This window comes from Durotheca rogersii (assembly GCF_024521655.1).
Source record: "Durotheca rogersii strain YMJ 92031201 chromosome Unknown GGS23scaffold_25, whole genome shotgun sequence".
Lineage (NCBI taxonomy): Eukaryota > Fungi > Ascomycota > Sordariomycetes > Xylariales > Xylariaceae > Durotheca > Durotheca rogersii.
The window spans coordinates 330,712-583,252 of record NW_026251256.1 but is presented as its reverse complement, the minus strand read 5'-3'; the positions used below and the strand labels follow the sequence as shown (position 1 = coordinate 583,252).

Below are 252,541 nucleotides of genomic sequence, written 5' to 3'. Positions count from 1 at the left end.
ATAACGCGATAGACCTTATAAAAATATTATACTAAGATTCGCTAGTAACCCCCGAGGTATTAAATTAATAACGGAAAAACGTAACGCTATTAAAGTAGGTTTATTAGATACGGAACTAACCGATTAAGAGAAAGACGTACTTATTAAAATCCTATACCGAAGAGAGATAGCCCTAGCTTAGGATTTCTTTAAAATCGGGAAAATCCGACCTAAGGTTTGCCTCGATTATAAGATTAAGACGGTATTATATAACGCCTAGTAGGCTAAGGGTATCCTTATCCTAATATCCCTTAAGGAACGAATAATCGAAGTCTTACGTATACGACTAAAGAACGGAATCCTAGAAGAAAGTTACGGTCCTTATCGAAATACGTAGTTCGTAGTCGAGAAGAAAGATAATAATTTACGACTTATTAATTCTGCGATAAAACTTAACGCTTAAATTATTCGCGACGCCTTCCTATTCTGAAATAAAGACTCCTTTACTTAAGAATTCGCTATATATTTAATCCTTATAATCGTCGACTTTTTCTTTAGGTACGACTAAGTAACGCTAGCGGAAACGAACCGTAACTTAACTACGTTCGTTATTTCTATTAGCCTTTTACGTATAACGACTTTACTATAGGGCGCGACGAACTTAGTTATTGCTTTTTTCCGAGCCGTTATACGAATTCTTTACGATTTAATCCCTATTAAGTACGAGTCTTTTTTCGACGACGTTAGTATTAAAGGGCTAATATCGAGATATAATAACCAAGAGGCTTTTCCGGAAATACGACGCTTTATTTTAAAGTACTTAGAAAATATCGACGCCGTTCTTTTAAACTTTAAATTAACCGGTATTATTACTAGCGCCGTTAAATCTACTTAGTATAAAGGTAGTACGGTAATCGTCGGATATTTATACGGTATAAACGATAGGAAGTCCTCGGAAGCGAAAATAATTAAGATTTTAAAGTAAAAGTTATATAAGAACATAAACGAAGTAAGGTCTTTTATCGGTATTACGGTTTTCTTTAGAATATAGATCGATTATTATACTATAATCGCTAAATCCCTTTTAATATTAATACGTAAGAAAGTATACTTTATTTAAGGTATCGATTAATAATATGCTATAGATTCGCTTAAGATTATTCTTATTAACGTACCGGTATTAATTATTTTAAACTATACCATCGAATAGCTAATCCGAATAAAAGTCGACGTATTAAGAGACGGTTAAGGCTACGTATTAAGTTAGGATAACGATAAAGGTAACTTTAAACCTTCGAGATACGAGTTAAGGATCTAGAGAAAAGCGGAGTTAAATTACGACGCTACGAAACGAAAGTATCTAGGAATCGTTAAGTCCTTACGACGGCTTCGAAACTACCTTTACGGCATTTACTTTATATTTAAAACCGACGTTAAAGTATTAATCGCCTAGCTTAATAACGGATTCTTTAGTTTCCCGGGCGCTATCCTTACTAAATAAATAGCCTATATTAAGATATTTAGCTTCGATATTTAACATATACCCGGCAAGAGATATTCCGCTACGGACGGTTTCTTACGTAAATCTAACGGCTTAAGCGACGACGACGACGATTAATAAGAAGGCGATATAAAGGACTTTATTAATATATAGCTTAATATAATATACGTAAATATAGTCGTATTACTTTACGTCGTCGAGTAATTTAATAATAAAGCCTTACCGTTATAACCGCCGGAAGAATAATCGATAAAATCGTAGGAAATAGTAACGTTTCTTACGCGATTTTAATTACTTAATCGATTAAAAGATAACCGATTAATAGGATATTAAAAGCGATAAATCCGGTTTAAGAAGGAAGCGCTTAAATACGTCGTTTCGGAGGATATCCTATAGAGAAAGCCCGAGAAATATAAGGGCATACGACGAATTATCGACTAAAAGAAATTACGTAAAGCTATAATTAAGGATTATTACGAGGATTTCGGCTATAGGGGACGTATTTCGACCTACGATTGGATAGTTAAATTATATTATTAGCGCGGTATATTCGAATACGTCGCCCGAGAGGTTAAATCGTATTCTAGATACTAAAAAGAAGATAATATCCGGAAAGTCGACCCCGCCTTATATAACGAATTAATTAACGTTTTTACTTACTAGGTAATAAACGTATAGTATATATTAATAAATAACGGATTTATCGTAATAATCGAAGTACGAAACGAACTATCAGGTTTTTTCAAAGCCCGAGTCATTAGAAAGATAGATTCTAAGACGATCGCTAAGTTCCTTTAGGAATAGATATTTCTATAGTACGGCGTATCCCTAATAATTAAGTATAATAATAATTCCGAAAATAAAAAGAAGGTCCGTAAAGTAATAGAGTTAATCGATATTAGAGTTAAAGTCGGTACTACTTATTTCCCGTAATCCTAAGGTATAGTCGAGGTTAGGTATAAAGTAATTCGCGGAGGCCTTATAAAAGATATAAACGGTAACGATCGGGAATAAATAAACTTATTAGGGGCGATTATATAAGTAAATAAAACCTCGACGCGCTTATACGGAATATCGCTATACGAATTAATATATAAGCGTAAGACTATTATCCCGATAGAAATCGTTATCCTAACCTAGCGTATTATAAATTAAAAAAATATCCCGGACCGAGAATCGCTTTTAGCTATACGCGTACGATTAATTAAGAAACGCTAGGAAGATATATTAACCGTAGCTAAGGTTTTAACGGCTAAATATAAAGAAGCTACCCGGTATTAGGACGAAAAGAACGCTTACCGGATACGAAAAAAACCCCTAAAAGCCGACGACCTCGTATTATTATACGATACGCTACGATATATAGATAAGTCGATAGCCGTAAAACTAAAGTATTATTAAAAGGAACCGTATTTAATCGCCGAAGATTTAGGTTATAATCGTTATAAGCTTAAAGAACCGGATAAAGTTACGTTATTATATTTAGTTTTAAGTTATAAACTACGGAAATTTATCTAAGATATTAACGGGTTTTAAGAACTAGAAAACCCGGAGGAGGACGAATAGATTATACGCTTACTACCGACTAAATATAAGGACTAGGAATCGACGACTACTAACGATCCCTAAGCTAAAGGAGGCCTAGAACCTATATCCTCGGTAATCGACGACGAAGAAAAAAAATGGTTAGCCCCGAACGATAAGGCACGAATTATAATAAAAATATTAAATAGGAAGCTTAAAGGATACGAAGTTATACCTAACGATAAACCCGGACTAAAAAGATCGACCCGACTTAATAAATAACCCTCCTATCATAATACGATAAAGCTATAGTACCTTAAAATAACCTACCTATACCGATCAAAGAATAATAAAGCTTAAGAGCTTAATATATAATCGCTTTCCTAAGTAAGAAAGGAAAGAAGTTATCCTTATATGGTTATTAAACCGGTAGCCTATATACGAAATTAATACCCTAAATTATAAATACTAATAAATACGCCCTCCTTATTTCTTACCTTAAAAGAAAGTATGTTTCCATAGATTATTAATACCGATTAACGCGTTCCTATACTTAAATAAGTTATCCTTTACGTTTATCGTTAAGAATCCGGGATATAAATATCCTAATATTACGTAATTATTACATTTTAATATAGATATATTTTAATATTTAAAGGAAAAGCAAGGAAAGTAATTTATATTAATAAAAGCAAAAGAAAAAGGAAAGAAAAGGAATACGCGCTTAAAAATAAGCTAGAAGTAACGTATACCCGCCGATTAGTACCTCTTTTTTCCTCTCTACCCTTTTACCTTATCCTTTACTTATTAGTTACTAAAAAAACTAAAAACTTACTTACTTCCCGACCCCCGGAACGTAACGATTTTCGAGTTTATTATAGCTAGTAACTCTTCCTCCGTTACCCGTATTATAAACGGGCATAAGGCCTAGCTTAGATCCTTTACTAGAGGGAGGTTACGATTTATCCTTACCCGTAAATAAGTAAACCGCTCGTCCCGGAATTTATAACGTACCCCGTTAATAAAAAAAAAATAAACGCCGTAAAAATACCTAAAGATACGGTCGGGGGCTAGGGATCGGTAGAAAAAAAAGGGCTATATATCCGCGTACTTAGCGGTATCGGAGGAAGCGAGCCGGCGCTCGTAGCATTAATAGGATACCTCGTTAAATATCTTATATTATTAAACGAATAAATTAACGACGTAACGAAGATCCGTCGCTAATCGACGGAAATATTTATTAACTAATTCCTTATTATTAATCTCTATAAATAACGTCCGGCGGCGAAAGAATTAAACGTAACGAGCGAAGGATATAATATAGCTCTAGAAGTAGGTAACCTCTTAAAAGTCCTTACTTATAATCTCCTATACGATATACCGGCCGGCCGCCGGCTTATTTAGAAAATAAAACCGAACGTTATAAATTATCTTATTATTAGTTAATATAACCTTCGATTAATAAATCTTATTAATATTAAGAGCTATATACTTAGCGCTATTAGTTTATTACCCGAATTTCCTCGATACTTCGGAACTACCGGCCGATAATTACTTTCGGGCTTTAGTTTAACGGATAAAAGTACGGGACGTACGGTACTTACCAAGGCTTAGGGATTAGCCGATTAACGTCCCGGAATTCCTCGGTAGAGGATAAGCGGCGGAAAGATTCGTCGGGTTACTTATTTATTAGATTTACCGGCGGCGGTATCGACTTAGCCCGTTAATACGTTACGGCTTTTTTCTTATCCTCCTTAATCTTTTTAAACGCCCCGGTAATTTCTTCGTCGGTAATTCCCGTAGCTTTTAGTTATTCGAATAACTTAAGGGCGGTCGTCCGGTCTAGATTAAGGAGTTACTTCTAGATGGTAGGGTTTATTATATATATATATATAAGAAAAAGAAAGATAGGAACGATGAAATTATAATTCTAGAATTAAGAATAATCGAAAAACGAATTAAAACGAAGATAAAGGACTTAAGGAATAAAAGAAAGGAAGTAAATCGGAACCGTAGAATAACGAGAAATAAAAGAGGAGGTCGGACGAGAACGAGAGAATCGAATACGTTACCTAGGTCGAAAGTACCGTACTTAAGAGAGTTTCGATAATACCTACCTTAGCTTACGTTTAATTACGAGTCTACGAACGTACGTACTTATTACTTTACTAAGAGTATATAATAAGAAGCTATAAGCTAACGCGTTTCTTATTATAGCTTTATACGTACGTAAGGAAACGCGCTTTCCTAAAGCGTTAGCCGTAAAGGTATATCTAATTATATCGTTAATACGTCTTCCTTCCTTCCTTTCCTTTTCCTCTTTAGGTATTCTATTTCGAAAACCCCTCCCTTATAATTATTATATTCTTATTAATCTCTAGCCTACCTTTCTTATTATTAATTTAAATTCTTATTTTTACTTTTAACTTATTATTTTTTCTCTCCCTTCCCTTAATTCTTTTTTTTATTTTTATTATATCTTTCCTCCGCTCCGCCGGAATCCCTCCTTTCTTTTCCCTTTCCTCCGTTCATAAAGACGTACGTCGTACCGATCTAACCGACTTAATAAAACTCCTACGGGAGATTTATAATAATAAAGATAACTAAAGTAATATAAAGAAGTACTAGCTTAGTATTCTAGATAATTACGATTCGAGGAAGAGCTAAATTAAATTAAGATCCGATATAGCCTAAGCCTTCCGGCTATCCGTTAATCGGCCCCGAACTATAAACTAATAATAATAAAAGTAAACGAAGATAACCTTAGCTAATTCTTTCGTTTATATCGCCCGTTACGATTACCTTATTAACGAGGATATCCGTATCCTCTATATTATAATAAGTTACGACCTCGAAGGTAAGAAGGCGGCCTTCGAAGTAAACCCGTACTAAACGATAAGCTACCGATCGATAAGATCGTTCGATTTCCTAACCCGCCGATACCTCCTCGATAACCTCGCCTTTACTTTAATCTTTACGATTTATACGGATTTAATAAATTCCGAACGAATTATTACCGATCCTACGAAGTTCTCCTAGGCCTACTTCGCCGTAACGCTATACCTCCCTAAGCTCCGGAGACTATATAGTTTTAATATAGTTAAAAACGGCGCCTTCGATCGGGCGGCGTACGCGTTTAGTTAGTTATAGTAAATCTAGGGAAACGATAGCCTCGAGCCCGGTATAATCCCTTAATTTACTTACTATATCGCGTTAGTAAATTAATAAAATAGCTATAGCTACGGTTTTTAAAGCGGTATTTTACCGTATCTTATCTTTAAACGACCGATCGAAATCGCGCGTTAAGCCTAAGAGAATAAAGGGCTCGACCCCCTTAATATCATAAGAAAATACGCCGAAGTAATGAAATAATTTTATAGCGTTCGAATTTTAAAGGAAAGGGTAGGTATCGTTAAGCGTTTTCGGTAAGCCGTAAATTACTAAAAGCGAATTAACCTTATTAACGCTATAGTATCCGTTTAAAGTACGCCGATCGGCGAATCCCCTAGCCGTAAATCCTCCGTTCGGTTTATCGCATAAGCCGAAGTTCGTCGTTTCTTTATAGCTTTAGTACCTAATCCCTTTTACTTCCTCGTATTAACGGACGTAAACCTCCGTTATAATAACCTCGTTAAGGTTATAACGCGCCTCCTTCCTTTCCCCGGACTAAAAAGGATTAAGGCTTTCCGGTCAGGGAAACTTCTATACCGTATAGGTAGAAAGGAAATACTTAATTAACCTTTAAAACGTACCCGCTCCCTTATTATTCCCCTAACTAAGAGGGTTAGGACGAGATTAAGAAGAAGATAGCCGAGATAAAGAAAGAAAACGCCGATCGGGCTAGATCGGTAAGGATAAACCGGACTAAGTTAGCTATAAAGTAATAAAAGGGCCCCCTTATAATATTAAACGAAAAATTAAAGGCGCGGCCGTAATAATTAAATAATAACCAGAGGAATAAAGTTTCGCGGTAATTTAAGGGGAAATATTAATTAGAATATATCGTACTATCCTTTTTAATTTAATTATTCTTTACGGTATAATTAAATTAAAGAGGCTATAGTAATACGGTAAGACATACCTTCTTAATATATTACGTAATACGTTACGATAAACCTTGTACCTATATAAAGTAACCATAGCTCCCGTAAATACGGGATATGCCATACTTATTATTTAATTTATTACTTAATTAAATTACTATCTTTATTATTTTTACCTTAATTAAAGATTCGTTTTTACCATTAGATTCGTCGTTCTTTAATTAATATATCTATCTTAGTTATAGGTACTTAAGTTACTTCGTCGTACCGCTATAACCGAATAAATAACTTTTACGTTTTATCCCTTTTCTCCTCTTACCTCTTATACCTTCGGGCTAGCGACTATTATATCTCTACGACTAAAGGGCATAACTAAGATACGATAACTACATTAGATTCCTTATCTCTCGATTAATATAGCGATACTAGTTTTACCCGTCTTAGACCATCGTACGTACTATAGTCTTCGATAAAGTATACTTTCGAGTAAACATATCCGGGTCTCTAGTATCGCGTACGCTCTGCTCCTCCTTATTACTTAATAAAAATAACATATGATTTTCTTGATTTTTTTTGCTTATTAATATAAGGATTTTTATACGAATTCCGTTTTTGAAAATTTTCATTAACAGTTTTACATATAATTTGTTAGTAAATCTATTAACTGTGCACTATATCGCCCTCTTTACGTATTTTATTTATAGTAATAAAGTGGGGCTATGACCTAATTATTTTTATGATAAATAAATAAAAGGTTAATATTAGCTAATCTTATTTTTTTTTATTTTTCCGATTTTTATTAAATTAAATATTAATAAAAAATACTGAATTTTAAGGTTATTTTTTGAAATTACTTTGTATGGAAAAACAGCTCCGTTAAAAAAGTCGAATTCTTACTGTGAAAATAGGTACAAAGTAATCTTTAAAAATAACCTCAAAATTCAGTATTTTTTATTAATATTTAATTTAATAAAAATCGGAAAAATAAAAAAAAATAAGATTAGCTAATATTAACCTTTTATTTATTTATCATAAAAATAATTAGGTCATAGCCCCACTTTATTACTATAAATAAAATACGTAAAGAGGGCGATATAGTGCACAGTTAACAGATTTACTAACAAATTATATGTAAAACTATTAATGAAAATTTTCAAAAACGAAATTCGTATAAAAATCCTTATATTAATAAGCAAAAAAATCAAGAAAATCATATGTTATTTTTATTAAGTAATCAGATTACGTAATTAAATCTCCGATTTTTCCGATTTTTTTCCGATTTTTTATGGCTTTTATTAAAATAAGCTTTTTGTATGTAAACCCCATACAAAATGCCTGGTCCGCGAAGGGGTGGTCCGTGAAGGGGGGGTCTAGCTTACATAGGTAATATATTTCGAATTTTTCCTGTGGTAAAGAACGCCGGTCCGGCCATCATAGAATCACCAGCAGGGGCATTCCCCGACATCAGCCGCCGTCGTCGATGAATTAAGAGCAGCAGAGTCGAAAGGCAAAAAGAATGGATGCCCGTAATGGTCACTTAGGAAACTGCCATTAGCCTCAACGTCGCCTCATGTCAACGTATTAGTCTCCCAGAGCGAGAGCTCGGCAGCCCTTAGTCACTCCCGAGAGTCGGGGAGAACGAACTGCTCGTAAGAAGCGAAGCCGGTGAGGACCTCGCTACTCCTGAAGCCGCCGGATAGAACGCCGCGCCAGTTGGCGTGGGTTTCCTCCTGGAGGATGGGGGCGACGGTGTAGATGATGTCGAACTCGAGCACACCCGCGTCACCTATGTCGACGACGGCGTGGGTAGCCATCAGGGATGTCGCCCTTCCGAGGCGGATAGGCCGCGCGCGTCCCCGTCGGCCGCACCATGAGCCCCCCGCTGCGCCGCAAATAATATTACGATCGCCCCGCCCTTCGCCACGTACGCAGCTACGTGCTCCGTCCCCGACGTGTCGGTCGCGTCGAACCAAACCAGCGAGTACGGCCCCAGTCGTCGGTGACCCCAATACCAGCTCGCGACCGTGTCGACGAACGGCGCACTGCCCCAGTTCCCTGGCGGAGAGATGGTACCTCTTAGCATGTGTTCGACGAATATTGGTAGGTGTGCCATTTCCGTGTTGTGTTGTAACTACTTATTGTCGTAGTATCCGTTGCCTTTTAAGTTAATTTCCGTGCCGTTGATGTTGAGGAATGCCTCCGCATCTGAGTCTACGATCGCGTTCGCCTAACTGACGCCCAGCAAGAGCTCCATGTTTTCCCCTGCCCGGGCAGGCCCGGAAGGATAATGCACGGGTGCAATCTGTAGCATATACCTACTGGGTCAATGTCCCGGACCCTACTATAGATGGGACCTGAGACCTGGGGAGGGAGTGGGGAAGAGAAGCGGGCTTCTTACAGATCTCAAGTTAATAGAGCCAGACAACGCTGCGCCAGGAACATCAAACTCGACGCGTTAGTAGCTCAGGTCTGGCGTGTGGATGAATCGCACGCCCGTACCCTCCCAAATCCCGCTCGCGCCCTGGCCGTCGGTCGTCACCACGCCTCTCGATGCCGGCAGCAGTTGGCCGTAACGAGGGAGTTCCGGCGTCGAAAGTTCGACGTACACGAGCTAGGATCGCGTCGGGGGGGAAGCCACTGGGAAGAAAAGCCGTTCCCGGGGTCGCGAGGAAGGATTTGGCCGTCAGATGCGTTTGATTCTCGGAGACAACCTCGAAATACCACCAGTCGAAGGTCGAGTCATTGATCGGGAGGACCTTGGGAGCGTCGAAGCCACAGGCAGCGCTCGCGAAGCTAGTCTTGCTGGTGCCGTCGGAGATCGTTCTCGGGATAATGTCCGTCTTGCAATTGACACAGGCTGCCCAGCCGAGGCCGCTGATTGCCGCCAGAACAGCAACCCCCCCTTTTTAAATGACTCTGAAGACACCCTTTTATCTGGAGGTAGGAAGGTCCGTAACTACCAGCCACTGGTCGGATAACCGCAGATATTCAGTTGATACCAGACAGCAGCCGTGTCATGTAACGACGAGTTGATGACATGACTAGAAAGGTCGGACTCCGAACAACTCGGAGGAGAGAGCAGAAAGATCGGGAAGACATCTCGGGTTGTTAATGGTGACGAACGGAGTAGTCAGTAGAGGTCAAGCATAGGCACCAGAATAACAACCATTAGCATCGCCTTGGCAGGTGACGCCGCACCCCTAAGAAAGGAAGACGAGCTTATTCCCTCATGTGGGAAGCTAACCATCGTTGACCAGACCGGGCTTATATAATATTCTGAGTTTTAATCTGTGCAGTCTACGCTACTTCATGGGTGAAATTCGTGAACTAGCTACGAAAAATCCGGCTTTGACTTCGTGTGCACAATACCCAACGTAAATCGGGGTAGCTACGCTGGCTTCTACGTGGGATACGAAGATCATATCATAGATATATATTTTCTCGGGGAGGAAGCTTGGTATTAAAGGAGGAACAGCGAGAAGTCTTGTATAACACCTGATAAGCCCCTGCCAAACGACTGTGATACCAACGCACCCTCGTACGTTTTAGACATGATATGCCACTCAGAAACATATATTTTCTCTCTCGGATATGCAGGCTTTTTGAAATGCTGATATGCTTTCGATGTGGCAAGAAGAGTATAGAGCGGAAAGAGTTGGGTGGTCGATCATAAGTCGTGTTCCAGGTATTATTAATATGGCTGATATTGCTTCTACACCCCGCTCGAACTATGCAACCGGCACTGCCACGATCCGTTTCCAGCATGATACCAGCAAGGTGGCAAGCGTGGGGATCGATAGGGATCCGGTCTACCGTCGTGGAAGATGTTACCGCACAGGGGCGACGAATAAACACACCGTACTGCCGGCACCTGCATTGTGAATACCACTCTAAATACTGGCTTACCATGCACAAGCACGAAGGAGCCGTCTCACCTCCATCACTGATGCTTACTAGCCTTGGTATTAATTACCCTGAACCCTATCGGGGAGCGGGAGCCCCTTTTCTCGAGATACCCGCGCACAGCCCCACGGCCCCCTCTCAAGGATTGGTGAATTCGAGCGCTCTCGACAGCATTCTATACTAGGTCGAGAAAGCAGGGTAACAACACTTTCAAAAGAGGTCGCAGGCTTCGATAGACTATTGTAGAACAATATTGTAACTTTCACTTTTGGGAAACGGAAAACACCTTGAGGCCCAAGGCTGTCCGTATTTCTTGATATGATAGGTTACTTCCCTCGCGGGTTGGCAGGGATAATAGGTACAAGTTCCAACTCACTTATCCAGCCATCCTCGATATCTCTCTCTTCCCTAATATTAACCCTGGGACTCGTAGAAGTCATAGTCTCACGATTGATTCGCTATTCTTCTCTCTGGAGAACCATTTAATTTCCCTTTCTATATTGACGCTTCACCTGGAAAATCACCAACGCTCATGCCTCTTGACTGGAGGCCTAGAGCTTACGGTTTTCTATACGCAACACCAAGTCAGCACACGCACCCCATCCGCTACAGAAGGTTAAAAAAGCATAGAAAATGAAAAAGGGCCATCCAATTTTAAAAGGAGCTAACAATTACGAGAAACCAAAACCGGCCCATGAGCCCTGGGCACGTACACAGATACAAATGATTCCCGATTGGGGGGCAGTGTATTCGTATTATAGTATCACCAGGTGGACGCTGATGGAAAGCTGTCTGCGCGGAATCCCAATGGCCGCCGTATTAAAAAGAGACCCGAGGATATCGTCCGGGGATGGAGAAAGGGCGGACACCCACCCACCCGGGTAAACAGTGCCCCAACGATCTCTGATCTACCCACACGGCGATCGAAACCTCCTTTGGCACCTCGTCGTTAACACACTGAACTACAGCCGAATTAACCACGGGCAATATCCGGCGCCTCCCCAACGCACACGGGTCCCCTAGCTACAGGGAACACCAATGATCATTCCTTCATGACGTCTGTTTCTATCAAGACAGGGTTACAAACAGCAAACGGGGGACGTTCTAAGGCTTCCATCACCTAATCTAGTTCTCGACCCAGCGGTCTACGCGCGAGCGTATGGGGAATGTAATATAGTTGTAGTCATTCACTGAAAAGGGAGGGAGGGAAAGGGGGGGTAGGAAGCGGACTCGATCAGCGTCGCCTGTCCCGAACGGACCGGGACGGGCAGCCGCCTGGGAATACATAGCCGCGGCGTGCTAGCGAGCGAGGCCCAGCCGTCGAAAACTTGCACAATGACTGCGCCATGTTCTATGTATCGCGCCTCCGCTCGGGCGAGCAGACGCGTTCCGGATCCTCCGCCCAGCTCCCCCCGGTGCACCCCCGGAGCTCCGAGTGCTTAGAATTGATAGAAACCAGGGCAGTACTCGCCGCCACGGCGTGTTTGGCACCCATCGCGATGGCCGCGCCGAGATCCAACGAGGAAATGGATCCAAAGGGCTGCCCCCCCTCTCCCCTCCCTCTCCCCTTTCCTTTTCTTCCCTTCCCTTCCCGACGCATCCGAGGCCGCGTTACAAACACAACTCCTGGAAGCAGATCGCCGCCTCCCTCCACTCCATGACCGCGCATCGCAGCAGGTTCTCCTCGTTGCACTGGTCTTCGCGCTTCGCCACCGCCGTCGGGATCGTCGCCCTCAGCTTCAGCGCCTCGTCGGCGCCCGCGCCCGCGCACACCTGCGCGAAGCATATCGTGCTCTCGAGTCCCGTGTCGGCAACGCATTCGGCGATCGCGGCCAGCGAGCACGCGACGCTTTCGGTAGTCCTGGCGGCGCCCGCTGCGCTGCCGTCGGCGGCGCCGAGCGGCAGTGACGCGACGAGGGAGGCGCACACGGCGAGAAGGACGGCGACATTCGGGAGAGCCGGGAACAACATGGCGGCCGGCGGTCGGGGGGGTTTGCTTTCTGCGCTCTGGGCGGGTGCTGGAATGAATGTGGTAGCTGGGGTGGGCTGTAAGGAACGTGGTGTGCTATATTTGCGTTCGTGTATATTGTTTGGAATAAAAATGCAACTGGTAGAAACGACAGTTAACGAAAGGAATCGGCATGTACACACAGCGGGATCAACACGCGATGGGAGTGTTCAGGATCGAGGGGGAGCGGCGACGATCCTCCCGGCTTCTTCTTTATATGAGCGCAAACGGAACGACGCCGGCAGGCCAGAGGGAAACACATCATCCCCCCCCACTCCCTGCCTCTCGTGCCCCCCCCCCTTCAGCTATTCCTGGTACGAATGCGAAATCGTGAGGCAAGCTGGTCTCACGTTAATCAGCCATAGCGCGAATCTGAAACTGGCAGCCCCCGGTGGCGTGAACGAGGGTGCCAAGACGAGGTGATACAATGGCAGGATAACCCCCCCCCCCCTTCTCGACGCCGCGCCGGCCGGACCTGAAAGCCGACCAGGGCAGACGAGGAACTACCGGGCTCGCGCAGACTTACGTATGCTCTCCACCTCATCTCGAAGCCGCGTGTGTGCTGCTCTACGTAGGCATACGTGGTTATGGCGATAGGTAGGCCAGCGATTTCAAACGGCCTAAGTGAGGCCTCGTCATCTTCTAGCGAGTACGTGGTCCTGATTCTACCACGGTGACATGGGTTTTATGTTTCTGCACTGAAACGCCGTCGGCCGACCCAAACCCCGGATTCTCTACGACCCTCTCTTCCCAAGTATGAACCGGATAGACGGCAGGGGAGGGTGGGCGGAGGGTGGGATGTACGTAGAAATCGAGCATCGAGTCCGTAAGTACGTCTGCATGCACATACCTACCTACATGGCCCTCATACGTATGTACATGCGTGGGCGCGGTTGGACTAGGGTGTACTCGTCCGTCGGATGATCTGCTGCTGGGATGATAAAGAAGCCTTGGCCTCGTCGCAGGTCCCCAGCTAGGTCCGCGATATACCCGTGTCGACCCTCCAGGGATCGCATGTCGAATCAGGGCTAGCAATTCAGGCCGTCGAGGCACCTTTTCTGTTCTTTCTCGTCGTTTTTTCATCCCATCCTATGTTTCCGCCGCTCACGTCGGCCCAAAAAGGAGTAGCTAGCGAAGACGGAAGACGGAAGACGGGAACGTGGAGGCGGCGCGTTTCTTGTAGACTCCCATCGTTCGTCTCATCACATCGGCCATGCGCACATACTAAGCTAGCCGTCACTTGCTCTCTGGCGAATCCAAGCGTTTCTCGGTCTCTTGCCCTTTTCCAGATCGTTCGTTTCCCAGCTAGGGGCTTCATGCGAACGTAGGCACTCACCTACCTATCTCATGTCGATACCGATCTTTTTGTCCTACCCACTCGTTCGATCACTTTTTTATCTTTGTTCCTGTCTTTTCCCTCCGCACTAAGCGACATTGGAAGTCATCGTGAACCAGGTTGACACGGACCCTAGGATGCGTCCTTGAAACAAACCCATCCCAGGGCCAGCACCCACTCTTCTGTGCCAACCACTTAGACGCTCTTGGCCATCTCGGATAATCTTGCCAGCCCAAATTGCAGACGGCTTGGCGAGTCACAACCTAATCAATGTAATTCATACTCTACTATATATGTATGTGCGTATTTGTATGTGGGAGTAATAGGTAGGCATTTCACGCTCTCTTATCCTGCAAGCGCCTAACTTAATGATAGGGGGCATCTTAGTACCGAGAGCCCATCACACCCTAGCTACAGTTGTGTACACTCATACATAGCGTATTAGATTTGCCTGCTACCAGGCAGGCAGTAACAGTTTGGGATGGATTATCCTGAAGGGACCCGTTCTTGGCGTTACCTGATTCTTCAGTAGTCCCGTTATGATATGAGCATCTCCAAAATATTTCCGAGTTTCGTGGTGATACCCCGAAAAAGGGAATGTTATACGTCTAGAATAACAACTATACGTATCCTTACGATCGCTCGGTGGCTACATACAACAACGCATTGTGTCGTTCCAGCCTAGCCAGCGCGCTCCGACTAGAGATTGAAGGGTTGTCGTACGATGTAAATAGTGGAGGTAAGTAACCTCTTGGCCCCCGCTTAGCAGGTCGCCGGCGCTTTGTCGTGTGCTAGGTAGAATGGGTAGGTTACCTACCGACCGCCACTCTGTACCTAGTATATGAGTACGGGGTCGTGCAGGGATTCAGATATTTTCCGTGATACTATAAATATACTATTAGAGTATTAACACCTTCACCAATAGAAGTTCCGTACACACGCTCTAATATCTTCAACTTAATCTTTGACGACACAAGTTGTCTTAGATGCCCACAACAGTACAGACCATGTAGCTGACAGGGTGGATATAGGGAAGAACTGACCTTGCAATAGACGACACAACTACTGCCGGATACTCACATGATCAGTCACCAGAGATCTCCTGATCGCGGTGCTTCTAACAGACAGTCACGTACCAAGCTGTTATATAAATCTAATAGAAGCCATCATATTCAAGTAGGAAGTACAGTCGTCACCGGCCGCGTACCGCAGAAGAACCCACTCGCCGTTTCAATTAATAGCCGCGCATTGTCTTCATCCCACAGTGTCTTTCTCCGATACCAACTGGTATTGGGCGTACGGCTTCCCGCGATATCGTGCATCCTCGTGCGGCTACCCACCCGGCGAGGAGGAAAGAAAATATAACCACGCGGTATATTTGCGGCTTGAGAGGACAAGTAATCTTTGAGGGCGCGGCGAGTCTTGGTTGGTTGAAGACAGACGTCGGTGGGCGCGTGGGCGGCCGGGCCAAACACCAGAGCACAGAAATGTAAAAACAGCATCGCGAGGCTCTGCAGCGATCATGAGCACGTCAACTCGATATTCTGATAGGTGTAAGTGCAGCCGAGAAGTGATCGCCAGTAGTGGAAGAACAGTATGACTGCTTCCCATGCATGCGTTGTGTTCCAACGCGACTGTGCCCCTATTCTGCTGTTGTGTGAGGGCGAGTCTAGGCCTCCGTCACGATTGGCCCGCCCCCAGGCCTATAGACATCTCTCCGCTTCCGTTAAAATCTGACACGGAGACCTTCTTGATGTCCTAAGCTGTGTTGGGGAATATGGCCCGAGAGTGACTCGCGTCGGTTGTGTTGATTGGAGGATAAGTGAAACCTCGACCTAATACGGAACCCAATGAAATCCCGAGAGGCGATATCCTCATCGACTTCTCCATACGCTTACGCCAAGATAGACTTTATCAAGTCCTCGTCTTCAGTCTCGCTGCCCCTTGGGGTCCCCTACGCCTCAGTCACCACAGGGGTACAGAGAAGCCGCCAGAAACCGAGGGTCCAAGAGACCCCTGGCCTCTCTCCTACGTGCCCAATCTCTCCGTGTCTTCCACCCCTCGTTCTCTAGGCCCCCTTCCCCTCTACCCACATGCCTCAGACTATCTATGGGCATCGTGGTGCTGACGTCCCAGGGCGTCCACGTTGGAGATTGTGGTGTTGAGATCCCGAGGTGTCCCGGTGTCGGCTATCTCTGGGAAAGGGAGGAGCTAGGTAGAAAGACGTGAGCCGATATCACAAGCAAGCCGGCGACTAACAATTGTTAGAGAAAAGAGTGTTATCTTGCAAGGGGCACCAATCCCCTTCTATAGGGGGTGACCAATTCTCCAATCATCTGCAGAGACGGATATAACTCGGCGTTAACCGGACCAGACCTCTTCAAGAGGCTTATCTCAACAGTTCCGACGCCTACGTCTACGTGCAGTAGCCCGGTGCGTATCTTGGGGTTATAGTGGACGAGAAGAGCGAAAAATACACCTTTATGAAGGCCAAGGGACCTCACTGCCTTATCAGTTCAGGCCGGCTCCTCGTCTTGATCGACGCGAACGTGTCCCCCTCCCTCTCGCACTAGTGTCCTCGAAGGCAGTGGACTCGGCGGAGGGGTGGAAGTGCGGTACTGTCTCCGCCTCGCGTTACTTCCAAGCTGACGAGTACGACATGCCGGTATCTAGTGAGGCATGATGATGCGCGGGTCTACGCACCCTGCAAACATCGTATGCAGTATCAAGAGCTGCCTCGGACTCTATATTATCGACCGATACCGACGTGAACATGATGCAACACACCCTCTTACCGACCCGGTGCCCAAGGCCTCCGCCGTGCATGCGGTCGGGCTAGCTTGGTCATCGGAGGGGTCACGGGAGACAAAATCCCTTGGAATCCCAATTCGTAAATCGCCTCAAAGTTGCCAATAGTTAGTCCTAACAAGTCGCCGGTAAATGGGAAGAGAAAACCCCTATTACAACTTCATCCCAGCCTCGGAGGACTACGTGATGATGTTCGACGTCGAGTTCGTCACCCGTTCGAGCCCGCACATCATCAATGCGCGCCTGCTCAGGATTAGATTCCCCCAAGCAATTAATCAGGGTGTGGTAAACATGAAACTGGGAAGCACGATGGGGATGTGCTATCATATGCTATTCATGAAGTAGAAGAGGGGTCGGCGGCATAATAGCCGAGAGGGATCATTCCGGCCGCGGGACATGTAGACTCTAGGGTGTGCCGGACCAGGTGGTTGTTCACGATCAGGAAGGATTTGCAGCGTCGCTCAGCCGGTGTCCCATCGAGCTTCGCAAAGGCCGGCCTTAGGAGAATCTAATGTAGGATGGAAGACGTGTGTGCTTGGCGCGGGGTAGTGCAGGCGTCGAGGGCGTCATGGCCCTGAAAACGGTGAGACAAAGTCAGATATCGAGGTCCGGACGTACCTAGTCTCCATCTACTTCGGGAAGCAGGTGGCGTACATCCTGGCCAAGCGGCTCCGTACGGCTCATCAGGCGCGCTGAGATTTAACGGCGGGCCTCTCGTACCTAGTTCGAGCCCGGACAGGCGCCGTCGACGAGAGAGACAAGGGCGGGGACGAGGGTGGCACCGCGCTATGGGCTACATCGCAGACGTTCAGTACAACTCCATCGTGAGACCGACGGCCATCCCGGCGTAGTTAGAGGACAACCCATCACGATGCCGAGAGCGGCACGAAAGCGGATATGGCAGTTCGAGGGGCGTTAGGGGGGTAACGGTTCCGGTGAGCCGCACGTGGGTGTGATTATTACCTACGCCGAGAGGATCAGATGGACCAGATAGACACGTATGAAGCAGTGGATGTTGGAGACGGTGAAGAAGGGAATTAAATTGCGTCACATACGCCAACCACCCCGTGCTTATCTACGTCCAAGCATGTATGTGGGTTAGGTACTTATTTCACCTACATTACGGAACCTCGTCTTGTGCATACCCAATTAGGCACATCTACGCAGTCTCACATACCTAGGTAGGAATATGTCATCGTTGTTCTCCCCGGTACCTGCATTCGCGCCCCGCCTCCCCATTTCTCGGGTCCGGCCAGATACCTCGACTTACCGGAATCTCGAATCTCCCCGCTGAGCCCACAACCGCATACATGGTAGGTAATATGCGTGCGCGGAGGTGGATGTAGTTATACAGTATACCATCTGCGTAGCAACACCTAGCAGATCGATAGCGGGGAGACGCATAATGTGCTACGTGGTAAGAGGTGGTAAAGTCATTTCTATAGAGGCACCTAGAAGAGGTTCAACCCCATGATGTAATGGACAGTATACGAAGTAGATGTTATCGATAAACGGTGTTCGCTTTGCGCTATGGCGCGTCATCTCATGACGTGAGTCCGGCGACGGCAGCTATCAGCTGCCATGTCTAGATGCCTGTAAACCTACCCGGCTGTCAACACTTGTTCCCAGCTGCACTCATGTGCACATGTACTACCTAGGTACCTACAGGTGTCCATTTATAGGCTCCCCTGTCTATATTGGCCATTGTCGGCACTACCTCACCAACATCCATCACCTACACGCTTCCTCCGCCGCACAACGCACATTTGCGTAGAGTCTGCATGCCATCTCGACACCAACATTTTCTCTACGTCGTGTGATATTCCTAGCTCAAAGTCTAACGCCCTTACTTAGAAGCTTCCTTAGGAACTGGGAGGATCGGACGCGCGCAATTTGCTCCGTCGGTAATGCCCCCCCCCCCCGGGTATCGGCTGAATTACGGAGCGAAACTACGTCGTCGCCTTTACCAAGCGTCAGTAAGGGACCGATGATTGCTAGATAATACCGAGGGTATCGCGATGTCCTCTGCCTCGGGATCGACAGGTCGTAGACACCCCTGGACACTCCAGCAAATCGAGTCTACTGCCTACCTAGGCAGGTAAGCTGCAAGCATGGCGTCGCGCGGGCACCATTGTCAACCGGCCTTTGCTACGCTGGATCTGGACGCCGGCGGGTAGGGTTGGCGATCCAACATGTGTTGGCGATAAGACGCACTTCCTCTTTTGCGCAGTATCGCCCTGTTCTTTGTTCCTGGACAGTGCCGCGCTCCCGGAGTCTCCAAGTTGGACCTCGTGCCACTCCCACTCCAAGCAAGTGCACGGGTGCTGAGCTCCCAATAACACCTCCCCCCTTATCTCTTAGACATGGTCCCGTAGGTTTCCTATAAAGGTTCGCGGGCGCGACGTGGCATCGTCTCTCCTGTCCTTACGAGAATAGGGGTAACCAACGCCACCCGTCGAAATCCAGAGAAAAGGCACCATGGCCCAGGTGAAAGGCCCTCTAGGGGCGTTATCCATACTAGCCGCGCTGTTCTGTAATGTGTTCGCATCCAAGAACAACCACTGTCCGCCTTTGGGACCTGTTCTCCCGGCACCAACGAGCCCGAGCTCGCACCCGGACGTTCAAGTAGCTACCGCGACTTTGGGGCAAGTAATCAATGCCACAACGGGCACCTTCAACGCTACGGCAGTGTCGATCAGCGTCAAGTCGGTCCACGAGACATCCCCCCTTTTCGATTTTCACCACACACCACCCCAGCTCGATCCCCGCGGGGCCTCGCTGATCGACGCCTCGACGCTCTACCGGATTGGCAGCGTCACCAAGGTGTTCACGGTCCTCACAGCGCTCAAGACCTCCGGGATCCGCATGGAGGACCCTATCACCAAATACCTCCCGCGACTGAGGGAGCTGAAGCAGCAGAAGAACGGGCCGACCGACCATATCACGGCCGTCGACTGGGACGATGTTACCCTCCACGCTCTGGCTTCGCACATGGGCGGCATTGGGTCCGACCGTAAGTACAGGATACCTACAACAAGCCTGATGAAAGTTACTCATATACCAATGCTAAAACATGTCAATACTAGTTGTCACCGACCTTGCCAGCTTCCCCGTAGACTTCACCAAACTCGGGCTACCGCCAGCCCGCGACGTGCTCGGCTGCGTCGGATTTCAAGGCATTGAGGCATGCAACGAGACTGGTAAGTTGGCGCACAAAGCTATTCGCCCCGAACTGCACTCACTCGTGCCCCTTAGATTTCTGGGATAACTTTGGGAAGCGGAATCCGGTTTATGCACCCTACAACCGGCCCCTATACTCGAACACGGCTTTCTTCTTGCTCAGCCTGGTGGTTGAATCGGTCTCGGGCATGCCGTTCGACGATGTTATCCAGAGCCTCATCTTCGACCCAGCCGGCATGGCAAGCACATCATTTGCGAAGCCCGACGACAAGCTCGGGGCTATCAGCGTAGGAAATTTAGACTGGAGCACTCCCATGGGAATCGAAAATCCGTAAGTAGTACTCCAAACGAACCCGATATTGTCCCCTTGTCGCGTGTTAGGGCGGTGGTACTAACCGAAGTGAAAAATAGCGCCGGGGGTTTGTACTCGAACACTAAGGACCTCCTAGCCTTCGCCGAGTCGATCCTCACGAACAAGTTCCTCTCTCCGGCGCAGACGCGCCGGTGGCTCAAGCCGGTGACCTTCACGTCGTCGTTGGGCACATTCGTCGGGGCGCCGTGGGAGATCGTCCGCGCGGAGAACATCACGTCAGACGAGAGGCTCGTCGAGCTATATACGAAGGGCGGCGACGACGGGGCGTACCATGTGATGCTGGTACTGGTACCGGACTACGACCTCGTGGCGGTGATCCTGACGGCGGGGCCCGAGTCTAGCTCGGGTTTCGTGCAGGCGCTCGCGTCGCAGGTGGTCGCGGCGCTAGTCCCGGCGATCGACACGGCCGGCCAGCACGCCGCGGCGGCGACCTACGTGGGCACGTACGCCGACGCGGCGACAAACTCGACGCTGACGCTCGCGCTCGACGGCGAGGGCCCCGGCCTGGCTATCACGCACTGGTCCGTCCGCGGCACCGACGTGCCTGCACACTGGCTCAACTACATGTCCGCCCTGGCGCAGGCCCTACCGCCCATCCAGGTGTCGGCGCGGCTGTACCCAGCGGGGTTGGAGGGGGCCGGGGGGAGGTCGGCGTGGCGCGTCGGCGTCGACCTCGGCACGCCCGAGGACATCGCGCGGGGCAACGCGGGGCTGGTCTGGGCGCAGGGCTCCTGCCTTGCCTGGGCGCTGATGGACCGGGTTGTCTACGAGTTCGGCCCGCTCGACGAGATCATTTTCGCCCTGGAAAGGAGCGAGTCGTACGGTGACGTTACCGCCGTGAGTGTCGAGCTGGTAGGCTTCCAGACAACGTTGCGCAGGGTTGAGGTCTAGATCCAGGGTACGACCTCGTGAGACGAAGGAGCCGGCTTATATGTATATCGAAGCCCACATGATTTCCATTACGCACAGGTTGCTTTCGGAAATTCCCATCACTGACAGAATTCCTAAGCTGCCGCTGGTTTAACTTGAGCTTCCCTGAACTAGGCTGAGCCTACTTATTCTTAAATATACCTCTCTTATATATACCTAGTAAATAAACTGCGATACCGAAGGAATACATGAGGCGGACTCGCGCCCAGACACAGATTCTTCGTTAAGAGGACACGCAGGGAGGTCACTAACATTGTCACATAGGAGATCCTACTCCATACATAAGCCTATATCTGCGAGTCGTAGAATGTAGACGTCCACGTTTTACGCGAGAGTTTCTTAATCATGGATATATTACAGAACAGAAACATCTTACCAAGAAACATTTCGTCATTTGATGCACGACGCAATTGCGCTATTCCAATAACATTGAGTGGAGCTATTTACATATCAATATCCCTCTTCGCTCGGACTAATTTAGAAATGATTACTGCTGTTCAAGAGTCCACGAAAAGAGAAACTAGGCAGCCATCATGCACCCACCCGTATATTTCTGGAACAGGAGCTTGAGATGAAATTCGACGAAGCGCCCAGGGGCAATGACCTTCGGCGATGGTCCCTTCAGAGTCGCGCCTGAACTTCACGATGAGGCTGAAGAACTCATAGCGAATTACTATCGATAGCTGACGCGGACGAGATTAGCCCCTCGGATCTTGCCCCGCACTCCTTGAGCGGACATTTGTAGGAGATGGAAATCTAGCACTGGGCCTATTGCGGGAGGAAAATGAAGATTGCAAACGGGTGGCTGAATCTCTAGGCGGTAGCGCCTTAACAAACACTGTTAAGAATTGGTGTAGCTGTAGCGATGGCATCTCGGGCATTGGACATGTCTCTGTTGTGGACGTAGAATCGTAGATATTTATAGTTGAAAAAAGGAGTAACAGTAGACAGCATATACTAAAGTCATGTGGTTGTCAAATTGGGTCTATAATAACTCCTTATCTGTGATCTAAATTTATATGCCGCACGTGAGCCCGTCTTAACTGCTCCTCCCGGCGCATCTGACAGAGAGTTTGCTATAAAGTAATATCTCGAGGATGACAGTAACTAGATTTAACAGACGAAAGGAGTGGCTAATATGGGACAAGAACTGTGCTTACATAAAAGATGCCCTTAGATTAAGTAGATCGGTAATACCTATTGAGTTCTTGGGGGAAGAGGTAGTATATCTGGGATCCGGGTGGCCCGAAACTGCCCCCTCGCGAAAATTTGACATTTTTTCTATTCTTAGGACTTTACCGCCGTAAAACGCCTTGTTTAAATCGGGTTTAATAACCTCCTGGACCCCGGCCTATTTAGTAGCGCCTAAGCGAGGCGGCGGGAGGTGATGTGGGCGAGTAGTGGTTGGCGAGGTCAATCGATGCGTAAAGAAACAACGCTTGTAGATTCTGTTACTAGATGTTCCCCAAGGGAGCCTAATGGTAATACGATGATGTCACGGGGCACAAGGCACGAAGCAAGACCAAGATGGCTCCCATCAAGTACCTAGTTCTTATGCTCGCCCAGATTGACACCACACTCAGCGACACGTTCTGAAGATGGCACCCAGTTCCGAATACTCATGTGTATATATGGGTGTAGACCGACCGAAGCAACGCCTCGAAATGGCCCGAAAATCATATTCTATACGTCCGAAGCTCCTTGACCATGCTATACTTGGTTTTACTTCGTTATATGTTTGAGTCATGCCCGAGTCCCATGAGAAAGGGTATACATGGGTATATATATACACGAGCAGGCGGTGGGAAAAGAACAAAAAAACGTTCCGGCTTTTTTTTTCTGGAGAAAGTTCAAAAATTGGTAGATTTTTTGCTGCAAGCTCAGCTTGCGGGTTTCCAATGTCGTTGACGGATGCTTCCCCGCTCCATGACCTGATAACCAAAAAAGAGAAAAACAAGAGCACCTCAGGATGCCCTTAAAAAAAAAGGCCGAATATCTCCTGTAGAAGGAGAATAGACAACCGAAAAGAAGAAGAGGAGTTGTAAATGGTGTGACACATGTACAAAGCCCCCCGATCCTAACCCGACTCCTGGGGAAAAGGAGAACCCAAGAGGCGGGAGAGGAATAAAGATGAGGGGGGAAAGGGGGAGGGAAGACAAGCATCCGCGCCTCTCACCCTGCTGGATCGTATGTAGGTAGGTATATATATCGTGCGGGCAACAGCCGCGCCACAGCCCCCAGACGTCTACGTCTGTCTCTCCGCCTCGCTCTCTCTAGCCCTTGCGCCGCGCGCGAAGAGGGGAGGGGGGGATCAACTGCCCCCCCCTCTTCGCGCTTGAAACAACAGAAAAGGGTGGCTTACAGGGCGCTACTGCTCGCGGGGCACGCGCACAGGCCCTCGGGCAGCGACGTCACCGTCACCACGCTGGTCACGGTCGCCGTCGCGCCGCCGCCGCTGACCGTCTGGAACACCGTCGTGGTGGCGCCGCCGTTGCCGCTGGCCGTCTGGAACACCGTCGTGGTGCTGGCCTCGCCGCCGCTGACGGTCACGGTCCTGGTAACGGCGTCGCCGCCGCCGACGGTTACCGTGCTCGTAACAGCCTCGCCACCACTGACGGTCACTGTGCTCGTAACGGCATCGCCACCGCCGACGGTTACCGTGCTCGTAACGGCCTCGCCGCCGTTGCCGCCGCCGACAGTCACGGTCTTGGTCGTAGGCTCGCTGCCGCCGACGGTGACCGTGCTGGTGACGGGCTGGACGGTGACCGTCGCCGTCGCCGACTCGCCGCCGCCGATAGTCCTGATGATGGTCTTCGTGACGGCCTCGCCGTTACCGACGGTCACGGTCGTCGCCGACTCGCCACCCCCGATAGTCCTAATGACGGTTTTCGTGATAGCCTCGCCACCACCAACGGTCTTGGTAACGACGGTAGGCGCGGCGGAGATGGTAGAGACGGAGGACACGACAGTCTCGCTCTCGTTGCCGTTGCCGCTACCCGCGCTCTGGGTGGCGGTAGTAACGGAAGACTCCGCCGTGGCGCTCGGCTCCTCTGTGGCGCCCGGCTCCTCTGTGACGAGGATCGTGGTGACGGGCGCCGTCGTGTCCGTGCCGATAGTGATGACGACGGTGGGGATGGTGGTGGGGGCCGTGATCTAGAGGGAGTAGGGTTAGACATAATACTCCAAAGCTGCTTGTGCGGGGTGCCTTTTTGCAACTTACAGTGCGAGTCGTGACAGAGTCAGAAACAGTCACGGTGATAATCACCTCCGAAGGCTGAGCCCGGGTAGTGGTAGTGACGTTCTCGGAAGCCGACGTCGTCTCAGAGCCGGCCGTGGAGCTAGTAGCACTAGTGGCGTCGCCACTGCTGTTGCCGGTCTCGGTAGGGACGGCCGCCGTGGAGCTGGTGCCGCTAGGGTTCACGGTCGAAGTGGCAGTAGGGACAGGATTCTCTGAGGTGAAAGAATCCAAGATCGACGACGAGATGGACGAGGCCTCGGTGACGGGACAGACAGTGGTGGTGAGATCGATGACGCTCGTGATAAGGATCGTCGACACGGCGTCTGACGGCAGCGAAGTGAGCACGTTCGTCTCGCTAGCGCCCGGGCAGCTTGTGATACTGGCCGCACAGGATATGACGGTCTCGATAGAGGTCACGCTAACCGTCAGGGTCGTCAGGCCGGCGGTGGCATCAGGAGCCCTGGTAGTGGTCGTGTTGGAAAACGGCGCCTGCGTAGTAGTGGACGCGATAGCAGAAGTGGCGTTCGTGAAGGAAGCGACGGGGGTGGGGCTCGAGACGGTGATGAAGACGGTCGAAGTGCTGTTAAAGACAATCGGGGATGTTGTGCTGGACGCCGAGGCGGGTGCAGAGACGGACGCAGACTCGGAGATCGGCGCGGAGACGGACGCAGACGCAGACTCGGAAACGGATGCCGAGACAGATGCCGAGACAGATGCGGACGCAGACGCGGACGCAGTAGCAGACTCAGAACTCAAGGCAGAGTTCGATACGGTAGACTCGGAGACAGACTCGGAGACAGATACAGACGCCGAGGCAGAGGCAGAAGCTGTGGCGGAGGCCGTTTCTAGATTTCTCGTCAGCCAATGTGCTCTTCTAAGGCACGTAGAGACTACCTACGGTTCAGGGAGGTGATGGAGAGGGATGTCGAGGCCTCCTCGGCAGGCAGCGTCGGGTAACCCCCGACTTCGGCCGGCGTGGAGGCGATCGCGGTCGAGGTCGTGGCGGCGAGGGTCGAGTTCAGGACCGCGTAGTCTCGGTGGAGTCCCCTGGCTGCGGCTCCCTCAGCGAGGAGGAAGAGAGCCACCAGGGCATCTTTTCGGTTGAACAGCATGTTGAGAGAGAGAGAGATAGTACGAGAGAGAAAGCGACGATATACGAGTTCTTGTAAAGACCGTGATCTACACCGATTCAAGCAGGAAAAAAGAATGGACGGCCGAGCCCTAGCGGCGGAAACCCCAAGCGAATAGAAAGGAACGGAAACGAGAAAGACTGAACATTGGGTACAAGGAAGGGAGATGTTGGTTAGAGGAACGGGGATGGGAAATCTCTTATATCTCGTAGGATTCCCGTCCCTTACTGTGTAGGACACTACCTACATGGTATTATAGCACGATGAGACGATGCTCAGGGGCACGTCGCTTCTTGAGCCTACCTGCCATCTCACCTGAGGCAGGGGAGCGGGATCGCGAAGACCCATAGTACGCAGTAGGGGACCTCATAGTCTACGAACGGGGGGGCAGCGGCGCTTCCTCACAGCCTGGACTCCTGGCGCAAGGGACTAAAAGCTACATCGAATCGAGGGCTACTAGAAGCTGTAGGGTCGCAACGTGAAGTATGTGATACGTTCTAGACGAGGCCGTCTAGGTGAGACCTGCGCCCCGATCTGTCTGTTATGCGCACAGCGAGGTACCCAGCACATGGCACTGGGGAGGGAATCTGACAGGAAGGGTTGAGGCTCACGACTGACTGACTAACAAGGGAGACATGTGTGCGCGCGTGTGTATATGTATGTGTGCGTACTGCGTAGTTGTGTGGCGGTGTGGCCGTCTGTCTATCTGTCTGTATACTGAGTATATGTGCCGCATGATCCGAAAATAAATATTGTCCGATTAGCGAGCCGGGGGGTGGAGAGAAGCTGGGCGCAAAGCCTCGCACTGGATCGCGTTGGCAATAATGGGGACCTCATTTATCATAGGGGCGAAGGATCGTACTAACCTGCGACACCGTTCTGTGTAAGCCAAGCGCCTAGGATCCCTAAAGTCAAGAATTTCTTGTTGGTCCTAGTCTTGATGTGGTTGGAGCGCTCCTGTCATGATCGCGAGGGCGAAGGATGAGTGCGTTTGAGATTGACAAGCAGAGCCGTCGAACAAGGCAGGTTGGTAGTTTCAGCAATTTGGGAGGTCGACTGGCGAATCGGCGCCCTGGTTAGAGATTTGCAAAACACCGCCTACACCCTCGCATTCCCGTAGATCTACTACGTTAGGTATGGTATCTACGTAGTATTCACACGTGCATCCTCATACATGCTGGCGCAACTTATTGCCTAGACGTATATGTATGGCGAACTAGGGACCTTCGAAGGAGCAAGAAGCATTGGCATGATACCTCCCTGACAAAGCTTGGCTGGCGAAAAGGGGGGACATTGGCAAGAATACCAACGCCCATAGATTAGGCAGACAGGTACGGATACCTAGGGGTATCGTATAGTAAGACGTACGGTTTCTTAAAACCACTGGCGGAGGCCGGTGTGCATATGTTATTTACCTGGATAAATATAAACACATGGGGCTTATGTATATAAATATGGCCTTTCCGTTGTCGACCACGGGCCTAATCCAGGTATATTGATGGCATTCATAGAGGGTCTTTAGGCTTGCCGCTGACGATAGCTGTTGGAGGTACGTACCGGGGCACTGTATCGTCTCAAGACAGATGGCAAAGCTAAACTACCTAGGTACCTCCTAACCATCCCGCTAGGTACCTCTTAGCCAGACCTGTCTTAGGTACCTTAGGGGTAGTTCGGTGCCTGGCCCGCCCCGTCTAAACCCCTAAACCCGCCTACCGTAAGGTATCTAAGGCACCTAAGCTACCCCTAACCTCGGTCCGCTTAGGTAACCAGACCCCGCTGCCTCTGGCCAATGGGAGGTCGCGCCACATTATTCCGTTTCTCCGCTTGAATAGCGACAGCCCCGCCGACCCCAGTTTTGAACTTCAAGGACCTCGACAACCTCCATGTTCCTTACCCTCTAGCCCCTATTTCGTCGCCAGCTTGCGAATACTCAAACGTCGTTATCTCGGCGTCTTGTCTTTTATGCAGGAGTCGCTTCTAGAATCTCCTGCCCCGTACGGGAGAACACGTGCACCCATACCTTCGCGATCAGCACGACTGCCTCGACGGACTCGGCGCCAATCTCTCTCGAGGTGGTTTGTCTCAGCACTCTGAACACCCATCGCTGCGTCTTGCCCTCAGGTTCAAGGCTTGAACCTCTCCACTCGGCCCATCGCCTTGCCCTTGATCTCAAAGACTTCGTCGAGATAACCAACCTCTTACCGTCGTCGTTAGGCCGGCCAAGCTCTTCTCTGAGCTCTAGAGTCCGCAGTCACCCCATCCCACGTCCAGTGGTGTGTATGCACACGTAGTATATGTAAGCGGCCGGCCTTTTACGGCGCTACCGCTCGTTCTCACCTGAACCCACTCCCCACGGGGTCAAGAGAAAAGCCCCTTCACGCCCGGCCAGGGTTACCTCAACAACAGTTGTATCCATTATCAATAGTCTCCGAGTGTGGTTACAGCGTATGACGCAAGTGGCTATGCGTTGATTTCCTATGGATTCCCGTCCGGAGTGTGGGCGTGTGCCCAGATGCGGGCGTGGTAGAGCAAGACAAACCAAGTGCGGTGTTTATCACGACGAGCCTAAGTTGGCCACTTGGGCGACCTACGGCGTTCCGCTGAGAACTCATCAGGTGCGATCTCATCTGCTGTATGTATGCTGATGATCAACCGTCCACTCGGGAGCGCCCCCCCCCCCCCCCCCTAGGTCCTTGGGCGGTAGCGACCGTTTTCGAAATCCCGACGATACGCTGGGGATGGACGAACTTCGGACTTGGACCTCTCGGCTCGACTTACTAGTCTCCATTGTGGTATGTTGCGTTCGTATATGTTAAGGCTCGTGGCACGAGAGTCGTGACTCTTCGGAAGCGGGCCACCACATCCAACCCTGGTTGGTGTCCGACAGCACGACCAGTCTACCTTAGGGCTACAAGGCACCGCCGCGAGCTGTTTCCTTCGTGTCCTATGCTATCGCGCGATGGGCAAAGTAGGCGGAGGGAAATCGTACCCCTCGAGGTTTCGATCATCGAGGGTGTGCCTTGAGGCCTGCCGTTCTCGAATTATTGCATATCAAACACCCACGCTAGATATGAAGATCGCCACACATCCTAGCTCTACGTGGCTGCTGGAAGGTCGTATACCTACACCCAGCACCCACCTCGGAGAAATGGATATGCCTAGCATCGAGTACTCCCACGACGTCGAATCCCAGACCCGGGACACAAGCTAACCCGGCTAGAGGCTGATCATGCCCAACGCTGCAGTCAGCCCAATAACCAAGTGGGTTGTTTCCCGTTTGATTCGCTAGTCATTAATTACACAGCATCGTCGGCCGAGAAAGCTCGTTCCAATCCGTTTTAAACAAAATATCTTTTTCCCAATGCTTATCACGACCCTCCGTCGGAAGCCCGACCCTTGGGAATCGAACACACCCGAGGCGAGACCGTCTAGAAAAGTAAACGCCTAGATTCCGCCCATGATTCAACGCCCAGATTTAAGTCAGCTGCTCGTTTGTACCGGATTTTATGGAGGGCATCGGCTGAGATAAGCCCAATCTGATGCTGGATGAACGAACTGCCGGTCGTGCTAGACATCAACTTGCCGCAGTCCGCGAGGTCTCCTCGAAAAGATATCACGCTGATATCTCTTCTGTCGCGCTTGATATGACCCATTATGGAAGGTCGTCGGAGAGCGTATCAAGTCCCGCCTCTACGTCGAGCCATACAATGTCAGGCGCATCTTAGCTGTAACCGGTCGAGACCTCCTACTCGGACGAGTGAATGGTATCTATCAAGTTCTGCATACGGTATCTACTACGTAGTATGGCTCGGCGTCAATCCGCCGACCCTCTTTGACTGCTAAGGTTACCCCCTCGCAAGACGAGGCCTGCATGGCTGGGCATGTGGCAATGACCTCATCCCTAACAGTCGTTTTCGCCCAGAGACAAGCGGTCGAGCTCTACTGGTCGCGCGGGTCTTTGGCTCGGGGGACAAACCACGAGGCCAGCTTGAACATGCAGGTATGGCTGCAGGTAACCTTAGCATCCAGGTCCGTCCCAGGCAGGATTACATCGCGGGGTGCCACGGCATACAATGGTTCCTCCACAGGTGCGGGCTGAGAGACGATTCGTTTACAGGACGCCTGCCGCCAGTTTGCATTCCTGACGCTACCCGGGTGTGGGATAGGTTGCCATTTCAGCAGCATCTCGTCGGCGGAATTCACACTCGAGCTGTCCAGTCACGGAACGAGTCGGCGAGATCATGAAGCGGCTCAGATCCGCAGGAACGATGTAACGCTCAGATCCCATGATGCCGTCCTCGGTTTTTCTTTCAACCATGTGCGGTGGTCAGCCTGCCTATTCTGGAAGCTATCAACGCCATCCCCGGATTTTCACGGCCTGAATTCTTTTGTCACAGCGAGCGTCAGAAGAGCTTGCGGAGGCCGAAAATAGCTTGCTTAAGGCTTCGACACGTGAGATCCTTTGGGGAAGGGTCACATTGTTGTGCCCCGCGTCTTACCCCTGGTCCGCTCTAGCCATCGGCCCCAGATGCGCAAATGCGACCGACTGTGCTGTTGTATGTGATTTTGCTCGGGGCCGCGCTCCTGTAATGTGCTCTAGTGGCGACACTGGTAGTGGTATCGATCTTAAGGTAAGGCTGTCTACTCCCTGAGTGTGAGGCTCTGAGGATGTTTTATTAGAAATTCATCAATAATGTTTTCTGAGAAGCACGAAGCCATCGTTGGGAGCAAGGGGGGAAAGGGGTGGGGCAAGAGAAAGGGAAGTGCCCGGAGGGAATTTGGACCAGGTAAAGAGAGTCCAGGGCAAAAACACTCGAGCCCTGCGACATATTTTCGCCCGCCAGCGCAGGAAACGAAGGGCCGAATTAGCCACCCAGTGCCTAAGAACCTCATCGACTATTTACTGCTTCTTTTCGACTGGACGAAAGCACGTTGAACAGGGCAGCTCGGATCAGCGTCACGGGCCCGGATTTCCCGTCGCCTAGCTCAAGCAACAAAGATCGTAAACGCAGCAGAGGCAAGACACGACATCCCCCCACAACCAATGAGGTGGACTCGGCACAGTACGCCCTCATACGAGCTAACACAGTCCCATCCCATGCCAAGTTGGTTACCCCAGACTTTGGGCAACGTTCCCGTCTTAGAGAAGCTTGAAAGCCGGCAGTGGCGGGAGCCGACCCTCGCCTAAGCACTGTCGGCACGGCCTAATAGCCCGATCCTAACGCCCCCAGCTTGTTCGGCACCACACCCGCTGACCAGGCTGGAAATGCAAAATCTACATGACGAGTCTACTATGTGACGATGTGACCACGGCCATTAGGGGAGCAAGTGTGCCCTCTCCTTCTTGGCGGTGGCCGAGAAATGGAACAAGTCAGAAGAAAGGCCGAAACGGAGTGTGTTTACGAATAGCTGCGTCTTAAGCAGGTTTTCTGAGCAGGGCACGACACGGCAGTAGAGCGGAGAATATGTATGCAACGGCTCGATGGAAGAGCTCCGCGGCAACTCCTGCTGCATTCTCAACCCCTCGAGCGCCCACAAGGCCATCCGGACCTGCATGGTGGCCACCCCGTAATTTGACGTGGCGGCGTGACACATGCTCGTTTTCGTGCTTCTAGCCTATGCCGGATAGCACGATTACGCGCAGCCCAGAATCGCAGCCTTCACGCTCGCACCCTCGAGACGCAAACAAGCGAACAGAGACCCGCGAGAATCGCCCGGCGCCCGTCTCAGCTCGCAGGCAATGATGCGCCGAAACTACGATCGCTACAAAGCCGTCTCCGGCTTAGCGGAATCTATTGACGCCACCGTAACGATACCGAAGGGGCGGACCAGCTATGCCCGATTCATTCAAAAATTAAGAGTCACTGGATCATATCCCCAAGTTGCCCCTTGAGATAGATGTCTCTCGTGACTCGCTGATCTCCTTCCTCATCCAGGTGAGACCGACCGCCCTACCGGTACATTCCGGTCCGACCTAAACAACAAGTCGAGCGTCCTGTCGGCCTGTGGAGGGCTCCATCTGTGTTCAGTTGAGTTCCCAATACGGACACCAGCCGTCCTCGCTTTCGACCCCTACTACACTCGCACCGGCAACCCATGTTTCTTACTGGCATATACGACCTGCTTGTTCTAACTTCCTGGTCCCTTATTCTAGGTTCCGCGAGGCGCCCTCTGTCCTCCCTGTGCCTTGCGTTTTCGGCCGGTCACCCGTCGAGCGTCCTCTTCGTACCACAGTGCTTTTGTCCAGCCAATATGTCGTCACTAAGGGCTGATCTATCGCGTGTGGCTTCGCCGATATTCTGTCCCCAGATATCCCGTCGGAAGCCGTGACTGAGTTTCGCGTCAAAGCAACAGCTCTATCGCCCTCGGTGAAATATGTCAAGAAAGAAAGGAGAGCCAGGGTCCGCCGATGCCAGATAGGTGCCCCGATCATGCACCTCATCATCTACTTAGGTCCCATGACTGTCTTTTCTTTCTATCCCTCGCCGGCCTCTACTCAAGATTCCTTAGCTCCCTACCTGCAGTGTACTTACACCTGCCGCGAAACCTTCCCCATTTGTCGATCCATGGGATCCTAGCGGCGTAAACATCGAGGGTTCTCGGGTTAGCTTGGCATGCAAGGTGGCTCTCTCAGATCTTGCTCAAATATCAACATCCGTCCCACCCTCGTTCCGTCTCTTCTGAGCCCAGTCTCCTTTCATAAGCTCCTCGCCCTCCTCTCTCTCGTCGGCTTCCTGCACGTCGGAGCTCACCTGCCATCCGTCTCAGACCCCCGCCTAAACTTAGTCAAGCCTCTGTAACCCCAATTTGGTCTCTAGACTTCACTATCCGTGATGGGACTCGGCAGTGTGCTAGCCTGGTGGGCACTCTTTGGGAGCTTAGCCCATGCGGTTTCTACCTTCAGCCCCGCGAGGCCACCGGCGATCCCCCTTGCGGTAAAGGCGCCGTATCTGAACTCGTGGCTGAGGGTCGGAAGCGACGGCGGGAGCGGGGGCTACCTTGCCGGTTCGTGGCCGACATTTTGGACGTAGGCGTCTCCTGCCCTCCCTGTCCCCCCACCCCCCCCCCCATTCCCCTGGTAGGTTCTAATCACTCGGAAACTAAATATGTCGAATAGGGAACAAATCACGGGGTGGGTGGGCTTTATTCGCGTGGATGGGAAGGCATACAACTGGTTAGGGGCACCTCCGGGCGTGGATCTAGTTGACCAGACCGACTTCTCTTACACCTCGACGCGGAGCACGTTTCTGATGAACGTGGGAGGCAAGGTCGAGATGAACATTACGTTCCTGTCGCCCGTGACGCCCACTGACCTAAAGCGACAATCTCTGGTTTTCTCCTACCTGGAGGTCGGCGTCCATTCGCTAGATGGCGCCGACCACGACGTTCAGCTTTACACGGACTGCTCGGCTGGTAGGTTACGCGGGCCTGCGGCGCGCTCGCAGCTGACAACGCCATACTTACACGTATCACAGAATGGGCATCCGGCGACCAGAGCGCCATCGTCGAATGGGACTACAAGACGGCCGATGGTGTTGCTTATCATGAATTTACGCGACAGAATCAACAGCCGATATCTGAACACAATGAGCAAGCGAACTGGGGCACCTGGTTCTGGTCTACCAAAGACGTCGACAATGTACGTAGAGTCAATGTCTGCCTTGATTTCGCCCTCGGCAAAACTAACAGTAGAATTTCGCAGCTCTCGTGGCAAAGCGGTGCGGATGTGGACGTGAGAGGGACTTTCATCAACCAAGGTGTGCTCCCGAACTCAAAAGACACCCGATTCCGAGCTGTACGAGATTCATGGTACGTGTTCACCCCGTCCTAGATGGCCACAAGGATTTTCCCGATTAGGCGCTCACCCTCAATCTAGGCCCGTTTTCGGGTTCTCCAACGACCTCGGGTCCGTCGGAGCGTCGCACGTCTCTACCCTGTATACAATCGGCGTGACGCAAGGCGATGCCATTCAACTCTTGGGCGAAGGCGAAGGCGGCAGCCTCACGACCTACCCGTCGCTGTGGAAGAGCTATTTTAACTCCGACGTTGAAGCTGTGAGTGCCGTGGTCGACCCTGCTTCAAGCCGTGAACCCTTTTCTCACTGCCACCACAGATGACGTTCTTCTATAACGACTACGGCGAGGCGTCGAAGCTGGCCACGGACTTGGACAATAGGGTCGCTAGGGATTCCCTCGCCGCCGCAGGCCAGGACTACTTGACCTTGACTAGCCTCAGCGTCCGGCAGACGTTCGGCGCTCTGCAGTTTACGGGCACAGACTCGGACCCGTTGGTGTTCCTCAAGGAGATCAGCTCCAACAGCGATATCCAGACGGTGGATGTCATCTTCCCCGCCATACCGCTAATCCTATACACGAACCCGACGCTGATCAAGTACATGCTCAAGCCGCTCTTCCTCAACCAGGAGAACGGGCACTACCCTAATCGGAACGCGATACACGACCTCGGCACGTTCCCGCTGGCCAGGGGCTACCCGGACGGCTCAGACGAGCCGATGCCGCTCGAGGAGTGCGGTAATATGATTATCATGGTCCTCGCATACGCGCAGCGGACGGGAGACAACGACTACCTCCGGGAGCACTACGAGATCCTGCGGCAGTGGGCGGGGTTCCTGGTGGACGAGGCGCTCATCCCCGCGGAGCAGATCTCGACGGACGACTTCGCTGGCCCGCTGGCGAACCAGACCAACCTTGGGCTCAAGGGGATCATCGGGCTGCGCGCGATGGCGGAGATCTCGGAGCGCGTGCGCAACGACACCGACGCGAAGAGCTACGGCGACACGGCGACGTCGTACATCGCGCAGTGGCAGGGGTTCGGGATCAACTACGAGGCGGAGCCGCCGCACACGACGCTGAGCTACGGCGACGGGGCCTCGCACGGCCTGCTGTATAACCTGTACGCGAACTCACTGCTCGGGTTCGGCGACAGCTTCGTGCCGCGCTCGGTGTACGACATGCAGTCGGCCTTCTACCCGACGGCGGCCAACGAGTACGGCATCCCGCTAGACACGCGCCACACCTATACCAAGACGGACTGGATGCTCTGGGCTGCCGCCATCGCGGGCCCCGAGACACGCGACACCTTCATCCGGCTCATCGCGCGCTGGATCGACGTCACGCCCACGAACCTGGCGCTCACGGACCTCTACGACACCATCAACGGCGACTACCCCGGCGGCCTGCGGTTCACGGCGCGACCCGTCGTCGGCGGCCACTTTTCGCTGCTGGCGCTGCCTTAGCTGGTAGAGCTCTCGGAGAGCATGACGCGGGTGTATCGAGGGCGGCCAGGAGAGGTACGCACGCCGTCCGGTGATGCCATCACGTCGCCAACTCTCTCCCATCCCCTCGCATCACACACTCCCACACTCACATATCATCTCCCTTCCTCCCCTCCCCCTTTTCAGTTTCTCGACCCTCGCTATGCCCGTGGCGCCCCCCATACCCCATTCCTCGGGGGATTTCCCCTGTCCCCACCCCCTATACTCTGATGTAAGGGGCCAACAATTCTCTCGTCTCTCATGACGTCCTGTCACCTTGGATACCCTGTCGTCCACTTCCGCGCGGACATCAAATATATGGAACTGCGATGCATCATGCAAGCATTTGTTGGTATGAATCATTATAGTCGCGTCGTGTTCATAGTATCGGAATGCATATGATCAAGCTAAGCGCTGCATGGCGCATGGAGGAACAAGAGGGGTTTGTTTTTCTGTATCGACGCGCGCCAGATAACCCGGCTTCTTCTCTTGTCGTTCGCGAAATGGGGGGAGACGCGACGGATCGCTCGGAGACGTGGACGCCCCCGACCGAGACGTGCATGAGCTGTAGGAGGGCTCGGATCCGGCTGTGCGACGCCGATGTAGGACGAGGCGTAGGATGTAAATAGTGCACATATATATTTCTCGTGAGAAAGAACCCAGGCCTTCCCTGCGTCTAGAACGATGAGGGGGCGTATACGATGTCTCGGCAATCACCACAATACTATCATCATCGCATCCCGATGCCCCCCTCCCCTCCCCTTCCCCCCCGATGAGCTAGATAGCGAAGACTACCAAGTAGCGCTGTTAGGAATCGAACCTATCCTTCGTTCAGTAACCTACTGATCTCCCCCCCGCTCCCTAGGCCTTCTCGCACCGTCGCCGGATCCCGGGCACGCTTCTGCTTCGCTCGTGGTCCAGCTACGCACGCAAGCTATCCGCCCATCCGTCCGTCTCTCTCCCTCTCCTCGCCGCGAGACGCGAGCCCTGACAGTATACTACGCCGGGGCCGCACCGCGCCGACCCGCGCACACGCCCACACACACACACACACGCATGCGCCTCCGCTCGTATTCCCGCGCGTCCCACCGCAGGCGCCGCCCGCCGCCCGCCGCCCGCATATACCTATCTGCGCCCGCGCGTCGGCAGGCAGGCAGGCAGGCAGCGCGGCCGCGGGTGTGCGAGCGCGAGCGCGCAGGGTAGGACCCAGACGAGGGTCGCGGCGCGTCTCGCTGGCGGGCGCGCGGGCTGCTGGGTGTGCGGTAGGTAGGCAGGTAGGGTAGGTATATCGGGTGTCGCTCGACACGGGGACGCCCCCCCCCCCCCCTCGCTTCTGGTCCTGGCGAACAAGAAAGGAGGTAGGTAGGTAGGTAGATGTTGTGTAGGTAGGTAGGTAGGTAGGACGCAGCGCGAGCGTCCCCGCGCCGGCGCCAGGCCAGCGCTTCGTTCTGTTCTGTTGTCCCTTTCTTCTCTTTCTTTCTTTCTTTCTTTTCTTTCTCTAGCTGCCTCCTCCGTCCCACCCTCGTTGCGCGTCGGCGTCCTCGATCGCCCCCCCCTCCCCCCCGCCGACCCGCGAGCAGACTCTCACACCCTGTCTAAGCCCCCCCTCCCCCCTTTCCCCCGTAGAACAAGGGGGAGTCCCAGGAACGAGAAACATGCAGTGCAGTGCAGAACAACACTCCCCCCCCCCCCTTTTCCGGCAGAGACAACAACGCGCGTAACACCCCTTCCCCCCTCCCCTCCCCTCCCCTTTCCCCCTGTCGATCGGTCTATCAATCCGCCAATCTATCACCCTAGCTAGCTAGCTAGCTCCTCCTGGACACGAACCCCCTATTAGGGAAGCCTTGTCTCGCAACGCCCTCCTAATAAAAAGGGGGGGGAAGGGAGGAAGGGAGACGGACTGACTTATGAGTAGGTACTGTATGTCTCGAAGAAACGCGCCTCGACGCGGCCGTATTACCTCTCTCCGCATAAGCACGATAATTAATGCTGCTGCGCGCGCCCCTTTGCCCGTGGTGCGTCGCGCGAATTTCGCGCACTGACTAGCCGACTGGTCCTATTTTCTTATCGTATTGCTCTTCACTCGACGCGACGTCGCACCTATCTCTGCACCTCCCAAGGCCGCGCTCGCGCTTAGATTCTGTCGCTGACCGATTGCGTAAAGGATGCACGAAAGTAGAGAATAGCATATTTTCTTGATCTCAACTGCTGCCAGTACAATGTATTTCTCCCCTTACTCTCTTAGCAGTTACCTGCTGAAGGGCGCTAGATGGTAATCGACCTCCGCATAGGTACCTCCCTTTTCCTTCCTGTTTTCCGTAACAGCCTAACAGTTAATCCATCCACCTCTCAGACAAGTTCGAACTCCCCGCTCACGCCCTCGAACCCGGCGACCCGCCCCGCAAGATCCTTCGCGTCTCCGTGGTACCGGAACCGGTACTGCCCCGGCTCTGCCCACGGGTCCTCCGTCTCCCACGTCACCTCCACCTCGCTCGTGCCCAGCAGCTCGCTCGTCCGCCGCCACCGGAACACGAGGTGCCAGTCACTATCGTCGCGGACCACCCGCCAGAGTGAACCGCCTTTTCCTTTTCCTTCTTCTTCTCCTCCCTGCTCTCCTGCTGCTGCTGCCGCCCATCCTCTTCCTCGCTCCTTACGCAGCTCGCCCGATGACCCGGTCCCAGACGAGTCAGGGACGAGCTTCTCGACGACGACGTAGCTGCGCTCGAGCCGGAGGTCGTTGCGCGGGTTCGCCCCGACAAACGTCGCCGTGACCCGCGCGCCCCTTTGATACCTCGGCTCGACGTCCCGCTCGACCTTGCCGAACTTCTTGAAGAGTGGCGGCGAGTCGTGGAGGACCGACGGGATGAAGCTGAGGCTCCGGTTGCTGTTGTTCGGCGGCTCCGGCCCCCGGGGCGGGCGGCTACTCGTCGACGATCTGAGGTACGGTAACCAAGACAGCGTCACGTTGATGTAAGCTGCCAAGGTGTGCGGCCCGTACAGCGTACTCGCCCCCTCGTAGCGTTGAATCCTGTGCCAAGTGACTGTTATTAACCTCGTCATATCACGATTCCATCTGTAGGTGTTGATTGGAAATGGTTCCTCCTCCTCTTCCTTCTGTTTCTCTAAGGAACATCGCCAAAAGCTTAATGCCCGTAAATAGGTACGCGCCATCAAGATGTACCATTAACATCCACGCGATTTCGCGACAGAGGGTTCCCGTCCGTAACACAAAAGGAATCGTTCAAATATAGAGATCGAAAAAAAAAACATCAGACTCACCCATACTCCTCCTCGGTAGTGATGTAGTGCGTGTAGGTATTCGCCGGCCCGCCCAGCACGACGATAGGCGCCGCCGACTGCGCCAGCTCGTCCGCGAACAGTGCCGTTATCTCGTCGCTGACCGCGTTCTTCCAGCGACGCCCGGCCATCGTCGTCGCTTCGCCGGGGCTCACGATGATGACCAGCTGGCCCGCGCGGAACACCTGCACGTCGACCACGTTCGGCGTCCACGAGTACGGCTTCGACACCTCGCCGACGTCGAGGAGGATCGGCTTGGGGGAATGGCACGCAACCTGGTCTTCGCTCGGCTGCTTCAGCATCCCGCCGACGACGCGCCACACCGGCGAGGTGTTGGAAGAATTGCTTCCGTGCTGGGTAAAGTCGAAGGCGCCGGGACCGTCGGACGTGCCGGCGGCGAAGGAGTAGCCCAGCGCAGCCGGACACGTTCTGACTTCTGTCCCGTTAGGGAGTTGAAATCGGTGGTTAGACATGTTGTGGAAGGTATGGAAGGATTTTACCCATCCCCCGCGGATCGGGTTCGGTGCCTGGTTGAGGCGGTCGTATAACTTCCTCGCGGGTTCAAACTGTCGCCTGCCGATCTCGAAGCACGAAGACGTTCCTTCGTCATTCACCATGAAGAAAGGACCTCGGGCGTGGCATTTCTGAGATCGGCCATCCGAACACGTGCTCTTGTCGAAACTGCACTGTTCCCCCGAACCATCCTCGCACCAGGCGCCGAGGACGTTGGGGCTCGTGTCGCCGACGCTCGCCTGCGAGAAGCCGGCTACGAACCCCTCGGCAGCCGTCTCGTCGTCGACGGCGCTTCTCTCGAACAGGTAGGCCGCAACCCCCTTGTTGTCCCCCGATATCAACGTGTTGTTGCCGAGCACCGAAGTTCCGTGCGTAGGGAACCATGTTAGGACGCCGATGTTTTTGCCATCGGAGGCACGTTGGAATTTCAGCAGGGTTAGGTCTTTTTCTACGGACCCGTCATCCTCCGAGCTGATGTTGTATCTCGCACGCTCCTCCTCCGGATTCGCGAGGTACGCAAAGAGGCTGCGGTTAATGTTGGCTCCGAAGACCTTGGTAGATCCGACGCTGAGCCGGCCCGGCGCAAGGCTTTCGTGTGCTCGACGGATGGACAGGAGGGCGCCGTCGACAATGGCCCGGTAACTCTGCTGGTCAAAACCCTTGCTCGTGATCTGAGGCAAGAGATAGTTGAGCCAGGCACCGGGACCCGAATGCGAGTGCGTGCCGGTGACGGCGAGGTTGTGGTCGCCGTAGTTCTCGTATCCGGACCCCAACTCCCGCAGCCCAGACAGGATGCCGTAGCGGATAGCCGTATCGCCGGACTGCGTATCGAGGACGAGATATAGGAACGTGTCTGCCGGATTGGCCGGGTCGGCCACAATAAATGCCCGAGAATAGAGACGCTGCCGCAGGCCGGTTCCGATCTGGTTCGGGTCGGCGTAGCCCATCAAATTGATCTCAACGCAAGGGCTGTTTCCGTGACGTTAACGACACTGCTGCTCTACAATACGCTGGGCGGCCCGGCTACTCACCCAGTTATATCAGCCTTGCCTACCCCGATGACATATTCGTCATCCCCAAGCGGCAGCGCCTTTTCGCCCTCCCCAGCGTGAGCACCCGACCATAGTTTGAGCTTCTGTACTGGGCCGGTTGGGAGGAACGTGACGGCAAGAAGCAATATCGGCACCAGTAATAAAGTAGCGGCAAACGCAACGGTGACTCTGCGGGGAGGAGAGCCGTCGCGAGACCGCCGAGAACCCGGGAGGGCCGGAGAATCACCGGCTTGCTTGCCCGGGTAAGCCTGAAACATCTTGGGTTCTAGCGGCGTTGCTCTGTTCTCCCGGCTTATCTCACAGCCCACGACCACGATTCGTTGGCGGGGGGTATCTGTCTACGCAGACACGCAGGTATACAATGCGTACCGGTAAATAGAAAGCACTTATGGGGTGTAGTGGTACTCTATATTTCCAGACGTGTCTAGAGGTACTTTAGCTAAGCAGATGGCGAGAGAGGTCGGTGGGAGGTATGAAGCCTGCTCGAACAGTGGCAGCAGGCGGATAGTTCAGCAGGATGCACTCGACCCAGGTTTCACGTGTTATGAGGCAGTTGGCGGCAGGCGTAGACGACGGCTAGATGCGATGAGGCCTGCCTACGGGAAGAGCGACTATTCCTGTTCTTGGGTGATCCGGACATTGTGGTCTGGGGGAGAGAAGGGGGGAGTTGGCGAGGCAAAGCAAGGTTGCGAGACGGCTCGTTTAAGAATCGATATTTCCCAGCTTGAAACGGGCAGGTCTTCTCGCTTCTCGTCTCTCTGGTGTGTCGGACGCAAAGGCCGGTTTGCATAACTTGGCGGGTGGACGTAGGTTATATACACAGTTCAGGGTGCGCTCGCGGGTGGTGTGGGAGGTGTTGTCAACGGAATATCTTGGTGGGAATTCACTCGTCCCTCTCATCGATGCCGTTCCCTTGTCTCGGCTGGGCAACCCAGAGACGGGGTTGACTGCGTCGGCTTTCCAGGTCTAATTGGAGGAGAGAGACTTGGCGAAACCGAGGCGGCAGAGGATTGGTGAGAAGCTTGGTACAATACAGGAAGCGAAGGGGGTTAGGAGGTTAGGGGGGTGGGTTGTGCTTATTAACGCCTCCAACATGGTGCACACAACCCGCAGGTATCCCCTCCGTCTCGGGTACCTAATGAAGTACGCAGGGTACCTCCCGAACTGCCTCTATCTACACCCTTTGTGCCGGTGTCGTGCCCAAGGTCCCCCGCATACTCATGTACCTAACCTACAATAAGTACGTGTGACGAGATACCTATCTGTAGTGTCCACGGAGAGTGTACATACTTCCTACGCAATGCTTTCGTCGGAGGGCATTACCGTGCGATACGTCATTCGCGACGGTGCCTGGCAGGCGCCGCCGGCAACAGCAGCAACCAGTCCCCGCTTGTGGCCCCGGCACTCGCTGCCGACAAGCCAGGTTGCCGGTTCTGCCAGCTCTCGCCAGCTGCCACCCTGCAACGCCGGGAACGAAAGGGCACGATAACGATAAGGAATCTCAATTCGCTCGCGTCTGCACCCTCCCTGCATCTGCGTCCCGTCGGCTCGCCACCGCGTCCCCCAACGCCGGACGCAGACCGATATAGCCCTCTTTCGATCAGCTAGCTAGCTACCTCCTTAAGACAGCAGCGGCAACGACAGCCATCCCTTGCGATACCCGGCCCCCACACGCACACACCTACACGCCGCCGCCATGGCGTCCTCGATCCGCACCGCCGTCCACGAGTCCCTCCCCTGTGAGTTCCCCCCGGGCCTACCTCCCCCTCCTATACGCCCCCTCCCTTCGTAAGCAGCTACCTAAGCAACCTATACTAACCCCTCTCCCCTCCTTTCCTTCTCCCCAGACATCGACCCCGAGCCCACGGCCGCCGAGCGCGCAGCCGCAGAATCTCTCATCGCCGCCGAGCTCTCCTCTTCCTCCTCCTCCTCTCCGCCCGCCTCGCTGCTACCGCCCCTCCGCGCGCCCAACTTCAGCCCCCTCGTGACGCTCGAGCTCGAGCGGATAGCCGCGGGCGCGCCCTTCGCGGGCGGCGTCGACCTGTCGCGCTACGAAGCCCTGCCCGACTCCGACTCCTCCTCTTCTTCTTCTGAGCTGCAGACCTCCCTCCGCCTCGCCTACGCCGCCGGCACCTACCTCGCGTCGCGCCGCGCTCACCTCCGCCTCCTCGACGCCCACGGCCGCAACGCCTGGCTCCTCGCCAACTGGCGCGCCGAGGCCGACCTCCGCGCCCTCGAGCGCGACCTCGCCGCCGCCCGCCGCGACGTCGACCGCCTCGCCCTCGCCCGCCGCGCCGCCCAGGACGCCGCCGCCGCCGAGCTCTGCGGCCTCGACTACGCCTGGCGCCGCGGCGTCGCCCGCGCCCTCGAGGCCGAGGTCGCCGCCGAAGACCTCCGCCGCCAGGTCCGTGACCGCCAGCGCGCCGCCGCCGCCGCCGCCGCCGCCGCCGACGACGACGACGACGGCCGCGCGGTCACCGCTTCCTAGTTTGCCCTGGCGGGGGGAGCCCGAGAGTCGAAGAGTAAGAGAATTGGGAAAGCCGGTAATGAGACTTAGATAGAGCAAGCGGGCTAGCCGGTTAACTGATCGGTAGTTACGCCCTCTGTCGCGCGCATACAAGACGATTCGAAACGCTTCTGGCTTGGCCGGCGAGTAGCCGATAGATTTCGTCTAGCCCCCGGAGACCTCGCGAAACGGGGAGGGGCCACTCACGACAATCCTAAGGGATTTGAACAGGAAAACAAATAATTTATAAAGCAGCTCTAGACTTGGTAATAACAATGCTTCTGCTTCAGTAACAGTCAATCAAGTAATAAAAAAAACCCCCCTAGTCGATGTACGGGAAACGAGGGTAATTCCGCAACGCCTCCATGACGATGAATAAACCCCCCTTCCCTCCTTATCCGTCCTCTAAACTGCCTCCGACCCTGGAATATCGTTTTTCTAATCCACAAAAACTGTACAACCTAGAAGCATATTTAATCAATGGCGTCGGAGCGGGTCTACATCTTCTACTCCCGACTTGATACCCACGTACTTAGTCCTCCTCATGATACCTTCGACGGGCCCCAGTAATCTTTGGAAGGCGCTTTTCCCTAGCGTAGCCACCTTGACTTCCGTGGTGCTAATGACATCTGCTGCCCGGGGCTTATCATCGAGCAAGGCGAGCTCGCCGAAGAAATCACCCTTCTTGTAATGCTTGACGGATTGCGGCCTGCCGTCTTTGTACGCGTCGGCTTCTCCATCTTCTAACAGGAAAAAGGACTCTCCGATGTCGCCCTGCCTGATGATCTTATACCCCTTGGGAAATTTCTTGGTTTCTAAGGCATCGGCGATTTTCGATCTCTCGTATGGGGTGAGAGTAGATAGGAGAGGTACCTCTTCCAAGAAACTCTCGTATAGGCGCCTGCGCGCAAATGTAGACTCCATCAAGATCCGGCGGAAAGTGACGCGGTCCAGAGCCCATAATGTGCAACCCGGTTCGGCGGAAACCACCGTGGCGGCTCTCGGCGCGTTGTACATCAGAGCGAGCTCTCCGAAAGAGCCTCCGGCTCTGATGGTGCTCACTCTGCTGCCCATCCCGTCCGGGCCAGGCTGCAGCGAGCCTATGGGATTGACGTACACGTCAAACGAGCCCTTCTCGACGATGTAAAAGTAGTCGCCTGCGTCCCCTTGGGTTATGACCTAAATCAGCGGTTAGAGCTGTGACGACATGTGCTTATGCGACTTGAAGAGTGCTATGCGTACCTTGATATCTCTTGCCGGAATCGGCTTCTCCTGGAGGGCCCCGAGGATCTGGGCATTCTGCTCGTCATCCATGTGGCTAAACAGGAAGTTCCCCTCGATGGCCTTCTTCAATCGGTCCAGCTGCTCCAGAGACTTTGGGTAAGACGGGGGTGTCCAGTTGTCGTTGGCGTCAGCTACTGGCTTGAGGGACTCGGCAGAGACCGAGGTGCGACGGCCAAAGTTGTACTGGGCCGGATAGTTGTCCGGGTTCTGCACCGCCCTCAGCGAAGAAGGCGGTCCATCCAGCGGGCCCTCGGTGCCGTACGCACCGCGGAAGGGAGCGCTGGACAGACCGAAGGACGGGGTAGTTGGGGAAGTTATCGTGTCATCCTCATCCTCCTCGATCACATTCAGCAAGTCCCCAGACTGCCCGTTGGGTGCCTCAGGCTTGGGCTCGTTGGTGCCGAAAGGATTCGAGTTAGCCGCGAAGGGACTCGTAAACGTCGTTCCCGACATCGCGCTCGTGTTCAGGATTAAGGGGGAGCCTTGCGACAGGTAGGCGGCGCGTTCGTCGGCGAGACGGCGTAGGAAATGGTCGGAGCAGAACTGTAGGATATCGAGCGGATTCTCGCGCCGAATCCGATTTTCGAGGGATTCTATCTCCCTCTGGTAAGCGACAGGCAGGGACATGATGCACGCGACTAGATCGGCACGACGGGTGTAGGAAACGGTTGATGCTTTGGTGTCTCGATACTATGCGGTGGCGAAGGAATGGACAGACAGAAGCATATCGTGAAAGAAATTCTAGGCTGGAAACAGGAGCTTAAGTGTAATACCTAGTACAAGAGTCTCAAGGTCGACATTGACATGCGAGCTAGGCCACCCACCCGGGGACCGCGATCCTGAGTCCAGGAATTATGGGACAGGCACGCCCACCTAGGGTTAGCCAGCAGCTTGCTGGTCCGTTTCCGACGACCGGGGGGGCAGTGGGAAATAGGAGGGCGCCTAGGGAAGAAGGGGGGGGGGGGGTGTAGGTGGTAGGTGCTACGCAGAGCGAGGCTATGCCCACCGGACCGCAGCGGGGACTCGAAGTGGGAAGATCGCATGTGTCGCGTAAGCGGGTAGCAGTTTGAAAAGCCGTTGATGGCAGGGTATGAGGGAGGAAAGACTCAAAAGGGTAGGTAATTTAGGTGGAAGTGGAGGGTCGCTGCTCAAATAAAACATGGGTAATTGGAAAAGAAAGCCAGGGCGACGAGGGGAGATAGGGTAGGGTAGCTATCGCAGACCGAATGGAACACACAGACAGGTGATAAATCAAAGTGTAGGTAGATGACGGATACTGCTGCAGCCACTTACCAGCTCGTCTAGTCACTCAACGGACACGGCTCCCGTCGCAGACCGAGTCCAAGGTTATTTCCGATCCAAGACGCTCGAGGATATTGCGCGCAGTCTGCTTTGACCACCATGTGGCACGGCGAGCGGCAAGGGTGGAAGAGGCTGCCTGAGCAGGTAGCTGGTGGGCTGGCCGATCCGGGCAAGACGAGGACCGGGAAACCGATGGTGGATATCGGTATGTACAGAGAGGTGGATATAGAGACGGGCAGATAGGAGGAGAGGAGGAGGTATCTACAGGCGTAGACGAGAGGAGGAAGGACGGAGTTCGATTGACTCAATTGCTGCCGTGCCCCTGAGGGATGGGAGGAGGGGGCGATGTGTGAAGATTGGGGAGTGGATAGGAGAGGATAGGTAAGAGGAGGAGGTAGTAGGTAGGCAGAGAGGAGGAGAGGAAAGGAGGTATGTAGATGTAGATAGGTACACGCAAGTCTGCCAGCATCAACCGAGAGGGGGGGGGATAGGTGAAGGGCAGGGGGGGGTGTGGACAGGTATATCAGGCAGGCCAGGCTACAACGCTGTGCCTCTTTGTCGACAGATCTGGTCACCCTCTCTCTCGTCTGGCTCTGCTGATGATGATGTAGGAGGCGGATGTCTCGACTGTCGCAGTTCTTCTCAGGCCGGCCCCTTGTGGCAAAAGAGTGACGATTGAGGGGAGCATTGAGGGGAGCACGGAGGGGGGGGAGAGGAGAGGGAAGAGGATGGGTTTCTGGAAGAGATGGAATGGGTGGAGCTGATCCAGCACCAATCCGCCGACATTGGAGCTCGTCATGGTCCCCGCCTTTCTTTCTATTTGAAGCTTCTTTGCCTTCTTCGCGCCTTCCAGAACGCACGTCGAGAAGGGGGAACCTGCGTGTATGCACGGGCCACTTGGCTATCCGTGTCCCGAGGCACGACACGGTACATGGCAGTACATGCATCCGTCCATCGCACAGGTACTACGTATATCTGCCTAATACAGGTAGTAGATATAACAGACGGGACCGTCTTACGTTAGCGCCTATAGGAATACCTTCCATACCTGTAGGCTGTATGTGCCACGCCCAAACGCGCCTACTTTAGGTACCGAGGTAGGTACTTATACAGATACCTAATGTATGCCACTTGGAGGTGCCTATAAGGTAGGGATGATGCCTCTGCCATTTGACCTCCGCCGGGACAGGAGTCAGCAGCGGTAGCCACCCCGAATAGGCGCTATCTTTGCGTAGAGAGGGGATATTGAGAGAAGAAGAAGAAGAAAAACAAGACGATACCCGCTAGGGCTGCCGACATGGACCAGGCTAGGGACGGCTGGTACGTACACGTACACGGACCTGCCTGCGTTAGGTACATTGGCACATTGGCACACGTATGGGTTTTACGGATTTATGCACGGAGGCATGTATCTGATGCTCGGTCCGCGTATGCATATATACCTCCGGCTAGTAACAGTACCTAAGGTGCCCAAGATACATACTACTAGTAGGAGGCAAAAGTACATGGTTTCCCACGTGTTGCAGCCGTGGTGAGGACCAGCGATGCGAAAAAGAGAAGAAGAAGAAAAGATCCGAGCCCTGGAGGTTCTCGGTAATTTACTCTCTCCTACATACGGTATTCCCCAATTTCGTAATCTCCTCCCTACTTTCGGCACCGCTCCCGGGCAGATTAGCAGCAACCGGCCACATACATCCCGTTCCTCGCGTTTCTTGATGGACGGCCAGCTAACTGACATCGATGGAGGCGCGCGTAGTCGTGGTCTGCCTACCAGCCAGCCAGGCCGGCCGGCCAGCCAGCCATTTGCCAAAGCTCCTAACGTATCAGTAGGCCAGCCAAGCCGCGAGAACATTCTCTCATCCGTCCCGAGCTCGAGACACGACCTCTCCCTCCATTTACCTAGCCCCGTAGCGCAGACGCAACGAGGCCACCGTCCCACACGTACGTGTACATGTGCAGGCGTCGCCCGTGTAACCCGTCGTGTTTCCCACCTCGCCCAAGATCGGGATCTCTCCCCTGTTCGTTTCTCCTTCTGGAACAAACGAATCATGGGCTTGGCCTGCCTGCCCCCCTACCGGCAAACGGGGAAGCGAAAGGGGGTTCGACGGAGACCTAGGGCCTTATTCCCCCCTCCCCACCCTAACCCTGACCCAGGTCTCCTCGCCGTCGCCGTCGTCTCTTCCGTCCGTATCCCTCCCCTTCTCCCCCAGCCGACGCCTAGCCAGCATTCGACGCGTAGTGTAAGAGGTATCTCACCACCCGTACGTCCATACACTAGTTAGGTGCCTATGAAGGTACCTAAGACATGAGATCATGGGGAGTAGAGAGGTATCTATATCCCGTGTACCAGTCGGGTCCGCCGATTGGCGTGGCCCCGTTTTTTCGACTCACACGCCTGTCAGCCAAGCTGTCAGTCAGACTTCTGTTTTATTACCCCGATGATGATGTCTATACGTACTATCGTCGTTACCTGGATATAGCATCGACCAAACCCGGGCTCGCCATGGCCGCCTCGCCTCTCGCCCCGGCTCGTGACTGAGGGAAAGAAAGAGCATATGTCGTGCGAGGCTCTACTTACCTACAGCTGGCTTCTCGCTCGTAAGCCGCGTCGAGGAGGGGGGGGCCAGGTGGACGCGGGTTGTCAGCTAGCGAAAGCAGTCTCCAGCCCGCTGTCCGGCAAGACCGTCGCCGTCCCGCCAATGGCCGGTCCCTGTCGATAGCAAGCACGGCTATTTCGAGGGTGCGACGCGCTGCTGCGTACGTGGGTTTCTTACCCGCATTCTCTCCGCGATCCTGCGTGTTTCTCGGCGCTATGCCGTAGTAGACCCTCGTCCGCAGCGTTGGTCGGGGGGTGGGCGCGCCTACGCGTTATGCCTCCCTTTTTCTGGCCTCCGTCTAGAACGTGCGGCTTACTCAGATGACCTCCGACTGGCTCTACGGGTATGCATGCGCGCATACGCCTCTACCCTGATTACATCGTCGAAACCACATCCTACCCAGAGTACACGCCTACGATACATCATATGTAGGTAGGTAGGTAGGCTAATTCTACTATACCTGTGCACTGCATACGAGCTGTGTACATACGCACGGGAGTACCTAATCTATCCCGTGTATCCGTCTGGCCCCATTTCCCGTTATACCCCGGCGTCGACATGCAAACCATCCTTGGCATTGGCCATATACTCGCTCTCCTCTCTCTCTCCTTCACCTCCTCCGTCACCGTCACACCAATAGAAGCGTCGGAGATGATTTCTGAGTCATAGACCCGTATGACGCCAGACGGCCGGCACGATAAACCCAATAAGCCAAGCATATATATATCTGTCTGACTCGATTACTACCTATCTACTCCATACCCAGGTACACACCGGTATCTCCCCCCGTCGCCTGGACCCCGCGCGGAAAAGGGGGTGCAAGAGAATTTTTCAGAGATTAAAATCGTAAGGGGGCAAATGTATTCTTGTTCTTAGCATCAGGAGACTATCAGGCCTACTGAGAGAGACACAGGCCTAGGTGTTTTTTTTTTTGTTCCTTTTTTTTCCCGCCATGACTCGAGCCGTCAGGAGACCGTACTCGGTTCAGGGGCGCCCCAGTCGTTAATTAGCTCCTTGAGGCGGGCCAGGCCCATCATTGTCGCCACATCCTCCCTCGTTCACAATACCTGATATTGGAGTTGGCCAACTCTTGCCGCAGCAGACCGGCTGTGCTGCAATTTTTAGACAGAGGCCCTCTCCTCTTCCTTGAGGCGTTGTTCCTCCTCCAGTATCTCCCTCTGGCGGTGCGCGGCCTCGCCGACGGCCTTCACACCCTTCTTCCTCTGCCGCTCCTCGTACAGATCCCGGCTCTTCATGATGCGATGCACGATCGTGCCGGCGTTGACGTCTTGGAACTCGTGGCTCGGCACCTCCCGGAAGATGCCCATCTCCTTCGGCGCCGTGTACGGGTCGTACGAGAGAGGCATAAATGCTGTCGGGCCGTGGTATACGGCGTCGGGGGTGCCCCAGGGAGAGCTCGTCAGGTAGGACTTGGTCGGCGAGAATGGCGCGCCGAAGATGACAGCGTTGACATGCTATAAAACGTGATTAGCGAGCAATGCCGAGGCACTCAAGGAGGTAGAACTACGTACCCGGCATTGAAGCACGCAGAGGCCACGCTCGTAGATGTTCATAATGGGATAGTTGACCCCTTTCCAGTGGTTGATCACCTCGTCATCGTGAACCCCAGCAACGACGAAGACGGGGCCGTAATCGTCTCCCTTGCCACGGCGCTCGTCGACGGCCTGCTGGTCGTACCAGCCCTCTGTCCTCGCCAGATCCTCCTCCGCCAGCACGACCTGGCGGAGGAACTCGATATGACCGCTGGAAAACAAGTCGAAGCCCCCGTCGACGTAGACCACTCGCTGGCCGGGCTTCGGGCCGGAGCCCTTGAGTAAAGGGCGGAACGATCCCCTCTCTTCTGTCGTTGTAGCGCCCGCAGCATCGGAGCTCTTGGCCGCGGTAGAGGCGTGCCAGAAGTAGACGTCGGCGCCGGGTCGCTTGCCGGTCTCGTCGGTCGCGTACTGCCTGATGCGGGCGGTCATGGCGGCTCCTTCCTCCGCCCTCTCGGCCTCGGTGCCGCTGCCCTCCTGGCCGGCCAAGGTCTTCTCCAGTGACTTTATGAAGTGGGTTCGGGTGCACAGGAGCATGCGGCCGACGAGGTCGGTGGTGGATATGCTCGGCGTCCGCTTGACGACCTTGAAGCGGCCGGCGGCCTTGACGAAGCGGTAGCAGTCCTCGCCGCTGCTGTCGGAGGTGATGTCGTCGCCGTGCACCACGTACTTGCAGCCGAAGTGGCTTATGAAGCTCAGCTGCGTGACGTACGGCGCGTAGGCGACCGATCGGGTGACCCAGCGGCAAGCGTCCACGGCGGCAAGCCTTTATCTCTCGCCCCAACCCGGGAGGTCAGCAGAGCGCTCCTCGCTTTCTTCAGGGTGATGGTCTGGGAAGGGCTCTTTCTCTACAACCGTACCGTTCCCGCAGATTCATCACCGTCGGGCCCTTGTTCTCGAGGATGGCCTCGTCCGAGTGCACGCCCACGTACAGCTCGGTGCCGAGCTGGCGCGCCTGGAGCATGGCCCCGGCGTGGCCGTGGTGGAAGAAATCCCAACACCCATCGACCCAGATCCGGTCGTCGAGCAGCTCGGGGGCAGGCGGTCCGGACAGGACCTCTTCCTCGGAACTCATGATATCGGAGAGCGAGCGTAGCTAGTCGTACGGCGAAGCGAGGTGTTCCGGAGAAGAAGAAAAAAGAGAGACAGACCCGCTTAGAGGATCAGTCGCAAAGGAGCAGGGGTGTATGCGAAGAGGCAAGACACTAGGACTGCACGTATCATACGAGGGCGATGACCTCAGCGCTGTAGGTGCCTCTCGTGCACGTACTATGTAAACTTAAGCGACCCAGGATCTGAGTGGCTCGGAGAGGAGAAGGCGAGAAAAGAATGCTAAGCCGTAGCGACACTAACGTCTAACGAGCACTCCCAAGCCGTCCAAGTCGGACTTGGGACAGGCCAGTTGACCTCCCCAGGTGGGCAAAGTCGACCCCTCATCTTCGGGCTTCTCTTATCGATACGTCCCCGACCGCCGAGCTCCGGGACCCCACCTCTCGTCCTACTACCCCGCTAGGCGCTGCAATCCTCCGGGGGGCCCTTATCGTCCCATCCATCCCCTCTCCGCGCCCCTATATTTATACCTGTTTGGCGGATGTGAACAGCATCCTTTGCCTGTCCGCACCGTTCCCGCTACCACCGTCGCATTTCACGCCGTCCACGCAGCACTTGCATGCATACACATACCACTTGCTTATTTCCCGGACCAGCTTACTACGGGCAGGCAATCCGACCTCAGGTCCCCCGGGCGTTAGCTACCATCACACCCACACCCACACCCACACACATATAGGGGGGGCCAGTTCACGCAACACGCACGCGAACATGTCCCCAGCAGCAACCACAACCAGCACCTCCTCGGCGGCGGCGGCGCCCGTCGCCGGGGGCCTGACGGCGGAGCAGGTCGCGTCGTTCTGGCGGGACGGGTACCTGGTGATCCCGGACGCGCTGTCGGCGGCGACGGTGGCGGGGCTGCTGGCGGAGACGCGGGCGCTGCTGGCGGGGTTCTCGCTGGCGTCGCACCCGCTGACGCGGTTCAGCACGGGGGAGTCGGGGGCGGCGCACGTGGGGGACGAGTACTTCCTGGGGTCGGGGGACCAGGTGCGGTTCTTCTTCGAGGAGGACGCGTTCGACGGCGCGACGGGCGCGCTGGCCAAGCCCAAGGAGCGCGCCGTCAACAAGATCGGGCACGCGCTGCACGCGCTGTCGGCCCCGTTCGCCGCGCTGCTCGACCCCGCGCAGAACCCCCCCGGCGGCGCCGCCCCTGGTGCTCGCGACAGCCACCCCGCCGCCGTCGCCCGCGCCCTCGGCTTCCGCGACCCCCGCTGCCTCCAGAGCATGGTCATCTGCAAGCAGCCCGAGATCGGCGGCGCCGTGCCGCCGCACCAGGACAGCACCTTCCTCTACACGGACCCGCCGAGCGCCGTCGGCTTCTGGTACGCGCTCGAGGACGCCACGGCGGCCAACGGCTGCCTCAGCTTCCTGCCCGGCAGCCACCGCTGGGCGCCCGTGCGCCAGCGCTTCGTGCGCGCTGCCGGCGGCGGCGGCACCGAGTTCGTCGACAACGACGGCGCGCGCTTCCCGCCCGGCGACGAGTACGGCGAGCGCGTCGCCGCCCCCGCCGCCCCCGAGCCCGCCTACGTCCTCGGCGAGGTCTCCGCCGGCTCCCTCGTCCTCATCCACGGCAACCTGCTCCACAAGAGCGAGCGCAACCTCAGTCAGAAAGGCCGCATCATATACACCTTCCACATCATCGAGGGCGACGGCCCCACGTACGACGAGCGGAACTGGCTGCGCCCGCCGGCCGGGGGCCTGACGCGGCTGTTCCGGGACTGAGCGGGAGAGGAGGGAAGGAGGGCCGAGGGATTAAGGGGCCGCGAGAGAGAGAGCATGTATAACAGCGTCCCTCGACGGCGAGTGCGGAGATGGTAGTTAGGACGGATGGATACGGACTGATAGAAGAGAAAACGCGGGGTCTCCAACTGTGTAGGGCAGCGTTATCAGTTGCGAACCCAACTCGTCTATTCTTCCACGCGATCCCGGGCGACGGGCCCTGTTTCGAAGCCGCGGTAGAGCATCCCAGGCACGATGAGAAGTATAGGGGGTAGCATGATTAGGCATCTAGGAGGGCTTATTTAGTAGAGCGGTAGCCAAGTTGGAATGTGGCAAACCCAGCTCCTATGAACTGCGGCGGGTTCGTATGAAAATCTCGCTGTAATATAACTTATGAACGCTCCCATCTCGCGTTAACGGAGCGAGAAAAACGATAGCTATAGAAATTGCATCTGCAATCAACCTCATATTTCCCTATGGACTAACTATTAAACAACTCGAAGGACCGTCGGTGCTATGTACGGGTCCGTCCGATCCGTCTACACGTTCCTCATTCGTCCATATACGATGATGCGAGGCGAGGTGAAAAAAAAAAGAGGCGCAAATAGCCCGAGCTGTGGAATAAAGCGTTCTCCCCCACTTGCGCGACATCAAAAGACCCGTTTTCTCTCCCCGTTCTTCTCTCTCTCCCTCTCTCGCCCCTCCTCTCATCCTCTCCCCGACTCTAACTCGCGAAGACCGGAGGGGAGAGTGACCGACTGTGTCCGTGACCGGTAATCTCGGACGGGAAACTGAGGGGCAGCATGCGCGAACGAGTAACGTAATAAAGAATACAGGCAGACGACGAGTGTAATGTCGTCTGCGTCTGGTGATGGACCATGCGAGAGAGAGCCGGTCTAGGTCAGTTTTTCCTGCCAGGTTTCCCATGCAAACTTTCGGCGGCATTCCATTCCAGGTAGGAGAGAACTCCGACAACGAGGGGCCTCAGTAGTGATGAAGCAAAACTTGGCGATTCTCTCTGCCAATACGGGGGGCACTGCCGTGCCGAAAAGTGGAAAGGGGGTCGGCGATGGACCCGTGGCCTTCGCGGCCGTCTTAGCGACCGTAAGGATGGAAACCCCTGTTGCTGCCTCCGCGTCCACCGCCGCGATAATTCGCGCCCGGCTTGCCAGCGTTCTTAGGACCGGTGGGTGCGTTGGCCGGCGGGGCGTGGGTGGGATCGACCGGCCCCGGACTCGGCTGGTTTCCGCCTCGATTCCGGTGGAATCCACCGCGGCCGCCTCCCTGGTTGAAGTTGGGCTGCGGCACATCGTCGTACATGCCCTCCCAGGAAGTTGGATCTCCGCCGCTCATGTTGCCGTAGTTTTGATATCCGCCTCGACCACCGCGTCGGCCTCCGCTCCCGCGAGCATTGAACATCTGTTGCTGGTTGTTGAAATCGTTGAACCCCTGTTGGCCTCCATCACCCTGGCCCTGGCCCTGGCCCTGGACGGCGCCTCCGTTCGCCATCATCTGGCTCTGCATCTGTTGCATCTGTTGCAAGAGAGCCGGGTTAATGTTGGCCATGGCCGCCATCGGATTCTGCGAATTCTGGGCCGCCCCCCCTTGGGCTTGCTGGGCCATGTGATGCTGAAGCTGCTGCATCTGCAACATCTGCATCATTGCCGGATTCATGGCACCCATGCCCATGCCCCGATTCATCACCATCTGCTGTTGCATCATCGCCAAGTACTGCTGCATCCTCTGCATATACTGCGCCATGAGCTGCGGGGTCATACTTCCCTGTCCCATCTGGTTGGCCATCGGGTTCTGGTTGGCGCTCTGATCCTCTATGCCGCCTTTGCGGAATTTACCACGTCTAGACGCCTCCTCCTCTTCTCGCATGTTGCCTCGAGGCTGAGCTTTCTTAACCTCAATAGGCTTGCCGTGGATTTCCAGGTGCGTGTTGAGGCAAGCTTCGACGCCAGCCTCGCTCTCGAACGTAACGAACCCGAAGCCCCTGGGGCGACCGGTGTCCTTGTCCATCATGAGGGTGGCGTCAACAACTCGACCAAACTGGGCGAAGTAGTCCTTAAATTCAGGCTCAGTTGTATCCTGGCTGACACCACCCACAAAGATCTTGCTTGTCTTTTCTTGCTCGTCGCGAGGGATAGCTCGCTTCGGGTCGATCTAGATAGATACACATGGGCTTAGTACTCCATCTTAACGCGTGGTGGCGACGCGAAGCTGCGACGCAACTTACGATCTTGCCGTCTAGGAAATGCTCCTTGACCATGACAATATTAACTGTCTTCGGATCCTTGAAAGTGAGAAACCCAAACCCGCGAGATCGACCGGTGGCACCGTCCCGCATGACGGTACACTCTGTTACCTCCCCAAATTGGGAGAAGTAATCGCGAAGCGATTCTAACCCAGCATTAGCCGAGTAAGCTATCGACGGGGTGGAAATATGTGCGGAGGCTACCTACGATCTGTCGTCTCCCAGTTCAGACCGCCAATAAACATCTTCCTACACCCAGATCGGTCAGCCCAAGCGGCGCCAGCAGTAGCGATACAGCATAGATGCGTATGTTGGCCCAAGCAAGTGTGTGTGTGTGGCAGTTTTGAATACTGGCGATTTGTCACTCGACAAATATGCTACCGGCTTGGGTGGTTTGGAAACAAGATGAATGTCATCATGAGCCTTGCTAGTCAACCCTCTCTCACCCTACAACTTCACCATAGGTGCGCGGCGTTTCTCCGATCCTAGCCTGGGACATCAGAGCCGTCATGCCTAGGAGCGACACCAACAATCTTAGAATGGTCGCTATCGGATGGGGCGGGCGTGTCCTCGGGTCCTTGCTCCTCCGCGGCGATGGGTTCTTTTGGCGTGCGGACGATTTGGTATATAGCTTAGGTGGCGCAGCACGGTCTGAAGGTGGTAACTTTGGCGATAACGGTGGTTGTGGTTGTGGTGGTGCTGGTGCTGGTAGCGACGACGCGGAATGTAGGCGAGGGAGTCTTTCTCTCTTTCTTTTTCTCGGTCCGAGAAGCAAGCCACGGACAGCACTGCTCAAGGAAAGAAGGCAAGGCAGCTGATGTCTGAAATGTCGTCGATTTCTGTTCTTGTCTCTTTGCTATCGTCAAGCTAGGACATGACCTCGAGCGCTATTCGCTGCCAACTTCTCTTCTTACAGCCTGCAGAGGGATAGTCCTTCGTCGAGCTTTATGAGCCCCATATCTTCGACGACTGGCTACGGAGGGCAGTAGTGTTCTGTACTGACTATAGTCGAATTTTTATCGTTGGTTCCTCCTCAGGCTGAAGAGCGATTCCTTCTGCGATCTTCCTCTCCTTTTTCCTCTCCATCGATGGACCTTTTTGAGATCCGGACGGCTGGGCGCGTGTGTTCCCTCTGGCTATGCATCTGAACGCGGACAGGCTCGGCAAGAGCCCGTCGCCATATCTTTCCCTCGGATATAGCTAGCAAGAGATAGAAATACCCATCTTGCCCCCAGTCCTTCCGACCAGTGCCCTAACGAACCAAAGCATGCGATCTGTTCTGAGATTGTCCCACGGCCTACCGGGCTACTCGCGACCTCCCCCCCCAAACCACATGCTTTAACATCAAGGCACGCCTTGAACGCAGCTTCGATCTGGGTTCCAGGGACAGGCGAGATGCAATGGGGCTCCTCTAGAGCGAGTTGACTAGCAAGAAATCTTGGATGTGAAAATAAACGAGCGCAAAATTACTTACCCGTCCTCTTTGGCACTGGGTCCTCGCGTGGTATGGAAGGCGGGTGCCGACGCGTCCTGTTGGGGCGGTGCGGCAACAGCACTAGCTGCCGGGCCATTGCCCAGGTTGAAGTCCACATCGTCATCATCGTCGTAGTTTTCATCTTGATACTCATCGTCATATCCATTTTCATCGGCAGCAGGGGCTACATCAGCAGGCACTTGGTTGAACTCGGCCGGAGCTGGTGCTTCTATCGACATCGGCTGGGGGGGATTTATCTGCGACAGAGGAGCCGAGACAGCAGGAGCGGCTGCTGCTACAGCCGCTACTGGTGGTGCCGCTGTGCCACCAGCCTCGTTATCATCGTACCTAGAAACAGGCGGTAAGGTCAGCCTACAGGTTGTGTACTAGGGGGTGACTTGGGGACAGGAGTGAGAGGTGGACAGTGTTTTGCGTGTGCTTCTCTAGCATTGACGGTTGCAACTTTACTCACAGGTCAGCAAAGAGATCGTCCTCAAAGTTCTCAGGTTCCGCCATGGTAATCTGGGGCCTGCTCAACCGGAGTAACCTGTGGAAAATCAAGACCACACGGCAGCCAACGTGACGTGGAATCAAGGGAAAATGAAGCTAACGGCGATCAAGCGACCGTAGAATGTGCGGGTGAGACGAAGAGGATGGACCAAGTCGTGCGGACGAGACGGGTTGCAAAAGGCAGGCAGTGTTAGGATGAAAAAGACCTTTGAGGTTGGAATTATACCGGGCCGGGAATTGACAGGTGATGGAGGAGTCGGTGATGGAAAGGGAAAAGAAAGAAAAAAAATATTTAACAGCCTCTCAGCTGGGAAGTAGAGAAAAGTAGGGGGAGGCAGGTCGAGGGTAGTGGCAGCAGGTAGAGGGAATAGTTAGAAGTAGTGGCCATGCCGGCAGCAAGAAGCTAGTAGGGCGGTTAGCTAAGGACAGCGGTAGCAGGCCGGCAACACGCCGACACGAAAGAAAGGACCCAATGGCAGACGCGAAGTCGGCAGCAGACAGCACCTGCAAGGGTGAGACCCCGGCACTCCTTGCCAGCCCTAGACGGGGCCCGCCCAGCTCGGCCATAGACTGTGTACATGGCAGTGTTCTCGGTGTCGGACCCCAGGTACTTGGCAGTCCTGCTGTGCACGGGTGAGTGGGCAGGTATCCCCTACAGCATAAACACATCCACATACAAGTACCTGCCACAGGCACACCAAATTTGCTGCACTGCTTCGACAGCCCAGTGGCAGGCAGCAAGCCCCAAAGGGCGATGCGCCATGTACGTACACATTTGCCATTCCCAGGCAAAGCCACACCCCCGGGCTTACCCATTCTGGCTGTGAACGTACTGCCTGATGGAGCTAGCGAGGGTGCCTGGCATCTCTCTTTTACTTGACAGAGGAGATAAGGCACGTGGACCACACTTACACAGCAGCCGGCGCCTGGCGGAGGGGATTTTGACATGTCTACAAGATCTTCGATGCTGGTGCTGCTGCTGCTGCTGCGCCAAGTACCTACCTCTAAGGTATGTAAGTAGGTAGGTACTTGATTGAATTGGGTATGTTGCCTAATGTATCTGCACGGGCACACTCTTCCTCAGGAAAAAACGGGCATCTTATTTCCTGTGGCTGAGCCCTCTTGTGGCTTCTCCGCATACCCCTGTACCTCTCTCTTTTCCAGCCACCAGCCGTTAACGAGGGGTTCTAACGGGCTGTACTGATGTATTACCGTGGGTATTGAGCACACAGGCAACAGGTATCTGCTTCCCGCTATCGTCCCCTGTAGCTCAGGTCCCCCGTTGCTGATACGACAGCGTCCTAGGCCCAGCAAATGTAGTGTCGTAACTGGATCCCCCCCCAACTCCTACAACCTCTCGTAGCAGTTTGGCACACTCACCCTGGCCCTACCTGTGGCCCTTTCGACATTGCATGATTTCCTGCTTGCTGGGTTGGGGCGAAATGCTTTTCACCACAACAATGCTGTCGTGATCGATCGCCAACAGCCTGATTCCGCCATGTTTTCCTCCTCGGGCAGCGGCAAGAAGCCGCCGCCTCAACAGGTGAGCTCCCCAGCGCCCTCTGCTACTACGCACCCACGCCTGGCTTCTAACTGCCAGCCATGACGTAGGAAATGGTCCAAGTTGGTACGTCAGTCAGCCCGGTTGCTCTGCCCTCCAGCACGGCGCAACCTCTCCATGCGCTCGTCCGGCGCCTGTGTTGACACCAGAGAGACGGGCTCGCTAATCTGGATCGCTCCTCTCCGTAGACAGATCTGAGTAAGTTGCATTCTTGGTGTCGGGCGAGATTCGCCGGGGAGGCCTATTCATCGCTAAGGCCAACTCAGGTCGGCTTCGCCTTTCTGGCGCGCCCAGAAGGACGGCACTCCGAAGAGAACGGCTGGCCGTGATCCGAGCCTCGTGGTGGGGGCCGCATACTCCCACGCAGACATGCTCAAGTTCGATAACCTGTGAGTCCTCCCGGGCCGCCGCGGCGCACTACGCCCACTCCTCTTTGCTGTTGTTGACCTAGGGAAAATCGCCAGGAATCTCTCCGGCTCCTCGTCGCGACCAAGAACTCCTCCTTCCTCTTCTGCTCATAGAATCCGAACTGGCGACGTCCCCTCGCCATCGCACAGGCCCTCGTCTGGCTTATCGTCCCCCCCGTTGAAGTCCTATTTCAACTTCCTGTCGAATACCAACCAGGATTGGAACGTGGAAGACCCCGATGGGCAGGAGGGGGGCGACATGTTTGGGTACGATGATGATGATGATGGTGACGACTTTGGTCTTCCGAGCCTGTCCAATATGAAGCGAAGGTCTCGTCGCGTGGCGGCCGCACAAGGAAGTGCTGCGTCCCATCCCCGGCCGGCGCCCATCGAGACGGCGCTCGGCTTCCGGCACCGACGCAATTCGGACAGCGCCGACATAGCTATTGAACGACCCACCCCAACCTACCCGATGCCGAAGAAGAGCGAAGGGAAGATACTTAGGCCCCAATACAAGGACATCCTCAAAGGTAGTATCCATTGACTCTACAGAAGCCGATCCGGTGACTTATATCTCGCAGACCCCGCCAATGCCTTGCATCTCATAGATCACCCCCACCCGCCCGCCAACGCCACTCCGAAGGAGATAGACGCGATCAATTCTCGCGTGTCAAAAATCAACAAATTCAAGAAAATCCTCCAGACCACTACGATTCCACTCACCGACCTCAGGGCTTTGGCGTGGAGTGGTGTCCCCGAAGAAGTCCGGGCCATGACCTGGCAGCTCTTGTTAAGTTACCTACCAACCAGCAGTGAGAGGCGCGTCGCAACGCTGGAACGGAAGCGTAGGGAGTACCTCGACGGAGTTCGTCAAGCATTCGAACGAGGAGGCGCAAGCACTTCGGCGAGCGGCCGCTCGAGAGGCCTCGACGAAGCCATATGGCATCAGATCAGCATCGACGTCCCCAGAACCAACCCCCATATCGAGCTCTACGGCTACGAGGCAACCCAGCGCTCGCTGGAGCGGATACTGTATCTCTGGGCCATCCGACATCCAGCGAGCGGCTACGTGCAGGGAATCAATGATTTGGTCACTCCTTTCTGGCAAGTATTTCTAGGCACCTATATCACCGATTGCAACATTGAGAGCGGCATGGACCCGGGACAGCTGCCGAGAGCAGTGCTTGATGCGGTGGAGGCCGACTCGTTCTGGTGCTTGACCAAGTTGCTCGACGGGATCCAGGACCATTACATCGTTGCCCAACCCGGCATTCAACGGCAGGTTGCTGCGCTGCGGGATCTGACCGCCCGGATCGACGAAGGGCTGGCCAAGCATCTCGAAAGTCAACACGTCGAATTTATCCAGTTCAGTTTCCGCTGGATGAACTGCCTGCTCATGAGGGAGATCAGCGTCCGAAACACGATTCGGATGTGGGATACTTATCTAGTACGATCGCTCTCTTTCTCTGTCTGTCCCTCAGCCCCCAGTCGGACGGCAACGCTAACCGATTACGCCCAGGCGGAAGAGCAAGGTTTCTCGGAGTTTCATTTGTACGTATGCGCGGCCTTCCTCGTCAAGTGGTCGGTCAAGCTGGTAAAGATGGATTTCCAAGAAATCATGATGTTCTTACAAGCGCTCCCCACCCGCGATTGGACCGAGAAGGATATAGAACTCCTTCTCAGCGAAGCCTACCTCTGGCAAAGTCTATTCAAAGACTCGTCCGCCCACCTAAGGGGCGGTCCTAGCCGGGCACCGGCGACTAATCTGCAGCTCTAAGTAAGATCGGACGTCGCGCCTTGCGCGGTGCTATATACCCACCCTCGCCACGGCACCGACGGGTGCTCACATCGGAAGCTGTATAGTATTTAAAGCGATAGAGAACCACAATATCAGCGGGATTGGCACGGAGATGACCCCGCCCGTGGCAGCAAGCACGTTTTATATTCTACGTCTACCGAGAAGATCTGTCCAGGGATTGACAGTGCTTGCTGATTCGAACCCCCGCGTCGCCTTGGGTTGGCACGGACATTTGGAGATCATGCGGACCTTGTGGCTAGCGCAGTATTATTATCCCTCGAGGTGATGCGCTGCGAGACTTGGGGGGTTGGGACAACCAGTTGGCCACATGTACTTTTAAAAATGCGCGAGAGCGCCTCGAATCAACAGATTACGGCGGGCCCGCGTCTCTCGAGCGAAACGGCAACCCGTAGACCGCATACGCATGCGTGTATGTGCTCGGACTCGGGTTGCTTCCCGATCAACTAGTGTTATGTCACGCGTCTTGCGCGGGACGGGACGGGACGTCACCCCAACCCGTCGTATCGTCACGGCGAGCAGCTGCGGCCGTCTGCCACGACGCGGCCAGAGAGAGCTCGCACAGGCCGCGTGGTCAACCGAGTTCTACCGTTATGGCGAGGCGCCGTATTCAAAGGGCCCTGGACGCCGACCCCACGGTGCCCTCGGCGCGCGACCAAACATCTCGGCCGCTCGGCATGCGGTGCGTCCAGCCTGACAATCTCGACTGAAGGGAGCGGCACTGCGCGGCACGGCGCGGCGCGCCCTCTCCCTGCCGCGGCGTCGTGCCTCGCGCCACCGTACGCTAACCTGGTCGCGGCGATCTTTGCGAGCGAGTTTGGCACGACGACGCTGGAGGGTGGGGGGGGGGGCGAAGAGAAGGGGGTTGCCATATATATATGAAGATCACGGTTGTCTTCCGCGCCGCAGACTCTAGCGGTAAGTGTATATGTGTATATAAATGCGGGATTCGGGGGGTAGGAGGAAGAGGATAATAGACAGACAGAGATAGTCGTATCCGCCAGTAGCCGTCGCGGAACCGTGCAGACGCCTACACCTCTCCCTCCCCCTTCCCATTGCGGCTCCAGCCGGAGGGTTCGCCCCGGTCAGCCACGCACGCTAGACCACTTGTTGCATCGCGCCCGTCCGCCCGCCCGCGCGTCCGCCGGCCAGGTCGACTTCCGATGCGCGTCGGGGCGCATTGCGTCGAGCTGGCCGACGAGCAGCGCTGCGTGCGCCTGACCTGTCTGCACCTCGGCACAGGCTTTGTGGGGAGGTCGCCGCGCCTCTCCTCTCCCTTCGCCCTGCTCCCCCCCCCCTTCTCCCCAAAATCTCGGCAATGGTGATCGGGTTGGATCAGCGCGGTCCCCCCCCCCCTCCTCCCCTCTCTCTCCCAACCCCCGCATCGCCATCCCCCCTGCTGCGACGGTTCCGCCGGTGCAGTACCCGATGCGCGTCTGACACATGCTTACGGGAGATTTGGTAAGACATGGCTTCGCTGGGCGGCCGCGAGACTGCCCGAGAGCTGGGGGCGCCGCCGTTGCGGGGCCGAGAGGGAGCACGATCTCCGGCGAACAGGCTCTGTGGGTTGTAGCTGGTGCGAGGCGCGCGAGGGCGGCGGGCACGGCGGGCGCACATACCGGTGTATATATGTGTGTGTATGTGTACAAGATTTCCGGCAGCGGGCCGCGCTCATCGGTGCTGCAGCTGGGACGTCGGGCGGTCCCGGGGCGTGTACGCTCTCGGCGCGTGCAGTGCTCTGGGGGGGGGGGGCGGACTTGGTATTACTTGATCGCTGACCACGAACACAGCTCGGCGCTTGCTGGGCGTGAGGGCCGCTCCGTTAGGAAAGCAGAGACACCCGTGTGATACGACCTGTGCCGATGCATGGCATGGATATGCCAGGTAGCGGGTAGCCAACCAGGCTGTAGCGCGGACCACCCGTTGCGACAACGCTGCACCGAACGGCGAGACTAGTCTGTGAAACTTGATTCTTTGTTGCTAGACTATTAGCTCGCCTGGACGTCCATATTGAGAGTATAGACAGGTCTGGGTTAACCCCAGCCCGCCAGCCAGCCAGAGCTGTCGAAGTTAGGCAAGGGATCATATGCGTACAAAGCACATCTATACGTAGGTAACGGCCTTAACTACTATAGTTGGGGCAGAGTGTAAGACAGGAGGGGGCCGGCCGTATAAAACAACAGAATCAACTCTAGCCTCGGGTTTCCATGCTCTCTGGCTCTCCATATGATATAATCCCCTCCTGGTCCAGAGATGTAGGTACCTCGAAGAGGCGTTCTGTCAAGTATCTAAATTCATGAAACAGAAGACTATCCCTCCAAAAAATAGGGCTTATGCATAATAAGCAACATAAGCGGCGCATTCATAACCAAATGTCTTAGGGCTACACCAATCAAACCTCAACTGATAGGTATAGCATCACATATCGCAACCCACAACCTGCACCCCTGTACGCATCCGCGAGATGTAGGATATCAGCAAGAGAGGCTGCGAATGACACGTCAGCCCTCGCATATTAACCCGTACGTATATGCCCTGCCAGTAGGGCCCCATCCTCAGCACATCTCCTCTCCACAGCCGTATCTGGTGCCTTTCACGGTCCCGACGGCCAACTACCGAAACGACCCGCACGTCTGGAGCAGGAGGATGAGGATGAGGACTGTTGACGCGACAAGCGGTGCGTTGCGGGGTTATTCCAAGCTACGAAAGCCCGGCGTTGGAGAAAGGAGAAGAGAGCATCACGTCTACTCGTCGATCAGTTGAACCGTAAGCGCCTCTAGCCTATCTTGTGTTAGCCGTCGTCGGCCCGTCGTATGGCGAAGCCTCTTCTTGACTCGTATTATCTACCAAGGCGGGAAGACTCACCAGTAAGCTCTTTGCCCAGTGTGCCACGGAACAACCGTGTTGGCAGGGGAATTCCATCCGACGATATGTCCACCTCCAGGTATCTTCCTCGCCACACCTACTCTCCCCCTCGACTGGGGCTCTACCCGCTTGTCCCGGGTGTTCATAACTAAACATAGGTAACTTTGGGGACACACAATGCCAGCTTACACGTAGCAAAAAAAAGGTTGTTCCTCTCGTCGGATGGGACACACGAGCGGCAGCCGTCATTGGGGGCGACTGTGATCGTTCTCGGATGTGGCCCAGGGAGGGGAAATCCCTACCTACCTTGTTTTGGCAATTCATTCATCTGGCTGCTACGTCTGGATTTCTGCATTCGGTTGACGAGGTTGAATCTGCCAACCACACGCGGACTCAGTCCTGCAGTCCCCAAACTCGCATGCCGCAGTTCATAGCCGTCTGATAGGTCAACCGAGGCGCCGGTCATCACGACGTAACATATACAACGCACTGAGCCATCCCACGGTTTATTCGCATCAAGTTGCCGGTCAGCCTCCACTCGTTGTGCTTTCTCCGCTTATCGAGGGGGGATTGGGTCGTCCGTAACATCGGGTTAGCCTTGATCTAGCTGATCATGCCCCTGTGTAACTATGACAAGTCTTGAGCGATATTAAATCGTGGCTGGCTGTCGTGAGTAAACGGGCTTGAGGATGAGACCTCTACCCAAGGCCGTCCGCACTCGCTCAACTTAAGATTTCTCAACTCCGCCCTGTTCAACCGGGCGTTGGTCAACTCAATACCTCTCGACCCACGATCCTAAGCATCGCACTCGATAGACCCCCCATACCATGGCAGTCTCGATGCCTCCTATCACAGGAGCAGTAGCGGCGGCGGTGGTGACGATTATGGTGTTTCTCTCCTACGGGCTCCGACGAGTTGGGCGGCGACCGAAAGGATTCCCTCCCGGGCCCCCGACACTGCCTCTGATAGGAAACATCCATCAGATCCCTAGTGAAAGGCCCCATTTGCAGTTTCAGAAATGGGCACAGGAGTATGGCCCGATATACTCGCTCATTCTGGGCACACGGGTCGTCGTAGTCCTCTCATCCGATGCGGCGGTCAAGGATCTGTTGGATAAGCGCAGCAACATTTACTCCTCGAGAGAGGGCTTTTACCTGGCAAGGGTCCTTAGCGGCGGGTATAGGATGGTGCTCATGGTAGGTTGCCAAACCGTGGCCTAGCATCGGTGGACTGTCTAACCTGGTGGGGATAGGAATACGGCGAGACGTGGCGCATGGTCCGCAAGCTCGTACATAATAGTCTCAATATCGTATCATCTCGAGCCTACGTCCCGTACCAAGACCTTGAGAACAAGGCGATGCTTTTGGGGTTCCTCAAGGACCCTTCTCAGTTCTTCGGCCACATTCGGAGATACACGAACTCTCTGTCCACGCAGATGCTGTTTGGATTCCGCACCACTAGGAATGACGATCCGAAACTCTTGCAACTCTACCATGTGCGTTTAGTCACTCGGTGGCGGCTTTGGGCATCACTAACTCCGAACTCAGGGGTTCGATAAATTTAGCGAGGCCGCTGCGTCGCAACCCGCAGCCATGCTTGATATTTTCCCCATACTGAGGCATCTTCCAGATGCTCTCGTGCCTATGAAGAGGCGTGCGAGGGAGTTTCACCGGCAGGAGCTAGACCTATACAAGGGACACTACTTAGAGACGCGAAGGAAGATTCGGCAGGGCATAGCCAAGGTAAGAGACGAGGCCCCGTTGGTGGACGCAATCTGACCTCGTCACCAAGCCGTGCTTTTGCGTCGACCTCGTTCGGGCGCAAGAAGAACAGCACTTCTCCGACGATATTGCTTGCTACGTCAGCGGGACGCTCCTGGAGGCCGGGTCAGATACGACGGCAGCTACTTTAATAGGCTTCGTTCAGGCCATGGTCATTTTCCCAGAGGTGTCCAAAGCTGCGCAGGCCGAAATTGATCGGGTATGCGGAGACCGCCTCCCAGATCTGAACGACGTCCCCGATCTCCCGTATATCCGGGGATGCGTAAAGGAGAGTCTACGCTGGATGCCGACGGCTATCATGGGCATACCGCATGCGGTTACTCGCGACGACGAATACATGGGGTACAAGATCCCGAAAGGTGCTGAGGTCATGTATAATGTCTGGTAAGTAAAAGAGCCACACATTCCCAAAATCGCATGACCTACTTATAATACGCCCGGGTGAGTAGGGCGATTCACAACGACCCGAAGCGGCACCCGGATCCGCGACGGTTCGATCCGACCCGCTGGGCCAACGACAGCCAAACCTCGCAAGAAGCGGCCACCAACCCAGATGTGTCTAAGCGTGACCATTTCACGTTCGGCGCCGGGCGTCGTCTGTGCCAGGGTATGCATATCGCGGACCGGTCTCTCTTCCTAGCCATATCACGGCTGCTCTGGGCCTTCGACTTCGGGAAGGCCGTCGATAAGACAAGCGGGAAGGAGATCACCCCCGACACGAATGCCTTATCACGAGGCATGCTCGTCACGCCGGAGCCGTTCGAGGCTAACATCAAGCCGAGGAGCGCGCGGAAGGCCGACCAGATACGAGAGGAGTGGAGGAAGGCGACGGCGCTGCTTGATAGGGAGATGCAGTGGGAAAACGTGCCGGAAGGTCTGATCTGGAGGGACTACGAGCCAGCGGAACATGCGGCGGCAAGGTGATCGGGGCCACACGTTGGCGGGCGGAATCGAAGCTGACTACTCCTCACCAACCTATAGTTATCAGCTCGACGGGTCGCATGGATAACGGGAGGCTGCTGGTTGGCGTGACGCCGCGTTCGATAGCTATCTGCGCACGTAGGTGTTTGGTGGTGGCTTATGGAATTATGTGAGATCTCCACGGCACCTGCGCATAGGAAGAAGCCCGCGGGTAGGGATGAAGACGTGTCAGGACGAAGATGTGTAAGATGTGTAGTGGGTGAAAAGGGGTGGGTGGAACTGGAAGGGATTCACTCCTCTCGATGTGCATAGCTTAATTGGGTACCTGGGTACCTACTTACGGGTGTGCCACCTTCCAACTCCTTTCGGTGCTTCCCACTGCTACTGACGTCATTGGCCATAAACTAGGCACCTAAGGTACTCATAGGCAGGCACAGGTATTCCATCTGCTTACGTGGGTAGTATAAATGGTCCGACGAGGCTCGCTTCGAGATCTGCGATGCTGGGTGTGTACCTGCCTGCTATACCTCCTATCACCGCTTACGTCATATTTAACACGTAGCACCTAACTCAGGCACCTCCATACCTAGGTACTCATACCTGCCCAGGAGGTAGGTACCTTGAGTGTCTACTTAAGTACCTGGATACCTACCTAGGTAGGCAGGTCACTATGGAGGCCACAGCCTAGAGAGAGGTACCTAGGTACCTACCCGGGCACCTAGCCTTAGGTATCTACAGTACCTGCTTAGGTAGGTAGGTACATCAGCACGTAGGTACCTAATCTAAGCCAAGGTTTGACGTCAAGCAGTCCCTTCCCAGCCTGCGTGCAGCCCTCTGCCGCGCCAAGTCCCCACCGACTCGAGGCAGGCGCGGCCAGAGGAGGCAATGGGCGGCAATCCGCGGCCTTTCCATCCCGGAACTGTTGCGAAGCGCGGTAGTTTCTCTTTCTCGATCCTCTCTCCTGGAGGCCGACAGCGGACACATCCCACAACGCCTTGTCGTCTTGGCTACCTCTCACGTCTGCTCATCACCGCCCCCCTCATAAACAGCCCCCGTCGCCTGCAGTGCCTAATCGGTGCATCTTCAGCCTTGAGCGGCAAGAAGGACAAGAAGGGGCGAGATATCATCTTAATATATCAGCCATTTGCTGTGCCGATCATTTACTATGACTCAGGTATATCGAGACTTGCGATCTTGGGCTCGGTTCTTTGCCTCGTCTCGAGTGGGTGCGCCGGTCCGAGAAGCGGAAGCCGATCTGGCCCATCTTGCTAGGAAGCTTGTTCACCGTCACTTGAACACTTGGCATCGATGATGCTACGCTGGCCCGACTGTACAGAAGCTCTCCATTCGCTTGCCGAGGACGAATTGGACGGCGTCAGACGCAACTCTACCTCCCACACGGGTTTTGGTCTATGCAGCCGGGGCGTTGGCAATGAGGTTGCCACGATCCCGTTCAGCAGCGATGGGATCCCGCCCGGGGCCTGTCCCGGAGGCGTCTTATAGAGTTCCCATGTCGACACGCCAACGTAGTCTCGCCCGGAACTCGCCCACTGCTCTCCACGCCCCAGTACCCTCCTACTGGTTCCGGGCCTGTGTAAACGCGGCCTCGCAGGTAACCGAGATGGCCAAACTGCTTACTAGCCTCGTCAGCCGGAATCCAGCCAATTAGTGCGATGGAGAATATTGCAGAATCTGCACTTCCTCTTGTCCCCATTGGGTTGGGTAGGCTCTAAATGGGTCTCCAGCGTGCCGGTGCTGGAGAACCCTAGACAGGCCGTGGTAGGGGTCACGCCCTACGCACTAGGCATGTCAATGATTTCCTTAATACGACGGGGTGCGGAACCTCCCAATCACGATATTTTCGCTCTAGACGGGGAACCGAGTTAGAGCTAGCAGCCGGGTCGCCGATTGGCCATTGACTCCTAACGGTCCGTTTATGCTCCTACTATATGACTACTCGGTGCGTCCGAAGAGCTTGTCCGTCGTTCTTATTTATACCTTCCCTTCATCTAGTCCCACTCCAACGCTGAATGCTTCCCCCTGTGTTCCTTCTCTTCCTCTAGATAGATTCTTCTTACCACTCGCCCAAGGATACACAACACTAACTCACAAGCCATGCCTCCCTCTGCTGCTCCACCAACTGTGCCCAATGGCAGAGGCGATGCCGACCTGACCTCTGCTGCCGTTGAGCACATCATGGCCGAGAACGGTCTATCTACCGGGAGCACAAACGGCCACCAACACATCCACACACCAAGTGGGCACGGGAGTGGCGTGTCTCGTCCGAACCTCCAGGACATAGATGCCTCTAAGTTGACCTATACTTTCACCACGCTATCCCGTGGCGTCCCGCCCCCCGATGTCCACTCGATCGATGGCGCTACGGTCTGCACCGACCACATGATCACCGTTAAATGGACATCCAAATCCGGCTGGGAGACACCCGAGTTGAGACCCTACGGCCCCCTAGCTCTTATGCCCACCGCTTCCGTGCTTCACTATGCGACCGAGTGCTTCGAAGGTCTCAAGGCCTATCGCGGGTTTGATGGAAAGTTGCGTCTCTTCCGGCCCGATTGCAACGCTGCCCGTCTCCTCACGTCATCTTTGCGCATAAGTTTACCAGCCTTCTCTCCTGCTGAGGTCGAGAAATTGATCATAGCACTGATGGCTGTCGATGGACCCAAATGGCTCCCCCGCGACCGTCCCGGCAGCTTTATCTACCTGCGTCCCACCTTTATCGGAACGCAGGCTCAGCTTGGCGTGCAGGCGCCGTCCGAGGCCCTTCTCTACATCATCGCCAGCTACATGCCCATCCTGGACCGTCCGCCGGGGGGTTTGAAACTTCACACATCGCCGGACGACATGGTACGCGCTTGGGTTGGCGGCTTCGGATACGCGAAGGTTGGCGCCAACTACGGCCCCTCTCTCCTAGCAACCGCAGAAGCCCGTGCCAGGGGATTCGGCCAGATCTTGTGGCTTTATGGTAGCGAGGCCTATTGCACCGAGGCCGGTGCGAGCAACTTCTTCGTCGTCTGGAAGAACAAGGAGGGAAGGACCGAGTTGGTCACGGCACCATTAGACGATAGGCTGATCCTTCCCGGCGTCACTAGACGTAGCGTGTTGCAATTTGCTCGTGAGCACCTCGCTGGTGAGGTTGAGGTGGTAGAGAGGCCATACACAATTCAGGATGTGATAGACGCCGACTCGGAGGGCAGGCTCCTGGAAACCTTCGCAGCTGGTACAGCGGTAAGCCTTTACCCCCGTTATATCTATGTGTATCTTAGGGTCGACAATCCATTTTATATGTCCACAGTGCAGATACGCGTTTTTGACAGCTTCATCTACAGTATTTCGTTTGTCCCGTATCGCTCATCCACCATCGCGGGCAAGACATCCAGATTCCTATGGGCAAGGCGGGTGAAGGCGGTCTATACAGCCTCAAGCTAAAGAAATGGCTCGCAGATGTCATGTACGGAAACGTTGAACACCCGTGGGGCGTCGTCGTGCAAGAGAGGCGGTAAGCCGGGGACCCCGGCGACGACGACGACGACGACGACGACGACGCGCCGCTGTGGTTGCATGTCCGTAGACAGCTTCTCTAGTGGGATACCGAATCACCTTCCAAGCCATCCCCGCCGGTCGTACGAACTTCCCATCCGATCGCCCCGCGTGCGGATATCCTGTACTATCGCGTGTCACTGGACGAGGAATGATTCGTTACTCAGAGGGAGAAGGGGATGAGGTGGCGGCTTTTGCTTTATGGGGGATGCGTGCATCGTTCTTGGCGCGAGTGATTCGTCCACCGATCCTCTGAGATGTCGTCGGACTCCTGCGCGGCGTTTTGCTTAGTATTAGCTGCGCGAGAAAGCGCCAAGGGTGAGACGGCATCCTCTCGTTCGAACCTGCACGGTAACAACCTGACGGATAGGCTTAGCCGTTTACTATGTTCGGTTACGCTGCGCTGCGATATATACCAGGAGCTCACCAGGCCTCTGCTCTTAGATGTGGGCGGTTGAGGAAAAAAATGCAGGTGCTATTTTCTTCCTCGTCTCACCCCCTTTTTTTATATATACACCTATCCTGTTACCATTGAGTTTCCACTACGTAGGGAGTTGTGATGAAAATGGTGACTATGCGCATTGTGGCGCGATATCTCTCTTAGTACTCCCTAGGTACCTATACAGTTCTCTGCAGCCACCTCGACGGGTTACGGGACTGATCGATCGGTATAACACTCTGCATTTCCACGTGTCCAAGTGGAATTTGTGATTTTGCTTCCTCCCTGCTCCCCTTCCCTGGTTCCACTTCCGGTGGTATACATACCTATGCGTTTTACATACGAGCGGGAAGAGAGCGAAGAAGCCGGACAAAACCGGTTAGTCGATATATGCAGGTTTCGGCATTCTTTCTCATTGCGTGAAGTGGGATGTTATGAGGAAGCATCCACAGGCGCGGCATTATTAGATACCTATGATGAGGTAGATAGATGCATATCATGCGCCCAGACGGGGCAGAAAAATAGAGGAGAAGAATGGATAATAGGCAATCAATGTACCTGCTGAAAAAGGCGGGATCGTGAAAATGACCCCAGTGCATCGACGATTCGTCCATCAGCCGGGGAGCGGCCAGATACCCGAATACACATGCCGGTGAGAGCCGGGCGCTATTACCTCTACCATCTCAAAACATAATATTACGAGAATGGCTCGTGTGGGGAGGGCTTCGACGCGTACAATATGTAACGACGAAGAGGGACGATGGGTTGACGGCGTTATTATCACCTCTGATATCCCTCGGTAGCTATAATACCTGTACAGATGTCTCAAGTATTTGCTTTGCTACAGCGCTTATATATGCCCCCTTTAGAGGGGGCATTCCTCGATTACCTACCTAGCTTAGCGAAGCCCCTTTTCCCTCTCGGCCGCGGAACCCCGCCCCTTCTAGACTGTTACACACACAACACCAGAGGTGATTTCCGCCAGCGCGCCCTCAGTGGCCCAGGACGAAGCGCAGGATGTTCCCCCCTTCGTTTTCTATCTCTTTGAGGAATTTCTAGAGCCCGATTAGCGCTTCACTTCGGATTCCGTAAATGACCATCAGCGGGGCTCCACGGCGGATGAAAGGCCCGAGGGGGGGAGGTGTAGAACCTACGTCTTCGTACAGCGCCATCTCCTCGATGGCCTCGTCGCCGGCCCGGTCTAGCTCGGCGCCGAGCTCGGCCTGAACAATAGCCCTCTCTCCTGACTCCTCCTTCTCTTTCCCCTTCTCGCCATCACCGGTGCCCTCACCTTGCCTATCACCCTTTCGAAGCGACGCCAGCTGGGGCGGGTGCCCCTGTAGCACCTCGCGGCCGAGGGCCTCGATCTCGGCTTGCGCGGCGTCGCGCTCGGCCCAGAGGCGGTCGAGGTCGTCCCGGGCAGAGGAGAGCTCGGCCTCGAAGGCGGCGACGGCCGACCGGATCGCGACGGCGGCGGTGCGCTGGCGTCCGTCGGCCCCCGTCGCCGTGTAGTCGACCGACAGGTCGCGCAGGGGCGTCAGCAGCCGCGCGACCTGGGACTCGAGCGCGGCGGCGCGCTCGCGGCTCGCACGCACGCTGGCGTCGACGCCCGCGGACAGCTCGGCCTCGGCCTCGGCGAGGCCCGCATGGGCGGCGCTGCGGAGCGTCGCGCGGAGGTGAGCGTAGCGCGCTGTTGGCGCGCGAAGGCGAATATCAGCACTTGCGGGCGCGTGCGGCCACGCTGGGATGCTTACCGTCGAGCTCGGCGGCCAGGGGCGACTCGCGATCCGGGGAAGGGCTGCGGCGCTGGCGGCGGCCGGGGCCCAGGAAGCCGGGAGCGCGACGGTCGTGCTCATCGGGCCGGGCCGCCTTGTGCCGGTCGAAGAGGGGCGCGACCGAGCACGTGTGCCGGGCGCGCTTCTTCGGGGCGGGCGGGCGGACGTGGTCGGCTTCTTCGTCGGCGCCCTCGTCGCAGAAGAGCCGGTGCTTGAGCGTAACGCCCCGCGGCGGCGAGTCGCTCCTCACGGGGGTGGGGACCTGCTCGGGGCGCAGGCGGGCGGACATCGCGGTAGGCGACGGGGCTGCGATGTCGCGGGTTGGTTAAGAAACTGTCGCTAGCGGTACCTATGGCGGGGGATGGAGCCGACGGGAATATATAGGTGTGTTTCTTGCGTCGGCCGGTGCTCTTGGCCAAGGACTAGGCTGGATACTTGCGCATAATAGTAATAGGTGCGGAGAAGAGAAGGCGGGTAGGGAGGAGACGTGTAGTGGTGGTGAGGTTGGCGGACGGCATGAAAAGGGGTACATGCCTAGATACCTACCAAATGCCCGTCTGGATTAGATGACGTCCTTCTTGACGTACCTTGGACATGGCAGGGAAGGCTCATTCGCCGTAGTGCAAGAAGGCACGACAAGCTGCTCCGAAGAGGCAGAGCTAGGAAGGAGCAGCCGAAGTACGGCAGAGAGCAGTTTCCTTGGCCACACAACAACCCCGGAGCCAGCCGTCGCACCTGCCAGACTTCTTACAGGTCTAGGCCGGGACCAAACCGGGTAGGCGCATGCACTCGAAGGGGGGAGGCAACGAGGACAGGGCAGGAGAGCGTTCGGGTTTGCACGTGGTGACTCGATTGTGTTCTAACCACCCGGATACCTACCTCCTAAGGTACCAACCGCTAGATATCGTCGCTGTCAGGTCTCCACCGTCAAATCTCCAGTCCGTCAGATTTCCCCCCTCTCCCTGGCCTCCCTCCCGCTCACGCCCCGACCCGCTCCGCCCTGACCAGCACCGGCACCAACGCACCCGCCGACACCCAGACATCGTTGTGCTGTACAGCCTCGTACAGGCCTCGGATAAGCCCCGAATGGGCCGTGAAGGAGATGATGTGCTTGTCGTCGTGGGTGAAGATGTCGTCGAGGAGATGCTTGACCCGATCCACCACCTCGGCCGCGGTCTCTCGCCGGTCCGGCTTCCACAGCTCGTCGTCTTCCGTCAGAGACGGCTCGATTACGTATTGCGGGTAGCTGGAGGCGATCCAACTTCGCGTGCTGCGGCGGTCGCACGTGTGCTCCCCGTAGCGCTCCCGCAAGCCCTCCTTAACGATGGGCACGAAGGGCCGATCGGCCGGCAAGTCAAGCCCCGAGTAGGCAATCCGCGTCGTCTCGAGGCAGCGAGCGAGCGGGCTGGTGTAGTACGTCTGCGGGGTCGGCATCTTCACGCTCGCTACCGACTCCCGCAAGAAGGCATTCAGTACCTGGGCTTGTTGCTTCCCCTTTTCCGTCAACTTCGCGTCGGACCAGGTGACGCGGCCGTCGCCATCGAGCAGCGACCAGTGAGCCTTGCCAGTCCGGTTTAGCAACTCGTATCTAGGAGCGATGCCGATCCTATAAACTTACATCCCACGCGTGACGCCCCACCTCAGCTTCCTTCACGTTGTGGTGTCCCTCGCCGTGTCTGATGACGAAGACTAGCTTGTACAGGACACCACCCCGTCCTGCCCGGTTTTGCTGTTCCAGAAAATGAACGAACCGCTCCCATTGGGTCTTCTTTCCCTCAGGGTCAAAGGCGCTGTCCGTTTCATAAGAACGGTCGATCAGGCCCAAGCTCGGCTGCGTAGTCTAATCCCCAGTAAGTGCCTATCTAGATTGGGTGAATCAGTAGTAGCTTAAGACGTACCGCTCGGAATTGAGGTCCGGTCGGTTCGTTATCGTGGCGGAAGAATCCAGGCACGGCCTGGTACGTGAACGACTTGGTCGACGGCATCATAAGCATCCCCAGGACGATAAAAAGTAGGATAAAAATTGCGATGTAGAGGAGCAAAGGTATGTTTGCTTGAAACGTAATCGCCGACATGCTACCTACAACTTGAGAGATATGTACCTACCTATAATTGCTTTACGTAATCGACATAGTACCTACCTACTGAATACTTAACTCGGACAACCTCCGCCATGGACGGAAGCGGTAAAGAGTCAAGACATGCTCTCTAGTTAGTATCTCCCGTGCCTCTCTCCTCGCTTTTTGTCTCTGTAAACGTGGTAGAAAAGAGAAGAAGGAAAGGGGAAGAAGGAAGAAGTCAAGAGGAATGCAAATAGGTACCTACTTCTTCGGGTCGGACGAGAAATGCTACAAAGCTAGGCCAGCTGCCTGTTGTTATACACACTAATCTGGGCGTATGCCTACCTCGGGAGCACGTAAAGGGTTATCGTAAGCAGCGAGCAATTTTCATAAAAGCCGAGCCAGCAGGGTTGGGAGAGAGTAGACTTAAAGACAGATGGCATGTCGAAAAAAAAAAACCAGTTCTTAGGTAGGTGCTGGCTCTTTGCGAATTCGTTAGCTACGGCTTTCAGTCGTTGCTAAACATCTCCTTCATGCTATAGAGGGTATTGAACCCTCTCCCCCCTCCCCCTGAGTTCCGGGGCTGTTGCGAGATGGCTGCGGAGTCGAACTATGAAGCTGAAAAGCGCCTTCGAAGCGCATCGGGCATATAGGTAGGTACCTGGGTAATTGTTGCATAAAACGTAAGCGCCTGCTTTGTACGACTTGTAGATAGGTAGGTATAGGCTTATATAGAGGATTTCCTACGCGGCAAGGTAGAACGACGCCGGGTCTATGTTTTACCGCCTACCTACATAGGTAACCTCCCTACCTGCAACCTCCCTCGTGGGCTAATACCCGGCACATTCCCCTACGGCCTAGGTATACCTACGTAACCACCCCTCTCCCAGTTGTTCGCGGATAGTCGACAGCTGCATACGAGGAATGGTTCTCTCTCTCCGCACTCTCTCCCCCTTACCTTGCCCTCTCTCTCTCTCTCTCTCCGGATGTGCCTCACAGCTGGGTCTAACCTAGCTCTGGGGCAGCTCTGCAAGGGGTCGCCCCGAACCCGAACCACGTAACTGCTGCGGAAAAAGTAAGCGTCTTACACATCATTCGTGGGTTCTGTGGTAGGGCCGAGCGCTTAGGTCGGAGTGTGGTTGGCAGAGGCAGGCCGGGTGCTTAATGGCGTGCGCCACTCATCTAAAACCGCTCTTGGGGTCGAGGACACCGGAGATAAAATCGTCTTGAGGCGCTCGACTCGAAGCGTCTTCTCTTTGTTGTCCGCCCCAGACAATCGATTGTGTGCTTCTTCGCTTTGTTGGAATGCTGTGTCTGGGCCATTGTCTACCGATGGGGAGTCGAACCCGACAGGTCAAGGACGGGCTGCGATCAAAGAACACGCAGACGGAACCGGGATGTCGAGAAAGGAACGGTCGATTCTCTTATTCCAGCGTGCCACTTAATCCCAAACAAGGAAACCCTCAATCTCGAACCATCCGAGTACTCCGACTCCTCCCGACAAAAGTCCATGGCCTGCCCTCCTGCCAGATACGAACTATCGAGTTCGACAGCGCTCAGAGGTCATCTTATCACGCTCTCTCCTACACATGGGGCCCCACCACACGAGAAGAGGCCAGGAAGGGGATGAATGACGAAAGAAACTGCCCCATAACCTGCAATGGTAGGCCGCTGCTGGTGACGAAGAACCTCTTCAATTGCCTCAGTCAGCTGGAGAAGAACCGCTACTATGGCCAAGACCTGTGGGCGGACGCGATATGCGTGAACCAGGATGACCGTGAAGAGCTCTGCGGACAAGTCAGCATCATGGCGGATATCTACCGTTCGGCCGATCGTGTCATAATATGGCTTGGTGCTGCCGATGAATTCACGCCGTATGCATGGAAGCTGGTAGACAAACTGAGCGGGCTCTCCAAGGAAGACATGGACTCCATCACACCTTCAATCACCCACGAGCAGCGCCACCCCGACTTGCTGGGGGATCTCAACTCTCGTGAATACTGGACCGCGCTGGCTCTGCTCTTTGGGAGGGCCTGGTTTACGCGTGCATGGGTAGTTCAGGAGTTCGTGCTAAGTCGTCGCACTAGGATGTTGTGCGGCGATTACCCTTTCAGATGGGACAACATCGTCGCCGCCTCGCACCTCATGTCCAAGAAGGTACACATAAACACGTTTCAGGGAAGCCTTCCCGACAACTTCGGGGTTGATTTGCTCTCCTACAAGAACCCCGCGAAGCTAGCGGCGATAAAGAGAGACGTCCTAGCAGCGAAAGGGGATGTTCTGCTGCACAGCCTCATCCGATGCCGGACCTACGAGGCATCGAAGAACCACGACAAGGTGTATTCGCTAGTCGGCTTGACGATTCCCCAGGGGAATAACTACCCCAGCTCCCTATACCCCAATTATGACAGTAGCCTTACGATGCTGTACATCGGAGTCGCAATATATATTCTCAAAACTACGGACCACCTGCACCTTCTCGCCCACGCCGAGGGAGACGCATTTAGGAACGACCCTGAACTGCCCTCGTGGGTACCAGACTGGAGCGTGAGGAAGGACCTCGGCCTTCGGATCACCGGGTACGAAAGGTATCGCGCCGCGGGCGAGCGGCCGTGCTTCAAAATCGTCCGGGGGAGCCGCGCCCTGATCGTGCGCGGGTTCGAGCTCGACACCGTCAGTCGCGTCGGGGCGACCAAGGCCGAGGTCAGCAGCGCCAGGGACTGCGCCGACTGGCTGGACCTCGTCCGCGAGCTGGAGCGCGACGACCCGACGCGAGACCACCGGGACGCCTTCTGGCGCACCCTCCTCATCGACACCGACCCCAGCGGCCAGGTGCCGATCCGCCAGCCCTGGGAGGGCGCGTTCGAGGTGTGGATGGGCCTGCCGCGCCCGCGCCCGCCCACCGACGCCCAGAGGCGCCGCGCCGCCGAGTTCGAGACCTCGTTCGCCCACTCCCCGCACCTGCGCCTGTTCCGGACCGCCCGCGGCCACCTCGGCTGCGGCTCGCTGTCCTGCCGGCAGGGCGACTCCGTCTGGATCGTCCAGGGCTCGAGGGTGCCTCTCATCCTGCGGCCGGCCCCCTGGGGCGCGTATACTCTCGTCGGGGGCACGTACCTCCACGGCTTCATGCAGGGCGAGGCGCTGGAAGGCCGCGAGGGCCAGGAGTTCGGGGAACTGACTCTGGTGTAGGCGGGGGGCGCTCAGCCCTCGAAACCCCCAGTCACTACCTACCCTACGTACCTACCTGCCTACCATCTGGCAATTTGCACAGCATTTTTTTCCTTTTCTTTTTGCTTTGCTTGCTTTTTGCTTGGTTCTGGAGCATTTACAAGTCCGTTTCGCTACGATTGGTACGCTGCCATGTTAAAAACTAGGTAATTTAGACGCCTGCATTTCACCCGCGTGGCCATGGCTGGGCTTAGAGCAGGGAGGATCTCCCACGGGAAAACATTTGGCATTCGGTTTGGCTCGAAGGCGAGAACGGATGACGGTAGGTAGGTACTTATGACATTCGCGAGGTACGAGCATGGCACGGAAAAAAGGGAGAGGGATTTGGGGCAGGCCGGTGTTTTCCATAGGACCTAGGTATTATATAGGTAGCCCTCAAATACAAGGATTCGTTGGAGAGAGTGACGACGACGCAGACGTAAGTACGTAGTTCCGGGTGCTTACCTAGGATCCATCGACGGTGAATAGGCCCAGCGAGGCTTCGTCTCCCGAGGCTTAGGCAGACAGGGCGCCGCCACGAGGAGAAGCTAGCGCTACCTACGGCAACCTAGTGCTGCTCACCGTTGCCGATCCCCTCTGTATTTCAGCGGAGCTAAGCGGGCGTGGAGCACGGGGTGCGTCGAACAAGATAAGCACTAGCATTGCGAAGGAGCGGCTATGAATATTCCGACGATAAATTGTGTTGCAGATGGCATGGCCCTGCCACCGGGAGGCTGGAGAGAGTTGGTCTATCTAATGTATATGGGCATCCGCGTCTTCCCCCACAGATAAGTCATATACATCTAACTAGTGTAGCTCAGGGGCTATATGCGCCTATAGGTATACCGAGGCCGAGGCCGGCGCCGCCGCGACGGCAAAAATTCGAGCCCCTATCCACCCAACCCCGGACAGGACATGTTTACTTACTGCGGCCGGCGGTTAGTGTCACATGCCTCCAGTGAGATGAGGAGTAGGACTTACGACAGAGATCCACCTGGCCATCCACTTACGGACCGTGTCCTTCGCTTCGTCGACGAGGCCGAGTTCTTAGGGGGGGTTTCCCCTTGCCGTCAGCAGACGAACATACACGAAGAAGGGGGGCGAGCAAGGGGGGGGAACAGGATCTATGACTCACCGAGAAGCAGCTGAACACCACCCCGGATGCCCGACTCGAGCGCCGAGGAGATCCACGCGTGGGTGTAGGACGTCTGCTCGCCAACGAAGATCATCTGCTCCGAAGGAAGGCGGTCGTTAGTCACGGTAAACCTTTATTAATTTACCCGTTGCGATGGATAGGGGTAACCCGTTCCATTCTTCCTCGCAGAGGTATGTACCATAAAATGAAGGTAAGGGGACGAGGAAAGGGTTGGCATCGGATTCAACCCACATTGTTGTACGTCCTGAAGTACTCGGGTAGGTAGAGCTGGTGCTGCCCGACTGTGGGGCTAGCCCAGCCGCCGCCCTCATATGGGTCGAGCACCCAACAGCGGCGGCGGTAGTTACCCGTGTACAGTTTATAGGCGTCCGGGCCGTGGATCTCGGCCATCGCGTCGAGCACGTAGCGGACGTGCTCGTCCTCGGGCACCGACGCCCAGCGCGTGGCCCAGTCGCCCGTCGCGTACGAGGCGAGCAGGCTCGCGGGCCCATCGCGGCTGCGGTTCCCCGAGAGGCCATACGATGGGTAGCAGATCGACCCGATTCCTGGGATGTCGGTTGCTGTCGAGCAACCGCCCACGATCGGGTTCTCGTAGTGCTCCCAGAAGCGCGACGAGTACTCGAGCGCCACCTTGCACGCAGACGCAAAGGGCAGGTTATTGATCGCGTTGGTGATAGTCCGGGGTAGGTCTATACCGGCCGAGGAAACCTGATCAATACATGTGTACCATACGTATAGATGCCGTTCGTCTCCATTCAGACGAGGTAGGGAAATGCAACTGTCAGAGCTGGGGACTTACACGGGAGTCTAAACTTCTTAACGATGGAGAACGGTAGCGCAAATACGGCATAGTCGTACGAGGCGTTCTGGAAGACGGTGTCGGTATAGTTGTTCCTCCACTGTAGGTTGACGCGCCGAGCGTCGTCAAACCATTGGACCCGCTCGATCTTGCGGTTCAGGGCTGTCACATTGTCCACTAGCGGGTGGAATGATAGTGGTAGTCGGTTTAAGCCTAGTAGTGGTGAGCTACGTTGGTTATACGGTAAGACGGTTAGCAACGGGTGTTGATAAAAGACATACGTACCTCCGTCTATGGTCTTCCATGTCGTCGCACCAAAGTACACGCCCTCGTAAATCTATGCGGTAGAAAGGTCAGCATGAGGAGCCGCCTCCGTTTCATGTGATCAGAGGGCGAGCTTACGGCGTCCCAGAAGGTAGCGGCACCGCCACCGAGGACATCGGTGTCGTTGAGAGTCGCCTTCAGGTAGTTAACCATGTAAGCAAACTCGGACCTGTTCGCGTCTTAGAGTTAATGACTGCCTCGCTCGAGAGTCGCAAGGAATGGGGAGCACGCAGGGAGGTCCCCGAGTCCTAAATCTGACGTGAGGCGGAGAAACAAATGTGTATATCTTACCAAGTGTCGCCGCCGAGACCACCAAGGCCATTGACTGGTATTTTGTCAGAAACACGTATAGACCAGCGTGACCATCGGGTGCTCACCTAAAAAGTCTCTGTGAGCCCTGAACATGTTGGTTGCCACTTCGATCATGAACGTCTCGTTAGAAGTGATGGTGCTGATCTTGTCCGATAATGCCTGCGTTGACGGGTCCAGAGGACGTATGATTTGGAGAGAGGGGTCTGCAGCGATCTGAGCGCGAGTCGGGGGTAGTCCTGTGTCGAGTTTGATGCCATCGTAATAGTACAGCCCGTTGGGGTTCGACTGGATCCAGGGGATGAAATCGACGCTGAGGTTCCGATCGTAATTGTTAATTCTATTCATCTCTCTGGCCAGTTGGAACACCTGGTTATTGTTAGTAGATGCTAACGACAACAAGTAGAAGCGACTGTCTGACCATCTGGTGATCCGTAATATTGTATGTCTGGTTCGAGTATATTGCCGTCTCAGGGAACCTCATGGGGCCCATTTCCTGATACGAATAGTCGAATGGGCCCCCTGATAGATACTCGGTATGAACTCTACCGCCCAAACGCTGAGTAGCCTCGACGATGCTGATGTTCGTTAGACCGGCTTGATGAAGGACCAAGTATGTCATCAGTCCAGACATTCCAGCGCCCACGATCACGACGTCTTTTGACTTGGCCTTCGCGACGTCAACGCCGCCGTGGTTTTTGTTCTTGAGCAGCTCGACTCCGTCGAACCACGGGCCCCAAGCATCGATACCATTAGCACTCGTCATCTCGATGCGGTGGGGGTCGTGTCTCTTAAGAGTCCTTTTACTTAGCCGTTGAGGCTCGCTGCGGCCGACGAGGCTTCCTCTCTCATCCCATGCTGAAATGCATCCATCGGATCCCGCATCATCCGGCAAGATCCATACCAGCCTCGAGTCGTTCCCACCGGCGCCTCGGAAAATGGTATGGTGAGCCTCATGAAGCTGCGTGCTATCGCACCGGCCATAGGTATATGTTACAACGCCGCCAAGCGGCGCCTCAAAGGACACATGGACGTTTGCGAGGCGCGAGTCGAGCTCCGAGCGAGTCTCTAGTTTGACGGGTAGCTGTGAGGCGGTAGCGGGGGCAACCTGACCCGCTAGAACGAAGAGCGATATCCAAAACATAGCTGCGGTCCCGGAGAGTAGAGACTGACAAAGCCACAACTTGAGTATTCGATAGCAACCAAGACCGGCCCGTCCCTCTCTAGGGACATATATATACCCAGACATTGTCCTCGTAGGCGGGCCGATGCCAACCGTAACACCCCGTATCCGTAGCACCTATATTAGACATGCATATCCATCAGACCGGAGACAAGGCACTCCCCGTTGCGTTTAATGACGGCTAGATAGATAGACACGAGGTGGCATAACAAAAACTCAACCGACGGGGTATGCTGACTTCGTATTAATCATAGTATTATGTTTTCAAGATATTCCCCCGAACCGGCGGGTGATTCGGACAGCCCAAGATGACGGCCGTAGAGTCGACGGCTCCATATCCTAGACAGCCATCTACCTAGCGAGCAAGTCAGGGCTCCTTCTAAGCTTGGGCGTAAGCCACCACCATTTGACCGCTTCCCGTTCACGTTGCACAGCCTTCGAGGCAAAAGCACGGCGAGTCGATGATCCCGAATGAGTCAGGTCACAAAGCGCCTTTCGTGCAAATCCCTCGGGCTGTGATCGATAGTCGGGTCATCAGGGTATACGCCTTTTGTATGACCCCTCTCGCTGTGATGGTGGTATGCTCCGATATAGGCTGCCCATGCCCTGTCCTGGGCACCGGACGGCTCGCGATGTCCAATGAGCTTTGATTCGGGACATCGTGATAAGCAATTATCCTTGAGGGTTGGAAGAAACAAGGCAGGCATGGTCTTGAATATCAGCTGGGAATCCAACAACATAACTGAGTGTCAACAAGATAAGGGCGCAGCCGAAAACGAAACGGGGACTCCACCGAATAACTCGCACCTTGTCCTTTTATCTTTCACATCATGCAATTAGTAAGATCTTAACAAGACTGACAACTACCGTCACTCGAGGAGAAGGGACCCCGTCGACGGGTATCCTCAAAATCGAAGCATGTTATAGAGCATGATGTTCTGGCGGCTAACACGATGGCTGATGATACCCTGATATCTGAGACCTTGATAGCTCGGCTAGTGGAGCTGTCGACGACGTCCCAACTAGGTAGGTATTGTCGAAACACGACGATTGAGGCGAGGGGGTTCTCTCAGAGCCCCTCACCCCTATCTCTGGTAAGCCCATAAGAAACTAGCGTAATGATAGATGGCTGGAGAGCTGGTGAGGCTGATCAGCCCGAGATTTTGCGTCGCACGGTGTCTTACAAAAGGAGGCGATGCCGCGAAAATGATAGACACCGTCGACCGGATGCTTGCTTGGTCGGTAATTCACCATGATGTCGTTGGCACGTCTCGCGAACCGGAGCGCGGCGGAGCCTGGGTGTGAACAGCTGAAGGAAGAAAATCTAAGGCCCGTAATTGGACGAGCGCGTGTATGGCGCAGATTGGCGGGCTGCAAATCACAGATGGGACGCATCGTCTTGGTAGACGCCCAGGGGTATGGGTATGCGGGGTGGTTTCCCACACGATCGCCTATCGGATGATGAGAGCGATTCCCAGGCTGCTCCGTGTCCATTTCCGATTTACTCGCGGATACGTGCACAGAAGGGCTGTGGCCTTTTGAGGCCCGACACCGATGCTTATGGCGGCAATTCAGCTGGCGTTATTGAGGCGATTCATCCGTGCAACCAACCCTTCCAAGGACCACGGATAGGCAGACTTAAAACCTGGCCCGGCGTCCGATCATTCAGCACCATGACAGAAGCACTTGCGCGTGTCAGTGGCCTTACGGCGATCGTGCAGCTAACCGGCTGCATGATAAGACTGACCAAAGACCTGCGTGTTTGCATGAAAACCGTACGCTCCGCGCCGAAGGAGATCGAATACTTCATACGCGAAACCTCGATATTTACCGACCAGTTACGATATTTCTATAGTCTAGTAGGCGAGTCTGCCGGGGAGTCGGATGGGAAGCACAAGCGCGGTAGGGCCTCGTTGGTCCGAAAAATCGTCAGGCAATGCAGATACATCGAAAGGGACTATACCGACCTGGTCAACTGCTTTGTCGAGGTTAACGGTGCTGATACTTCGCCATTCCATTCTATCCGCGCCCGAATCCTGTGGACCTGGAGGAAGCCGGACGTCCCAGGGCTGCGACTGAGCCTCCACAGCGCGACGGCTAACGTTATGCTGCTGTGTAATCTGTTCGCATACGAAAAGTTGATGGCCAAGGGCGAGAGCGAGAAGGATGACGAGATTGCGTATGTCGAAGACAGGCCAGGCAGGTTCGGATGATGCTGACTGTGTGTAGCGAGATGCTTCGAGACCAGCTGGAAACGTGCATAGCAACGGCTAGGAAACTCAGACGTGAGGTGGTCGAACACCAAGGGCGTAAGCCTGTGACAGAGGGGATGCCGGACACTCGCGACTTGGAAAAATATGTTGTTAGCGCGATTCGATCGCAGGAAGCACGAGAGGCCTCGCTTTTCGACGGCAGGCGAAGAGATTCCCGTCCGAGGCGGCGGCACGGCCGGACAGAACGAAAAACCTGGGCGACATCGGTTTCGGGATCGGCAACAGCCGTGGCTCGCGCGGATGAGCGTGCAAAAACTCGTCGCAGCCAGCAGCGCCCCAAATCGCACCAGGCTCCAGACGGAATAGCAGGTGACCCCGGCTCACGTGCTTCTCACATCGGGGTCTCGAGCGAAATCGACGGACCACCGCCGCCGACCACGGACAAGTTCGCCGACATGATCGTCGGCGAGGAACAAGCTGAGGGTCGAGGGGAAGGAAGCCGGGCCAATCGACGCTCTGGCGATTCGGAGACCCCCCGGAAAGCACACGGCGATTCACAAATATCTAGGCTGGTCGAGCGCAAGGAAAGTTGGGAGGCATCGACGGGCACGACGAACTCGCAAGCGGCCGAGGAGGAACGTCGGCAAAGTAGTTACCGCGGCTCGATCGGTCCGATGGGGGATACGCCGGCGGCATCGATTGGGGGTCCGGGATCGAGAAGACGACCGCGGCGACCAAGACCGGAATCAACAGTAGATTAGAAGGTTGGACGACGGGGATAACAAGGTTGAGGCCCGTATGTTTACACGTATGTAGTATTTCGATGTTTTAAGCGGAGAGCAGTCGAGGAGGAAACATGGCGTTTGGTGTGATGGCTCTTCAGTACGTATCTAGACAGGAACATATAGTAGGTGTATAGAGGCAGGTTGACGTCAGTGCAGGTACGATTGCATAAAAACACATGCCTAGGAGGCAGGTACCTACCTCTCAGGTGCCTTACTTGAGGTCCTAGTCCCTATATGCCTTCATATTGTTATGCATTCACCCGAGACATACATAAGTAGGTACATTAAGTCCCTGGAAGGTTGCTTCAGCGGTGGGGAGTAGCGACGCCTTGCCACATTCGGGGCCAATTAGGAGTAGGCATTCGGTAGCGGCCCGAGTACGAATACGAGAGATTGCAGGAGGTACATGATGCAGGGAGATATACATACAGGTACTCATACATACACGTGCCTATTGGCATGAGGCAGGAGTTATCGGCCTACGATTCGCGTTCAGACGGCACCGGATTGGCTGGATTCGTTTCTTGCAATTACCGATCAACCAGGTACCTAAGTACCTAACCTATTACACGTACGTATACCTACCTTTACTATGCACGATGTATCCGGTGCAGGCGGGAGGAAATACATATCTACAACCTCTTAGCATCGAGGAATGCTGCTGGGTTATGGGTTGAGTTAAAGGCCCCTTATCCCTTAATCCTAGCTACCGGCATAGACAAGCCAAAAAAAAAGAAAGAAAGAAAAAAGAACGAGAAGCATCCGTTTATACGTTTTTATACACACGCATGCTTTCCCCTGCGCGGATGGCGCGCCCTCCGTAGTTGCCCTGTGGGCTGTCCTGGAGACCGGAAGGAAGGACCCCGCCGACAACATCAATACCCGCGCCAATCTCGCCCAATTAGATCCGCCAGCTCAGATGAACCCGAGCCCAGCCAGCCCCAGGCCGATCTCAGCCAATCACAAAAAACAAAAATAAAAAAATAAAAAAAAATCGGCCGGGTCCCCATCGGTGCTGGCGTCGCCGAAACCTGGCTTGTCTCCCTCTCTCTTCTTCGCCTCTCTTCTCTTCGCCACCTCCTCCTCCTACTCACCTCCTCTACTTCTCTTAACGTGCATTTGCTTGCTCGTTGTCCACTCCTTTATCCCTTTCCGATCTAGCATTCTTCAACATGTCTTCGAGATATTCGTTACGCGCCACTCCTAGGTAAGTAGCCCGGTTTAGGATCCGTTCCGTCTGCCCGCCGCCGTACCTGGGAAGATGGTCCACTAGCGGAGAGGGTGCGCGTCGTCGCGTGATGACGCGGTGCGCGAAGGATCGAGCTGACCTCGGCAATCCCGAAACAGAAAAAAAGAGCTCTTCAGCGGCATGGTCGAGACTCCCGCCCGTCGCGCGACGCGACGCACGTCGCAGTTCCTTCCCGTCGACGGCGCGTCCGACGACGGGGACTCGAGCTCAGCCGCCGAAACCGTCACATCGACCCAGTCCCGACCGCTCCGACGCCGAGGTGTCGGAAAGTTCATCGAGAACCTCGACGACTCTGACCATATCGCGCCCAAGGAAGAGGAGTTTAGCCCGGTGGACGACGAGAAGCTCTCCTCCGTCCTGCGCGCCGAGCTGAATGGGCATCGGCAGAACGGCCACACCAATGGTCACGAAAAGGGACACTTGAATGGACACACGAATGGGCACGCCAATGACCACACCAACGGGAACGCGAAAGAGCACGTCGTCGATGGCTGGAAGCCCGGCATGGATCCCAAGGTCGACCACTCGGGCGTCTTCGAATTCGGAGGCAGCTTGGGTACTCTCGCCCTCATGCTCGGATTTCCCACGTTGATGTACTACATGTGGATCGGTGCCACCTACTACGGCGGCAAGCTGCCTCTGCCCGAACGCGGCCAGTCCCTCGCCGAGTTCGGCCAGCACCTCGGCCATCTCATCTACACCGGCGCCTTTCCCCACCTGCGAGCATGGAAGATCTACTGGGTTTACTTCGTTTTCGAGGCCGCATGCTACTGTCTGATGCCCGGCGTCTGGTATGAGGGGAAGCCGCTTCCTCACAAAGGAGGCCAGAAGCTTCGCTACTACTGCTCCGCTTACACCAGCTTCTACTTCACCATCCTCGTCATGGGTGCGCTGCACTTCTCTGGCCTGTTCAAGATCAACACCTTCCTCGATGAGTTCGGCCCCATACTCTCCGTCGCCATCATCTCCGGTTACTTGTGTGCCTTTGTTGCCTACTTTTCGGCCTTGATTCGCGGCGCTCAACATCGCATGACGGGCTACCCGATCTATGACTTCTTCATGGGTGCCGAGCTGAATCCCCGCATGTTCGGTATCCTCGATTTCAAGATGTTCTACGAGGTTCGCATCCCGTGGTACATCCTGTTTGGGCTCAGCTGCGGCGCTGCGGCTCGCCAGTACGAAAATTACGGCTACGTCTCGGGCGAGGTCATGTTCCTGATCATGGCGCACTTCCTCTACGCCAACGCTTGCTCCAAGGGCGAGCATTTCATCGTCACTACTTGGGATATGTACTACGAGAAGTGGGGATTTATGCTCATCTTCTGGAACATGGCTGGAGTCCCCCTCTCGTACTGCCACTGCACCCTGTATCTCGCCAATCACCACCCGTCGGAATACGCCTGGAATAAGTACGCTCTGGCCGCCTTTGCTGTCCTCTATCTTGGCGTATATACCGTCTGGGACCAGGCCAACGCGCAGAAAAACGCGTTTCGTTCTAGGGAGCGCGGCAACCTCAAGAAGCGGTACACCTTCCCGGTCCTCCCGTGGATCTACCTCGAGAACCCAAACACCATCGAGACGCAGACGGGCGACAGGCTCCTCGCCGACGGCTGGTACGGGTACGCGCGCAAGCTACACTATACCTGCGACGCCTTCTTCGCCATCAGCTGGGGGCTAATCACGGGCTTCCAGAGCCCTTTCCCTTGGTTCTACCCCGTCTTCTTCTGCTGTATGATTACCCACCGCGCTCTGCGTGACATCGAGCGCTGCCGCAACAAGTACGGCGAGGCCTGGAAGGAATACGAGAGACAGGTGCCATATCTTTTCATCCCAGTAAGTTTTTTTTTTCCTTGGCCAGCACATCTACTCGTACAGTAAATATGCTAATTTACCTACAGTACGTAATTTGAATGTTTACGAAGAGTTCGCGATAGGCCCACCTTTTCGCACTACTATCCCGCAGTTATCCCCATTTCGCATCCTAGTTCTCGCCTACCAACCAATTCACACGACGGAAGCTTCCCCGATCCCGGGTTGGGTGCCGTCGATGACTCTTCTATGTACATATATACATACATTCTGGCACATTCCTGTCCAGTCTTATGACATTACTTGCCGTACGTTCTTGTTATAATACGGTGGTAGAATAGACGGACGCCGTCGACCGAAAGGAGGTCGACTATTCAGAGGGGCCCAAAACGAACCTGGGATATAATATAGGTCGGGTGGGAGAGGAGGTTAGGGGTGTAAGGGCATGGGTTAATGCGAGGATGATAATGTAGGAAATGAAGGGGATCGGCGAGATAAGGGGGAGATGGATGAAATGATAAAGAGGGTAGGTCCTAATGTTGCTGCCTTTCCACGAAGGCCTCTACCTGTAGAGAAAGATTAATCGATGATTTGACACTATTTGAGCTCATAGCCGGATCAGACTCTATGTTGCGGTCTTCGGCGTTTTTCGTAACGAATATGATACCGGATCAGCCAATGTGCGTAGACTTTTCCTATGTATGCGCCGGTAATGTCTCTCCTGTTCATCTATGTCGTGGGCCATTATCAGTTGCTATGTACTAGCTCGTCTCTTATGTGCTACGCCTCCCATCTCCGTCCGTCCGTCCACACGTAGATTCATATCCTATCTTTCCCCTAGCGCGCACGACACGCGCGCGCCCTCTCTCTTGCCACCTCCGCCCTCTCGACCCCTGGCTCCGCGCCTCTCGCGCGCGCTCAGAACAGGCACTCGCGCACGGTGCCGACGCCGCCGAACTCGTACTCGACCCAGCGCGCGACGCCGCGGCGGCCGGCGACGAGCAGCGCGCCGGGGTTCATGACGTGGCAGCCCTCGTACGTGATGCAGAAGGGCGGCGCGGTCGGGTCGACCAGCACCAGCGCCGTCGGCAGCGGGTACAGGTGCAGCGCCGCGCCGTGGTCCCACAGCACCGGCCGGATCGCCGGCCGGAACGGCGCCAGGTACCCCTGGTCCAGCACCGTCTTCACCAGCTTGCGCGCCGTGCGCACGTCGTGCGGCACCGCCTCCGCCTCCGCCGCCGCCGCCGACCCGTCCACCTCCATCGTGTCCGCTGCCGCGTCCGCCATCGCCACGTCGCCGTCGTCGCCTTTGCTGCTGCTCTTGTCGCCGTCGGCGGGCGCGGACGGCTTGAGGCGGACGGCGGTGCGGCGCAGGCGCGCGGACAGGTCGTCGCGGAAGACGACGATCTCGTGGACGGGGCCGAAGACGGAGAGGCGGGCGGGGTTCGTGGTCCAGACGGCGTCGCCGCCGCGGCGACGGTCGTGGTCCTTGTCGCGCTTCTTGTCGGCGGCGGGGGCGAGCTCGGCGTTGGCGGCGGCGAAGGCGCGGCGCACGCGCGACGTGAACAGGTCCGGGACGGCGCGGCGCGGCAGCGGCACGGCGGCGCCGGCGCCGAACGCCGACGCCCAGCCGTCGTTGTCGCCGGGCACGAACACGAACGTCGCCGCCTGCAGCAGCGCCGGGAAGTCCCCCAGCACCGCCGCCAGCGCGTCGAAGCACTCCTTGTACTCCACGCTGCCCCCGCTGCCGCCCCCCCCCGCCATCACCGCGTGCCGCGCGAAGTTGCCCGCCAGCACGAACGTCATCGGCGTCCGCCCCTCCCGCTCCGTCGCGTACGTCGCGAGCACCTTGTGCAGCGCGTGCAGCGCGCGCGGCTGGTCCAGGTTGAGCTCGCCCAGCACGACGACGCGTGCGGGACCGGGCCCCGCCGCGTCCTCGTCCTCGTCCTCGTCGGCGTCGGCGGTCGAGACCGGGTCGCCGGGGGCGGAAGACGGCAGCTGGGAGGGGGGCGCGGCGCGGGGGCGCCGCGGCGCCAGCTGGCGGCGGAGGATGCGCTGCTCGAGGCGGCGCATGCGGCTGCCGACGGCGCGCTCGCTGCCGACGCCGAGGAAGTCGATCCAGCCGAAGCCGCCGGCGATGGTGTGGTCGGGGCCGCCGTCGGGGCCGCCGACGCCGAGGGTGGCGCGGCGCTTCTCGCACGGGGGCTGGCCAACGAAGAAGCCCTGGAAGCGGCCGCCGATGATGCCGCCGACGCCGTTGCTGCCGCCGAGCCCCGTGCCGGCCGACTCCTCCTCCTCCTCGTAGACGCCGTCGACGAGCACGATCATCCCCGGCGCGAACCAGGACGAGTCCTCCGGGATGGCGACCGCGTGCGACAGGTCGAGCGAGATGGTCCCCGTGAGGTCGCTGATCGCGAGCGTCCCCGTCGGCAGGACCGCGAGCAGCCCCAGCAGCATGTGGTGGCTGCCGTGCCGGCCGAGCAGGTTCGCGATCGGCGTGATCTTGTAGGTCTGCTGAAAGGCTGCGTTGGAGGAGGACGAGCGCTTCAGGGACGGCGGAGCCTTCGTGCTCGCGACCGCCGAGCTTTGGAAGGCTTCGTTTCGGAGGAGTCGCTGGTGTATCACGTTATATCGGTTCCGGAAAAGGACCGTCTTGTGCGATGCCGGCGGCATGAGAGACGGTTTTGAAGGGTCCCTATACGTGTTCCTCTTGAGATATGTTTCCAGGTAGACAGATTGAGCGAGACGCAGAGAGGGGGGCTAGAGAGAGAGAGAATATACCTACTTCTCAAAGTGCTTCTTCGTAACGTTATATAGCAGGCGGGGTTGGTCGTAAGCGCTTATTACCTTCAACCACTTTCGCGGATGGTTTAATTCCTCGTCGTCCATCTCCTCTTCCTCGACACCAAGTCTCGATACGCCAAAGCTCGTCGCGGCATCCTCTCGGGAGAGAGATGTGGTCGGCTTCAACCCTAACCTCGTGTTGGCCATATCGGTGTCCTGAGAGTCCAGGGCGAAGCTATTCTGCCGGCTCAGTTCCCGTGCCGTCACTATCCTCCCGCCACTCATGTTGCCCTCTAATGTCTTCAGTATGTCTTTCAGCTCGGTGCTGGCGCCGTCGACGATCACGCCTCCATTTCGGTTCTTCCAGCTCTTGGCGACCTCCTCCAGGACCTTTTCTGCCAGCCCCTCCTCGCGCCATCCCGACCCGCAATGCCGGCCGATGAAGGTTGCCAACTCTTGCAGGGCGGACGAGGTGAGCGTTAGGCTGTGTTTCTTGGTGAAGGTGCGGAACGCAAGCGGTCTCAGGGTGGCGGGCGGGAGGAGAATCGGCAATATGGTCGCTTTGGTCGCTGGTGTTATCGCGAAAGGCTTCGGCGTGTGGGCTGGCGTTCCGAAGGCGGGCGACGAAGACGGTATGAGGTTTGTTAAGGCGGGTATTTGGGGAGGGAATAGCGAAGCCGCTGGTTTTTTATGGGTCCGCATCTTGAATTCTCCCCGTCTTGGGTGTGAAGGTCTGGGATTGTCGTAATTTTGCTCGACTCTACCTACGTCGAAAATCGAGAGTTGGATATGAACAGGCCCGGAGACGCGCCGAGCGCGTCGAGCGCGTTAATGAGTTGACGGCGACCCGCCCAATCGATAAGAGGTAGGTACTCGACAGGGGTGGGTTTGACGCGCACGGTACCCATTATCTGGGCCCTACACAGCGTTGCAATAGGTGCTAGGGACAGCGGTTATAGCGGTTACAGCGGTTATCCGACCTGAGTTCACCCCCCATATCTAGTAGACTAATAGCGATAATCCACACTGTGCCTCGAACTGACAGCTCCCTCTATCTTAGGGGGTACCTAGGCTTAGGTAGGTACCTAGGTAGGTAGGTAGGTACGAGCGTAGGTAGGTACCTACCTGTACGAGTCCGTACCTACGTCATTTCCAAAATTGCCCAGAGAAAATTATCCCAGCTCCGTCGCGTAAAATCTCTCCGGCCTCTCTATCGTCTCCCCGACTTGGAATCGCGAGATCATAAAAATGCTCTTGTTACCGGCTCGAATAGCGCCAACATATGGAAGGGCGCTATTGCAGCGCCGAGGCGTATCTACACTCAGCACCAACCCCTTCATAGTCAGTATCCTCGCTCGCCTATGCCACGTAGTTCCCTGCCAATCCGCCTTCTCGCTACCCGTATATAAGTCGGTCGGACCTGTGCTCATGGCTATCACGCTTCCAGAAAGTCTTCCCAAACGCCGCCCTGGACCACGGCCACCTGCTCACCTATCTCGACACGAACCCGCCGATACACAGATTGGCCATCGGCTCTACCACCACACTGCCACCAACGCCGCGGTCCTTCTCCGAGAACGGCGAATTCCTGGCCATCTTGACAGACGTGCTCCGTCATCATGCTGCGGAAGACCCTGACCTGATCGCTCAAGCGCGAGCCTTTGCCGGGCCGGGTGGAGCAACCCTCGGCTCAGGTGGCGCATTCTTTGCTCGCCAGCAGAGGCAACGAGGAACGGCGGCTGGGCTGGGCGGCGGAGGGGCAAGTGCTCAAGGGGGCGCTGGGGGCGCCGGAATTGGGGGGCACATACATCTCAGCGACCGGAGGAACCCGCCCGACTACGGCAGGATCGCGTGGCCCGAGGATATCCTCGGCAGCATCGAGGTCGACGGGTCCGGCGCGATTGTGGGACGTTTCGAGCCCAGCGGCACGTACCGGATCCTGACTAACGAGGGGATGTAAGTCTAGTCAACAGGCTACATGTGATAATGCTGCGGTCATCAGCTGATTTTCCGGCCCGATCTAGTCTAGGTCTCAGCGATTTCCTCAGGACAAAACTAGTCGAGAGACTGAAGGAAGAGGAGAGGAGAGGATAGCGTTATGTGAGAGAGTATAGCAGTCAAAGCGAATCCACTCTAGGTTAAGCGCGCCTTGTAAGCAGCCTAGAATCTGCAGGGCGACGACTAACTCGTCTAGAGCGACGGGTAGAATTACGTGGCGTCGACAGCCGAAACGAACCAGTGCTGGTGGGCGCAAGAACTAGAAATCGAGAGCAGGGCCGAGTAGAGGGTGCGGATAAACATGCTCGGCGAACCTGGGCGCTTCAGGAGACGAACGGGGGGACTCGGGACGGCGTGAATTCGGTAGATACAGGGAGGAGGGGGGAAGGCAAAGTATGCATATGGCATGACAATGTCTGGTCTGTTATCGGGATACTCTGACCTGAGATGCATATAACAGTTCATGTCGACATATCGCGGCACGCCAACAGACGAATAACACGCCGTAGAAGGACGAGTGCCTCGGCGGCTCTGTTCCCGAGACAACTCTGAAATCCGGCCGTCCCGAGACCCGCATGATTCTTATCTCGGCCGCAGCGCCATGGGCTCGGACCCAGCTCCCGTCAGCGAGACATTCTAGGTTGGGAGACACCTGCCGATTGCACGCGCGTCCGCATACGTAGACGCGCAGTGACGCCTCGTCGCTCGACCAGCCTGCTTGGTTCGGCGATGATAGCCTGATTTGCGCAGGCTGGCCACAGGCGCTTACGCCCTGTAGATTGGTCTGGGGATAAGCCGGCCTAGAAAACGGGTGGTGGTTGCTGGGTACCGAGACACGCCTGTCCTTCCGCCTAGCCAAGTAAATACCCAAGTCCTTGGTCCGTGACGGCCCCAACCTAGGGTTGCAGGCTCTCGCCCTGCCATCGCTTGTCGCCGGACCGTAAGCACGTACGTGCCTGACTCGGAGCTCAACACACGACACTGCACTGTTCCGGGTTCCTCTATGAACTAGAGATCATCTCGGAAAACACGATGTCGAGTCGGTGGGAGGATGAGGGACTTATGTGCTCGCCTTTGCCCCCGTCACCGTCCCGTTTGCACAGTGCCTACCTACCTACCTCTTGCCGTACGCCCTCGTCATAATCGCCTCTGCCATGCAGAGACGTAGTTACGGTGTGTACGTGCAGGGAGGCAGTGGTTTGGCGATGGCTATAATTAGAGATGACCTCAACCCCGCCAGATGGATGGCGTGTTCGCTCAACATCCGCAGGACTTGCCCCCTTTCCATATCCTCCTCGTCCCATCCTCCCGGCGCAACGCGACCACCGACCTGCCTTACCAGATTCCCGCGAGAACCGAGACAGGCAGAGGGGGTAAGGCTGGGCAGGGCTGGGCAGGGCGGCAGGGTGGCCAGGATGTTGGTAAAGGGGTACCAGATTTCCCAATCGAAAAATACATCCCTCCTACTTACCGTCCCATACAAGCCGCTATCAACCCCTCTAGCCTCTGCCGCATGGGAAAGAGACAAAGGACGAAGCGCACCCAACCACCTTAACCTATCAGCCCCTTTGACGCCAAGCCAACTTGCCTTATATACCTACCTTGGAGGGACACGGATGGGTAGCAGGTAGGTACCTACGGGCAGCGTATATAGCGTGTGATATGCCTTACCCTACCTAGTATTGTACCTAGAGAGCACCTACAGCGTACGTCTCGCCCCCTTACGTAGGTAGTACAGCAGAGGTACATGCGCTTGTCTGGCCTGGATAACCCCCTATAATTCGCCAGCGAAACTGTTGACTGACCTCACTGCGGATCCCTTGGGGTCGTTCGCCCCCCTCTTGGTAGCCGAGGTCTTTCCATTCAACTCGACGACGGGAGCCTCTTACTACGTAATAGGTACCTGACTCCCTACGGTGAGGGCAACTCTTGCTTGTTGGGCATGCAATTCTAGCTGGTGTCGGATACATCTTGACACTGGCCCGTCGATAGGCGCGGCTATGTGCCCTCTCTACCTGGTCCATCCGAAGGTGATGCTGATGATGCGATGATGGGAGCGGGAGTGTATAGGTACCTATGAGTAGTAGACATGCACGTGGATGTACCTGGTTATGTACCTTCGGTATCTTGCCCTTCCTGCCAAGCCCGGGCCACGCTTGCATGCTGGTTGGGGCAGGCAAGCACACAGGGTTGATTGCTGAGGCGCCTGCCTTGGGAGGTGCTTGTGCTGTCTTTGCCCACCAACGGCTTGAACCTTGTGTTTTGCCGGTACCTCTACGTAGGTATCTGTCTTCTCATGTAGAGGTATATTTGGGTACCTGGTGAGCCGCTGTAGCCCTCGTCTGGGAAACACGTACCTCAGTGCAGACTGAGGTGTACCTCTACCTGTGTGTGGTTGCGTTCAAGGTTAGGTACTTGCCTGCCTGCCGAGACCTATACCCAAGTACCTACACCTACCGAGACCTGCCTCCTATACGCAGTACATATATCTACCTGCGTCCCACTCATTGAGGTCCCTCTCCCTTTTACCCCCCCCCCTGTTCCCCGACCCCGGCCCAGCCCACAGCCCAGAGCCCCTCGTTCCAGTTGTCGGATGCTAAGTCACCCACCTATTTGCTGATTACCTACCCATGACGATCTTGCCAACGTCGCCGTCACTTTCTACACCACTACACATTGCTTCACCAAGATGGCCTCCCGACCCTTCGACGAAGAGGAACTCTCCATGTCCCTCTCCCCCTCCCTGATCCGTCGAAACAATGGCGCTCGAGTGCCCGAGATCAACGTCACCCAGCCTGCTGCCGACGGCGCCAACAGCAGCAGCAGGGCTCGCGCCTCCAGTCTGATCTCCGACCAGAGCCGAGAAAAGTCCAAGACTGACCAGCGAGTCGGCGCCTACAACATAATCAGGACCTTGGGCGAGGGCTCGTTCGGCAAGGTCAAGCTGGCCGTTCACCGGTCCACCGGCCAGAAGGTCGCCCTCAAGATCATCGCCCGCAAGAAGCTGATCAGCAGAGACATGGTCGGCCGCGTCGAACGCGAGATAGAGTACCTCCAACTGCTCCGGCACCCCCACATCATCAAGCTCTACACTGTGATTAAGACTCCAGCCGAGATTATCATGGTACTGGAATACGCCGGCGGCGAGCTGTTTGACTACATCGTCAAGCACGGCAGGCTGCCCGAGAGCCAGGCCCGCCAGTTCTTCCAGCAGATGATATGCGCCGTCGAGTACTGCCACCGGCACAAGGTCGTCCACCGAGACCTCAAGCCCGAGAACCTCCTGCTCGACGACAACCTCAACGTCAAGATCGCCGATTTCGGCCTCAGCAACATCATGACCGACGGCAACTTCCTCAAGACCAGCTGCGGTAGCCCCAACTACGCCGCTCCCGAAGTTATTAGCGGGAAGCTGTACGCCGGGCCCGAGGTCGACGTGTGGAGTTGCGGTGTCATTCTGTACGTGCTGCTGGTGGGAAGGCTCCCCTTCGACGACGACCATATCCCCAGTCTCTTCTCCAAGATCCAACGGGGCGTCTTCACCGTCCCGCACTGGGTCCCCTCGGACGCCGCGAGTCTCATTCGAAAGATGCTGCAAGTTAACCCCGTGCAGCGTATCGTCATCGAAGACATCCGGGACGACCCCTGGTTCCTGAAAGACCTGCCTGCCTATCTAGCCCCGCCGGTCGAGGAATTCTTAAACACGGGCGTAGACCCGAACAGAGCTATCAGGCCGAGCGACATCGCGCCTAACGCGCCTCCCAAGATCCAAGAGAGGCTTCATAACGAAGTCACCGAGAAGATCAGTAAGACGATGGGGTACGGGAAGCGAGATGTCCAGGAAGCTCTCGAGGCCGACGAACCATCCGCGATCAAAGACGCGTACATGATCGTCCGCGAGAACAAGCTCATGCAGGTGAACCGTAAGTTGCCCAGTCACCTCCCTTATAGGAAACTCCTTCACCCAATCTCCGCGCACGTTTGAAGCCGAGGCAGGCAGAACGGCCGTGCTGGCGCGCGGATTTCTAAGCTAGGCATCCTCGAAGCACCGTCGTCCAAGTTACTAACGCTTTTATAGCCGCCTACGGGACCGGCGCCGACAACCCGTACTTCGCAACTTCTCCTCCCACTGCCGACGTCGAAGAGCAGATGCGGAGCGTCTCTGAAGCTATGGCTGGCACGTCACTAGATAGCAGGCGCGACAGCGAAGCAGACCGCGCGGAATCCCGAGCCAGCCCTCTCGCGGATTCCACTCGTTCCACCACCTCTACGATCACTAGCTCGTCGCCCCGCGGATACGTGAGCCACGTTGGAATTCTACCAACCAGCTTACCCCCGCTACACAAGAAGTACCTCGAGCGCCACAACGCCGGTGAAGAACCGCTAGACGTTCAGCCGATGCCCGACGTTCTGCAGCCTAGGACGCCAGCTGAGCAGCAGGAAGCGGCCCGCCGTCTCAAGCCCCACTCCAAGAGCGCTCTGAGACTGGACGATAGTCAATTCCACCCGCAGACTATGACGCCCGTCACGCCCAGGAGGAGCAAGCAGGTTCGCTGGCAATTCGGAATAAGATCTCGAAATGCCCCGTTCGAGGCTCTGCTGTGCATCTACAAGTCCTTGTCTAAGCTCGGTGCTACCTGGGTTCTAGACGAGGACTACGAAAAGGTGCATGGTAGCGGCGCAGACCACCCGTAAGTACCTCAGACGTCGATAGCCGCCCCGCGCCCAAGATTACTCACCAGGCTAGTGACCCGTTCACCGACAAGATCTCTCGCGCACGAGAGGAGGGGAATCCGTACGAGAGTCTGTCGCCTGACGAGATCGACCCAGAGACATTCGATCCCATCAAGTATTACAAGCTGCCGGCCGACCCCTGGCATATCGTGTGCCGCTGGAAAAAAGATGGTGAGCCAGGCAGACGCCAACCTAGCGGTCTTCCTCCTTTCTAATCCCGCCCATCTGCAGATATCCGTAAGACGTCGGTGGCATCTGGCCACGCCACCGCCGACTCGGTTTCCGACGACAGCATGTTCGTGTACTCGGTCATGGACAGACGCAAGCAGGACTTCGTTTGGATGCGGATGGAGATACAGATATACGAGATGGACCCGAAGGACAAAGTCTACCTCGTCGACTTTAAATGTAGCGGCTACGAACGGGCCGACGGAACCCTGCTCGAGGAGAAGGCCGTTATGAGCCCCTTCCCTTTCCTCGACATGGCTGCTAAGTTGATCATGCAATTAGCCGAGGCGGATTAGTGACCTCTTCCCCAACGCATGCTCCGACCCTTCTCGTCGAGCCCTCGATACGCCCCCGTGGGTGCGGTACTTTCTAGCACGTGTGAGCCGTTTATTGATCCGGCGACTTGGCTAGGATGACCCGTGGTTGAGTCCGATGCGAGGTCCTCGCCCACGCATCCATCGTGGCACGCGATTCCATATCACGCGACCCCGCAAATCCTCGCATTCCCCTAGCTAGCAGCCGAGAGCGCCGGCGCGATATCTTCGAGATATCGGAAAGGCGCAAAGCTGGACTTCGTGCCGGACATGGCATTATCGGCAGGGGGGCGCCGAAGAACAAGCATTTTGAGTCGGTAACGAAGAAAAAAAAATATGTATGGGATCAGGGGAAGCATCCGTTGTTGGAGTTATTTGAATCGTTCTGAGCAATGGTGGAGTTTGTTATACCCCGGAGGAGAGGTGGAAGGTGTTTTAAATGGAGGCGGAAAGGGAGGCACATCTATCGGATTTTCCATTCTTGCTGCGGCTCGAATTAGAGGAGCGCTTCGCGTTCTGTATGGTGAAATATGGAGTGGCTGGTATCTGTAGGGGACTCTGAGAGGGCAGGTCCCTGTGGCATTGAGAGGGTCGAGGGTTCAGCACTATAGTGCAATAGGCTCAGTCAGGTATCGGGCATCGAGCAGATGGGTAAATATTGTGAATAGGAGCAGGGATTAGATCTACATTGCAACTTCAGACAGGATGTTGCTATTAAGCTCTCTCTCCTCCAGTGTACCTACAATACACCAGCTGCCAATTTGTAGAAGTCGGTGAAATGTGTAAAGTATGTACGTAGTACGCACATCTTGATGTCCTCGGCCTGCCAAGCAACGCAGGTGCCGTTCTGTTACCCCAACGACAACACCAATGTTACCCTGTGGTAAAGTATACTCATAGATACACCAATATATATACAGCAACATGATATATACTGACGTCTCCGGGGCTATAGTGATCCAATACTTTGGTGGTTACTCCCGAATAAAGGGACTCGGGGGGCAGGTAAGCCAGTACGGCGCCACCTGGGGCTCTGAGGCATTACGATGCATAGTGCCCCTGCGAACGTGGGTAACGGGGTCGGGCCGGCCGAGCTTTTTGCACTTTTTTTTCCCTCTCTCATTCTCTCACCACGCAGCCATTTTCAAGCGTGTTTTTTTACCTGTCACTTCTCTTCGTTTATTGGCGTCTCATCAACGCGAAGAAGAGAAATGGATCGCATGTCTTTGTCTCATTGCCCCCTCCCTTTCCCTCATTATCCGTCTCCAGCTGGCGACAGCTGTCTCGCAAATGGCACGCCAAAGAATGGCTCGACGAACTACCTAGGTAATTTGTACCCACACCAATTTGTCCAAAGCTTCAACATTGATAAGTGGAATATACCTGGATTCTTTTTCGAGTTGTTTTCGAAGGTTCTCAGAGGATATCGTGAGATTCTCCCGTGCCGCACCTGAACTACTTGTGCAGACTTGAAGAGGAAGAGGACTGATAACCCTGCCTGCTTCGGCGCCCGACCCGGACACACACACGCGCGCCCCCTGGCCGCCCGAACGTGGCTGTGAGCTATCGGATCACAAGGCAGAGATGGCGCAGCCTGCCGGGCTCGTCGAGGGCCAGTCCGGCCTGCCGGTCGATAACCCGACCCAGTCGTACTGGCTCAAGGAGCCGTCCAAGACGCTCCTGGGCCACCGGACGACGGCCGAGCTGCCCCGCTCCGCCGACGTGGTGATCGTGGGCAGCGGCCTCACCGGCAGCTTCGCTGCCCACTTCCTCAACGAGAAGCGGCCAGACCTGAATGTCGTCATTCTCGAGGCTAGAGAGGCGTGCTGGGGCGCTACGGGCCGGGTAAGTAGGACGTTTACTCGCGACGTGTTGTGCTTGCTCGTGGTCACTACGAATAGATGAGACATGTTGTTTTCAGCTACACGCCCGGCTGGGGGATAGGATTATGTGCCGGCCTCGATGCAACCCCCTTCTACCCTTTCACCCATTCCCCTCTCACCTAACACGTGCTGTACTACTCTCTCATCTCATCTCATCTCCCTCTCCTCGGATCTTCACGAATAGACACAGTTGCTAACCGTACATATGCCCCCGCGCCCAGAACGGCGGCCACTGCCAGCCGGCGATCTACGCGGCTGCGGCACCGCACATCGCCTCGTTCGAGCTGCGCAACTTCCTGTTCCTCAAGGGGCTCGTCGAGGAGCACTCGATCCCGTGCGACTGGCGGTCGACGAGCGGCGTGCACGCCTTCTACTCGGCCGAGTTGTTCGCCATCGCGCGCCGCATCGTCGACAACCTCGCGGAGCGGTACCCGGATCTGGCGGCCAACGTCGCCGTCGTGACCAAGGGCCGCAGCGGCCGCGGCGGTGACGACGACGACGCGGACGACGAGGGCGGCCTCGCCGGCACCCCCGCGTACCTCCTCGAGGGCGAGCGCCGCGAGCTCACCCTCGACGGCCTGCGCGTGCCCCGCGCCGACGGCGCCATCGTCCAGTGGAACGCCGCGAGCCTGTGGCCCTACAAGCTCGTCGCATTCGTGCTCGAGCGTCTGCTAGCGGCCAACGCCGCCGCCGGCGCGGAAGACGGCCGCGGCTCTTTCAACCTACAGACCAACACGCCGGTGACGGGGCTCTCGCGCGCCGAGGCATTCGCCCCCCGCCGCGGCAGTACCGGTGCCGGGGCCCCTCCGCCCCGGTCTGTGTGGACGGTGCACACGCCTCGCGGCACGGTGACTGCGCCGCAGGTCCTGCTGGCGACGAACGGGTACACGTCACACCTGCTGCCGCAGTTTAGCGACCTACTGGTGCCGACACGGGGGCAGGTGTCGGCGCTGAAGCCGCCGGCGACGCCCGCGGACCCCGCGGGCGGCAGCCAGCCGCTGCCGCCGCTCGACATCGGGCACACGTACTACATCGTGGGGGAGCCGCGGGACCCGTTCGCGCGCGACGACTACCTGGTGCAGCGGCCCCCGCCGGCGGCCGAGCTCGTGTTCGGCGGCGGGCGCCAGCACGCGCGGGGGCGCGGCGTCGGCGTGTGGGACGACGCCAGCGTCGACGAGCCCGTCGCGTGGTACCTGCGCGGGGAGCTGAGCAGCGCGGTGGATCTGACGCCGCGGGCGGCGCCGCCCGTGGTCGAGCCGATCCACCATCACCACCACCATCATCATCACCACCACTCCCATTCGCATTCGCACTCCCACTCGCACTCTCATCACCAGGAGAAGGAGGGCAGGGAGGACGCGAAGAGGGCAGGCGAAGCGGGCCAGAAGCAGGACCTGGAGCCGACGCACGAATGGACGGGGATCATGGGGTACACGCGGGACGGGCACCCGTGGGTGGGCGCGGTGGGCGAGGGGCTGGGCGGCGGGCCGGGGCTGTGGGTGTGCGCGGGGTACACGGGCCACGGCATGCCGAACGCGGCGCTGAGCGCGAAGGCGGCGGCGGTAATGCTGCTCGGCGAACGCGACGGCGACGACGGCGAGATCGAGATCGACCTCCCGCCCGAGTACGAGGTCTCGGACAAGCGCGTCGCGGCCGCGCGCCGGCTCGACGGCGTCCTGCAGGCGGACGAGAAGGGCAGCTTGTTCATGGACTTTGGGGGCGTGAGGGGGTGAGGTGAGCGAGGCTGAGGGGGATAAGGGGGAGCGAGGAATGAGTGAATGGGCGTGAGGCGGGAGAAAAAGGACAAAAGGGGAGAAGGGGAGGAGTAAAAGCCTTACATAAAGGGGCTCAGGATGATTGCTTAGATCGAAGACACATTTGCCTGTAGCCATATGTAGGTATCTTCTGGCAGGATGTTTGGATGTCAGTCTCGTGCTCGCTTCATCCCCCAGGTAATGAACTCGTCTTTCTCGAACGAGGATGGTAAGAGTAGGCAGTAAAGCGTACGAAGACGGGAGGATACCGACTTAACCCAAACTACTCGCGACGTACATGCGGTAATTGCATTGCAACGGCTACTGCCATGCTCGTTGCACTAACCCAGCATTCTCACGCCTTGCTATGGCAATATCTAAGCAGCGCATATATTTATGCATATGCCCTCCTTGCCGCTGATTCTCCGCGACGCGATCCAGGCCGCCACCCACGTCCTCGCAAACCTGTCTCCCTACGTGTCCGTCAATCGATTCGTTCGGTCGGATCGACCGAGGCCCGAGCTGCCGCCCATCAGCCGTCCAACTACAGCGCGGCGCGGAACGTGGCAGCGAGGCGAGGGCGACGATCGACCTGCGCACGCGCCGTCTTACTCGCCCTCGAGGCCGTGCCCGTGTGTACATGCTGCTGACCCTGACTGGGGATCGCTGCCGGCGCGGTGCACAGGTGGCCTCGTATCCCACCTCGCACGCCCTGTTAGCCTACTCGCGAGGAGGGACACGTACCCGGACCGCCCCAGCGCGGCGCGAGCCGTGGCTGGGGCCCCTCCTCCCGTTTCCGCGCAGGGTACCCAGGGGCTCACCGTCTTCTACTCTGCTGCGCGCGTGTGGGACGGGCGCCTTTGCTGGTGTGCGGACGGGCCCGCCAGACTCTCCTTCGGCCCTCTCGGTCCCCGATGTCCCGCCGGACGGGCGAGGAGTGGCTTGCCAGGGGCGCGAAAGTCGGTGAAGTGAGTGGCGGGCTGAGCCGTCTTCCCGTCCCGCATCTCACAGCAGCGAGACAGGCGCAAGGAAGAGCGTATCTGGTCAGCCTGTCGTGCGTTCCTTTTTGTGTATCTCTGTGCTCCACTCAACAGTCTGAGTCTGGGCATTGCGAGCGAGCATCGAATAAAACAAGATCGCGGACGCGGGCGCAGAGCTGCGGGCACCCTTCTTCCCCCGACAGCTGCTGTGCGAGGTGGCCATTCCAGGGAACTGCGACGCAAAGCCCTGCGTCTTTTCTTCATCCTGTCTTAGTTGAGGCCGCCAAATCAAGTCGTCTCTGCTTCAGTGGCTGGGGCACTTTGAGTCACCTTCGACGCCTCCTCAGAAAACATCACACCTAGGTTGAATTCACTGAAGCCGCTCCAGTTGCCGTAGAGACGCCACCCTCCCCTATTTACTAGGTATAAGAAAACTCGCCCTCCTCACCTTCAGTCGCTCGCAACTGTATCGACATACAATATTCTCAGGACCCGTTTTCTCCCTCCGGCACCCAGCAGCGACATCCTGTTACCTACCGACGCCTATCATACCCCAATAACCCGTACCATTCCACCTAGTCCGACAGAACAGATGCAGCATCTCACAATGACCACATCCTCCCTCTTCCACGCCCTCCTCCTCCTCGCGGCCGCCGGCGCCTCTGCCGCGGCGACCCTGCGGCCTCGACAGGGCGGCGACGAGTGCTGCTTCCAGCTAGCGTCGGTGGGGACGGTCAACGAGACGGTGGTGGAGAGCCACGTGGGCTCGCTGCTGCTGGGCGGGCCGTTCCAGCAGGGCGGGTTCTGCCTGGACGGGGCGGCGGGGACGGTGCGCGACGGGCTCGGCCACGGCTGCTTCATGCGCGCGCCGGCCTACCAGTTCGCGTGCTGGGCCGCCGGCGCCGTGGGCCCGAACGCCTTCGCCGTGTCGCGCGCCGGCCCCGGCGGCCGCCCGCATCTCGCGTACGACGGCCGCCCCGGCGTCTTCCTCGCCTGCCCCGTCCGCTCCAGCGCCCCCCCGTCCTACGACATCTACTCCGCCGACAAGCCCGACGCCGCCGGCTGCCTCGCCGTCGCGCTCGCCCTCGTCGACGAGACCCCCGCCTGCGCCGCCGCCGCCGCGAGCAATGCCGAGGCCCCGTCTTCGTCTTCCGTCGCAATATCAGCTCGCCCTGCGCCGACGCCGCCGCTGCCCCGCCGTCGGCGCGCCCAGGACCCCGCGAGGACGTGATCTGGCGCGCCGATAGCGTCCACGGCTTCAGCCTCAAGTTTCTGCGGGCGGGCGTCGGCGCGTGGGTCATGCCGTGCGAGCGATGGCAGTCTACGCGCGGTTCGTCCGTCTACGGCGGCCCCCCCCCATCCCCACCCTCTTTTAGGGGGAGGTGGAGGCGGTAGAGGATGGAGAATGGGGGAGGGGGGAGGCAAGCATGGGTTGGGACCAGCGCGGGGGAATATACCGCGACATTAGACAACGACCGGCATCTATACGTCTGCGTACTTCGAGGCAGAGGACCGATCGCGCGATGCTGCGGATATATAGACGGGAGAGACACCGAGACACGGATAATGATAATGTAATTCAACTGCACGAAATTGCTCGTATGGGGAGTTGCGAGCAGGCGATAGAGAACCCAGTAGAGAAACGGGGAAAGATGCGGCGGCAGTGTATGCATACCCAGGTTACACATATTAGACGGAGTGAGTGGCTGTATGTCTACTCCTATTCCCTTGACGCTTGACACTTGCTCCCCTAGAAGCCTGATCTAGCAGAGTGAAGAGAAGAATTTATGCTTTCTGTTTTTGCTTCCCTGTAGAAAAGGGGTGGAGGGGGGGGGGGTTATAGGAGAAGAAAAGGAGAGATTTGCTAGAGGACTAGAGGATTTCTTTACAGTCTCGAACCATAAGAGTAAAAATAATAGTTGCCGGTGCCAGTCGCACGCGAAAAGCTGCATCTACTACCGAACGACTCATCGAGGGGCGTGCATCGCAAGGTAAGATAGCTATGCAGCAGCTCCTTTTTAAGCACGCCTGTCCTATTACCTAGCCTGCCTCACTGAGAGTTACTTTGTCCTATCCTCTTGCTAAAGGACGAAATGCCTGATCAGAGCAAGGAGGGTTACTTATCCGGAGAATACAGCGGTGTTGATGAGGATGCAGCAACTATCGCAAAGGAAAGGATGTTGCTACCGTGATCTGTTCACCTCATCAACGCCGACCTCGAAAGGTTCTGCCATAGCCCCTACCATCATTCAACCACTGAACAATTCCCGAAGCTCGTCGTCATAGGCCTTCTTGTCCGCGAGCTTCATCCGAACAATGTCCTCCGACTCTCTACTCCAAAACCTCGACACAATCCTCTCGGCTTCCAGCGAAAGGGATTTCGGCGGTAACAGATGCGCCTCGAGAAGGAAGTACATGGCATTCACGGATGACAGACAATACCAGAACCACACTCCTTTCGAGTCCCACATGTCGTGCATGATTTTGGAAAGATTGATGTCATGACTACTTGCCTTCGCCTTTACCGCTTGCTCTTCTTCCTCAAATATGTGCATGAAGGCTCGTCGTACCCGGTCGAACTGGTCGAGCCTCTCGCCTTCGATCCCGTCAACAGCACAGCCGGTCAACCAGTATGGCACCGCGAGCATTTCGGCAGGTAGAGCGCATATCCACTCCAGATCGATCAAGCCCGTGACATTCCAGTCTTCGTCAACCAGAATGTTGCTTGCATGGAAGTCTGTATGCTGAAGTAGGAACGGGCCGTTGCGGAGTTCTCGCTTGATATAATTGTGTGAAACCACTCGGAGCAGTGCCTTGACTGCCATCTGGGCACGGCAGTCGCCCTCGTCGTACACAGCGTTTGGCTGGCTCAGGAAGCGGTGATCGTGAAAGGTGAGCATGTCCGATACGAATGCGTCCGTGCAGCTGATAGTCTCGTTTCTCGGCATCGTCCTGATCGCCCCATCGTTCTCTGAAATCATCATCGAACAAGAGAGTGGTCGGTTAGTCAGTGTAACGGTGCCACCGTCATGAAACTGGAAGGATCCAATATGCGCCTGGGGAACCCGCGCGAGAGAAATCATTATCCGGGACATGCCTCTAAACAATCTCTGCCTCCGGGCTTCGTCTTCCCTGTACATATCAAGCGTATCTGAAAGCATCCGCCCCGTTTCAGGGCCCAGATACTCCAAAATCATGTACGCCAGATACACTTGTTGACTCGGCAGATTCCAGACATAATTAGAAAGTAAGGGGAGCCGAAAGAATCGGTAAATAAAGCGCCAAGACAGTCGCACGATACGAGGGAAGAATGGGAGGTGTTTCGTATGAGTGAACTAACTACTTAGCAAGAGAACTGACTGCTTAGCAAGAGCGTATAAAGACTAAAGGGGAGACTCACATGACGGCCATCCATCATACCAAAGCCAAACATATGAGGTGGGCGAATCTCGGGGCAATTCTCTTCTACCCATATATACGCACCCACCTCGCTGCCTAACTTCTCGTGTATGCTGCCGGGGTACCGGGCTTCGGCAAGCTTGTGTGGCATAGGACAACGAAATACGACCTTCCTGGCTGAGCTGCCTGACTTGACCTCGACGAAGACGCAAACGTTGAAGCTGCCTCGAATCCAGTAGTGCGACGGCAGCACGCTACACATGTCTTCCCCGCCGAGCCCCAGATGATGTTTAACGAGAGCTTCGATCGAGTCCCTTTGTGCCCAAAGCTCTTGATAGAACCTGTCAGTTGCAGGCCCGTAAGAGGCCCAGTTTATGATATTTTTCTCTTCCTCGATAGCTGACCCGATTGTGATAGGCCTGCGGCCAATAAGTTCTAAGGTTGGTGGCATGGCGGTCGGTAGTTCTAGCTGGAAGGGAAAAGAAAACTCAGCAGACAGCATTAGGAAAGGGACGTCTTTGAGGGGATTACATCGTAGGCCAGGGAGAAGACCTTTGTTTCAGCAATTCGAGAATAGAAAGAGAGAGTGTGTGCATTTATACGACCCCAGCAGTTCTTAGCTCGTATGTAGTTTGAAGCTCAAAGCTCGTCTAGCTTACAGTGCGGTAGGTACGAGTCTGGTAATACTAACAAGATTTTCCGGATAGCTTTAGCTCTCCGCCTGACAGGCGAATCTACCGCATCACCCGTGATGCTGAAGCGACGGTGTAATAAATACACGGTAGAGAGAATTGGCCGGTTGAAATCGAGTGAGATGACTGGAAGTTCGGCTTCTACTGTGTCCCTTTTGGGAGCGGGTGATCGCTGCTAGAGTTTTTCCGGTTGAGTATTCCCGCTCACCTGCCGGGCCGACAGTGCGCAATCCATTCCATATTAAAACTCCATTTTCAGATCACCAAACCCTCAGTCCCGGAGGTTTCTATACCAACCACCCAAAATTTATATGCAAAACCCTCGTCGCCGGGAGGTATACTCGTAATGACTAGAGTGAATTATCCGTCGATCCCCTAGTTCACATTCCCTGTTTAGATACCGCTTGTAGACCACAGCCATATGTATATATATATATGAGGAATTAGGTCTACTTACTCATAGTTTTAGTTAGGGTCGCGTAAACTATGGCCCGGAATAACGATAGCATGCGCCGAGATTGGCCGTCCATGATACAACAGCAAGGAAAAACCCCGATATTTGCCTCTTTGCTCACCCATCTATACCCATGCATAGGTCTAACAAAATACTAACGCAGGAACTGACAGTTACTCTACAGCAACAACGTACCGGCGAAGGTGAAGAGAGCCACGACGCCGGTGAGAGCAAACACGCTCATGTCCATTGGTGGCGCTGGCCGGCCACCAACATTCTCACCGGACGCGGGAGCTGGTGTGGCGGTGCCCGTCGAGGTTCCAGATGCCTGCTGGGAACCGTCTCCGTTAAGGCCCGGGCCGGTGCCGGCTCCGTCAGTCATGTACTAATAGCAACTGATTAGTTTCCCGCCCTCACCAATAGGGGGTTAGAAGAGGATTACCTTCTGCGCGCCATCTGGCATGGCCGGGAGCGCACTTGGGCCCCACTCCTCAATGTCCCAAACGCCGTCGACGGTTGGGCATTCAGCTGCGGAGGTGGTACGAGTGAAACCGCCGTCTCCGGTGGGAGCAGGGTACTGAGATAGAGCTGACGCAAACCTCTCGAACTCTGGCTCTTCTCTCACAGAATCTGAGTTACCCGAGAGCTCGACAATGCCGTATCCGTTGCCTTCTCTACTGTACTCGTACATGAGGCCGCCAGAGTATACCGACGACATCTGGTCGCTCATCAACGCACCCAACTCCTCGAAGTCGCGGCCGTTGGTGATGCAACCCCATTCCGACAAGAAGATGGGCAGGCCGTATCCAGTGAAGTTTCTCACCTTCTCGTTCCAGCCCGATGTTTCGAACGATGAGGGCGCACACCAGGAATAGTCATTCTGCGAACTCGTTAGCCATGGGAAATACCGCGGTATCAGGTGCTTCCTACAAAGGCAAAGAAGTCGCTACGCTCCTCGTCGGAACCGCAGTTGAAATATTGGGCTGTCTGCATGCGATTTTGGCTAACATCGGCAGCAGAATACCCCACAGGGATTCTGCGGTAACCGCGGGAGTTGATATACTGTCTCATGTCGCGAGTGGTGGCCTTGACATAGGGAGCGGACTTCACCGATTCGGGTTTGTCATTGATGACTTCGTTGCCGGAGAAGAAAGCGAGAGTGTTGTCGTACTTGGCGAACTCGTCAATGGTGGCAAAGACGCTCTGGAGGTAGACGTCGTTGTACGACCGGGCTGGGTCGTCCCGGTTGATGGAGTAGGCAGGATTGTTGACGTCGAGAACGAGGTAGATGCCGGCATCGTTCAGGGCCTGCATACAGTCGGTGTGGCTGACCGAGTTGTCTACCGAGTAGACGCGTACGGTGTTCACACCCAACTCTTGGAATCTTTGGATATCTCGTCTACACAAATCAGCGTCGGCAAGGGGGTCGAGGTTGGCGGAGGAGCCACCGGGCTGATAATCGATGCCGCGAACATAGAATCGCGTGTCACCAGCCCAGAAAGCTGTTATATATATCGTTAGCCAACACTCCTGCCAAGCAGGGGGCTATCGAATACGTACCATTGCCGGACGCTGTCACCGTAGGCAGGGCGTCCGCCCGCCTGGGGAGCTCTTTTTCGGTGGCGGTCGGGCCCGCGTAGACTGTGCTCACAGCCGCCAGAGCGGACGCGAGAACGAACTGGCGCATGATTACGGCGTGGCGTTCACAGATTACTCAGTTCTGGCGACTTGAATTCGGCGAGAGGAGGGTATCTGCGAGTCGAGCCAGCAGAAACGTGAGCTGCAGGGCTGACGGCAATCCCGAGCGAGTGAAGGGACGCTGGTTATAAAGCCGCACGACGTCGGGACCGAAGGTTGGGTGAATTAATAAAAGTAAGCCGAGGGAGCAACAAAACGAGTGCGTTGCTCGGGAGAGTGAAGAAGAAAGTCGTCGGGCGGAGCGTGAATGAGCGAAGAAGAGAAAGGCGTAGAGGACACGCAGCGACGGAGAGCGAGCGGACTGGACTTAAAAAGTACCCGGTATCCCCAGGACACAGTACGGGAGGATGAAGGGAAAAGGGAGAGAGGAGAGAGAGAGGCAGCAAACGCCGTCTCGGCTGTGCAGTCTAGGGGGGAGACAACGAGCGGGAAATGGGGGGAGAGAAGGGGGAAGGAGGGTGTGTATGTACAAGGCCCATGACATCTACATGAGGTAATACCTGTTGTGTTAGCGTAGCAGTAGCACATACCTGCCTTGGTGACAGGCTGCCGCCCATTGTGCGGTACCCGGTACGCGCGCAGCATCGTAACACGAGCACCAGTACCAGCACGAGGTCCTGGTGGTTGGGAAGGCGGAAATAAGGATGTGCCTGCTGGTGGCGCGTAGGGGGTGGAAAAGATTCGACGGCAGGCACGCAACCGGCACGACCCAACCTTCTTGTGCTCTCCTCTGCGAATCAGCCGACGCCGTCGACGGCCAGCATTACGGTAGCTCCGTCCCACGGCCTGGGGCAGGCACCCCTCTGCCGCTTCTTTCTTCCCGTGCTGCTTCCCGCTGCAGATGCCGACAGTACTACAGATGCAGGTACGTAGTGATAGGACGTCCTGCCTTCGCTCCGGGAATACGATAGATACCATACCTACCTATAGGTATGTAGTAGCGCCCGTGGAACAACCACAAAACAAGGAAGAGATATTACACACTCGGAGGGTTATGTGCATCAAACAGGGCGCCAGCAACACGAGTTCCAATGTTTTACGGCAACATTCGACGAAGCTACACAGCCGGTACCGGGGGGTGGGGTGGGCGTAGCGATCGGCCGGAGTAGGATGGAGTCGTCTTAGCACGATTAGCGAACGTCATCCTGCGAGTCGAAGGCCCGCCATGCGGTACTGGGGCTCCACTTTCTTAAATCGACTCCCCCGACAAGGAGGGAGCCGGGAAGGGACGAGAGAAAGGGATGCCACAAGTACCGAGAAGAGGTAACTACCTAGATATTAGAAAATTCGCGTACACAAGGGAATGTATAGGTATCTCAGGTACCTGTGTAAGTTCCACCGTAATCTGTCTTACACACAAGCGCATACCTGCCTATAATACCTGCCCAGGTAGATACCTAGCCTAAGCTACAGGTACCTATCAGACACCTTTCACAAACAGGTGTTACGTTAGATAGGTAGGTACCTGCGTAATCAATCCCGGAGGTGGCACCCCCTAAGCCATCATCCCCTACCCGCTATAAACAGGAGATGAAGAAGGGAAACAAGCAGCCCCCCCGGTCTTCGAGAATATCTCATTGTGACTAGCCCGGCTCCTATAAAGGATTTCGCTATTCGACACCTAGCGAGGCTCGCCAACCCGGGTTGCGCAAGGGTCACCGCATGGATGCGTGGCCCCGGGTCCCGTTATGATCGTAACCTTCGGTAACTTCCCGTCCTACCACCGGCTAAGCGGCGTGGGGTTGCTGCCGGATTCAACTCAGATGCCTACCCAGTGTTTATCTGCGCTGTATTTATGAAAAGGGCCGCTGGCCTGCATCACTTCTCTCTCTCCACTAACAACAGGTAGCTCCTAACACCTCTGCCGAGAAACAAACCCGATCATCATAATTTCTACAGGCCTGGCACCTCTCCGCGGTGACATCTACGTCGTGACACGTCCGAGGGATCTATCCTCGCAGAGACTCGAATAATTATCTCGAGAGACCCGATCCAGGGTAGGTGGCTTAGCTACCCATGGCGCGACGTTGTTGAACATGACAGGAGGCGGTTATTAAACAGACGAACGTTGCCCAGCTCAAACTCTCGCCGTCGCGTTTCGTCGCATTTAGTCGCCCGGTTTGTTCTTCAGGAGTGGCTGTCGAAAAATACCACACGCAGAAGGGCCCGGGGTCACGGCGGCTCCTAGCGTGAGGACTAAGAGAACGGGTCTAGCGAAAACCCGTTGTTTCTCGACCCGAGAATCAGCCCGCCAAGCGACCCGAGTTATCATTTCTCGAACTTGTTCCCTTGCGGGTCTAGCCTGGTCTAGGCGTTTGGCAAGGAGCGGTGGCTACCGGGGCTTTCCTACATACCTATCTCTAAACCGGAGAGAACACTAGGATCCCGGAGAACCATAACTGCGATAGGCACGTTGCTACATCGATGTGATAGTCGCGGAGCACACCAAGCCTACCTGCATACCTTAGTTACCTAACCTAGCTTACCCTAACGCTTACTTAGCCGGTGAACTGCGTCTGGGCCGGCGTGAAGAACCGTAGTAGCGCCAAGGCACAGGCAACGCGAGGAACCCGCTAGACGCCGACATCCTAGCACGGGGCAGGTTTTTTTTTTTTTTGAATCCCGTCTCGTCGTGGCAAAATACGTGGAAAGACACCGGGGTCGGCCGCTAAAGGACGAGAAGAAACCAGGACAAAAAAAGGAGAAGGGGGGGAGGGATCTCCAGTACGAATGCGTACCTAAGCCTGCGCAGCCCGGGGACCGGCTTTCATAACGATGCGACAAACGACGCCGCACTTCCGCCGCGCGCCACCCCTGTCTAGGCTCAGCCAAGAGCCAACAGGTACCTATCCGGTCGACGGGGGTGTGCGCCTACGCCGTCGTCCTTTCCGCCCGCCCGGCCCCCCGTCGCCGCGGCCCAGTTTTCGAGGTTGAAACAAGCCTCGACGATCCTCATTACCCGTGCCTCTCGCGGAGTTCCCAGGTCGAGGGAGGCTGGGGGGGGCTCCCTTTGGAGCTAGATCGGATCATAAAGACCCCTTTGTCCTCAGAGGCGTCGTGGTAACTTTATTTGTTCGAGGAGTCCGCGAAGGCCATATATATATCCCTTGTGCGAGTTCGTACAAAGGACATTATCCCTCATCACGTATTGCTGTCTACTTATGCTGAAAATGCATTACACGTCGTTTGTGTGAGATGTGCCTCACAGGGGTGTTAGCAATAGGTGGCTTCAACCTGTGTAAAACAAATATCTACTTCCAAGTGGTAGTAAGTAAGGCTAGTCCGCGAACCTCGTCAAGTTTTTTTTGTCGTGTGACACTTCAACGCAACGTGGATGGAATCGTTGTCGCCGGATATTATAGTCAGCAGTTTTAACGCCTGTTTTCCGTCTGCACGCATAAGCAAGAACCCTTTTTACACGCTCCAAGATTGCTCACTTCTTAACTTCTATATAAATTCTATAATCAATGGTATATCCAGAACGACAATTCCCCCCCGATCTGCAGCGATAACGAGCCTATGTCTTCCCACAAACCTCGTATACCTGTCTGTAAGAGATGTAGCATTTACTCGTTACTCGCGCCCCCCCGGGGTCCCGACTCATCCCGCGTCTCACCACGCGCCGGCGCTCTAGGGCCGCTCGAAGCCGGCGGCCGAGACCCGGAGCTCGGCGAGGTGGTGGTTGAGGTCGGCGATGTAGGCGGGGGAGTCGCGGACGGCGCAGGTGCAGAGGTAGGCGGCGCTGTGGGCGGCGGCGCGGGCGGCGCGGAAGGCGCGGGGGATGCGTGCGTTGAGCACGTCGATGCGCTCGGCGAAGTTCTCCTGCCCGGCCCGCCACGTCCCGTGCAGCAGCGCCTGCTCCAGCCCCCGGAGCAGCGCGTCCAGCTGCGTCGCGTCGTCCCACGCCGCCGCCAGCTGCCGCCCCAGCCGCTGCACCTCCGCCGGCCACAGCACCGTGCCCGTCCGCGACATCCCCCGGTGCCGGGCCGTCGAGAAGGACAACTGGATCCTCCCCAGGTACTTGTACAGCAGGTACAGCCCCCGCGACGCCTTCATGACGTCGAGGTAATCCTCCGTCGAGGCCCCTACCGGGGGTCTGTCGTGCCGGAACCCGTCGTAGGATTGGTCGCAGGAGCACTGGTTGCAGGAGCAGGGGTTGCAGTAGTAGTACTGGTCGTCGTAACTGCTAGAGTGTTCCCGTGGCGTGCCACTGCCTCTTCTCGTGTGATGGCTACTGCTGCTGCTGTCGGTACGGTGGTGGCGGGGGCGGCTGTGACTGTGGTCGCGGCTGCGGTGGTGGCTACTGGTTTGCGTGTGGTGACGACTGATTTCCGTGTGGTGACTTTTGTTGGTGCGGTGGTTATCGCCGTGCGAGTCCTTGCCGGGGACGTTGGTGTGGCGGTTATCGCCGCGCGAGTCCTTGTTGCCGACGTGTCTGTCGTACGCGGCGCGCTGAGATAGATCGCCCAGGATGGTGAAGGCCTCGTTGATCTGGCTGGCGCGCATGTTACTCTCTGGCGTGTTGCCTGCCTTGTCTGGATGCTCCTTGAGAATTGCTTCTCGGTACGCCTTCTTAATCTCGGCACTGGTCGCCCTCCTGTCGACCTTGAGGGTCGCGTATAAATCGTACTCGGGAAACGCTTGGCGAGGCATGATGTCGAGAATTGCTGTGTTGAGTCTTGATGGTGATCATAAGCTCGAGCTTGGGATACTCTGGGATCACCTTTTATACCTACCTGCCGACCCTGCGACGGTTTCTTGATATAACCGTGTTCGTGAACTAGTGCCTTGTCGAGTTCTATGGACTTCGGCCGTTGCTTCTCTTCTCCTTTTTCTAAGGGCCTGGTTGAAACAACGACCTCTTTGTTCCTAACTATTGTTCGGTCACGACGAAGCAGAGACAATGAATTATATATCATTACGATCGTGGCGCCTTTCCTGGCGACTGGTTAGGTACGCCGAGGGTCGTTACGATAAGACTGGTAGTGACATAGGTATAGTAACCGTCTTAAATGCGACAGATGCGGAATGCACGTTGTTTTCGAAGTAAGCTGTAGGCTCCTGATTATCCGTTTTCAACGAGAAGGGGCAGATGGAGACTATCGCGAAGTGTGTACTCATATATTATAGATACACTTACAGAGTCCTCGGCCCGGCTACGAGACACCGTATACTCACTATCGCGGCTCCATTCTCGATTGATAGCCGGAGCCGCAAATGTGCTTGTATTTTCAGCGTTCGAACCAATTCTGCTATTTCCAGCGGGGCCGGCGCTGCATCCACGTAGATGCCCGTCTTTACATCAACACTTGGGCTCGCCTTTCAGCCTGCTAAGGAATCGGGAGGGGAACGCAAGCCAAGGTAGGCAATATGTGCAGGCTTGTTGGGTAGCCGTGGCTGGTGTGTCTCTTCACAGAGTCGCCGCTGCCCCCGCGGCGCCGGCGGCCTTAAATGCTGTCTTGTTCGTCCATCTTATCTCCACGTTGTGCATCCATTCCATGTACCGCGCCCAGCCTATTTGATAGAGGGGGTGCTGTCAGACCGTATATCCACTTTTGAACCCCAAAAAGAAGATGCTAGGACAGGGGAAAATGGCATACTCCAGTAGGCAAACTTGCGGCCGAGATACTTGCCGGCGAAGGGGACGAGGATCATGGTGAGGAGTAGCTGAACCTGTTCAAGGCTCTGCTCCCACTCGCGCTGGGCGTCGTAACCGTCCTCGGATACGAAGCTCTCGGTGGACGTGGAGGGTAGGGAGTCGACATCGTCGTTGTCGTCGTCATCGACGCCCGGGACGTCGGGGATTGTGAAGGAGTCGGAGAGGGACATGGCTCGCCCTGCTCCCTCAAGTGTGACGACTACGGCGGCCCCGAGAGGCTCGTTGAGGAGAAATGGAAGAAGGGGAGGGCGATCGGAGGGGGGTTTACGTCGTATGAGAGTAGCGGACTAGGCGGACGCGGGCTTCTACTTGCTAATGGATCCGATGCATTGGAACCTCAGCGAGCCTGTCTGCTGATAACGTGGCGCCGGGGGTTGAAATACGAGCTTGCAACAGATACGGAGCCCAATCGGAAGATAGCTGCGAATGGTGTCGGGTGTAGCGAGGTCGGGCGCGAGGTGCGGTCTGGTCGAGGTTGATGTGTTACTAGATCTGTCCTTCGTTCAACCGTTGGCGGTTGTGATGGTTATCGCAATCGATAGGCCAGACAATATCATGCTCTTACCTACGGGTGCTGAGGTACTAAGGTACCTATAGCTACCTAGGAGGTAGGTGCGTAGGTACGTCTTAGTGAGGGGAGTAGGTGTAAGAGGTACCTTAGGTTTCTGCAGCTTGGGCTCCTATTGGCTCCCACCTAGTGTATGTACCTCTCGGTGAATGCAACTCTAGGAGGTAGGTACCTAAGGTACCTACCTATATGCAGTACACTCTCTAGGTAGGTATGTCCCTATATCAGGCACCATTGAGGCGGCTGACATTGGTGGTTACATCTTCATAAGCAGACACCGGACACGGCAGCACGCAGTAAGCAGCTACCTCCGTTACACCGTATGGCGGCCAGGTTGCGTAGGTAAAGTTGGTGGTGGGAACAAGGTCGGTACCTCGTTTGGCCAGCTGGCTAGCCGAGCTGAGTGAGTCGTAGACGTGATAGATAAGCCTCCTACCTTTACTTGCCTATAGAGGGTATCGTACCGAATATAGACGTAGGTACGTACCCATCAGGCGGGCACCGCAGGCAGGAGGAAGCTGAACCTCTACATAACTACCTGTGGGACGGGGCGAGACTGGCGAACAAGGACTTATTCACCCCTCCTCCCATCGTATTATAGTGGCCCAAACGTCATCGCATTGGGTTTCAGTAAACCGCGCCCTTTCTCTTTTTTTCTTCGATTTTTATTCTTCCCTCTCTCACCGTGATCTCGCCTCCGTATCGTTTCTTCCCATTCCATCCATTCCCAGCCGAGACGACCTTCCCACCGCCCCGCGACACATCCGAGTCGGCATCGTCGTTGTCAGTTCCCGTGTAAACGTCTCGTCTCTGGGTTGTCGACGAGTTAGCAGCAAGTCACCCCAACACCACCACCACCACCACCACCACTACCACCTACTACTACTACTACTCTCTTATTGTCGAGGCTATCGTCCAGCTGCAGCCGCACACGCAGACCCCAGTTTTCGGGCATCGGTCACCGGATCTAGAAGTCACGGTTCAGGCCTGGCCGCTTTCTAAGGAACTTGGGGACGGAAAGGAGAAACAAGATCGAGAAGGTTGCGTTTAGTACCCAACACCTAAGTAAGATATATCCGGTCAGGGACAGGCAAGATGGATGCAGCCGAGGCAGACAATATTGTAAGTTCCAGAAGAGCTTTTTCTTTTCTTTTCTTTCGACATACACGGCGCCCTATTTGTTTTTCTTGTTGCTATGTTCCTGTCCCCTCAGCTTTTCGGAATCCGGGATCCGGGATCGCATGCTGAACGCATTTTGTTTGGGGTCTGCCAATTTCACCGGTGACGTTCCCGCTTCCAGCCTCCCCTTCCGCCAATTCTCCATCTCCTGTCATCCTACTTATACCACGCCCCATCCACGTCACCTTATCCCCGGGCTGTCCGCGGTACCTGGGCGACAGCACAACCGAGTAGTGTGCTGGTTGTACCTGGGCCATGCCCTAGATTACGTAAGGCACCTCTCGCTATCACCCCGCCAAGTTGTCGCCCCTCCGCGGATAGCGCTAGTCCGTCCTGGGCTAGTGGCGTTGGCCCCTCCGATCCGTCTGTGGACGTTCCTGTTTGCCCCCACCAAATGAGGCCCCGACTCCCGATGGCCACATTGAAAATTCCGAGACACAAGGAGGAAGAGTCAGAGTCATCATCGGATTTAGTATATCCTTCGCTTGGCATATTGCACCTGCTTTTCTCCCTCTCTCCCCCACAAGACTACGTATTCCACCCTGAACACAGCATAATACACTCTTGAGAAGCCGACGGCACCATCGGTACCGACGACCTTCCTGTTAGTTTCATACTTTTCACCTTTCCGCTGCTCAGGCAGAGCCCACTCAACATCACCAAGTCGATGTGTTATTTCTTGGCGCGATTCTCACATCCCAGCAGGACCAGCAGGACCAGCAACATCAACCGTTGCCCGAGCGCAGACAACGCAAATCCGTCGTCTTCAATTCCGAGGCCCTCGTAGTCGAAGCCGACGGCAAAGTTACCACCATGGCATCCGAAGACACCAAGGACACCGCCCTATCCCATACTCCCCGTACGCCGCCGCTCTCTGCCGCTCTTGGCGCCTTTGCTGATGCCAGAGAAGCACCTGCCGAAGAGGACGCCCCCCTAGTGGAAGATGGCGGCCTCGATTTGCTAAAGAAAAAGAAGAAGAAGGTCAAGAAGGCGGAAGACGGCGAAGGAGGGGAGGCGGATGGCGCCGCCGATGGTGCTGCAGACGGTGGCGGTCTGGATCTAACCCTGAAGAAGAAAAAGAAGAAGAAGGCTCCCAAGGCTGGCGAAGGTGACGACTTCGCCGCCAAGTTGGCAGCTCTCGATCTGGAGAAGGACGGCGACGCAGATGGTGCTGAGGCCAAGGTCGATGACCAAGCCGGTGATATGGACGAGGGCACCGGCATCTGGGGCCACGACGAGACCAAGCTCATCAGCTACGACTTACTTCTGGGTCGCTTCTTCAGCCTCCTGGCCCAGAAGAACCCAGACCATGCCTCCAGCGGCTCGCGAAGCTACAAAATCCCGCCTCCGCAGTGCTTACGTGAAGGCAACAAGAAGACTATCTTCGCAAATATCCAGGAAATCACCAAGCGAATGAAGCGGAGCGAAGAGCACGTCACGGCATACCTCTTCGCCGAATTAGGTACGAACGGCTCAGTCGACGGAAGCAGACGGCTGGTCATCAAGGGACGATTCCAACAGAAGCAGATCGAAAACGTCCTAAGAAAGTATATTAGTGAGTCATCAAAGCCAACCCCTGCCCCCCTTGATTTTATATGTGGCGTCTCTGGACAGCGGAACTGACTCGGGGACAGTCGAATACGTAACTTGCAAGACCTGCAGATCGCCTGACACAGAACTCAACAAGGGAGAGAACCGTCTCTACTTCATCACGTGCAACTCGTGCGGATCCCGGCGGTCCGTCACCGCCATCAAGACGGGTTTCTCTGCCCAGGTCGGCAAGAGAAAGAAGCTCCAAGGCTAAGCTGGGTTTCTCCGTCCGAGCTGAGCGAGTCTCCCCTCCCGTTGGCTCCTCGCACGATTGGCTCGATTTTGTGGGTTTCCGTTCTCCGCGCTGGGTTGGGGGGTTGGGATCATCAATGCCATCAGGCAGTATATGTATGTAGAGGATGCGTCGAGGGAGGGTAGAAGGCCATTGTATTGAGACTGAGAACGAGTAGATTTTGAAACCCACCCGCGGTTGTAGTGAAGTTAATCAAAACCTGGAAAAGCCAAAGTGTCTCACGAAATGGCGCTGTGCATTACTCACTAATACTGCTGTATCTACTTGTAACCCAGACCGAGTATACACTCGTTACTTGAATTGTCTGCTTGCCCGTAAGCAGGTAGGTACCTGCCTAGGCACGACGCTCAGTTGATAGAGACGGGTGCGGACATGAATACGGATATGGCCTGGCGTATATATACGTATATATATTAGATGTACGTAAACAAGTCTATATGCCTCTTCTCAATATACATCTCTGCATGTAAAAACACTGCGAGTCGCTGATCACCAACTGCGCCACTGGGAATAATACACATGAGCGGTGGTGTAGCATCCCGCGAGAGAGGAAAAGGGACTAAGAGGGGGGGGGGGGTATCTTAACCCGTCTACTCTATCTGCGCGCCTACCCGATCCATTCATATGCCGCCGCTATGCATCCGCCCGCCAGCCCACCTATCCATGTGTGCGCGCCCACGGCCTGGGCACAGTAGGAACGTAGGCATATATATATGCTGCGCGGCATCCGGGTTGCGCCTCCCCGCTCTCTCTCTCGCTCTCTCGCCGCCGTTGTCGTGTCGCGCGCGGCCTCGGCTATTCGGCGGGCGCCTGGACGTTCACCGTGGGCACGCCGTTGAGCAGGGCCGAGGAGGACGGGGGGGGCGCGGGGCGTCCGGGGAGCGGCTCGCCGGGGGCGCGGATGACGATGTCGATGATGTCGACGGGCTGGCTGCGGTCGTTGTCGATGTACATGCGCTCGGCGACGATGCGCACCGTGGGCACCGTCGGGTCCGGCTCGTAGTAGGGGCTGTTGGCCGCCTCGCTCGCCGGCACGACGGCGCGCGAGGCCTCGGCCGCCTCCGCCGCCGCCGTCTCCGACGTCATCTCCCACGTGTCGGACGGGTACGCCATGGCGTGCCGGTGCGGCGCCGTCTTCCAGTTGTCCCACAGGTAGTAGTACGCCTGCCGCCCGTCCCGGAAGCGCGGGCGAGCCCAGGGCGGCTGCGGCCGCGGGGAGCGGGAACGGGCGCGGGTGAAGGAGGAGGAGGAGGAGGAGGGGCGAGGGGGGGTAGGGCGGAGCGGGAGGACGGCGGTGGTGGTGGTGGTGGCTGCGGTTATAGCCGAGCTGGCCCAGGACCGCAGTCGGTCTCGTTTTCCACCGTGGTGGTGGTGGCGGTTGCCAAATATCCCCCCTTTTCTTTCTGGGCTATCAGTTCTTCTCCCGCCTTTCTCTATATACTGACCTCCACTACCGTAGTTGGTATATTCGTGGCCAACGTCGTCTCCGTCACTCTCGTCTCCCTTAACCTCTACCACCTCTCTGTGCTCCGGCTCCTTATCCTTCTCGAGTTGCCTATCGTAACGGGCCTGCTCCGCTTCCGACCACTCTTTCGCCCGCTTTTCATCGCGCTCCACATCCACCGTCATCAGCGAGAAGTGCAGACTGCCTAAGTCGCCACCGCCTTCATCGACCCTGTCCATGCGGGCGATAGCGAGGCCGAAGCCGGCCATCTTGCTGTACTCGAAGGTAAGGCAGACGATGTGGCCAGGCTGGGGGGGGCTTCGCGCCTTGATGACACCATCGTCGATAGAGACGTCGACTTCGTCGATAGCGATGGATGTCGCGCATGGTACGTGGGTGACGAATCGGCGCAGGATGATGTCCCCGGCGCTAGGGCGGTACCGGGGCTGGCGCTCGACAACGATCTGCGAGCGCCAGCGTCCTAGGAGGTCGTAGTGAACGGACGGCGTCGAGATGAGCTCGTTGACGACGACCTCGCGCGTGCGACCGTAGAAGCCTCCAGTGCAAATGAGCAGCGGGATCGTGACGTACTTGAAGACCTCGTCCTGACGGCCGCACACGAGCACTACTATCGATACGCGCCGCAGCCGGAAGATGGGCAGGCTCTCGTCGAGACGGCACACGGCAAACGGCGGGGTGGCCCCTACTAAGGGCAGGTCCAGGCGCGTTGTGCGGCCGACGATGGTCGGGGCCGTCAGCGGGAAGTCCCAGCGCCGAAAGAACTTCTTAGCCTCGCGGTAGCAGATGAATTTGCCGGATTGCTTGAAGTCATGGGGGCTCTGGGCAAGAAATCCAAGGAGGGATTCGTCATCCTCGTCTTCGTCTTCGTCGTCTTCGTCGTCATCTTGCCTACTCTTCTCCCTCAAGCTGAGCGGCTCGAGGCCGTTGAGCTGGTTCTCGCCCTGGGCATGTTTGGAAAACTGCGTGACGACCTTACCCCACGCGAACAGGGTGTGATCCTCGGGGTAGGCCTTCATGATCTCCTCCTGCAGACGCTGGAATGCCTTGGGGCCCTCTCCGTAGATGAGGGGCATATTGACGTCGAAGATACCAAGGAGGCAGTAGGCGATATCCTCATCGCGTGAGGTCTGACGGCGCGAGGCCCAGGACATGCGCTGGGCGACGCTAGCGCGGTCTATGTTGGCGGCATCGAGGTAGGTTTCCTCAATGCCGGTGATGGCGGCGATACAGGACGAGAGCTCGGCCTTGGTGCCTATCTGCTGCCACCCGGCGGAGTAGAAGACGACGGTGGAGGGGGCGATTAGCTCTTGCAGCGTCCACCCACGAGTAAACCAGCGGCTATTAGCCAGCTCCTCCTCGATCTCTTCTTTATCGAGGTCCTTAGGTACGTCGGGTAGATAGGCGTAGCAGACGGCGGCGCTCTTGTACCATCGGAACATGGAGTTGATGGACTCGGTCAGCTCGGCGCTGCTCGTCTTGTCTATGCAGCACCTGGGCGTCCTGGTTAGCTTGCTGATCGCGTTCCCGTCCTCGCACGCGTTGCATGCAGAGAGGTCTTGCGGACGGGCTTGCTCACGTGTCGACCCATGTCCACTCGAGGCCGTCCTTTACTGCCTGCTGGCAGCAGTAGTCTATCTTCTGGAAGCCCTTCATCTTCCGGACCTCGGAGCGGGGGAGGGTAAGCCAGTCCTGAAATGTTACCTCATCCTCGCCCCAGGTGTGCGAGAGGATGGCGTAGGCCGGTATCTCGGCGTACGAGATGAAGTGTCTCATCTCGCCGGTACGGGAGTTGAGGAGACGCATGTTGTGCAGGCTGCTATGCGACCAACAATTGGGGGCTGCTGTCTTCGGGTACCGACGGTCTGGGGAAGACGGAGAAAGGTCCTCTAGCTTCTAGCCAATCGAAGGTGGCACGCGACGTCTAGCGGCAATTGGAGAGATGCGATCCAGAAAGATCGATGCCACTATTCGCGGCACAACCGAAGAAAAAGAGGAGGTTAGCCGACTCGCCAGTTTGGCTGGCTGCCCTAGTATATATATGTGTAAAAGAGAGATGTCACAGCGAAGCGGCGGAGAAGCGACGGAATAGCACTCCCCTCTCACTGGGGGGGGGACCTGAAGATATTCATTCCGAGGCTGTCAACTGCTGCTTTTTTGGCCCCCAAGCAGCGACGTGGAGACGTAGGGAGGAGAGACGAGAGAATACACTGCCCGTGGACTAGAAGCTGGCCAAGACGAGACGCAGCGGACTTGCAGGGCCAGATCAGGAATGGTTGTGGCAATTAGCCCGTGAGGCGCCCTGGAGGATCGGGGGGCCGGTCTCCTGTCGGTGGCCTGAAGCAACCCCCCCCCCCCGGACGATGGAGTTTGGAGAAGAGTCCACCGCATCCATTTTTCGCCTCTTCTCTTCGGAACCGAGCACGAGAGGCTGGCTGTACAGCATCACATCGCGAGGAAGATCACCGTTCGTGGTTACGCGTCGTCTGCTAGTACCGAAGAAGTGGAAGAAGAGGAAGAGGTAGCAGGAGTTGGGTATGCAGGTAGCCCGCAGTGCAGGTAGGCGTGCAGCCCCGGTACCTACCTAAAACATCCCGTTGCAACCCTCGGCGGCTGAGGTTATACCCATCCTTGCCGTCTCCCGAGGTGCCTACGGTTTCTCGTATACTAGTAGGTCGATATTCATTATTCACCTACCTTGGACACACCCCCTACCAGAGGCAACGAGAAGTCGATACCACCCTACGGCGGTATACCTACCTACCTACCTACCCTAGGTGCCTAAAGACATGCGCCTCCAACCCTCTGAAACGGCGACGGCTACGACCCTGGCCGGTCCCGACACCTCCCCCATTCGTTAACCGCATGGCTGCAATGCTGCCATGCCATCAGCACTAGTCTCAGCTTCCCCGAAATCCTCGCCGCGAACCCTAGCCGCGTTATACCTACCAAAGGTGCCCTGACGATGTGCGTGATCGTATACGGAGAACAGCGATCTGAGGTTACTCGCCTATCATACCACGCCCGAAGCACAGCCCCGACGAGAGGAGGAAAAAAAGGAAGACGAGCGCTTACGACAGACACCAGCATAACGTGAGGTGGGGTCGGAAGGGCCTGATTACCAGACGCGCTCGCGGCATCGTCGATGCTGAGATAATCAACCTTATAGGTAGGTATCGCATACCTAAATTTAGACAGGTGGCTTACCCGCTTTGCGACACGCCTCGTCTCTGCATCTTAGCCTATATAGCCTATATACCTCAGCTACACCTCTTATACCTGTCCGCCTTGGGCTCCGAATTCGCACCTGACCTACCCTACCGCGAACTAGTTAGTATCTTGAGCGACGAGGCGGTAGCTTTGAGAGAAGAGACGCCTACGTAGTCACCTTCACCTGCTACGGATAACCCTAACCTCATCTTGGGTAGCATTTTTACTTTACTTTACTCCACCCTGGCTTCACTTTCGTCGCTTCACTTCACTTTCTTTACTTCACTTCACTTTCGTTACTTCACTTCACTTTCGTTACTTCACTTCACTTTCGTTACTTCACTTCACTTTCGTCACTTCACTTTCTTCACTTCACTTCACTTTCGTCACTTCACTTTCTTCACTTCACTTCACTTTCGTCACTTCACTTTACTTTCGTCACTTCACTTTACTTTCGTCACTTCACTTTCTTTACTTCACTTCACTTTCGTCACTTCACTTCACCTTCGTCACTTCACTTCACTTTCGTTACTTCACTTCACTTTACCCTAGCTTTACCCTGGCTCTGGCTCCGCGTCTACCTACTAGTAGGTAGTACTAGATAAGCGTGAGCCGCAGCAATCCCGCACTATTGCTCAGCTCCCGTAGCCCCGTCCCTGCCTAGCCCCCCCCCCTTCTTCTTCTTCTTCTCCCCACCCCCCTGAACCCCCTAGCTACTATACGTACATACAAATCACAAAACGGGGCCTCCCACGCGCGCATGTATGTATGTGCGTGCTACGTAGTGGGTAGCGACACGACTTGGCACCGAAGAGCAAATTTGCCTCCCCTCCCCAACCCCCCGCCGCCGCCACCGTCCCCGAGACCCAGCGACCCGGGCAGGCTTCGAGATTATGGATAGAGGCCCTGGGTCGAAAGGGGGGCCGGGCGTGAGCAGGACGACTTGTCTATTTCCCTACCTGCTTAACTCAGTTGCCTATTTACGTTACACACGTACCAATGCGGACACGATGCGGGCACCAATGCTTCGACATTAGTAGCAGCCCCAAAGGTTCCAGCCCCCTGGCGGAGAGGGAGGCTGGTGTAGAGAGCTTCTACCTGATCCGGTTAGAGTTTAGGGGCGAGGTTCAGGGGAGGGGAGGGAGAGAGAAGTCGGGCACATGGCGCGCAGCCTCACTGCTATTCCACTAGGACATCCAGCGTCGCCGCCCACGTCGCCATCGTTGTCGTCACCGTCATCGTAGTCGCCGACCCATTGACGTGGCAGCTAGCGTAGGCACATGACACAGCTTTGCGGTCAGCAGGTGACGGTATTTACACTTCTCTTTTCCCCCTCTCTCGTTTCGTTCTCCTTCGCAGGGCACCTCCCGAACCAGCCACACACTTAGTAAAAGGAGGGGGAAAAAAAATCCTCCCGTGGGTGGGCATTGCCCTAAGGAGCGAACCGGTGAGTTGGCAATGGCTTGGCTAGGCATGATTGAGACTGATATCCGTCGTCAATATGGCGTATCCCTGGATCAAAGCCCAGGATCTAAGACGCCAACAATAACTAACAACGCGTGAGCGCAAATCTAATGGGAAACGTATGTTATCGAGGGGTATCATTACAGAGGGGGTGCGAAACAAGAAGAAAAAGGGACACGTCAAAGCTCGTCCGTTTCCTCGTCGTCCGAGACCCAGATAGACAAGGACGCCTTCTGCGGCTTCGTGGGCACACCTGCCCCCCTCTGGCTGGCTGTCGCATCGTTAGGAGAGACGCCTTCGACCTTTCGCTGGATAGCTCGCGGGTCGGGTTTGGTGTCTCCCGTCTGAACCTCTTCGTCCTCCGTAACTTCCTCTTCCTCAACCTTCACCCCCTCCTCTTCCTCTTCCTCGTCGTCGTCGTCGTCCTCCTCCTCCCCCTCCCCTGTTCCCACGTCATCAGGAGCTGGGGTCTCTCCCTCGGTGCTGTCATCGGTCCTCTCGGGGTCCTCCGCCGGCTCGCTCTGACATCCGCCGTCGCCGCTGCCGCTCTTAAGCACCTCGGCGCGCCGTCTGTAGAACAGGTCAAGGTAGTTCCGCCGCTCCTCCTGGGTCATGCTCTCGACTGCCAGCGCGAACTCGGTCGCGCTCGGGAACCCGAAGGTCGCGGCCATCGTGCAGAACTGCCGCTGCCGCACCTCCGCCGGCGGGTTGTACTCGTACTCGAACGCCACCCGGCCCGCCGCAGCGCCACTGCCCTGACTGTCGAAGAAGAGCGCGAGCGCCGACGGGTCCGCGTCCTGGCTCGTCGCCATCTGCGCTTGCCGCGACAGCTCGTCCTCCACCTTCGATGTGCCGACTACCTCCGAGTTCTCGTGCGTGTATTCGACGCCCTCCGAGGCCAGGATCGCCTGGATCGGGTCGAAATGCTTCGGCTTCTGCTCAGCCGCGGTCGGCCTACTCAGCACGACGTCCTTGTCGTCGTCCTTAGTGATCAACGCTGCCAGCTGCTTCAGGCCGCCCGTCTCGTCGTCGTCGGCTTTGCCCTCCTTCTTGACGAACTGCTGCTCCTCTTCGGCGTCCTTCGCCGCCTTATCCATATCGATGTCTATCAATTTGACGCCCGCCTTGGCCTCGGCGATGTTCGTCTTGTTGACGATGTCCCGGAGGATGACTTGGTCGCCGTGGTACGTTAGCAGGTTTCTGATACCGAATATCTCTCCTTTTCGGTCGGCGTCCTGCTGCACTCCTTTGAAATAGCGGCGTTCGTTGGAGGCATTGTATCCGATGTTCGCTTGCTGCTGCTTGTAGATCTGTCGTGCGTAGGTGATCTCCTCGATGGTGCCCGTGGAGACGAAACGATAGACGTCGACGTCGCGGACTTGGCCTATACGATAAGCGCGGTCCTGCGCCTGGAGATCATATGATGGATTCCAATGAGGGTCCATGATAACGACCTTGTTGGCCGAGGTGATGTTGAGCCCAACGCCGCCGGCTTTGGTGGAAATCAGAAACACAAATTGGCCAGGGTCCGAGTTGAAATCGTCGACCACTTGCTGCCGCTCCTCGTAGGACAGAGACCCATCGAGATAGCTTACGCTGTAGCTCGTGTTGCTGAATAGATGCTGTAGGATTCGCAGCAGCCGAACGCTATGCGAGAAGACTAGGACTTTGTCGCCATTGGTGTGCCAGAATTTCAGAAGCTTCTTGAGAACTTTCCACTTCCCACAATACTCTGGGTTAGCTAGGCTCATTAGCGAGTCCCTACTATTGTAATGCGTCGCCCAGTTATGTGGCATGGCCACTTGCAGGAATCGGAGCTCGCGTTTATGTTTATCTAGGACATCGGAAGTCTGCGGGATGATGAGGTTGAGATGGTTCGATAGCTTTTGCAATGAATTGACGATCGGGAACACCATTGACTTCCACGATTCCCCGTCCGGAGTAACTTGGAAACAACACCGTCCTCGGGTCTTCCCCGAGCCGCACGAGCAGGAATCGAAGGCGGACCGGACGAAATTGACGATGTCGCTTCCGAGAACGTTTTCGTAAGCCTCCCTCTGGAGGTCGGAAAGTGGGCAAAAGACGACCTTGTCGGTCTTCTTAGGGAGCTGGTGCGCGATGAGGCTCTTCATCCGGCGCAGGAAGAAGCGTGGGAGCAGATTGAAGCGCAGCTTCTTCGCCGTCTTGCGAGCCTCGCTTAGTTGATGTATCGTCGCGTCGTGTGATTGTCCGATGGTCAACGGCTTGCAAATCGTATTCTTCCACTCTGCGATGGTGCCGAACTTCCCGGGGTTGGTCCAGTTCAGCAGGGCCCAGAGTTCCTCGTACTTGTTCTGGATCGCCGTCCCGGTCAAGCCGATCCTGCAGAGCGCGTTGACCTGGTTCATTGCTTTCGTGACTTCGGCAGTGATGGCTTTGATGGAGTGGCATTCGTCAGCCACGACAACATCCCAAGGCACCCTGTTAACCTGATCGTGGCCCTTCTTGTACGTGGCATAGGTGGTGATCATGACCTCGAGCCTTCCGGCACGGGCGGTATCGAGGACGTCGTCTTTGCCCGCGCCGTGGTACAAATCGGCTTCCCACCATCCCCATCTGTCGAGTTCGTTCCTCCAGTTTTGGATTAACGAGCCCGGGCAGATGATCAAGGCACGCGGGTACCAGTCATCATTAGCCCGCCGGAACTTCCTCATTCTCTTGGCATCGCGACGGTCGCCAGTCTTACCGAACACAGCTGTGAGAAAAGCGACTACTTGAACTGTCTTGCCGAGCCCCATATCGTCGCCGAGGATGCCGCCCTTCTGGTGCACGAATAGATCGTGAAGGAACCTGACTCCGTCAACCTGGTAATCGCGGAGATACTGAGCGATGGAAGCCGGGATAATACCAGCTGAATGTTCTAGCACGATGTCCTTATAGGCGCGGCACGGCTTGATGCCGCTCTTCTCGTCAAATTGTGGCTTCTCTTCCAGGTCCGCGAGTCGCTCGTCGTCCGAAAAGTAAACACCCGAATAGTCTGGAGGCAATCGCAGACCTTTTTCACGCAAGGTTTCACGATTCCGGTCAAATTGCAAGCGGCGATCTCGGATGTATTGAGGGAGCGCGTCTTCAAGAAGATCGGAGTCTGAGTAGGATTCGCTATCATCATTATAGCGAGGCTCTGTGCTTCTCAGTTTAACACCCTTAGGAAGTCGACCCCGACCCTTCTTCCCCCTGCCTCTTGTGGACGCGGACAATTTCTTGCTATCTCTCTTTCTTCGTTTCTTGGGCCCGCCATCGGCATCACTTGAGTCATCGCTCCACGTAACCCTGGTAGAAACCTTTGTTTGCGACTTGCGCTTCCTCGACGGCTTCACTTCAGTGGAAACGGAGGTTGCGGCGACGGACTCGGGTGTCGACTCGGAGGATTCGGTAGCATCATCATCTGAGACGATAACCACATCCGCAGGTCGGGCCATGTTTCTGAGCGGCATGCCGAAAACACGTTAATGTCACCCATGGTGTGTGTAGGTGGGACGTAGTCTGGTGATCACGGGCGGTGTTATTACGGACGCGTGGTGGAGTAACGTAGAAGAAAAAGGTGCTAGCATTTATCACATTTCATCGCGAAAAGCGAGCGGAAGCACGTGTGTATGAGTCACGTGTAATTACAACCGCTTATTTACAGTCACATGACTAGTCACAGGATATACCCAGGTACCTCTAGATCAACGTTCATTCACTGTACACCTACATTCTCCGTCTACGAGATGCGGCATGGGGAGCCCTAAATAGGATGAAAAGGAAGTAATCATTTCTCATAGGCGTGTAGGGGTTCCAAAAATAATTCTCCAAGGATATCACAATCCCAGAAAAAAATTTTCGGGCCAGCACCTGTTTAAAGACCCGACGATGTGGCGGATATCGACGATGGTGATTTGCGTAGGTATAAGGAAATAAGTCAAGATAAGCGTGGCGAGAGTGCCAGGAGAGTTAGGATCCGGAGAGTGTTTCTCTCATCCTAGACGCGCTAGAGAGTCTATACCTATAGTGCTGCTCATACGGGCTGTGACGTGCAAGCTAAAGATATTATCCCTTCAAAGTGAATTCTCTACCACAGGTATCCCAAACGCCATGCTATGCTGTGCGGAAGCCATACGCGACCTTTGGCTCTAGAAGAGCGAGAACAGGGTAGAGTGGGGAGCGAACAAACCCACCCACCAACTCCTGTCTCGCTCGTTCTCACCGCCGTCCTCTGTCCCCCTGCCCGCAGCCCCCCAGGCGGGCGAGGCCAGCAGCCGCTGGGCCATCACAGAAGCTCGAAGTCGTCGAGCTTGTCGCGGTACTTCATGATGTTGCGCTTGATCTTGCTGCCGGCGGTCCAGGTGACGAAGTCCTCGAGGGAGCGGGTGACGAAGAAGGCGGGGTCGGTGACGGTCTCGACGCCGACGCGGACGTGGCCCTGCTCGACGAGCTTCGTCGCCGCCTGCACCGTCTCGGCCATGCGCAGCCGCGTCATCACCACGGGCAGCCGCCGCCGCGCCATTGCCGACACCGTCGCGCCCTTCTCCACCGCCGACAGCTTCGACGCCGACGGCAGGATCCCCGCGTCGTGCAGCTTCTCGAGCAGCAGCTGCTCGTGCTTCCGCCGCACCGCGTTGTCGGGCGGTAGCAGGCTCAGCCGGTGCGCGAGCTGTCGTAGAGACTGGACCGGGTCGCTCGAGGTGAGCTTACGTTCTTCGGCGGTGGAGGGAGGTTGGGGAGGTGGAAATGTCTGGGTCGACTCACGCCGCATATCCGGTTGTATCGGTGGTAATCTTCTGGCTTCTGGATCATGTACCGTCGTATGACAGAGTGCTAGAGCGGAGCCAGTTCAGCAGGAGCACGCGCGCAGACGGCATCTAGGGACGAAGGGACTCACGTCTCTGTGGTCGTGATCCTGTTTCCAGGTGATGAAGTCCGTTTTCCGGAGCAAGCGCTCCTCGTGGTGCTTAAGCTTGCGAACCATGGCGCCTGTTGTCGTCGGCAGTCCGATATAAACCAATATCTGTCGTAGATATCGATTGTTGAACGTTCAGTTCATTACCTAGAAGGAATTGAGATTCGTCTTTTTCGGTTATCTTATCGGTGAATAGGTGTACCTACCTAGGTACCTATTGGATCCGTCATTGAAACGGAACGTGCGGCCCCTAATAAACGGTTGCTGGAACGGTGCCCCACCGTTTGAGATAAGGAGTGTGACCCAGACATGCCTAGGTTGGGAGCGATTCTATCTCTTCTAAACGTGCGCTCCCCTTTGCTTTCGCGTCTTTGGTAAGGGCCATGAGAGTGGATGGAAGAGGAGTGAAGGAGATAATCGCTGAAACACGTGTTGAACTCGAGAAAGAAACTTCTTTCTACCATACTATCGCGAGGGAAAACAGCTAGAAATAATCTGCCCCTTTTCTACTCAATGCCACAGCAGCGATGGGCATAGAGAGGCTCCCTCCTCGTTCTGGCCATGCACACATCCCATCGTCCCAGTACGCAGCTAACGCCTCCCCCTCCCCCTTTTCTTCATGGCTATCTCCTTCTTCCAACTCCGGCACTCCAAACCACCTTCATATACAAAACCTCCCCTTCGATCCCGACACCCTGATTCAGCATCCGGCCTATTTTCCGCCCTAGAGCTGCCGTGCACCTACGGCGAACTGTCGAGCCCCCAGAACCCAGAGCCCAGGTAGGCGAACTAGCCCCAGCCCCAGTGCCCGCTCCCTATCCGTAGGAGGAGGCGCGCGCTCAGGGCCATATCTCCTTGATAGCGCGGATAAGCTTGCAGTTCGTCTTGTGGTCCAGCTCGCTCCAGCCGCGGACCTGGCAGGCCTGTTTCCCCCGCGCGCCGCGGCGCCTGCAGTCAGCGCGATGCCCAAACCATAGGTATAGATGACAGATATAGACGTAACCGCCCACCTACCTTGCTGCAATACGCGACCGTGCCGCACCCGGTACACCGCATCAGCGACACTTTCTCTTCTCCCTCTCCCTCGTCCTCGTCCTTTCCGCACGCCCCACACCGCGTCTTCCGTCTCGCCCCTCCCCCCTCGCCGTCGCTGCCGCTCCTCTCCTCGTGCGCCACGGCCGCCATCACGGCGCCGACCTCGAGCACGCGCTCGAGCGGGGCGGGAAGCACGCGGACGGCGGCGCCGCCGCCGCGCGGGACGCGCACGACGTCCTTCTTGCCGCCCCCGCCGCGGGCCTCGCGCGCCGCCGCCGGCACCACAAGCGTGTGGCCGCGGCGGAAGCGCTTGCCCGCGCTGGCGCCGCCGCCCGCTGTCAGCAGATCGTGCGGCGCCGCCGACGACGACGAGGGCGGCGCGTCCAGGCCCCGGTGATCCCCGTCGTCGAACGTCACCGCGAACTCGGCCCCCGTCCGGTCTCGTACGATCAGCGTCGGCTTCGTGATCGTCATGTCCTCACGGATCTGAGCGAGGAGGAAAGGCGGGGAGGCGGGTGTGGAAGAGGAGAGCTCCTGGAAGGTGGGGAAGAGCGTGGGGTCGCCGAAGTTGGGCGCCATGATGGATGGGCCTAGGGTGCTTCCTGGAGAGTGCGGCGCGCGCGTTACATAGGCATAGGCATAGAGGTGTGTGTGTGTGCTAGGTATGACTGGTTATGGGGTGCATGCTCAAACAGTCTGTTCCCTTTTTTTTTCTCTTTGCAACGCAAGAAAAAGGGCGGGATGGATGAAAGCGTCCCGGATGTGTTCGATGCTACCCCGAGTATGGATCGGTCCCCTCGGAGTGTCCCGTGATATATCTCGATATACCTAGGGTTCGTGGATGAACGAGACACGAAGTTGGGGTTCATCTGGTGGAGACAGATCCAAAACGGACATTGTCGTGCGGGGCCACAAGCGTTCCCGTTTCGGGATCCGTAAGCATGAGAGGCCTACATCCTCCTGGGGCTTCGTCTTCGAGCCTCACGAGCCTCACTGTAGCCCTATACACACCTTCTACACAGGCATGCCCTTGGCTAACGATCCAATATGAACATCGTTCACCTACGAACCTGATATATTACCTGAAGGCAGTCTCCCCCCGTTTCAATACCTCCATAATTGCCAGGTTGCTTTGGCTACGTCCTTCCTACGCTAGGAACATAAAGCCGGCGCTATGATGCGGACGGGGGGCAGGCTGCCCGTCGCCGACGACATTGATGCTGTGAGGCCCTAAGAAAGTCACACGTTAGTTGCGATTCGACGGAAGCCCCATCCAGGGTATTAAGTCCTACATGATGTACCTGCACTCGGTAATCTACAACCAACTGCCCCGACCGAATTATCCCCGAATACTCGTGCCGTGACGCTCGTGACAAATCCGCGACTACCCCTGGCCACTTTGCCCCAGGGTTGCCATGTATATTGAAGATGGGCCAATTCCAGAGCTGAAGAGAAAACCAAACCACATTTGCCTCTCACAACATGGTACAATGCTCGATGAGAGTAATGCTAAACGCCATATATCCATCCGTGTGTTGTATCTATCAACCGGCCTGACGTCAAGGCCGCCTCACGTGTCCTTCTATTTGGTGCAAAACCGAAAACTCTCATAGTTCACGAGAGGCCTGCCATAGACAACCACATACCGAAATCGGAGTCTACCGTCGTTGGTAGTAGTTCGTATCGGTGACATCGCAACTATCGCTTTACCCTCCGATACTCATCCACGTGAAGGTCCCGATTGCCGATGCGAGGACCAAGGCAGTCAAGATACCGGCCCCGGCTCGGTCTCCCGTGGTAATAGGCGTCGGCGTTCGGATAAACGAGTCGCTGCCTGCGCCGGCATTCGGGTCACCGACGCTGGTGCCTCCGCTATCGCTGGTAACGGGTGCCCTAGACCCTGAGACAAGGAGAGACGACACCGCGCCCAATACGTTCATAGCCTGGCCGGCGCCAACGCTCTGGTCGAAAGTGCCGCTTGCCCATCCGAATCCGCAAGTCTTTCCGTCTGGCGGGCCGGTGCATTGATTTACCGCGGCCTGGGCTGATCTCCGCAAGACAGGCAACACCTTGTCCGCTGTGAAGGGAGCGACCTGGGTCATGGTGGTCATCCATCGATGCAAATAGCCCTTGAAACTCAGCATGTCCGTCGTGCAGGTCATCTGATCTTCGCATGCGATTTCGTAGGCGACATCATTGCGGAAGAAGTCGCGGATGGTAGCATCGACGAGGCCGCTGACCCGTTGTTCCCACTTCGAGTCGCCATCCGTCTAATATGTGCAGGTAAGCTAAGCGTACGAAGGTAGAAAGGTAACAGGGCAGTCCTTACGTAGTTGTACATATACGCCGCCCCCAAGAGATAGACAGCATTGTTGTATGAGAATTGGGCTTGGTTGATATCCGTGCAGTTCGACTCGACATGTGCCCCGTCGAAAATCTTGTACTCGCTGTTCATCAACCCGACGCTCTGGACCCAGTCCCAAGACTTCTCGGCCCAGTCGGCGTACGTCGAATTGTGGAGGTAGCGCGCTAATCGGGCGCCCAGGTTGAAGAAGCAGCCATTGGCAATGCCTTCGCTTGGTTAGTTCGCGGCGCCGCATCGAGAAGGGAAGCACGACTCCTCACTGTTCTTGTAGTTGTAGCCATTGTTGGCGAAAGGAATCTGCCATCGCAATCCGCCACCGCAGGTATCGTCATGCCGGCCAGGATCTGCCTGGGTGTTGAAGACAGCCTGGGCTAGAGCCAGCCATTGGGGCTGGTCCGAGGGAGGGTCCGGAAACCCGACCTCGGCGGCTAGCATAGCAGACATGCCCCAGAACCCTTGGTCGTCATTGCCTAGCGAAGCAGTAACATTAGGAGGCATGTAGTCTCTGTTAGGGCCGGTCTGAAAAAGCATGGCCTGGGTGACCAGGTCATTGTAGGTGGTATCGCCGGTGTAATGCCAATAATCGATCATCGTGCCCCAGAGAGCGCCCCCCTCCCACCAGTAGTAGTCGCCGGCAGGCGGAGGACCGGGCAGGATACCAGGTATTCCTCCAGGATCGGTTCCATGATAGTAACTCATGACATTAGCAGCAAGTGATTTTGCCGCGGACCTGACATTGACTGCGAGGAGACGGGAGAAACGAACAGGTTAGCATTGTGCGCCGGCAGGCGGACAACGGGGTAGCGAGCGTTGTATAGGGGTTACACTTGCGACGCACCGTCTGAGTCGATCTGGTATGATTGAGCAGATGCCAGGTCGCCCGCAAGGAGCAGCGCGACTGAAATCAGGCCTGACAGTCGAGGTAACATCGTTCCTTAGGCGGGGTGGAAAGGTCGGCCACTGGGAAGGTGGGAGGAGGGAAACGAGCGACGGGCGGACAGAAACAATTGACGAAAATAGAGATGGAGCAGCCCGCCGCACCACTCGGTTGCGCCGACAGAGAGGAAGTGACGCTGGCCCTAGCGATATATGTCTTGTCTGCGTGTAGGATGCCTATTCCCAGAGACGGGTTGGGGGGGCGACGGCGAAGAGGGAGGAGTATCAAGCGAAAGGCAGAGGAGACGTCCCGCTTTCGAAGGAGGAGAAAGGGAGGGAGGCGGGAGAAAAGGTTGGGGAAAGGAGAAAGGATACAAACTCCATTCTCGGGACGCGAAACATGGGAGAAGGGAGCAAAGAGCAGGAAGGGCTGGCCGGGTCGGTAAGACACAGGAAGGCGAGGCGCGCAAATGATTGATGTAGGTACATCGGGTCGGGTAGGAGGCAGGTACACGCTTGCCTATCTGCCTCCCCCGGAGTACCTCTTGGGCGGGCACCTACAGGTAGATAGGAGATAGGTACCTACCTCCTATAGGTATAGGCATATTGTCTACGAAGCGTGGCTGCTTCAGATGGATGTTTGCTAGGAGACAACTATGTTCCGAGCTAGAGGCAAGTACATATCTCAACGTATTCTGTGCGGTTGCCCGGCGGCGTGAAACGTACCCGACAGGTATCCCCAACACTGCGGACCCGAAGAGAGGGAGAGGCGAGGCTACAAGCGAGGTACGTGAAAGCAGCATAGCAGCGGTCGGGGCTACATCCAGCACACAGCACCGAGCCTGTACGCCTCCTACACGAGGTACATGTAGCATCGGCACGCTGATGACGACTTTCAGGTCCACTTGCAGGTCCACCTGCCAAGCAGATCCCGGCCGATCGACAACCCTCCCTGGCCACCTTGCTGCAACTGGCGTAGCGGCGCCCCAGAAGAGCTTAGGGCCGAGGGTCATCTTCAGGAGCCTTGGCCCACTCCCGTCTCCCAAGAAAATTCAAGCTTTTTATTTTCTCTTGGCCATGGCCGGGGCAAAGCTGGGCAGGGCATACCTCTCCTCTCCCTCTCTGCCGCCTCGTCTTACCCCGTCGCGCACGGGTGTGTCCCGGTATTTTACCATCGCCAACCCGTCCAACGGTCGAATGCCGGATGCAGGCATCAGGCAGGTCACCATCCTGCTGTGAGAACTGGCAGTTTTGCTATCGCGCAGACGGGTATACCTATATCGAGGTATCGCGGAAACATCCTATAGGACGACATGCGCTAAGAACGGATATCGTAACCAACCCTTTGCAGTGAGAAGGCCAGAATGGAGTAGGAAATTCGCTAGAAAATCTACCGATGAATTGGCGTGTTTACGAGATTCCGACAAGCACCGCCTCACCGCACGGTAGCCAACTTACACACGAGAAGAGACAGCTACTGTTACAGCAGCCCAACCTAGCACCCCTCACCAATGGCTACGAGAAGCTTATAGCATGTCAGCCCGCGAAACCGCGCACCCCCCATCGGACGATCGGGAGACCAATGAAGCTTTTGTTGTGAGCACGTGCCGTGCAAAAGCGACGGCCAATCTCAATGTCTTTTGAAAATTCGGACATCGGTGACGGGATAGCGCCCGTCACTTACGAGACTGCCACCCACGGTATCCCTTCCCGCTTCACTGTCGGTCTCGCCCCAAACTCCTTGGCCCGGTACTGGCGTGCGCCATTGCGACAAGGAGCATATTACTATATGACGTCATCCCATCCGGCCAGAGGCCAGCAGCTTGGGGACTCTGCCGAGACCAGCTTCTCGAAGCCCGAATTCGCGACTTGTTGCACTCAAACGTTGGCGTAGGCTTAAACGTTCAATGCGACCTTCTACGAACAAAGGCTTGTAGTACTTGGCGGGGTCACGACGCTTCTGTGAGACGACCTGAGCACCATACAGCTGCCTCCTTATGTAGGTAGTTGAGTAATTTTTTTTCAGTGTCCGAAACTCCATAAAGAGACACGGCACTTTGAAGCAGCTACTAGGATTTAGGTAAGTTGATCTTGGGAGCGAGATACTTCTTGCTCGTCCTACATCGGTCGCCTTCTCGATTCCCTTGCCTAGTAGCTCGAGACACCTCACATCGGCTCCGACCTAAGCGGGTTGAATCACGTGTGATCTTGGCACTGTAAGTTACTCTTCTCAATACGGCGACATTACACCCGAGATAGCTAACCCCTATAAGGCAACCGACGGCTTGGGCAGCCTTAGAAAGTCACTAGCCCTAGAGCTTGGCCGGGGCAGCGAGTTTAGCTAACCTGTCAGCAAGGGGGAATTAAGCCGTAGCGTGGATGTCCAATACGCAAATCCATCAGATATTAGGCTTGATCTGGGCGAATTGCGTGATACTGATGAGCAGCGCTGGGGCGGTGAGGCGAGGCGGCGACGAGAGAGGATGGTCTACCTAGGTAGGTATCTACCTCTACCTACATCCTAGACTTAAGGTACCTTATAGGTAGTGTTAGGTGCTTACAGGCACCTCGGGTACCTTGTGCATCTAGTACGGGTAAGCGCGCGCGAACACATTTACCTACGCCTGTTAAATGCGCGCCTCCATACCCTCACTCCTCGGCCAATCTCTACTCCTCCTCCCGCTACTATTCCCTCAGGTGCTTATACCCTCAGTATACCTGACCTGACCTTACGTACCTACGGTCCTATCACCGCACACACACTCTCATACTATCGCGCCCTCTCAGTAAATCTCGGATCGCGGACAGTGTTGTCGGTGAAAACATGGCGTCATCGTACGATGGCTTTAAGCAGCTCAGTGCCGCTATCGACAACACCCCCCTCATCGACAACCACGCCCACCCCCTCTTAACGCGCCAGAGCGTGAGCCAGCATCCGCTGCTGTCCGTCGCTAGCGAGGCGACCGGATCTGCCCTCGAGGATTCCAGAACGAGCCTCGCCCACTTCCTGGCCGTGAAGCACCTGGCCGATGCTCTCGGCTGCGAGGAGACGTGGGATGCCGTAGCGGCTAGTATCGCCCAGAAGCAGCTCACGTCGGATTCGTGGGAAGCCTGGGTGAAGCGCTGCTTAGATGGCATAGAAACTATCTTACTTGACGACGGGCTTACCGTACCTAACAAGATCGAGCATTATTCGTGGCACGATGCATTCACGAGGAGCAAGTGCAAGCGCATTGTCAGGCTAGAGACCCTAGCAGGTGATATCATTGCCCTCGAAGCTCTTCAAAATTCAGAGATGTCCCCTACCCAGCATTTAGCTCGGGTTATTCAGGAATTGACCGGCCAGGTTACGGCGTTCCTACATGACCCCGAGGTTGTCGCCTTCAAATCCATAATCTGTTATCGACGTGGACTAGACATCCTAACCCCTGAACATGTAGACCTGGCAGCGGCTGAGGACTCCCTCAAACAAATCATCGACGCCGGGAACCATGATGAACGTCCTGCATCTAATTTCTCCCTCAAAAAGAGGCTGGAAAACTCGCCTTTAAACGACCTGATAGTGTTGACCGCTGCCACAGCAATCCGCGACTTTCCCGGCCACAAGAAACCAATACAATTCCACACCGGCCTTGGCGATAACGACATAAACCTCACCAAATCGTCACCGGCACACCTGCAGCCCTTTATCCGATATTTTCCGGACATCCCAGTCGTGCTACTTCATGCTGGCTACCCATGGACCAGGGAGACCGCATATCTAGCTGCTATGTATCCCAACGTCTACGCTGACATCGGCGAGGTGTTTCTTTTTCTTAGCCAGGAGGGCCAGGAGGGCGTCCTCAAGCAGATCCTGGAACTATGTCCCTGGTCCAAGGTTCTCTGCAGCACCGACGGTAATTGCTCTCCGGAGACATATTTAATCGGGACGGCACAAATCCGCTCGGTCTTGAAGGCGGTAAGAAGACATTGTTATATCAAGCTGCAATGTGGACTCGCTAACCTCCGCCTAGGTATTAGGCAAGGCTGTCCAGTCAGGCCAGCTCGACGAGAAGCAAGCCGTACAGCTAGTCCAGGACGTCCTGTTCAATAATTCTAAGAAACTGTACAACCTCGATAGTGTCAGGTCCACCCTCCCCAGTTTCGCGGAACTCGGCTCTGACCCGCTCCCTGGCTCGAGTAACCAAGAGATTGTATCAAAACTTCGCAGGCTGGGCGCTAAATACCTAAGAGTGTACTGGAACGACTACACCTCGAGTGTCAAGTGTCGGGTCATCCCTATTAAACATGTTTACAAGACGCTTGCGAGCGGAAAGCCTCTGACGTTGTCCGTTACAAAATCAAGCCTCGGGCTGTTACAGATTGACGTGATGATACCCCAGATAACGGCAACCGGCGCATATACGCTGCATATTGACTGGTTGAGCTTGAAACTAGGCCCGGCCGACGGCCACGTCAGTTGCTACGCTAACTTCGCCGAATCAGACGGCTCGGAGTCCGTTTTATGTCCGAGGACTATACTGAGGAAACAGGCAGACGGAGCAGCGGTACACGGCCTGACATTCCTGTTAGGCTTCGAGATCGAGTTCGTCGTCCTAGAGCGCAATCCGGATCCGACGAGCGTGGACAAGTATTCCACGCTGCGGAACGACGGTCACGCCTGGTCGATGGCGAGGGCGCTGGCAGACTGGGGCCGCGAGGGCAGTTTCGCCACAGCCGCCGACGAGATACTAGATAGTCTCGATGCGGCCGGCATCGCGGTCGAGCAGTTCCATGCCGAGAGCGCGCCCGGTCAGTACGAGATCGTATTACCGGCTCTGCCACCGCTCGAGGCTTGCGACACGCTGCTCCACGCGCGCCAGATCCTCGAGTCAGTCGCCGCCCGTCACGGCTTCCGGATCACACTACACCCGAAGCCGTTTGCCGGGGCGTGCGGGACCGCCTCGCACCTGCACCTGTCGGTATCGTCGTCGTCGTCGTCGCCCTCCTCCTCCTCTCCTGCGGTCTACGAGTCGTTCTACGCCGGCATCCTAAGCCATCTAGACGCAATCTTGGCGTTCACGTACAGCAACCCGACGAGCTACGAGCGGATGGTGGACAGCGGGTGGGCGGGAGGGCGGTGGGTTACGTGGGGCACCCAGAACAAGGAGGCGCCGCTGCGCAAGGTGGAGGGCGCGCACTGGGAATTCAAGACGATAGACGGCCTCGCGAACCCGTACCTCGCCGCCGCCGCGATACTCGCGGCGGGCACGGCGGGCATCCTAGGGAGCGTGCAGCTCACGTGGGGCGACTGCGCCGACGACCCCGCACTCCTCTCGGACCAAGAGCGTGCGGCGTTGGGCATCACGACCCAGCTGCCCGAGGACCTGCGCGCGGCTCTCGCGGCGCTCGAGCGCGACGCGCCGCGCCTCGGCTTCGACGCCGCCTTCGTGCGCCGGTACGTCGATGTCAAGGAAGCCGAGCTCCGGCTCCTCGAACCCATGGGGGCCGAGGAACGGCGGCGGTGGGTGCTGGAGAGGTATTGAGATGGGCGTTTGGGGACGGAGGCTCGATTCCATCCTGATTGGGGTGTTGGGGGGGGAGAGTTGCAGATAGATGTTGTTAGGTTTTGAGAAGAGGCCGTCGTGGAAAGCGAGAACGAACCGACCGAGGTTAGGTTTAGAATACCGAGAAGAGTTGGCTACGTTGGTTCTCTTGGATGAGGAGTAGAGCGGGGGAATGGATGGAAGCACGAGCACGTTTGTATGTGAGTGCGACATCTAAGCGGGTAGAAAGAAAGAAAGAAAGGCTTGGGATGTCTCTCGAGGTAGCGTTATATTATGTTGCTGTCTGGGATCCTCGGGCGCTCTCCCGTGTCAGGTCTCGGTAGGCAACCCCCGCGTACATCCGAGCGAGCGTGCCTCGCGTTCTCGGAAACGACTCGTTCTCCCCCTTTTTTCTTCTTTTTTTCGTAGGCAGTGCGGGGAATATGCTCTCCCCAACACGCGCTCGTAATCTTCTATGTAGGTGCATATATACACGCGCGCTACGCTCCGCACGCAGCCGTCGTAGTCTCCCTTCGGGGGTTTGGGTTTTCCGAGTCTTCAGTCGAACGTGATCTTCTTGGAGCCCCGGGACGCGGCGACCGCGCCCGTCCGGTACGACATGGCGCCCGCGTCGCCGTACGCGGCGCTGTTGCGGTGTCTCTCGGCGGGAGACCTCGCGTCCGCGTCCGCGTCTGCGTCTGCGTCTGCAGCGGGGGGCGGGGGCTCCTTCTTCGTCGCCGTCTTCTTCTTCTCGCCCCCGCGGAGCCCCGGCTTCGCGGACGCAGGGCCGCGGGCGCGGGCGTCTCCCCGGCCGCCGCCGCCGCCGCCGCCGCCGCCGAAGCGCTTCTTGTACCGCGCGGCGTCGTCCTCGGCGAGCTCGATCTTGAGCTCGCGGCCGCGCAGGCGGTTGACCCACCACTTGCGGGTCTTGAACCTGTCGGCGTTCGGGCGCTTCTTCTGCTGCTGCTGCCGCGGCGGCGACTCCGCGCCGTCTTCGCCCTCGTCCTCGTCCTCGCCGTCGCTGCTCGCAAAGTCCGCCTCCGTCTCCGCCGCCTCGCGGACCCGCGCGAACCCGCGCACCGCCGCCGCCGCCGCCGCCGCGTCCCGGAACCGCACCCACCCGTACCCCTTGCACTTGCCGCTGTCCTCGAACGTGGCCACCTTGGCCCACTCCACCTCGCCGCACTTGTCGAAGTGCGCCCGCAGGCTGTCCTCGTCCGTCTGGAAGGGCAGGTTGCCCACGTAGATCTTGCTGCTGCCGGCGTCGGCCGCGGCCGCGTTCTTCGCTGTTCCGCTGCCGTCGGTTGTGGTGCTGCTGTTACCCTCCTTCGCCGGCCGCCCCTCGAACGACGTCGCGCTCTTGATCAGCACCTTGCGCCCGCGGAGCTCCGTCTCGGTCAGCGCCATGGCCGCCACCGCCGCCGCCGCCCCGTCGAAGTCGACGTACGCGAAGCCCTTGTTCTGCGGCTTCGGCGGCGCGCCCTCCTCGCCGTCGCCGTCGCCCCCGCCCCCGCCCCCGCGCCTCCGGTCCCGCCCCCCGCCGTCCTTGCTCGTCGGCAGGTTGACCCGCGTGATGTTCGCCTCCGCGATCGCGCCCCCCGAGCTCTCCACCAGCCACCGGAACAGCTCCACCCGCGTCAGCGTGAACGGCAGGTTGCCGATCCACACGCCGTGCTCCGCGCGCTTGCCGCTGCCGCCCGCCGCACCCGCCGCCGAGTCGCCCTGCTTCTTCTTGTTGTTCTTCGTGTCGCCGCCCTTCGCGCCCCGCTCCCGCCTCGCCGGCACCGCCAGCCCGTCGTTGGGCTCGCCCTCGTCCGCGTCGTCGTCGCTCTGCGTCTTCGCCGGGAGAGGCTTCCCCTTCTTCAGCAGCCGCTTCGCGCGCTTCGACGGCGGCTCCGGCAACGACAGGTCGACCTCGATCTCGTCGACCTGCGGTTTGCGCTTCTTCTTCGATGGGGCGTCGTCATGGGTTATCGCCGCTGCCGGCGAGGCTCGGGGCGATCCGGCTCCGAAATCTGCGTCGGCCATGGCTATGACAGTTATGGCAAAAGATTTGGGGGCGGGGGCTATTTTTAAGGACCCTCTGGTGAGTTTTTAATTCTTGTTGTGCTTGACAATTCGTCACGGCTCTTAAACCTGCCGATAAAATGTAGGCAAAATTATAGTGGGGCATTCTAGGTACCTATTTGATGAATATTTATGATCAATGCACAGGCTACGCAACATTGACATGGCCTATATACCTAGATAGGAGTGTTTATCGGGTTCACAGGGGCTCTGTTATCTATCTACCCCGTATTTACGGCCTAAACCAATATATGTCCTCACAACATGCCCCTTGTCCTTTACTTCTGTTAGGCTTTTGATAGCCTCTCGGCACTTGTCATCTTTATCAGATATCCTTATCTTGCCGTTTAGCTTACCCTTACCACCGTTATCTCCAAGTAGGTACACGTCAAAGTTGTTCTCAGCGAACCAAACGCTTCTCACAGAAAGCCAACTGTATATCCGGCTGTGAACATGTTCCGCGTAAGCGAGTCGAGTAGTTAGTAGCTTCGTCGAAACCTCTCTTGGGATCGTCAAAAGACGGGGAAGTTTAGGGTTAAGGCTAACGGCAGGGTTCCCATGTTTGCAAACCTGTGTTTCCCGGCTAAGTCCGCTTCCTGTGATTCCACAACACCAGTCGGTAAGCAACTAACGTTAGAATCTTAGGATGCTGAACCTGATGAACCGTTGATCTAGGTATCAGGAGGATAACTAGAAGGGTTATACGGGGGTAACTAGGGCATTCCGGAGGCCCAGAGGATAGATATGAGAACCGTTGATACGCGTTAGCATTCCGTCAACGAAACTCGCGTAGTCCCTCGGACTTACTGGCACGCAATCTTTATGTCTCTCCATGCAGAGCGAACACACCGACGAGGCTGCATTCGCGAATGGGAATAGGTGAATCAGCGGCATGGTCACCTCGCGGGCCACGCCACGTCTTCGGCAGCAGCCTGGGTTTGGCATGTCTCCCATGGATGGATGGAGGGCAAATACGGACGTTAGATTGTCCAGATTCGCTGCTTCTGCGTGAGCGGCCGCTACCTCTACTCTGCGTTGTGGGAGACTGCGGCAGTGATGCCTGAAAGCACACGAGAACATGCTCGCACAACCGCTGGACGGGAGCATCTTACTGGCCATTCGTTGGCTTCGCTATCGGCTCTTTGCATGGGATCTCTGTTGGATGCGTGAGTCCGAGCTACGGCTAGGATCATCTGAGCCCGTCTGCTATTAGTTGAAACATCGCTGTGCTTTGCAAAGCATCCCTGGGGCCTCTGTCGACTTGGGCGACCCGCTGAGCTTGGGTTTGGGGGATGGTGTTGGGGAAGAAGTGGAAAGGGAGAGGGTTGGTTTCGGTGGGCACTGGAGGTCGGGGGGGATTTGACCTGGTGATGGTCACAACCAGCGGTAAGGGCACATCTATCACGCAATAGCAGTGGAAGGAAAGTACAGCTAAATGTCGCCACGAGCGGATGACGTCAGAGGGTCTAAGCTGTGACTCAAGCTTCAACAACGGTCATTCCTTCCAAATCCGTCATAGATAAGGCCGTGAGGGAGGAAAGAGAGGAAAGAGAGGGGACAGAGGAAAGAGATACCTAGGTATGCAATGCATAACAAATTGTTCAGCTATACCGACTTGCACTTGACAGGTCATCGGCCCCTCTCCCCCTTTTTCGTCAACAGAATCGTAATCGCTGGTCACTACCGAAGCGAGATCCTCCAACGTCTCAGAAAGAAGAACCTTTCATGATGGTAGGCACCAGGGATATAGATTTACTATACACACGTAGTGCGTAACCATCGCCATCTCGCTTCGCAACACGTTCCCGTTTGGCTCAGACACGAACCTCCTCCCCCCTTTTATTTCCCCTAGGCACAGCATCCGTCCCGCCGCTAATCGTGGACCCACGCAGCGTCCTCGCGGCTGACGACGAGCTCGTCGACGTCGAGGCGCTCGGCGAGGATCTGCTGGGCGTTGACGAGGTCGTTCTCGTCGGCGCGGCGGGCGGCGGCGGCGGCGTCGGGGGCGATGCCGGCGCGGACGTGGCGGGCGACGAGGCGGCGCCGGGCGGCGGCGGCGTCGACGGCGACGAACCAGCGCTCGTCGGCCAGCGCGGCGGCCGCGCGCCACGGCTCGCGGTCGAGGCACACGTAGTTGCCCTCGAGCACCACGGCGCGGTGCGCCGGCAGGATCGCGATGTCGTCGGGCCGCGGGTCCTTGACGGCGTGGTCGAAGCTCGGCGCGTACACGGTCGCCGTCGCCGGCCCCCGCAGCGCCCGCACCAGCCCCAGGAACGCCGCCCCGTCGAACGTGAACTCGGCGCCGCGCCGCGCGTGCGCCCGCGCCGGGTCCGGCATCGCTGACAGCTGCGCGCGCGTCAGGTGGAACCCGTCCATGGGCACGAAGACGGCGATCGGAGCCGCCGCCGCCGCCGCCGCCGAGCCGGCAGGGCCTGGGTTCTGCGCCGCGTGCCGGGCGTTCAGCGCCGCCGTTACGGCTTTGGAGAGCGTCGTTTTCCCTGGGCGGGGCCGGTGAGATGGGCTGGCGCCGGCTGCGGAGCTGGGTTCGGGTGGAGACTACGAACCTGAGCCCGGGATGCCGGCTATAGCGATCACTAAAGGAGGGGGAAAGGGGTTAGAGACGTGATATGTCCTAGTAAGCTATGTCCTTCGCCCTCGGAGAAGGGGTGCTGGCGTGTTAAATGGGACGTGGTATGGTGCACCACTTACGAAGCCGGCGGTCGTCGGGGAGTTGCTGAAGCTTCCCCCACGCCTTATCCACCAGGCGGGTGACCTGGTCGTCCATCTGAGTGCTGCGGCTCTACGGCCGGGTATCGTTGTGTGGTGTACTAGGGGGAGAAAAGGGAGAGGAAGCAAGTGCCGCAGAATCACTGACGGCGCCAAGGAAGAAAAAAACAAGAAAGAAATGAAGGATATTTGAGAAATCGGGTTTATACCTATTGTCTCTATGCGTATGTGTATGTATACAACATCAGCTTGCAGTTAGGTCGTAATCAAAATAGCTGCCTTCAGTAGGTAGATGATGGCACCAGTTTGGCAGATGGGAACTAACCTACCCTACTCACCTCACCCCGCTATAGTGTACCTAGGTATACCTAGGTCGGTAACCAGCGTTACACCCCGTTACCTGCTCGCCTATCCTTATAGGGGGTAGATGTGCGATAATGCACGCTGATGTCAACCCGAGCGAACCACGGCTCTCAATTCATCTCTTCAGGTATCATCTCGCTCTATTCATACTCTACCTAGAGGCGCAAACTACCAGTTAACGATATCCACCCCTTAATACTTGCGCCGCGCGCGGAAACACATCATAATTCTGCAACACACTTTCCTACCCGCCTACTTATTTAGAATTTAGGCCAATCCGGCGATGGACCCCGACAGCTCAGACCTGCTCGCGATGCAGCTCTCCTCCTCCTCCTCCTCCTCCGACACCGACGCCGGCGGCAGCGCGCGAGACGAGCGCACGGCGCAGTCGGAGGCCGAGTTCCAGGCGGTGCGGCGGGCGTACCGGGCCAAAGTCGAGAACGGCGAGGTATGTCGCGTCTTCTCTTCACCCACCCTGTCCGTCCCTCATTCTATCGTCTGTCGCCCACGGCCGAAGCAATTCTTCTATCCCTCGTACTCGCACATCCCCGCCGCCACGCCTCGCCTCGCCACCCTTCTTCCTCGTTCCATTCTTTGCCTCTTTCTCCTTCCCTTCTCCTAAACCCCCCACGCGCCCAACAGCATTTATCGCCATCCCGCGCCCTCGGACACGCCGAGCACCAGAACAAAGCCTCCCCTCGCCTCCCCCTTTCTAACAGCAGGATTCTCTTCCCTTTTTTCCCTCCTCATTCTTCTTCTCCTCGCCACCATCTCCCACCCATCCTCACACTATCATACTCCCGCGCCGCAGATCCACCGCACGGCGCTCTCGCCGCTCTCGTCGCGCTCGCCCCGCGTGCCCAAGCCCGCCGCGCAGGCCCTCCTGCACGCCGTCGAGGAGCTCTACTTCTTCCGGCGGTACGCGGCGGCGGCGCAGTTCGCGCGGGCGGCCCTCGCTGCGGCGGAGCGCGGCGACGACGGCCACCGAGAGGCGGCCCTGGACGGCGACACCCGCGCCGCGCTGCGCTACTACGAGGTGCGGTGCCGCGAGAGGGCCGACGCCGCCGCCGCCGCTGCTGCTGCTGCTGCTACTCTGGAGGGACGGGCCGTAGGTGGAAAGTGACACACAATATACCTAGGGAGAGTAGGGGGGCCACGGAGCGGGAGCGGGTCGAGTACCGGGTAGCTAGGCGAAGCGCGAGAGCGCACAGATAGATAGAGGCGGGAGCCCGTGGCAGTTTCTCCTCCTCGGATACGTACGTGGGTTAGGATGACGGATGCCCCAACGGGCGCTGTACCTACGTGGCAACGGCCCCTCTAGCGTGGGGTACAAGTCTCACGTCAACGAGATCGGTGACACCGTAGAACCACACACGAGATGAGAACGAGAGAAGAGCACGGTGTGGGGCAGAGAGGCGTAGTATTGTATTCTATGCGTAGCTCTGGCGAGGCCGCAGAGAGCTAAATGTCTATACATCTATATCTGGCAATCGGCGAGCCCGTCTCTGGTATCTCCCCCTTCTGGTCGTTCGTTGGTTCGCGAAGCTGTCGAGGGGTATATAACAAAAATTGAGAGGCGGGCGGGCGGACCGATGCCCCCAGAATTGCGTCATCCATCCCAATGGCCGAAACCTTTTTTTCCCCCTCTATTGAAAACAGGAACAGCACACGCATCTCTCTGCTGTGCTGGGTATGCCGGAACGCCGTGCTTTTGCCTTTAGTCAAACCAAATAGAGCCCTTACTCGGTTCTCCCGCTTTATCCCCTCGCTGGGGACGGACTCCTGGAAGAAACAACCAAATAATGCCCATCGTCTATCCGATTCTAATTCGAATAGTCCCTCTTACTGTTCGTAGAAGGAGCATCCTGAGTCCCAGGCCGTCGAAGAAGTGTCTCATGTCTTTTTTTTTTTTAATGAATTTGTTTCATTTGGGCGTGGGCCCGCTGTCTGCGTCTACGCCAACATCCGGTCCTGGCCGCGGAGTCGCTCGCGCTCGCGCTCCTCGGCGAACACGCGACGGCTCATGGCGAGGACGCACTCGAACCCTTCCTTGCCCTTGACGGCGTTCTCGTGGAAGCGGGTGACGAGGGTGTCCTCGATGCTGTTCTTGATGCGCTGCCAGCCGCCGCAGAGGGCGGTGATGCGCGCGTCCTGCTGGAACTGGGTCCGGTGCCCGTCGAGCGGCCGGTAGACCACCGTCTCCTGAACGTTGACCAGGTTCGACCAGGTGATATTCTGCGACACCATCGTCACCGTCTTCGCGGCGGGGTCGACGTACGACGTCTCAAACACCCGACTCGTCTCCATGCAGCCGATGATGGACTTGAGCCACTCGGGCGTCGATTGCTTGCAGGTGATGAGGCGCTCGGTGCGCAATATGCCGGTCGCGGGGTCGACGGAGCGCGCGAGGGTGTCGACGGCTATGACATGCGTCGACTTGTCGTTCCAGGGACAGTACTTCCGCCAGTTGGCGGTCGATACCTCCTCCCACGAGTAGTTGAACGTGTGCGTGCTCGAGAAGACCTTCATGGTGGGAGAGCGTCGACAGTCCCGATAAGTCGGTAAAAGGAGCGTGCAAAAGTCCTCCGGCAGAATCGGAACCTCCCGGGCGGGGATGAGGTATAAACGGAGTATCTGCGTGCAGAGAAATGGATGCGTCAGCGACGTACTCAGCGTGGCGCGCACACTACCACCTTTGTAATAGGATACAGCGCTGCGAGTCGGTCGGAGATCGGGATGTGAATTACCTGGCCGAATACCGCAGGAGAGACGAAGAGAATGAAAAAACCAAGGCCCCCCCTGGTGCCTCGTCTCCTTCCCCCTTTCTTCGACGCAGACCCGAATGTGCCGTCGCGTAAAACGATGGGTGGGCTTTTGAATGGGAAATAATTGTCGAATGGTTGGGAAGAGAAGGGGGATTTGAGAAGGGAGTCTCGGGAGCGCGGGAGGTGGTCGATAATAAGAGACGATGCTGAGTGACAGGCCTGCTTGAGAAAAATTTCATTCAATCAGAAGCCAAAATGATCTCCTCCCCCCCCCCGGATCGGTACGGGCGAGAAACTTGGAAAGACCCACGGGCAGGTAACTTGTCATTGCCTTATCGATTCCCACTTCTACCCGGCAATCTTCGGCAGGTGGGGGCACTGTGCTCCACTGGACCTCGTTGGAATTTCCCTCTAAGGATTGGCCTGATCTAGCGCGGAGTCTAGCGCAGAAAATAGCCCGGGCCGGTTCGACAAAGCACCGCCCTGCCATTGGCTCTCTCCCGCTTCGGGTGGGGCTGGAGAGCTCGGACCACCTGTTGGACAAGCGCAGAGCGGGGGGGGCCAATCGCTAGGACCGGGCGGGATGTGCATATGTATGAGGAGTACTCATATGTTGCTACGTGCTAGGTGACGCAGAGTGAGCGACATCTTGTTCCCTCATGTCCCATCCTAAGTAGATAGATATGACTGTCTACTACATATTAATGATGCCTCTCCGCGGGTGGCCGCACCAGACGGTTCCAGCCATTGCACAACCCGTACACATGCATAAGTACCTACATAACTTGACCTTAGGCTCTCTCACCTCAGCAGAGAGTCGCCTCTTCCTCCTCCTCCTCCTCCTCCTCCTCCTCCTCCTCCTCCTCCTCCTCCTCCTCCTCCTCCTCCTCGTCCCCCCTCCCGCCGGGCAGCTTGGCACGACAGGGGCCATCTCTCTCTCCTCTCTGCCCCTTAACCACTCCCCGCAGCGTCGCCATCCGTTGGGGCGATCACCGCGATAACGGACTGAGATCATTTGTCGATCCGCCTCCGTCCTCCTGCATCCCCGAGCGTCAGGTGGCTAACATACATACGTATATGCGCACGTACATATGCACCCAAGTGTCGGTGTTGATGTACCTACGCATCTCTCCCAACGCCCAAAGCCCAAGAGGCCTTGGCTTGGCCGCGCATCCGAACTGCCTCCCTAACATACACGCTACACCGTCACTGCGCGCGAAATACGCACACCACATTACCTGCCTATGGTGTGTCTAATGACGGACCCGTGTCCGTCCCCCGTAGCGTGCGCCGGGTTAGCGCCGTACACGTCGAGCGAAGCCGTAGCCGATGCCGCCACCGACCTACGGGCACCCGCCAATAGCGCGTGCAGCAAGTCATCAATCGCCGCCCCAGTCCGCCACACCGGCGTTCGGCTTCGTACCTAGCCTACCTATATCCGGTGATGATATGCATACGTAGAAAAGCCACATAACGAATGCTAGACCGACTTCCTAGCGGGGTCGGAAGTCGCGGTGAATTCCCGGCGCGACGCTCCCGGCTTGAGTATGGGGTCTTTTGTCTGTCTAGGCTACTCTCCTCTTCGGAGGCGCCCAGTCGGCCTTCGCGACCTCACACCGCATATTTCACCGCACGGCTCACGCTTTCACATGCCACGTCCCCTCAGACCAGGGTGCTAGGTAGAAACCTAGGAAATATGAGATGGCCTGAGCTATATAACCCTAAAATACGGGCGCACAATGCGGCTACCGCTTAATGCCCTTCCCGCATCGCGTCGGAAAGGAATAGACATCGGATTATCTGCTATCCGTAGAATGTTCTCGCCGCTCGCCTAGTAATCCTCGCCGCGGCTAATGACCTCTTTCACCGTAGGTCGGAGCAGAATAGTCTAGAGGCCATGAGTTAATCCATCACCGTTCGCAGCGCCTGCGCGAGTAATCGGAAACTTACGTGCTCAAACTGGGCCGTGTACGAGCCCTTCTTATCCAGAAGGGGCGGGTAATCCTCCACGATTCCCGTCTGGACGAGATTGTTCAACTAACAGCACGTCAGGTACGCAGTGAAAAAAAAGAATGAAAAAAAGAAGACAAGGAACAGAGAGGCAGCGAAGGAAGAGGGAGGGGTTGCTCACTCCCAGTAAATACTTCTCTTGGCCGAGCCTGTCAAGGTACCGGCGCGCGAATGGGATGGTGTCAAAGTTCTTCTTGATCACGTTCAGGAGCGACTTGGCCGAAGACAAGCGCAAGTCGACCTTGGGCGCGTCGCTGCGCAGGGCGTAGTGAGAGACCTCCCCGTCGTCGTGGACGAAGCCGTTTCCGGTGCTACCAAAGGTCTCGATGGCGAACACGTCGCCCTCCTCCATCTTCGTGGCGTCGGAGGACTTGACGATGGGGACGCTCTTGGTTCCGTGGATGCTGTAGGGTAGGATCGTGTGGCCGCTGAGGTTTCGGATCGATTTGATGGGGTAGGTGGTGCCGTTGATTTCGCATTCGTAGCTCTCCATCGCCTCTTGAATGTATCCGCCGAGCTCGCCGAGGCGGACGTCGATGCCCGCCTCTCTAATTCCCGTGTTGGTCGCGTCCTTGACGGCAGCCAACAGGTTATCGTACATGGGGTCAAATGCCATGGTGAAGGCGCTGTCAACGATCCTGCCGTTGACGTGGACGCCGATGTCCACCTTCATGACATTGCTCTGCTGCAGAATCGTCTTGTTTCCCGCGTTCGGGCAGAAGTGGGCAGCGATGTGATCCAGGTTCAGGCCGGTCGGAAAGCCCATTCCCGCGATCTTGGCGTCGCCCTCTGCCAGCCCGTCGTGGCCGACCAGGCGCCGTACGCTATTCTCGATGCCCTCGGCAATCTCCAGCAGCGACTGGCCGGGCTTGATGTTCTTCTGGGCCCACTGGCGCACCTGACGGTGCGTTTCGGCCGCGTGTCGATAGTCGATCAGGAAGTCATTGTTCAAGTTGTCCAAGTGGCGCTTCTCTTCGCTGGTAGTGCGGTAGCGGTTCTCGTCTTTATACTCGACTTCCTCGCCCTTGGGGTAGGTGTTGTTCGGGAAGAGCTGGGACATCAAGACGCTTGGGGGGTCGGTCTGGGCAGTGGGAGCGGCCTTCTTCTTCTTCTTTGGCTTCTTCTTCTTGTTCTTCTTCTTGGCGGCACCCGGTGCAGGTTCCGCATGTTGTTCGTCGGCGTCATCGTCTGAGTCCCCGCCAGATTTCTCTGCCGCATCCTCGTCTTTGGCGCCTTTCGCTGAGGAGGCAGCCTTGCCATTGGCGCCTCCAGCGTCGGAGACTACAAGACGTCTGTCAGCCAGAACGGCTCGAGCAGCGGGGAGGGGGAGGGGTAGTTAGGAAGGTGGGCACGCTGACTGTCGAGCTTCTGGAGCTTGTCGGCTGGTATAGAGGCCATTTTGCGAGCTCGTCGAGGCTGTCCTGGAGGTGGTAAAGTGGTGGAGGAAGCCCAAATCGGACGGGTTTAAGGCAAACAGCCTTTTTTTTTTTTTCGAAGTCCAGCAAGGTCTCCTATTTAAGCCTGGTTGGTAACACGAGGTGGGCGTGTAACAGGCAACCTGGCAACAAACCCCGCCAGCATATTTTTCTACTTGTTACCTAGCCGCAGCTTGTCGTTACTAAGGCGCAGAGCTTTGTCGTTAGTAGGGCGCGTTGCACAGAGCCTACCCCCCATCCTTCGCCCCTCTTCCCCTCCGTGATTTTCCCACTCGTAGACGGTCCTACTGTATAGGTAATTAATTACCTTCCAGATAAGATAATAAATTATCTAAGAACTGCATAAATTATGTACATAAACCGGTAGTCACAAGGTTACTTTTCAAGATGGGTCTGAACGATTACCAAGCTTTAAAAAACCCACCGAATTCATTAGCCTAGCTCAACTACTCTTACTACACAGCTATTACCAGACAGGAGCAGTTAGTTACTTTGAGTGCGCGTAAACTTCACTACACGCAACGACGGGTATCTAGATTAGAAGAGGCGATGGCACTCGCCGAGGAATTGAGGCTCTATATATGCCGATCGAAAGCCTATCACGAGCCAGGCCTTAGTAAATCGTCATGATGTAGTTCCGACTAGTCGAACCCGCAAGGGGCCAACCAACCAGTCTAATTATTAAGCCGACCAGAGAGACTTATACCAGACCCAGGTGTAACTTGCCTTGGCACCTACCTACTAGCTACGTTGACAGCAGAGCAACCTAGATTATCTATCCTCTGCCCGAAAGACGCTATACAAGTAGTTGAAGGCAACACCCTAGATCCACTTCTTGATGTGTAACGCAACATAGCGCGGAAACTAGCTGCCTCCAGCATAGCTGTTGCGAATACTGCTCTCAGAACACCAGTAGGATGCTTCGGGGCAGACATGGATATATAGATAGAGAAACACAGTAGCACATTATCACAGGGCGTCGAGGACGGGCCGCTCGGTCTCGCCTCGCACGCGGCAGGCCCGGGAGAGCATTCGACTGCCCGGCCGCGAGGGAGGATGGGAGGGCGAGTTGGTGAGGCAGAGTGGTGGGCGCAAACCCTAGGTGCGGTGTGTTGGTGTGCGCGGGGGTCGGTTGGTCTGCACAGGTATGTCTATTTACCTATTTACCTATCTAGATCTAACTGCGCATGACTTGTCCCCATACTATTACATCTTATCTGACCCAACATAAGAGCGAGCGTCCCTAACAGTAGAGCAGCACTCCGACCACCCGACCGCCCGCCCACTCGCGTTTACTCACTTGGGTATCACTCTGCCTGCCCCCCTCCCTCCGTATCATAGGGTATCCCTCATTAATTTCTTCTTTTTTTCAGATAATTATTTTTCACTCCACTAGGTGTCTCTCCCTCGAAAAGAAGCAGAATCTCCCGTGAGAGAAAAGGTGCGTTTCGGGGGGAGATTACGCAGGACTCGCATCTATACTTCTGTCGGAATTCCCTCTCCCTTCCGACCGTTACATTGGACGCCGCAAACCACCTGTCAGGCTAGTAGCCTCCGTTAGCAAAAGCATAGGCCTGTGTCCCAGTCCTTTCCCCCCTTCTTTCCCCCTTGTCCCGTCACCACTTCATAGATCTGTACCTTTCTGCGGCAGCTTATCTTCCCCCTCTTTTGATCCCGACCCTAGCTGCCCTTCTCCTCGGTTCTATCGCTTCTTGACGCTAGGGCGGGGCTTGCACTCGTCGCCTTGGATGGGGTGAAGCATGACCTTGTTCGGATAGTTCTGGCTATTACCAATGTAGCCTTTGCTCCAATCATAGCCGATCGAGTAGGCGAATATGCTGCCGCTACTATTGAATGTCGTGGCGGTAATGCTACCGCCGACGGTAGGATAGCCCTTGAGGCGGTGCTTCGCGTCCTTGTCCCAGAAGTGGAACGTACCATCGCTACCAGCCGTGCTGAACGTTCCGTGCTGAGGGTGGAAGGATATATCGTTGACTGAGTAGACCTGGGTAGTATTGCCCTGGGGCGGGTCTCGATGGCACTTGAATGAGAAGTTGGAGCTGCACGTCCGAATTGTTAGTAGGAAGGGAGAAATAAGGCGGGTAGACGCGTGAGAAGAAGTAGTTCTCAAACTGCAACGTGCCCATTTCAGCAACTTACCCCGAGTCCTTGTCCTCCACGTATTGAATAGCGCATCGTCCCTCGATACTTCCGATTGCAAATCCAGTAGCGTCGGTAAAGCAGCTCACCACCCGAGTCTGCCACTTGAGTGGGCTCTGGAGAGTCTTGTAGAACTTGAGGGGATCCTGCAGGTTGATGACATTGATGTATCGATCGGCAGTTCCGATGACAAGAAGCGAATTGCGCACATCCATGGAATAGACGCGCTCCTGGCATGCCACAGTTCCGACCGGGTTGCTGGTTCGGAGATCCCAGTACTTGACGGTCTTGTCCCAGGAGCCTGTCACAAGCATGGGACCGTTGGAATTGGGCAACTCGAAGAAGCGCGCGCATCGAACGGTCTGGTCGTGGGCGGCCACCTGGGCGGTCTGGAGGGTTTGGAGGTCGCAAACCTTGGCCTGCTTGTCGGCTCCGGAGGAGACAACCTTGTTGCCGTCCTAGACATGCGTGTGTTAGCATCCATGGCGCCCTGGTGGCGAACTCCGGGAGAGGATGGATCAAGGCCTGTGTTGGCTCACCTTGGAAAAATCTACACTGAGGACCGGAGCATCATGCTCGTACATGTGTTTTCCTTCACTTGAACCGTTGGGCGCGATCTGGTAGATGCGGACTTTCTTGTCCCAGCTCGAGACGGCTAGAATGTCGGACGTAGGCGAGAAGGAGAGGCCTGAGACGGTGTCTTCGGGAGGATTGGAGATAGCAACATCATTCTTCAGATCACCAATAGTGTTACTACTAGAGGCAGATGAAGAGGCATTGCCGAATAAGCCGGACATCTTGAGCAGTTACTAGCTACTTGGAGTAGTAGCAGTAATGGTAACAACTTTCGATGGATCAATCGGGCTGGTTTCCAGAGGACTTAGGATGGCGAATATGGCAAGCCGGTGGAAGAGATAGAATGGAAGACGATGATGAGGTCTAGAGGACACTCCGTCGCATCACGACCTTAGCGGTTTGGGAGAAGTAGAATGTGGCAGGCTAGTGCTGTGGTGCTGATGGGCCGGTCGATGGGTAGACTTGCGTAACTCGTAGGGAGACGAGTGTTGGTGTTGACAGGCAATGTGTTGCGTGTATCAACACGGTGCTTTATGCTGGTGTGCCGTCTCTCTCGATGTGGACGGAGGGGATGATGAAGAAGAAGACAGAGAAGAGGCAGAGCATAAGAGGCTGGTAACAGGTGTGAAGCTTAGAATTTAGGTGGAGCAATGACCCGCGTGAACAAGGCAAGTACGTGCCTAGGAGCCTTCCCAGGTGAGGAAGATTCTACCCAATCAGACGTGCGTATAATTAGGTGCGTAGCAAACCTAGCAAACCTAGGCAGGTACGCCTCCCAACTGAGACCTCAAGGTGCATAGGTAGATAGGTACCTACCTGGTACTGACCTTTTAGGTACCGAGATGCCTAGGCATACAGATACGCACAATACTCAGGGTTGTAAAAAAAGGGTTTTAAGTTAAGTTCGGCCCGAACTTAACTTAACTTAAGAAATTTCGAACTTAACTTAAACTTAACTTAAAAAAAGAGGTTTTTAAAAAAACTTAACTTGACTTAAACTTTTTTTTAAAAAAAACTTAAACTTAACTTAAAAACTTTAGAAAAGTTAAAAATTTTTTTATTTTTATAAAAGAATTTCTTTTAATACTAATTATAATTTAAATTTTTATTATTATTAATATAAAATATTTACTTTATTTTTATATTTATATTATTATTAAGAAATATTCTTATACTTTTATATTTTTATCTTTTTATTTTAATATAATATTTTAATATTTAAATTTTATTTTATATTTTAGTAATTTAATATAAGTAAAGCAATATTAAAAGAATCTAATAGTAATATCTTAAAAATGAAAAATAGCTATAAAAGAAAACTTAAACTTAAAACCTTAATGTTAAAAGTTTATAATTAAAAATCTATTAATAAAACTTAATTAAAAATATATAAATTTTAAAAGAGAAATTTTAATTAATTAAGAAAAATAATAATAAATATATATATTTTTAAATTTTTTTTTCTATAAATATATTAAGGTATAAAAGTATAAAATGCATAAAATATATACAAATAATAAAATTCGTATATATTTCTAATATAAAAAACTTAAAAAAACTTAAACATAAACTTAAACTTAACTTAACTTAAATTTAAAAAACTTAACTTAACTTAACTTAACTTAAAAACTTAAACTTTTTTTATAACCCTGACAATACTATACATTCTACGTGCTTTGAGGTCTAGAAACAGCACTAAGATATAGGTATCTCACTTATTAATAGAAAAATCTTTAAAAAGGTACAGTGCCTCTATGTATTTAATTACATCTAGTACTGTCAGGTATCTAGGTACCTAGGTAGGTAGGTACCCAGCTACCTAAGGTGTTTAGGTAATGTTTGTAAGGTATATCTCATAGGTATACACAGTGTAGGCACCATATAGAGTTGGTGGTATTCACACAGTAGGGTCCACTTTACCTCATAGTGGAGGAAGCTCTGACCAGCTCTGATAAAATTTCTTTTTTTTTTAATCCTCCTACTCATATATAGTCTCCTAGTTCCTCCTCCCTCTTGCTCTTCCTCCCCCTCTTCTCCTCCTAACGACCCCCTCGCCCAACAAATCGCTATCGAAGCTACACACAGAGATGGTCCCTCCGGGGCCCGTCTCCCCTCCATCTCCGGATTGCTTCGGGAGAAAGTCCCCGGACTGGGTTTTTTCTCGTCGCCTTTTCGGGCGCGAGGCTAAGACCCGTGCGGAAACGCGCCGCCATAGAAGCACCGCGGCTCATGTCTCCCCGGCCGCCGTCTCTCCTCTATCCCTCCTCCGTTCGCGAGCCGCCCCTTTCTGCCGCTTAAATTGGTGCTGCTGATTTCCGTTGCGCGCCCGAGGGAAACCGGCCCGCTCCTGCTTCGGGGCCTCGAGACAACCCCTTCCGGGGATATGGGCGAAGATACGAGCCCGCGCTCTTGGTTCTCGCGGCAACGGTGTCTCTCTCTCGGCGCCGCTTCGGCAGTGGGCTGATGGGCAGTTTGGCCGTGGTTCCCCACGGGCTGGGTTGGTCAGACGTACGACCGGGTGTCGGACACCCTTTTTGTCGAGATTGAAAGTAATGCGATTGCCTCGCCTCCCCCCTTTTCGAAGGAGTTCGGGCGTGGTTACTCGATGGGGCTTATTCTTGGTGCGAGGGGGTTCATCGTGGGAATGTTGGATTTTTTTTCTCTCTGCCTCTCGCCTTACTGCCGCGACGGAGGATTTAAGCGTGGTAATGCGTCCAAAACTCTGGGCTTCATGGGAAGTCTTTCACCTGTCCGTGCTGCTCTTCCCGAACGGTAGTGGAGGCAAGACGTATCTTGACTTCCGGGGGATGCGGCGTTGGTTTTGGGAAGCCGGCCGACGCCGCATTGGTCACGTTCAGGTGATGAATACCAATCAAGAGTCAAGCACTGAGGCGGGCCACTGTCGTGGTATCGCTCGTTGAAGACTTCCGAATGCGTTATGGTATCTGATGAACATTATTATATATACCTTCACTCGCTTCTTGCGCTGTGCACTATTTTGTATTATAACCATCCCCGTCGCGTCTCCTGCATTATATAGTCTGCAGCTTCCGAGGCTTCGGAGTGTCGACAGTGATGTCTCTCATTTATATGCTCGCGCCGACTAGGTTTTGCGAGTGGTATGCCGTCCAGCGTCGTATGTACGCTTTGCGCCCTCCCGCTCTCCCCTGTAAATAAAACAACGATAAGATAAATAGAGCCTGCAGCGCTATAATGCTCGTGCTACTCATGCCGTAATGGTATACTGAAGCAATCCTGAAGAAGCGCCGAAATACCCCGAGTCACGCCCATCAAATGCACACATCCATATAACTGGGCATGTCGTCATACTAAACCGCCCAGGACCACCTTCCCGATGTTCGCCACTTCTTGCCTCAGGCCGGTCCGGCTCGAGTCTTCAAACTCCTTGACGACGCCCTGGATGATGATCTTGCGTACTTTGGCGTCGGCCTTGGTGAACAGCTCCATAATGAGGGGCGTGCAGTCCTTGGCCGCGGGGAGGAGCGTCATCAGCCGGGAATAGCAATCTATCAGGGCGTCGCAGAGCGTCGCGAAGGTCTCGAAAAAATCCGGGTCGAAAGGGAGGTTCGGCGTCAGCAGGTGCGTGTACTCCTCCCCCGGTAGGAGATCGCTGCCCTCGCCGCCCAGGCCGAAATTGATGACGCTCGTAGGCACCGAGTTGACTGCCGAGCCGCTAGCCAGGCCGCCGTTCGACGCATCCGTGTATAGCTCGGTCGCGCCCGATTGTCTCCGACCCCGACCCCCAGCACCCCGGCGGAACATGTTAGGCAGACGGGCGCGGGACAGAGAGCTCGTGTTCACGCCGTTCTCGGTGTGGATCTGCTGGTAAGCTTCGAACTCGGCGAGAAGGGTGTTGAGGGAGCGGAGGAAGTCGAGGGGGGTGGCGGAATTTAGGTCGATGACGGCGGGTAGGGAGAGGCCGAGGAGGAGATAGTTAGTGGCGCGGTAGGCGAGCTTGCGGCTGTCGAAGTAGGGCATGCGCGCTAGGTCGGGCTTGTCAAAAAGGAGCGTGTTGAACCAGTAGACTCGGCCCTCGTGGCTATCGCAGACAATACAAGTCAGTCGGGAGACTCACGTCGACAAGACGCGACAGAGGGGGGGGGAAGGGGGGGGTTCTCGAGGGAACGTACGCTTTGCGCAGGTAATCCAAGGTCGATATCCTCTTGTTGGCGACCTCTTGTATGTGCTGGTGGAGCGAGGGCATCTCGTGGTGCTGAAGCGGAGGCGGCGAGGTCGCGATACCTGCGTAGAAGCCATTGGTCGGCGTCGGCGTCGGCGCGGCGCGGCCCATTATCCTGGAGAAAGAGTCGGCGGAGGCGGGCGTCGGGACGCCCTCGGCCTCCCTCGACAGCTTGGCGGCGGCAGCCAGGGCGAAGTCCGGAGGGATCGCGGGAGGTACAGCAGCGTCTGTCTTGATCTGGCTGGCAGACGCCGAGCCGGCATTGGCCGAACTGCCACGCTGCTTGCCCTTGGAAGGGGAGGAGAAGGAGGGCCGGCGGCCTAGAGAGGCCTTGCGCTCGCGGTCTTTGACGAGGACGTTGGGGTCCCGGTCCTTCTCCCTCTCGCGGTCGCCAGAACTGGTGCCGGGCCGCGATCTGGTGGTGGTGGTGGTGGTGGTGGTGGTGCTCGCACCGCTAGTCTGCTGCGACTGGGAGTGGGCGGAAGCGCCGTTGGTGCCGCTGCTGCTGCTGCCGGTGCCCCAGATGTTGGTAGAGAAGAAAGGAGTCGCATTATGCGTCGGTGTCGTGGCAGCTGATTTCTGCATGGCGGATGGCTATGTGGCTCCCAGCCGCTCTGAGAATTAAGCCGTAAGTAGATCTAATATTAGCGCTTGTCTGACCAAGCCCCGAGTCCCTGCCCGGATCCGTCGACTCGTTCGGACGGCCTCCCCTATCTGGATGCGAAGCGTCGGCTCCTTGCTCTCTTTTTTTTTTCCTTCTGTCTCTCTTTTCTTTTCCCCTTCTTTACTTTTATTTCCTAAATTTGATGTGGGGGGAAAAGGCAATGCGGACGAGCCAATTTAACGGCTTATTAGGTGCACGGTGAGAGACGGCGATGGGTACCAGACTTAGGTAGGCAGGTCGATTCGCGGACGTGGCATGGCGTGCATTAGCGACGAGGACAGGCCGCGGACGGTGAGGAGGGAGAGATTCGACGGGACGGCCAGAGGCCGAGGAACAGGCTGCGGCAGATGTAGTGAAGGCGACGGCGAGGATTTCCCAAGATAGGCACATCAAGCGTCGCGTGTCGAGGGCAATTAAGCCGCGAGTGCAGCTAAATTAGGCAGATGGCGTAGGCATGGATGGTGTAGGCGTGGTGTATGTGCGAGTTGTAGGCGTGCGTGGTGTCTCTAGGCTTAGCGAGTTAGGTAGCATGTGGTATAAGTATGGCGATCGGTCTGTAGCTAGCGAGTTTACAGGTGGTGGTAGTTTGTGTGTGCGGCCCCCCTCTCCGCCCCCCGGTCCAGCTTGTTGGTTTAGCTGTTGGAGACCTCAACCTGTTCGTTCCTCCCGCCCCCTCCCCCCGCTCCTACCTCGCCTACCTCTGCCTCTCCTGCCTCCTGGTCGTAACCTAAGGCAGCTTAGATGCGCTAGATAGGGGCATAAGATGGCAGCAACAGCGACCAGTGAGCCGGGGGGGGGGGGGCGTAGGAGCAGGAGCGGGAGGCGGACGGTCTGGCGGATACCTCACGTACGTACCCACGCGTAAGTCGATAAGCTTCCTTCCCATCGCAACGTCAGAATCCGGTGCTTTTACCATACGGGCCTCGCGTACCTTAGGTACCTAGGTAGGTACAATACATAGGCTATGTAAGGTACCTACCTCTGTACGTACCTACCTACCTAGGTAGTAGGTAGGTAAATACGGAGGGGCAGCAGGGAGGCACCCGATGGGGCCAAGGGACGGGGCCTTCCGGCGGAAAGAGAATGGCGGAAGAGTACGTGTAGGGAGTACCTAAGATACCCGATTTACCACGCTGAGTTGGCACATGCCGCGTGCCTGAGGTGCATACCTTGGGTAGGTACCTCCTGTAGGCTGTAGATAAGGTCCCTCCTAGACAGGTAACAACATTCAACACCTACCACCTCGTGCGCAGGCACGCCGATTCTTGATAGATCATATGTTATCTAGCGAATGTTACCGTCTCCGTGGACGGGATCGAGCCTCCTTGAAACGACCCGGATCCAAGCCACGATACCACCGATCCGGCTGTCTAGCGAAAGGCCCAAGAAACCCCAAATGCTCGGGCAGCCCCTGCGGCGCTGTGAGGTACGGACAACGAACGCTCTATGTGCCCGAGGCCTGGTTGGCTGTGTTCGTCGTTTGTTGTTTGAACTGCGTTTCGTTTGTCAGGCGTCATGGGATGCTGCGTTCCAGAAGTCCGACTTGTCAACCGGCACGTCTTGCTGCGTAGCATAAGAAGAAACGCCCGACCCTAGATCCGCCGGGTTTCGCAAGAGAAACGGCCCAGTAATACGCAGCAGAAGACGTGTGTATGTGCAGGCATTTGGATGTGGGCTTTTCTGGAAAATAAAAATGCAAATAAGAACGGGGGGGCATTTGGGGGGAATACCGGGAGGGAGGATATGAGAGAATACTATACATACGTAGGCGCCTCCAATAGGACGGGATATACACCACAAATCCACACACAATGCATTATATAGGAGGTACCTACCCACGTACTGGGCGGAGGCAAACAGTAAGCAAGCAAATCGGTCCACTGCTTTGATAACAGTTTGCTGCGAGATTACCGTACCTATACTATGCTCATACGTGCCTGGCCTCTCCAAGCTACCGACCTAAGTACCCAAAGTCAATGTCTTCCTCGGTCGCAGGGAATGCGCATCACCGGATTGTCAGGCGGATGGATTGTGAACATAAGACAACTATCTGCTGCCTACCTCTCAAGTATCTAGAATATACGCTTATATACCTCCTAGAATACGAACAAGCTACCTACCTACAGACAAGGGGCGGAGGAAGTCTAGTACGACCCCGTCTGTATGATGACCCCGGTAGCCCGTATCTGCCGTTTTAAACATAATAAAATGCAATTCGGCTATTTATGAGATTAACCGGTCTTATAGCAACCCCGCGGGCTTGGCTAGACGGGAACGCGCAACGCGTTAAAATCTCCCCGATAGGACCAAATTCCGGTTTGGATGCCCCCAGAGACGAAGCCGCGGCCCGACTTATCGTCCTAGAATTTCACTCGAAGCGCGTGGCCTTGACAGGACACATCTACAGATGCTGCCGTGATGCCTAGGTACGAATGCTTCGGAGCGCCCCCGCAACGATCGCAATCCCAACTAACATTCTATCCGATCCCAGAGAAATCATCACCATCCAGGCAGGCCAGTGCGGCAACAGCAGTGAGTCGGGGGCCAGACAACCCGAACATGTTCCGGGTCGAGTCTGCTAACGCGCTGTAGTCGGCAGCCAGTTTTGGCAGCAGCTCTGCCAAGAACACGGCATCAATCAGGACGGCAACCTCGAGGATTTCGCCACGGAAGGCGGTGACCGCAAAGATGTCTTCTACTACCAAAGCGACGACACCAGATACATCCCTCGCGCCATCCTGATAGATCTCGAGCCCCGCGTCATCAACAGCATACAGACCGGCCCCTACAGGAACATCTACAACCCGGAGAACTTTTACGTGGGCAAAAGCGGCGTCGGCGCGGGAAACAACTGGGGCGATGGCTACCAGACCGGCGAGGCCGTCCACGAGGAGATCATGGAGATGATAGAGAGGGAAGCGGACGGCAGCGACTCTCTGGAGGGCTTCATGCTGCTCCACTCCATCGCCGGCGGCACAGGTTCCGGCCTCGGCTCCTTTCTCCTCGAACGAATGAATGACAGGTTCCCCAAGAAGATCATCCAAACGTACTCGGTGTTCCCCGACACCACGAATTCGGGCGACGTCGTGGTTCATCCCTACAACAGCCTTCTCTCCATGAGGCGGCTGACGCAAAACGCCGACTCGGTCGTGGTTTTAGACAATGGAGCGTTATCCCATATCGCGGCCGACCGACTACACGTCCAAGAACCATCGTTTCAGCAGACGAACCAACTCGTCTCGACCGTCATGTCGGCCAGCACGACGACGCTACGGTATCCCGGCTACATGCACAACGACCTCGTCAGCATTCTAGCCTCTCTGATACCGACGCCGCGCTGCCATTTCTTGATGACCGCTTACACCCCCTTCACCGGCGATCAGGTCGAGCAGGCTAAGACCGTACGGAAGACTACAGTATTAGATGTCATGCGACGACTGCTGCAACCAAAGAACCGCATGGTGTCCACCATACCGGGGAAGAAGAGCTGCTATATTTCCATCCTCAACGTGATCCAAGGCGAGGTCGACCCGACGGACGTGCATAAGAGTCTTCTACGTATCCGCGAGCGAAGACTGGCTACGTTCATACCTTGGGGCCCGGCGAGCATCCAGGTTGCTCTGACGAAACGCAGCCCGTATATCCCGATGAGCCACCGTGTGAGCGGCCTCATGTTGGCCAACCACACCAGCATCGCAACAGTAAGTCGCTACCGGGATGCCCCTAATTGCGAGCTGTCGACTGATCGAGCAACATAGCTATTTAAACGCATCGTCCGCCAATACGACGGCATGCGGAAGCGCAATGCTTTTATCGATAATTACAAGAAGACGGCGCCCTTCTCGGAGAATTTCCACGAATTCGACGAGGCGAGGGAGGTGGTGACAGACCTGATCGCCGAGTATGAGGCCGCCGAAGACGCCAATTACCTCAATCCCGACGACGGAGAGAAGGCCACGTCCGGGGAGACGGATAAGAGAGTGGCGTAGCCGAAGCCACGCCCGAGAAGTAGAGGTTACACGGTTTATTTTCGCGTTAGGAAAGCATTGGTAGTTTCGCGGCCCAGATGCTTGACAGGCATGACCTATGTTAGTGTGGTGTTCCGGCGTTATTGGTCCGATGTCCGACACGGGCACGGTAGCAGGCGAATACGACGCCCTGAGCTCGCGAGGATACCAGCATGATAGCAAAGTCAACCACGATTACATGTAGAAGCTATGAGAACGATGACAGAACTTAGTGTTCGGACACCATCCCCTCCCAGTGACAACATCGTGACTTACCTAATCGACTCCGGTAGAAGACGCAATAAATTCCGAAGTGCCAGGTCACAGTCCCGATTTGGCAATCCTCCACGTGCCTCATTGGTCAATGTGACGTCAACCTGCAAGATGGACCTGTCACATCTCTGATGACGTCAAGATCTCGGCCCAGGTACCGAGGTATATATATACCGGAGGAAAGTACACCGGACATGACGAGTCGACGACGTAGGCAGGCATCTCAATCTGTAAGCCGATCCATCTCTCTAACCACTCACTTATAGCCTCAGACCCCCCTCTGGTTGTGTGAAGAGAGCATCTATCCCTTTCATGCCAAAAATCACTACAGCTCGTCCAAGTATAGCGTCTCTCCCATCTCGCTCGTTGCCTCACTTGCAACATCTATTCTAAGCTGTGAGCTACCTAGTTCCCCTTTGTTAGCCGACTGCCCCCCACTCCTTTTCCCTCTGCACCTAGGGGTAGGTATAATCTATCTCGGAATCAACGAAGTGTAGGTACCTGAGAAGATCCACGAATACCCAAAAAGTATAAACGGCAAAAAGAGAAGCGCCCGGACTAACCCTCAAGCGTAGCAGACCGCGCGCATACGATGACCCAGTCCAAGGCCGACAAGATCGAGCAGGTCCGCCAGAACCTGCCGCTGCCCGAGCAGCCACCGACGGCACCGGACTGGAACTCGGCGGACGCGCGCAACGTCAACGTGGGCTCGGGCAGCGTCTCGAGCGGCGTGTCGACGGGCGACGGCGCCACGGCGGGCCTGCGCGAGCCCGCCAGCAAGAAGACCGACGTCGACCTGAGCGGCGTCGGGCGGCAGGGCAAGGACAGCCTCGGGGAGCCGCCGAAGGATGCTAGGGCTCGTTGATCGCGGTGTGGGGGGAGCCGAGGGTAGAAGAGGGACTGACTCTCTGAACGGTTGTGGGCTTGCGTGGGTAGTATTTGGCTAGCTTCCGGGTTAGCCGCTGATCGTCTCCACGAGAACAGGTAGCTTTCCAATGATATAGCACGAACACCAACCAAATGCCTGTATATGATGGGCATTTATAGCCACCGCAACATGGACTTTCTCTGGACAAATTCTCATCAGCCATATGCCGTTGGGTCTACCCATCAGTCGGCTTGGGTTAGAATCCCTGGAGTAAACCCCCACAGCCCACTTACGCAGAAGCTATGTACCTCCATTAATACCACGTTTCCGGCATTACAGCCGACTCGGAAACTGTCACGTAGGAAATCGTACTTATATAATAAGCTTATATCTACAAGTCCTATGGTAGAATGTAGACGTCTATTTTTTTTTTCTGTAGGAAACCTTGGTTCCCTTTCAACTGTATTTCCCTTTGCCTGGCTCCACCATCAGACTGGATATTTTCCCTCGGGGTTGTCGTTGTGGGGGTGTTCGGGTCTGTCACTTGGAGACGTAGACGCCCACAAATTTCCCTTGTGGGCTATGCGGGCTTGTATCTAGGCAAGATTCCCTAGGGGGACAGGACCGATAGATCTGGGGATCTACTATTGGCTTTGCGGCGTAGAAGCCCAGCTCTTCGAAGGGGGGTGGGCTTGCTCACATGTCAAGTAGAAGGCTAGAGTTACTAGAGTCGTGATGGTATCGGTATTTCTGTATTCATTGCCGTCATATTAGTCTTCTTTTAATATAACTACCCATAGATTTGTCAATAAGGAGATTCTTTAAACTTGGGAATGTCTATTAGCATGATATTGAATACCTATAAGTTCGAAAGACATTCTGTGGTTACTGTTACCATTGGCACATGTTTATGTTGTTCTCTTACCTGTTTTTAGACTTGAAAGGATAGTGTTGATCTATTGTATCCTAACACACTATATCCCTATTCCCTTGGACTCTAAGTAGGTATCGTAACCAACTGGAGAAATTCTATAGAGATAGAAACGGACGTTTTACCAGGGTTATGATTCCAAGTCCTTCGATGGAAGCCTAGAATGCTACTACTGATACCCCTATAGATGGATGTCTTAGACTACGTAGTATTATACTATAAGTAATGTGAAAAAGAAAGAACCCCTAGACCAGCAACAACTTGACCGTGCTGTGAGGGTTATTTCCTTCCCATCATCTTGTCTGTCTGTTCTACTCCTCTCTTATACGGCTTTTATCGTCCCCTTCTTACCCTCATTGTCCCCTAACCTACTTATAAACACATCCTCTTTTCATCACGCAAGTTCACCTACTATCGCCGCCTACAGAGATCGCCCACCACCTCTTTCTGGTTACCTGCGGTTGCCCCTTGCCAACTTTCCAAGCTCTGACCAGGTTTCCAGGCTTGTTGGCCGTCCACCTGCAGCTTCTGATAGGCATATTTACTCTCTCTCCTTCCTCTCCAACAACATACTTGATCTGCTGCTCTGCAACACCTGTCACGTCAAAGTTAGGGCTTCCTGGAATCGCCTACCACCTTCGAGCTACCAGCATACATCCAGCTTGAGACTGGTCGGAAGCTCCAGCAACGTCTGTATCTCATTGAAGTAAGCCAACGCCCAAGGCGCCTGACCTCTAAACCTCCCCTCCCCAACTCCTCCGCCGACGATAACTTCCCCCGGGCCATGAACCACAGCGAGGACTCCATCGCCGGTTTCATCCCCAGTGTCGTGGCCAGTGCTATCGCTAGTATCACCGTCGCTTCCCAGAGCCTCTTGCCCGTCCTTGCTAAGCCACCGAACCCAAATCTGTCCGGAGCGCACCTTCCCCGGGCCGTTTCCTACGTATCAGGGCAGTCGCTACCTAGGCAATACCCCCGTGCACAAAGCATTCACAAAACCACCAAATAGTTATGCATAACGCAAGCCCGGTACGTCGTACAGCACGAGAGGCATCGACAACCGGCCCTGCCTTGAGTGTCCAGCTGGAGACCTGCCGACTTGACTTTCCTGTCGCCCCCTCTCTCTACGAATAGGTACTCCGCATTCTCACCTTATCTGACAACCCGCCGCGATCCCAGGTGTACGAGCATTTTTAATACTCGCCATTTGCGCCATTCCGAGCTGCCTCCATCGGGCGCCTAAATTGTGCCTGGGCGGAGGCAGCCCGTATCCGACGATCTAGGACCGTGGCTTCTCCTTTCCTCCGTAAACACACGACATCTCTCCCTGGCCCCCGTGCCTGAGGAACCCGTCAAGCCCCCAGAGCTCTGGGCCATCTGGCGACACACGGGGTTCTCTACTACTTGACACTGCTTCTTCGTCGGTCCTCAGCCCCGGTACCTCGTAACCCCTTTCCTGGGTATTAGAGACACAATTTCCCTTGCTCCGCAGGGATGGACGCGACAGGACGAGCGCCCCAGGGCAAGGGCCCTACTAGCTCTACTGCCCATATAGATGACTTGGCAGCCATGATGGTAGGCGATACGCAGGCTTGAGTCCTATTTGATGTTAGAGCAATCGTTAGTGGGCGGCTGCTCGGACTTGATAGGGCTGCGTATAGTCTGCTGGCTAACGTTGCTCTTAACTAGGAGGACCTGGGAAACGACAGACTCGAGCTATTTGCCTCTGACGGCTATTCTAGATCACTTGACCTCCCTCCTCCCGAAGGCCTTTCCGCTACTCGCCCTACTCCCTCGCAAGAGTCAACATCGCAATACAAGAATGATCAAGTCGAAATGTGGAGGAGTAAGTAGATGACATATCAGCTGGTTTATTCATGCTAGTTAACTGATGGCAGGGGCTTTTGAGGCGGGAGTTTTCGATGATGAAGATGCTCGAGCAGTCAAGGACCTCGACCCCATTGAGGGCGGAAATGCCCACCGCCGTAACCCGAATTTTAACAGGGCCGCTCGCGAGTCCTCGAAACATGGTGCCGACCGCAGCCGCCAGCATATCCAGGGCAAGAGAAGGAATATAAGCGATGTCATCGATAAGGCGTTGAAGGGACATCGTCTTTACGATTCAACGCAAGTCTTCCTTCGAAAGCTCTAACTATTCTAGTCCTTGTGCTAACTTCGTAACAGGAACCCGAGTTACCCTAGTTATAAGCCTAAACGGGCGCCTCTACAGCTTGAGCCAGGCTTTCGCCTGTCGTCGCTAGGCGGCCTTGTACCACCTGGCACCGGGGTCAAGCGCTGGAACCCTAGAGAAGAACGGGCTCTCGATATACCGGCGGGTTCAACCTTGGAACAGAAAGAACTACCCCCTACCCATGCTGACCCCGAGAAAACTAAGAAAAAAGGAGAGGAGGTTGTGTCTCCTTCGAAAGCCGCCGGGAGCCAGCAGCATGGTAAGGAAGGCGAGAATATTTCCAAAGAACGTCGACGGACGTCACCGCCTCATGATCCTTTCGCCTCGGTCTATGTCGAGGCAATGCGGCTTCCTAAAGCGACACGTGCACCGGAGTCAAAGAAGATAGAGACGTCCGGTCGTGACGTACTCAAGTTGTCGAGCCAGGGGGTCGTCTCGCCCGCACCTCATGAAATCCTCTTTCATGAGGATGCTATTGTCAAGCCTATCGTTGGGGTCGATTTCAAGATGGCCCCGGGTCGTGTTTTAATTCATGCTCTATCCCGAGGAACCGTCGTCGTTTGGGAAATAATCGCCAACGAGGGAAGGACGGTGAAAGAAGATATTCGCCTTTGCCTCCCCTTAAAGAATATCGGAAGCACTGTGCTCGTACGGCGACAAGACACTCCCAAGTCCGAAGTTAGGTCTAGCGAGGTCAGATTCGATAATATTATGATTGCGGCCAGGTTTGTCCAAGTTGCGGAAACCCATCGAATGCGGTTGGCCAGTTCCCAAGAGCCGATTTTCAGAGCAGTGCTGGGTAGTGACGAGAGGGCCCTGACATCGTCGGATATCCACTGCAAAGACGATACCACTGCCTCAATCAATCCACAGCAAAGCGACGCGCACTCCACCACACTAAAGGTCTCGTTAGCCTCTGATATGCCCCAAGATCAAGATAACGCCAAGACAAAGCTCGCGCTCTTAGATTTGGAGGCCATCGAGGGAATCCGTATTGGAGCAGACCTGTCAGAAGCTGCTCTGGGCATCTTTTGTAACTTGACAGCCCGGAATTTTGAGGATATGATCGAGACAGCACATAACCTTGTTATAGTTTTGGCAGACGTTAAGCAGTTTTCCGGCATCTGTTTACCTAAATACGCAGCCTTACAGACAGCGGTGCTGCAGCTGATGCGAGACAAGGAATTTTTAACCTTGAAGCTTGACGAGCAGCGAAAGTTGTCAGCCCTGGTGTACAAGAAGGTTCTGAGCGGACACAGTTCGCCCGGCCAAGCAGACAGCAACACCTCGGGCGGGCAGAGTCACAACCGGCCACTGAGTGATGGGGAGGCGCCGGGCTCTCGACCATTCCCTAACCTCAACCGCTTTTCTACGACAGATATAGACGAGGAGAAACTGAGACAGGGGCTACGCGCCAGCTTAACGCGTTCGATGCAGCTCAAGGGTGCGGACCAGTCCGGACTACGAGCCTCCAGCTTGGATCCTTCTACTGACCGAAAAGCTTACAAGACAACCAGCTCTCCTATCCCCGGTGGTCAGACTAGAACACCGTCGGTCCCACGCGCAGGTCCCGGAGCGAATATCAACTTTGCACGCCACCAGATGATAGGGGGCGGCCTCAGCTCGTCTAGATGGGCAGATGATCGGTCGTCGGTTTCGGAGGCAAGGCATGACGAAGGAAGTGGCAGTGGTGATAAGACGCCGCGCGATACCGTTCTCCCGGCTACAGCGACGGCACCACCGGTCCAACAGCAGTGCGATGCTGATCTAAGACCGTACTCGACGATTCTGGCAGGCCGGTTGGCAAATCTCCACTGGTCGGACCGGGGCCACCGTTAACTGCAGCACCCAACTGTGTGTGCTGTTCACATGCTAAGATGTAGGAAGGTGACGGCTCACGGTGGCACCCGAGCGTAGGGCACCATACCGTGGCCTTGAGCGTCCCTGGCCCAGGGACTGTTACGTCAAATGGCTCCCTAGCTGGACACTGTATTGTAGTGATAGATGATGGGGGGGGAAGAGAGCGAGTACTATGTGTACCTATAGAGTGATGTGATTGATGGTAGGAGGCATAATGAAAAGAGTACTGTGCGATGAGCGGTATTTGACATGGCCAGTGGTGGTGCATATGTATAGCCGGAAGCGGGCAGACGGTTCCGCTTACGTGCCGAGGGCGGAAGGTGGACGTTGGGCAACGCGTGCCCGAGTACGGATGAGGCGTGAGGTCGTGTTCGATAGGTGGTAAGGCGTACGGGTACGGCAGGAGGCGGTCACATTCTCTGGGATGGGCGGACGAGATGGATTTGCTTGTTATTACGATGTGATGTGATGTTGTTCTTCATGAACTTGGGGAGGTTAGGAAGAGGCGCCTACGCAAGGTACGTCGAGCAACATATTGTATTGCACGTGTAGGCAGGTACCTAAGGTACCTAACTGGTATGATAGGTAGCAGTATAAAAGTACTAAGGTACATTATAGGTAAGCCGGAGCACACCCCTAGTATGCTGGAGGGTCCAATCAGAAGTCCGGGGCAGGGTCCCGGAACGGTTGCTGCGTTGTAGCTTGTGACTTGTTCTTGTTTTTTTTTTCTTCCCGTCCTTTCCATCTCCACATGGCGGGAGAGGGATGGGATGCGATGTTGGCAGAGGGGCCGAGCGGGAGTTGCGTGTATGTAACTGTACCGATCGTAGGTACTATAGGTAGGTATTACTACGTGGTAGTATGTATGAGCAGGTATGTAAGGTAAAGTCAGTCTCTCGTTGGCCCTCTTCGTCCTATCGACGGTGCTATACCGGGATGCGTGTGCTGGGCGGATGCATGCGTGGACGTACGTACGTGCATCGTTATAGGTAAGGTAGGTAGGCAGGTATTAGAAGACCTTGCAGGCGTATCCTTAGGTACTTGGGTTACCTAGGCTAACTGCTAATATAATAGGTACGTAGGTAGGTTAATTGTACCTAGTTGGAAGGGGAGGGTCAGGTGAGAGGAGCTCGGGCTGGTGGTTTTTACGTTGTTGGTGGTTACCTGGTGGAGGCTGGCTGGCTGGCCGGTCGGCTCCGAGCTTGGATTGGATTATCAGGTGCATAGGTGCCTACCTAAGGTGGCGCGTGCTGCGCATCGGCTTGTACTATAGTAGTCATCGTGTTCCTCCTGGAACTGCGCCGTGATGATGATACCTATAGGATTACGATACCTATAGGGAGAGGAAGATGTAGAGATATGTAGGTCGGTAGGAGGTACATAGAGTAGATACCTCAGCTAGGTAGATAGACGGAATTACGTACCGATGTGGATGGATGGATGGATGGATGGGTGGATGGACGGAGGGAGGGATCTGTGTGGTAATAGGTATGATGAATATGTACCTGACCTGCCTGTGTGTGATCGGTTATCGGTGTAATATATGAGGTAGGTACCTAGGTATATACCACCACCACCACCACCTTAGGTAACCTCTCAGCGTGTGCAGAGGCGCACGCATAAATAAAAGTACCCGTACACGTATGAGTACAGACCGGTTCCGAGAAAGTTGCGACGGGACCGTCAGCAGCCACAAGCTCTCGCATAAGAAGGACCCGGGCTGCCGCTGATTGGCCTGGAGGAAGGGGGAGGGGCGGCGGCGGCCAACGGAGGCAAGGCCGACGAGGCAAGACGATTGGGGACGGGACGAGTGGGGGTGTGAGGTTAGGGGAGTTTTGGGGCCTGACCGCGTGTGTGTGGGCGCTGGGGCAATTTTGCCCTGGTCGGGGCAGGCGGGCGGTGGGCGGCGGGCTCTCGAAGGACGGACGGGGTCTGCAGGTTGGTTGCCCACCCATGCTGCCTCGGGGGGGGGGCGTACCTAAGGTAAGTACCTAGAGGTAGGTTAGGTACCTACATAATAACCTTAGGTTAGGTACTCATATAGGGACCAAGGTGCCTGAGGCAGGTGCCTACCTATCTACCTACCTACCTCCTTATACGCCTAATATACAGGTAGGTGTTGCCTACCTTAGGTACCTGACTCAGATGAGATACCTCCTAAGGTAAGCGGGCATGTCAGGTACAGGTCGGGACGTAGTAGGTACCTGTGTAGCTACATGCGTTGCTTGTCAGTACTCATATAAACAGGCGGTACCTCAGGTACCCTGGCACCTTATAGGTACCTAAGGTAGTATTCCCCACATTTGCCTACATGGGAATCGGGTATCCACGAGATGTGGTGCCCTCCTCCCCTTACTCATAGGTATGTATACCAATGCCCCGGCTTGTCGCAGCCACGTACACATGTGGTACCGGGCGCATGTGTGCTTGCGTGGAGAGGTACCCTCGCGAGACCTGCCCGGCCGGTGTGCACCTCGCTCAGAATGCCACTCCCTCCCTCCAGAAATGCCATTTGATTCCTCCATCCATCCAACCCGTTGTGCCCTGTACGGATCTCTTCTCTCTCTCTCTCTCCATCCCTCCTCCGCCGCCTGGCTGCATCTCGTCTCGTCTGTCTCGCCCGCCTGGTCTGCCTCTGTTATGTATGTGTATGCGCCCGCTTTTGCCAGCCCTGTCGGTGCACGAGCCGTAGTTATTAACTGCCTGCCCTCTTAGCTCGGCGGGACCACACAAATCATCGAGTAACAACAAGTCAACAATCTTCTTTTTTTCCCCAGTCCCACCCCTCCTGGTCTCATCCATCCATCCGCCCTGCTATCTAAACCCGTCTATCTGCCAGTCTCCTCTTCTCTCCCCCGTTCTCCTCTCCTCTCTCCTCTCTCTCTCTCTCTTTCCGTCGCCTGCTCGCCCTCACGTCGGCAAACTCCTCTCCTCCGCCGTCAATACCCGCTACCATCGCCCTACCGGCTCGAATAATTTATCATTACACACGTCGACACCTCGGCACCCTTGCTTGCACCAACCCCCCCCGAGTACTCCCTCCATAGCCGGCGGAGCCCACCACCCCGATAGTGCTGCCGGGAAACCATGAACGTGCTGTTGTCGCCGCAACCACCGTCCTTCTTCTCTCATCAACACGACCCCAACCGACGGTCTCCCACCCGCTCAAGTAAGTCAGCATCCTTGCATTTCCGACTGCATTTCCGTTCTCTTGCTTCCTCTTGCCCCCTCTCGTCTCGGGCTATTTTGGCACCGTAGCCCGGAGGTTGCATGCATGCCTGGTTTGGTGCTCTGGCGCACCGACAAACGGGCAGAGTCATATTCAGATAAAGACCTAGACACTAACAGAGCCCACCTTCTCCGCTGCAGTGTCTTTTCATAACACTGCCCCTACAGCCCGGAAACGGAAGGCCGACGACGACGGTGATGAGATGTCGGTTTCGCCCATGAGCTCACCTGCCGTCCAATTGCGGCAGCTCGTCCCCCGGCCGTCCAAGAAGCCTCGCTCCAACGAAATCGCCGGCCGTCCTCTCTCCCTCCTTCGCCTCCTCGAGACCCTCGACGCCACCCAATTGAGGGTTGTTCTCCAGACCATCTGCGAGCGACAGCCCGAGATCGGAGAGGAAGTGGTCAAGAGCGCACCGCGGCCGACCGTCGAGTGCGCGTTGCATGTGTTAGGGGAATACCAAGCCAAGCTGCGGAGCGCATTCCCCTATGGAGATTCGAGCTCCGACTACACCTACTACCGAGTCAAGCAGCCGCTGATGGCACTCCTCGACGCCCTCTCCGACTTCACCCCCCAGTTCCTCCCGCCCACCGAGACGAGTGCCAACGTCTCGCTGCAGTATCTCGACGGCGCCACCAAGATTATCCACTCCTTGCCGGAGTGGGAAAGTCAAAGCTATCGACATCACAAAGAGAATGCGTACGACGAGATATCCGCCGCCTGGGCTCTAGCTATCAACGAAGCTTCTAAGAAGGGTGCCGGGTTCCTCCTACACTCGGGAGGATGGGATCAGACTCTCGCCAAGCACAACCAGCAATCCGGCGGACGGTTGCAGGCCGCCATTGCCACCATGTCCGCGCAGGTCGGATGGGTTGGTGGGGGACCCGGCACCAGCGGTCAACCCCCAGCAGCCAACCCGAACTCGATTCTGCACCAGTTGATAAACGGCAACTACAGCTCCCCGGTCCGGGTTGGGCCGTGGTAGCGGCATCGCCGGTCCTATGCCGTAGCGTAGCCATATATACCCGCTGGCCCAACCCCCCGGGGGGGCCACGAAGAATCCGGGAGAGCAGGGAGGGGACCGCAGACAAAAAAAAAAACTGCGCGGAGCCAGCATCGAGATTAGCATTCAGCAGGTCAGACGATCATTGACGGGCGGCAGAGGGTGCATTTGCATATAAGTCGCATCCCATAATGAGATCACGATAACATTTGTGGTGTTTTCTCTTTTTCCATCGTTGGCATGGTCCGGGCATAGATTTGGCTTCTGGGGGTTTGCACGGCGGCTACGCAGTGTTCGGCGTTGGTACTATCATCTGATCGGTGGTAGCCTTCTTTTCTCTGTTCTGAGGCAACGGATCCGGGATATATCCTCCGCTACCTGGCTGTTTCGCTTCTTTTTTCTTTTTTCTTTGCCTTCGTTTCCTTTGCCCTCCGTGTCCAGTCCGACCACATCTCTGGCCCGGGGTAGATGCGTCGTAGGAGAGGAATATGATAGATACCACCTTTACCTTCAACGCTTTTTTTGGTTCTTTTCTTTTTCACAGGCAGGAAGGTGGAGGTGGACGAAAGGAAAAAAAAAAAAAGCCCCCTACAGTGTTGGCAGGTGAACTGTGACCTGTCACCGGTCAAATATACCACACATATACCGTACATACGCTGGGTTTACCAATATAGGCTCTTATGCTCGCAAAGATGGGATATTCGCATACGCATCCCATCGGTCGTGATTCTACGTGCTTACCTCGTTCCCCCGGGCTTTTTTTTTGCCCTCCCTCCGTCTCTCAGCTCCTGGGGCCACCCGTACAGTTGTGTTCCGCCACGGCCACGACTACGCGCGGTCACCCTGGCCTAATGTGGGCGCGGCCAGATCGGCGTACTCGCCCCCCCCCCTTTCCCCCGGCGGCCGCAGGTCTCCGGACCTGTTCAGACGAGCGTGAAGTGCGAGGGGGCGGGTTGCCAAGGAGGAGGAGATAAAATCCTGTCGGTCGGTCGGATGACGGGGTTTGGTTTGGCGTAGGGAGTTGGGGTCTAGGAGGGGGGACGGAATGGGTTGGCGGGCGGGAGAGGAGGTGGTGGGTGGGTGACGGATCGGACTGGAGATGTAGGTGGGGGGTAGGTAGGGTAGGTCTACCTAGGTACCTACCTAGGTTAGGGTACCTAAGGTGGAGGAGTGCCTAGAGTAAGGGGAAAGTACCTAGAACGAACTGGAACCCATGTTAAAGATAGGGTAGGGAGGTGTATGAGGGGAAAGGAAAAAGGGGAAAGGGGAAAGGGGAAAGGGGAAAGGGGAAAAGGGGGGAGGGGTTGTTGCTGGTACGCGTATCTAGATAAGTACACGCCAGGTTTGTGATTGTTGCATACTTTAGTGCCCTTATGCCTCTAGGCGAGGTGTGCATACGCATCTAGTTATTTGATATCTTCGAGAAGTTGTCTTTCCCTTCTTCCACCTTCACCCAAGTCGAGCCCCCGCTGGCCATTCCGAAGAGAGACTTACTTACCGCCGACACGGGAAAAGAGGATGATGTACGCCGCAGCAGTATGGGCCGCGTGCCTACCTACCTATGACCGATGATTGTGAATGCGAAGCACAAGCCACTTTCGGTTACGAATTTTACGAATTGCATATACCTACGAAATAGGCAGAGCAAGGGAGGAAAGCCATTAAAGACATCATTACAAACAGGTCGCCGGCTTAATATTCGAGAGGAATTTGTTACATCGTGTTGTTGTTGTCAGCGATGGTATAAATAGCTCCTTTGCAGCGCCATAGCCTTCAAGATTCCGTACCGGATTCTTAAAGCTTGGAGGGGCAAAGGAGGGGCGCCGAAAACTCTTCAAGCCAAAACTTCTGTCCATCCACCCCGGGAAATTTTTTTTAACGGCCCGGGGATTCAGTCTCACACAGGTCGCCGCCGATAGAGGCGCACGCATACGCGAGCCAGAGATGGCTTGTATGAAGAATGCCAATTTGCTCGGGTTTACTCTGCGGGTAGGCCTCGGCAGGCCGCACGGCTCGGCGCGAGTCCGTCGTCGCATCTCCGGACCATGCGCCGTCCGGCCTCCCTCTCTGTCTCCTCCTCCTCTACGCCGATACTCTACTGATCCTACTGTCCCTCTTACCACCTCCGCCGCCACCACTACCGCTGCCGTAGGTGACCTCAATAATAGCCTATTCGAATACACTTCGGGGCGTTGGCTGTAAGCCGAGTACTTGTCCCTAGCTCTGTCCGCATCGCGGGCTAACCAACCCTACCAGATACGACGACGTGCTACAACATGCAAAGCGTAGCCATAGCTTCCGTGTTGACGAGCTCAAACGCCTCGCCGCCGCGTCCGTCGACCGCAACGTAGACGACATCGAGCATTTCGAGAAAATGGCCGAGGGCAGATTCTACCGGTGCTTCCTCATCACCATGCGCGACGGATTCCGACTCGTCGCCCGGCTGCCCTATGACATCACTGACCCCAAGCGATACATAATAGCTAACGAGGTCGCGACCATGGGATACCTGCGCGCTCGCGGCCTGCCTATTCCCAAAGTCTACGGGTATTCGCCTACGATGAATAACGCTGCCAACACCGAGTACATCTTCACCGAGTTCGCCGAAGGGGTGAATCTTAGCCGCGTCTGGCCCGACTTGAACGAGCTAGCTGTCTCTAGGCTCATCGAGCAGATCGTCGAGCTCGAGGCGAAAACCATGTCTATGCGGTTCCCGGTAGGCGGTGGTCTGTATTATACCGATGACCTGAAGCTCCCCGCTCTGATCACCCAATCCGTCCCCTTGTCCGACGAGCAATTCTGCGTAGGTCCAGACATGGGCAAGTCATGGTGGTTCAACCCAAAAGTCAACCACCGGCATAGAAACAGAACCTGTGAGTTCTTCTTTTCTTTCCTTTCCCTCGCGAGGCCTTTCGTTCTTGGTGTACTAACCCGAATGTAGTCGCTGATCCCGAAATGATGCTGGTGGCCCCGGGCGCGCAGCAGCTTCGCCGTGCGTGGTCTCACACGCACTCACATCCGCACCGGCGGATACGAAGAGAGGCATACTCTTACCAGAAGCAGTCCCCGAGCGATCGCGTGGTCTCCCTCGAGCGTTATGTCACATGCGCCCCCTCCCTCGCGCCTCGGGCGCCGGCCCAGAGGGCCTTCCATATCCGGCATCCCGACCTGCGGCTCGACGACATCTTCATCTCCGACCCGCAGGCTTCCGAGCCTCGGATAACCGCCGTCATCGGCTGGCATCACACGTCTGTCCTGCCCATGTTCCTCCTCGCCGGGATCCCCAGCCTCCTCCGCGACTACGGCGACCCCGAGCGGCCCGTCCTCGGGCGACCGCGCCTACCCCCAAACTTCGACCTACTAAACCCAGTGCAGCAGAGGATAGAGAGGGAGGCGCTCCCCCGCCTGCAGATCCAGCACCACTACGTCTCAGCCACGAAGAAGCACGTCAGGCCGCACTTCGACGCGCTGGCGGACCCGGTGGGGGCGCTGCGCCGGCGGCTCTTCTACCGGGCCGCGGCGCCGTGGGACGGCGAGTCGGCGCCGCTCACGTTCGACCTGATGCGGGCGGCGAAGTACTGGAAGGCGCTGACGGGCGAGGACGCGGCGGACTGCCCGATCGTGTTCGACAAGGAGGAGGTCGCGGCGGCGACGCAGCTGAACGCGCGGCTGAGGGCCGCCGACGAGACGATGGCCACCTACCAGAAGCTGCTCGGCTGCGGGCCCGACGGCTGGGTCCCGAACGACCGGTACGACGCCGCCAAGGCCCGCGCCGCCCAGCTCAAGGCCGAGGCCCTGGCCGCCGCCGACACCGTCTGGGAGAGGGCCGAGATCGACGCCCACTGGCCCTTCGACGACACCGAGCAGTTCGTCAGCCTCAACGACGCGGCCCCCGCGTCCCCGCAGCCGGATCCTCCCGCTGCTCCGGATGCTGCGGTGCCGTAGCGCAGGATCGGAATGCGCACAGCTTTTCGCAGCTGCGCTCGGTGGGGGGGGGAGACAAACAGGTCGCACGCCACGCCGCAGGCCCCAGGACTTGCAGCAGATTCGCTGAACTAGCAATGGGAGACCCCCTCCGAGGGATGGGAATTGCTAACTACCTCGCTAACGAAAGGCGTCGGGACGCGAGAGGGCCGGAATACTACGTTCGGGCTGTACAGGAACCGGCGATCTGTCGGCTTTTTTTATCTTAAGTAGGGGGGGAGGGTAAGCGGGCACCAACGGCGATGACCATCCGTCCCGCTACGGCTAGTAATAGCCCGCACGTCTAACGCGCCCGGGAGAGGCTTACGTCGGTGTGTGTAGATATGTAAAGATGGTGCGCCACGCACACATAACATAAACAAATAAAAACTACGCAATCTACTCATACAAATCTTTCTTTCACTCGCGCCACCCGCCCCGAAATATATGATAGGTAGGTATTACCACGCAAGAGGGAGGGCGGGGGGAACAACGCGCGAAGCAACCAGCCGACAACCCCTGCTGGGGACGCCTGCGCTGCGACGTGGTAGCTCAGCGTCGCCTATCTATCTCTACCCGGCTTGTACTTGGGCGAGATCTCCGGCGAGCGGAGCGCTACGTGTATTTTAATAAGAGTCTCTATCTAGCAGCAGCGGCCGTCCCATCGCGCCGGGAAAGCCCGGGTTGGCGGCTGGTTTGAGCCGGAGGACAGGAGAATAAATAAGAGGCCCGTCTCGTCACATGTATATAGGTAGGTACTTTAGACTAAAACAGTGACTAGCAGACACTCTCGAAGACGCGGTAGTTCCACATCCGTTTTGTCAGTCGTGTACTCTGATCTGAATATCTTAGCTCTATATAGCTGCCTACCTCTGTCAATCTAGACGCACGCCGTATTCTCTACCTACGCATGCTGTGACGTCCATACTTATTTCCGAGCCAGCCGGCCAGGTGATTCTGCTAGCGAGAAAAACCCATCGTTGAGCGCGTAAAAGAGTTGCCGAGACTCTCGACGCGTTTAAGCCTTGTCTTTGCTGGCAGTTTCAGACGCCCTTACGTCTTCGCGGTGCTCGCCCTGTTGGATCTGCTTCTGGACGGCCGTGGTGGCCGCCTGGGCGCGGTCCGCGTCCTCGAACACTAACACGTGTAGTTTCGTTGGTTAGCGGAGAGAGAGCATTCCGAGCAACACGATGTCTCGGGGGGGGTTCAAACGTACAGAAAGTGAGCTCCTCCAAGGTGTGGCCCGAAGTCTCGGGCCAGAGGAACCATATGAGGAAAGCCTCTACGGCTATCCAGCAGCAGTACACGACCAGAAACTTCCAGCCGATGCCCTGGATCGGGTCCAAGCCGACGGGGTTGACGTTCGTGCCGAAAAACTAGTCGCATTCGCGGTCAGAGAGGCGGTGCGGGAGCTTTGCAGCAGTTGGGGGTTTGGGCTTACCTGGGCCGCCTTTCCGAAGAATTGGAATATCGTGATTCCGCGCGCTCTCATCGCGTAGGGGAAGATCTCCACCAGGTAGGCTAAGAGACTTGGGTTAATAAAGATTACGGCCACTTCCAGAAACCCGTCCTATACCCCATCCGGACTTACTGTACGTGAGAGCGTTGAAGCCGATGTTGTAGGCGGGTTGGTACGCGTAAATCCAGAACAGACACAGCTTCCCGGCAACCTGGGAGCCCGTGATGACGGCCTCGGCCGAACAGATAGTCCACGCCACGTAGATGACCAGGATGGAGAAGATGGACGTCAGGAACATGGTCCGGCGCTTGAACTTCATGACGAGGAGGGCGGTGAAGACGGCGCAGACCAGTCCGAGGCACTGGTTCCCGATGTTGTACTTGGCCTGGAAGGAAGGGTCCGTAAACCCGACGAGGTTCAAGATGTCGCCGAGGTAGTACGAAATGACGACGTTGCCGGAGAGCTGCGACATGACGCCCAGGAGGGAGCCGATGATAACGCGGCGGCGGTTGCCCGGCGAGTTGATCATGTCGAGCCAGGAGCGCTTCGAGTGCTCGAGCTCGATGGCGATGGTGGTCTTGATCTCGGCCATCTCGGCCTTGGCGAACTCCGAGTCCTCGTCGCCCTCGGCGTGGTACGTGACCAGGACCTGGAAGGCCTCCTCGTACCGCTCCTTACTCACCAGGAAACGGGGGCTCTCGGGCAGGAAGCTGAGCCAAGTCAGCAAATGCAAATACGGGCCTTGCGCCGGTAGGAGCACCGGGAGGGACTTACAACACGAGGGCCACCTGTATCAAGGACGGCGACATCTGCAGGAGGGAAGGCACTCTACGCGTCCGGGTTAGACAACCACCCCTCGCGGTTAAAAAAAAAGCAAAGCCTGGACGAATATTACTTTACCTCCAAGACCTAACCAGAGTACCGCCAGTTAGCCATTATCCGCAGGGGGGGGGGACCACTCTCATCGGAATGGCTCGAAAAGAGATATAGGGGGGAGGCCAACCAGTCTGAGGGGATGAGCTGCGTCCCATAGGTGACAGCGGAAGCGACGATAGCGCCGATGAAATACGCGGCATTAAACAGGGACGTCAGGATGGCGCGCTCTTTGGGGTACGCGAGCTCGCCGATCAAGCTGGAGCCGGCGACGATGGCGTACGGCAGGCCGAAGCCGATGATGAGCCGGGACACGATGTACATGGGCCCTGACGCGACAGCAACCACGACGAAAGTAAGCGAGCGCTCGTAGAACGACAAGGGGGGAAGGGAGAGTAGGTTAGGGGGGGACGCGGCGCGGGGTCACGAACCGTCGATGGAGAAGCCCTGGATGAGCGACCCGATAATCATGGTCACGCTGCCAAACATGACGCACCACCTCCGCCCCAGGTTGTCGTTGAGCAGCGGGATGAACGGCAGGCCGATGACGGCGCCGAGGGGAAGCGCCGAGGCGAGGATGCCCTTGTACCCGCCCGTAGGATGTCCGAAGACTATGGTGCGATCAGTGGTCAGCTGTCTTCCGTTGCCTTTCCTCGCTAGTCTTCTTCTTCTTCTTCTTCATAGGAACGGTCTTCTCTCCCTCTCGCACTCGGCCCTCTCCACCAGAAGCGGAACTCCCACTCGACTGACCATAGGAAGGAGTGGGAAGGGGGATAAAGGGCCTCAGTGCAAATGGGGCTTACACGCGCTCCACGCAGGGACCAGCTGCACAGCGTTGATGATCTGCGAGTCGAACCCGGAGGTCATCTCGATGCCCATGAGGCACGGGAACAGCATGAAGTAAAGGTAACGCAGGTTCTTCTTGCGGTACCAGGGGACGGTATCTTCCATCGCCATGCGATGGACGATATTGTCCGACGGGGGGCCGCCGCCAACCATCTTCGCCGAATTCTGTCTTGCCTGGGCGATCCTAGGAATGGCGAGGGTTTCGGTTCGCGCGCTGCGGTCCGTTAGTCGTGTCCCACGGTGTGTTGCCAGGGGAGGGAAGATGCTAACGAGGATGAGGAGTAGCAGTAGCAGAATAGGGAGAGAGAGCTGGACGAGCGAGATCCCCAAGGCCCCTCTTATGCTGCCAGCGGACACGGCGGTCCGGTGTTAATATTCAGGCCGTGGTGTTGCTTACCTATGATATGCCTATACCTGCCCGCACCATGCATACACGCACGCAGGTCTGCATGCGGACACGCGATCCTCTTCGGTCTCTCTACTCTCGGTCCGATTGTCTCTGGGCTGTTGGGGCGGGTAATAAGGAAATATCGTCAGAGGTCTTCTATTTCTCGCCGACTCGCAGCCAAATCACGCAAGGTCGCCCCAGAATCCGCCCCCCTCCCTCTCTCTTCTCCATCTCCCCTATAGCAGACCACCTTTGCAATTTAGCCGCCAAGCTTGACTGTAGATTCGCTGGCCCTCGCGCCCGCGACGAAACAGCGCAACCTTTCCCTCCCCCTCCCATCGTCTCGATAGACGGTCGCAAATAGAGGGCTGCGGATATCCACGATCCTGTTCCGTGGGTGCTCCTCTTCCCCATTGGCGAGCCGCGGGTCCCATTACTACGTTCCCTTTCGCTTCGATACGATGCTTCCCCCCCCCCCCGTCTGCCCCCGGTCATCGCAAGAGAGGGGGGAAGAGAGAGAGGGAGAAAGAGGAAGAGAGAAAACCCGGAACAGTAAGACGGCGACCCTCCCTCTCCCCCCGCATTGGTACCCTCTAATAGTATCATCTCGCTCCGCGCCAATATATACGGCGCGGGTTAGATTGCAGCCACATTGATGGGAGCCCCCCGCGCGCACGCTGCAATATAAGTAGGTGCCTGTGTCGGATTCAAGCTTTGTGGCTAGGTTGTAGCTGGAGTCGTGCGCGGGAGAGTCTCTAGTTGCCGCCTTGGCACGCGCACCAGGTTGGGGGGCTTACTCAGGATCCGGCTGGGCGGGATCGTCGGACCCCGTACTCAGGTCGACACTTGCTGGGCTCGGTGTGGCGGCGCGAGACGGGGGTTTGTGCGTGGGTGAGCGGGTGTATGTGTGGTCTGCGGGAGAGAGGATGTATCCATAGCCAGCGGCTGAACTGATCAGGCAGGTTCCTCCAATTTCTCAGACGAGCGGTCTTTCACCCGAAATAGGGCTTACCGTGGCCGTGGGCTCATGGCATGTCACGATGGTTCCGTGGCGCGGCGTCCTAATTCGGCTCTATTGCCTGGCCAGTGGGGGTGGTGCTTCAGCCGGTCCGGTACGGCGATGCTCAGCAAGCCATGACTGGCTAGTTCCGCTGCTGGTTTTCCTCCTTCACATGCCTCAAACCTAGAGCATGGCCAAAGGTCCGCTGGCAAGAGTAAGTATTTTGACTCTTTGTCGGGGTTCGGTGTCATTTCTGACAGGAGATAAATCGAGTTGAGTTATGTTTCGTAGACATACAAGCGGTATATATATATATATATATATATAGCCTTATACGAAGCGGCGCCGGTTGATTTGCTGATAATACCTATTACCTTTGCTGCTCATGAGTACTTTGTAATACTCCTAGAACTTGGTGCCATAATCCAAACTTCTAAGCATGGCATGATATAAATTAGCAAAGCCCGCGGATTCATAATTAGCTGACTGAGAAGAGCCGGTGGGCCACCGTAGAAGTAATATCTTTTTCCGGGTTGTCGGGTAGGTTCTCCCTTAGCGCTGGTTGACCGGTTACTCTGTATAACACGACAACTGATATGAGCCCAACTACCAGGCGCCAAGTATCGTAAAGTGGCTCATGCAGATGACGCGAGAGTTTGCCGCCTCCCATCATCTTGTCCACACCTGATCGTCTCTCAGGCGCTTCTTTCATCATCTCCGAAAATGACGAATATGAGAGTATATACCATGTACGTTACGTATTTCTAAGCCCCGTCGAAACACTGCGAGTTGTTGTCTCTGGCCTTGGGGTTGGAAGTGGCTATGCGAATGGCCTTATCCAAGCTAGGTTTCAGACGCGGAGAGTTAATACCTACTTGGAGAATAGGTATCCTTGCTGGCCTGGGATGCCGCGTCTGTGCACTTGTTTGAGTAAAGGTCCGACGGGCGTTTCACGAAGTTGTACTACCCGGAACACGGTAGGAGGGCTCTCCATACCATCCCGGTTCTCAGACACGGATCCAGCCTTATTCCGGCTCTAGGTATACTGAGCACGTAGCAATAAATCCACCTCCACGAGGCGCCAAGGGTCAGCGGTTGCTGCATATGTACATACCTAATATACCTAGGTATAAGTATGGGTAGCGTCGTAAACTCGAAGAGACTGAGATATCTCTCGCGTCCTTGGGTAAAAGGGCTCGTAACGGCGGACTTACACGTACGGATATCTTCCTAGTGCCACCTGTCTAGCCGCGCCGTGCTCGGCGTAACGTCCCGTTCGCAAGGCAACGCAGGGTGGACGGTTTCATTGAACAAGCCTGTCGCCTCGAAGGGAAGGTTTACGCAACGAACAGCACACCAAGGAGAGTTGATGTGACTCCCGGCGGGAGACGATAAGCTAGTATTGGACCTGAGGGCTTTGGCCGGCTCGTGATCGTAGCTATGGCTCTGGGGAGGTGGCGGGGACGAGGAGATAGGCGAGAAGAGAAATGGTTAGGTATAACTATCGCGTACGTTTAGGCATCCATTCAGTTCTCGCTATCGGGGTAGGTATGCTTCGAGCTCTCTCTCGATCTAGTTTCGGGCGTTGAACGATAAGCGAAGCCGATGCGGAACTGTATGAGGCGACGTGGGGGGGGGGGGTGGTGTAGGTGGTGGGTGTATCGATAGGAGGCAGGTCTGAGAGAAGGGTAGGTAATATCTACGTTCGTGGTGGATGTCTTGGCCGGTCTCGATGAGGGAGGCGCTGCCATGTGCCATTTGCACGTATTGTACCCCGGTACATACCTCCCTAGGAGGTACCTAATCTAGGCACCTTCTCTACCAACAGGTATCTCCATCCACCCCAAATGTACACGTAATATGCCCATCCCGTCGCGCGGTACTAGGTAGGTGCACTAGTAGGGGGCGATACTCCGAACTGCTCGCCAGCCGGCTTAGATACATGGGCAGTCGACTTCGGAGAAGCCCGAGCAGAGAGGAAGAGTCGGCTCGAGGCTTCGTTCACGCGCTTGGCGCAGACATGCGTCGGTGACCTCATGTGGTGAATGGTAGTTTGCATTATTGCGCATATCTCACGGGAACCCGTGTGGAAGGAAAGGCGAGGAGGGAACAGGCGGGGGGAGCTGGCAGAGCCGAAAGCTCCCCCTAACGTAGGTAATATCTGTGTAGGTAAGTAATGTCTCTCCCTAGCGACCTCAGGTTAATACCTAACATGCGCAATGCTACGTAAGTTAGCCCTGCCTACCTAGGTAGGTAGTTCATACGAGTACCTGTTTACCACACCTCTCTTCTCGACCCGACCCGACCCTTCATTTAGGAGCGCCCACGATCCGCACCGACAGCCCCGGCACCTACCTACCTACGTACACGGGTCACTCCAGCGGTGGCTAGCCGGACAGGCAGACAGAACTGGTCCCTGCCCGACCCATGCTGCTGTCTGCTTTAGGCGTGCTTACGAGCTTGGGGGCCCCGTAGACGAAGGGGGTTTGTTGGGTTGGCACGTCTTCCCAAGCCGACTCGCCGATCCGCTCAGGAGGGATAGGTATGTCGGTAACTATGGTATGTCCTACCCACAGCCACCGTGATCTCGTCAAACCCACCTCGACGGCTGACGGATGGTTCGTAAATAACTTACACAAACAAGACCTACACAAACACACGTGTCCGCCCAAGCAAACCGGCAGCAGTTCGGAGCGGGCTGCGGGAACAGAGGCGGCGAATGGACAAAGGAGATTGCCAGCCGTACCACATCGTATACTGGCAAGGGATGGCGGCATCTAGGTAGAATAACGAGACGTCCAACATGTCTTTTATGGCTAGCCTTCCCGCCGCCGATCCCTGACGAGAATCCTGCCTCCCCACCGACAACATCGTCCTGTCCGTTCGCCTGTTCGCCTGTTCACCTGTTGTTTTCATTGGACACTATCCCATTATTGCCCGTCTCTGATCCTACTCGGTGGGCCGTCGTGGTTTGTGCCTTCTTAAGAAGCTTGCCGGACCAGATTAGGGCGATAAACGAAATCCAACATTGCGCCGCCACGATTGTATCGTGACTACATGGTTCTGCTCTCTTTGCAATGCTAGACATAATTCTCCTTCTCCCTCTGCCATGACAAATAATAGACCGACCCGTCACCGCTAAAAATTCATTCACGCCAGCTATAGCGCCCCAACTGGGGAGAAAAGTAGCAAGGATTGGGGACGATGGAGCACGGCGCGTCCCGACTCGATACTTCCTTCGCTTCTGGGGACGGGAACGCGGTGCTTTATGCTCTACCATCGACTTTTTCGCCTTGGGTTAGCGACGAACCTGATGAGGACAGTGACCCGAATTCCACCCGCTCCGAGGCTCGGGACACGCTGTCGTCACCCGAAACGGCCAGGCATTTCTCGCCGGCCGCTGTCAACACAAATGCGGCGAGATCCCCGGCGACGCCCCAGGCGACGCCCCTAGAGCATACCGCCACGGCGACGACACCAGGTCCGGTTGACTTAGACATGATGCTGAGGCCGGCCGATCATGGTATGCATCCGAAAACGGAGGTAGTCATCACCGCTGGTGGTCCTAGTATAGCTCCAGCACACGCACTCGCTGGCGCACCGCGACGGACTAAATTCAGAGAGATGATTGCTCATTCTCCCGCGCGGATTTTCAGGAAGAACAAGTCGCCCTCGTCCCTCAACGCCGGGTATGAGGCGGTGGGAGAACCCGAACCCCCCGCAGCCTTGACAGAGGGCGGACCGGACGAGTTCCCCATGTCTTCGGTATCTCATATACGTCAACCCCGTACGGAGATCCATCGTAGCCAGGATGACGAGTTTGGTGGCGGCGGCGGCCTCGAGGAATTAGCCGAAAAATACGGTATTGATAACCCTCCGTGTCTCGAGAGCCGCTAAATACTTATCACTGCTAACCAACCCGGTCCAGCTCGACCTCCCTTGGACTGCCGTGCAAGGCGAGACGTTTATATCAAACGACGAAGCTGGGCATACGTCGTATTGATGACTTTGTCCATATACTCCACCGTCATGAGCGGCGTCTGGTTCGTGGCCTCGATCTATCAGCCGCGGTACGGACGGGGAATATCGTCCAGCGAAGGCTGGAAGATGGCACCCTCCACGGCGACATTGCTTTGCACGCTGATTGCCAAGTCGATCGAATTGTCCTTCGTGACGGTTTTTGTCGCGTTCCTGGGCCAGGTTCTGACCTGTAGGGCCTTTAGCAAGAGCTCCAATGGTGTGACGCTTGCTGAGATGACGATGAGAAATTGGGTCATTGTGAGTGATCGGTCGTGCTCCAGGATAGGCGTTCTCCTTGTATCATTTTCGCGTCTGTCTCCGAGCCACCAATCTAATAGTTATCATCCTAGCAACCGGGTTCTCTGCTCACGTATTGGGAAGGAATTCCTAACGCTGCCCCAACTCTTCTAGGTCTGCTGACGCTGATCGCCACCCTCTGCAGCATGTTCTACATCACAGCCTCGGATGCCATGATCTCCCCTAAGCTCAAGTTCGGAGAGTGGGAATCCCGCCAACTAGAAGGGCTAGTCAAAGCCTCGTACGCCAACCCCTATTATGTCCAGACGGCTTGCTTGACACCTATCGATCGTACCATGGACGTGAACAATTCGGGGCCGTCCTGTCTCGATGTCCAGTACTCGGGCCAATCGTATCGTAACTTGCTCGCATTCTTGTATATCATTCCTCACCTCTTTATATCCGGTCGCCGAGTTGACAAACTGGTAACAGGGGAGAGTGGCACGCAATTCGCGAGAACGGCACCTCGACGATCGACTACCTGAGCGGGAGACCCAAAGGGACACACACCCTATCTGACGATACGACGATGCAATCTACTTGGATCGAGACGGAGTTTGCGGATCCACGGTCCAGCTTCGCACGCTACAGCCGCATCATCAACAACGTCACGCTTGCCATCCCGCATCCGGGTATCTCAGCGGCGGCAACCGACCCCCATAACGACATCCTACAACCCAACGACCTAGCCGGTGTCGGCGAGTACTCCATCCGAGCCAGCGTCGTATCGCCTGCCATCAATGTCATGTGTGTCAACATGGCTCCCCATGAGCTAAGCCCCCTAGTGTACACCGAATGGCCTAATCCTCGGACGGAACCGACCAACGTTCCCGGGCGGCGCGTCGCCGTGGTTGACTGGGCCAATGACGTACCGGTAGCGACGGACGGTGAGTGGCTGAACCGGACCGCGGTGGACGATATATTTCGATGGGGACCCCAGTATCGTCGTCGGCCACCTGTCTTCCAGATGGTTAGGAACCTCCCCTTTTCTGCAGCAACACTATTTGAGGGACTAACGAGCATATCCCAAACGCAGTTCCCCCTGGACTTTAATATGATCACCAATACCACGGTGTTCTTCTCAGACTCGGTGTACACCCTGATCAAATCGAGCACAATTGAGGATTTCACACTGTGCGAGATGCGGTCGTGGGTTACGCAAAAGTGCTCGACCGAGTTTGACGTCTCGGGCATATTGGGGAGTAGCATGCGCGCGCACTGCGAAGATCCGGATGATGCGAACTCGTACGTCCGAGGCTCCGGCAACGAAGATGCCAACGACCCACCTTACCTCTCGGGAGACTGGAGGAACGTGGCCGACCAATGGCGCCTGTCGATGGACTTGAACGGCGGCATACAGAGCAACAATGCAAGCAACGCGCGAATCATGTCACACCTCATTCTCCAGGAGCCCGCTCTCGACCCTCTCCTACCCTCTATAGCGGAGGCCCTCGCCGTCCTCGGCTCTTCAACCCTCGTTTCGTCGTCCCTCAGCTCCACCTACCGCGCCCGCTGGGACTACCCGAACGTGGATTTAGGGCCCGGGGTCTACGAGGCGTTCCACGTGTCGCTACGCACGCAGCAGTACACGTCATCGCACATCGCGACCTGGCAGGCGGTGGTCTTCTACCCGCTGCTGGGCGGCGTGTTCCTCATCAACCTCGCCGGCCTGCTGTACCTCACGCTGTCGCGGCGCGGGCTCGTCGCCGACTACACGGAGCCGCAGAACCTGTTCGCCGTGGCCGTCAACTCGCCGCCGAGCCGCGCGCTCTCCGGCAGCTGCGGCCACGGGCCCGACTCCAGCGAGATGGTGGTGCCCTGGCGCGTCGGCTACTCGTACGCCGCCAACCACTACTTCTTCCAGGAGATGGGAAAAAACGAACGCGGCGCCGGGCGAGGCGGACAGTACAAGGAGGACGGAGACGGCGAGGCGCACCAGTACCACTTGGAACAGTCGCAGCGCTCTCCGTCCCAAACAGGGTATATCAGTGCCGACCGCCAGAGCGCGACGAGCGGCTCGGACCTGCTGTCGGCGCATAGCCTGCACCGGAGCAATTACCACAGACTCAGCGGTAGCCGGGCGTGGCTGTGAAGTCAGCCTCCCCCTTCCGGTTGGATTACAGCTGGCGCCTTAAGGCGTGGCGCCTCTTGCGTATTTTTGCGGATGATAGCATGGTATCGGGCGCATAAGAGGAGCATATAGGTGTTGGCGTTAGGAACTTGCTCTTAGCTTTAGAAGGGCAGGGGGGGGGACAAACAAAGACGGGGCAAGGCTTATATACTAAAGGAATGTGGAATCACGGGAAATAAAGGGATATATATATTTCTCTGATTAGGTCCTGATAACAGACTTATCCGAGATCACTTATCATTAAAAGGACCGACACACATGTTGTCCTCGCGAGACGCAAATCGGGAAAAGGGGACGTTGGGGGAGTTCACGATATATCAGAAGTGGGAAATAAGCAAAGCAACCTTAATTGGCAATCGATCGATTCATACTAGAAACCACATCTAACCTCCAGGATGTTGAGATCCTGTATCTATGTGTGTGTGTGTGTGCACACATGTGTAGCTCCGTAGTAAGTAGCGTTGAGCAGCTCCTACGCGAGCATGCAGCGATTCGAGACGACCAGATCCGACGAAACGCTGCCGCGAAAGAAAACCCGGCCGGGCAGGCCGGCGAGCGCGCGGAGGGCGAATCTACCAGACACGTGCCGATAGACGACACCACACCACCTAGACGCCACGCGTTCGCGTCGCCAGCCGCAGGCGGGGAGGAGATAGAACGGGACGGGACGCAGTAGAACTCCAAGCAGTGCACCTCGACAACTTAGCTCCCACTAAGGGTGGGGGGGGAGTGGTTAGGCGGGAAAGGGCGCGCTACAAGAACAGCTTGTGCTCGAGGCCGAGGTCGCTCTCGGGCTCGAGGCCGACGCAGGCGCGGAGGAGGTTGGCGAGGGCGGCGCGCTGTTTGGCGAGGGCGTTGACGACGGGGGCGCCGGGCGGCGCGAGCGGCGCCTTGAGCATGTAGCTGAGCACGCTGAGCACGCTGTGGAAGGAGCGGTAGGGCCCGTCGGCGGCGGCTGAGGCCGAGGCCGAGGCCGAGGTCGAAGCTGAAACGCGCCACTGGATGCGCGTCATGAGCTCCGCCACGAGCACCAGGTCGATGATGAGCGGCGACGCCAGCAGCGAGTCCTCGCACACGTTGAAGATGCTGCAAAGGGTTAGGACTTTTTGGGGGGGGGGGGGGTTCTGTAGGAAGGGAAAGGAAAAAGGGAAGAGGAGAGAGGGGGAGAGAGAGAGAATGAGAGAAAGAAAGAAAACACGCACGAGATAGTCTGGTGGCCGCCGAGAAAGATCTCGGCGTAGTACTCGTCGAGGGCGCGCTTGTTGTCGCCGACGGCGGGGATGTACTTGATGACGACGGTGTGGTCGGGGCGCTCGCCGTCGCGGTACAGGACCGTGTTGGCCTCGACCATGTCGTCGACCACGTTCGACTTGGAGATCTCCTTGGACCGGAACTGGCGCTGCGAGCTGAGGTTGCGGCCGTCGTTGTTGCCGAGGTGGTTGTAGCTCGAGATCGCCGTCAGCCGGATGCCGGCGCTGATGAGGAAGTCGACCAGCGCCGACTTCATCTTGGTCTGCCCCGACTTGAAGTCGTCGCCGCCGACGAACGCGCCGCGCTCCGACGCCAGCGCCAGCGCCCCCGGCACGAACGTGTTCTGCGGCGACCCGTTGATGAACGGCGCGCCCTCCAGGATGCTGGCCACCGCGAACACCGTCGACGGCGACACCTCCGGGTGCCCCGCCTCGATGGCGGCGAGCAGGTTCTCCGAAGTATCGTTGACGCCGGCGATCACGTCCGCGTATCGCTCCGTGTTCGCCGTCCACTGCACGATCACCTTGTCGAGCTGGTTCTCCGTCTTGAAGTCGCTATTGTATATTGTTTAGTAAAAAATTGGCCTCTACAACAGCAGAGGGTAGAGAAGGAAAAGGGGTGACGCAGGAGTGGGGGGGGGTTCGGAGCTCACCGGATATCCTGACGGATCTTCTCGACGTGGGCCATGGAGGCCTTGCTGCCGGGGATCAGGTTATCGGCCCTCTCCTCCTGGTTGGCGGCGATGAAGTCCGGGTAATAAATACTAGGGAGCGGCACCATCTGGGCCATCTCCTTACGGACCTGGGCCTTGAGGGTGGGCTCGAGCACGGCAGCACGGTCCATGGCCTCGGCGAGGTTCATGCCGCTGATGTCCCAGCCGCCGAGAACGAGGTCATTGGGGTGTACCATGGGCAGGACATCGTGGAAGGGGATGTTCACATCCTTCGTAGTGACGGGGTCAGTGCCGAGCCTGATGGTAGACCCCATCACGACGGAGCCGTAGTAATTGGCAGCGCGGGGGCCCTCTCGCGTCTCCCAGACGAGGCCTCGTTTATTGGCGAGGATACCGGCGGTCACGGTCGTGCCATTGTTGCCGCCCCAGCCTACGAGCATCACGCCGACCTTGGGTACTTTGCGACCGACCTTGAAGTCGTACACCGTTTCCTTGGGGACGGCCACGTACTTACCCGTAGCAGCATCCCGAGTCACGCTGGTGGTTCGGTACGTGTACTTGGACAAGATTGCCTCGTCGGTGTAGGTCACATTGGGGGAGTTGACCGTGAAGAGGTCGTTATGGTTTTGCGACGACGGGGCCGATCCGTGGCCGTTGGCATTGCCATTGAAGCTCTGTCCACTCCCGTTCGCAGGAGCGCTTGCGCCTACCTCTGCGTGCGGCGCCATCTTCAAAGCTATTCTTGACAAGGGGGGGGGGGGGGGGGATTTCTTCTTTTACGAAGGGCCTTTATTGAGTAAAGGCTGAGTCCGCTGCGCTTCCTGGCGAGGCAGAGCAGCGGGCTCCTGCGTACGGGTGGTGGACGCTACGGAGAGGGGGAATTGATTAGACTGGCACATCTCGTCTCTCTAAGGCATCGGGGCCCGTGGTGTACATACGAGTTGAGTAGATTAGAGAACGTCTTGACGGCTTGGGTGATCGCGGCTTGTGAGCGCGATCGTCCAAAGAGGCGGTCCTACAGAGACTGAGAGAACGCGAAGAGAGCAGCGACGAGAATTCTACGACCGGAGACGGGGTCGAGTTCTAATGCTGTCACGAACTAGATCTCTGGAGAATCTGAGGCGTTGCAAAACTTATTCGAACAAGAATGTACGAAGACGGAGTAAGAAGCAAAAAGAATACCAAGCGAGCCCTGAGTTATTAAGAAAAGGGCGAACTAGAAAATTCAACGGTTGGGCCGGAAGACCCGGACGGCGGCTAACTGGACCCAGCGGGGACGACTTCGCTACCGGTAGGTAGCTACAGTGGGCTAAGGCTGGACAACACATGCAGCGATGCAGCTAAAAGTGGCACGACAAGAGGAACAACGACCGACGGCAACACGACGTCGAGTAGCAGCAGTTCACGATATCGGTAGCTGCAAGCAGCAATCGTTGGGCGACCTCCGGGGGGTCATGCCTTGCGTGATCCCCGCCGTGGTGATCTAGCGACCGTTTCCACGCCCTCGGCGGGGTGATCAGGGGTATGATTGGTTGACGATAGCAAATGTCGGTGTCAAGCCTGAGTGAGACCAGGCTGTCCTGAGCATCGCTAACGCGGCGATGTCGAGGTCGCCTGTGTCTTTACGCATCGACCGCATCTGGTGTCATTCCTACCTTGGTCCATCTCGATCTCCGGGTCTTGCGAACCACGATTTTTTCTACTTCTCGGGCGGCCTGTCTGGGCAGCCCGGCCACGGCTTGCACGCCGGCTTCTACTCGTCGGCGTGGGGTGCTTTTATTCCGCATCGCGTTGTGGCATCCCTGCCCAAGCCCCTAGACTGGGTAAGAGTCGCGTAGAGGGCTCAACCTATTGGAGACTACCTAAGTCCGCTTGAAGACCATCTCTCGCTCCATAGAGGTAGTAGTCCGCGAAGTACCTGCGTAGAAGAGTAAGCAAGAGTCAACCTGGACTGGAAGACAAGCAACTATGGGAGGGTAGGTACACACGAGCTCGTCTCCCAGCTTAGGTAGATGGCCTCGACGCGAAGCAACGTACACGCGCGCACATACACACACTGAGACAGGTCGTGTGAAGCAACTTGTGCGGCGATTTCCCATCGTACGGGGAAATTCTTAACGGCTCTAAACATTGCGAACAGGCGGGATGGTGCTGAAATAACTCCTATTGGGCCATCTCGTTCTGAATGAAGCACAGACTGAGATCTGTGACCGGGACCGGGGGAGCCAAGGGACTCTGAGGTCTACACGTATGGTAGAGTCAGCATACCAACTAGGACACATTTGAACCACGCGTCTCACTAATGGCGCACCTGACATAGCATGTGCGAAGAAGGCGTTCACATGAGAAAAAAAACCCCCAAGTACTGTCCGCAATAATTTAAGCCATGGCTTACGGACAATGTCATCCCTAAAAAAAGGGCGCATTCCACAACTCACTGCGCCTGAATCAGGAAATGTCGTCCTATGTATGGTGTCGGCAGTCACTATATTGAGCCTCATTTCCGTACCCAGGGGGGGGGACTCGAATCAGGTGCGAGAACAGGCCAGGAGTTCGTAGGGCCAACCGATATGAAAGCCACTGTTGCTTTTTGATAGGGATATTTTATGTAGCGGCATTCCCTCGCGCTGCCACTGGGCGTCGCTGGCGTTCCCTCGGGCTGCCATCGATGATACATTACCTCCGGCGTGCCTGGCGAGACCTCATTGGGTCCGAGTTGGCGGTCCGTTTTATTGACAACCCCGTACCGATCAGGGGCACAAGAGAGTCTCAGGACACCTCTTGGAAGCTGAGGCGAGACTCGATCCCGACCAGTCGCATCGGAGATATTCGCGATCGCGTCTAGACCGCCGAGGATGCACGTACTTGCAGATTCATTCCCGTTTCTGGATGTCGATGACAACGTCGATGATAGCGACGGCATTACGTAGGAGATATTGTTGTAGCTTCTTGCATTATTCATCAGTCCGGGAGCTCGACATTTGAGCGTTTCCAAGCTCGTGCCATCTGCAGATCCCGGCGTAGACTAAGGGCGACAGGGGTCTTCGGCAGCAGTGAATGCCGTATAGGATCGAAGAAGTAGCATAAAATGGGTAGAAATGCAGCCGAGTCGATAATTGCTTCACCTCTAAGTGGACCAAAATGCGAAGGCCTCTGAGCCCACTCCTACCTAATATGTGAGGAGGCCAAAAGGAGAAGGGGAAAAAAAAAAGGCAAAGCAGACGTGTTCGCCAGAGCCAATAACTGACTGCGCTCATCCAAGTGGGATGATGGATAGCAGAGAGGGGGAACAAGCGTTGGTTCGCTGACAGGTGCTCCCCTCTCAATACAGAAGAGATGTGGATGATCAGCGCTAGAAAGATACCCAGATCATAGCGGTCTTTAGTCAAATTGCCGGCCCCCATCGAGCCCCTCCACCTGTCCCCATGATATCCCCGTGATGGCCGTCCGGGGTTCCTAATCGGCGATAGTGGCGGCTAGGTGATCAATGGGCACGCCAGCTTGGAGAAGCAATGAGATGCAGAAATGACGTTCAATCTGACAGCAGACCTATGGCGACGATCAGCGCAGAGGCCGCAAAAGGCAAGCCACCAGCACCGGCGCCGGCAGGGAACCAGGGTTCGTCTCCCATGACAACCGTCGCGCAACTGTTCTGGTGCGCGCAATCTGGCGCACCGGGGGCCGATTGACCAATTGCACACGGCCGCCTACGGTAACATTCGGCTTTACTCAGATTAACAAGAACGAAAATAGACGGATCGGGTTAAATAAAAAAAAAAAAGTCCAGGGCGTTTGGGGTTGTTGGTTGAAGTCGACGGGCGGGCCTGGCGAAGGATGCGCCCGCGATGCCTGCTGCGACTCCTAACTGGGCGGAACGAGTTGCGCGTGCTGCGACGAAGGTAGCAGCGTGGCGTCTGCGCCCTCGGTGCCGATGCGGCGATGACAATATAGCTAGCATCTTGTCGCATATTTGGAATCGGGTGTCCTTTTCACGGCACGAGAACGGGTTTTCCGGATGTCCGCATCGTAAGTTGCACGAATATCGATAGGGAAGACACGAAAACTTCAGTGCGCCATACGGAGAAAGGAGCTCGAGCAATTAAAAAAAGGGGGGGAAGGAGGTGGGGGAGGGTAAGGGTAGGGTCGAAGAAGAAGAATTCCATGATGCCACTAAGGGCACCTACCTCCTTCCGTCTCCTCGGCCAGACCCGTTTCTAAGAATGAGATTGAGTCGCGGTGCTTGCGGATCGAGCTGTGTACCGAGGCGTTACAAATATATATACCTAGGTATACACATAGGTATTATATATATATACCTCCTATCTAGGCACCTCTCTTCCATACTATAGTAAATTTAATTGACACTACCACTACCATCTACTACTACTTAGCCACCATAGCTGCCCCACGAGGTGCTGTGTGATATACTACTCATAGGCGATAGGGTGGTGTGTTAGCACCTGCTAAATGTGCTGAGCGGCCCCCGGGCTAGCAGATGTAGAAATCACCTTACTGGCCGGGTCCTCAGTACGTACCTAAGTATACACCTGGGTTATCTAGAAGGCAGGTATCTAGCCCCATGTTCCTACCACCGGCAAAGTGGGGACAAGGAGCGTCGTACCAGCGAATCACGGCCGAGGGTCTCGCTGCAAGGTACCCGTTCAGGCCGTGCCAGCCCTGTCCTGGCGGAGGCGCGCTAGACCGCTACCGGGTTTGCGATGGCCAGCGATGGCTCAACGCTGCGAGGAAGGCCGATCGTATAGCTTATTAGTGCTACCTAGTTATCTCCGCCACTCCACTATCTAAACGACTTTCGCCAGCTTCGGTGGCTTCTAACGCAGTAACATGCCGACCATCGAAGGGTTTGGACGGGTGCTGCTACCTGGTACGTAGCAACCTATGCGTTCCTATCGCGCAAAGAGGCTAGACGAACAGAACGGACAGACGGACAGACAGGCAGGTGAGCGTGTGGGTTAGTGCGCGGCCGTACCTGTCCGGGCAGCTGGTTGATGCCAGGTAGCTGCTGAGTTTAGGTAAGGTACCTAAGGTAACAGCCTTAGGTTTCCAGCTACGCAGTTATGTGCCTTCGCGAGATACCTAACGCAGAGGCCAAGGCGAGTTAGGTGGTGTGTGATGTTGTCTCGGGTCTGTCTGTCTCGGTCTGTCTTTTAAACCCCTTCCCCGAAGCCGCAACACCGGCCGGACCCTACCGCGTTCTTCCGTTCTTCTGTTTCATTTCTGTATTTCTAGCGCACATGGGCGGCTCCGTCGGGCACGCGTAGCAGCACGGGGCACTACTCCGTTGGGTACCCGACCTGCCTAACATATGTGCATGGCAATAGTGCGAGCCTCCCAGGCTCATAATGCATGCGTGCATGCATGCAAGCATGTATATATGTACGTGTATGCATGTATATATATCTGTATGTATGTAGGTAGGTATGCAGATGCGTCCTCCGGTATCGACGCCTCCACGACTGTACCCAGCTCGCCCAGCCTTCCTCAGGACTGCCTACCAGGTAGGTACCTAAGGTAAGGTAGGTTAGGACGTGGGCAATATTAGGTGTCTATCTATTACAGGTATCTGTGTCTCAGAGTTCTATCTCGGGTCCGCGACATACAGGTATGTAGGTAAGCTGCGCGCGCAATGCTACCGTCAGGAAGGGGGACCGCGACGAAGCTGAATCCGAAGTAGGCAGGATGCCGCCGAGGAGGTTGTCAGAGACCTCAGACCGGCTGCCCCGTAATCCTTTCACCACTGCCGAACCGTTCTGGAATGTCTATTGTTGGCACGAAACAGTCGCGAGCCAGGGCGCAGAAGAGCATCCTGCCGATTCAGATTGATGGCCGGGCTCTGCATCGGGGCGTTTGTTTCTCTGCCCGGGTTTGGCGGACGGGCAATTGAATCGTCACGGGACTTTGCGCCGAACCAACCAGGGGTGTGCGCGCGTGTGAAGAGCTGCCATATTTGGGGAAGGGTTGCGAGAAACACCAATGTTTTGCCTTGAGTTCCCCAGATCCTCCTGTAGAATTCGGCATAGCCTCCCCATTCTCACACACGGCTGCGGCCTACACATATTGCGCACATACCCAGCCGTATGTATACCTGACACAGCACCGACAGGAGTGTCAGCACGTAGAAACAATGGACATCGAGGCCGGCCAACACGTATCGAATTTCTAAAATAAAATCCGTTCTCGAGTCAACCGGCGACCTCACATATACTACAAAGATAATACGGGCTGTCTCGATGACACGGCGAGGCCCCCCCCCCCCTTTAAGGCTCGATAGAAGGCGCATACATAGGTGATGCAGAGACCAATAATGTCCTCGTCCCCCCCAATTCTCGTCAGCGAGATGCATCATCCATAGCGTTGGCTCCCTATGCGATACCGTTAGGGCGGTCAATATACCTACCTAATGTAATAGCGACATATGTGTGTGTGTGCCCACCCCTACACGTACATAACTTTCTAGGTACCTGAGTACCTAAGTAGGTCCCGCCTTAAGGTGCTAGCATCCGATTCATGTTTATAGGCAGGTCTGTATGTACACGTACATTCGGTACTCCAAGCCAGGTGGTTAGGCGGATGAGAAGGTACCTAACGTAGCCTAACGTAGCGCGTGCGCCCAGTGATCAAGACAGGTATCCGTACGTACAGGGCAGCAGTATCAGGTACCTCCGCCCGCGCCTAGACAGGGCATCTCGGTGCGTGCAGGCCCCCCTCCCCCTCGAGCGCCCATCGCGTACCTCTCTGCATTCGAACTGGGAGGGAATGGGTTGCATGCACGGAGTATGGAGGCATGCACTATCTGGGCGATGATGGCTAGGTACCTCTCCCCCTTTTGGGACATGATTGACAAGGCCGGCGAACCAGGGTCTCCCATGAATCGCTGTCACTGGCTGCCCGTGCATTGTGTAGCCCAGCCAGGACCAGGGGCCGGTCGACAGGGGATCGTATTAACTCCCTCCACTCTTTCGAGACACAGGTCGCATCTTCCAAGGAAACAGAGAGCTGGGCTAAGGAAGAGCGCGTGTAAGAGAGAGAGAGAGAGAGAGAGGAGAGAGCGCGAGGAGAGCGGGCAAAGGTGAGACTGACGGAGAGAGACACACACACACTGATAGCGGAGAGAGTGCCTAAATCTGCGAGCCCCCCCCCTCCCCTCCTCACCGACCTTGCCTTGACCCTTTCCATCCAGGCTTGCAACCCACCCGGTCGTCGAGAAACCCTTTTTCAGATCTGGTTTCCCTCCCGGCCAATTGTCCATTTTGCCCTTCATACTCTTCGAGACGAGGCCCGTCTAACCGGCCATCCTCGCGCGACGACATTACATACGACCCTATCGCCCTATCGTAAGGCCCAACGACCTTATAGCCCGCCCGGTTTCGAAATACCGCCCGCGCCTGTTGAAGCACAACACGCCTCTCCCAGGCCTCGAGTTTCACCATTGAAGCCTGTCACTCGGCGCCTTGCCTAGGTTCCCGACGCAAGTCCCCGGACGGAGAATATCGATTCGAGCTTCCCGTCTTCCTCTTCTTCTTCTTCTTCTTCACCTTCACCACCACCTGGACTGGAAATTGATGTCTGCCCGGTCAGTCACAGCATAAACCAGAGCAGGCGAAGAAGAAAAAAAGGGGGGGCACCCGCCAATCAACGATTGTCCACATCGTCAACATATAGTGCCCCAAGCTTCGGTCAGAGACGAATCGGGCCACGAGTTTCTGATGCGTGTAATCGGCTTGACCAACCCCGACTGACAACTAGCAGACGGGTAGAAAAGAAGAAAAAAAAGAAAAAAGGGAGACGGAACCCTAAAGAACCGTTTCTACTAACAAACCAGCGATGGCGGACACTCGACAGTCGGCTTTTATGCCGACAATCAAATGTTCGAACTGCGGGTCACAAGTCGAGATCTCATTGATGGGGGAGCATGTGTGCAACGCCTCCGTCCTGGCAGCAGAACGTTCGTGATTCCCGCCACGCATTTCCCCGTAATTCTTTTCCAGTTGAATCAGGTTCTAATTGTCGAAGCAGCGTCTCCCCCTATGCCCGATCTTCTCGGCGGCACGTTCTCGTCGCTTAAGCAGAGCGTCTTTGACAAGCTCACCCGCGCGCCCCCTACCGTAGATACGTCGGCAGCAAGTAAGCAAATTCTCCACTTGTTGCCATCGCAGGCGCTAATGAAAGAACAGATAACGCATTCAAGTTGGATCAGTTGACGCCAGTCAGCGCCTCCACGGGATCGCATTCGATCTCGCCCCAGACACCGACCGCTGGACGGCTCGGCGCCGATCCTAGCGGCGATGACTATGCACCGGCGATAGCAGGCTCGCCAAGGCGACCTGGGGGGTATGGGGGGTTTAGAGATTCGGGATCGTCCGAAGGGGAGTCTGCCTACGGTACTAGCCCGAACAAACAGTCACATTTCTTGACCAGGATGAACACCATCGCGCCGGGCCCGTTCGAGGGGAATAGGAGACCCGGTGCGAAGGAGGCCTTCGCTCGGAACAACAGCAGGGACTTTGGCTCTGAGTCGAACAACGATTCGCTACATGTCGGATACTCGCTGGAGAGACCGGGTACCGCGGGTTCGACTTCGTCGAATCGGAGCGGCGGTATGGCCCCTCCTAGGGCACCGCGGAAAAACGGATACGGGGGATTCGGCCCACCACAGAGAGAGAGTGACGACTTCGAGCCGCAACCGCTGGGCCTCGGAAAGCGATCCGAGACTTTCCCCGAGAAGCTCGTGAGAACTAGCGACGAAGTAATCGAAGCCCCGGCGCGCGTGCCTTCGGCCCCTGGTCCCAGACCGGACCGACTGCAGAGCATGTCGAGCAGTACCGGGGATCGGATAAGCACCAGACGGTCGCAGCGACCGTCGTTTGGACCGCAGGAAGCGTTACGGCCACCTCCGCGATCAAGTTTAGTCCGCCCGCCAACGAGAGATGGCAACACAATACCTATCAACCTGGACGAGGAATTCGGCGTCAACAATCCTTATCACTCGCCCTCCATATCGCAATCGTCTAGCACTTCAGGTTATAGTCATATGTCGCAGCCTCCCAGCCAGGCGAGTTCGAACACAAGCCCAGCACGATCGGTAGGGTCTCGCGGGGGCGTGCGGCAGCCGTCCGATATGTCGGGGGTCGACGCCTTACTGGACGACCTGCAGTCCTCTATGGGTGCGCTGCAAACCAAAGGGCAGCCGCCCTCACTCGGGGACAGGGCGCGGATCCAGAGGGCGCCGTCGCCTCTTAACCCCAGCCACCGGCATCCTTCCCCAGAGACTCGTCGGCCAGATCCTGTCAGTCTGACAGGCCGGGAGCCAGACTTGCGATCGGGACCGCCGGTGAAAACCCCGCTTACCCCGGACTCTTCCGAAGCCGACCGGAGAGATCCCGCGGTGCAGGAGGGGAGAAGCGGGTCACCGCCAGAGCGCGTCAGACCGCAGCACAGCCGTCAGCCTTCGCGCTCGCGTGGCAATTGCAGGGGATGTGGTAAGCCCATTACGGGCAAATCCATCTCTTCGGCGGATGGCCGGTTGACCGGCCGCTACCACAAGGCGTGCTTCGTATGTACGACGTGCCAGGAGCCGTTCTCGTCGGCCACGTTTTACGTATTGAACGACAAGCCGTACTGCGAGCAGCACTACCACAAGCTCAATGGCAGCCTTTGCGGGACCTGCAACCGCGGCATCGAGGGACAATACCTCGAGGATGAATCGTCGATCAAGTACCACCCACACTGCTTCCGGTGCGGCGACTGCGGCGTTGTTCTTCGTGACGGATACTTTGACGTAAACGGCAAATCGTATTGCGAACGCGACGCCTGGCGACGGGTACAATCAGCGATACGAGACGCACAACGGATGCAACAGCACCAACAACCGTCGCCGAATACGCGAACGCAGCAACCGTCCCCCCGGCCAAGCGGGCAGGCGGCGCCGCCGCCGATGGCGATGGGAGGAGGGCTTCCGGCCGGCCCCGGCTCGAAACTAAGGCCTCTGAACCAGCCGTTCGGGTTGCCGACCGGAAACCGCCTCGCTCCCGGCCAGGCTCTCGGCCGCGGCGGACTGAGGCCGATACCGAAAATGGAGAAGCGGATGACGCGATTTGGCATGATGTAGGGCCGACCCGATCCAACCTGATGCGCATCCGGCCCCCTTTCCCCTCTCTGCCTTTTCTTTGTCGCCTGACGACTATAACGACTCTCCTATGTCACCAAACCGACTTCTTCTTCTTCTTCTCCCCACGAACCCCGCTCGTAACGTAGCAGGGTCACGTGGACACTTGGACTGCATGTAATTATCAGCATCGGCGTTCTGTGGCTTTATCTTCGTGTGCTGGGAGAAACGTATGCACTTCTTCCACTCTCGCATATACCCCCGGACACAAACGCCCGCCCACCCGCGAGTCTCTCAACTGTCACCGTTTCTCGCGGAGATGGTTTTTGGTCCATACGCATATATTGGTCTAGTTATGCCCCTTGATGAGGTGTCATCTGTTTTTTTTTTTTTTGCTCCTACATATTAGCACCGCAACCGCGAAGCGGATGCGCTGCCGTTATCATAATATTGATAATTGGGAAAGGGTCACATCCCTCTCCCCCTCGCCGATTCGGTATTGGTCATCGGGGTCAGATAGATGGTGATCGGGTGTGAGCGAGAGAGCCTCGAACTATACCACACCAGAGTTGAATAATTATAGATGTAGCCTACGTCGTCTCGGGAGTGAGAGGCTGGGACAAGGGGGGAGAACAGGCCGGGGGATAGGATAGGGATGGAGTAGACGCGATGAGGGAGTGGGGAGGGAGGGAGGGTGGCCTTGGGAGCGATCAGCACAACTGGGCTAACTCTGGCGGCGCTCGTTTACAATGTCGTAACTACCGTAGTTGAGCTACTCGAACAATACAAGAACATACCAATACTGATGATCTCCAACGCCGATTTGTGTGCTCCGTCGAGGACAGTATGCTAGGCGCTACCTACTACCTACCTATATCTTGGGACACCTGTATCTAGTCGGTAGTATACTCTTATTTCTCAAGAGGCCATGGCTATCTGCTAGTAACTGTACTCTCTGCTTCTACGAGGTCCCTGCCTACCTCTGTCTACCTATTTAAACGTTACCTACCCATCTTGACCTGAGCCGACGCTGCCGCATACCTACCTCGCGCGCATCTTACGTCGAAGGTGCGAGGTCTGTGTGGGTTGTGCGGCGGCGGCGGCGGCAGCGGGCGCGGTCGCATCGACGGGCGGATGCGGTGGTATTCCGGCCCGGGGGGGAAAGGTCCGCGTGGGTGTGGGTGTCCGCGTGCGTTACGTCCGGTTGTTTGGGGGTTCGTGTGGGCGCACTGCTTGAGCAGAGAGAGTGTGTGTGGGTGTGGGTGTGGACGGGCGAGGCTGCTCCGGAGAGGACTTAGCCGGTCCCGGCTGGGAGTTCTAGAAGGGCCTGAGTCTGCGGGCGTCGGTCGAGCGAGGGAGAGGGGGGGGTGTGAGGCTGGGTAAGTACGCGAAGGGGTGGTGGTGGTGGCGGTGGGTAGAGTAGGTACCTCTAAGGTTCTCGTCCCGAGGGCGGCATAGGGGTCATGGTTTGGCGAGTGTATATTACGCTCTCTTCTGATAACTTATGATCGGGCCAAGGCGGAGGTGGAGAGGGAGGGCGTGGAGTAATAATCGTATAAGGCAACCCCCTGCCTCCTCCCTTATATAGGCGTATTACTCCTATTGTCCGACAATACGGCGTACGCTTATACGTCAGGGTCGCGAGCTTTTTTAAGCAACTTACGCAGCGACTAAGCACTTCGTACCTATCCCGAAATACGAAAAAAGAGAGAGAAAAAACGTGATGAGGTGTGATTCTGATAACGCCTGGTCGGCCCATATGGAGGTATACGCTACACTGTCCCCCATCATGCGATCTTCTTGTCGTTGGGAAGGGTCGTAACAGGTACCGTGCATATACGGACGTACCTCAGGTATGCGGACGCAGCCAGCAGAGTGCGTGCAGTTTGCAACGCCGTCAGACACAGCCGCTTCTCGCCTCTGCCGCGTGCGCGTAGTACGCGGACATCCTCACCCGCCCCGTGGAAAGGCGACATGGTTCCCGAGGGTACCTACCTATATCCTGATGCATGGCGGCATTGCTGTCCTAGCGCAGTGTCAGGGCCTCGGCCTACCTCCCTACGCACTCCTTACCGTAGGTAGGTGGCACTAGTCGGAAGAGGATACGTTCTCCCGCTCCTCATCTCCGATGCATACGGAATGCGAAGCAGAGATAGACACCTACCTACCTCCTTTTCCCCTCTTGCTCTCGTGCTCGGAATGCGACAGCCAAACGCAGACCTCAGTCATCGGTCTGACCACCGGCTCGGGCCAACCGTTGTCGCCGCGTGCGCGCATGCGTAGGTAGGCACGTACATAGGGACTGTGCCGCAGCGCTGCACGATGACGATTCCCCGACATGCGTGGGCTCGCGCGCGCACGCGTTCGTGGGTCGCTGGCCGGCGTCCCGACGCAAGGGGAGGGGAAGGGGAAGGGGGATGGGGGAGGGGGAGGATTAGGTGGCGTCGACGGGGTTGGGATGGCGTAGAGCGAAGTGCAGATCGGGTGGCTGCGTCGCAAAGCCGCCCTATCCCATGTGTCAGATTGGGTCCGTTGAGTAACGTCTATTTCCGCCCCCCCTCCCCCCCCTTCTCGACGATGCCCGGTTTGTTCTGTTCTGTTTGGTTTCACTGTTATCCCCTCCCTTTTTTTCTTCTTCTAGCATTGTTTTAGATCGCCCTCCCGTTCGATTCCCCCCCCCCCTTTTTGTGTTTGAGGGGTAGAGAGGGTCTTCGGACCCCGCCCCGGGCGACGCCGGGAAGTCTGTCTACCTAGCTTGCAGAGGGAACCGGCAACGCCTGTGCTAAGCGACAGGAATTGCGAGCCCGAAATCCAGATAGGTAGGAGGTTGCGGCCTCCTCCACCCGTAGCATATAACGGCACTCTTAATGATCCTTTCGATTGAGATGGGATGAAATGCGACGGTGCTAAAGTCATTTGTCCATCCTTCTATCCATCACCCTTCAACCTCTCCACATGTGGCACAGGACGGGGGCAGTGAGATAAAAGACGCAAAGATGCCTGCCGATATGGCTTGACCTACACCGAACTGGTACCGTATGAATGTAAGCGATTCTCGTCTCGCTCGTCTGCGTCTGTGTCATGTAGACAGGGTGAGCTGCATCGCACCACTGTCGCCGAAACGGGGGCTGGTTTCTCCGTCAGGACATAGGTAACCGGCAGTTGTCTAAGTCTCGCCGCGAGTCGAGGGACGGCGAGTCGAGTCGGGCAGACTAGATGTCCAAAGGACTGGCTGTTCCGCCGATCCTGGTATGTGCGTGTTCTGTATAAAGGGAGTGCGCGTCGCCCCCCCTTGGTAGACGGCATTCCGGCGTTGGGAAAGCAAAACACGGCGTGGGCGTAGGCTACATGTTTATACATTAAGGGGATGCGAGACGGGATTCCGATATTGGACGTGTGCATTACCCCGTGCCTCTCGCGATTTCATCAGGGTGGTAGCGCAGATAAAGGGGGATTTGCCGTGAGCGACGGAGATCTCTCGATCCCACTGGCCACCTGTGAAACGGCGCTGTAGGGTCTGTAGGTATCGCGCAATAGCTACATGTGGCTACACCGCAAATTGCAGCCGAGCCGAGACACACGACGCCGAGTCGCAGTGCATGCTGCTACGTAGCACTACAGTAACCCATCCCTGGGTTAGCAAGAGGCGATAGGAGGACCCCCGCTCCCCTGCGGCATACCTACCTGGTATTATCGGGACCTTGTTTTGGGCTGGGCAGACGAATTTAACAGGTAGCTACCTACCTCTCATATGAGCAGGTTACCTGTTCGCCACGGCGCTACGGAACTGAGTCGATCTCGGGAGGGACATTGTGTTAGTTAGCGGCAGCAGTATATGAGTAGTATTAGTACCTACCTTTAGTAGTAGCAGCAGCAGCAGCAGCAGCAGCAATATGAGATGCCAACACGCGCAGAGAGGTACCTACTATAAGAGACTATCCGTCGAGGGACGGGATGGGATGACACACTCTATTGCGTTGCCGATACAGGTATACCCCACCCACCATTCCCCTGCGTCGAGATCGTGTCTCTCCCTCTTTCTCTCTCTGTGGCGAAAGTACCTGTGAGTAATCGACGCGCGACGTCAGTGCCGGAGGAGGATACGGCACGGTACCGCAAGGCAACAGATAGAGGAGGTACCTACCTAGGCACCTCTACCTTCGGCACCTAGGGTAGGTCAGGTATGAGCAGAGCCGTCTGATAGGTAGCATAGCATAGCACCTTCTTGCACTTACGCAGTACACCCCGGTCTTGTCCCACCCCGGCACGGGCCTGGCAACTTCCTCAAAGCACCCAAAGCACCTCATGCGCCCTAATGGTGACGTACCACCGTACCCACTGTCGCTTTCCTCGGCGGCAGGAGAGAGAGGGAGGGAGAAGGAGAGGGAGAGGGAGAGAGTGCGGTCCCTCGAGCCAGCTCAACAAGCCCCCCTTGGCAGGCCCGGTCGTGGACAATAAATCCATATCATCCTACTCCGCTGGGTCTGATATGAGCACGGGCGCAATTGCTGTCGGAGCGCAACTGCTATCGAGGCGCACCTGAGTCGGTTCGTAGTACGCGCCTCCCGCTGCTGCTGCTGCTGATGCTGTTGCTGCTGCCGCCAACCCTAAAGTAATGCCTGGCCGGGCTCGGTATTAGACTTCGGCGTCCCATCCCTCTTTCTCCCTGATCTGCTGAAATCGGCACAGGGTCCACGGACCAGACCAGGCGGGAAGGGTCCTAATTTTAATAATTTCCCTTATCCCGCCTGCATCTGCTCTGGTGTTGATCGCCTCGGCCAAGACATCGCGAGATTGCGTTCCCCAGTTCCCTTGATTTTTTTTTTCTCCTCTTCCCCTTCTTCCGCTTCTCCTCCTCCCTTCTTCTCTGAAGACTGGGCAGTCGATCTTTTCCTATGTTTTTTACCTGTGCTTCGTCGATCACCGCATCCTGCTACGCGCACACACGTACACGTGCAAGGCTTCCTGCCACCTTTTCACATCTCGCCCTGCGATCCAGTCGTCGTAATCCCCTTCTTTATCCGGTCGGATACCCACCTCTCCGTCGAACCAGTACGCTCCTTGGCTTGGGTTTTATTTTTATTTTTATTTTTAACCATAACCCGCTCTCGCGTTTACAGGAGAAACTATCCGCGATAAGCTACGGCTAAGCCTGCGTTTCGTCGGGCATTACGATAGTACGCCATCATCGGGGCATGCGGCCGTCGACCGAGTTATCACCCAGCGTCCTAAGCGATTTGCCTCTGATTTGTCCTCATTTTCGAGCCGACCCTGCGATACTCTATAACACCTAGCCATTCTAACCTCTACCGTCTTTATACGAGGCCGAAACCCTGCCCAACCCGATACTTGCCGGTCCGTTTCTCGCCATGGTCCAGATTATCGGTCGTCCGTGAACCTGTGGCGATCCCGACCAATCGCATCTGCCTCTCTACCTCTGTTCAAATACCACGTCGAGCACCCCATCAATTCGGCATCATGCTGGCAGTCCAACCTCGTCGATTGTTGCAGCGGCGGAGGGGCCTGCTACTCATCGCAGTCTCCGCCGCAAGCCTCTATTGGCTTCTACTCCATGCATCCGCCGCTCCCCCAACTACCCAGTGGTCTGGCGGAAACCCCGCGCCGGCGCGTGTTCCGCTCCAGGGCGACGCCGAAGGCAAGAAAGCACCTGAACTTGCGCCTCCAAACGCCCCCATAGCTCCTCTACCTCCCTTACCTCTACCTCCCGTAGTCCCCGTCGAGCCCGCCGGCGACCAGCGCAACCGGCACCCCGACAGCAAAGGTGCAGCCTCTACCCACGAAGAGGATGAGGAAGATGAGGAGGAAAAGAAAAAGAAGGACGAGGACGAGCAAAGGGAAGAGGACCTACGTGCTAAATTTAATAAAGAATACGAGGCACTAGCAAAGTAGGTCTGCTCTCGCTACTTTCCTATCCGACATACTAACGGCTCCGCAGGAAGCCTGGTGCCGACGCCCTATTCGGGCAGACGCTCTACACGCTGGGGACGAGAAAAAATCAACGTCTCACTATCGATTCGCATTTGAAGCCTTCTGAGGAGAAGGTATATTATAGCGATCACTACCCCTACGTCTACAACCCTTATCCCACGTACAACGGCGAGGCCTGGCTCGCCGAGAAGGCCGAGCATGTGCCTTGTGAAGGCCCCGGTGGCGTACTACCCCAGGATATTATGGTTTTCAAGGGACAGCCCAAAGATTTCCCCGAGCCTGGATTTGGCAGCTACAGTCTCCTCGGTATGGATGGAAACTTGTGCTACGAGCGTGCGACGCGGCTGGGTATATACGGCTACCAATCGGACAACGACACCTCGGCTTCGTCAGTCGACTGGGACAGCACCCGCTGGGGTGAGCTACAGGACAAGTGCGCCTACAAGAACAAGGCCCGGTTCGATATGAAGGGACATCCGAACCCTTACCTTACTTCGATCTATCCGCGCCAAAATTCAACCCGCCCCGCGATGTCAGGTGGTGACGTTACGAAAAAGTCCGGCCCTGTAGAATCGCCGTGGCAAATCGACGATTCGAAAAGGGCGAGTCCAACCTTGCGAAAGCGGGACAGCGCTGAACAGCCCAAATCTGGCAACTCAAAAAAGATCGTCAGGCCCGAAGCGAGAACGGCACTTCTGCTACGGACGTACACCGGGAAGGAATATAGCGACAATGATATGCAGGTAATCCGGGCTCTGATCACTGAACTTTCGCTGCGTACTGGCGGCCTGTACCAAGTGTTCTTGTTTGTCCACGTTAAGGATACATCCCTAGCTATCTGGGAGGATGAAGAGACCTACCAGTATGTGCTAGCGAGGAATGTACCTCCGGAGTTTCGGGGCATCGCTATCCTCTGGAATGACGAAGCCACGCAAAGCATGTACCCTAAGATTGACCCTAAGAAGGCGACTGTGCATGTCTCGCAGTGGCTGTCGGTTCAGAAGTTTGCTCAGGAGTTCCCCGAGTTCGACTACATCTGGAACTGGGAGATCGACGCGAGAGTCACCGGCCATCATTACGATTTTGTCGAGAAATTGGCGTCCTTTGCGAAGCGCCAGCCCCGGCGGGGGCTATGGGAGCGGAACGAGCGCTACTATATCCCGTCCGTCCACGGTGACTACGACTCCAAATTTCGGAAGGAGGTCGAGCGCGTATCGGGCAAGGATACGGTCTGGGGGCCTCCCCAGCTGCCTTTTGTCAATCCCGTCGGGCCGAAGCCTCCGGTCGCGAATCCCGAGGATGACGACTACCAATGGGGCGTTGGGGAGGAGGCAGACCTCATCACTGTTGCTCCTATCTTCAACCCGATGAATAGCTCCTGGATCAGCGGCAACGAGCTCTGGGGATTTAATGATTCCACCCACGCCACCCTAGATCTGCCGAGGAGAGCAACCATCATCACTCACTCTAGGGTGTCCAAACGGCTCCTCGACATCATGCATGTCGAGAATATCCGCGGAAACCATATTTCCTCCGAGATGGTCACGCAGACAATCGCACTCCTCCATGGTCTCAAGGCAGTCTATGTCCCGATGCCCGTGTTCTTTGATAGGCCTTGGCAAGGCAAAGATCTCGCCAGGTGGTTCAACGGTGGCCCCAAAGGCGAAAGCGGAAATATTGGCTCTGCCATGGGCTGGGGACGAGAGGCTAGGTACCGCGGAAGCACTTGGTACTATCGCGCAAACCCGCCACAGCGACTCTATCTCAATTTCATGGGCTGGGAAGACACGAACATAGGCGGGGCCGAATGGGAAGAGATGTACGGAAGACCTTGCTTGCCGCCAATGATGTTGCACCCCATCAAAGACATCGAGCCCACGCAGCCGGGGCACAAGAGCGAGTCGAACCTCCCTTACTCTTGAGAGGATAAGCAGTCGACACGACCATAGAAACCTAAGACGCCTAGCTTTATATCCTATGGGGGTATGCGTCGTACGCCCGTCAGTTTCGGAGAGCAGACCAAATCTTGGGCCGTTGGTGGACTCTTGGAATTCGGACTCTCCTGTAAGGACTAGTTGAATTTCCTTTCCAACGGATGAGCCCGACAGTAAGCATACCTAGAGATGCTCCGCTGTGTCTTAAACCAGATCCGGGCCACCGCAACGATAGCGATCCTCTGCATTAACCGAAGCGAAGCCAACTGGCTAGCTCGAGAACCGGACTCGTCTTCAAGGTTCATGAGGGGATCGTTAAGGTCAACTACACTGCTAAAATTACATCTTGGGGGTCTCTCGCGGCTTGGGACGACTCGAATAGGGTGCACGAAGAGACGACGACGACGCATGGTGGATATTACGAGAAAACAACACAGAATTGCGCGGCGTTTCGCACGAGCTTTGCATTTGCTTCATACTTAACGACTGTTGCCTCAAATGTTGTAAAGTATCGCTAAGTACAGGGGAGAGACTATCGATGAGTTAACACACATGGGGAGTTCGAGTAGTTATGTCATATTATGTAGATACCCGGCATCGAAACGAACATGTTTTTTAGGTCATGAAAAAAGTTCTTGGCATCTATTATGACAATTGTGGTTATCAAGGGGGGATTTCAAGCAATACTAGTGCGATGGACATTCACGTCCCTATCAATGTCAGCCTTAAAGATACACGAAATGAATGTGCGCCCACGAGATTCCTCCTCAACCCAGCACGTATTGGACGACTTAGAAGGAGGCTTGAAAGCCCAAAGCTGGTCGCGGATGTATAACTACGTACTCTTACCTATCGGCAGACTCGACTCCACCAACATGGCGAATATGGTAGGCTGGAAGGCCTTCTGTTTCTCAATGGACACAGCGACTAAAGCGTTGACCTGCCCTGGAGATCGGTCTCTAGTTGCGCAAGCCGGAATGTGACATCGGGGTTATCTCGCATGATCCCCCAGCAGTTATCAGGGGGGGGGATATGCCCACCTGGTCAGGGAGGGAGGAAGGCAGGAAGACATAGGATCAACAACGCACACCCGTACGCACAAAACAGGGTGGCTGCGCCTCATGAATCGCGACTCTGCATCGTGATCATGCACTCGGGCGGCAAGAGGCGGAGAGGGAGGGAGAGGGAGAAAGGCCGGTCAAATATCGGGCTCCAGGCACCGCAAGAAATGCAGCGCACCCAGCGCTGTTTTTTTTCCGCATCAAGGAAACTTCTACGAACATGGGAGAGAAACATCTCAAAGCTCCGGCCGACCCTACACTGGTCAATCGCAGTAGTATTAAACCCCTCGCATCTGCTGAATCTATAATATTGGCAGACAACGACTCGTCATCGACATCCGGTGTAGGATGGGCCCACCAGCAGGCCAGCAACCGCAGCCATCGACCCTCTCAACAAAAGGGCTACCGCACCTCTCCCAAGAGTAAAAGGAGGCTAAGTGCGCCGCCTCCCTGTCGCGCCCCTCCGAGTCCAGACGAAGATGCCCGGTCACGAGACTCGTCGCCGGGGGCGGCGCCCAAAAGCGGCAGCAGCCAGCTCCAGAGGCTCAGCAAGCAGCTCACGAAGGTAGGTAGGAGACAGGAACAGATACTGTCGATTCTCCTGCTCGCGGAGTCACGCCCCGACAAGGCGCCCGAAGTCTGTAGCGCGCCGCCGCCGCCGCCTCTCAGCGCGCTCGACGAGGTGGCCCTGCAGCGCTACCACCAGATGACGCTGGACCCGGACCCGGTGCGGCTGTGCGACATGTTCCTGGCGCGGTTTGGCCTGCCGCAGGTGCTGTCCGGGTCGTATGACGCAATCGAGCTGCTGCACATGCACGGGTGGGAGCCCGAGGACTACGGCGACGTCGAGCTGGCGGTGCGAGGGGTGGTCGGCGGCGGGGGTGACGAGGAAGACGGCGCGTTCGCCGCAGCCACCGCGGCCGAGATGCGAGAGCTGGGGAGATCGGACGGCGCCGACGCAGACGAGGCCGTGGTGACGACAGTGAAGTGGGCGCCCGTAGACGCCAGGGGTTCAAAGCAGGTAACGCGGCGGGTGGCGCGAGCGGCGGCGCTCACGCGTGGCCACTGGCGGCACCAGGGGCGGTCAGTGCGGGACCCGGGGGAGGCGGCGGGGGCGCCTCCGCCGCGCCTCGAGTCCGACGAGTTCGCCGACTCGGTCCTGTTCCTCCACTGCCCCGGCGGCAGCAAGGCGCTGCTGTACCAGTCCGGGTACGACGCCGCGGGGGGGCACGTCGCGCGCGAACCCTGGCTCGGCGGGAAGCGGTCGCTGCTTCAGCAGTTGCAGGTTCGTGCGTTCTCATTAAGGAGTTTTCCTTGGGGAGGTAGGAGGAGGAGGAGGAGACAATGTGGCGAGAGAGGGACCGGCAGGGCTGGCTAATCCGAGACGCTTTCGTAGCCGTACGATGATAGGCTGCGCATCGATCCGACCTGTCCGTGGGATGGGAGGGTGTTCGGACGAGTATGGTGAGTTCTAGGTCTTTCTTCTACGTGCCTACGTATACATCTTTCCGTCCCTTCTTGTCCCCTTTTCCTCTGAACCGCCCGTAACTAACCGGGCGGGCGGCTGGGGCCGACAGGAAGGTATTCCACGACCAGGGGCTCCTCAGTTTCGCGTGCATCTACCTCGTATTATCGCAGCTGGGCGCGGTGGTCGGCGACGCGAGCCAGCGGATGCTGGGAACCAAGAAGGCGCTGCGCTTCCTCAGCTGCTACGCGTCGCGGTGGCCGCGCTTCATGCCGACGAGCGAGGTATGGCTGTCGGCCGGATGGGCACACCTGCACCTCCACCTGCGCGTGCTGTGCGCCGGGAAGCGGTACCACGAGCAGCAGCGGCGGCGGCGGGCACTCGACGGCGGGCTCCGCCCGTCCCGCGTCGCCGGCAAGCTCGCCTCGCTCGACGGCACCGCCGACGTGGGCATCGTCGAGCAGCGCTTCGGCCTCGCCGTCGCCACTACCTACACCGCCGACCTGCCCCTCTTCACCGTCCTCTACCTGACCGACAGCGGTTACCGCCGCCTCTTCGTCGAGAGCGGCCGCCCTCTCGACGTGCCCGCCGCCGGCAGGCTCGCCGGCGTCGCCGTCTTCCTGCGCATCCTGCGCGCCGTGCTCCCGCTCTGGGAGCGCCGCTGGATCGAGTCCCTCAACGAGGTGGATAATCTGGTTGGTGTCGAGGTGAGAGGCGTGACTACTTTTTTCTTTTCTCCTTCGTCTTATTTATATATCCATGTTGTGGGGAGAGCGCAGCTAAGCGCCTAGCATTGTTCCCACGTCCGTAAGTTAACCGCGTCGTTACGTGCGCCCAGGTCGACGACCTATTCGGCCCGCAGAGCGGGAGCGGCGTCATGTTCGACGGCACGTCGTTCGCGCGGTCGCGGCTCTACTTCGCGGTGCTGCAGACGCTGCGCATCTTCGCCGAGTGGATCCAGGAGAGCGAGCGGGAGCTGCGGCGGCTGCGGCGCGACTTCGACGCCGCGTTCCGGTCCGAGACCGCGCGGCGGGACTCGGTCGGCAGCGCCGCGGGGACCAGGCCGCCGACGCGTCCCTTCTCCCAGGACGTCGACGGCGCGTGGGACGAGATCTTGGAGTTCCACAGCGCCGCCGCGAACGCGCTCGCCGACCGCATAGAAAAGAAGAACGAGGAGATCAAGAGCTTCAGGGATGGCGTACGTGCGATGACATCTGCATACGTCTTGTCGACTGGCAAACACGTGCCTAGGAATTTTGGCTAACGAGACCATCGCACAATAGCTCTTCAGCGCCACCTCGGTGCGCGAGGCGTCCCGCGCGACATCCCTTAACCAGTACATCTTGGTCTTTACCTTCGTCACCATCTTCTACCTGCCGCTGAGCTACGTCTCCGTACGTCGCCAACCCTCCCCTCACCCCTCTAACCCCTCACCCCTATCAGCGAAGAATGCCTGGCCTAACACGCCTCTCTCGATCCCTAGTCCATATTCAGCATGAACACCTTCGCCTACCAAGACGCCCAAACCGAGCAATCCGCATTCCTGGCCTCTACGGTCCTGATCGCCTTCGTCACCTGGGCGGTGGCGGCCGTGGTGCTCTGGCTGGTCCAGGACGACGCGAGGTTGCCGCGGGTCGCGGCGAGGCTTCGACGGAACGGGGCGTTTCCGCCGGGGAGGCGCGAGGCCGGAGAGAAAGAACCGGACCCGGTATTCCGGGGCGTGTAGGATAGGACCGGTCGCCGCGCTTCCCGATGCCGTGCTCGTCTACGGTTGGCGGGTGCCCGCGGATCGTGGAGAGGACCCTCTGGACAGGGGAATAAATAGGTATATATAAATAGCTAGCATGTAAACCAGCATGCGCCATTTTGGAAGTTGTAAGCATGTGTATGAGCCTTATCTCGCTGTTCGTAGGATCCTCGTCCGGTAGCACTTTTGTTCTTCTAGCGTACCCCCTCCGTCTCCGGGTTGACCGTGTATTGCTGTCCATTCCGTATCCAGAACTCCGTTAGCTTCTTCGTGCAGCTTCCGACGGGGCATGGAAACTGAAAGGTATTCGCTAGTTGCTGCTATCAACAGCGTGGCCTAAACTGCAACCGGCGTGTCCCGCCACTGCAAGTTCCGCCCTCTAAGCTAGCCGGGCCATCTCAGAAGCGTCCGGGGACTGGGGGCCCAGGGGGCGTCAGGGGTACCCGTCAGCGGCAGCAATGGCTGCAGGCGCCAGAAGAAGAAGAAGAAGAGCATGCCTAGCTAGTTGTGCACTGTGAATCGCTATTCTTAACACGGCTAAGACTCCAGAGAGTAGGCACCCAGCTGCCGAAGTTCGGCGAGGTAGGAAGGACTGGGGGCCTTGCACAGGGCGCGGTAGGGGATTCTGCCGCGCGTCGGGAACGGAGAGAACAGAGTCAGGGGCAGGATGTAAGGCGTACTTTACACAGTCGTCGTCTATTTCCCGTTGTCGGGATGCGATATCTACATGCGAGCGCACCTCCAGTCTCACGCTTGACCAGCGTGTGCGCCTCCTATGTCCCCTCTTTTACCAGCCGCGACCCAGCATCCCTAGAAAGCCCACAACAGAGCTGCCCGCCCGTGCCTGTCTGTAGAGAAGTAGGTAAATCCGAGGCAGGCCCTGATGGCGGTCGAGAGAGCAGAATCGTGGATAGGCACGCTTATCCCAGACTTGCACAAGCGATCCCGCAGGACAGGCGCGCCGTTGGTTGTCGGCGGGTTGGCACGGCGATTGATTAAGATAAGACGAACCGGGAAGGGGGGTATCTGGAAAGCTCTAGCGTTAGGGAGGGCTAGCAGGTCCTACGGATTCGCTGCAACGAGACGGAAGACAGCGCCCTCTCGGCCAGCTTTGCCGACTCTCCCGGGTAGCAGCGGGTCTGAGCGGGTTGGGACAGCTATTCTGCGTGCAGCCCTATCCCCTCCCCTCTCCTCGCCCCTCCAAGCACGCGTCTACGCGCATCCGCCCAGGCACGCCTCCTCCGCCGGCGCGGGAGACGTCGAGCTAGAGGCCGTCGGGCCCGCGCCCGGGGACGCGTCCGGACGCGCGCCTTTCCTCTCACTCGGGCGCTCTCTCGGCCGGCCTCAGGGAGTTGTAATGCTCGCCGAGGCCGTAGCCGTGGCGGTAGTACGCGAGCCATATCGTCGTCCTGTCGCGCCCTCCGCCTCCGCTCCCCCCACCCCCACCCGCCGGCTCGACCGTCTCGGTGCGCCCGTCCTGCAGCACGCGGATGGCGACGCCGTAGGCGGACGCGAGGGCCGCGAGCTCGAGCTGGCCGCCCCACTCGGCCGTGTCGCGCACGCGCGCCGCGTACGCGGGCAGCGGCTCGTCCAGGAACGGCGCGAACGCGTCCGCGTGCGCCCGCATGTAGTCGGCCGCCGCGCGGCGGACGCGCTGGTACGGCGGCAGCTCGTCCTCCCCTTCTTCTTCTTCTTCTTCTTCTTCTTCTTCTCCGCCGCCGCCGCCGCCCGCCGCCGGGGGAGGCCGAGGCGCCAGCGACACCCCCCGCGTCTGCAGCTGGTCCGCCACCGCCGAGAACAGGCAGTGCCCGTCGGGCCGCATCTCCCGCTCGACGAGGCCGTGCGCCGCGAACGCGCGCAGCAGCGCCGTCTTCTCGAGCCCCCGCTGGTCCGCCATGCCCGCCGCCTCTCGCTCCGCCGCCGCCGCCGCCGCCTCCTGCTCTGCCGCCCGCCGCGCCATGCGCTCCTTCTGGCGGTTCCGCTTCTTGGGCGCTGGCTGCTGCTGCGGCGGTGGTGGGGGGGGAGGTGGCCGCCTCGTTTCGGGCGAGGCTGGGGCGAGCGTCGCGTCTCGCAGCTGTTCCGCTATCCCGTCCGCCGCGTCCGCGTCCGCGCCCGCGGCGCCGCCGGCTCGGTCCCGGTCTCGCGAGCCGTCCTCGCGGGGCTGCGCCGCTCCGGCCGGCGCGTCCTGGGCGCCCTCGGCGCCGCCCTCCAGGGCCGCGAGCTCCTGCGCTTGCTTCTCTCTCAGCCGGCGCTCGAGCTCGGCGCATTCGTCGCCGACGGCCTTCCGCGTCTTCTTCGTCGCGTTCTTCTTCCTGCTGGTGATCCGCCCTTGCAAGTCGCGCTGCTCCTTGCGATGCCGTGCCTGCATCGCCTCGAGAGACTCCATAGTGTGACCCTAACAGCCCGGACGTCGGGGGGTGCTTTGGTGGAGCTGGTCCCTTGGCTACGTCGTCGTCCCTGAGCTTCTATTGTAACGATGCCGTAACCGTGGGTGGAAATGCTATACCGCCTATACTGCGAACCGCAACTTTACCGTATTTACGTGTGTGCGTGTGTGTGTGTGTTGGTGTTGAATAGAAGAGCAAAATTGTAGGTGTAGAAGCGAGGATGGTGGGGAGCTCGAATAGGCGGGAAGACGCGGTGAGGTACCTCAAGTGACTTCTGGAGGTACATCTAGATGGACTCACGCATTACATAATCAGCATCTACCCAGAAAGTCGGAGGGAATAGTGAGTAACCACGGTAAGGACTATGTTCGCTTAGAGATACCCGGATATATATAAATGTTCTTCTTATATTGTAGGTTATCTGTATACATGGGAGAGACGGAACCAGGGACGAACATTCGGTACGGAGCAATAGCAACATTAACAGCAACTGCAACATCCTAACAAGTCGGCACTGATATCCAGTCGGGAGACATTATGAGTGTATAAGGAGAAGAAGGCAACAACGCCGAAAGTAATGCCACAACGAGATATTGTTCAAAGGACAACGGCGCGGCCGCAACTGTAACTTTTCTGGGTTCCGTCTCCCTATCTCGCAAACCAAGTTGTCCCTCCGCCTTCCTTCCCCTCCCACCCCCAGCCCTTCCCGCTCTCCGTCCATCTGTCTATCCAGCTGTAGAAACAAGTATGTGTTTGACGCCAGGTCCTAGAGAGATGAGCCACATTGGTAAACATGACACACGGGTATAAATCTCGATATCCCAATTACGCCGTCGCCATAACGTCCTTTACCGCCTGGCGAAGCAGCACATGATGCCCGTCCGGCCGAGGAACCAGCAGCATCCGATAAAACGGATCAGGGAGAGGCAGGCCGTGCAGATTAGCAGGAACTTGAAGAACTGCGCCGTTCGGTCCGTGGTCGTGCCCTATTCCATCGAGGCGTCATTAGTATACACATTTACGTTTCGTAGCACGTAAAGAGAGGAGAGAGAAGGAGAAGAAAAAAGGACTTACGCCGATACCAAACGTTGCAAGCTCATCACTAGTGACACCGACGATGAGGGCACAGTTGGAGAACAGCCAAGCGATGACCAGCGAGGTACGGAAAGACTTGTACGAGTCCTCGAGGTCCTTCTCGTCGGCCTCGGGTTCCGGCTTGAAGGGAGCGAGGGCGCGCTTGACCGTCTGCTCGAACTGGCTGTCGATATCCTCCTGCGGCTTGTCGACCTCCTCGATGGCGGCCTCGCCCTTCTCGTCCTTGATGACCTGGGCCTTGGGGATCGCGTCGGCCTTGTCCGAACCTTTGGTACCCCACGACACGTCGTGCCAGTTGTTGAACGCGTACACCATCAGCACGTTGATGTACGTCGACATGAGTATCATGTAAGACGGGAACGAGTGGAACATGTGCCACGGGTCCAGATACATGAATGAGGCGATGTAGTACAGACCGAACGTCGCGAGCAGCGCCAGGATGATGATCGCCACCTCTGACTGCCCCGTGAACATCTCCTTGAGCGCGTCGCCCGCGCTCTGACCCGAGTTGAGGTTCTCTGGCTGGAAGGCCGACACGACGAGGTAACCGGACAGGATGAGGATGTAGAGCTGGATGAATCCGAACACGCAGAATGACGTCACGTACTGCCACTTGGTACCCTTAGGACGGTTACCGAGGGCGAGGACGAACTGCAGGATGAGGAAGGCGAGGTACAGGTACTGGAGGACGATGTTGACGATGGGCGTGGCCGTGTCGCCGAAGGGCCAGCCGTGCCGCTCGGCGCTATTAGGACCGCCGGCGGTAGGCGTGCCGACGAGATCCATGATGACGGTGGTCGTGAGATAGTACGATGCCAAGCTGAACCAGGTGAACAAGACGTTGACGACGTTGTAGAGGAGCTGGATGTGGAAGAAGAACATGCGGATGATGTTGTGACCGCTCTTGTACATGCGGCCGAAGTGCATCAGCGAGTAGAGCGAGGCGGCGAACGAGCCGTTGAGCCAACGTCGCCGTTGGCTGATGAACTCAGGCGCGCCCTCGGGCACGTCGGTCTCGCCCTTGGCGGCCTTGATATACGTCAGATGCCACTTGGAGCCGGCCTTGGCGACGAGCTCGAAACACAGGATACGATCCTCGGCCAAGAACATGTTCTTCTTGAAGATGTTCATGCCCTCGATACCCTTCTTGCCCAGGATCTTGGACAAGGTGTGGTCACCGTGGAAGTACTGCTCCAGCGGCCGGCCCATGATGGCTCGGAATCGATAGGCCGAGAAAGCACCGGGCAACACGGAGACGTAGCCGAACGAACTCTCGAGCGGCTTGTCCAGGATGTTCGAGATCTTGTACTCGAAGTTCTGGACAGCGACGAGGGGATTCAAGAGCTTCTTGCCGCCCTTGCCCAACATGGCGTGGATCTCACCGCAAGCGCCACCGAGATCCTTATCGTTGTAGAAGCCCTCCCAGAGCGCGAGGAGCGACTTGGAACCGGGCTTGGTACCGGCGTCGAGCAGGATGCACACTTCGGGGTTCAGGATGCGGCCAAAGGCGTTGAACAGCCAACGATGGGAGTTGATCTTCTTGCTGTTCTTCTGCTTCAGGCAGAAGATCATCTGCACGGGCGGCAGGGTCTGGGGGCTGTCGTCAATCGGGCGGATGAGCTGTTGGTTGGCGGTGACGGACAGCTGGGTGGTGTACTCGAAGACATGGGCGACCGTCTCCTTGCCGTTGACCTCCTTCTTGATGATGCCATCCTGGAAGACGCCGATGGTGGCGAGGACGTCGAGGGTCTCCTTGTCGGCCTTGTCGATCCCGTCGAAGACGAAGCAGACCACGATCTTCTGCCAGGCGGGGCCGCCCTTGTTCCAGAAGGTGGACTTCTTCAGGTTCACGATGTCACGGATGTTCTGCATGACACCGTGCAGCGTTCGGGCGAACAGCTGCTTGTCTTCATTGTAATACGTAATGGCGATGAGCAGTTCGGTGTGTCGGTTGTATGTCCTGGGCCGTAGATCGTAACCATTCTTCAGGGTGAAGTCGTTAGGATCGCAGGTGGCGGCGGTGTACCGCATGTTGAGGAACTCTCCGCTGCCGCCCTCGGTATCACGGTATTTGGTCTGCACGGCATTCTTGATGGCACTGGGTACGGGATAATCAACGCTGAGAACGGAGCCCTGGACCAGCTTCACCTTGCGGGTGGCGTAACGTTTCAAGCCGCCGCCGCCGCCGCCGGGCTGTTGTCGGCGTATCCAGCTATCGTCGCTATCGACGGTAGACGCCGGCCTGCCATAGCCAAAGCCGGTGTCCTCTAGCTGGTGTCCCGTGAAAGCACCGCTCGCGTACTCGCTGCCACCATACTGCGGCGCAGGGGATTGGGTGACGGGAGGGGCGGTGGTGGCATATGATTCGGTAAGACTGTAGGCCGAAACGGGACGGGCGGGAGGAGTGCCGGTGCCCAACCGGTCTTGCTCGTAGTGATGGCCCGGGGTCTGTCCGAGGAGGTGACGCTGGGATTCATCCTCGTCTTGGTCTTGCGGGGGGAGATGGTACTAGATAGGGGGGAAAGGGGGGGAGGAGGGAGCCCCAACCCGGATTAGCGGTGTGTCACGAGAGCTAGTTGCTTAAGCTTATAGCCAACAGACGAGACGTCGAAGGGACGGAGGGTTAAGGTTGGGACCTTACCGTGCTGCCAGCGGGCATGTCCTGAAGTCTATGCCCGTCGTATTCGTTGCCGCCGCCGCCGCCGCCGTTATAAGCCATGTTTACGGTCGGCTAGCGTAGCCGTCGTCGGAAAGGGGAGCGATGACGCTGACCGATGCAGTTGCCGTCTCTGTCTGGGTTGCAACGCGCGTTACGAAGCTCGTGGCGACGATCCGAGTCACCACGCAGCGTTAGGCCGAACACAGACGAGGTGATGCAGGGACCGCGCGAGGGTTAAGGTTGACCTTCGCGGGAGGACAAAGAAGGACAGCAAAAACAGACAGCGTGTCTTCGCGGGGGGGGGGGGCCTGAAGTTAGCTATACAGCTGGTGACGACGAAGAGCGAGAGGGAGGGAAAGAGAGGACGGCGTCTTGATGGATCGATCAATCACCCGGTGCTCCCAGGCATTAGGGAAGACGGGTGCGATGGATGGGTGACGATGATATGATATTGTGTATCGGTGTTTGTTTCCCAGATTTATGGGGGGGGGAAGATGGGAAGAGGGAGGGTTGGTTGATAGGAGAGAAGACAACGGTTCGTATTTTTTTCTTTTTCAGGTTGGGGATGGGGATGGGATCAGCGTCGGAAAACACCCCATACGGTTTTATGAGAGGTCACTGAGCAGCAGGAAAAGCAGTCAAAAGGAGACCTGCAGGGGGCGGAGAGGGAGGAAAGCCTGGACGGTGAACCAGGCCGTATGTAAAGGTAGGGCGGGTTTTTGGTATGTATATACCTGGAGGAGAGGTACCTAGGTATGTAGGTAAACAGGATGTACGTATATACTCGTATGTATTAGGTAGATAGACGTAGCGCACAGGAAGTGGATGTACCTGCGGACGAGAGACAGCTCACGCAAACGGTATGTCAATCGCAAGTACACGTACCAATCGAGACATTGGAAGTACCGCCACAATAGGAGGCAATAGCCGGTACCTTACGTACACACACCGTCTACCTACCAACCTAGGCACCTAGGTACCTAGATACATCTACTAGGCACGCTGCTGCTTGGATGTCTTACACGTACGTGTAGGTATCCTCTGCTGGTATTGGCATACGACCGTAATCCGGTACGTCTGCGTGGTATGCAGGTATAGAGGTCTGAAAAAGTCGGCTCAGGTCCGTCAGGGCTAGCCAGGTTGGCGACAGGTCAGGTTAGGTACGTAACCTAACATTATGAGTATGCTCTAGCATTAGGTGGCTGTCCTCCGTGGCCCAGCACCCTCGGGGCGGCGCCCTGGGTGGGTAACGCCATCGCGCTACGGCCTGCCTAGCTGCGCAGTAGTCATCCTGCTCTTCGTGTGCTGCAAAAGCACGCGAGAAAGCGGCTGGGGGCTGGTGTGGCTTAGCCGTCGCCTTTCCCGGCATCTCGCTGCTCCGTCGCCTGCCTGCCGCTTGCTACGTAGTGGTAGTAGTAGTAGTACTACTCATAGTACCAGCTAATAGAGACTCCTCTAGCGACAAGCAACAGGCTCTGCCTCCGGCCTTCTGGCTCTACCCAACTCGAGAATGGACCCCAGGTAGAGGTACCTGTGTACACGCCACGTACAGATAAATGCACATATGTGGAGACCACAACCCCGCTCCTCATTGGCCAAGAGCAGTGCCCCCCTGACCAGTTTCCAACCACTCGGATCCCTTAGGTGCGTAGGCACTCCCAGCTTTTTGCAGGTATAGAGGTAGGTAGGTACCTAGGTATCTACTGTAGATATCTCCCGCTGCCCTACTCATACGGTAGGGGGTGTCTATTATGCCCGCCTCGACAGATTCAAGCTACGTAGGTACCATACAAGCACATATCCCTCTCCGTCATACTGTAATGTCGGCACGGTAGGTGCAGGTAGGATAGGTACCTATCTACCTGTTTCCTTTGGGTACGATACATATGCTCCGTATACGCTGCTTTCCAGCCTCCCACTATGTGCGTCCCCTCAAACACAACTCAGATGCTACCTACGTCACTTGCATGTTTTACGCGCATCCTGTTCTCGTGGCGGCCGCTCTCGCGCAAGTCACCGGTTCACGATGTCTTAGAATGGCGATACCTGCTTATCCTTTCCTTCCACGCATGTCCAGATGTCCTACGCCTACCTACCTGGAGAGACAACCTTGTTGACAGGAGGACAGGGAGGAGAAGAGGAGAGGAGAAGGGCGCTACCCCCGACGGAAACGTGGAGAAAGCGTCGACTTGCAGACGATTAGGCCGGCTAGAGGATGGGATGGAGGCGGATCCGAGCTTCAGCCACAGACGCTGACTAGCAAATCGCGTCGGGTTGGCAAGGCGTAATGCGCTCTCTGTCTCCGTAATAAAACAGTTGTCGGCCTACTTAATATGCACGCGCATGCATACTCAGAAGTAGGCGACAAGGTGGAGGGGAGGGGAGGGGAGGGATAGAAGCATATTACCTTGGGTAACTACCTAACGTAGAGAGGGAGAGAGATGTCAATATATATATATGTCTGTCTGTCTGTCTGTCTGTCTGTCTGTCTGTCTATATAAGGCATATAAGCATTCTCATACGGTCAACCCTACTGTCGAAAAAACTCTGCGCATCTCAATACCAGACACCACTTTCGCCTATCCATCCCCCCTCCTTTTCCCAGGATACCTAATACGAACTGTTGCACACGTACATACAGTACAGATGCGCAGCAGCAAGTCCTCGCACCGTATCGTAGCTGGTCAGGGGAAATGTTGGCGATCTCGCTGTTAGCTTGAAACTCGACCCCTCGCATTTTACCCCGGTACATTACGTATACACATTTATATACCTAGGTATACAGTATTTCGGCTCTCAGATTTGTTGTACATTTAATGTATATATATGTGTACTCATACAGGCGCATTCGTAATGTTGCTTGCATAGCGGCCAGACACATCCATGCTGCACGACCCAGCTGTTATACACATGTGTAGCATAACCGGTACAACAACACCCAGGAACCCGACATACTATAGGGACGCAGATATTGCATCTGGGCGGGTTATGTTGCTAAACCTATTGCAGTCTCCTGCCTTATGTACAACTCGCCAGTCTCGGGCTTACGTGTATACTTGTCTACTCATACGCCGTGCGATACGATGCTATCTCGTAGCACACGTATAGCGCCCCAACCTCTCCATGATCTCCATGAATTAATTGCGCTTCGCCTCCTGTCTTTCCTTTCTTTGTTTCCTCCTCTCGAGCTTTTCTCCTCTTCCACACGCATGCACTCCGCTGAGCGGTGCAGTCTAGCACCGTACATTACGGTACCGTACAAAACCGTGCCTAGCATCTAGGCTGCCTCGGAAATTCCAGCTCGCGGCCAGGCCCGTGCGATCACCTCCCAAAAATAGCAGCATATAGGAGACTTTTTCCTGTGGGACGCTACCGGCAGCCTCGTTGGGTGGGGCTCTCCTACTAACTGAGGCGGTGCAAGTTGGTCTCCTCGTAACCAGAATCCCCAGTAATACTGCCTAGGTACTTACCTACCTCCTCTCTCCTGCTTCCTACCTTTGCTACACACTCATAATCGCACTCTTCCACTGTCCCGTGTACGCGTGTGCGGTTCGGCTTTTCGTGTTGGCCGTCTCACATCAGCACTACTCCCGCCGAATATTCCCCTCGCTATGCCGGGGGAGGGGTTAATAGCAAGCCTTGCCCTACCTACCTTAGAAGCGGACCCGCGATGTCTCTCTCATCCTGTCGTCGGGTATTTTAGCAGGACGCGCCTATATATATCTATTATATTGACCGCAGCAAAACGGATAAGCATTACGATAGTTAGGTCGGCTTTGTAATGATCAAAGACAGATTTGTCGCGCGTGTTGCAGCCCGACTTCACTCATCCCCCCCCGCTAACAAAGTCTCGGTAGCTCCCGTTGACAACTAGCAAGCAAACCAGACTTTGTGCTGCCATCGTCACACTCCGGTTCCTCAGATCGAGGCCGGTATCAACAAGTAAGCGCCGGTACCCGGCGTAAATAGTGGCGCTGGCTCCGCTGCCGGATGGTGCTGTGCCCGGCGATCATATAAATAGGCCCAAGCCCCCCCGAGGACGGGCGAGGCGGGATGTGTTATTGTAGGCGCCGTGGCCGACGACGCCCTTTCCATCCCGCCCAACCGCATCCAGATAGACATGCCGAGAATAAATAGGCTAGCACGTGCTAGGAGGCCGAAACATCAAGAGCCAGGCATCGGGCAGGCGTAGCATCCCGCAGAATTCTCTCGAAATAGTCTTCGGTGGGAATCTCAAGGGGGATCATGCAGGGGCTGGTGTGTACTACCGGCCGTCGCCCTCCGCTACTACACATGTCTGTGTGCATGAGGGAACAAACTGCCCTAGCTTGCAAACGACCGAGGCCGCACCTAGCAAGACGCACACGTTCTCCAGATGCGGGCTGTCTTATTCAGTAGATTGCTTAGCTTCTCGAAGTCCGCCATGTGGTGTATTTTATTTATGAGAGACATACTAGGCCGCCTCTCACGGCCCCGTAAGCAGGCTAGGTAATTGTTATAGTGATTCCGCGAGCTTCCAACGAGAAGCTCCGATCTGATGGGTGTCGATCTGGGCATGACCTCTACCGAAAGATATTAAATAAAAGTCATGGTCATCGCAAGCCGTGTCTAAGGTAACCGACCTTGTGCGCCATGGATTCACCGCGGAATCCCATGTTTGCTCTCTATTCCTCCTCGCCCCGGTAGACGGCTCAGCACTACGTACCTGATGGCAGGTATGGTATGTACGTACTCAGCACCTATCACCTCTGGGGATGTTGCTGACTTCGTCTGATAACCCGGCCAAGCAGCAGGTCGCGGACCGAGCCAGACCGCCGGCGACATGCTGCCCTCACACAATCGAAAGCGATATTCAATCAAGAATGCGCATTTATCACCCACGCGGCACAAGGGGGCTTAGTCTAAGACCAAGACATGTGGAACTGGTGGGAAACATCCGAAATATAGCGCAACGCCAGCAATCACGTACGCGCAAGCGGCAAGGAGAAGAGATGATGGATATCAGACGGGGGGGGGACGGAGGCGGGACGGGCGGGAAATGGTTCGTGGAAGGCCCCCATTGCACGGCGTAACCAGGGTAATTTAACAGGTAAAATTTGGTAATCAGCCGGGCCGTCCACTCGCATCATCTCTACCGATCGGGCATATATATGATATGTACCTACCTACCGGAGGCTGCGTACGCGCACGCCATGTCTGCGAAGAAATAATCTACTCACACAGACTATATGTAGTCGGGTTAATACGTCTACTTGCGCGGAACCTGATGTCAAACAGGATTTCCCGGCGAGACTGATCGAACCGGTGCCCTAATGTTTGCACCTTCTCGACGGAGTCCACACCCAAGATGGAGGGGGCATATGAGTAGGTAGCTCGCGCAGACATCCCAAACACTGGCCGACTCAGCCCTCTCTTACTACGCTGCTGACCCCCCGCTGCCGAATCGAGCTCCCCAGGGGATTCTCGTGTTGGTTTCTTCTTCACGATCAAACAAACAACATACTGGTGCAGCGGGAAAGGAGTGTGGCAGGAGCCCAATCTCAGATTCGCCGTCCCTTGCGTTGGCGCGCGCCGCCCTGGCCTAGCTCGGTGGCGGGCTTGTCGTCCATCCTAGCCCTACCGACTGTCACCACGTACGACAACCGCGCGCGTCTCCCCCCCCCCCCCCCCCCCTTACGGCACCCCACCGACGTTCCAGGGATTGCCCGCAACGCCATTCGCCGCACGGCCGACGCGGCAATATAGGCACCGGAGAGTGCGCCATGCAGGCACTTGGTATTATATCCCTCTCGAGGGCGGACTGTCGGCGACGGAGATGAGGTGTCAGCTATGCGCGACGCGCACATGTGGCCGAATGCTGCGACGGAATCCGTCGAGTAGGCATACTGTCTCGACGTAGCCGGGCTGGCTGGGTCCCGCGCTTCCCCTTGCATGACTTCGCAGACAGGCCGGCGTCCTACGGCGTACACACCTACCGGATTGATGCTAGAGGCTCTGGGTCGGATGGTCCGCATAGAGTAGGTAAGTTAGGTACCTAAGGTAGGCATGTTGTAGGCGCACGCAGCAGGCTCCCGCTCCCCCTACGGACGGCCGTCTCGGGTTCGCTAGGTACCTCGGGTAGCGGGCGGCGTACCGCGTAGTAAGTAGTGGTACCTGCACCCTCGAGGAGGTGGTTACTAGTGCCAACAGCAATTAACGGGATTGCTGGAGGATGGGCTTCATTTACAGGTGACAACGATTAGCGAGCGAATCAGCGGGCGGCCCTGGCTTCTGGCCGGTCCGTTTTTCGTTTCGCCTAATCAGGTCATCATGTACCCCGCCGTACCTGGTACCGCCGCGACATGGGGCCTGCCGTGGCCGTACAGCCGTCCACCAGTGTACACACAGATTGTTGTCGTCGCCGTGGGAGAGTGGATGTTTCGCCAGGGCCATCCCTCGAATAATGAACGCGAGCCTGAATTAACCCTGTCGGCTATCTTTATGCCCTCTTGTCCGCTCCTCTTGTTTGGTCCCTGCTGCCTCTTTTCCCTCCTCGCCGTCTCTCCCACTAAACAACCCCCCCCCCCGTCTTCTTCTTCTATCTTATCCCATTGTCCGCTGGCCACCGTCCCTTTTGTCCACGCTAACTGTGTTGCGGGACTCTCCAAGATCCTCGTCGTTTTTCTCTTCTCCAGCACCTACTCACCAAACCGACCCGACTAGGTCCTGCTATTGCATTGCTTGCAACGATTACTTGCATTACCTTGCCTTGCCTTGCCTTACTTACATCCCTCCCTTCCAACTCGCCTCCCTCCCTCTCCCTCCTACTTTTTATCTTATTTCTTTTGAACCACGCAACGTCGTCGTCAAATAATCGCCCGCACATCTTACACACACACCACCAGCGCACCCGCACCGCCCGCCACCACCACGGTAACCTTCGACACCCAGCTGCCACGGTTCAAATGTCCCCCTCATGACCGCCTACGTGTAGGTTGCCCTCATTGCCTTCATTTCTTTTGAGCTAGTCTCTTCGTCACTCGTTTGTTCTTCTCCCACGACTTCTTCCTCTCCGTTCGCCCGCCAAGTCGATGCCCTTGCGCCGACCCCTTTCTACGCTCCAATTCATTTCCGTTCACGACGACCACGCCCACGCCCACGCCCACTCCCGCCCTCAATTCCGCCGCTCTGCTCGATACGATACCTGGAGGAGACTCGCGAGAGAGTTCCTTGCGCACGTTTCAGCACACGCCTATCGCGAGCGTTGAAATCGCCAATCGAAGAACGGATATACATAATATATCTCGCGCTACCGTCGAATAGACTAGCGATCGGCATTCGGTCGATCTCATTGCCAAGCCAATACCTCGACCATCCTCCTCACCGGCAGCGGCAGCGGCGGCATTATCGTAATTGTCGATCGTTGACGAGGCCACAGCTGAGAGTCATCTAGAACGTTCGAGCCGTCAGCATTCTATCTTCGCGCCGTCGAATCCAGTTAGATTCTCACTTGTAATCACCATGGCGGGCTTACCTGGCTTCGTCGGCTTCCCGCTCCGTAAGTCCCGTCGATCCCCTAACCCCTACTGCTCCCGTCTCTCCCCCCGCCTACCGCTGCCACCAGCACATTTGCCGATCGCTAATACCGCTCTGCCGTTAGACGAGGAGTTCTCGCCGGCGTCCCCCTTCTCGAAGCGACAGAATGGCTGCGTCGAGTGCGATACCACGATTGCGCCGTCGTGTCCCACATGTGCCCAAGGCGAAGTGTGCCAATTCACCATACAGACCTGCACGAGCTGCTCGACAGCCTTCTGCTTGCGCGACCCGACAACCGCCTCCCAAACCCCCAAGGCCAGCGCAGGTCCCAATGTAGGTGCCATCGCCGGCGGCATAATAGGCGGGCTCGTCGCCATCGGCCTCGTCACCTACATCGTGTGGCGGTTCTGCATCAAGAACAAGCGGCGCCAGTACGAGCCGGAGCACTGGCAAGGTGACATCGAGCACACCAAGGAGGGCCTTGACAACGACTTCGCCTCGCGGCGGTCCCAGCGGGCCTCGACGCACACCGTCCACTCGATCGCCTCCACCGTCCTCACCCGCGCCTCCAACATCATCCAAATCGCCTACATCCCCGGCGTCACGAACCGCGCGACGCCGACGTCCCCTGCGCTTCTCGTACCCCCCGTGCCGCCGATCCCCATCGCCCACTCCGACGGCACCGGCAGCCCCTTACCCTTCGACGAGCAGCGCTTCTTCGTCCCCGGCGAGCTCCGCGACTCGACGTACTCGGGCATCTCGGGCTACAGCGCCGGCGGCGACCGGGGCTCGTACGCACCGCGGTCGAGCGTCGCGTCCACCATCTACGGCAAGAACGTCATCGTCTCGCCGCTGCCCGCCCAGAAGGGCAACTTCCTCAAGCCCTCCATCGTCAGCGTCAAGTCGCGCGGCGGCGCTGGCAGCAGTGGTAGCAGCAGCGGCGGCAGTGATACCAACGCCCCCCCCGTCCCCGCCGTCGACTACGGCAAGTACTCGGACCAGCCGCCGCCCTCGCCCGCCTTTAGCATCGGTGATACGTTCTTCAAGAACGCGAACGCGGCCACGGCCACCGCCGTGCGGCCGCAAATGGTGCGCGTGGGTAGCGGGCCCAAGACCGTCGAGGTGAAGGCGAAGTCGGGCTCCCCGGTCTCCTCGCCCTCTTTTGGTTCCGACAAAACGAGCGGTGGCGGTAACGCCTCGTCGACGGACAAAGTGCGGGACTCATCAAACACGGCCACGACGATCCTGGTCGACGATGACGACGACGACGACGAACCGACGTCCCCGGGCGCAGACGGGAAGCGGCCGCTGCGCAGTCCCTTCGCGGACCCCCTGCCGTCGCCGACCCCGGTCGCGGCCTCTGCACTTAGCGGCACGAGCTCACTGAGCGCAGTGGCGGGCCCCGAGGCAGGTGTCCGTAGGGGCGAGCGGAACGGCAGCCCGTTCGGCGACGAGAACGCCCTGCGGGACTAAGCCCGCGAGAAGCCCGAGCCATCTCGGCTACATCACACCACCACGTACATCCGGCACCCCGCGTCCCGGTTACCTTTTTTTTTTCTTTTTTTTTTCCTCGGACATATGATGGCTGGCAGGCTGTGAGTGATTTGTTGCGTGTCATGACTGGAAATGCGGGAAATGCTCATGGTTCGAGCTATTATCGTCGTCGTCGACAAGACCCAAAATTTTTTCAAAAGTCAAATGGAAGCGAGAGGAATATATATATACCATCTATCGCGTCCTACTCTCGATCTACATCGTCAGAGAGCAAGAGAAAGAGGGGCAGAGAGAGAGAATATAGGAACAGAGAGCGAGGCGGCGAGAGATAATCCGTTACTCCGGGTATTTACATAAAATAACCAGTCCCGGAGCCGTTTCTTTCGCTCGCTCTTCCCCTCGTACTCTAACTCGCACACTCCTCTTCCATCTCTCGTTTCTCTCCCTCTCCCTCTCTCTTTTTCCACTCTCACTACTCTTTCTCTCTGTGTGCCCCTCTCTCTACAGATCCCCCCTACTACGTTCTCGTGCGGATCGATCGGCACTCGTCTGCCTCCTTGCTTCACTTCTCTGTCCTCATTTGCGATTTGCCTTTTTTTTTGGGCGCGATATAACGTACATACATACCACTACCCCCCCGTTCTTTCTATATCGGAAATCCCTCCCCCCGCCCCCGTCTCGAATGGACGCGGGGGAGGAAGAGATGGAGAAGACGAAAAGGGGTGACGAAGCGGGATGGGCTGAACTCGGCTCTGGTTTTTTTTTCTGTGTTCTTTTTTTTTTTGTCTTGTTATCCTCGCGGATTTCTTTTCTTTCGTCATACCGACACCCCTGGAACGGAAACGGCGTTTCGGCTTCGGAGGAGAGAATAGGGGGGCGGGTTATAAGAGAGAGAGGGGGGGGAGGGGGGGGAAGAGGAAGAGGAAGAGAAAGGAAGCAGAGGGAGAGAGAGAGATACGAATGCATGGTGGATCAGAGTATTTTTCTTCCAAGTCCCGACAATGCCCAGGACATCGGGTCGTCTGGCTAGACCCAGTAGCTGTCGTCGTCGTCGTCGGCGGTATACCTATTACTACTACTACCACTACTACCTCTGCGTGTGTCTTACGTATGCGTGTGTGTTCGCTACCTGTCCCGGCTCTAATACCCTGTGTCTACTGCCCCTGCGAGCATCGAAGCCCGCGCCCGGCGCCGTCTCGGTTCCTAGGGCCTGCGGGGCACATAAGCCCGGAAATAGAGCGGAACGATATGTTTCCAACGCGCGGCCCTTGTCAGGAGAAGGGACTGCGACGTGTCTAAGTCAGCCTGCGTGCGCCCCTACCTTGGTTCGTGCGATCTAGTCGGTTTCGCGCATGTGGTATGTATAGACTTGCTCTCGCAGCCTACGGGAAGTCATACTCGGCCTCTCGTCGCAGGCCCGGGCCCCAGCTCGCTCCCGGCGACGTACCCTCTAGGGCGCAATGCGGCCGGCTGGCACGCCCGCCGCGGCCGTGATGCAACGGACCTGTTGCATGCATGCCCTGCACCCAGGGTAGGTAAGCAGCCCACCGCACTGCCCCGGCCGCCTCCCGTAGGTGCCTCGCCTCGCGCCGGAGCGGCCCGCGTCGCCGGCGCTGCTGCCGCTTACCACGGCCGCGCTCCGGGGGCGCGCGCGCGCGCGCGCGCAGCCGCCACAGTATGTATGGGGCCCTGTCGTCTCGCGTGCTTTGGCGGCTCGCATCGCGACGACCCTTGTCTATCTGCTTGGGGGCCACGTGGTGTGGGAGGAGGACAGGGACGAGGGGGGGCGCGAAGGTTTGGGGGACTTTTTTTTAAAAAAAAAAACCCCCAAAAATAATGTGGGATCTGCCCGTCGCAATCCTGCTGCTGCACGTTAACCCGCCATCCGGCTAGGTTACCCGCACGCAGACGCAGAGACGAACGGACCCCATGTCCTGGCGGGCGGGCGGGCGCTTCGTCATCGCCGTCTAATGGAGAGAGAGAGACTGGTGAGGGGCGGTATACCGGTGTGTATTAATGCGTGTGCGCGCAACGGGGGGCTCCGTCTCCCCAGGCCGGTCTATCGCTCTACCTACCTACCTACCTATAGTATAGGTAGCGGTGGCATAGTAGCAGAGCAGAGGGCATCTAGCAAAGGAGAGGCGCTCGGCCTAGCGTCGACGAGATAGGCGGACTCGGCCGTGAATAGGTACCTACCGCTGACGGTGAACGTAACCTGCCTACCACTTCCCAGAAAGCGAGCTTGCGCCCCTCGGTCGGCCCCAACCCGTCGCGTTTCCGACGTCGCCCGCGCCGGCGGTCTCGTCCTCACTTGCGGCTCTCTCTCCTTAGGTAGGTATACCGCGTGTCCGTATCGCGGACGGCCCTCTCTCATCCGTAGAGAAAAGGCTTGCCTAGCTCATACCCGGTATTTAGCAGCACGAACACCTGGTGATTAACACAGGTCAGCCAGGATTTTACTCACCGGGTCCCCCTCCCCTCCTCTAAAAAAGTCCTCAACCCAGCTCGTGCAGCGAACCTGTTTTTTTTCCGCCCGCGCAGGGCCATCTCCGTATGCAGAGAGGCTGCTGCCCCTCTGCGCGGGCCCTCCACGGATGCGCCGCTGCACCTCGCGGCACGGATCTCGGACGTGTGGCAGCGAATCCGGATAGGGCCAGCTGCAGGCGCATGCGCCTCTCGTCTCGCGGCTGTCCGGGCTGCGCTGTGCGCCGGAGCCCCTCGTTCCCCTTCCCCCCTTTTTCTCTCCCTCTTCTTTTCTCGAACCAGTTCGCTCGTCTCAGCCTCTACCTGTGCGCCCGCTCTGCGGCCCTGTACATACCTACCTACCTACTCACTCCCCCCCTTCCCACGCTCCGCTCTAGGGCCCTCGGCAGTTCCCCCCTCCCGACGGCGGCGGCGGCGACCGTAATGGTGGTGGGTGTGCGCGTGACGAGGGCGCGACGCAAGGGGGGGCCGGGCGGAGGTCACCAGGCTTGGTCGGCACACACACACTCTCTCTACACACACACACACCACACACACCTACATATAGGTAGGTAGGTAGGTAGGTAGGTGTGTCCTAGGCCTAGGCAACGCATCGATCGAGCCCTCCCTCCCCTTCGACCTGCCTGCCTATCCGCTCCTCGCGCGCCCCTCCATCCCCACTACCACCACCGTCTCCCGCGGGCCTCCGGCCGGGCTCCGCGCCTATCGGCTTCTCTGCGCCCGCGCACCTCCCTCTCTGCGTGGCGCGCACCGTACGACCCCGCGGTGTATCGCAAACCAAGCCACGGCAGCCTGGTTCTCCGCGCAATAAGGGGGGGGGGAGGGGTGGTCTATCCACGTACCTAAGTACGTCTGTAGGTAGGTAGGTAGGTAGGTAGGTGGGTAGGTAGGTAGGTAGGTAGGTAGGTAGGTAGGTAGGTAGGTAGGTAGGCAGGCAGGCAGGCAGACGGTCCGCTCGCGCGCCCGCCCTTTCGCCCTCGTCGTGGCGCCCAGCGCATTGCTTCTGGAGGGTCCGTCGGCCGCGCGTGGTCCCGGGGCTTCTCCCTGCCCGCGCGCCCGCCTAACCTCCACCTCCAACTTCCCCCCCGGTGTGAAAGCTGCTTATCGCTGCCGCCAGCTGGGCCGACTTGCTGTCGGCCCGGCGCACGCTCTCTCTCCCCCTGACTTAGCTGGCTAGCTAGCTAGCTACCCAACGCAGGCGCCCGGACACAAGTCGTAGCACCCAAGGGAGAGATACAAACGTCGGCGAGACGCCTTCCCCCCCCCCCCCCGTCCTCTTATCGACATGCGCACGGAGGCGTGACTCCTATCCGTAGCGAGCGCACACCGCTTTCCGGACGAGGGGCGCGGTCGTACGACGGCAGGCAGGTAGGTATGTAGATGGACTAGGAGTAAGCATGCGTTGTGTGCCCGGAAACCGGGGGGGGGGCCTCCACGACGAGACCACCTACGCCTTGGAGATGCAGAGAGGGACAGAGAGAGAGAGAGAGGTGTGGCTCTGGACACGCCATGCGGATGACCCCCGAGGGTCCGCAGGCGGGCGCGTCGCCTTCTTCCCTCTCCTCTCCATCCGGCGGAATGAAAAAAAAAAAAAACACCCAACTCATCAACAGCAGCCCTCCCCCACTCCCCCTGGGACCCGTTCCGCTGCGTCGTCGTCCGGGAGCCAGTAGGCGAGGAGGAGGAGGGGCAGCTTGGGGACCCGGGATCGAGGCCGTCCCTCAGTTGGCCCTCGAGCCCGCCCAGCGAGGGTCCATCATCAAACATATCCCCTTCTCGCCGCGGCCCTCCCGCTCCCGGCTGTGGGCACTCCGGGTCTTCTCTCTTGCTCCCGACTGCTCCCCGTCGTCGTCTCAGCACGCCCGCCTCTCGGCCGTAGCGGGGGCCATGCGGACCTGAACGTAAACATGTATGGGATACGGTGCTGTTGCCGTGGGGGCCGGGGTGGTCGTCTCCTTTCTGTCTCCTGCTGCGAGGGACTACACACACACACATATATATACCCACTCTCCATGTGTACGCATGTACGAATATACAGCGAGGTAGGATTAATACCACTATGCCAACCTGCCCGCCGTATACACGTAGATAAACCGCCCCTCCCCTCTCCTCCCCTCCCCTCCCCTCCTAACCTACACCTATACATATATCACCCGCTCTTAGTACTTTACATACCAACGCCATCCGCCGCCCCCGTGCTTCTCTCTCCTCCCCATCCCTTGCCCGCGTACTCGGCAACTTAGCGCACGCCGCGACAGGTGAAGACGGTCTCCGACGCGAGGGAGGGGTGAGGCGGTAGCGCCTCCAAGTCTTGCAAAAGGCGGGCCATGCCAACATATCTGCCCTCTTATCAAGTCGGTCCGTATACCCGCCTGCCTCCCCCTCCCTACTGACCGTGTGTTGGGCATACGTATGCGCTGTACACCTGATCGGGTGGGTGATAGGTAGAACGTACTCGACTGACTGGAAGGCAGGCCGCCGTCCCTGGGCGAGGACAGCGATATGTTGGATGCGGCATGTGCGCGGTAGCGTTGCTACGAAACACGGCGCATAGGTGGTTGTATGCCGAATCCCAAGGCCCGCAGAGCGCTCCGGAAAGATATAATCTCGCCCTCTGGCCCCCTTCTTCTCTTCCGTCCCGTCCCGTCCCGTCCCGTCTCTTCGCGCGCGGGAAGAAACGTACTCTATCCGGAGCAGGAGAGAGAGAGGGAGAGACAAGGGCCGCGGAGGTAGCCTTGGCGAAGACGGCCAGGTGATGGCGGCCTGGATAGCTACGATGGAGGAGTTTCGCCAAGAACACCACACGTCTTACCTCGCAGACTTTACGATTCATCTCGCTCCACCTCGTCCTCGCTCTCGTTCTCGCTCTGTTATCCTCTCACATTCTTGCTCGGGCAGCCTGCCGGGCCCATCTGCCGGCCTCGAGCCGCAAGCACCCCTGACTATCCTGGATGCCTGCGTGCTTACCTCCTTCACCCACCCTGCAGCGGAGGGCTCTGATCCCTAGTCCTCTCCACCCCCCACCTATCTATCTAGCCGTCCGGGGATGGCCGCCCAGCACCAAGTGGCCGGGGAGGGGTGTGAGATTGTTTTTTTCTTTGTCCTTCCTTTTCTTTTTCTCCCACGCTACCATCTGGCCGGGGGTGGGAGAGAGGAGGGTGGTAAAGGGGTGGGAAGGGGGGGGAGGAGACGCGACACCAGAAGCGATACTTCGTCACCACCGCTCCTGTGGCGTGACGTACGGGAATACTTCTTCCCTTCCTTCTTTCTGACCTTACCGCCTACCATATCCCGCCCCCGATGCGAATACGCACGCCTCCAAGGCTAGATCGCGAAGCGAGGGTGGGTGGGGAAAGGGGAAAAGACTGGCCGCCAGGGTAGGTATTGCTGCTTCCCTAACCGCGCCAGGAGCATATGTGATTAGGGATTCCTAAAGTCCTACGTCTGTAGCCCGGAAGTAGACAGACACCAGTCTTCTTCCGGGCCCACACGCCGAATCTGCTACCACGGCGCGGTTCCTCTGTTAAGCTTAGACTTCGGCCGGGGCAGACGTACGTACGCGCCCGCATTGCCGTCACGCAGCGCCTTCGAGTCTGAGTGGCCGGGCCTACACATTTATTGCATGGGATATGGGGATATGGGTCGGGTAGGTAAGCGAACCCACCCCCACGGAAGGGACAACAAGCCTTGGGATGCACATAATCCCGTGCCGTGGCTTAAGCAGGAACGCAGATACCAGCCGGGGGGGAGAAGGGGGGGGGGGGGGGGGGGGGGGCGAGGTTCGAGATAGAATACGGCCTATGTTAGGTGGGCTAAACCTGTATCCGTCAGGGTGAAGCCGATCTGAGGTCGGATCAGAGCCCACCGCAACACGAGCGTTTGCCTACCTACACGTAGTTTGTATATACGCGTGCGATATTTGGCGCGGAAAGCAGAAGACGCCTCACGGCGGACCGGCTGGTGGCGAATTGTTTATCGTCTTGGTGGTGGTATAGGAGCGGAGGACGTAGCGCCATAGAGCAATGATCCCTCCCCTATCCCCTCTGGTTGTCGGAGCCCACCGCTTCCTACTTTCTGGGAGGCTGATCGGGCGTAACATTTGCTTACGCACAACACGGACTTAGAGAGACACTGGCAACGAAAGAACCAGCAGAGATTGGCTGTCGGGAAGGATCGTAACCCCTGGACGGCCTTCTCCCCCCTCTCACACCGGTCGATAGTGCAAAGGGACGCGGACTACGACGGGACGGGCCGGCCGAGAAAGGAAGGAGAAAACATGATTGTGATCTGTAGAATATATCCGGAAAGGGGGGCCGAAGATTCTCGCTCGTTCCATTGTGTCGCTTCCTCTCGAGCTTATAATATGTTTAGCTGACAAACTACCACGGTGCAGCCGACTTGCGCAGGATGGCTCTGTGGGTTTGAACGACCAGGTTATCTGCATCTTCAGCTTGAACCACGTGCCGGTGTCGTAGTGCCTGCTCGCTCGCTCGCCCTGCACGCTGGCCACGCTTTGTTGCTTCTAGCACATTTCACGATCCCAGTTTACGCATCTCAAGCATTCCAATTTGGACACTAGTCGGTTCTTCGTGCAGGAATCGGACTTCCATAGGCCTGTGTGGCACGTGGGGGAACGAGCCGAAGATTCGTCCCAGTGCTTGGAAGGATCGGAATGCTGGGTCCTTCGAGAGCGAAGAAATCCAAAGCATAGGGATCAGTGGGATGGTCCTGCGAGATACCTAGGTATTCTCGCTATAGTCGTAGTATCTTCCTATGTTCTGCGTGAGCTTGTAAAATGAGAAGTCGTCTTTTTGTTTGGGTTTCCGAGGGGTGATAGCAGCATTGACGGAACGTAAACCCCCAAACCGTGTCCGTGGCACCGGGAAGATTAAGCTGTGGGGTTGGTATAACCACGCGAGCCGCGGGCCGCGGGCCTGAGCCGATCGTCAAGGGCTTGCCTGCCTACCGTGGGGGGAGGCGAGGCTCGTCAGCGAGCATCAGCACTGTAAGTAAATGAGCAAGACAGGAAAACACAGTTCGAGCTCGAAGATTGAGCAGATAGCAATATACTCCCTGCAAGAGCTTGTCAGCACTAAGTCTGCAAAATCCCAGAAACCGTCACATCATATGCTAAATTATCGTCGAGTGAATTGTGAAGGCGGAATCCCGAAGCCACTGGACGAAGGGGGTGTTTCTTTGCTCTGACAGATCGGATATGATTCGTCTCGGCATTTGAACGCTCTCGGGGACTGGAAAAGGAATGGGGGTAAAAAGGAGGTTGAAACACGACTGAGTTGAATTATTGGGCGATCTTTGACAGGGAGAAGTCTAGCGGCATGAACGACTTTGTGGGAAAGGGGAAAACTCGGACCCTTCTCGACGCCTCTGCCTACCAAATAGAGAATCCCGGAAGCGAGGCTTCTCTAACGATGAGCTAGGGGTCGGAGGACGGAGTTGTGGGGAGCATGTCGGAGAGCTTCGAGTCCCTGATAACCCCCAGGCGATAGGATGGGGTAATGATACAAGATGAACGACGAAGTAATATTCCTAGTCCCGACGAGACCGAGGTCTTTTTTTTTGTTTTTTTTTTTTGATGCCTCACCTCCCTTCATTACGATAGGAAGCTTGACCTTCCGTTTTGGCTGGGCAACCCCACAAGAATACCTAGTCGAACGGTTGGATGTTGCGTGGTGATGGTAACGCATTTACTGTCTTGGGCGACACCGATGGGACGCGAGACCGGGTACGGTAGCTGACGTAGGCAAAGGCACTGCTACGTAGGTACGCACAGAACGGCAACCCGAAAAGGGTGCCTCCATCTCGTCATACGTAGTATTCGTCCCCAACGCCTATCAGGGACGCACGTCCGGGTAAATTGCCAAAATGCGAACTGCGCCCTGTTTTTAAGGGACGTGCCGCGCCGGCCCGCGAGACTCAGACAGCATCATCGATGCCGGGCCACCGCAAGTTCCCACTCGAGACCGACGAGGGGTTTAGGTGATTAGGCACGGATAATGGCGGATAGAGCCGAAAGGTCGCAGTCCGCCAGTCTTACGACAGATTTTAGAGCGCCGCTTCGAGCTTCACACGGCAGAAAGAGGCCGAGTGAAAACCGGTGTCGAACTGGACGGTCTCATCCGACGATCCTGGTCCAGCGAGGGTCCCGGACGGACTAGGACTGAACGAGGCTTAGCCACTTGGGTACGGTCCCGGCGAGCCAGCAGGTTTTGTGCAAGACGTGCTGGCGTAGGTAGGAAACGGCTCGACGGGGTCATGATATCTGACAGGTTCAGTCGCTGCCCTCTTTTGCTCTCTATATTTTTTTTGGTCTTCTTTTCTTCTCCCGAAGCATTCGGGCAAACAGCTGTACGCTCGCCTCTAGGCATCTCGTGACAGGTCAGATTCTGGCACGAGATCACGTCCGTTCGTACACGACACATGGACTTGCGTGCGCAAGCGCAGCAGGGCGCGGGTCGAGCATCCGAGTTCCGGCACGCGAGACAAGATTCGACAAGAAGCGAGAGCGTTCCGTAATAAAATATCCCTCCCCGGTATCGATGCTCCAAATGAATGCGCCCCCCTTCTCTGCTCCCCCCTTCCCCTCCCCTGGATAGATGGGTATAAATTATCATCCTACGGAAGTATTCAGCCTGGAGCTTCCCCAGTCCGGGTACAGCTCCCCTGCGAGCCAGACGAACGGACTGCATGAATACTTTTGGCGCGCTCGGAGAAATCGAGGCAGGGAAAGGCTACTGGGACCGACCTCCCGGGCGTCGACGCCTCTATTGTCGAGCACGCATATCTGTACGTGGGCACCAAGGGAAGGCCGATATTGAGGGCGAAGAAGGGGGGAAGATACGAGGATGAAGAAAGAAGGAAAGGAATGAGGACGGACACGCCCGGCTGCCCGTACATAATTCGCGTATTTAACACCCACGAAAGACATGCAAGTTACGTAGACACCCCCTTGGCTTAGCAAGTACCGCCTATAGGTACCTACCTATGTACCTTCTATATGTAGGTCCCTACATGCCTGCCTCATGCACGTACCTGTTAGTTTAATATGTACGTGTAAGCACATTAGATAGGTACCTACCTACCTAACCTACAGGTAGCTCCTCCATACAGGTCTGCGTAGGTACCTAGGTAGGTACCTACCCACCTACCCCTTGTACCTAACACAGCAGCATTGCCCATGGCCCACGGGAGCTGGAAGCTACGCAGTGCACTACATGTAGGTCCCTAATGTGCCTACCTACCTACCTAAGGTACCTACCTACCTACGTATATGGTCTGGGATGCCAGGGTGAAAGCGCGACTAGGTTCTCATGTGTGTACGTATGTACATATGTAAGTATGGCAAGTACCGTAGGCATGCACGTAGGGGGTAGGGAGGTACCTAACGCATGCATTCCCATTACCGTCATCCACGGGACATTATTCATGGGGAAGGGCTACAAGACTCTGTCATATCCGGCGTGCGTGAATGGGTGCGTGGATCTGATAAAGCAAAGCACCGTAAGGGGGGGAGGAGGGGTGTAGGGTATACGGGTTAGGCCTGTCTGTTACCTTAGGTAGGTACCTAGGGGGTACCTAGGTAGGTACGTCCACACATACTCAGTACATGCCGGATGGGGCTCTTCGTGCGAAAACGACAGGAAAGCATTTCCCCCAGCTACAAAACATGGGATCGAACCTGTAAGCGGCCGCTTCTGCGGCCACGACGTATCGATAGATAAGTGCCGAGAGGCGAACCACTTTATAGTATGGAAACATACAGAGAGAGGACGACGGCTAGCCTATAAGACCTCCCAACCCGGCTGTCTCTGTCAGGACGTACATATACGTGCACATCTACGCGCATATATTCATACGAACCATGCCTACCTACACGAGCTGTGCTATTCGATAATTGGAGGGGGAACGGGCGGACGGATGGGTGCCCCCCCCCCCATGTAGGTGGGCATGCATGCGCGGGCGAGCATGTAAGTCAGTGTTCCGCAGGCGTAAATATATATATGTCATAGGCCCAGCATCGGCACGCTTCAGCCATTGCGCAACACGCATGCGACAAGGCGGGAGGGTGCGAGGGAGGGAGAGGCACGGAGGTGACGAAGGCTGATGACGGTGACGATGACGGTGACGGTTTCGCGCTTATAGGCGACTGACCCTTCCTGGGGGATGCATACATAACCATCTCCACACAACAACAGCGCACGTTTGCATGTACGGAGGTACGGCACCGCGGGATTACGATTTCGTCGCCTCGTATGCATCCTGACCTGACCTAACCATCTGCCTATGTGCATTCCCTTGCCAGCTACATTGACAGCTACGCGGGCTAGTTTAGTCAGCCCTCTATCATCTGCGTGGCTTGTGGTTGTCGGAGGTGGCATCATCCGCGATCTATTACGCCTACAAACATTCAGGCGTCAACACCGGGGAGAGAGAAACGAGAGAGGGAGAGGGGGAGAGGCATGTACTCGAACACCCCATCCCCCATCCCCCATCCCCCATCCCCCATCTCCCGTCCCTCGTCCCCCGTCCCTCGTCCCTCGTCTCCCCCCATGTGCTGTCGGAGTCTCCTCCGTTACGGCGGGATAGTTTGCTTCTCCTCTTTTTTTTTTTCCCTCTCTGTCTTCCTTGCCCGTTCCCTTTCCCTCTCCTGCCCAGCCGAAACTAAGAGGAGGGGGGGCTCCAATATGTAGACGCACGTACATTAGTTAGATGTCTGTGCAACGGGGGAGTATCCGGAACTCCTCATCCTATGCGTAGTCGGGTAGTTAGTCGGGCAGTTAGTTATTTTAGCTAGCTTGCTGCTACCTATCTGTGTATGAGTAGCCACCGAACCTCGCGGCATTATCTTTAGGCCAGTACCAAGTCTCTTGTCGGGCAGCACCCAAGAGGCAGGGGGGGTGGCTTGATGGGATGGTCGGCGTACTCGACGTGAGCAGGAGGCAGCCGTGCCTATGCCTCACCTATAGGTACATAGGAGTATCTGGTGTAGTATAGGGAAGTGATAAGTACCCATAATGGCGTCGACTCCGTCTCAACCTCTCCATTCGTCGCCGTCTTCCTCCTCCTCCTCCTCCTCCTCCGCCTCCCCTCTTGTGCAAGTAAATATGCCTACCTACAGGTACCTACCTCTACCGTCCCTCCCTATATGCACGCACGCACGCATGTCTCTATACAGACCTGTCTATCTCTCTTTGTCGTCTTTCTCTTTTATCCCGATTTCTCTTCCTCATCCTTTTTTTCCCTTCGCTCCCTCCCCTCGTCCGTTCTAGAGTGAGCCGAACCCTACCAGCATGCCAGCCGACGCCCCCTGTTTGGTTTTAGACACCGACCGACGGGAGATAGGGCAGGGTTTCCCGACATTACCTGCTATCCCAGTAACTGACCCGTACCAAAGAGCTACCCCCCCTACCTAAGATCAATGTTGGCGACCCAGTACCAACGCCCGGTGAGAAAAGTTCGTCGCGCCCACAATGCCTACCTCCCCAAGGTACAGGCAGTGAAATAACTCCCCACAACGCCTGCAACGTACAGGCCTAAACTGACTTGAGACTGGCCTGGATGTTTTGATTGGCGACAGGGCAACTCGGCTTCCGTTTTCTCCCCCCTCGAGTCCATACCTACATAGGTACCTACCTACCTGCCTAGCTACAGACATACATACCTAAAGAATAGGTACTACGAGCTACCCACCGGTCTTCTCTCCTAGCCACACGATGCGATTTACCATATTATTTCCCCCTCACCGGTCGGTAAAGAAAAGGTCGGCGCCGTCTTCACCCTAGGTGTGTGTACTCGGATCCTGACCGCTTCGGCAAGCCCCTTCGTTTGTCTGCGCTGCTGGTTTTATCCAACGTCCATACCACCGCCGCGCGGTTGATAATGAATTCCCCCCCACCCCCCGGGCACACAGGCCCCCTGCGGGTTATACATGCGATGGGCCATCTCGGCCTCAGTCCCCTGGTCCGTTCCCGCGCAACGCCCTAGCGCGACAGAATAGTTTTCTACGTGTTTCGAAGGATTAGGACCGGCCGCGACGAGGAATCATCGGCGATTCTTTTATTTTCTCCGAACTGGGGGGGGGGGGAGGCTGTTGGTTGACTCCCGGGGGGGGGGCGTGATTTAGGGGGGTGGGCTTGCCAACAAGAGATAGGACAAAGATCTGTTTTGCACGTATTCTCCCCAGGACAAGAAAAGGGAATCGGAGGGAGGACGCATCGTAGATTGCCGGGGAGCAGCCGGCAGTGCTCGTCACACAGAATAATAGAGCCTAGGAAATGAGGGAAATTGTCTGCGTGGCGCGGAAATGGGGAATATGGTCAAGTAGTTTAATTCATTGAAACCGAGAGCTCGTTCGTCGCTCCGTAGGCTCGAGTAAATAGAGTAGTAATCATTTTTGGCCCGAGGCAAATCCGTGGGACTCGGAACTTTCGAGCCGTACCACTGCAGCGCCTTTTTTCCTTTGGGGGATCTCCAAACGAAATCGACTATTGATAAAAACACCACCCCAGCGACCTATGGATGTCTCGATAGAAGTGCCGGAGACTGGGCTGGGAATACTTCGTTCTGACCTGAGAGCAAGGCACGCCCCGAGACTCCAAAACACCACCGGCCCGCCCACCCTATCTTGCCCGCAAAACACACGCACACACGTCTTCGTCCCCGTTCAAGAAAACCGAAGTACTTGCGCCCAATGATGCCGCTTTTTAGTTCGTACGCCATTCGCCAGATCGAAAGCTAGTTGTAGATGTATAGAGTGTTGTGTATAGGGATGAGGCGAATAATAATAACCCTCTGGTATGTATGAACAGGGTAGCACCCGGGAAAACTTGTCGCGACATCGTGCTTAGCATCGTTTTTTTATTTTAATCTTCGGCCGGACAGGTTGATCCAGAACGTCCGGTGCGCTTCGATGTGACACAATACTTCTTTCAGTAATCCTAGTCCTTAGATTGTCGGTCGCGAATGCTCGGGCACGTAGGTAATAGTCGGGATAGGAGGACCTCATTATAATATAACGCAACGTCCCGAATTGCCACCGCCCCGGCGGCTCCGCCTGTATCGGTCGGAGGGCTCTCGATGGAGGTGAGGGTCTCCGTTCTGCGGACGCGGGCGGCCCGACGGCGGCAGCGGCCGCGATGCCGCTTGTCGTTGCCTGCGCAGGATCCGGACGACGTCGTAGAACGCCTTCTCGACGTTTAAGCAGTTCTTGGCCGATGCCTCGACAAATTCGCACCCCAACTCGCGCGCTAGGGCGTGGCCTTCTTGGGTTGACACTTCTCTCTCCGTTACCCGGTCGCACTTGTTACCGACAAGCATGATGGGGACGGCGCTGGGTGGCGTCGCGGTAGCTATCGGCGAGCCAGGGTATGTGGGCGACGCCGAGCATGACTCCTTGACGCGTTGGATCTGATGATGGAACCTCTTGATTCGCGAGAAGGACGACCGAGAGGAGATGCTGTATACTAATACGAACCCCTCGCCGTCTCGGATCCACTGGTCCCGCAAGGCCGTGTACTCTTCTTGGCCAGCCGTATCCAGAACTTCCAACATACAGGCTTGGCCATCTATGACGACCTGCTTACGATACGAATCCTCGATTGTCGGATCATACTGCAGGGCGCTGTCAGCGGTGCTTCCTTGAGGAGAGTCCCATCGCCCGCGGGGGGGGGTGGCGAGGCTACGTGGTGGTAGTGGGGGGAGGAAGACGGTGCGTTCGTGGAGATGATTGTGTCTCTTCGCCCGAGGGGTGAATGGAGACGCAGATAGACCTACCGTTTCAACGAAATGCTGTAGACATAATTGAATAGTCAAAGCTGTTTTGCCGACACCACCGTCACCAAGCACTACCAGTTTATATAACACCATTTTTCCCGCCATGTCGTCGTCGATAGTGGTCTCGGAGGACCCAGCAGTTGTCTTGTTGTTATGTTCGGCGGCGAAGGAAGGGGATGAGAGGAGATGATAGACTTCCGAGGAGGGGAGAGAGATCAAGAGACCGGACTCAGCACGGATAGTAGGCGAAGTGGCTAAGTTCGTCGGGCCGCCGAGCTATTCGGCTATGTGGGCGAGATGATTCGAGGGGGGAGGCGGCAGGATGATTGTGGTTGGAGCACGGCACCGTACACCTTTTCACGTATTGGGTACGTAGGTAGCAGGGCGGCCAAGCTCAATTCGGTCGGTATGAAGAGGAGCCGAGGCTTCGAACGCTGTTGATCGCAGCAACGTCCGCACGCTTTTAGCTCGAGGACGAGAGACGGAGAAGGGGAGTGTGGGAGGGAGGGTGTTGTGTGTGTGAGGAGTTAGGGAAGAAGAAAAAAAAAAGGCAGAAGAAGGGGAGAAAGAGAGGGAGAGGGAGAGATAGGATAGGATTCGGCAGGATAGGGATTAAGGTAGGAGAGGAGGGATTAGGTAGGATAGGATTAGGTAGGATACATAGGTAGGATAGGATAGGATAGGCAGGATAGGATACATCCATAGGATAAGACAGGACAGGATAGGACCTTGTTGTGGATTGTGGAGAAATCGATTTCCGGCGGGCCTGAGCTTGGGAAAATTAGGTGATGGAGGGTAGCGCCCACTACCAAGGTACCTCTGGTACCGCACCAGAGGTGTGCATGCTGCACGTACATTGAGAAAGTACGGTACTTTGGTACGGCTCGGTAACCACCCACCTAACCTACAGTGCCGTGCCGTGCAGCGGTGCAGCAGGCGGCATCTCTCTGCCTTTCTACCCCTACCTGGGACGTAGGCTCAGGTACTTCTCGACATGCTGCCATCACGTTGGGCTCCCCGAGGGGCTTTGCGATGCCTTCTCGGCGGAGACAGGCAGGTTAGGAGGTACCTACTGAGGTAGAAGTAGGTACCTATATTAGGTGGGCAAGCTTAGGTGCCCACCTCCTATATGTGAAGGGGGGGGGGAGGGGAAGGGCAGCAGGCCGTAGGTACATGCCTCAGCAGAGGAGATTACACTCGCTGCTAGGTACCTACCCCCTAGGCAAGGTGGGTTATCCGAGGTACCTCAGCCAGTAAAGGTAGGGCAGGCAATACCTCAATTCGTTGAGGGATAGCGTGCTTAGGCTCTAGCCGGAGGGGCGGTACAGCACCCGAGCCGGGATGATTTTTGAATGGCGAAGTCGAAGCGGAGGTGGGGACCTTCAGTGACGGACCCAAGGGCCCAAACTACAACGTACCAGCGTCCCCCCCCCCGTAGCCCTGGCCGCCCGCTATGATTGACGCGTTGTGACCTCTTTAAGGTGTCCTGGGGGTACCTAACGTTACGCACCTTAGGTAGCCTAAGACGGGACCTCTGAGGTACCCCCCAGCCCAGACCCCTTAACGTGGTGTACTAATGTAGGCAAGTAACAATGGTTATGTAACGACAAGGCAACAATAGTCCTGTCCATGCGCACACAATCCGTCCAGCTATGAGTCCCAAGTCCTGATGTGTGGGTTAGAGAGATGCCTATCAGGCCTGCTTGGGTAGGTAAGTAGCTTGTATTATATTATTATACATATGCGTGCCATGTGCCTTGCGGGAATACCCTGGGTCAGTTGGGATGAAGGGGTATTTCTCATTGTTATTATCTCAACAGTGTGGCACCAGCTAAACCCCCCCCTCCCCAACTCGAGCTCAAGGTTTCTGGGCTCTGGCATGGAGTTGTAGGCAGAAAAACCGCCGACCAATTAATTCGCGTGTCCAGCTCCGTTGCAAGAGTGGCGCTGGGAATGACCACGGTCATACGCCCGGGACCTCTTGACTGTCAGCCCGCCAAGGCCATAATATCAATTGATATCGTGGATATCGCCAATATCGTATGTGTATTTTATATACATGTTGGCACATGTGTATCGTTGGAAGATATATGCAAGTATATCGCCAATATCATCTCCTGCAGCAGTCGCGTGTTATGGAGTTGACCATGCAACCGATGGGGATAATTCAGACGAGCAACCTTGAATCTGTGCGTAATATAGAGCAACCAAAGGGCCTGCGAATCGCTGGGCAATATTCGAACCTCCCAATCTTCCCTGATGATGATCTTCTTTGGTGTGTACGCGCAGATGCCGCAAGCAGGCGGGCTCTTCTCCAGGTAAGCTGGGCTGAGCCGAGCTCCACCCGAAATCCGTGGTATACCGTATATCCTCTAAACCGCCAAAGGGATGGAGACAACCGGCGTGCACGTATGTATCAGGTGTAAATATATTTGCAACCCGTCTGCTTGTATATGCTGCGCGCGTGTAGAGTGTGTACGTCGTACAAATGCAATAGGTAAGGATTGGCCCAGAGGCAGGTATACGCCGATTGTGAGCCTGGCCGTAGACTATGCATATGGAGGCGGGTATATCAGACTGCATAGAAAGGTAGGCAGGTAGGTTAGCTACCTACCTACCTATGCACCTATGAACATACCTGACAAGCAGAGCTGCCTGTGGGCTCCTGGTTAGCAGCAGTAGATAGATAGGTAAATGGACACGGGCATGTATTCACTCATACACGTAAGCCAGGAGTGGGAGGGCGAGGAGGCAGGGCAGTTTGTGAGCTGGGAGCGTCGCTGCTGACAGCGTCAGACGTACGAGGTGAGATGTAAGAGTTCTAGTTAAATCATATCCAGATTCCCTTCTTCCCTCCCCTCCCGCCCCCTCTATAAAACCATCCCGAGAAAAAAAACAAGGGCCAAGCTAATCATCCCGCGTAACCCAAACTGCTTGTGTGTATTATACACGTAGATTGTCTCGTGGTTAGCATGTGTGTTTACGGCAGTGGGCGTGAGGAGGAGTCAACCTCATCCAAATATTCCGCTCTGTCCCCTCCCCTCCTCCTTTTTAGTTCCCTTAAGCTAGCATTCCCGGATTCTGATCTAATATATGTAGGCATGAGATGCGAGACCGACATGCCTACGCCTCTGGGAGGTAAATAATAACCGAAGCTGTCCCTCACATACCTACAATGTAGGGTATTGCATGCCTGTATATATATGTATATATACGTATACAAGGTAGGAGGGAACAAATTAGGCTGTCATGTTAGTAGGATGTACATACCTATGTAGATGCTTAAATCTACCTAATAGTGCTCCTCGGAAATGCAAATCTCAACGTTAGAAGGTACCTATATACTAATTAAATAGATACTATATAAGAGGATAGAGATTTTATTAATACTATATTAAAACCTTTTTCTATCTTAAAAATTTAATTTAATTTATTAGAACTTCTTTTTTAATTATACATAAATATAATAAACTTAAAATATAATATAATTATTATTTAAATATATATATTTAAAAATAATTTATCTTTAATATAATATTTTTACTCTAACTATTTTAACTAAAAATATTTATAATTATATAGTATAAAATGTAGATATTTACATTTATACTTTACAGTATATAGATATATAATAGTTAATTTAATTAATATATAATAAATTATCATATATATATTATCCATAGACTCCTATCTTTTTTTAGTAGATATGTAAGTTAGTATACTATATACTAAAAGATAAGATAAAAAGAGAAAACCTAAGAGGAGGCTTAGAAAGGTTACACTACTTTAGATGCCTACCTTCTACCTCCTAATCTCCCTACCTTCATAACAAGAGCCTCGTGGGTTATATACTTCTCTAGGAGGTCTCTAATATATATCTATACCCTGAACTTATCTGTAGTAAATAAGCGCATCAACCTAACCCACACTACACTTCCGGCATGGCATTCATCCCCTATGCATACCTACCAATACTGTTACCACCTATATACCTCTATATACCTAGCATGAAAGTACCTCGCCGAGATACCTCCCGGATGCTTGCGTGCAGATGCATTTCGAGGGGCACATTAAGGTGCCCTGAACAGAGTGCTCTATGTACTGCACATTCATTACCTCCCAAGGTTGTATGTACATACATTCGTTCCCTACCTAACTTAGGCTAACGGGCCCTGACCTCACCTCACATCACATCAATCAATGTATATACATGTGCATGCATGTACATATGTGCGTACAAATGTCGCCAGGGCGCTTAAAGGTGCATTCTGGCAAATTTGATGGGCGGCCTGGGCATTCATCACCCTCATAACGCAGATACGTCAACCGCTATGAGGTTGGTAGCCCCCGTTATATAAGCTGCTCACATACCTACATAATGTACCTACCCTAGACAGGTACCTGCACATCCTCCACACAACTTCACGTCGCCGGTTGGGGCGTCTATAGAGTGCTGTTGACGAAGACGGTCAGACCCGATAGCATTGCTTGCGCCTTGTACCAATCATCCTGAGGTCACAGAGTGGTATGCATCATATACCCGGTTGTGCATCATATGCATAGCTGTATATGATGCAATGAAGCAGAGCGGCCCGCCCATCTATACCTAGGTAGTGGTAATATACGCTGAATGGACTCGCTAGAAGCCAGGAAGTAGGATCAGAACAAAAACAGAGGAAACGTTAGAGAGAGAGGGAGAGACGGATTCTCATGACAACTCGTCACAACACAACGACTCTATGGGACAACCCTACCTACCATTTCTACGCCTTCCCTACCACTCCCTCGCCGCCTCTTTTTTTTTTTTCCTCTTTCCTCTCTTCTACGTCCTAGAAGTATTTGACTAGATCTCGCTGTCGTTCTGTCAGCATCCTATCCCATCCATAGTCGATTCATCCCGATTCATCCCAGACTTTCTCCATGGGGGCCCATGCCGGTTTCGTGCGGGAAGGGGGGAGGGGACGAGAAGAGTCCCCCCCAACCGAATTTCTTTGTGTCTGAGCCAGGAAGCCTCCATTCTAGAACTTGCGTTTTCGGATACTACGTACCGAAGCCCGGCTGCGCTAGAACCGCTGAGGCTCGACGCCGATGTACAAGCACCATTCCGTCTCCCGAGCCGGGGAACTACAGCATCCGATTTTCGCTGCACTAACAGGCAGAAGACCCCTGCGTGGAGAGCGAGGGACGGGAGGGATCGAAAGAGGGAGAGGTGAAGAGAGGAAAGGGGGGTAGGGGGTAGGAGAGGCAGACGAGGGTGACGAGGGTGACGATGCCTTGTAACTGCTAACTACCACGTACATACGCGCAGGTACGTCGGCATCCTCAACCCTGGACATGCTGATTCCAAGTTCTCCCCCGTCCAATGCGGATTGTCGAAGTTCGTCGAGGTACATATTCTGTCACCTACCTTGCGCCGGTCCACTCGTATGACGGGAAATCCCTAGAGGGGTGGTTGAGATCCAACAACCATTCGACATGTGGGCGACGAAAGGATCAGACAGCGACTTGGCTCTCACTTCCGACTCGACACCGGATTTTTACTGCTAATTTTTTTTTTTTTACTACTTGCAGCACTTACAAATCAAGGCAAAGTCCGTATCCCAACTGACGATGCAAGTGTGTGGACACGATCACCGGCAGGAAGACCAACTAGAATCGCCAATTCATACCTATTATTTTCTTGCTTTCTCTTGCCGTCCCCTTGTCTCTCTCTTTCTCGCTCTCTTCCTCTCTGGCTCCTCCCAACCAGCGTATTTCGATTTTCGGACGGGACAACGACACCACGTCCCTCCGGCACCTCTTTTCGTTTCACACTGATGCTACCATACCTACAGGACCATGGGCAGGAGGAGGAAGAAGAAGAAAAAGAGGCGACGAATGGGCTTGGCCCGCATGCCTACTCGCTCCCTAGGTAAATACTACTGGCACACACTTCGGTTAGGATGCCCTGCCCTTCGTGATCGTCCACCGTCAACCTCGCCGCTGGTATCATTGGTCGGTCACGACGTGAGGTCTATCGCGCATCGTGCGTGTGCGACACAACCCACTCACGACCGTATACCGTCACGCCTGTTGATCTCATGTCTTCCCCAATCGCTGTCTGGCTTATGTTTCACACACGCAAGCGCCTTTTTCGCCTTGGCAGCACTTCGTCCCCCATCCCTCCACGTCTTGCCTTGGGTTGCGCCCCGCCTCAGGGCTCCTCGATGCGTACCGTCCGGACCAGGCGGCGCTTAACTTGCAGTTTGCCGCATATGCAAGAGCTGCCGTCGTTGCGAATCACAAAACGGCCCTGCGAGCCTGCTCGGTGGCTTGCGCGGCGTCCGTAGAACTAGTCCGCCGCCCGCTGTAGTAGTGGCAGTGGTGTGGTGTTGCTTTTTGTCCCTCTCTCTCCATCGCCGGCGTTGCCTTACCTGGGAAAGCGAACGGGACGCGGCAAGTGGAAGACAGCAGCAAATTTCTCTCTCCTGTCCCGTCCGGCTACCAAGTTCCCAGTTCCCAGTTCCCAGGAATTCGACCTGACGCCTTTGCGATTTGCCCCTTCTCTCGCCCACTCCTAACCCGGAGATGGCCCTCTGCTCGTACTGGGAGACCCGAGGAAGAAGAAAGCCCCCGTAAATGATGGATGACCTTCTTCAATGAGTAGTGCGTCGATGATGCGAGGGACACCGTAGTCCCTCGCCATCGGGACCAGCGGCGCTTGCCCCCCCCCCCCTCGATGCAACACCCACCTACCAAGCCCGGACTACCGCTAAATCCATCTCGAGTCGCATCGTTGTGGCGGGTTTGTGGGTAGATAGATTACGAGGTATGACCAGAAGCAGACGGTCAGCCTGGGTAACTTGAGATGCTGTCCAATTGTCGCCAACTTGGACGGGTATCGCCCGTCTTTGGACGCCCCGTCGCCGCCGGCAGTTCGTATTAGGCTCATGTTGGTATTCGTGATGCTTCCTCAGATACGCGACGGGTTGCTTGCTCGATCCCAACCGACGAGGGTGGGGGGGAGCCTCCAGTCGTAGCCCTTGCATGCCGATTCTTCACTGTGCTCCCAAACCGCGATCGCTCCATCTAACCCTCGACTTACCTACCTACCTACTCGGGACGCGTCTAGCCCTTGAGTTTCGGTCGAGGCGCTCACTTGTCCTTCCTGAGGACCCTCCCGGAGACGCCGCAACCACGGCTAGGACTAATACATATAGAGCTCAATGTACACGCACACACATACCTACGATACACATGCATTCGTCACACAGCTCAGTGTCCCCGAAGAGAACATCTGCAGCTTTGCGATTCCATCCACATAATGTGGTGTATGCACGTGGCCTCTTCGGAACCCCGACTTACCGCAAGCAGACATGCCGGGGACTTTTAGTGAGCGGCATCACCGCTAGTTTCGACTTTTCTCATCGCCCTCACTACCGCTGCATAATAAACGTGGGCTTGAGACCTCGCGCGACATAATACATGGGAGCTAAGACGGCTGCGGAGTAAACAACATATCGCCCAGACACCCCCGCGATCCCACAGGGTCCCGTCAGGAGGAGATTATGTGAGGTGTTTTTTTTTGGGGGGGGGGGGGGGAGAGGGTTTTCTTTCAGCCTCGAATTCGCATGCCCGCGCTCTCCTCGGAGTCTAACTTGTCACTTGTCATTCGAACGCTGGCCACCGACATACCACGGACAAACTGCGGCCAGCGATGTAATCCTTCGAACGTCCTCGGCGGCCCCGGTTCTAAGCCCCTAAACCTGGCAAGCAGCGCTCCCCTCCCTACACCCCTCCCCGAGCATGCTTCTTCACTTGCTCGCTCATTCTACCTCGCCTGGTCTGCTCGTCTCGTCGGCAATGCCGAGCCTTCTCGCAACCTCGAGAAAGCCGCCTTCCTGCTCGGCGACCCACAAGTCGACCCAGCGACGTGCCTCTACGTACCGCTCCTCAGCGGGGTCCCACGCCTCCTCGCCCGGTCTCTCGACGTAGATGGTGCGAAGGCCGCAGGCGCGCGCACCCGCGAGGTCGCCGAGGTGCGCGGCCACCATGGCGACCTCGTCGGGCCGCAGGCCGAGCGCGGCCGCGGCCCCGAGGTACGTGCGCGGGTGCGGCTTGTACGCGGTGAAGTCGGCCGCCGACAGGATGCGCGCGAAGCCGAGCCCGCCGCCGCCGGCGTACGCGTCGAGGTCGCTCAGCAGCTCGCGGTTCGCGTTGGACAGCGTCGCGGTGACGAAGCGGGCGGCACCGAGGCGGCGCAGGCCCGGGACCGCGTCGGGCCACGGGCGCAGGCGGTGCCAGGCTCGGCTCAGCTCGCGCGCCTCGTCCTCGCTGAAGACATCGGCAAGCCCGCGCGCGTCGAGCAGCGCGAGCAGCGACTCGAGGTGGTGTTCGTCGACGTCTTTCCACGCCGACGACGACCCCGGCACGAAGCCTCGCGTGAAGGCGTAATAGCTCTCGCGCCACTCCTGCGCAAACGCCGCCCAGTCGCCGCTGGTCATGGCGGCTAAGCGCGCCCCCGCCGCGGCCGGCAGCGAGGCCGAGGCCGGCAAGGCGAGTTTCTCCGCCGCGCGCTGCGCGAGCTCCGCCTCGACGGAACTCCTCCAGTCGACGACGGTGCCGAAGACGTCGAAGGTGAGCGCCTTGACGCCCCGGAGCGCTTCGGGGACAACGACTGCTGCCGCCGCTCCCGGGTTTGCTGCTGCCATTTTTTACTCGTAGATTTGTCTCTACTTGATCTGTCCCCCGTGCGTGCCTGTGTGTAGGTCTACCCTGGGTAGGTGAGTATCTGTCGGTTGGTAGATAGATTGAGAAGATGAATACTACGATTGTGTGTACTGTTGCCGCCTCAGAAATAAAAGAGGCTATAATATAGGCGTCCCTCTGAGGACTAGAGGCGAAGAAAGGAGTTGAATACCAAAGTACTTTGAAGACGGTGATGAGGAGGAGGAGGAGGAAGACGAAGATGACGGCGATATCCGGACATCGGGAAGAGGAGAGAGGGGCTGCCGTCAAATGCCGGGAAGACCAATACTAGCGTATATCATGCCATACATGGCCGCGCGCACCCAAAGGGCGCGAGGTAATAGGCCCGATCCTTTTCGTCTGCCGCATGTCGGAGGACGCGCGGGAGGTCTTGGGGCGTGTTTCTGGGCCGTAAGTCGGTAGCATGGCGATAAGGTAATAAATATATACATGCCGGCACTGTTCATATTCCGGCCGTGATCGTTGCTCGCGGCTGATGCCAATGAAGTAAATACCTAGGTAAATCTGCATGGTAACTCGTTGCTCGCCTTTTCTTCTTCTTTTTCCTTCTGTCTTGTAGACAAAGCCGCTGGGAAGAGGCGTCTTCCCTCCTACTCATATTAGCAGAATCGTACGTCGGCCAAATCCCCTACTCCGATATCTACTAGTCATTCCTGCTTGCGTGAGCAGGTACGCCGCAAGTAGCCTCGGGTGCATCGTCCTCTCTCCCCGGTGCACCGCCTGCTGCGCATCGCTTCCGTTACGCCGTTCACCAGCTTGGATGGGAACGGTAGCTGGACTGTCCCCTGTGATTATTACACAGGATCCCCGAACCACGGCACCGTCAGACAGGCAAGCTGGCAATGAACCAGCGACCGCTTTTCAACGGCACCGTGACATGCGCGTGGCTCTTCGCCGGGCACCAGCCATCAACCAGACTGTTAGGTAACTGAAGACCTTCCTGCCGTCCCCTTCCCATCTCCTCTCCATCGCGTTCTTCTCCGCCACGCGCCAAGGGGGTCGAGAGAGGATCAGGCAGGGCTATCGTTGCCCTAGGCCTCTACGCCCCCTCTAGGCTCAGCCCGCATGCCTGCGTGCTACGCCGTGCATAGCAAGAGCGCATACGATCGACGTTCTCTTTCCCGTTGCTAGCGCGAGATCTACCGACCCTTCGCGATGCCGCCGGCGCGGGCGAGGGGAGAGGCGGGGCGCTTGATGCTTCAACACGAGACGGGGAATCGCTCGGGACTGGTTCGCCAACCTATCTGGCCCGGACCGAGGTGTCCTGCCCGCGTTACCGGCGACTGAGAAGCGAGACTAAGCCGGGACAGCCCGAGATCCCTCGTCCCCTCCTAACCATTCCCCCGACACTCTGCTGATTACTTATTATAGAGACGAGGGCTTCCTGACACCCCAGCGTCATATGTGGCTACGGACAGGTACTAGGCATGGCGTCTCGAAGTTGATGTTCCCGCTCCCGGTGTAAATGGGACTACTTCTCGCAACAAGGAAGGGCGCTCTGCCGGCCCATTATATCCCAACACGCATGAAGAAACCACCTGACTAGCGAGTTTCAGCCATCGGCCGGCATTCCCGTCCCCTCTTGGTTTTCTCTAGACAGGAGAGAAGCAGAGCCATCGCCACTCCCCCTTTCCCTTGCCGTGAGCACGAGGACTGAGATATCGCGAGCAGCTGGCTAGCGTCGGTCCCGGGGTAACATCGCATGTGGCAACGACACTGACTCCGGCCAGAGCGCTGTCTATGGAGGAGTGCCTCCAGTTACGGATATAACTTGGCTGTGATACGGCACGAACATGACTTCTGAACAAAAAAGAAATACGCCGAACCCCCTTATGCGTATCTGATGTAGTGTTAGACGATGTACTTAACCTAGCAATCCCTTGCCTGGGTGATCTTGCCGAACACAGGCAAGCAGCCTACATAACAATTGCTTGGCTCTGATGCCGCGGAGATCTCGGTTTGAGCAAAGCCTTTCGAAACCCTTAGGCGCAACCTCGACGGGCTATAGCAAACTTCGTATATGGTCCAGCATTACTACCACCTACTGTGGGAACTCACGAGCGTGGGTTTCCTCGAGCAGCATCGAGAAAGGGGCCTGTGTCGTATCCTACCAAGCCTCACGCCGATTCCTCGTCATTTCCACACGAGTTCTGTCTACCCAATGCCGTCGAGAGCGCTATCCCGTATATGCGCCGCAGTAAGCTCGTGGCACACGCCCCCCTAACTTCGTGTCATATACGGGACCGGCGCGAGCGGGCAGGCATTCCCGCCAAGGGGGATTGTGGCAGCGTTCGCGCGACTATCACTATTTCGCAGAGGGAGAAGCCGACGGCGAGGATACCCCGTCTCGCATGTCTGCACCGGGAAATAATGGATAAACCCCTATCTATCTCAGTGATCCAACAACAAAAAGAGGAGAGCGCCCTCTTTCCAACCCCCCCCCTCCCTCCCCTCCTTGGCAGTGGTACTACAATGTAAGAACTAGACGATGCTGGTCTCTCGTATACTACGCAGCAGGTAAACGCATGCGCGCAACGTATGAGCAGCACGCCTCTGCGCGTATGTACATGCGTAGCTCAGGAGCAAGTCCTCCGAACATCTCAGACCAGGCCCGTCGGGGTGGCGCAAGGGAGGACGAGGACCGGTCTGTCGGTAACCCTCGCGATGGCGCAGGGGTCTCAGAACGGGGACGCCGCGGTCTGCGTAGGGAGGGGGGGAGGTGAGATACTGTCTCAGATTCGCCGAGCTGCCGCTCTTCCTACCACTACGGCTTATGGCTGGGCGCGTGGGGCGCGCCCCGGCGAAGACGCTCGAGTCCCATGGGGGGGCGAGATCCTGACGGGATAGGGTCGGTCCGCGCGCGCGCAGCGGCCGGTGCCCGACGGTTCTGTGACGCCGCGTCGTCGCTGGTTGATTGCCTAGAGCAAACACAAGGCGAGGAGGTGCCGAGACAGTTCCCGTCCCCTCTACTCATAGAGATCCCAGCGCGGCGCTGTCCTGGTCTGCCTAGAGAGGGGAGAAGGGGGGAGCAGAGGGGGGCGACCCAGTCGCCCGCTCACGCGTCGGCCTGCTAGTTCCTCTCCGTCACAGCGCCGCGGCGTCGGCGGCCGCGCAGAACTGGCGCCACTCGTACAGGCGCCCGAGGTCTTGGGATGCGAGGCGTCTGCTCTGCGCCCGGGGCTCGGCAGGTGTGTCTGGTCTGGCCTGGTCTGCGCGCCAGTTCGGTGGCGCTCACAAGAGAGAGAGAGACGAGCCCAGCCGAGCCCGCCGCAATCAGGGGCACGAGTGCGGCACGCGCGCTCGACCTACCCGCGCAGACATACCCTGCCTGCCGCCGCAGCTCGCCGACCGGACGTAGGCAGGCGGGCTGGTGAGCAGGTCTACATGCGTGCGCCACGCAGGCAATATACCTACGCATGCGCGCGCGCGCGCGCGACGAGGTAAGCCGCCTCGACGCCGGATCTGCAGTAAGCTCCACGCAAGGGAACGTTGAGGCTCAATCGTCTCCGCAGGCCTGCGTCGCGAGGATCGAGGAAGCGCAGTTAGCCGGCGGCAGCGGCGGCGGTCAGCAATAACGCCGCCCTCCCCCTCCCCTTCCCCCCCTTTCGAGGATCGAAAAGACGCGTTACCAGCAGCCTCCTACTCTCCATCGAGCGAAGCTGACGAGAAGGGGGGGAAGAGGGCGCCACGGCCGCCACTCTACGAAGGCGGCGGATGCTCGCGCTCGCGAATCCGGTTGGGCGCGGAGGCCGAGCTTCCCGCAGCTGTGGCCACAGTATGGGTAGGTAGGTAGGTGTGTGCATCTCGTCTCTCCCGTGCGGACTGGTGTGCTCGCGATGCCTGCATGGGGGGGGGGGGGAGCATCCACACCGAGTGTCCACGCCGACCCAGCCTCTCCGAGGTCAAATGCCCACCGATCTTACGCGGCATTGGCTGCCGCGGAGTCAGCAAGTGTGTGTGTATGTGTATACGTAGGTATGCATGTATGGACGGATGCACATACGGACGCACGTAGGTAGGCGTAGGCGTCGGCGAGGTCACGAGTACATACATACATACAACCTGGATCCAGACGCATCTCCCGCCGCCGTGCCCGCAGCGTCCGAGGGACGGAACGCACTCAATCAATATAGCCGCATTCGCGTGTGAATGCAGATATATTCATGTACATATATGCGCGGAGAAGGCTGGGCCCAGCGAATCTGCGGTCGCGCG

At 56.1% G+C, this 252,541-nt stretch overlaps 60 protein-coding genes across 60 annotated transcripts; 28 read left to right on the top strand and 32 right to left on the bottom strand.

Moving 5' to 3' along the window:
* Window positions 1–8,663: 8,663 nt before the first annotated feature.
* On the bottom strand, window positions 8,664–10,146 carry GGS23DRAFT_607044 (uncharacterized protein; the record flags this gene model as incomplete). The annotated part of the gene is made up of 7 exons (XM_051519985.1): window positions 8,664–8,874; window positions 8,976–9,122; window positions 9,183–9,244; window positions 9,284–9,349; window positions 9,446–9,493; window positions 9,654–9,887; window positions 10,114–10,146. 7 exons carry the CDS (start codon window positions 10,144–10,146, stop codon window positions 8,664–8,666), a joined length of 801 nt encoding a protein of 266 aa, XP_051369029.1.
* A 1,074-nt stretch (window positions 10,147–11,220) lies between these two features.
* On the top strand, window positions 11,221–13,694 carry GGS23DRAFT_582137 (uncharacterized protein). The gene is made up of 2 exons (XM_051517220.1): window positions 11,221–13,298; window positions 13,485–13,694. The coding sequence occupies exons 1-2, from the start codon at window positions 12,608–12,610 to the stop codon at window positions 13,553–13,555; spliced, it is 762 nt and encodes a 253-aa protein (XP_051369028.1). The 5' UTR covers window positions 11,221–12,607; the 3' UTR covers window positions 13,556–13,694.
* A 5,574-nt stretch (window positions 13,695–19,268) lies between these two features.
* GGS23DRAFT_245374 (beta-lactamase/transpeptidase-like protein) lies at window positions 19,269–21,767 on the top strand. Its single transcript, XM_051512209.1, has 4 exons — window positions 19,269–20,115; window positions 20,189–20,302; window positions 20,358–20,613; window positions 20,694–21,767. Exons 1-4 carry the CDS (start codon window positions 19,581–19,583, stop codon window positions 21,544–21,546), a joined length of 1,758 nt encoding a protein of 585 aa, XP_051369027.1. The 5' UTR covers window positions 19,269–19,580; the 3' UTR covers window positions 21,547–21,767.
* Window positions 21,768–24,162: 2,395 nt separating this feature from the next.
* GGS23DRAFT_245362 (uncharacterized protein) lies at window positions 24,163–26,177 on the bottom strand. Its single transcript, XM_051512208.1, has 2 exons — window positions 25,722–26,177; window positions 24,163–25,668 (listed from the first exon to the last, which is right to left on the bottom strand). Exons 1-2 carry the CDS (start codon window positions 25,933–25,935, stop codon window positions 24,578–24,580), a joined length of 1,305 nt encoding a protein of 434 aa, XP_051369026.1. The 5' UTR covers window positions 25,936–26,177; the 3' UTR covers window positions 24,163–24,577.
* A 6,415-nt stretch (window positions 26,178–32,592) lies between these two features.
* GGS23DRAFT_245342 (glutaminase A) lies at window positions 32,593–35,414 on the top strand. Its single transcript, XM_051512207.1, has 6 exons — window positions 32,593–32,980; window positions 33,071–33,366; window positions 33,429–33,592; window positions 33,656–33,762; window positions 33,830–34,007; window positions 34,067–35,414. Exons 1-6 carry the CDS (start codon window positions 32,787–32,789, stop codon window positions 35,207–35,209), a joined length of 2,082 nt encoding a protein of 693 aa, XP_051369025.1. The 5' UTR covers window positions 32,593–32,786; the 3' UTR covers window positions 35,210–35,414.
* A 2,087-nt stretch (window positions 35,415–37,501) lies between these two features.
* On the bottom strand, window positions 37,502–40,441 carry GGS23DRAFT_245278 (Neutral/alkaline nonlysosomal ceramidase). The gene is made up of 3 exons (XM_051512206.1): window positions 40,069–40,441; window positions 38,507–40,006; window positions 37,502–38,255 (listed from the first exon to the last, which is right to left on the bottom strand). The coding sequence occupies exons 1-3, from the start codon at window positions 40,344–40,346 to the stop codon at window positions 37,577–37,579; spliced, it is 2,457 nt and encodes an 818-aa protein (XP_051369024.1). The 5' UTR covers window positions 40,347–40,441; the 3' UTR covers window positions 37,502–37,576.
* A 1,344-nt stretch (window positions 40,442–41,785) lies between these two features.
* On the top strand, window positions 41,786–42,577 carry GGS23DRAFT_599682 (Pre-mRNA-splicing factor SPF27; the record flags this gene model as incomplete). Its single annotated transcript, XM_051518959.1, has 2 exons — window positions 41,786–41,828; window positions 41,937–42,577. 2 exons carry the CDS (start codon window positions 41,786–41,788, stop codon window positions 42,575–42,577), a joined length of 684 nt encoding a protein of 227 aa, XP_051369023.1.
* On the bottom strand, window positions 42,475–44,506 carry GGS23DRAFT_614166 (camp-dependent protein kinase regulatory subunit; the record flags this gene model as incomplete). Its single annotated transcript, XM_051520627.1, has 2 exons — window positions 42,475–43,774; window positions 43,838–44,506. 2 exons carry the CDS (start codon window positions 44,504–44,506, stop codon window positions 43,073–43,075), a joined length of 1,371 nt encoding a protein of 456 aa, XP_051369022.1. The 3' UTR covers window positions 42,475–43,072.
* A 4,192-nt stretch (window positions 44,507–48,698) lies between these two features.
* GGS23DRAFT_244869 (cytidylyltransferase) lies at window positions 48,699–50,779 on the bottom strand. Its single transcript, XM_051512202.1, has 3 exons — window positions 50,192–50,779; window positions 49,311–50,097; window positions 48,699–49,253 (listed from the first exon to the last, which is right to left on the bottom strand). The coding sequence occupies exons 1-3, from the start codon at window positions 50,404–50,406 to the stop codon at window positions 48,900–48,902; spliced, it is 1,356 nt and encodes a 451-aa protein (XP_051369021.1). The 5' UTR covers window positions 50,407–50,779; the 3' UTR covers window positions 48,699–48,899.
* Window positions 50,762–52,600, top strand: GGS23DRAFT_582110 (phytanoyl-CoA dioxygenase). Its single transcript, XM_051517219.1, has one exon. It carries the CDS (start codon window positions 51,153–51,155, stop codon window positions 52,161–52,163), a length of 1,011 nt encoding a protein of 336 aa, XP_051369020.1. The 5' UTR covers window positions 50,762–51,152; the 3' UTR covers window positions 52,164–52,600.
* Window positions 52,601–53,096: 496 nt separating this feature from the next.
* GGS23DRAFT_244879 (uncharacterized protein) lies at window positions 53,097–56,692 on the bottom strand. The gene is made up of 5 exons (XM_051512203.1): window positions 56,367–56,692; window positions 55,895–56,242; window positions 54,629–54,669; window positions 54,403–54,566; window positions 53,097–54,329 (listed from the first exon to the last, which is right to left on the bottom strand). The coding sequence occupies exons 1-5, from the start codon at window positions 56,408–56,410 to the stop codon at window positions 53,256–53,258; spliced, it is 1,671 nt and encodes a 556-aa protein (XP_051369019.1). The 5' UTR covers window positions 56,411–56,692; the 3' UTR covers window positions 53,097–53,255.
* Window positions 56,693–58,051: 1,359 nt separating this feature from the next.
* On the top strand, window positions 58,052–60,302 carry GGS23DRAFT_244993 (RabGAP/TBC). Its single transcript, XM_051512204.1, has 4 exons — window positions 58,052–58,163; window positions 58,232–58,354; window positions 58,430–58,902; window positions 58,954–60,302. Exons 2-4 carry the CDS (start codon window positions 58,335–58,337, stop codon window positions 60,147–60,149), a joined length of 1,689 nt encoding a protein of 562 aa, XP_051369018.1. The 5' UTR covers window positions 58,052–58,163; window positions 58,232–58,334; the 3' UTR covers window positions 60,150–60,302.
* Window positions 60,303–63,629: 3,327 nt separating this feature from the next.
* Window positions 63,630–66,230, top strand: GGS23DRAFT_244791 (cytochrome P450). Its single transcript, XM_051512201.1, has 5 exons — window positions 63,630–64,249; window positions 64,306–64,548; window positions 64,601–64,795; window positions 64,845–65,218; window positions 65,284–66,230. The coding sequence occupies exons 1-5, from the start codon at window positions 63,881–63,883 to the stop codon at window positions 65,756–65,758; spliced, it is 1,656 nt and encodes a 551-aa protein (XP_051369017.1). The 5' UTR covers window positions 63,630–63,880; the 3' UTR covers window positions 65,759–66,230.
* A 1,440-nt stretch (window positions 66,231–67,670) lies between these two features.
* GGS23DRAFT_244669 (branched-chain amino acid aminotransferase) lies at window positions 67,671–69,488 on the top strand. Its single transcript, XM_051512200.1, has 2 exons — window positions 67,671–69,001; window positions 69,103–69,488. The coding sequence occupies exons 1-2, from the start codon at window positions 67,871–67,873 to the stop codon at window positions 69,274–69,276; spliced, it is 1,305 nt and encodes a 434-aa protein (XP_051369016.1). The 5' UTR covers window positions 67,671–67,870; the 3' UTR covers window positions 69,277–69,488.
* Window positions 69,489–70,744: 1,256 nt separating this feature from the next.
* On the bottom strand, window positions 70,745–71,816 carry GGS23DRAFT_599674 (uncharacterized protein; the record flags this gene model as incomplete). The annotated part of the gene is made up of 3 exons (XM_051518958.1): window positions 70,745–70,807; window positions 70,907–71,442; window positions 71,507–71,816. 3 exons carry the CDS (start codon window positions 71,814–71,816, stop codon window positions 70,745–70,747), a joined length of 909 nt encoding a protein of 302 aa, XP_051369015.1.
* Window positions 71,817–72,505: 689 nt separating this feature from the next.
* GGS23DRAFT_607033 (phosphoglycerate mutase-like protein) lies at window positions 72,506–73,512 on the bottom strand (the record flags this gene model as incomplete). Its single annotated transcript, XM_051519984.1, has 3 exons — window positions 72,506–73,087; window positions 73,146–73,367; window positions 73,426–73,512. The coding sequence occupies 3 exons, from the start codon at window positions 73,510–73,512 to the stop codon at window positions 72,506–72,508; spliced, it is 891 nt and encodes a 296-aa protein (XP_051369014.1).
* Window positions 73,513–74,304: 792 nt separating this feature from the next.
* Window positions 74,305–76,863, top strand: GGS23DRAFT_244412 (HET-domain-containing protein). Its single transcript, XM_051512198.1, has one exon. It carries the CDS (start codon window positions 74,893–74,895, stop codon window positions 76,774–76,776), a length of 1,884 nt encoding a protein of 627 aa, XP_051369013.1. The 5' UTR covers window positions 74,305–74,892; the 3' UTR covers window positions 76,777–76,863.
* An 876-nt stretch (window positions 76,864–77,739) lies between these two features.
* On the bottom strand, window positions 77,740–80,526 carry GGS23DRAFT_607031 (flavin-containing amine oxidoreductase; the record flags this gene model as incomplete). The annotated part of the gene is made up of 9 exons (XM_051519983.1): window positions 77,740–77,840; window positions 77,930–78,023; window positions 78,182–78,639; window positions 78,750–78,962; window positions 79,035–79,086; window positions 79,152–79,242; window positions 79,365–79,398; window positions 79,451–79,751; window positions 79,804–80,526. The coding sequence occupies 9 exons, from the start codon at window positions 80,524–80,526 to the stop codon at window positions 77,740–77,742; spliced, it is 2,067 nt and encodes a 688-aa protein (XP_051369012.1).
* A 1,712-nt stretch (window positions 80,527–82,238) lies between these two features.
* Window positions 82,239–83,539, top strand: GGS23DRAFT_599670 (uncharacterized protein; the record flags this gene model as incomplete). The annotated part of the gene is made up of 2 exons (XM_051518957.1): window positions 82,239–82,744; window positions 82,795–83,539. 2 exons carry the CDS (start codon window positions 82,239–82,241, stop codon window positions 83,537–83,539), a joined length of 1,251 nt encoding a protein of 416 aa, XP_051369011.1.
* A 1,104-nt stretch (window positions 83,540–84,643) lies between these two features.
* GGS23DRAFT_244384 (ergosterol biosynthesis ERG4/ERG24 family-domain-containing protein) lies at window positions 84,644–87,085 on the top strand. Its single transcript, XM_051512197.1, has 3 exons — window positions 84,644–84,770; window positions 84,911–86,645; window positions 86,711–87,085. The coding sequence occupies exons 1-3, from the start codon at window positions 84,736–84,738 to the stop codon at window positions 86,720–86,722; spliced, it is 1,782 nt and encodes a 593-aa protein (XP_051369010.1). The 5' UTR covers window positions 84,644–84,735; the 3' UTR covers window positions 86,723–87,085.
* GGS23DRAFT_614162 (DNA polymerase alpha/epsilon subunit B-domain-containing protein) lies at window positions 87,031–90,321 on the bottom strand. Its single transcript, XM_051520626.1, has 2 exons — window positions 89,407–90,321; window positions 87,031–89,316 (listed from the first exon to the last, which is right to left on the bottom strand). The coding sequence occupies exons 1-2, from the start codon at window positions 90,105–90,107 to the stop codon at window positions 87,540–87,542; spliced, it is 2,478 nt and encodes an 825-aa protein (XP_051369009.1). The 5' UTR covers window positions 90,108–90,321; the 3' UTR covers window positions 87,031–87,539.
* Window positions 90,322–90,561: 240 nt separating this feature from the next.
* Window positions 90,562–91,556, top strand: GGS23DRAFT_244313 (uncharacterized protein). The gene is made up of 3 exons (XM_051512196.1): window positions 90,562–90,746; window positions 90,853–91,361; window positions 91,430–91,556. Exons 1-3 carry the CDS (start codon window positions 90,654–90,656, stop codon window positions 91,497–91,499), a joined length of 672 nt encoding a protein of 223 aa, XP_051369008.1. The 5' UTR covers window positions 90,562–90,653; the 3' UTR covers window positions 91,500–91,556.
* A 2,381-nt stretch (window positions 91,557–93,937) lies between these two features.
* Window positions 93,938–96,838, top strand: GGS23DRAFT_244233 (Pkinase-domain-containing protein). Its single transcript, XM_051512194.1, has 4 exons — window positions 93,938–95,326; window positions 95,482–96,094; window positions 96,151–96,308; window positions 96,369–96,838. The coding sequence occupies exons 1-4, from the start codon at window positions 94,093–94,095 to the stop codon at window positions 96,659–96,661; spliced, it is 2,298 nt and encodes a 765-aa protein (XP_051369007.1). The 5' UTR covers window positions 93,938–94,092; the 3' UTR covers window positions 96,662–96,838.
* Window positions 96,839–98,134: 1,296 nt separating this feature from the next.
* GGS23DRAFT_244236 (FAD dependent oxidoreductase) lies at window positions 98,135–100,625 on the top strand. Its single transcript, XM_051512195.1, has 2 exons — window positions 98,135–98,524; window positions 98,784–100,625. The coding sequence occupies exons 1-2, from the start codon at window positions 98,264–98,266 to the stop codon at window positions 100,293–100,295; spliced, it is 1,773 nt and encodes a 590-aa protein (XP_051369006.1). The 5' UTR covers window positions 98,135–98,263; the 3' UTR covers window positions 100,296–100,625.
* A 1,278-nt stretch (window positions 100,626–101,903) lies between these two features.
* Window positions 101,904–102,527, top strand: GGS23DRAFT_599664 (uncharacterized protein; the record flags this gene model as incomplete). The annotated part of the gene is made up of 1 exon (XM_051518956.1): window positions 101,904–102,527. The coding sequence occupies one exon, from the start codon at window positions 101,904–101,906 to the stop codon at window positions 102,525–102,527; it is 624 nt and encodes a 207-aa protein (XP_051369005.1).
* Window positions 102,528–103,191: 664 nt separating this feature from the next.
* Window positions 103,192–104,719, bottom strand: GGS23DRAFT_582044 (uncharacterized protein). The gene has a single exon (XM_051517217.1). The coding sequence runs from the start codon at window positions 104,491–104,493 to the stop codon at window positions 103,546–103,548; it is 948 nt and encodes a 315-aa protein (XP_051369004.1). The 5' UTR covers window positions 104,494–104,719; the 3' UTR covers window positions 103,192–103,545.
* A 674-nt stretch (window positions 104,720–105,393) lies between these two features.
* GGS23DRAFT_244106 (glycoside hydrolase family 72 protein) lies at window positions 105,394–107,616 on the bottom strand. The gene is made up of 5 exons (XM_051512193.1): window positions 107,402–107,616; window positions 106,772–107,343; window positions 106,284–106,721; window positions 105,845–106,226; window positions 105,394–105,762 (listed from the first exon to the last, which is right to left on the bottom strand). The coding sequence occupies exons 1-4, from the start codon at window positions 107,526–107,528 to the stop codon at window positions 106,020–106,022; spliced, it is 1,344 nt and encodes a 447-aa protein (XP_051369003.1). The 5' UTR covers window positions 107,529–107,616; the 3' UTR covers window positions 105,394–105,762; window positions 105,845–106,019.
* Window positions 107,617–110,822: 3,206 nt separating this feature from the next.
* Window positions 110,823–112,412, bottom strand: GGS23DRAFT_243634 (uncharacterized protein). Its single transcript, XM_051512191.1, has one exon. The coding sequence runs from the start codon at window positions 112,190–112,192 to the stop codon at window positions 111,170–111,172; it is 1,023 nt and encodes a 340-aa protein (XP_051369002.1). The 5' UTR covers window positions 112,193–112,412; the 3' UTR covers window positions 110,823–111,169.
* Window positions 112,413–112,887: 475 nt separating this feature from the next.
* Window positions 112,888–113,800, bottom strand: GGS23DRAFT_243768 (uncharacterized protein). The gene is made up of 4 exons (XM_051512192.1): window positions 113,764–113,800; window positions 113,467–113,695; window positions 113,140–113,397; window positions 112,888–113,053 (listed from the first exon to the last, which is right to left on the bottom strand). The coding sequence occupies exons 3-4, from the start codon at window positions 113,366–113,368 to the stop codon at window positions 112,950–112,952; spliced, it is 333 nt and encodes a 110-aa protein (XP_051369001.1). The 5' UTR covers window positions 113,369–113,397; window positions 113,467–113,695; window positions 113,764–113,800; the 3' UTR covers window positions 112,888–112,949.
* A 1,061-nt stretch (window positions 113,801–114,861) lies between these two features.
* GGS23DRAFT_599660 (domain found in IF2B/IF5-domain-containing protein) lies at window positions 114,862–116,749 on the top strand (the record flags this gene model as incomplete). Its single annotated transcript, XM_051518955.1, has 3 exons — window positions 114,862–114,888; window positions 115,651–116,500; window positions 116,580–116,749. 3 exons carry the CDS (start codon window positions 114,862–114,864, stop codon window positions 116,747–116,749), a joined length of 1,047 nt encoding a protein of 348 aa, XP_051369000.1.
* A 434-nt stretch (window positions 116,750–117,183) lies between these two features.
* GGS23DRAFT_581979 (heterokaryon incompatibility protein-domain-containing protein) lies at window positions 117,184–120,460 on the bottom strand. Its single transcript, XM_051517216.1, has 2 exons — window positions 119,830–120,460; window positions 117,184–119,744 (listed from the first exon to the last, which is right to left on the bottom strand). The coding sequence occupies exons 1-2, from the start codon at window positions 120,054–120,056 to the stop codon at window positions 117,584–117,586; spliced, it is 2,388 nt and encodes a 795-aa protein (XP_051368999.1). The 5' UTR covers window positions 120,057–120,460; the 3' UTR covers window positions 117,184–117,583.
* Window positions 120,461–123,103: 2,643 nt separating this feature from the next.
* Window positions 123,104–126,382, bottom strand: GGS23DRAFT_599658 (P-loop containing nucleoside triphosphate hydrolase protein; the record flags this gene model as incomplete). The annotated part of the gene is made up of 1 exon (XM_051518954.1): window positions 123,104–126,382. The coding sequence occupies one exon, from the start codon at window positions 126,380–126,382 to the stop codon at window positions 123,104–123,106; it is 3,279 nt and encodes a 1,092-aa protein (XP_051368998.1).
* A 297-nt stretch (window positions 126,383–126,679) lies between these two features.
* GGS23DRAFT_581970 (alpha-L RNA-binding motif-containing protein) lies at window positions 126,680–128,005 on the bottom strand. Its single transcript, XM_051517215.1, has 3 exons — window positions 127,825–128,005; window positions 127,692–127,760; window positions 126,680–127,608 (listed from the first exon to the last, which is right to left on the bottom strand). The coding sequence occupies exons 1-3, from the start codon at window positions 127,909–127,911 to the stop codon at window positions 127,213–127,215; spliced, it is 552 nt and encodes a 183-aa protein (XP_051368997.1). The 5' UTR covers window positions 127,912–128,005; the 3' UTR covers window positions 126,680–127,212.
* A 488-nt stretch (window positions 128,006–128,493) lies between these two features.
* GGS23DRAFT_243586 (uncharacterized protein) lies at window positions 128,494–129,777 on the bottom strand. The gene is made up of 2 exons (XM_051512190.1): window positions 128,857–129,777; window positions 128,494–128,765 (listed from the first exon to the last, which is right to left on the bottom strand). Exons 1-2 carry the CDS (start codon window positions 129,454–129,456, stop codon window positions 128,682–128,684), a joined length of 684 nt encoding a protein of 227 aa, XP_051368996.1. The 5' UTR covers window positions 129,457–129,777; the 3' UTR covers window positions 128,494–128,681.
* Window positions 129,778–130,527: 750 nt separating this feature from the next.
* Window positions 130,528–132,102, bottom strand: GGS23DRAFT_243547 (glycoside hydrolase family 76 protein). Its single transcript, XM_051512189.1, has 3 exons — window positions 131,503–132,102; window positions 131,207–131,448; window positions 130,528–131,147 (listed from the first exon to the last, which is right to left on the bottom strand). The coding sequence occupies exons 1-3, from the start codon at window positions 131,939–131,941 to the stop codon at window positions 130,584–130,586; spliced, it is 1,245 nt and encodes a 414-aa protein (XP_051368995.1). The 5' UTR covers window positions 131,942–132,102; the 3' UTR covers window positions 130,528–130,583.
* Window positions 132,103–134,506: 2,404 nt separating this feature from the next.
* On the top strand, window positions 134,507–138,039 carry GGS23DRAFT_614130 (glutamine synthetase/guanido kinase). Its single transcript, XM_051520625.1, has 2 exons — window positions 134,507–136,076; window positions 136,132–138,039. The coding sequence occupies exons 1-2, from the start codon at window positions 134,943–134,945 to the stop codon at window positions 137,641–137,643; spliced, it is 2,646 nt and encodes an 881-aa protein (XP_051368994.1). The 5' UTR covers window positions 134,507–134,942; the 3' UTR covers window positions 137,644–138,039.
* On the bottom strand, window positions 138,040–139,867 carry GGS23DRAFT_614122 (uncharacterized protein). The gene has a single exon (XM_051520624.1). It carries the CDS (start codon window positions 139,669–139,671, stop codon window positions 138,202–138,204), a length of 1,470 nt encoding a protein of 489 aa, XP_051368993.1. The 5' UTR covers window positions 139,672–139,867; the 3' UTR covers window positions 138,040–138,201.
* Window positions 139,868–141,131: 1,264 nt separating this feature from the next.
* GGS23DRAFT_614118 (phosphoribulokinase/uridine kinase) lies at window positions 141,132–142,495 on the bottom strand (the record flags this gene model as incomplete). The annotated part of the gene is made up of 3 exons (XM_051520623.1): window positions 141,132–142,208; window positions 142,275–142,304; window positions 142,420–142,495. The coding sequence occupies 3 exons, from the start codon at window positions 142,493–142,495 to the stop codon at window positions 141,583–141,585; spliced, it is 732 nt and encodes a 243-aa protein (XP_051368992.1). The 3' UTR covers window positions 141,132–141,582.
* A 399-nt stretch (window positions 142,496–142,894) lies between these two features.
* Window positions 142,895–144,172, top strand: GGS23DRAFT_243353 (uncharacterized protein). The gene is made up of 2 exons (XM_051512187.1): window positions 142,895–143,248; window positions 143,612–144,172. The coding sequence occupies exons 1-2, from the start codon at window positions 143,084–143,086 to the stop codon at window positions 143,921–143,923; spliced, it is 477 nt and encodes a 158-aa protein (XP_051368991.1). The 5' UTR covers window positions 142,895–143,083; the 3' UTR covers window positions 143,924–144,172.
* Window positions 144,173–144,704: 532 nt separating this feature from the next.
* On the bottom strand, window positions 144,705–145,927 carry GGS23DRAFT_243345 (MSF1-domain-containing protein). Its single transcript, XM_051512186.1, has 3 exons — window positions 145,876–145,927; window positions 145,494–145,771; window positions 144,705–145,434 (listed from the first exon to the last, which is right to left on the bottom strand). Exon 3 carries the CDS (start codon window positions 145,327–145,329, stop codon window positions 144,754–144,756), a length of 576 nt encoding a protein of 191 aa, XP_051368990.1. The 5' UTR covers window positions 145,330–145,434; window positions 145,494–145,771; window positions 145,876–145,927; the 3' UTR covers window positions 144,705–144,753.
* An 884-nt stretch (window positions 145,928–146,811) lies between these two features.
* On the bottom strand, window positions 146,812–148,973 carry GGS23DRAFT_614116 (methionine aminopeptidase 2-like protein; the record flags this gene model as incomplete). Its single annotated transcript, XM_051520622.1, has 4 exons — window positions 146,812–147,453; window positions 147,516–147,602; window positions 147,697–148,856; window positions 148,934–148,973. The coding sequence occupies 4 exons, from the start codon at window positions 148,971–148,973 to the stop codon at window positions 147,397–147,399; spliced, it is 1,344 nt and encodes a 447-aa protein (XP_051368989.1). The 3' UTR covers window positions 146,812–147,396.
* Window positions 148,974–150,122: 1,149 nt separating this feature from the next.
* GGS23DRAFT_581935 (WD40 repeat-like protein) lies at window positions 150,123–152,444 on the bottom strand. Its single transcript, XM_051517214.1, has 3 exons — window positions 151,711–152,444; window positions 151,172–151,629; window positions 150,123–151,071 (listed from the first exon to the last, which is right to left on the bottom strand). Exons 1-3 carry the CDS (start codon window positions 151,966–151,968, stop codon window positions 150,714–150,716), a joined length of 1,074 nt encoding a protein of 357 aa, XP_051368988.1. The 5' UTR covers window positions 151,969–152,444; the 3' UTR covers window positions 150,123–150,713.
* Window positions 152,445–154,869: 2,425 nt separating this feature from the next.
* On the bottom strand, window positions 154,870–156,799 carry GGS23DRAFT_243115 (uncharacterized protein). The gene is made up of 2 exons (XM_051512185.1): window positions 155,899–156,799; window positions 154,870–155,807 (listed from the first exon to the last, which is right to left on the bottom strand). Exons 1-2 carry the CDS (start codon window positions 156,531–156,533, stop codon window positions 155,072–155,074), a joined length of 1,371 nt encoding a protein of 456 aa, XP_051368987.1. The 5' UTR covers window positions 156,534–156,799; the 3' UTR covers window positions 154,870–155,071.
* A 2,216-nt stretch (window positions 156,800–159,015) lies between these two features.
* Window positions 159,016–161,062, top strand: GGS23DRAFT_581927 (tubulin-domain-containing protein). The gene is made up of 3 exons (XM_051517213.1): window positions 159,016–159,144; window positions 159,205–160,313; window positions 160,371–161,062. The coding sequence occupies exons 1-3, from the start codon at window positions 159,045–159,047 to the stop codon at window positions 160,599–160,601; spliced, it is 1,440 nt and encodes a 479-aa protein (XP_051368986.1). The 5' UTR covers window positions 159,016–159,044; the 3' UTR covers window positions 160,602–161,062.
* A 3,586-nt stretch (window positions 161,063–164,648) lies between these two features.
* Window positions 164,649–167,229, top strand: GGS23DRAFT_581919 (uncharacterized protein). The gene has a single exon (XM_051517212.1). The coding sequence runs from the start codon at window positions 165,225–165,227 to the stop codon at window positions 166,719–166,721; it is 1,497 nt and encodes a 498-aa protein (XP_051368985.1). The 5' UTR covers window positions 164,649–165,224; the 3' UTR covers window positions 166,722–167,229.
* A 2,600-nt stretch (window positions 167,230–169,829) lies between these two features.
* Window positions 169,830–170,953, top strand: GGS23DRAFT_607012 (Cut8-domain-containing protein; the record flags this gene model as incomplete). The annotated part of the gene is made up of 2 exons (XM_051519982.1): window positions 169,830–169,911; window positions 170,112–170,953. The coding sequence occupies 2 exons, from the start codon at window positions 169,830–169,832 to the stop codon at window positions 170,951–170,953; spliced, it is 924 nt and encodes a 307-aa protein (XP_051368984.1).
* Window positions 170,954–172,343: 1,390 nt separating this feature from the next.
* Window positions 172,344–175,566, top strand: GGS23DRAFT_581914 (protein kinase subdomain-containing protein PKL/CAK/Fmp29). Its single transcript, XM_051517211.1, has 3 exons — window positions 172,344–173,169; window positions 173,228–173,844; window positions 173,913–175,566. Exons 1-3 carry the CDS (start codon window positions 172,916–172,918, stop codon window positions 174,914–174,916), a joined length of 1,875 nt encoding a protein of 624 aa, XP_051368983.1. The 5' UTR covers window positions 172,344–172,915; the 3' UTR covers window positions 174,917–175,566.
* A 386-nt stretch (window positions 175,567–175,952) lies between these two features.
* GGS23DRAFT_607011 (general substrate transporter) lies at window positions 175,953–178,265 on the bottom strand (the record flags this gene model as incomplete). Its single annotated transcript, XM_051519981.1, has 9 exons — window positions 175,953–176,071; window positions 176,151–176,310; window positions 176,376–176,455; window positions 176,526–177,103; window positions 177,168–177,221; window positions 177,294–177,302; window positions 177,397–177,595; window positions 177,698–177,877; window positions 178,070–178,265. The coding sequence occupies 9 exons, from the start codon at window positions 178,263–178,265 to the stop codon at window positions 175,953–175,955; spliced, it is 1,575 nt and encodes a 524-aa protein (XP_051368982.1).
* A 4,295-nt stretch (window positions 178,266–182,560) lies between these two features.
* GGS23DRAFT_242571 (uncharacterized protein) lies at window positions 182,561–186,260 on the top strand. The gene is made up of 5 exons (XM_051512183.1): window positions 182,561–183,362; window positions 183,429–183,778; window positions 183,871–184,193; window positions 184,250–184,787; window positions 184,854–186,260. The coding sequence occupies exons 1-5, from the start codon at window positions 182,705–182,707 to the stop codon at window positions 185,907–185,909; spliced, it is 2,925 nt and encodes a 974-aa protein (XP_051368981.1). The 5' UTR covers window positions 182,561–182,704; the 3' UTR covers window positions 185,910–186,260.
* Window positions 186,261–186,640: 380 nt separating this feature from the next.
* Window positions 186,641–188,637, bottom strand: GGS23DRAFT_581886 (myo-inositol-1-phosphate synthase). The gene is made up of 3 exons (XM_051517210.1): window positions 187,852–188,637; window positions 187,151–187,753; window positions 186,641–187,034 (listed from the first exon to the last, which is right to left on the bottom strand). Exons 1-3 carry the CDS (start codon window positions 188,598–188,600, stop codon window positions 186,701–186,703), a joined length of 1,686 nt encoding a protein of 561 aa, XP_051368980.1. The 5' UTR covers window positions 188,601–188,637; the 3' UTR covers window positions 186,641–186,700.
* Window positions 188,638–195,556: 6,919 nt separating this feature from the next.
* Window positions 195,557–198,001, top strand: GGS23DRAFT_614106 (uncharacterized protein; the record flags this gene model as incomplete). Its single annotated transcript, XM_051520621.1, has 3 exons — window positions 195,557–195,838; window positions 195,910–196,017; window positions 196,068–198,001. The coding sequence occupies exons 1-3, from the start codon at window positions 195,718–195,720 to the stop codon at window positions 197,999–198,001; spliced, it is 2,163 nt and encodes a 720-aa protein (XP_051368979.1). The 5' UTR covers window positions 195,557–195,717.
* A 5,311-nt stretch (window positions 198,002–203,312) lies between these two features.
* Window positions 203,313–205,970, top strand: GGS23DRAFT_242163 (uncharacterized protein). Its single transcript, XM_051512180.1, has 2 exons — window positions 203,313–203,904; window positions 203,955–205,970. The coding sequence occupies exons 1-2, from the start codon at window positions 203,477–203,479 to the stop codon at window positions 205,867–205,869; spliced, it is 2,343 nt and encodes a 780-aa protein (XP_051368978.1). The 5' UTR covers window positions 203,313–203,476; the 3' UTR covers window positions 205,870–205,970.
* A 1,043-nt stretch (window positions 205,971–207,013) lies between these two features.
* Window positions 207,014–208,523, top strand: GGS23DRAFT_242283 (uncharacterized protein). The gene is made up of 2 exons (XM_051512181.1): window positions 207,014–208,406; window positions 208,520–208,523. The coding sequence occupies exon 1, from the start codon at window positions 207,163–207,165 to the stop codon at window positions 208,318–208,320; it is 1,158 nt and encodes a 385-aa protein (XP_051368977.1). The 5' UTR covers window positions 207,014–207,162; the 3' UTR covers window positions 208,321–208,406; window positions 208,520–208,523.
* Window positions 208,045–210,635, top strand: GGS23DRAFT_581856 (uncharacterized protein). The gene is made up of 5 exons (XM_051517209.1): window positions 208,045–208,406; window positions 208,524–209,114; window positions 209,246–209,605; window positions 209,691–209,801; window positions 209,891–210,635. Exons 1-5 carry the CDS (start codon window positions 208,404–208,406, stop codon window positions 210,131–210,133), a joined length of 1,308 nt encoding a protein of 435 aa, XP_051368976.1. The 5' UTR covers window positions 208,045–208,403; the 3' UTR covers window positions 210,134–210,635.
* Window positions 210,636–211,472: 837 nt separating this feature from the next.
* On the bottom strand, window positions 211,473–212,540 carry GGS23DRAFT_599636 (OTU-domain-containing protein; the record flags this gene model as incomplete). The annotated part of the gene is made up of 1 exon (XM_051518953.1): window positions 211,473–212,540. One exon carries the CDS (start codon window positions 212,538–212,540, stop codon window positions 211,473–211,475), a length of 1,068 nt encoding a protein of 355 aa, XP_051368975.1.
* Window positions 212,541–212,928: 388 nt separating this feature from the next.
* Window positions 212,929–216,979, bottom strand: GGS23DRAFT_581852 (glycosyltransferase family 2 protein). Its single transcript, XM_051517208.1, has 3 exons — window positions 216,278–216,979; window positions 213,616–216,144; window positions 212,929–213,527 (listed from the first exon to the last, which is right to left on the bottom strand). Exons 1-3 carry the CDS (start codon window positions 216,353–216,355, stop codon window positions 213,390–213,392), a joined length of 2,745 nt encoding a protein of 914 aa, XP_051368974.1. The 5' UTR covers window positions 216,356–216,979; the 3' UTR covers window positions 212,929–213,389.
* A 6,725-nt stretch (window positions 216,980–223,704) lies between these two features.
* Window positions 223,705–225,635, top strand: GGS23DRAFT_242033 (uncharacterized protein). Its single transcript, XM_051512179.1, has 2 exons — window positions 223,705–223,832; window positions 223,935–225,635. Exons 1-2 carry the CDS (start codon window positions 223,796–223,798, stop codon window positions 225,281–225,283), a joined length of 1,386 nt encoding a protein of 461 aa, XP_051368973.1. The 5' UTR covers window positions 223,705–223,795; the 3' UTR covers window positions 225,284–225,635.
* Window positions 225,636–233,682: 8,047 nt separating this feature from the next.
* On the bottom strand, window positions 233,683–234,868 carry GGS23DRAFT_241972 (uncharacterized protein). The gene has a single exon (XM_051512178.1). It carries the CDS (start codon window positions 234,493–234,495, stop codon window positions 233,872–233,874), a length of 624 nt encoding a protein of 207 aa, XP_051368972.1. The 5' UTR covers window positions 234,496–234,868; the 3' UTR covers window positions 233,683–233,871.
* A 3,799-nt stretch (window positions 234,869–238,667) lies between these two features.
* GGS23DRAFT_241881 (ras family-domain-containing protein) lies at window positions 238,668–239,862 on the bottom strand. Its single transcript, XM_051512177.1, has 2 exons — window positions 239,579–239,862; window positions 238,668–239,416 (listed from the first exon to the last, which is right to left on the bottom strand). Exons 1-2 carry the CDS (start codon window positions 239,681–239,683, stop codon window positions 238,811–238,813), a joined length of 711 nt encoding a protein of 236 aa, XP_051368971.1. The 5' UTR covers window positions 239,684–239,862; the 3' UTR covers window positions 238,668–238,810.
* A 7,349-nt stretch (window positions 239,863–247,211) lies between these two features.
* On the bottom strand, window positions 247,212–248,460 carry GGS23DRAFT_241817 (haloacid dehalogenase). Its single transcript, XM_051512176.1, has 2 exons — window positions 248,387–248,460; window positions 247,212–248,327 (listed from the first exon to the last, which is right to left on the bottom strand). Exon 2 carries the CDS (start codon window positions 248,266–248,268, stop codon window positions 247,384–247,386), a length of 885 nt encoding a protein of 294 aa, XP_051368970.1. The 5' UTR covers window positions 248,269–248,327; window positions 248,387–248,460; the 3' UTR covers window positions 247,212–247,383.
* Window positions 248,461–252,541: the final 4,081 nt, after the last annotated feature.

What these genes read in the sequence shown, in the direction of transcription:
- GGS23DRAFT_582137 (XM_051517220.1), top strand. Translation starts at nt 12,608, where the DNA reads ATGACCGCGCATCGCAGCAGGTTCTCCTCGTTGCACTGGTCTTCGCGC. An exon ending in ATGCGAAATCGTGAGGCAAG is followed by an intron (nt 13,299 to 13,484) that starts CTGGTCTCACGT and finishes GCGCAGACTTAC; the next exon opens with GTATGCTCTCCACCTCATCT.
- GGS23DRAFT_245374 (XM_051512209.1), top strand. Translation starts at nt 19,581, where the DNA reads ATGGCCCAGGTGAAAGGCCCTCTAGGGGCGTTATCCATACTAGCCGCG. An exon ending in GGGCGGCATTGGGTCCGACC is followed by an intron (nt 20,116 to 20,188) that starts GTAAGTACAGGA and finishes TGTCAATACTAG; the next exon opens with TTGTCACCGACCTTGCCAGC. An exon ending in CCCATGGGAATCGAAAATCC is followed by an intron (nt 20,614 to 20,693) that starts GTAAGTAGTACT and finishes AGTGAAAAATAG; the next exon opens with CGCCGGGGGTTTGTACTCGA.
- GGS23DRAFT_245362 (XM_051512208.1), bottom strand. Translation starts at nt 25,935, where the DNA reads ATGCTGTTCAACCGAAAAGATGCCCTGGTGGCTCTCTTCCTCCTCGCT. An exon ending in CTCCATCACCTCCCTGAACC is followed by an intron (nt 25,669 to 25,721) that starts GTAGGTAGTCTC and finishes CGAGAAATCTAG; the next exon opens with AAACGGCCTCCGCCACAGCT.
- GGS23DRAFT_245342 (XM_051512207.1), top strand. Translation starts at nt 32,787, where the DNA reads ATGGGACTCGGCAGTGTGCTAGCCTGGTGGGCACTCTTTGGGAGCTTA. An exon ending in CTACCAAAGACGTCGACAAT is followed by an intron (nt 33,593 to 33,655) that starts GTACGTAGAGTC and finishes AGAATTTCGCAG; the next exon opens with CTCTCGTGGCAAAGCGGTGC. An exon ending in CGAGCTGTACGAGATTCATG is followed by an intron (nt 33,763 to 33,829) that starts GTACGTGTTCAC and finishes CCCTCAATCTAG; the next exon opens with GCCCGTTTTCGGGTTCTCCA.
- GGS23DRAFT_245278 (XM_051512206.1), bottom strand. Translation starts at nt 40,346, where the DNA reads ATGTTTCAGGCTTACCCGGGCAAGCAAGCCGGTGATTCTCCGGCCCTC. An exon ending in GGCAAGGCTGATATAACTGG is followed by an intron (nt 40,007 to 40,068) that starts GTGAGTAGCCGG and finishes TCACGGAAACAG; the next exon opens with CCCTTGCGTTGAGATCAATT. An exon ending in ACTACCGAGGAGGAGTATGG is followed by an intron (nt 38,256 to 38,506) that starts GTGAGTCTGATG and finishes CACTTGGCACAG; the next exon opens with GATTCAACGCTACGAGGGGG.
- GGS23DRAFT_244869 (XM_051512202.1), bottom strand. Translation starts at nt 50,406, where the DNA reads ATGAGTTCCGAGGAAGAGGTCCTGTCCGGACCGCCTGCCCCCGAGCTG. An exon ending in GTGATGAATCTGCGGGAACG is followed by an intron (nt 50,098 to 50,191) that starts GTACGGTTGTAG and finishes CGAGAGATAAAG; the next exon opens with GCTTGCCGCCGTGGACGCTT. An exon ending in TCTGCGTGCTTCAATGCCGG is followed by an intron (nt 49,254 to 49,310) that starts GTACGTAGTTCT and finishes CACGTTTTATAG; the next exon opens with CATGTCAACGCTGTCATCTT.
- GGS23DRAFT_582110 (XM_051517219.1), top strand. Translation starts at nt 51,153, where the DNA reads ATGTCCCCAGCAGCAACCACAACCAGCACCTCCTCGGCGGCGGCGGCG.
- GGS23DRAFT_244879 (XM_051512203.1), bottom strand. Translation starts at nt 56,410, where the DNA reads ATGGCGGAACCTGAGAACTTTGAGGACGATCTCTTTGCTGACCT. An exon ending in GACGATCTCTTTGCTGACCT is followed by an intron (nt 56,243 to 56,366) that starts GTGAGTAAAGTT and finishes GCCTGTTTCTAG; the next exon opens with GTACGATGATAACGAGGCTG. An exon ending in GAACTGGGAGACGACAGATC is followed by an intron (nt 54,567 to 54,628) that starts GTAGGTAGCCTC and finishes ATGCTGGGTTAG; the next exon opens with AATCGCTTCGCGATTACTTC.
- GGS23DRAFT_244993 (XM_051512204.1), top strand. Translation starts at nt 58,335, where the DNA reads ATGCTCAAGTTCGATAACCT. An exon ending in ATGCTCAAGTTCGATAACCT is followed by an intron (nt 58,355 to 58,429) that starts GTGAGTCCTCCC and finishes GAAAATCGCCAG; the next exon opens with GAATCTCTCCGGCTCCTCGT. An exon ending in ATACAAGGACATCCTCAAAG is followed by an intron (nt 58,903 to 58,953) that starts GTAGTATCCATT and finishes TATATCTCGCAG; the next exon opens with ACCCCGCCAATGCCTTGCAT.
- GGS23DRAFT_244791 (XM_051512201.1), top strand. Translation starts at nt 63,881, where the DNA reads ATGGCAGTCTCGATGCCTCCTATCACAGGAGCAGTAGCGGCGGCGGTG. An exon ending in GGTATAGGATGGTGCTCATG is followed by an intron (nt 64,250 to 64,305) that starts GTAGGTTGCCAA and finishes TGGTGGGGATAG; the next exon opens with GAATACGGCGAGACGTGGCG. An exon ending in AACTCTTGCAACTCTACCAT is followed by an intron (nt 64,549 to 64,600) that starts GTGCGTTTAGTC and finishes CTCCGAACTCAG; the next exon opens with GGGTTCGATAAATTTAGCGA.
- GGS23DRAFT_244669 (XM_051512200.1), top strand. Translation starts at nt 67,871, where the DNA reads ATGCCTCCCTCTGCTGCTCCACCAACTGTGCCCAATGGCAGAGGCGAT. An exon ending in CCTTCGCAGCTGGTACAGCG is followed by an intron (nt 69,002 to 69,102) that starts GTAAGCCTTTAC and finishes CTTCATCTACAG; the next exon opens with TATTTCGTTTGTCCCGTATC.
- GGS23DRAFT_244412 (XM_051512198.1), top strand. Translation starts at nt 74,893, where the DNA reads ATGCTGTGTCTGGGCCATTGTCTACCGATGGGGAGTCGAACCCGACAG.
- GGS23DRAFT_244384 (XM_051512197.1), top strand. Translation starts at nt 84,736, where the DNA reads ATGTCTTCGAGATATTCGTTACGCGCCACTCCTAG. An exon ending in TCGTTACGCGCCACTCCTAG is followed by an intron (nt 84,771 to 84,910) that starts GTAAGTAGCCCG and finishes ATCCCGAAACAG; the next exon opens with AAAAAAAGAGCTCTTCAGCG.
- GGS23DRAFT_614162 (XM_051520626.1), bottom strand. Translation starts at nt 90,107, where the DNA reads ATGCGGACCCATAAAAAACCAGCGGCTTCGCTATTCCCTCCCCAAATA. An exon ending in ACGAAGAAGCACTTTGAGAA is followed by an intron (nt 89,317 to 89,406) that starts GTAGGTATATTC and finishes GAACACGTATAG; the next exon opens with GGACCCTTCAAAACCGTCTC.
- GGS23DRAFT_244313 (XM_051512196.1), top strand. Translation starts at nt 90,654, where the DNA reads ATGCTCTTGTTACCGGCTCGAATAGCGCCAACATATGGAAGGGCGCTA. An exon ending in TCAGCACCAACCCCTTCATA is followed by an intron (nt 90,747 to 90,852) that starts GTCAGTATCCTC and finishes TCACGCTTCCAG; the next exon opens with AAAGTCTTCCCAAACGCCGC. An exon ending in ATCCTGACTAACGAGGGGAT is followed by an intron (nt 91,362 to 91,429) that starts GTAAGTCTAGTC and finishes GGCCCGATCTAG; the next exon opens with TCTAGGTCTCAGCGATTTCC.
- GGS23DRAFT_244233 (XM_051512194.1), top strand. Translation starts at nt 94,093, where the DNA reads ATGGCCTCCCGACCCTTCGACGAAGAGGAACTCTCCATGTCCCTCTCC. An exon ending in CAAGCTCATGCAGGTGAACC is followed by an intron (nt 95,327 to 95,481) that starts GTAAGTTGCCCA and finishes ACGCTTTTATAG; the next exon opens with CCGCCTACGGGACCGGCGCC. An exon ending in GTGCCGCTGGAAAAAAGATG is followed by an intron (nt 96,309 to 96,368) that starts GTGAGCCAGGCA and finishes GCCCATCTGCAG; the next exon opens with ATATCCGTAAGACGTCGGTG.
- GGS23DRAFT_244236 (XM_051512195.1), top strand. Translation starts at nt 98,264, where the DNA reads ATGGCGCAGCCTGCCGGGCTCGTCGAGGGCCAGTCCGGCCTGCCGGTC. An exon ending in GCTGGGGCGCTACGGGCCGG is followed by an intron (nt 98,525 to 98,783) that starts GTAAGTAGGACG and finishes CCCCGCGCCCAG; the next exon opens with AACGGCGGCCACTGCCAGCC.
- GGS23DRAFT_582044 (XM_051517217.1), bottom strand. Translation starts at nt 104,493, where the DNA reads ATGATTTTGGAGTATCTGGGCCCTGAAACGGGGCGGATGCTTTCAGAT.
- GGS23DRAFT_244106 (XM_051512193.1), bottom strand. Translation starts at nt 107,528, where the DNA reads ATGCGCCAGTTCGTTCTCGCGTCCGCTCTGGCGGCTGTGAGCACAGTC. An exon ending in GTAGCGACTTCTTTGCCTTT is followed by an intron (nt 106,722 to 106,771) that starts GTAGGAAGCACC and finishes ACGAGTTCGCAG; the next exon opens with AATGACTATTCCTGGTGTGC. An exon ending in TGCCAGATGGCGCGCAGAAG is followed by an intron (nt 106,227 to 106,283) that starts GTAATCCTCTTC and finishes AGTTGCTATTAG; the next exon opens with TACATGACTGACGGAGCCGG.
- GGS23DRAFT_243634 (XM_051512191.1), bottom strand. Translation starts at nt 112,192, where the DNA reads ATGCCTCGCCAAGCGTTTCCCGAGTACGATTTATACGCGACCCTCAAG.
- GGS23DRAFT_243768 (XM_051512192.1), bottom strand. Translation starts at nt 113,368, where the DNA reads ATGTCCCTCTCCGACTCCTTCACAATCCCCGACGTCCCGGGCGTCGAT. An exon ending in CCGCAAGTTTGCCTACTGGA is followed by an intron (nt 113,054 to 113,139) that starts GTATGCCATTTT and finishes TCTATCAAATAG; the next exon opens with GCTGGGCGCGGTACATGGAA.
- GGS23DRAFT_581979 (XM_051517216.1), bottom strand. Translation starts at nt 120,056, where the DNA reads ATGCGTCTCCTCAACTCCCGTACCGGCGAGATGAGACACTTCATCTCG. An exon ending in GAGTGGACATGGGTCGACAC is followed by an intron (nt 119,745 to 119,829) that starts GTGAGCAAGCCC and finishes CAGGACGCCCAG; the next exon opens with GTGCTGCATAGACAAGACGA.
- GGS23DRAFT_581970 (XM_051517215.1), bottom strand. Translation starts at nt 127,911, where the DNA reads ATGGTTCGCAAGCTTAAGCACCACGAGGAGCGCTTGCTCCGGAAAACG. An exon ending in AGGATCACGACCACAGAGAC is followed by an intron (nt 127,761 to 127,824) that starts GTGAGTCCCTTC and finishes GCTCCGCTCTAG; the next exon opens with CACTCTGTCATACGACGGTA. An exon ending in GATACAACCGGATATGCGGC is followed by an intron (nt 127,609 to 127,691) that starts GTGAGTCGACCC and finishes GACCCGGTCCAG; the next exon opens with TCTCTACGACAGCTCGCGCA.
- GGS23DRAFT_243586 (XM_051512190.1), bottom strand. Translation starts at nt 129,456, where the DNA reads ATGGCGCCCAACTTCGGCGACCCCACGCTCTTCCCCACCTTCCAGGAG. An exon ending in CGGTCGCGTATTGCAGCAAG is followed by an intron (nt 128,766 to 128,856) that starts GTAGGTGGGCGG and finishes CGGGGGAAACAG; the next exon opens with GCCTGCCAGGTCCGCGGCTG.
- GGS23DRAFT_243547 (XM_051512189.1), bottom strand. Translation starts at nt 131,941, where the DNA reads ATGAGTTACTATCATGGAACCGATCCTGGAGGAATACCTGGTATCCTG. An exon ending in TGGCTACAACTACAAGAACA is followed by an intron (nt 131,449 to 131,502) that starts GTGAGGAGTCGT and finishes AACCAAGCGAAG; the next exon opens with GCATTGCCAATGGCTGCTTC. An exon ending in CGGCGTATATGTACAACTAC is followed by an intron (nt 131,148 to 131,206) that starts GTAAGGACTGCC and finishes TGCACATATTAG; the next exon opens with ACGGATGGCGACTCGAAGTG.
- GGS23DRAFT_614130 (XM_051520625.1), top strand. Translation starts at nt 134,943, where the DNA reads ATGGCGTCATCGTACGATGGCTTTAAGCAGCTCAGTGCCGCTATCGAC. An exon ending in TCCGCTCGGTCTTGAAGGCG is followed by an intron (nt 136,077 to 136,131) that starts GTAAGAAGACAT and finishes ACCTCCGCCTAG; the next exon opens with GTATTAGGCAAGGCTGTCCA.
- GGS23DRAFT_614122 (XM_051520624.1), bottom strand. Translation starts at nt 139,671, where the DNA reads ATGGCCGACGCAGATTTCGGAGCCGGATCGCCCCGAGCCTCGCCGGCA.
- GGS23DRAFT_243353 (XM_051512187.1), top strand. Translation starts at nt 143,084, where the DNA reads ATGGACCCCGACAGCTCAGACCTGCTCGCGATGCAGCTCTCCTCCTCC. An exon ending in CCAAAGTCGAGAACGGCGAG is followed by an intron (nt 143,249 to 143,611) that starts GTATGTCGCGTC and finishes CCCGCGCCGCAG; the next exon opens with ATCCACCGCACGGCGCTCTC.
- GGS23DRAFT_243345 (XM_051512186.1), bottom strand. Translation starts at nt 145,329, where the DNA reads ATGAAGGTCTTCTCGAGCACGCACACGTTCAACTACTCGTGGGAGGAG.
- GGS23DRAFT_581935 (XM_051517214.1), bottom strand. Translation starts at nt 151,968, where the DNA reads ATGTCCGGCTTATTCGGCAATGCCTCTTCATCTGCCTCTAGTAGTAAC. An exon ending in TCAGTGTAGATTTTTCCAAG is followed by an intron (nt 151,630 to 151,710) that starts GTGAGCCAACAC and finishes ACGCATGTCTAG; the next exon opens with GACGGCAACAAGGTTGTCTC. An exon ending in GTGGAGGACAAGGACTCGGG is followed by an intron (nt 151,072 to 151,171) that starts GTAAGTTGCTGA and finishes TCGGACGTGCAG; the next exon opens with CTCCAACTTCTCATTCAAGT.
- GGS23DRAFT_243115 (XM_051512185.1), bottom strand. Translation starts at nt 156,533, where the DNA reads ATGCAGAAATCAGCTGCCACGACACCGACGCATAATGCGACTCCTTTC. An exon ending in TTGGATTACCTGCGCAAAGC is followed by an intron (nt 155,808 to 155,898) that starts GTACGTTCCCTC and finishes TGTCTGCGATAG; the next exon opens with CCACGAGGGCCGAGTCTACT.
- GGS23DRAFT_581927 (XM_051517213.1), top strand. Translation starts at nt 159,045, where the DNA reads ATGCTTCGGAGCGCCCCCGCAACGATCGCAATCCCAACTAACATTCTA. An exon ending in AGGCCAGTGCGGCAACAGCA is followed by an intron (nt 159,145 to 159,204) that starts GTGAGTCGGGGG and finishes AACGCGCTGTAG; the next exon opens with TCGGCAGCCAGTTTTGGCAG. An exon ending in ACCACACCAGCATCGCAACA is followed by an intron (nt 160,314 to 160,370) that starts GTAAGTCGCTAC and finishes CGAGCAACATAG; the next exon opens with CTATTTAAACGCATCGTCCG.
- GGS23DRAFT_581919 (XM_051517212.1), top strand. Translation starts at nt 165,225, where the DNA reads ATGCGGCTTCCTAAAGCGACACGTGCACCGGAGTCAAAGAAGATAGAG.
- GGS23DRAFT_581914 (XM_051517211.1), top strand. Translation starts at nt 172,916, where the DNA reads ATGGCTTGTATGAAGAATGCCAATTTGCTCGGGTTTACTCTGCGGGTA. An exon ending in TACACTTCGGGGCGTTGGCT is followed by an intron (nt 173,170 to 173,227) that starts GTAAGCCGAGTA and finishes CAACCCTACCAG; the next exon opens with ATACGACGACGTGCTACAAC. An exon ending in CCGGCATAGAAACAGAACCT is followed by an intron (nt 173,845 to 173,912) that starts GTGAGTTCTTCT and finishes ACCCGAATGTAG; the next exon opens with TCGCTGATCCCGAAATGATG.
- GGS23DRAFT_242571 (XM_051512183.1), top strand. Translation starts at nt 182,705, where the DNA reads ATGGAGCACGGCGCGTCCCGACTCGATACTTCCTTCGCTTCTGGGGAC. An exon ending in GGAATTAGCCGAAAAATACG is followed by an intron (nt 183,363 to 183,428) that starts GTATTGATAACC and finishes AACCCGGTCCAG; the next exon opens with CTCGACCTCCCTTGGACTGC. An exon ending in CGTAACTTGCTCGCATTCTT is followed by an intron (nt 184,194 to 184,249) that starts GTATATCATTCC and finishes AACTGGTAACAG; the next exon opens with GGGAGAGTGGCACGCAATTC.
- GGS23DRAFT_581886 (XM_051517210.1), bottom strand. Translation starts at nt 188,600, where the DNA reads ATGGCGCCGCACGCAGAGGTAGGCGCAAGCGCTCCTGCGAACGGGAGT. An exon ending in AAGATCCGTCAGGATATCCG is followed by an intron (nt 187,754 to 187,851) that starts GTGAGCTCCGAA and finishes AATATACAATAG; the next exon opens with CGACTTCAAGACGGAGAACC. An exon ending in GGCGGCCACCAGACTATCTC is followed by an intron (nt 187,035 to 187,150) that starts GTGCGTGTTTTC and finishes AACCCTTTGCAG; the next exon opens with CATCTTCAACGTGTGCGAGG.
- GGS23DRAFT_242163 (XM_051512180.1), top strand. Translation starts at nt 203,477, where the DNA reads ATGCTGGCAGTCCAACCTCGTCGATTGTTGCAGCGGCGGAGGGGCCTG. An exon ending in GAATACGAGGCACTAGCAAA is followed by an intron (nt 203,905 to 203,954) that starts GTAGGTCTGCTC and finishes ACGGCTCCGCAG; the next exon opens with GAAGCCTGGTGCCGACGCCC.
- GGS23DRAFT_242283 (XM_051512181.1), top strand. Translation starts at nt 207,163, where the DNA reads ATGGGAGAGAAACATCTCAAAGCTCCGGCCGACCCTACACTGGTCAAT.
- GGS23DRAFT_581856 (XM_051517209.1), top strand. An exon ending in TCAAGAGCTTCAGGGATGGC is followed by an intron (nt 209,606 to 209,690) that starts GTACGTGCGATG and finishes ATCGCACAATAG; the next exon opens with CTCTTCAGCGCCACCTCGGT. An exon ending in TGCCGCTGAGCTACGTCTCC is followed by an intron (nt 209,802 to 209,890) that starts GTACGTCGCCAA and finishes CTCGATCCCTAG; the next exon opens with TCCATATTCAGCATGAACAC.
- GGS23DRAFT_581852 (XM_051517208.1), bottom strand. Translation starts at nt 216,355, where the DNA reads ATGGCTTATAACGGCGGCGGCGGCGGCGGCAACGAATACGACGGGCAT. An exon ending in ACATGCCCGCTGGCAGCACG is followed by an intron (nt 216,145 to 216,277) that starts GTAAGGTCCCAA and finishes CCCCCTATCTAG; the next exon opens with TACCATCTCCCCCCGCAAGA. An exon ending in TTGCAACGTTTGGTATCGGC is followed by an intron (nt 213,528 to 213,615) that starts GTAAGTCCTTTT and finishes TCGATGGAATAG; the next exon opens with GGCACGACCACGGACCGAAC.
- GGS23DRAFT_242033 (XM_051512179.1), top strand. Translation starts at nt 223,796, where the DNA reads ATGGCGGGCTTACCTGGCTTCGTCGGCTTCCCGCTCC. An exon ending in CTTCGTCGGCTTCCCGCTCC is followed by an intron (nt 223,833 to 223,934) that starts GTAAGTCCCGTC and finishes CTCTGCCGTTAG; the next exon opens with ACGAGGAGTTCTCGCCGGCG.
- GGS23DRAFT_241972 (XM_051512178.1), bottom strand. Translation starts at nt 234,495, where the DNA reads ATGCAGTCCGTTCGTCTGGCTCGCAGGGGAGCTGTACCCGGACTGGGG.
- GGS23DRAFT_241881 (XM_051512177.1), bottom strand. Translation starts at nt 239,683, where the DNA reads ATGGCGGGAAAAATGGTGTTATATAAACTGGTAGTGCTTGGTGACGGT. An exon ending in TACAGCATTTCGTTGAAACG is followed by an intron (nt 239,417 to 239,578) that starts GTAGGTCTATCT and finishes AGCGCCCTGCAG; the next exon opens with TATGATCCGACAATCGAGGA.
- GGS23DRAFT_241817 (XM_051512176.1), bottom strand. Translation starts at nt 248,268, where the DNA reads ATGGCAGCAGCAAACCCGGGAGCGGCGGCAGCAGTCGTTGTCCCCGAA.